Below are 260,946 nucleotides of genomic sequence, written 5' to 3'. Positions count from 1 at the left end.
CGCTAGAAAATCGACAGATATTCTTCCTCCTCGCTACGTATGATTCTTCGAGGGGTGCGAGAAACGTTATTTTTCGATTCTCAACGATCGATTATCAACGTAACAGGATATGCCAGACCAGTCACGATCCGGTTGCTTATAAATAATTACTCGTTTATACTTCTGAAAGCGAAAAAAGCGTCTTATCTTTACGGTGTTTTTATTCATTTCCATATTTTTCTTCTTCTCTTAATAATAATAATAATATCTTTTTTAATATGACAAAATAAAAATCACGGTCGAAATAAATTAATTCGATTGTTTGAATAACTAGGAAGAACTTTGACCATCGATTAGCTTGGCCACATATTATCGTTCAGGGTTATCGACTATTTTGGTCAAACGATTAAGAAATTTTTCAACGAGGTTCGTCGAACGTACAGAAATGAGTGGAGATTTTGATCGGTTACGTATGTATGATGATCGTTACGACCTAATATAAACCAGACAACATCATTGCCAAGGTCTATGCGATTAATATTATAAGAAAATAAACTAGTCAAAAGATACGAGATATCTATCAATATAATCGCGTTTATATATAAATTACCACCTATACGTATGTAATCATAATTAAAAGAAAAAGAAATATATGAAAAAATCCAACTCGAATTTAACTCGATTAACAATAAGTACGATTAAGTTTCATTCGTATATCATACGATCTTGTTAATCCAAGCAATATTTCATTCCTGTTTTCGAATAATTTGTGAAGGAACGTGAACGCATTTTCTGACTCATAACAACTTTTGTATAGTTTGTTCGTTATAAGAAGAAATAAATATTAAATAATATATAATATATGTATATATATAAAAGTATAATTCGAAAGATTACATCATTCATTAAGACGGTTCAAAAAAGGATGAATTTATTTTGGAATTCCAACGTTTCGATCGTCGTATACACACTCGTAATAGCTCGATGATGATGTAGGAGGGAAGACGAGTTCTTTTTCTTCTTCCACGTCGAAGTTTTCGCGAACACAGGCTATCGCGCCTGAAAAAGATGCTTTCAGGAGGTAACGTTGTTGATACGAGCGAATGCTATATAAGATGTTCGCCAACTCCAGCTGACTCAGTAGTCATTCTCTTGCAACACAACGTGCGTCAGAATTTTCGTGGCAAAATTTTTGTTCGCGCGTTCTCCGCTTGTCAGATCAACGATATATCAACGAAAAAATAGAGACCAATAAGAGCGAAACGTAATAAAATTCTGTTTTTTATTTTGGTTTCTCTCCTATTTTTTTCCTTTTTTTCTATTATTTTTTTTTGCATTTTTGTCGTTACTGTTATTTAAGGCACATCATAATTTGAACGATCTATACTTGCGATGGATATCAGACTGTACGGTCTACTGCTCATTTTTGCAGTCGTTGGATCCAACGCCGATTTGAATTCCTTTGTCCATGGTAGTAGAAGTCGTAGAGGTGAGTACTAATTGATCAGAATAATTTTGTTTTCAAGTATATTAATTAATACGAAATAGAAAGAAGAAAAAAACAATGTAACCATCCTTGGACGGTACGAGTTATGTTCGTTTTTATACGCAAACTTCGTATACTAATTGTAAGAGACCACACGTTCGTACACTAACACGTTAATGTACTCTTACTCGATCGTTGTTCGTGTAAACATCTATATATGTCTATCATTTATACTAACATTAACGGACAAAAAAGACTATAATGATTAAAAGAATGAATTGTTTTTCTGTTTTTTTATTTTTACGTATCATACTACTTCTATTTTTATGTATTACATGTATTTATGTTTTGTATAATATTGTATATGCGCCATAATATGGAAATTTGTCGATTGCTTCTAAGACGTCATGGGACGAAAAAGGGGAAATCATTTTTTAATCGCTAATCTACGAGATTAATAATAAAAAAAAAAAAAACGAAAAAAAAAATTCGAAGCTATCTTACGTAAACGCAAATCGCCTTATGTGTTTAAGACAAAATTGCCGAGAGCCGGAATTTCAAAGACTGTTGCAAGATAACCGAGACGTAAATTCGTTCGTCTGTGAAAATGTCTTGACAACTTCATTTATATAACAAATCATGAGAGGAAAGTTAGAAATAAAAAGTGCCACCTATTCTTCTTAACTTCGAAATTGTTGAGTAATCGTCTCGAAGAGATCGATCGATTTTATATTAGATATTCTTTTTTTTCTTGATCTAAATATAACGTTTTTATCTGTCTATTATATTTAATAGGCAACATTTTTAATCTATTTTTTTTAACTGTTTATCATCATGAGTACTAACGTTTATATGTTTTATATATGTACCTGTACAGTCATAGGAATTAAACATAAGCGCGAATAAGATATGTATGTGTATGTATGTATGTATGTGTGTATGTATATATATATTTATTATGTAGCGATGAATCACTTCGAACATATGTTTAAAGTTTTGAATCAATTTGAATATTATTCGATACCAAGAATTCATGAAAATTTTAAAAACGTTTAAAATCCTTAGAATATGTCAATTAATGTTGAATCCCGTACGTATATACGTATAACATAAAAATAATGATTTTCAATTTGAAATTATGGTTATTATCAAATTTTGTATGGTTATATCATATCGCAAAATATTTACATATATTTAAAGAAAGATTGAAAAAGTGATTTAACTATTACGTCTTATAAGATTTTCTAAGACTTTCAAGAATTTCCGGTTTTGTATAATGCGCAAAGTGATTCGAAACTTCGATCGAATCGTACTTGCAAAATAAACTATCATCTTTATGTATCTATGTACGTGTATATGTATGTGTCTATAATCGCGATAATAGATAGTCATATCCGTCTATCGATATATGTATAAATAATAATAGCGGCATAGTGTTGTGTATCGTTGTTCGCATGTAATATGCATGTAAAACGACAAGTATCACGGTCTTAAGTGAAATAATCTACCGAGACGTTTCTGAACCATGACCTCGTTTCTGTTCCCTACCTTGACCCGGACAGAAGCATCGATATTTTCCTTTCCCTCCGTTTTCTTTTTATGTTTTCTTATCGTTCTGCATCTCATCGCCATAATAGCAACCCAAAACGAATCATTTATTCTTCATTTAAATGACAATGAATGTCTTTTTGCTTTTCAAACTTTCTCCAAGTATGCTCTTCAAGTGAAAAATCATTGCAAAAAATCTGGTTAAACGTGTTTTATCGTATTTACGTGACAAGAAGAAATTTTCCTTATTCCTTTTTCGGTCCGATAACGTTGAATCGGGTTATATCTATACGAGCGTAGAAAGAATTCTATAAACGCGCGTTGAATAAAATCATATCAAGTCAATTTCACTTTTATGTTGATTAACATATTACGTTGATATATTAAATGTGCTTTATGTTTGTGATAAAAGAAGTCGAATGGTATTTCTGGATTAATAGCATGTATACGAGTAGGTTCAATGAAAATTCAAATATAATTAATCGGATAATCCTACGTGTGTTATGTTTTTTATCGATCAAGATGTCGAAAGGAGTGTTGATAGTTACGGGCTGGAAGACTACGATTTAGTCAAGATAATTAAACGTGCAGCTGATTCCAAGGAAACCGATACTAAAATTACTACTGAGAGTAATGAGGATAGCACTAGTCTTACCACCAAAAGTCCTGGCACTAAGAGTCCTGGCACTAAGAGTCCTGGCACTACGAATCCTAGCACTACAAGTCCTAGCACCACGAAAGCTACTTCACCAAAACCTAAATCGACCAAACCACCAAGTACCACCTCCAACGCAATCTCGTCTAAACCTACGACTAAATCAGATCCCAAATCAACAGAAACGACTACGAAACCCAGCACCGAAGCAACGAATAAGCCTCAGTTGGGATCAAGATCGGGATTCGACCCAAAAGATGATTCTACATCGAAGCCAACTAATCCAGATGAAAAAACGGACAAAAAACCATCGACCTTATCACCTCGAATGAAAGCAGATATGCCCGATAGCAAAGACAAGAATCCATCCTCACCGTCAGATTCTAATCCTAACGGATCAAGATTTCATCCGAATTATCCGAAACCTGGAGGTTTCTCATTCCCAGGATCTAACTCTATACCATCTTACGGTCCTAATTATGCATTTACCAGTACTAATCAAGGTCCCGGATTGACGAGTGCATCGGCTAGCAGTTTCGCCAGCGCTGGTGCATCATCGTCGAGTAACCCAGGCAATCCACCCTTCAATTCGCGCGGTGGATTTCCTTTTAATAATCCTTACTACAATCCCAATGGATATACATCCGGAAATGTATGGCCGGCCGCCAATGACGCTTCTCAAAATAATCCTGTGAAACCTATGACAAATTCTCGTTCTTATATCGATACGAAAGACAAACCTAAATCTTCGAATAATCCGGCAACTGAAAACAATGCCAATCCAATTAATAATCCTAACTCTATACCATCCAGCGGACCACAAAATTTCCCAAGTCGTTCTTCCGGAGGTCCCTACAGTCCTAATTTCGATTATCCTTCCGCGAATGGGGTTCAGGGACCTAATTATGCCTGGACTAATTCTGGACCCGGATACGCAGGAGCATCTGCAGGTGCTTCCTATAATTCTGGATACCCAGGATTTGATAGTCGTGGCGGGTTCCCCGATAATAGTGCTGGAACCGCATTTCCGGATAATTCAGCATACTCTCCTGATGCCGTAGGTAGGAGCATGACTGTCTGGTCTAATGAATAGATCAATTGTATTCAAAACTTTTGTAGTAGTTACTCGAAAAATTTTCCTTTCAGTATTGGAACCGAATGTTATTCGAGTAGAAATTATATGAAAATTAATTTCAAATTAAAAAAAAACGAAGAAATCAATTTAAGCATTGTCGTTAAAATAGTTTAAATGCTTATTTATTATTAACGTAGGCAATCATGAAATCTGTTTGAAAAGATAGATCATTAGGACTTGTAATAATACGGAAAAGTACGAGTTCCCACTTTACCTAAAACTACGATTCGTTGATGAATGATCGCGTAGAATGTTAATGAATGTAAAGCGATATGTTAAAAACGTATGAGTATATTCTATAATCTATACGATACTAATTGTAAAATATCAAATCAAGTTCTCTTTAGCAATTTAGTATTACAAATAAGTTCAATTAACCCTTTAAAAATATCATCAAATGACAAGGAAATATCCACTAAATATCTTACTTTTATTTATCGTCCATTTTTGATAACGAACATTTTTAAAGGGTTAAAGAAATAACTTTAAATAGAATTCAATAGCAAATTTTACATAAATGAATTTTGAACGTTCTATAGGTACTGGTTTCCAACCTGGATTCAATCCTAGATTTGGCTCTGATTTTGACAACGGCTTCTCATTCCACCAACGCATGATGGAAGATCATTTCAGGCGCATTCAAGCACAAATCGAAGCTCAACAACGAGCGTGAGTTTTTCGTCGAGTGTTTCCCATACTGATTTTAACACATAAATATAATTTTGTTTTTTGAACATACAGGTTATTCGACGCAAATAACGGAATAGGAAGTGGTCCTGGTTATGGTTATGGTTTTGGTTCTTCTGATCCAGGAGTGCAGTCCGCTATTTCAAGTATTAGTGTCGGACCTGGAGGTGGTTACCAGGCTGGTCAGATAAGTCCTGTAAGTTTATCATTTAACGATCTAATTATCTTGCAACTACCTATTGTTTTAACATCTAATCAGTTATGTCTAATTTTGTGGATCATAAATGAATCATTAATTCCTATAAAGATATTAATAAATGATTATAATTTGTTAACGTCAATGATATAGGTTGCACCAGGAGTAGAGTCTCGATTTGCTGACCCATTACCAGCACCATCAGGAGGACCAATTGGTGTTTTTGCTAGTTCCCGATCTTCCAGTGTTACAGATGATACTGGAAGGACTATTGCTCATAAATCAGCGACCACTGGAGTAAATGACAATGGAAAGATTACTTTCCGTACTGTTGAAGATTAATAATATTATTTAATATATTAATATTCAATTACGTGCTATATTATTATAGAAATATGTATACAAAAGAAAATAAATATATATATATATATTTCTATATGCATATAATATGAATAACCGTATGTAATATGCAAATGTATAAGTTCAATTAAACTAATCTTCGCATCAAGCGTAAAGCGAGATGTTTATTTCTCAGGGTAATTAATACAAATTGCAAGTTTTACTTTCTAAATATTACCTTGTATGAGTAGGAAATGAGAGGATTAAAAAAGAAAAACAATAAAATAAAATACTAAAAATACTCGTTTGCATTTGCTAAACGTATCGTTTTAGAAGATTTTTCATATTTATTTTTAATCAAATATCATTGTAACTTTCATGATAAGAAATAAAGACAAGTGACTTTACGAAATTTTTATAGTATTCGTTCTCTTTCCTTGTTTTCATTCGCGTTTACATTCACAACAGGAGAATCCATATATGATAATAGTCGCATTGTTCTTAAGATCTAGAAATCTCTTACTCCTCGGACTGCTTCGTTTTACTAAGCGGAGGTTCGATCTTATCGTCAACTTTAACTCTTCGCGGAAACCATGGCCTAGAATCTTGAAAACCTTTGTTGTATATACGGTGCTCGTGATTACGCGTGTTATACCAAGTCGGATATATTCTTCCGTAGTTCCTTCGATCTTGGAAACTAACTTCCTCGTTGTTTGGTTCTACAAATCCACGGACTTGAACCTGACGTAATTGGCAAAAAAAGAAAATAAATGTTACGACGTGTTACTAAAGATATCACATTATTTAAAACACAATTACAAACAATTTCTCATTGTCTTGTCTTCTTTCATTATTTTTAAAATACTTTATAAATTAAAGCAGTCTGTGTCAAATTGTTATTGTGTAATTGAAAAATATAATACTTGACTTATCTCAATGTATGTATGTTAACTTTTCTAAATTTTTATTATAAAAATGTGAATAATTATTTCATACGAAAACTATAAAAGCAAAATTTTGTATTTGTTTGTTCTCGTATGTTTTATGCATGAGAGACTTGAAATAAATTAAATTGATTATAGCATAAATATTAAATTAAAATTAATGAATTTTTGATAAGAAGAAAGAAAATAATTACTTGCGGTATATTATTACGTAGAAAATGAGTGAAAATTGGTTTCACATGATCATGAAGATGAAACACGGGAGGTGACACGGGAGATGTCTTTTCTTCGATGCCTCGAAATCCATCGATGACAGGAATTTCGTTGACCTCGATCTTCGGCTTCGTGTTCACGGTGATTATGGTTATATGTACGTCCGTGACAATGTTGCCTACTTCATCGGTTCTTGATGAAACCGATACGTCGCAAACACCATTTTCGCAGGAATCAACATTCGATCTCTTTCCTGTCTCGTTTCCGTTTACAAAAATTCTTACATTGTTTATTACAGCGTTTGCCGTTTTTTCCGGTGATCCCTAAAATAAAATTCGCAAATGTAGCGCTTATTGTTTAATGAATTATCATTATTTGAAATATAAGCTTGCACGTTTAATATAAGACTGGAAATAAATGTTATTAAGAAACTATCATCAATGTTTCTTTTAAAAATCTTAGAAACCATGATCTGTTACACATTGGCGCTCATCATACTTCTTATGCCTATCATAATTGCATTAAGAGAATGTCCCAATCAGTTAATCATTTTCATCGACATATAGATCTGTTCAACCAATCTGTGTCCTCTGTTAAATTATGTTTAAATGCACTGTAAAATTTGTCTTAAGTTATTGTAATTTATTGTAAATATTATTTATGTCATTGTATAATTCATTATAAATATCTTTACATATTCTTTTTTATCTCTACTACTTTTATTATTTATTAATTATATATATATTAATTATTAATTTTTTTTACTTTTCTCTTTCTTTTAATTGTTTTTTTTTTTATACTAATGGGATAAACCCATAAACAAACAAATAAATAATTATCCGAAGAAAATATGTTAACTAGGGAGAGTTTCTTAAAAAGAAACTAGGTCTTTGGTGCTTTTGGTAAAGGATAAATGAGAAATAAAGAAATACGACTAAAATGCGCCCCACTCGCCATAAAAGTCATACTTTTTGCAGTTTATGTCGTTGGGAATACTCGTAAAACGATTTTACGCGGTACGCGTCTCGAGTATTTCTTGTTTCCAAAGAAAATAAATGAAACGTTAACATTCCCTGTATAACCCTCTCTTTCCTTTTCTTTATTCCCCTTTCCTGTGAAATGGATTCGCGAGTTACAGTCCGGAATTTATAATATCCTTCCCTCTATAGAAATGCATAAGTCATCGCTTTGCAAAGCCCATTCATCAAATTCAAACCACAACTTTCTTCTATTTCTTTCAATTAGACGATAAATATGACGATAAATTGTATGTTTTGTCATCAAATATATTGATACAAATTTTAATTATCATAAATATTCGTCGACCACTAACGTAGACACTTTTTAATATTAGTATTTATAAACATAAAATTACTAATTAAATTCTAAAAAATGCTCACTGATGATTGATGCGTTCTTCGTTTTCTCAAATCTTCTGGGAAACTTGATCTTACGAAAGATTGTCCCGATCGATGTAACCATGGATTGTTAAATTGTTCGTTAATGCGTATCGAAGGACTTTTTGGGACATTTATGGTTCTTTCCTTTTGGTTTGAGACGACGACAGGACGATCGGAAGATGTTCCATGGATTTCGTTCGAGTCGAGATCTATCTTCGAGGAGACGTTTAAATCGGAAACTGTTTCCTTAACGAAGATAATAGTCAGATAAACGATCGACCATTTTGCAAGTTTTTTCATCTCGCTTGAAAACGAAAAAAGAAGGAAAAAAGAAGACGAAAGAAACGCGACAAGTTGACTGATTTTTTCGTCGTCACTGAATAAAAGACAAATATCAAATCCGTCGTCCTTACTAACGTCAAAGTCGTGGTTATCTTGGTCATTAAAAAAGAAAAAAAAAGGGTAGGGAGATGAAATGTACGAGATGCGTGCAGGATAATAACGATTGTTGCTCGAGAAAATTGCAATGGCCTTCGCGAATCCTAAGAATATAATAAAAGAAAAATCAAGATACGAAGGAGAAATCGGTAAAAAGAATTTTTTTTATATCGGATAATGTGTCTTGAATTGCCGATCTTAATTACTTCCTGAACTTATTTGCTATAAGATCTAAGATTATTAATCTTGTTAATTGAGATGGTTTAATTAACTTAGAAAAATCAATGATTAGACATTGACAATTTTAACGTGAAAAATAATAATGATCATCGATTATAATTACATATTTTGAATATCAATTATTATTAAGGATTAACTTTTTTCATACGTTATCTCTAATGTAATATATGTATATACCAGGTGTCCATTTTCAAACGATATGGAAAAATATCTTCGATATTATTAATTCTACAAACGAATTAGGCAAAGATCTTAGAAAAATACTGACACGAATAATCGACAAATTTTCTCACGTCGTTGATTGAATTAAAAGTCGCTCATAAATCCCATTTGTCGCGTTATCGGAAATCAGAGAAATATATATATATATATATAAGTTGGTTAGTTATATAGGCGTGAACAGAATCGTCGAAAAGCTCGTAGGAAGAAAGTGGCGTGCAACTCGGAAGAGGAGCGGTATGCACTTTATCGCGCGTAATTACGACCGGTTAATTACGGCGGAGTATGCACGTTGGTACAAAAACAAAGGGTGAAGACGGAGAGCCCTTGTTAGACCACCAGGAGTCGTTGTGAATGAACGGCAAAAGGCGTGCTCGCGAGAACGCACTCGCACGAGAACATCTACACGCGCACACACACAGATAACACTAGCTCATAGACGATATTATCTCGCAGCTCGTCGTTTCCTAAGTGCATACATACATGCATAGGTACATACATACATATATAGCAGAAATAGCTACTCCAAAATGCACCCTAGAATCCCATGATTGCAGTGACTACACATACTCAGCCGATAGTAATTCTAGTCGGCCTGCAAAGCGGCCTCGATGTTTGCCCAAAGTTTACCGTCAACGAAGGGTCGTCGAGCTCATTGAAATTCATTAAATCCGTTCCTCGTCCCTGCGAGTAGACCTTTTGCAACTTCCTAAATAAACGCATTCTCTTATTCTTTCTTTTGCCTCAATCTCGACCAACTTGCGATCTTTCCCTTTTAAACTTTATAATCCGTGAACTTTAATTTCACAAATATGTAGATTTATGTTTAATGCTTATTAAAAATAGATTAATTATTTATTATCAATATTATACATTTTCCTTTTTTTGAAATTTCTTTTCTAATGTTTAAATAAATTCGATTATGCCGAGAATATCATTTTCTTATAATTTTAAATCCGATTATTTCAGTTGGCTTGAATTTAAATTCAGACTTGAAACCCTTTCCTTTGGTTATATCACGAATACGTTTAAACTTGAAAACCATGGATTCACGTACTTGCATACGTGTGATTACGCTCGTGACGCTCTCAACAATGAATCGTTCCTACCTTCTCGTCTTGTTACGTAAATCCTCTGGGATCCTTTGACGTTACGAGATAGTGTGATTCAATGGAAATAGCTTTATTTCTGTCTCTCTTTATCTCTCTCTGCTTTGTCTATTTTTTTTTCTTTTCGTGTATGTACATCTATTATTTTATATATCTACATATCTCTTTCTTGATATTATTCGCAATTTAATTTATATAAATATGTTACATTTTTTTATTTTTATTTTATATATTTTTTTCATTACTATACTATTGTTCGTGTTGTATTTAATATTTCATTTTTTATAATAATAAAAAGACACTTGATCTGTAATAAATTGTATTCGTTTCTCTGATTGCAATTTTGCATTCATCGAAAATTAAAAGATACGACTGCTGGCAGAAATAACGAGAAAAACCTAACACATTCTTTTTACAAGCATCGATGAGAACGTATGCTGTTGAACTGACTCGGCGAGACGAACGATTACACTCGTTTATTGCGTACGTTCCAACATTATCTGTCAGGGGTTACGTTCTTTTTCACACGTACGAGTACATACCAGCTTCCGGTTTCCCAAGAACCCCTAGCTCGGTTGTTAAACTCGCTTCTATCCAGAACCATTGGTGTGCGTTTGATGGAGCGTAGGAAAGCAAGCGCCTAATGTACCGTGCCTAATCGGACCTGCATTATTGTGGAATCTTGCACTAGCTACGATAATGTTTTCCGACGATGTAAATATGCTGGATATTTATGTACAATCAAGAAAGATTATACATCTACTTTTATACCTTTTTCATTTTTATTTCTTAAGACGTTAATTTATTTAATCGAATTCCTTTATCTCGTTATTATTAATACACTAATCTCATATATTGTATATACGTAATAAATATTATTACGTTACACTACCTATTATATTATCTATATGAAGTATCTGCTAAAAAATATTACGATCACGGTGGTCCATTCATCGAGCAAGACAATAATAATCCATTGCGCAAAATCACCCTTGCTTCAAAATTAACGATGCAAAAAGAAAAAACGATGATTACGTTTCTTTTTTTCCTTTTCTCGACGTTCACCGACGAATATAAACGTGCTAATTAAACTTTTGTCTCTCTCAATCTCGGCCAACAAAACGAATTCGTCGCGTTGTACGGATCGTTCGTTCTATACGCATCGTATCACGCTCGATGTATCTTGTTACAAGTCATCAGAGAGAGAAAGGAAGAGAGAGAGAGAGAGAAAGAGAGAGAACAACCTACGCTACCACCATTTGTCATTTTAAACAAGACGTCAACGATGCGCCATTAATTTTATCACCCGACGCGTCGCCAACCGAACGACGGCGTACCCAGTTTCAGCTTCAGCTTCAGCTCCAATTCCAGTTCCAGCTCCAGTTCCAGCAGCATCAGCAGCAATAGCAAGAGCATACACGAATTACAGGACTCGGTTGCATTGCCACGCACGCATCTCTCTTTTTGCCTTTGACGAACGATTTCCGAGAAAAGAAAAACTCTTTCGAACACCCTTTTTCGTCTTTTTCTTTCTGTTACTTTTAACGTCGCCAAACTTCTCCTCCTCTTTCCTTCCTTCCTTCCTTCCTTCCTAGCCGTTCGAGGGAAAGAAGACGAAAATAGCTGAAGTTGGTTGACGGTGTATTCGAGGGTTCATAGAGAATTCGAGCTTTCGAAAAAGAAAAAGAAACGAGATGGGGAGAAGAGGATCAGAGGAGGAAATGATCTTTACGATATTTTCCTTTCGGAGTAACGTGTGGAAACAAAAAAATTCATTTTTTTATCGTATCGTTTTGTTTTCTTTTTGTTTTTTTTTTCCCCTTTACATTATAAATTTATTTCTTTTTTCTTGATTTGTAACGTTTCCGGCGAGTTTGTACATTTATAGCGATTCTTAAAGATACTTATAATAGTAAATTCGTCGAGTCGTAAGAGAGACGATGTAAAAGATGAAATATTATTCTCCTTGTTCGCCATTTGGCTGCGATATTACTAAAAAGGATAGAATATTTTCCAATCGTTCTGACTCTCTCGACTTAATAAACGCAAATGTATATATATAGTCGTTCGTTTTGATATATACGTATATTTACATAGAATATATTCTCTTTTTATTTTATTTTCCTCTGGTAGGATTTCGAAGCGTACGCTTATCGCGACTATTAAATATACATATACAGATATAGGTGCGTACGAAGAATTAATACGAGTAGTAATTATGTACAAAAATACAAAAGGAATTGGCACTGTCGAAAGACTAGCGTGGCAAGGGAAGCATTCATTTTCTCTTTCCTATATAACCCTTTTGACGACGATATTCGAAACCCTGTCCTTTTTATTCGAGCTGATAGAAAGCTGATCGATCGTAAATGCACAATGCACTATTCTATACATACACAGACAGATCACTATGCTATATGCAGATTATCGAATTTATTTTGATGAAACACTCTCCTGATTTCTCGCGAATAGAAGAAGATTGATCGATTTCCAATATTCCTAATCACGACGTTTCGATCATCATTTACGTAAGTATCATCCCATATCCGGATACTCGCCCATTCTCTTCTCTCTCTCTAATATATAGGCTGCATATCGTGGCTTGGTATGCGAAGGAAAGACGAAATGCTTGCTGGCAGTTGGATAGGATCGATACTTAACGCATGGATTATTCGAATTATTCGATTTCGAGTAAAATAAGCGACACGTTAACGACGTGCGAATTTGCAATAGTAAGTACTTTGAACGAGATATAGCTATTGAACGAATATATACAGGATGATCCAAAAATTTCAACGAATTCATTTAGAAAGTATTTAAGTAAATAGGAATTGTATCAAATGAAATAGATGCTTATAGTGAACGTTTATAATTTCGTTTCACATATTTCATTTCATTTCATTTTATGTACTTATTCACTGAAATACTTATGCTCTTGCGATTAGATTAAAATTGATCACCCTGTTTACGAATGTATACATGAACACACACGTCCCCCTCCCCCTCACCCCCTCCCTACGTCGAATTCGTTCTATATTTAAACGAGTTTATTATTATTATTTCTTTACTATTATTCGTACGAGCATTAAACGTATCTCGTCAATTGCGTGTGGAAATCCTGCAAGCAAACTATTAATTGTCCGAAAGTAGGTCTCTCGTCGGGAGACATGGCCCAACAATAGGCCATCACTGCGAATAATTCGTCAGGACAATTGATCGGCTGAGCTAATCTGTAACCGTCTCGAAGATAACTGGCCATCTCGAATGGATCTACTTCGACGTAGGGTTGTTGCGCCAGTGTCGTTAATTCCCACAGGAGAACGCCGAATGCCCACTAGAAAAAAGAAAAGAAAAAAAACAATATAATTTCAATTATTCGAACGTGCGGGAGAAGAAAAATAGGTCAAACAATTAAGCCGCATTTGCATTTTTCTACAATAATTTTGATACAAACGGCGAAATTAAAATGAAAAATCCCCGAAGTAGAGATAAAACGTATAACAAAATAAATATAATAATAAAACTAATGGTCTAAACAAAATTGTATATTTACAAATAGCATATTTGCATATTATGTACTTACAACGTCCGACGCAGTGGTAAACGTTTTACCAAGTAGACTCTCTATAGCTAGCCACTTGATTGGTCGATTCTCGTTATCTCCCAAACAATGGTAATCCTGAGGGAAGAGATCTCTAGCAAGGGCGTTGTCCGTTATTTGAACTCGTAGATCGTCGTCGACCCTAAGAAACATACGAAAGATAAATAATATTATAATACAACAATCTCCACGTGAAAAAATTCGATAATCTCAGCTTGTTTTTGACAGTGAAAATAATAAGAAAGCTTTGTGCGATTAATTAAAAGAAGTTAGGTTTTTACAATAAGACCAGTATCAAAAAGAAGAAGAAAAACTTTGAGATCACTTTTCGAAGACGAAAACAACGCGATCGCTAATTAAAGAGCCACCGAAGTAACCGGTGTACGGTGCTTAATTAATTCGTTGCACTCAATTAATTCGGTAACGAGACGTAACGGCCTCGGGACTTGCGGAGGCTGCGTTAGGGGGAAGTGCTGTATTAAAGTGCTCGATGCGAGCAGCGCGTGCTCGTAAAAAAGGATGATCTTCGTTGTCTCTCTTAGATATTCAACATGAAAGAGAAAGAAAGACGAAAAGGGGCGAAGAGGGGGGGGCACATGATACAGGGATACTACATGTGCTACATCTTGCTCTAATTAACTTTTCATAAATTTCAGTTCAATTATGAGATTCTAGTAGACATGTTAAATACGCTATTAATTTATTTTATATCTTTCTTTGACTTAACTTATTGCCAAATAAGAAGTCTTAATTTTATAAGTATGTAATCAATAGTTTTATATTTTCTCTGTGGTATTTAAATTAATTTAACAATTTTTCTTTTTACGAATGCGAATATAATTACTATATATGACGAATTATGTTCATATGTGGGAAACTACTTTCAAAGTTAAAACTTGAACTCGATAAGGATAAGAACAGATGTAATTTGAAATAGATTGTTGTACTTACACGCAATTCCTCGCAGCGAGATCTTTATGGACAAGTCGTTTCCTATGAAGATACTGAACCCCTTTGGCAGCTTGAAGTGCCATTTCGACGACTTCCTGAGTCGTAAGGGCCCTCGGTGGTCCTTCGCTGCTCAGCTTGCACCTTAGTAAGAACCTCTTCATGTTTTTGTAACCGGTATGCGGATATAGAAGGAAGGGCGCGCTTCTGTCCTCGATCGAGACACCCAGAACAGGGAGTAAAGCTGGGTGACTCAAGCCGTAAAGAGCTAAACCTTCTCGAAGGAGAAGGGCGACCTACAAAAGATAACGTGCATAGCTTAGTAGAACTCATCGGTGGATTACGTCGTCGTCTCGACCTTAGTTATACTTTCGATCATAGTAACGAGAATTATTGGACGTTATTAAAAATATGTAATCGATAACTGACTTAATTAATATACATTTTTAGTGATATTTTAATTTAGAAAAAAAGAAATATATTATGACGTATCGATTTTGTTTTTTAATATTTGTACTACTTGTTTGTAAGACTCGCATAATTCAAAAATAAATATTAAAAGATAATATAATTTATACGGACAACGATGGGAGAGTACAGCAATTATGTAATTTCATTCGTTCCATCATACTTTAAAGGAAAAAAAATCAGATAGAAAAAGACTCACTTGTGACTGCGAGGCGTGCTCAGCGGCTGTTTTTACTAGAACATCCCTCGGAGACGAAGCACCCTCCTCGTGATAACTACCCCTATACACGCGACCAAAGGTACCCTCCATTTCTATGCTGAGAAGACGCACCCTGCATCTACAAAGTACAAAGGACACGACTTAATACGATGACCGTCGTCGTGAAACGGGAAAGGAAAATGTAAATTAATGGCTCTTGCCGTGCGTCGTGACGTACATAGTAATAAAAAATTACATCGCCAGCTAGTAGCTATTGCACAATTCCTAACTTATGGAGAACCAACGCACACAGTCGTTTCGATTCCGATTGTGAGTGTCTTTAAATGACTCGTTTGATTTATTACTCGTTAGTTACCTCGATAATTAGTTAAGACGTCGAAGTTAAATGAAACAATTTGAAAATGTTCACTTTTCTCGAGCAAATATATGTATATGTCATTAAATATCATACTTTAATGCATCACTATAAATACGTATAAATTAATGACTTTTGTTTATAATATATAATAGATATCTGCTATATATAAAACTCGTAACGTATCATTCGTGACTCACATTATATATCTATATCTACACTGGTTATTTGAAAATAGGCCTTAACGTAAATGTATTTTAAGCCCTGATCTGGCACGAAAGTCGATTGGAGTGTCGATAACCTCGTAATCCTGAGTGCTTTCAGTCGTTTTTCTTTCATCTTATTTTTTTTTGTCTTACCCTCGTACTCCTCGTTTTCTTCCTTCGTTTGGAAGTTTTCATTCAAAAATGGATCGTTGAAGTATGGAGTATTTTACGAACGAATATTTCGTTGAATAAATCATTAACTTAATGTTCCTCTATCTATCATCATTTTTATATTACGATACTAATGAAAGGAACAATTTATTTTCTTACTTTTATGAAGAAACAGGTTCAGTACACTTGTCTTTACCTTTGTACGGTGATCTCTTGAATTCTCTCGTGTAGCTCTCGACTAGGTCTGTCGTCTAATCTTCTATAAGTGGACGCTGATGCTCCAGACGCCGAGGGTGGTGGAGTTTCCGGAGATAGGAAGGTTTGCGCTGGACCAACCCCTGTTCCTCGTTCGGCGCTACACGCGGAGCTGATTCCTCTGGACTCTCTACAAGGATAATAAACTCGTCTAGATTTCTTTCATCTCTCATTGTTAATATAACACACGCGTGTGAAATGTATTATACGTATGTTATTTATCTCACGTTGACAATGGTTATCACCAATGCCTTGTTCTCTACTATCATGAGAAACGAAACAAAAAAACGAATACTTTTTGAAATAACATACATATGTATATTCTAACATAAGACGTGTTTGAGTTGATGATAATCCGTTAATCTTTTTTCCATTTGAAGTAGGCCATTATCCCTTTTACGACGAGCGTACATAAATGAAGAAGTCGACTTACTGTAAAGGATCCCTATGCCTTCTGGCCTTCTTATCTCGAACGTAATAGGCCACCACGAGAACGCTTAAGGCAGCGATAAAGGCACAGGCACATCCGATGGCTGCGTAGAACACCTGTCCACCGGAAGTAGAACCCGAAGCAGCGACTAAAACCTCTTCGGGTCCGGTGTAGCTGCTCTTCTCTTTTAAGCAGATCTTTTTTCGTCTAAATTCTAAACTCGTTGTATTTCTCTTCGATACGGAAATATTTATTCGTAAGGTGAGGTCCACTTCGGCATCGTATGGACCACAATGCAAAGCTAGAGCCCAAGTTTGTAAGATACCGACCGGCATCTCGCCTGTTTGAGAGATGTTCAGCGAGCTGCTTAGTGCGGATGGATTGCTGATATCTACGTCCAACGTGTAAGGAAGCTGAAAATCAATTGTATTTGGAATTAGTCGATATAGTTTTATACGAACTTAAGTCGATTGATAAAATGATCAAATAAATTACAACCATCTAACAATAACTAGAAAGAAGATAATGAAATCTGAAGATTCGTTTCAGTATTAATGAATTTAACTGTAAAAATAATATTTCATTGATGTGAATGATATGATGGGAGACAGTTGGTGGTATATCAAATGTTAATGATTCAATGAGACTGAGATAATTGAGTACCCTCAACCTTTTTACAACACGTTACTATGAAAACACGATTTTGATATAACAGCAGTTTTCGTATAACACGGCTTCCATATAGGGTCAGGATATATTATACCATTCCCATGAGGGTATATATCAAACATTTGACGAGAACACGGAGATGAAACGTCATTGAATGGTGTTATCGAACTTTTCTTCTCGGCGAGTATTTTCCAATCCATTAACAAAGTCGTGGCTTCGGTTAATAGATCGATGGCCTCGGTAGGTATAGGTAGGTAAACCTACATAGATGTATAGGTGGGTAATGGTTGGTATTTCCGCGTGGAAGGGTGGAAAACGAATGAAACAATGTCGGTGAGACTAAACGAGCGAGAACGTTGAACCTTCTAGTAATCTCGAGCGAACCATTCTCGGAAGACAATTTGCGCACCGCGAGGGGCAAAGTGAGTTTAGAGAACGAATGGAGAGAAAGAGAAAAAGAGAGAAAAACAGAGAAAGGGAGAAAAAGAAAGAGAAAAAAAGAGGAAAAAAATAAGATGCAGAAGAAGGAGAAGAAGAAGAGACTAGAGCGAAGGAAAGCAAATCCTCAACAGCTGATTACCAGCTCGCGATGATGATCGGTTCTTGGTTAGATGTAGAAAACGAGAGAGAGAAAGAGAAAAGTATAAAAGAGGCTCGTCAACTACGCTGCTTGTCGCTACCACCGTTCATTTTGCGGTCTCTTACGACCACGAATAACTTCCTCGTGAAATAGCTACGAATGTTCCTGCGAACTGCCTCTAATGGCGTTCGATTTCAACGCCTTCCGAAGTCTTCGCGTTCCAAACCGACGATATCTCGCCCCATAGACTTTCTCGCAGCTGCTAAGCTTCCAGGTAAAGGTGTTCATAGTTGATAGCTCGTTAATCTTGTTACCGCGTATCGTTCATGCTTCTAATAGAACATTACGATAAAATATATTTTTTATTCTTATTTTGTTAATTATGTTTTTCTTTTGTACAGAATCATTTCAACTCCCAATAATTAAAACGTTGATATCGAATAAAAGCTAAATTCATCAATGAAATGAAATAACAAGTTTCGAAATTTCATTGAACGTTAATTAATGATCCTATCAACGATATTACTGTTTCTACTTGTAACTACGTAATGATTTTTATTTATCAACTTGATGCTAAAAATTCGACTGCAGCAGTACTGTAGAACGTATAACGTACAACCTTTACCTGCATTCGAATTCTCGTTATTGAAAGAGACGCAAAAGGAATTAAAAAACTGTAAAGGTGCTAACGCGAATACTTGACGCTGTGTAAGCAGTAGCTTTCTTTCAAACGAGTTGTCCGCGAGAAGAAAGACTCAAATGAGATGTGTTTACCAACGGTCCGATGTTCCGGTTCACTTCTTCTCTTTCTCGAGAAGATTCTATCTAACATGGAAAAAGAAATTCTTTCTTTCGGTCGAAGAAAATAAAACATCTCATTTATCGTTGACACAATATAGATGTAAATTTTTGAGAAAATTGGGTGGTGAGGGAAGGAGGCGGGGGGGTATCTTCGAAAGAAAGATTAGTCGATTGAAGTGAGAATAAAAAAATATATGTAATCGATATTTTATTTTTTTTTTGTTTTATCATTCGACTAATTTATGAATTGCCATGCATGCGTTTACCCGTATACAAACTTTTTCTCATATCGAAAAATTTCCTTAAATGCCTGCCATACTCCTCCTATCTTCTCCAGACTGATTTACAAACAATGTGAGTAGAAACAGAAGAAGGGAGGAAGGAAGGAAGGAAGGAAGGAAGGGAGGACGAAAGAGAGGGAAAAGGAGAGAGTTTGATCGACAGCCACCTGCGAGTTTAACTACCATTCAGGACACCCGCTTTTGTCACGGAGGTGACGGATGTCTTGGAACCGCTCGTCAGTCTTCCTCTTCTTCTTCTTCTTCTTTTTCTTTATCTTATTCTTCTTCCTCTCTCGGATAACTCTCTCTTCTTTTCCTTTTTCTCTCTCAAGCTCGCGCAGAAGAGCTCGAAGAAGTGGCTGAACCACTTTGTCCTACCCCGAGCGATCTTCTCTTTTTTTCTCTACCTCGTCGACGAGTCAATCCGACACCACGTTGCGCACTTTGTCCACTTTCCGCCGTCACTTTGTCCAGGTACCTACCTACCATTCCTTCGACCACCGCTAAGAAAAATAACACGAGAGAAAAAGAAAGAAAATCTAAGTACTTGCACACCTTGACAAAACAACAAAACTTTATCCATCTTGGATATACATTTTTTATGTCGTATAAGACACTTTTTTTTGTATTTCTTCTTCTGCTATGCAGATGAAGTCATTAAAACGATAATGATTTTTATCCTTTACTCACGATATTTTAACGAGTTCGATTTTCAGAACAAGAAAATATTTTTCTAAATAAACTTTTACGCCATTGTATTTGTTCGAGAATTCGATGAGGTGCAGGATAGGAATGATATGCTTCGATAATCCTGATAACTACGTTCTAAGAAGGTAAGAAAAAGAAACTGAGTAGAGGAAAAAGTAAGAGGAAAGGGAGGAAGAAGAAAAAGAAGAAGAAGGAACAAAAAAATATGATAGTAACTTCAACGTGACCATTCAACCTTGACGAACGAGGAGTTGAACAGTCGGCTGGTTGCATCGTATATCGCAAAATCGTCGACGCTTTTCTGATAACGAATGAGTTATCGTTTCTTCTAACTTTTTATTTTCCTTATCAGGAAAACATTATTCCCTATCATATAAATCTTGAAATAAATAAATTCTCACTTACCGGTCTGCCAGCAAGATTTTGCCATGTGAAATGCAACTTGTGAACTTGCGCTGGAACCGGTACAACGAATTTAAAGGCATAATCGTTGATCACACCTTCTCTCACGTAAAACAATTCCGCTTGGAGACCTAGAAATGAAAAAAAATTTATTTTATTGTGTATTTTTTTTCTTACTTTATGTTTTATTATCTTTTTATTTTTATGTTCATATTTTTTCATTAACAATCAAAATAGCGCGTAAATCAGAATTTATTAGGGCTTTGGAACAATAGGGGACACGGCAAATCTAGGCTTATCGGAAAATCTTGTATGCGTATACGTGTGTAGGTGTGTGCATGTGCGTGAGCGCGCGCGCGCCTAGATAGGTTCGTCGAGGCATGATAGGTATTTTCTACCCACGGGATATAGTGCCCTAGTGACGTCATACTATAGAGAAAGGAAGAAGTTTATTTATCAAAAAGGGACAGAGATAGAGAAATGGATAGATAGAAACTAAGAGGGGGAGAAATAGTCGGATAAGAAAACGAATTACCAAAAGAAAACGATACGAATGTTTCGCATAGATGACTCACGCCACCGTATTTGTTCGGCGGCTGCCGCAAACACTAGCGTGAGCTTGTCCAACAAATCTACGAAAGTGAGCTGCCGTGCGGTGATAATTTTTGATAAGCGACATGCACGCGGACAAATTCGTATAAACGTTTAATTGTAAGTGCATTCGATGTCAGTTAATTCATTCCTCGTGTACGATATTAAAATTCGATTAGAAAGAAAAAATTCGATTAGAAATTTCTTCACGTTACACCTATACGTCCAAGGTATGAAAGTATAAACAAATGAAATTTATAATTAACAAAATCACGATTCGTAGGTATTACAAATGTGTAAGACAAAAATACAATGCAATTTAGAAGTGTCTGATTAGAGAGCTTCCACCGATAGGATGGAAGAGATTAAAGAGAAAGAATAAAAGAAGAAGGAAGGAAAGGTCAGATAAGTGGATCAGATTCGAAATGTTAAGCGTATCGATTGGCTCGAAGACCGCAGCGTCCGCAGTCGTTCCGCTCGAATGTAATCGACTTCTCGAATCCAAATCGCGCAAACCAAAGCGAGATTTTCTTCTACCCTTCTTAACGTTTTATACCTTTCATCGATGGAAGACAAAGGCGTATTGTTTTATATAAGAAACTTTGCTGCTCCATCATTTAGTTGCTGCGCGTTTTCTAACCTATTCCCATCTACTTTGATTACATGGAGATTCGTGAAAGTAACACTTGACGTATTGTTCTTCATTTTAACCACAAATTTTTTATTTAACAGCAAAAAGATTCGTCATATCCTAGAATTTTCTTATACACCTACCTAATAATATCTAGTTATACCTAGTAATACCTAGTTATTTATTATAATATTAAAAAATTGTATTTCTCTCGAGAGAACGTTAATAAATCAACAAATTACGTGCTCAAAGATAAAGATATCATATTAGGCTAGTTTATTAATAAATGGTAATCTAATTTTCCAAGAAAGATATTGAAAAGAGTTAGGGATGAGGGACAATCAAATGGCCCTATGACCGCATTGGAAAGAACATCGAGCAACCTAGGCATTCTGAAAATACAAGGGGGGATCGTGTGTCGGTAGGACACAAGGTCACGTGGACCAGTCGACGAAGACAGTGGATAAGGAAGCTGGAGAAGAAGAATACGGGTGCATGGCGTGTACTCTTTTTCTCTCTCCCTTCCTCCTCCACCCCTTCCTATCTCACTCTTTCTAGAGAAGGGTCTCGGTGGTATCTGATAGGACGGTTAACGAGCCACGAGTTGGATTTTTAAGCCACCCGAAGACAATGTGCCATGCCCCTTGGTCGTGTCTTTGCTTTCGGTGTGTTCTTCTCTACCTCCCCCTTTCATTTCCTCCCACGTCCCACCACCTATGCCTCTCCCGTCCCGACGTTTACCGGTTTTCTGCATCAGATATCCTATACCCACGACCCCGACACCGTTGCCCTCCGACAAGCTCCGCCAGAGGCACTCTCTAGATCTTTGCCTCCTCCACGAACTGGAGGAAAAGAACAGAACGGATCCAACGCTGTAGGGTACGTCGTAAAAAAGACGAAGGATACCCCGTAGGTCTTGGAAAATAATTATCCTTCGAGAAAGAGAGAAGTAGTCTGCGCCGAAGCTAGCGTCGTTAAAAAATCGAAACTCACAACGTTCGAATATTTTCTTACTCCTCCTCCCTCTCTCGTGAAGATGTCCTCAAATATTTCATCTGTCACTTCTATTCAACGGACTTAAAGAATAATTTATTGATATGGGGAGAGACGGGTCATCCAGTTTGACCTAAAGACGAACGGATCGATAGTTTGCTTCTTTTCGTTTACTTTCCTTTCTTCCAAGATTCATCATCATTTATTACTGTTGTTGAGATAAAAGCTACAAAATGTTAATCCTCTCTCTCTCTCTCTCTCTACCTTTCTTTTTATTCTTTTTTCTTTATCTTCATTTATCTTCTCAAAATCGCTTTTATTTAAAATAAAAAAATATACAATAATTTTTACTACGATGTGTAACGCCTATTCGCGAATATAATTTCGACGAAAAAAAGAGCAAGAAATTAAAAGCAAGAAGTAATAATCACTCTCAGAAATTTTTTCAGTAAAGACATTTCCATCGTTTTTCTTTTTCATTCTCCTTATTTTCTCGATGATTGATAAAGAGAATGAGAAAAGAAGAGAATGAGTAAAGATTTTCTTTCTTTCTCTCTCTCTCTCTCTCTCTCTCTCTCTTACTTTCTATCATCAAAGAAATAGGAAAATCAAAGAGCTACCCTTCGTATTCTTATGTCGGTATAAAAAGGCGACGAGATAAAAAAAGTAATCTTCTTTTAATCTAGCAAAGAAATTCCTCTCGTTATTACTAGCTACCGAGTACAGCTCGATTCTGACCTCGTTACGTTTCTACTCTTGGACGCTTTCTCTGTGCGATGCCTTTTGCTTTCTTCTCTCCATCTCCATCTACTACTTGTCTTTCTTCTTCTACTTCTTCATCTTCTTCTTCTTTTTCCGAGCAATTATGCGAGAAGTTTGCATGAGGGTGGATAGCTAGAAGGGTGGTAACCACCGAACATCCTTTGATGTCTGCTGCGCCCGCAGCCAGGCCAGAGTGCAAGCGTGAACCTCCAAGACGGGAGTACGATGTAAAGAGAGCGTATGAGAAAGAAAGAGAGAGAGAGAGAGAGAGAGAGAGGGCTTTTCAGGGAAGGCGTCGACCCTCGACAAGCACTGCCAGACACAATTGTCACGAGGGGTTCTGCACCACTTCGGTTCTTTTCTCGCAAAACACGTACGAACGCTACCACTCAGAAGGACCATAATGGCAAGGAGAAGCTGCTGCAAGAGGACAGTATGTGTGCTTTCTATCTAACTCCCTTCACTTCGATAATCTCATTCCTCGAATCAAAGGTAAAGAAACATGGAAACTAGTAGAGAGCAACACACATTTGTGATATCTTTCCTAAAACTACGAGTAAAACCAATAGAACGTTTCAAATCTTAATGTCAATAAAAAAGTTTGAAACATTTCATCTTTCTGTTATTTTTAATGTTCCTATTATTAAGGATAAAAAAGAAGTTACAAAATGTTTGTCTTTACAACGAAACCTAATTCTAATTGGGGGAAAAATGATACACAAATAACAAAGAAGCACATCGATAATGGTATACGCAGCAAGGGCTATCATAATTTCTAAGTTCTTGATCGAGCATCGAGAATCATGAGAGCAGAAAAGAAATCGATCTCAATGAATGAGCCACAACACTAAAGGAAGGAAAGAAGGAAGGTGGACTTTTCGCGAAACACCCGGCTAAATTTTGCAAAAAAATACCGGTGTCCCCCGCTGTCAAAATACTACATTCAGCTAAGTTGACGAGGAGTAGTATGGTCTTTCTAAGGTGAGTTCTTTAATAATAAAGGAAGAAGAGGGAACCAGGTCCCGAAAAGAAGGCCATCGTAAATCGGCGTCTACACAGCGGGAAGACAAAGTTTTTTCTCTCTCTCTCTCTTTTTCTCTCTCTCTCTTTCCTTCTCCTTTTCTTTCTGTACTTTTTTATTCTCTTGCTGTGGGCTTTGGGTCAGAAACCTAACACCTACGGAATACGAGAGGCATGGTGTGCTTATAACGAGATCCTCCCGTGGTGAGCCTTACAAAAGGACACGGCGACGAGGGTAGAAAAGGAGAAAGGAAAAAGCAAAAAGGGTGATCCACAGGTCCAAGGGACAGGAAATATAGGATTTTAAAGTTCCCGATGATCCCTCCACGGGGTACAGACGTCCTACCGGCTTCGATATGTTTCCTCAAATAATATCAATAGATTATGTACATAAAATAATAAGTTAATAGAGAATTATTCTTAACTTTATTATGAACAAACTTAACATTTTGTCTCCTCATTAATTATGATTAAATTTGCGTTTACTTTAGAACAAAATATTTCATTACTTCAAACTCATATTTCGAGGTTGAAACGCTCGTAGAATCATGTCAGGTGTCACTTGACATCGTGCAAAGTAGAAATTCATTGTAGTTGCAGAACTACTAGTCCACTTACTTTAATGTTGAATTTACTAGTACCTTTGATGAATTTCATCTCCATTATAGCGGAACTTTCAAGTGTTTGCTCATTTCGCTGTTTGTTATTTACTCTACCATTGTCATGATACTTTCTTTTTTTTGTATAAAATAAATGAACAGATCCCCCCAATTGAAAAAAATTATAATTTAACGGACGGATATATTTTGTCAAGATATCTATGTATTATAAAATATAAAATAAAAATTCTTTGCGTGAAACGCTACTATCATTTTCCTATACTCCCTGTATTCGATTCATTTCAGTACAGAATCCTTCTCGTAGGATATCGACAATGGCGTAGAACTTGAAATTAACTTTCTCGATGCGTATATGGACACAAACTTCGTTCTTGATAATTTACAAAAGAGTATATACTGTTTCTTTTAATCACAAGTTACAACTTGGTAATAAATAGTAATATTCGTAATAATGTTAAAAGATTAAATTTCTATCATATCAGCATCATTATTTTTGCAAAAATGAAAGAATTATCGGTTTGAGATGGGGTTAACGACCGAATCAATGGCAGCTGGCATATACTATGCTCCGATATCTCTCGAGGCAACGACTTCAGTAAGAAAGAGAAAGAGAAAGAGAACAAGGAAGAAAGAGAGAAAGAAAGAGAGAGAGAGAGAGAGAGATCTAATAACGCGAACGAGCCTCTGCGTATGCACGCGAACATACTACTAGTGCTATAACGGCTGCACGAGATATTTTTCACTTTCGCCATCATCCGGCTGAACGATGTAGGCGTATATGGGGTGGCGGATATTCTAAGCACATGTCTTCTAACCATAGATGTTTTTGTTCTATGAACAAAAGAATTCGTAGAAAGAAATATCTAAAAATTTGTATATTACACGTGAACACATTAAATGTCGGTTTAAATATTACCATCAAATACCTGACAGTATCTGTCAAATATATAGATAATAAATACGTTATGTAGGGGAAAAAGTTTGAATATGTAATTATTCACTTAAAATATCAGATCGGACGTGAAAACTTTTTACTTTGCCAAGCAATCTTCCATCACTATTGTATACACTTCCACATCCAATACTTATAAGTACATTTATCCTTTAAATAAGTAAGAAGAAAAAAAGCAAGAGAAAAAAGAAGACTAATAAATCAATGTAACGAGAGTTGCTCAAACTTTTTCTCCCTACTTTTTATCATTCTCAGTCGTGAGGTAAAAGCAACCTATCCGACACCCAGTATATATATCCATGGATGCATGCATATATACTACGTACGTATATAAAGATACACGCATACTCACACGTACGCACATGCGTCTCTCACCCACGTGCGAAACCAGAGTCGTGGTATATGTACGCGATACAGGAGGCCGACTGCTTAGCATATATCGAACGAACGTGTTTCGCTATCTCCCTCTCTCTCTTTCTCTCTCTTTCTCTCTCGTTCTCGCTCTCTAGCAACGTTGCCTCTCCTGAATAACCCATAAGTCCTGGACAAGTCCTGGACGTCGTTTGTACGGCCTCCTCCTTCTCCTACTCGTTCCACTACTTCTGCTGCTTCTCCCCCATCGACCTCAGCCTCTTTCTCTCCACCTTTCTCCTCACAGGCCATAGGTTAAATCCAGGAAGGCGTAACTTCGCGCGACACCGGTTATAATTCACTTCGAACGACCATGCACGTAAAGAAGAGAGAAAGAGAGTGAAAGAAGAAGGACTCTCGACACTGCTGGTGTGCGTGCCTTTGCTTTTTTGGGCCCCACAACGAGGTGGAAGGAAGGGTGACTGAGCTACTCGGAACATTGCTTTACGATCTTCGCGATCTTTCCTATACAATCAAGAATTTGGGATACCTGAATTGATCGTAAACAAGCGATAAACAAGCCTTATCTTTATTGATGTTAATGGCAAATAAACGTTTGCTAGTTTAACGGGACGTAAATAATTCTAATGTTTCGATGAAAACTATCGACATTTTGTACAATATTTATTACCTGACATTACTTAATTAATATTATTAAATATTACCAATATTAAAATGTATAAAAAAATGTAATTAAAATTATATTTCAATAAAGTTTTCTTTTGGTATTTCACATTTTCTGCTCTTTAGATGACTTTCAGATTATTAACGTTGCAAGATATCATTAGTTTGTGGATTTTACGAGTCGCTAGCAAGAGATAGAATCACGCTTCACGGGAGGTTTCCCAATTTAACGCATCCTCTCCGTCGTTCTCTCCACTTCGTGTATGAAACGTGGACGAATAAATTTTTGTTGAATCTCGTATCAAGTAAAATAATTAGATCGAGGGAGTAATGTACAACTATTCATCGATATTTTGTCTTCTGATCACGTACTAAGACACGTAGAAACATATTCATTAAAGTTGATTAAGTCTTCATCGAGTAATCCAATTGGCACCCAATCTGAGTCTATTCAATGTGGGATCACCATCGAAATCAGACATTGTGCATTTCCTATCGAATTCGTACCATCACTATTGTGTCGTACGATCACCCTTCCCCTTCGTGAAAATCGAGAAGCTCGTTCCTGGCTGAAACCGGTCGGGTCTACTGTATCCGCGACAAAGAACTAAAGAAAGAGAGAGAGAGAGAGAGAGAGAAAATAAAATAAAGGGAATCAAATCGTATGGCTGGTGCATCATAAGTAACGCAGCTACGGTTTATTTGTCGAACGAGGGAGAAAGAAAGAGAGAATCTCAGGGAATGATGAAAGCAAAGCAAACGTCGCAACGCTATACGACGTGATTCCTGGATCGAGAGCTAAAATAATATTGTTTTTCGGTGCCCAATATGGCTTCAACGTTATGTCGGCCATCAACGAGGAACCATCATCATCGCGAGATGGAAGGAAACGAGAAACTCGCAACTCACAATCAGATGCAGCATCTGTCAGTGTTGATGTCGATTGAGATGTGTTCTCGGTCTGTCTGGGAGTTCGACATATGGCGACAGGAGTGTGTGAAAGGAGCTGGGAGGATTACCAACTTCCTTCCCTTTAGTTTCGCGTTAACAACTTCTCAAGGTTAACGAACAATCTGACTTGGTACATTTAACGAACATTTTTTAAATATTCAAATATTTCGTTCGATCAATTTATTCGAATTTTCATATATTTTCGATCGTAAATTAATATGAGTACTATTGAAAATCGTTAGCATTTAAAACATATTTTAAAGTTTAATCTATCTTGTTGTGTTAATGATTTCAAATGAATGAGTTACGATAAAGTCCAGAATAATTTGTCGCGTAGAACTCTAAATAATTCTACTTCTTATTCGATTCTTTTTCACGTCATTTGCTTGGGTGAAATTTTTTTTCGGATATCTAGCCGATTAGTCCGTACTTTATTTATTGCTTCATACCAATAGATATGCAAACCGGAAGGAGCAATTTAAGAAAAGTATATCGTGGCTTGCTCGATGGTTCGCGTGGAAATAAAGTCCAGGAAATTTGGTATAGGTCTGAGAATGACTCGTTTGGCATCCATTCGGGATTTTACGACGTCTTAAAGCCTGCGACGTTTCATGAGAATATATAAAAGTCACCCAGAGTTAAGCTTATTTTTTATTTATTTTTATTAGATATATTTTTTTTTCTTTTCATCTAACCAATAGAAAAATATAGAAAAGGACAAAAACTATCTTCTATCGGCCTTTATTATTGGACATACTGGACTTATATGATTTGTCATTGTCGCTTTAGGATGAGAAAGGAGCAAAAAATTAAAAGAAGAGAAAAAGAGAATTTAGAAAAAGGAGAGAGAGAGAGAGAGAGCGAAGAGAAAAAAGGCAGAGCACGTCAAAGAACCCCACCCCTGCTGCGTGGTCCCGAGTATTCCCCGATGAAATGGCATCTCTTTTCTAACCGTAGTAAGATTTCGAATTTTTAAAGGGGGGCCCAACTAAACAACACGTGTCCCTTCGTGGCGCCGATGGACCGATAAGTGAATGTGCCACGTTCGAAAATTCCTTTCCTGTCAGAAGGGTGACGAGAGGCACGAGATAACTCTACAAATGCAAACCCTGTACTCTAACTATCTGTCCATCTATCCCTCTCTTTCTCTTATTCTCTATAACTCCACTTCCCGTCATTATCTTTTATTTTTAGATCGTTGAAAGCTGCGAGAGATTCGATTATTTAGAAAAATATGTCTTAATTGTAAAAATGTCTACACATACGCGAAGAGAAAATGTAATTTAACTAATATATTTATTCTGTCAAGTTAGACAAACTCGACGTAGTCAGATGAGTTCTCCCATTGATTTTAATTATCGCTAACGATGAATTAATGCACGAATCTCGTAGAGTACGATGTCAAAAGAATTCATCTGTCTCTTCTTTGAAAAAAAAGGATTCTTTTTTTCTTTCCTTCTTTCTTTCTCTTCTTTTGTGCTATCAATCCTTTTTCGACATCGTTACTCGCTTTGAACGTTCCTTCTGTAACGTTTCTTTCTCCGAGCTTTACGAGAATCTCATCTCCTCTTCGATTTTAACCTTTTTGCATCGATTCACGTTGGTCAAAGTGATCTTTTCATAAGAACGACGGACAAAAAGATAATATCGTATAAATTCATGTATTATCACTTTGATAATGCTGTTCTCTGTTTCTGATCTTTGGAGAAGACGGGATTAGAAGACGACTTTCGATATAATTCTCTTTATTTTTCATGCAATTCATATTCAACAACAATTTCGTATAATACGTATTATAAAAGTAACGGAAAAGTGTACAAATAATTATCATTGATTATCGATGGAATATTAAATTATCGAACAAAATTTATAATATAATTTAACAAATAAGTAATATTATATTTCAACCTATAGCATTGTCAAGTTCTATAGAAAAAGAAACATTTAATACTAAATTTTGTCTAATATTTGACCTGTCGTCCTATTGATACTAGTACGTTCTCCCATTCGAAGATAATTTATTCTCTTTATTTTTCATGCAATTCATATTCAACAACAATTTCGTATAATACGTATTATAAAAGTAACGGAAAAGTGTACAAATAATTATCATTGATTATCGATGGAATATTAAATTATCGAACAAATTTATAATATAATTTAACAAATAAGTAATATTATATTTCAACCTATAGCATTGTCAAGTTCTATAGAAAAAGAAACATTTAATACTAAATTTGTCTAATATTTGAACCTGTCGTCCTATTGATACTAGTACGAGAAAATGTTTTCTTCTAAACTACGCGGAGTCATCCTCGAGGAGCAGATGCTCGTTAAGATCCTGTCACTCGGAACTACTCTCGCTCTCGAGCGTGGATTAAAAGATTTCACGCGAGGATAACGCTCGGTGAGATCGACGAACGTGTGCCGGTTAATGAGAAAAGAAATTGAACAAGGAAGAGAACGAAAGAGATAACTAAAAGTACTCATATACAATTAATTTATAATGAAAAAAATGAAATGAGAAACACGTAACATACGAGTTATTATCATATTAATTTAGAAAACGTATAAGACACAAATTGTTTATATTGTTTTGGTAGTTGAAAAAAAACTAAAATTGAATTATTTAATGTTCATCGAATTTTTGTATTCAAAAATATTCATTCTCTCTCGCTGCAGCACTATTTTATATTTTTTTACGACATACTTGACAACATTAAATTTTATTCACGTCCTCGCGTTGAATTTACTTCGCCTAGAGAGTAAGTAAGGAGAAAAAAGTAGAATGACCCGAAGGAATGGGTGGTAAAAAGAAAGAATGGAAGGAGAAAGAAGAAGTATCCATTACACTCGCAGTGTTTTTATTCCCAGGAGAGAGACGATTTCTGGAAAAAGTCAATTCCATTACGAGTCGATCCGCAACACTCTATTTCTCTAGAACAACATTTTCGTGCAAATATGAGATACTAAAGTATTTAAAGATAATAAGAATATGCAAAAAGATACTTCGAAATTCTCAAGAGATATGTAAAAAGATATCTCGCACAAAAATTTGATAAAACTCGTATGAGATAAAACGAAAAAGTAAATATTTTAATAGATAGATGCGTGCGTCATTTCTAATATAAATTTAGAGAAGACTTTTGTTAGAATTTATTTTCTTAACTTACGTTCGCAAATAAAGCATATCATTAATGATTACTCAAAGGATTAATATCTTTCTCGAATTGAAAGAAGAAGAAAATAAAAGAAATGAAGTTGGCTTTCGGAGGAAAATCCACGGGGGTCCGTCCGTGTCTCGTTTCTCTGTTTCTCTCCTATATCTCTTTTTCTTCTCGACGAGTCCTCATGTAAATGACGTCCCGACACAACCCGTACTGTCTTTGACGGCCTCCCCTGTCCGCTAAGAAACGAATTCTCCTACACACCAACGAAGTCTTAAGGCGCGGATCTTAACGAGGAGCCGAAGATTGATGTCGACAGAGGCGCAGCATCCGCTTTGAAATATCGCATCGATCGAACCTGCTTAAAATATTGTTCGAAATAAAACACGTATCTTTTTTTATTTCTATCCTCTTCGGAGAATTCTAATCGTTAACTCGAAATAGTTAACTCTGTTACGACATTTACGATGGACACACATTTTTCATAATTATTTTATTACGTATTTATTCGTATCGATATTGAAAATATTATATCTATTAACAAATGTCTCTGTTTTAGACAGACTAAAGATAATTGAAAAAACTTGTTTCATTTGTTTGCTATACGAAAATATACGCTACTAATCGGTTAACAAAGAAAAGTGGATAGAAAAGTAGATAGAAACGTAACCGTGTCCGATTGTTGTTGTCGAAACACATTTTCTCGAGCCGATCGAATTTCTTAATGTCCGTTTGTGTTCCACCTATTGCTGCGCCATTGTGCGTACATAAACGGTTTCACGGGGCCCAGTCGGGACCTTTGAGACGACCCCACTCCTCGAACAACATCAAGATGGGCCTGTCAGACCCTAACTAGCTAAGGTCGAACCCAAGCTCGTCTCACGCGAGCGAAAACTGGCCTCGGGCACGAGGTTCTTCGCGAACATCATGTTTTCCTGTTTTGACACGGAGTTCTGACGAATGATTACGAATCGTTCCGCTTTGCAGTATTTCAAATTGGATATGCACTATTAATTTACCTAAACTTTGTATATACTTCCAAACGATATTATATCTTTTATCGACTTCACTCTAACAATAAGTAAGTGATAATCAATTTATTATTTTCCTCTAGGAGATATTTTATCATTCTATTGATTATTCCCTTACCATTTATTAATACCAACTAAATTGTTTACATAAAATATAAATTTATGATTGAAGATGAGAAATAATTTCAGAGTATTTCTTATTTGTATATCATCAAATGATTTATATTTCCAGTTATTTTGAGATTAAATAATAATTCCTTGCTTGATTGTAAAAGATCTGCAAAAGTTTAGGCATCATTCAGGTCCGCATATTTTTCGAGTATGTCATCCTTTCCTCTATATGTATGTATATTGATGCAAAGCTACGCATTAGGAAGATGAAAAGGTCTATATACAAAAAAAGAATAGAAAAAACAACTTTTAGATTGTGATGATGTCGCGAGAGGATGAAACACCATTTTTCTGGGATTATTCGTCGAAGGATCGACAAAGTAATCTGGTAAAGTAAAATATAACCTCGACGTCAATGTGAATTCGGAAGCTTATCTTATCCACGCTCGGGTGTATTATGACTCTTAGGTGTTGGTAAGCACGTACGATCGTGCTTCTTTCAGATAACCTAAAGATTTTCGAACCTTGTTTAGAAACATAGATAGAACTACCTATATATTAATATTTATGTCTATACGCCGATATACGTTTGCTTGTCAATAAAAAGAATACGACGACGTCGTATATTTTACAGCAGGACAATTTCGAAATATGATAACAAAGAGAAAAATAAAAGAAGAAGGTCTTCGATATTGGAGCAGATCGTGCCGAAGCACCTTTCTATAGGATTCGACCGTGTAGGGTGTAACCAAGTGGAACGACGGAGATCAAAATCGATTTCTCGACGTAGCGAATCGAGACTCAATGTCCTCTAACCTTATTACGGGAAACCTTACTAAACGACTCGAAATTGAAAACCTCATTCTTCCTGGAAACATGTACTTGAAAATACATCTATTACAAATATGGAAATAACATTATTCAAATTTACTTACATATACATCTAATTGTAAGTCAACAATCGAGGGTGATAAGCAGCTTCGTTTTTCTAGTCGAACCTATGAACCTTCCGAAATGAGAAAGCATAAAGAAGAATAGGGAACTTAAATGAAGATCCTCAAAAAAAGAAAATAAGACGAAGAAGAACAAGAGTGACTCTGCCTGTCGATTATTTGGAGTTTAAACAAACTATAAACGAATCCCTTCGTCTCCTCGACCCTAAAACGTCTACCTTCAACAAGAACTTCGTTAGAATATTTTATTGTGTAGATCCAAGTTACTAATGCGCATCTCCCAACAGCACAGCAGTATAGATGCTGGCCTACCTGCAGCACAAAAGGAAAGCCGATCAAACGACACACCTTTCGATCGACTTTTTTTTTATATAAATCATTGAAAAAAGTCGAAAAGTCACATTACGATAACATCGTAACATTTTAACTTCCGCTCGATTGCTTTTTGTGTCACACTAAGCAATATTGATGCCTTGATATTCTATTTAGGACAGGATCTTCTATATTTTCATTTTATCCTAAAAGATTAACCATTATTTTCAGATTCTTTTAACGAGAGTCACGTTCAAGATAATCCTATTATGTGTATACGTCGGCGTTAAATCTTATAATTTAGTTTATTCGCGAAATAACTAGGCATTTTTGAGAAAATATATATAAAAAATTTTCTTATACATTTAAACTTGTTGTTTAAAAAAATCATTGAATAATATGTGAATTCATGAGAGACGAATCATTAATACATACATGAAAAATTGAAATCTGATCCCAAATATAAAAAAAATATTCATCGATTTCGTTTCAATATCCACCGTACCATCCTCTTCGAAATCCAATGTTAGACAGGCTCATTGTTTTCTGTGAAAGGCAGTTAAAATTTCTCTTATTTATTATTGTTTATATGATTTTCCGAAAGTTGCTGCGCATGTTTATAACGGAAATAATATTCGTAATAAATATTATACAATAGAATCATATATATCAAACACTCTACCGTACTCTACTAATATTTAAGATTGTTTGAACCGAAATGCATTTGTTTTAACGTTCCTGTTCAATAACTTTGATTATGACTTAAAAATTTTCATCCAGTAAAATATCAGATCGTAATTGTTTATTCGATAAAAAGGTTATATATGAATTAACAAGTGCCGAGTAGTTAAAACATGAGATTGAAATTTAATCCGTCTTTAAAATCTACTGACCTTTTTACAACAATGCTCGTAGTCATTCATTCTTATCTGTTTTTGTACTTAAAAAACTAACGATTTGTTAGTCATATTGTTCTATCGGATCTAATCTACGGATCAAATTTCCATTTCATACCAACTACTCGTTTCTCATAAATTCATATACATATTACCTACTTGAAGTACAACTTCTATCATAATTAAACACACACAGGTCATCAGTATATAGTTATTTCTGAGTTTAATTAGTCATTTTACGAATAAATATATTTCACAAATATATTAATAATATATATATATATTAAAAAAATAAAGGGCTAACTCTCTTCGTTTCCATAGATAAAAATATAATATAATACAATATGTGGTATATAAAGAAAAAACAAAAAGAAAGGAAAGGTGCGAGGCAAACAGTATGTATGGAACGCACGATTTTCTCTCTCTCTCTGTTTCTCTCGGGAGCAAGAGAATCGTCGATCGGAGGCGTGGGTTCAGGTGTCGCCAGAATGCACGAACGAATGAACGAACGAACGAACCGTTGCCATTTCGAACTCGGGGCAACGAGCTGAATGCTTTTCGTGGCTCAACGAGCCGAAAACGAATTATCCGCCGCCGTGGAAGTTATCGAGGAAATATTGGAAAGTTCGCGCCGTCGAGTGGGCTGCACGAATTGCTTCGCTTCCGGTACACCGATTCGCATGCAACCGGTCGAGCGATGATTTTTAAGGAACGATCAGAACGCGGAACGATCTTTATTCGATCTCAAATATTACGATTAAAGACTAATTTCATCTTCCATCCTGTTCTTTTTGAAATTATACTTTTTTCTTTTTTCTTTCAATCATTTTCCTACAATTGCATTTTTATTGATATTAATTACGAATACGTATCCTTCCGTTTCGTATTTAATTATGGAGTAATTGTTACTTGTGACAAATACTTTCGATCAATAAATAAATTTACTTTTAAAGCGTCTATTAACTTTGTCGTTGGAAACTTCAAAGAGAATCCCCTGCGATTCCACCGCGTAGATTTAATCGTTCGTAAAATATTACACGGAGGAAAACGTTTTCACAGCTCGACCGACAAACGATTCTGGTTCGCTTGTATGACCGAATAAAACGGTCAGCACGACCCAATTCCAATGAAATTCATGTATCAATTGAGAAACTGGAACGTATTCATTTCCTTCGTAAATATCTCATTTGTACCAATTATCTCTCGTACATAGATTTTCTAGGGTAGAATGGTGAGAGTCGTATTTTAAAACAATTTTACGCTTCGCCACTTACCTACCTCGGATTCGAGGGATTTCGTATATGTTGTAGGTAAGTACATACATACGTTGTGCCTGAACCCACGATTATGCCCTAAGGATAATGAAGGCTTATAGCACAAGCGGCGTAACGCGATAATAATTATTCATTAGTTCGTAGGAACTTGAGCGAATGAAAAACGTCCCTATCGTCGATCGTACAGAAGCTTAATTGCGATGCTAAATAAGCAGGTACACACGAGTTGACGAGTATTTACATTAAATAATTAATCTTTCAATGAAAAGATCCTATCGTGCAATCAGTCAAGTATTCCGAACGGTTTTACGACAACCTCTAATAAAAACGCGTCTCTTCTTTTACGAGCGATAAAATTCTCATCGATTAAAATATATATATACATGTTATATGTAACTTCAGACAAATCGAAACTCGCGCTAAATTACAAATAACATACAATGTCTATCGATCGCGATTGTTGATTCGTTGGTGATGTTGGAAAATATGGAGGACCAATGGTGACAACTTTAGTAGGAGGAGGTTCGAACGAACCAATCGGGAGACAGCTAAGACATTTGAAAAATTATTCGCGGCTAGTGTACGGGCGCGTATTTAATTTCGACAGCAACCGATGGTAGATCGCAACCAAATAATCGTAGTTATCGAACGTTTATTATCGTAAACGTGCGATGAATGAACTTACCCATGAGTTTGCGTACTTCTGCCTGACTGAGAAAAAGATTGAAGTATCCCGAGGCAGGCGAGGCAAGCACGAGGAAAAGAATCGACGTCAGTTCTAGCAGCGACATCGCGTCTGCGCCAGCAGCGTCAGCGTCAGCGACAATCAAATGACGGATGACACGTGTGTAGCCCCAAACGGTAAGAGTAACTTTTTTTCTTTCTTCTTCTTCTTCTTCCTTATTCTTGACGAACACTCCAGAGAAATTTTGTCAAAGAGGTCATCTCTTCTGGTAAACGTTAAGGCGTCGCGCGTGCACGACTTGGCAGCGCGACGCCTGACACGACGCGACAAAGTATCCTTCTTTGCGTGTATCTCTCTATCTCCCTTCCTCTCCCTCCCGCCGTCACTGTCGAGCGAGAAAGAAAGAGTCGTGGAAAGGAGCGCGCGCGCTTTGACAGCTCGACACTTTTTTTCAATTAACGGTAAAGTCTCGCTACCGAGAGAGGAGAGAATGAGTAGTTTTCGCGGATAAAATAAGGGACGACTAAATGACGCGACGCGACGCGACAAGGGAAGAAGATTTCGAGCGAGCAAAGCAAAGTATCTTTTATTTGACGCGTCGTACGGAGCGAACGTGGGTTACCTCGTGAAAGCCACGAGCGATTGTGTGCGACACGACCGCCGCCATGGCTCGGCTGGGCTCGTCGTCGCTCGCTCGTTGCTTGCTCCTCGCCCGAATCTAACCGAACTCTCCCGAGCTTACCCGACCTCTCAGCGAGTCCACCCACTATCACGACACGAGAGTCGCCTCGCGCTTACCCCCACCACGCTTCTCTCTTATACACATAGTATCAGAATTTTTTCTCCTATCTACATATTTGGCTCCTCATGTGAAAGATAATACAGGATATCGAAGTTAAACGACTAATCGTGCTTTCAAGAATTTACCCTTTTTACTCCGAATAATACTTCGCGAACTTAAGATTTTATCAGTAGCAATCATTCAAATTAACACTTTTCCATGATTTTTCTTTTTTCTCTTTATTATATATTTTTACTGCTTTCGTATTCGGCTTATAACACTCTTCATTAATTATGGCGTTTACTACGATCTAACGAACACGAACGACGCACATCTAGGGAATAAACAATCGTCCTTTGCAGACTTCGCGTCGCGTCGTTATGGAAAACTTCCAATGAATGTGACACGGTAGAAAGAACGATCGAGAACTACACTTGGCCCGAAACTTACGGAGGATGAAATTCTTCTGAAGTATTTCCGTTCCAATGAAAAAATCTCTTGCTAAGGTCGTTACTATTTTTCTTCTTCCTCCCTCTCCTCCACCCCACGAAAATACCAATTGAAAAAATTCTCCCTTGCATTTATTTACGAGAAATAATTTCTATTAAATCAACGGAATAGAAACAAAATCTTAAGTAATCTATTTAAAAGAATAAACAATTGCTATCGTTTACGTTATTTGATAACAATAATTGGAAACGATTGATCGCTCTTTCAAAAAGTTCGCAATATTCCATAAGAAAGTATGTAAAGAATATTTGTTTTGCATGTTAGGTTCGCTTCGCTAAAGGGTGACAGCCTTTAAAGAGAATTCTGATCCTACCGGATCGTAATTTAATATGACGTCGTTCGAGGAAGAAAGTTATGCAGTTTAGAGTTTATTATCGTCTTGAGGAGAAACAAGTGGGAGGAAATTCGAGTCGATGTACGTTAATCGGCTCAGATTTGCGCAGCATATTGCAAGCACGCTTATGCAAGCAATGCCGAGTATGTAATTGAAAAATTCTCATCTTTCTCGATGTAAAGTTGAAAAAGATCTAGACCGGTGGCATATTCGTTCCACATCTGCATAATTCTCGAACGTTTACGGGTGGTTCAGACGCCCAAGTAGCCTCCTTCTTTTTTCCTCCTCCCTTTTTTTACCCTCTTTATACCTTCTTTATACCTTTTTCTGTCGACGATGTGCTTGATTATAAAACGCCGTTATTACTGTCGAGAAGAGAAATAAAAAGATAGAAAAAAAGGGAAGGAAGAGGAGGCAGGACTCGTTTTGCAAATTTGCGGCTGATTGAAAAGCTCGCGATGAAGAGAGAAAGAGTATAACCGCAACGAGATAGGAGAAACGTGAAAAAAGAGAAGCAGGCACGAGAGGTAGGGAGAGAGTGTGAGACAGAGAGAGATAGAGAGAGAGAGAGAGAGGGAAAGAATTCAGTTGGGTTATTCTTTTTATACGTTTTATATCAAAAAGCATCACGGGAGTGGTTCGTATTTGCTTCCACGAAGCACGATACCTTATCGATGAACTCAACGGATGGAAATTCGATCGATCTTATATAACCATCTTCTTCCTTCCCTTCAATTTTTCCTTCATTTATCTTTTCCTTATTATTAGCTTAATTTTTAACGATTACATCAATTCAAGTATGACGATTTAATTTTGGAGCCCATGGCTCTACCGCTTTCCATCTCTCTTTTTCTATTTTCGTGGGTTTTCATCGTATCTCTTTAACACGTTGAATTATTTTCTTAGCCAAGTCCACGATGAAGAATTTATGAAAGAAATTCACGTAAATAGAACTACGATGGACATTCTTTGCGGTCATCTTCTAAGGATTAACCCATTAACCTCTGGTATTTACGCGACCTTATTTCCGTAACGGATATACGAGCTTTATTTCATTGCTCTTCCCTGAGATCAAACATTTAGTTTTCCTTCATTAATTACGAGCACGTAAATTAAAAAAAAAAGAGCGTTTAGGTTTGCAAACATTCTTCCCTGATAAAAAAAAGAACATTTATTAAAGTATGAAAAAAATTGTTATTTCAGAAAAACAAATGGTATTCTTCAAAGGATTTATACCGTATCAAGGGATGAATATAAAAATAGAAAGAAAGTAGGAACAAATAAATGAATTAAAATTGTATAAAATATTTTTTACAAGAACGAGTAAGGAATACAAAAACAACGATAAGAGTCGCGAAATGTTCGCGTATGAAAGATATTAAATCGGATTACTGGAACGGAATAAAAAAGAAAGTAAAAAGGAAAGAAGACATAAAATATATCCGCGAAGTAAGCGTATGTACAATGGATCCTTAACGCTTTGCCGTTGGTCGTATCATAAACAAGAGGAGGACTTGGAGTACATCGGCTTCTTACGGAGGCCTGTTTAATCTAGAGCAAATACGGGACGCCCCGTTTAAATCAAGGCAAAAAAAAATGTGAGAGAGAGAGAGAGAGAGAGAGAAAGAGTTAAGGAGGCAGAACGGAACCCTTTGTCGGCTCTAATCTCGACAAACAATCGTATATCTTGCCCGAGTCCTCCACCAAATTCTCCTTTTATTCGAAATCGCTTATCTTCTAGCCGGCCGCTAACGGCTTCTGGAAAATATATCAAATATAAGAACTTTCAAGCATGTTTTCTCATGGTGATTTTTTTTTTTGAGCTTAAAAAACCCGGCGATGTACAATCGAGAAAGGAGAGCGGCCGGAAGAACGAAATTAGGTCGATCGAGCATTTTCTTCCTTTTCGATGCAGTAGCTTTGCGCCAAATCGCGATCAATATCCATTGTCTTTGCTTTCTCCCTCTCCTTTACTCTTTCTATCTCGTTTTGAAGAAAAATATTTTTTTTTTAATATTATATTATAAATATATTAGCCAACATATTACAGATACGTTATTATATCTTTAGATGTATCTATTTGCTGTTACATTTGACGATTCCTTTGTGTAAACTTAGATGCATCGACGATACCCACGTAATAATATATCATTAATCTTACGATACTGGTGTGTATCTGTGTGATCGAAGTTTTTACGATAGTGCTTCATTTCGACCACGATTTTATCGAACTGGAACATCCTATTGCACTAACCGTTCATGCCATCTCATATAAACTTCATAGGATATAGAGTGCTATAGATATAGATATATATTCTCGTGTTCATATATATATTATAGATCTAATATATTAAAATGAAAATATAAAAATATCTTCGCAATAGAATAAATACATAAGGTGATATATCTCAGAGATATTAAATAAACTATAATTAAAGAGTGTAAATAAAGTTATATAACATTGCAATAATATAATTATTCGTTTTGCAATGTGCTGACCTTTCACAAAAGCTACGAGAAAAAGTATTGAATGAGAAAAAGAGAGAAAGTGAGAGAGACAGACAGAGAGAGAGAGAAATAAAAAACAAGCAGTTCTCTTTGAATTTTTTTCTTCCCTCTTCGCTATTTCGCACCATTATATTCCCTACTACCATATACATACGTACAACATATGCATATTCTGATAATAAGTACATATGTGTAGAGACAGTAGGTATGTACCGGGTGTGTTGAGAGTAAGCTTCTGCAAAAGTAACAGGAAGAGAAGAAGAAGAAGAAAAAGAAGGAAAGAAAAAAAAAAGAAATATAGAAGAAAGTAAAGGAAGAAAGAAAAAGGAAATTTCTTTGGCCGATCACGGCGCGGCCTCCAATTAACGCTTTACGCGTGTGCCGTTCAAAAGGGCCGCGCGATGAAAAGCGCGCGATAAAACACGCTCCGTTTGCCTTTTACAACGTTTGCGCGCGTTTTGTAGACGCGGTTACAAACATCCAACATACGTATGTTCAACGCAAATATGTATGAATTATATATGTATACGTATATATGATGCTCTCTTTTTTTTCTCGAGTTCCGCCACTATTTTTTTTCTATACAGCCACTGAATCCTCTGGAAAAAAGAGCGAAAAAACTACCCTTTCATCCTTGCGCGGCCTTTCATTTTTTATATTTCCGAACCGGCTATGGGAGAATCGAGCTTTCTCCAGCTTTGATTTTTGTAATATCAAACGTTTCGCTTATTCGTGATTCAAGTACCAGAGACCCGTCTTTGCGTTGGTTTCTAGCTTTCCTAATGATCAAAAGGTAACTGAGGGAAGTATGTATGTTTGAGATTCTCCAAAGAAAAAATACTGCTTCTTCGATCTCTGACGTTATTTATATGCGAATTTTCTAATACGTTGCATTCTGAATCGCTCGTAATATCATACCTTTTATATTGCAAGTAGAACTAACAAAGATGAAAATTCAAATCTGTTTGAGATTCGAATGGATTTATCTGGGAAAAGAAAATTTCACTTAATTACTAATTAGAAAAAAGAGAAAAACCTACCGACCAAAGTAGATATAAATCGAAAAGAACAAATTAACATCTGAATTAGAGAAGAACGTTAAGTTTTTTGCATTCATCTTCTTTCCTTGTGAAAAGAGCGATTTCTTAGGAGGCACCTCGTGACCTCGTGGAGCTATATTACGGGGGAAAAACAGTACACTGCTATCCACGGTGGTATCCACGGTAGTATCCACGGTGGTATCCACGCTGAAGTATACCAACGCCGGCGACGAGGGTAAATCTGAAAACAAGAAGATATGGATAAAAGAGTTGCTTGCGCTCATCTTGCTCTAACAAGACTCAAGACTCGGGGGGGCTATTATCATAATTGTGGCCCGCCGGCAATATGGCTATGCCCACAAACCAGAATGCTCTCTTCCCTCTTCTTTCTTTCTTTCTCTCTCTCTCTCGTAGTCCCTCTCGTTTGCTCTCATCGCCTCATCTACCTTTTCTTTTTCTCTTTCTCCTGTTTTACCCTTTTTATTTTGTATTTCTTTCCTTCTCCCGTTTTGCACGCATCATTTCCGATTTTTCTACTTTTCCATCTCTTATTCTCTCTCTCTCTCTCTTTCTCTCTCCATCTTTTTTCTTGGCCTGTATTTAACATTAATCGAAAAAAAATATAATTTTTCAAAGCGTTCTTCCAACGATTTATCAGCTCCACTGCTCACCCCAAACTGCACGTTTATTTCCTTTTAGCTTAGCGCTACTTGCCTCTTCTCTTAGAATTTATTCCTCGTCTACGCTTTATCAGCGATTTATTAGCCGAGCTCGTGACCTCGATGCTCATCGATATTTATTCATTACGCCTTAGCTATTCTACCTGAGCCTCGTAAATTCATTCTCATATCGAGCTTCGAAAGTTCTTACACTACTTTACCCATCAGTCCATAAATAATTTCAAGTATCTAGGTATACCTAACTAGTGTACATTTAGATTCGTAAACGTTTATATACCGATGGACCGTGTCCAATAATATCTCCTTCGTCATACCGTTTTCTTTTCCGCGCATCACAACAAGCGAGTGACGTGGCAGAAAATAATCGTTTTTTTTTTCATCCCATACATTCTTGTTTGTTCGGTCTTTTAGTCTTTTTTTTATTTGTTCTCATCTCTCTCTCTCTCTATCTCTCTTCTCGTTCGTCGATCTCTTCCCTTAACGCTTTTTCGGTGCAAGATGCCAAGGGGCGTGTATGTTTGTTTAGCCTCGATGTACCCTGTTATTATGAACCGGCGCGGCGTTCGTTCCTGGCCCTTCCAAATACGAAGAGCCCACGCGAGATTCGGAGAGTTCATCCTCTCCCTCTCTTTCTCTCTCTCTCTCTCTCTCTTTCTCTTCTGCCCATTTATGCTCGGAATATCGAAGGCCCATCCTTCTGGCAAATCTCGAAGCGATCAGCCAAGAAATCAGCACTGTGATCCCAACTACGTTTTCCTCTTCCTCTTTATAGATCGTGATTTAGATTCCGTCTTGCTTTAATTTATCGACGGCGATTGCGACGATTAGAGAAACAACTGCTACTCTCTGACGATGAGAGAACGTGGATCGTACGTTTCTACTCTCGGTCAATTATAATTAATTAAGTTATAAAAACATTCCGTAACAACGACGAACAAAGTCTCGTATTAAACGAATAATTACGTAAGGGCAGTGTTTTATTCTTTTTTTTTTTCTTCTTCTTTTTTTAATACGTCTAAATATTATAATAAGAACAAAAAACCTTTTAATGGGGAAAAATGATGACGGCCCATTTCTCTGGAGAGAAAAACTCTTATCCGTTTCTCCCGTGGATGCTTTGTGGGACAAACCAGGTCTCTTCTTTCCACGAACGAACGAACAATGCATCGTTGATGAAACGACCGAACGATGATGGTTCGAATGAGCTCGGTTGTTTGCACGAGCGACACGCGACGATGATAAAAGTCAGCTTGCACGCGACCACACCCTCCGACCTTTACCTTTCCACCCCTTCGTTCCTTTATTTATTTAATTTAACTGCTATTGTCGCGCTTTCGTTCTGCGCGATTTATTTTCTCATCTGCCTTCCCATTTCCTGCATTTTTAACGTGAGACCCCTCCCCCCGAAATGATTTGCGTTTACGTTGTCAAACTTTGCTTCCGTTTAATCCGGTCTTTCATTTTACTGTCAAATATATCCTTATTGCGTCCTAATGTAAAGATACTGATCTCTTTCTCGCTTATTTTATTATTTTTTTATTACTCGACGTTCATATTGTTAGAAGTAAATTTATGATATAACTTATACTAAATAAATAGTACATCCTGATCAATAGATCTGAATAATCGGAAAATAAACAAAATTACATAAGAATTGTATATTCAACACCTTAGGTAACTATGCAACTCTAACTCGTCGACTCTTGCAAAAGACTGCACTCTCAACGTTTTTTCGAGATCATTGATTTTACCATATATGCCAACCAAAGTGATAAATCGTGTAGTAATCTGCCTTATCTACAAGATTAAAAATAATTAGCTAATTTTTTTTACAGATACACAAATCAATCAATGATTGTAAATTTCACTTTTCCATCTGATTCTCCTCAAAATCGAAAATATACGATAGAGTGCAACTCCATGATGACGCTTGACGCTGATTTTGAGCGTCAAATTAGGGCACCATCTAGCTGAAATAAGTAGAGTCATGTCCAACGTCAACAAAAATTCATATTGAAATATTGAAAGTCGATATCTCGAGATATACTTAAAGTAAATCCTTAATCTCATTTTTAATATTATTGTCATAATTATCGTTTATTCCATATATAATCAAATACTTACATTCTCAAAGAGTTTCATTGCTTTTGATTGAAAATTTTTAGAAATATATTTAAATAAGAATTATTTTTGTTTAATGTTTTGAATTAAATTTATTTATTAATAAACAATACAGCTATTTTCAGCTTGCCAAAGTCGATTATTTTAATTATTAATTAACGCTCAAGCCTGAGAATAAAAAGCTAATTTGTGTTTAGCTTTTCACAATTTGACGCTGGATGTGACTCCACTTATTTCAGCTAGATGGAGCCATAATTTGACGCTCAAAATAAGCGTCAAGCGTCACCATGGGGTTGCACCTTTATACAAAGACAATAGTAAATATCTGTTTACGATTAGTTGATCAAGTAGAAATTGGACGGTAAATGCAATTTCTGTCTTACCGATCGAGTTATATATTAATAACAATAATACATATATTTAAAACTAAAGGGTTGCATGATCACAATAATTTGGTAAAATTTCTTTTACAATTTCTATCAAATACATAACAATCACGTAATCCTTAAATTAAATGTGCAGAAGAAGCAATAGCGTATTTTTTAATAATTCACTGTACAATTCCTTTGATCCGTGCGTATGAAATAAGCTCTACTTATTTTGTTTCTGTCGAGAACTTGGTAAGCTTCCTGCATAACAGCGACAGATGGTGAGCGTTCTCGTGCCAAGATCCAAACAATTTTAGCGCTGCAAACGAAAAAATGAAATTTTTGACCAATTTAACAAAAATCGATTTATAAAAAAGAAGGGATCGTTAGCCGCAATGTTTTTTCCTTGTTAAAAGGGTGCAGAGAAGTAATGAAACTTACTTGAATATTCCGTAATTTCTACAACTCCAAACGACAGCATAGTTTTTATAATCGGTTCCTAAGACCCAATAAGGAGCATCCCCCGCAAATGGTACAGATGGGAAAGTTACGAGCAATTTCGATTCGTTCGGTGGTCCCTCAAATTTTGCATATCCTTCGATCGACATAGCGATGCCAGTTCTATAAGAAAATAAAAAAAATCGGAACGGAAAATTCATACGTACATTACTTGAATAATATTACGTTCTAGGAATTGAGGACAGCGGCTTACTCACATAGAAGAAATTTGTCGATTTATTACATACACCGTTGTGTTATCTTTGAGCGTGTAATTAGCTTCTACGCATTTTCCACCAAGCTCGAACACCGAAAAATATTTTTCTATCTCGTACCATACTCCCAGATACTGTCAAATTATTTCTTATAAGTATCACATAAAAAGATAGAAAATATTTTTACGATAAGAACAAAGTACAATTATCACGATTAACGACTTTTTTAAATCGTCCTTAAGAGTAATAAAAAAACTGAAGAAAAAAATATTAACTTTGATAAGAAATAATGAAGTTGGGACAAATATTTATGGTTGGAATTATCGTCTAACGCAAACTCACCTTTCCTAAATCAAAGTCGGTAAGAATTTGGACATCTGGACAACTGCCCAAAGCTGGTATTTGGGCCGATGCCATACCCACCAAAACAAGAATTATTGATAACGATAACATAGCTGTAACGGGAAAAGAGAGAAAGAATTTCAAAATTAAATGAAATTATTAGGACGATGATTGAGTAAGCTAATATAAAACAAATTTTTTAAAAGCTTAGAATTTCTTTTCAAGTTTCCTTTTTCCTTTCAATCTAAATTTAGTTTTGACATTTAAAAAATCTTAATTCTTTACATTGTCCGATTGTACAAAAAAATAAATCACTATGATTTAATAACATAAAAAGTCAATATTTTCTTACCGACTAGATTGTAGCTTTGCAACAGTTGTAACGATCGTAGAGCCTTAGGTCTGTTCGCGAACCAATCTGAACTGAAACTAACCATATGTTTGATAGTAACTCGCTTATTTATGCGTCAGTATCATTAGTGGGAATAAGTGCACACGACCGTATAATAATAAGTGGTGTAAAATTTTTCTATTTGGATACCGACACGTTCTTATAATAAATATCTTTAGAGAGATAGAGAGCCTCACGTATGAAAACTAGGCTATACTTCTTAACATGTTATCTGCGAAAATGACTAAAATCGATTGATCCCGAATGTCAACACATTAATAATTTATACGTTTTGTCGTCAAAACAACAAGATAGATAGGTGTATGACTACAGTCACAATCAATTGCAATATTCGAATTTAATCGAATCAATATATATATATCGACAATTATATTCTATATTTATTTATTCGTACAAAATAACTTTAAATAATTAATTTCAAATCGACTTGACAACGAGGTATGCGCAAATTAACGATCAATTTAAATAATACTTTATGATAAGTGTTACTATAAATATTGCCAGACCAAACGTCTGCTCAAAAGAGAGATGGAAACCTAATTATTTTTAAATAAAATTTGTCATCCGACATATACTGTAATAATTAGAAGTAATTATATCAAACCGATAGGTGAATTTACAAATGTGTACTTCCATGAATATTAATCGTTATTGTAATACATATTGATGCAATGTTAAGAAACGTTATTGATTAAAACATAATATGTTGAAAATAAAAACGCTGTTATGCAAGTAAATACGTAAATATTCTTTCCTATCGAGAATTATAAAAAAAGTAGTAACGTTAGGTGACTTAAGGAGTGATAAATTGTATATCGTTTGTCATATCATTGTAGCTTCGTTTGAGTGATGTTAAAACATAGTTAAGAAAAAATAAAATAAATTTATAACCCTAAGGTATTGATGAATAGTGTGAAAATGATGGAAAAAATGATATTTCCTTTTGAAAGCGAATGGTCGTTAAAATGAATTTGTGTCTAGACAAAATGAAAGGAAAAAAATAAGTGACATTCGATAAATTACTGAGAACACGTTAAAATCGTCGCATAATTTTTCCTAGAAGGACAATTTTTTTATCATTTCTTAACTTGTTCCATCAAATCACTTTTAATTAAATTTCTCTGTTACAAAAAATCATATGATTCATCAAGTACTGCACAAAACGTTAACGATGAACAAGCAAATAATACTCGATGCAATTAATTACATTGTAAGATAATAATTATCTGTGAACATGTAGCAACATTGATAAACATTGTCGAGATTATAACAAAAAATCTTACTAGAAGACCAATTAAAAAAAAATTCCATCAGCTCTGTAGTAACAAATAATAAATACATAATATATATAAATATCTATTAGACTTTTAAATAGCACACGTACTAAAACTCGAACATCGTGTTAAACAAATATTATAACAATGTTGAATTTTACTAGAACGAATATCTATGTTAATTTTTCAATAATATATACATATGTAATCTTTTAATGACTGTGCTATACTATTCCGCGCGTTCGACCAGTTATTTACGTAGGTGCAATAATTATTCGAAGATTGAAAGAGAAACAAATACACGCACGTGTACACAACGTAAAAAAAAACACATTGCTCATAATGAAAACGTTATTTACATAATTGCGTCATACCTAAAACGAGAATGTCAGGCTATGAAAAGTACAAAAAATGAACCAAAATTGATTATTTTTTTACTACAGAAACAGATGTACAAAAATGATATTTGGTATACTAATTAGTGAAAAGTGTTTCGTAAAAATAACACGTGTGTGTGCCAGAGTAAGACGAACGAACTCACCTAGTAACCTTGACCTTAAGAGGTATTCAAATAGAGAAAGAAAGAGAGAGAAAAAGAAAGAGACAGTATAATGGAAGGAGATAAAAGACACCGATCGAATGACAATAAGATAAAGAACGTCGTTGACCCAGACAAGAGAATTATTCGTCGCAGGACACAAGAATATGATACTTCCGATGCAACGAAGAGTTTCACAATGACTGGTCTTTCTACTCTTCCTCGTCGCAAGACGCAGTGGATGCGTCCAAAAGAGTTCTATCAGTTAGTGGGTCAATAACGGTATACATATATGTACGTCATTTCAAGTTTCAAGAGTGCCAGTCTCCGAACAAATATCTCCGATTATTTTCAATTAGCTCATAAAATGAAGTAGGTGAAAGAAAGAGAGAAATAGGCATAGAGATCGGTAACTTTTTGTTGGATCGTTGACCGAGTAATAATCTTCTCTGCTTACGCACTCTGTCTCATTACATAAGTTAATCTTTTTAATCTTACCTTTTAGATTATACTCGCTTTAATGTTTTTTATAATCTTTAAAAAAATGTTTTATCGGTAGATAATGTAAAAAGTATTTGCCTTGTAATTGTTTTTAATATTTACCTAACTAACATAAAAGAAGTTTATAATCAAGGCTTTCTTGTTTTTCTTTTTTCATTCTTTAACGATAAATAATAAGAGTTATGAAGCGATCTAATGCATTACGTTCTATGTATAAAGTGATTCAAAAAGTGTTTTACGTTTTTTAATAGCCACCTCTTGTATATATAGAATATCTTTAGATTCAGTTCTTATTTTAAATCGTATTGATATTATGAAGCGTGCCTGTTCTTATACGAAATCAGTTTACTTAATAATAAAAATCTATAAGCATTTGATATTCTATTTGAGTAACCTTGTATAAATGTCAAGTCTTATCGGATTGAAGAAAAAAATAAAATATTCGAATAAGAATTTTCGTATGTAAAACGTGTTTTCGAACATTCCAGAGATTTCTAATCATATTGAAAATCTCTTATTTCTATAAAGGATTAGAGAAAAAAAAATATAAAACATCTCTACGGTTGATTTTTGAGAAAACATTTTTATATAACAATTTATTCGACTTGATTTTTATCTTTTTTATTTTTCTTACATTTATAAACGTTCCTTGAGTTTAACTTACCTAACTTTTCGACGTTTAATCGATCGATTACTTATATAATAAATAACGATTTTGATTAACGAGACGAGACCGATGCCCTTTTGTTCCTATATTTTCTTCGAGAGAAAAATTATATCGTATTAGATCAAAAGATCAAAAATCGATGCCGTATCGTACAAAATAATTCGTAATTTCGTCATTTCTACTCTTCTCGTAAACAAGATTAACAAGATCGATGGGACTATTTACGAGCTCGTCCTTTATGATTCTTTCGGTATTTCCAAAATTTCTTCTTTCTTTTTTAATTTGTCGTCGAATTTTTTTAAATTCGATTTCTTTTCCAAATCCTCCGAGCCCTTTGTCGGCTTTTCGACTAACTTATCATCCTTTTTTGCAAACTCCGCGACTTTGAGAATTCTTTGCGGTACGGTTTCTACCTTTTGCGGTATTTTCTCCTCGAAAATCGATTCTTCTACGTGTCGGACTGGTTTGGTAGCCGAGTCCTCGGGCAAAAGAGACACGTTTCGCGCGTGCTCATCAGTTGTCTCGGATTCTTCCTTTTCCGCATTGACTGCAGTGCTATCCTGAATGGTAACCGTACTCGTTGCTTGATAAACGCAATCATCTTGATTCGTCTTCACGAAAAATGTTTTGGAAATTTTGTATTTGTCCAAAACGCCATAAGCCTAAAACAATTATTTGTATTTAGATTTATTTCCTTATTATATGAACTTCTAAAACAAGCTTCATATTATGTACTCTGATCGAATCTAATGCGTATCGTAGAAAAATATTTATTAATTTTTAGAAAGGGAGGAGTACCTTTTGAAGTATCGATCCAGGTGCGTTTCTCTCTCTGGTCATTACCCAAGCATTTTGGGCATTGATCGGACCAATACCGGAACAGCTCCACAACACTGCATAGTTATCATAATCAGTTTCTAACACTGAATAATGCGTCTCTGGAGTTAGAGGTAAAGCAGTATATTTCACGTGCAATTTCCCTTCCTCTGCCTTTGATGCTGCCTGTTTGATTTCACCTTCCAATATTCTCTTGATTCCGGTACTATATAAGTAAATAATAAAGATATTTATATCCGATCTCCGACACTCTTTAAATAAATTACACTTACATTCTGCTCGTAACTTCGTTGCTCACGCGAAGCTTGCCATCAGGACCTTTTGTGTAATTCGACATGACGCAGCGTGAAACCACTTCGGCGAGTTGGAAATACCTTTCCGCTTCGTACCATGTGCCCAAAAACTATAACAATACGATATAATCGTTAAAATCTGTTTAATATTCGAGCATTTTTTGTAAGGTAACAACAAGGATATATGTGAACAAATGCAGCTTCGAATTAGAGTGCCAAAATAAAGATTGCTCAACTTACCCTGTTCATGTCAAAGTTCGCCATTGGGACGTACTCTGGACACCAACCCAGAGTAGGTATCTGGGCACTGGTCATAGCCAGAGTCGTTGTAAGAATCAAAAGCACCTTACCGTACATGTTGTTCTTGGTATCTGCCTTGAAATCCATACGATGCTTCTTCTTTATATACATTAGGGAGGTAGAAGGTAGAATGCAAGAGCGTTGACCGGGCATCAATAGGCTCCCCTCCTCTTTACGCTTACCAACGTATTGACGTTAGTTCTTACGGTACTCTTCACGAGAAACTCTGACCAGTCAACGATAGGAGAGAACCGAAGAGACGAACGTTGGTCAATGACGCCGATGCGGACCTCTTGCCAATAAATATTAGCCAGGTACCACGATGTCTGCACACTCCCGGCGAAAAACAAGAAGCTCCATTATGCAATTTCTCCGGCAACGGTACTTTTCAGAATCACGCTCCTCATCACATCGACTCGATTTCATGAATTTCTATTTTCCAACGGTTTCGAGACAATATCCGTTCGATCAAGAGTAGAATCTCCAAGGTGTTCCATAAGTAGACTGTCCAGGCCATTGGCCGGAGTTATCGACCAATAACAAGACTGCTGGCTGCCAAAGACGCGTCTGACATGTTTCAAAAGTAAGTTGCTTTACCCGTTCCAATCTACTGATTAAGGAAAGTGATTTTATTCTAATTCCATTCATATTAGATCGATCTATTAATTTCTTATTACCGTCACGGTAGTAAAAGGAAGGAGTTAACTATAACAAAAATACGAGTTGATCGTTAAACAAAAACCTATCCAATATAAGAATTAACGATGTCACTGACGAAATCAATAGATCTTGGTATACCTGTTGTTAATCTTGCTACGATTCATTTTATTGAAGTTCATTGTCAAAGAAATGATTAATTATATTTAATAATTCATCGATCTACCCACACCACCTTCCCCTCCTTTAATTTGATTAATTTCCTTCGATGATAAAAAAAGATATGAAGACGTTTTGCTCGACGATTGAAAGCAATAACAGGTTTGCGTTGACGTTGCCAAGGGTCATTTAAAGGATCATCGAAGAGAGAAAGCGTGCCTATCGAAACGGACGTTGTTTAACGCATAAGCCCGAAGGTATGACTCGACACGCGATACAGAATGCAGAATTATAGCGCGAAACGTGCGTTCAATAAGGCCTTATTCTTCCTGCAACCATTCACGAAGCCGGTTTCAACAACCTCGACCTTACATGCTTCATGGATATTTACGTTCACGAAGAAAACTGGTAGGTGGCAGGAGTCTAACCGATCTCCGGGGAGCCTACAAAACGAGAAAACCTGCATCTTATTTATCATCCCGTAATTATGCAATCGAGGCAGCCACCAACGGAATGCTTTCAAACGCCTTTACGTAGGTTGGACGACTGGAACGTAGCCCAATCGATAACGGGTTTCGTTTTTTTTTCTTTTCTTTTTCTTCGAAAGTCCAAGACTCTTTGAACCGTTAGCTTAACATCGTTGGCTCCTTCCCTTTCCTTTACTTGACTTATACTTATCTTTCACTTCGTTTGGAATTTTTATTCGACAAACAATATATTTTGTTTTTGGTCAAGAAAAATGATTATAATATCAGGAATATCAAGTAAAAGGATTGTCAAGAAAGTAAAAACGCAAAAAGAAAAAGAAATAACGAATTCTTTTGCTCGCTTCTGTTTTATCTGTTCATTTTTACATACTTCTCCCATTTTCGAAATTAATTTATTTCATCGTAAAGACTATGAACACTAAAAAAGCACGCAGAGGACGCTCACCGCTCGGAAAATACTTAAAAACTATGAAACTTCGCTCAGATTACCCGTGAGAGACGTTAAAAGTACTGATCTTCTCTTTTTTGTTCTATTCAGGACGGATTCGATACTATATAACAAGGATAATAAAATCACGATCGTTTAGAACGATTACACATTTCTTTTTGGAATTCGCAGCAAAAAATCTCTAGAATATTGACTTCTTCGAATGTTTTATGTTGAACAAAAAGAAAAAAAAGTAAAATTATCGAAGGAAAGACGCTTTAAAAGTAAATATTTCTACATACAATACATTCGTTAGCTCTTAGGGAATATCTGAGCACCCAGCTTCGTGAATATGCGTGTATAATATACACACATACAAAATAAGCATAATTAATTAAACGTTAAAATAATGTTGATTGCGTAACCCTAGTCCGTCTACTACTCGAAAATGATGGAAAAATTGAAAGATGATCAGGCAGGGTAGGTTCGTGGATCAGATGGTGAGGGATGAGGATGAGGGTGAGAAAGGTTAGCTGCTTATACTATTCGAAGCGACTCTTTTTCTTTCTCTTTCCCTATTATACATTTTGTTCATCTGAAATAGACGTGTCCCGAGCAGTCGCACGCTACAGAATAATTATATCTTTATTCTTATTATCATTTAGTATCACATTGCGTTAATTCGCGTTTTGTGCTGGCCATTCGCGTACGCTTGATGATTCAATGAGAGCTCATGCACCACCCCTCTAACCTCCCTCCAATATTTCGTTCCTCTCTCGTCCCATTCTACTTCTCGTTGCTTCCAAGAGTCTACAAACATCTCAATACGAATAACGAGAAAGCGGTGAAAAGAAAAGGAAACAGCCTTCATTTTCTTTCATTTTCTTTCTATTTCACCTCGAGTGATCTCGGTTAACAGAACAAAGAGAAACTAGGATTACGGACTAGTGTGTTCCCAAAACGTCTCCTTTCTTTTCTTTCGTGTGTGTCTGCCCATGTGTCTGCTGTGTCTTCGTTCATTCTACTCTATTCAACATTAACCGCGAATATTTTGTTATAAAGGTTTTCATGCAGTAATCTAAATTTCACTTCAATTCAATTAGTTTCTGGAGAGAGATCATTTTATTGATTATTATTTTATTATAATTATTAATTGCGCGTATATCTTTATTTTTTTTTTGTTTCTGTTTATTAGAAATTTGTCAATTTTAACGTTATTCCTTGTCGTTGTTTTCGTCGTAGATATTGAAATCATTTCTTATATGGTTTACAATCCTATCTTTGGCGTTGATATGTATATAAGATCATTAAAATTTTGTCTTTTTGGCGACAAAGACGATCGAGGAGTTTGTTTTTACGTAGAAAAACTGATGTTATCCTTGTCATTTATTTAATAAAAGAAATTCACAGAATCTCCTTTAATAAAAATCCTTTGTTAACTCTTCGTCAGACGAGAAAGAGGGAGAGAAAGAGCAAGTAGGTACATAATTCCTTGCACAATTACCGATGATCACCGAGGTGCTTGTCGGGGAAAGTTCGAAGAGCCAAAGAGAGGTCGGAGGCCTTTTCTTCAAGGCACCTTAGGTCAGAGAAATAGATCTACTCAGAGGAAAAAGAAAGAACATTTTATGACGTCCTGCGCCAATAAAAAAATAAAAACAAAGAAGAAGAAGAAGAAGAAAAAGAAGAAGAAGAGGAAGAACAAGAAGAAGAAAAAGAAAAAAAATTAAAGAAGATTGTGAAAGAAATCTAATAAAGAAGGAAAAAAAATAATAAACTATTATTTACAACGACACAAGAACTAGACATAATAACGAAAAAATTATTGAATTAATCCGAGTGATGATTAGAATCTTCTCTACGGTTAATTAAGAATCATCATCATCATCATCATCATCAATATTATCATTCATCACTATTTAAAATCATTTTCTTTGTGATATTTCATTATTTTATAAGCGAGCTCTCGTGTAATCGTCTTGATTGAATTTTAAACGCGTAACTTGTCTTAAGCCTATGAACACATGAAATCACTGCCCGATCGACCGATTTGGACCCATCTGACGCAAGGCACTCCAGGTCGCTGAGATATTACGACGATCGTTACTCGAGATGACAGAGGGAAAGGGATTGGTATTTATGAGTAGGAGGAGGAGGAGGAGCAAGAGAAGGGTTGTTGAAAAATATATTATAGAAGAAAGCAATAAAGAAGGAAAGAAGGGAATGGAAATTGGGATAGTGGAAGAGATAACAAGAGCATATTATTCTGACTGGTAGTTTGGTTTTACCTATTTGCCCCTCCTTATCTATTTATGTTACGCATCCTCGTCAAACGATCGTCGAAAATCTCAATATGCGACACTCGAACGTATTCCGGTTCGGTTTTTTTACGAGCTAGTTTGTTCTGAGACGATTGCCGGGCAGGATATACCTAATATCTACCTAAGACAGAAATCGGTGGAAAATCGGTTGGTCCCTTTACAAAATGTAAAATAAATAATGATAGTCGGCGTTAACTTACGGCCCTTTTTCTTTTCCTATTTAACATTATGTACAAAAAAAGAAAAAAAAAAACACATGAGAGGAGACATTTTTGCGATCGTTTCGAGCGCTAAGGTAGACGAGAGACGTCCTCCCGTCTCTCGCGTTGACTGTCGCACGCTTAAACGATTTATTTATACATTATTCACCATCATTATTATTATTATTATTATTATTGTTGTTGTTATTATTATTATTATTATTATTATTATTATTATTATTTATCCTTTTTTTTCTTTCTTTCTTTCTTTCTTTCCTTCCTAATTAAAGATCGAAACGTAGCCTTCTCCGGTTCTTTCTTCTAATTTTCCAAATTGTTTTCTATTTTTTTCTCTCGATATTAGTATTCTATTCGGCAACTCGAGTTTATATCGAAGCCCGATATATCTCGAAAAAAATTGCCAACAATTCCTTATTCGTAATACACAGTTTCTACGATTATCACTTCTTTGTTCTTGATCATTCTAAAAAGGAAGAAAGATCCACGAAAACGAAGACCCTGTTTTCTGAATATTTCCTATTAATTATTTTTATCGGAAAGGCTCTCTTCCAATGCTTCGTGCCGCGTCTTCGCGAAAATCGGCTTATAAAAGTGTCGAAAAAATATTTCATTTATTATCGCAAAGGAACGTTTAGTTCGCAAAGAGACAGCACTTGCAGGCGATTATCCGCGTTTACCAAACTTGCAGCTTGGTAGCAGAGATCACAGCTAGATATGCTGAGAGATTGAGATTGGTAATAACGCATTAATCTAAGATTCCAGATCACATAGATTTCTTTCTCTAGATATCAAAGAAGAACAATCGAATTGTTTAATTAAAAGATCTAATTATGCATAACTTCGATATCCACGATGGTGATAAATCAAAGATGTATCCAGAGGTATTTGAGAAATATCTGATCTGGACATTGAAAACGATATGTCCGATTTTAATTGTAAGAAAATAAAAATGACCAAGAAAGGTCAAGGAAAGAGTCTTAGTCCGATGAATGAATCTATTCAAGAACGTTCGCATTCGTGTAGGTTTTTACTTAATAATAAATTATTATGCGGCCCTGACAGATGCCTTATGAGTTCTTGTAAATTTTCAAAGTGAAGCGAACAGAAGCAACACGTAAACGTATTATCCGGTGCGGCTATTACACTTCTGTGAACGGAACAGAGATGTTTAAGCAGATGAGCTTTCTGCTTGAACATGGCGACGCAGAGTCGACAGGCAAATGGTTTTTCGCCTGTGTGTACTCGAAGATGAGTCTTCAAGTTCCAGGACATGCCGAACTGTTTACCGCAATAGGTACATCGATATTCTCGTACTGGGGTCGACTTTGGTGGATCCTCCGAGGCAGGTGGTGGGGGTGCCCGAGCTGGAGGTAGAGTCCATGCAGCCCAAGGTGCTTCTAGTACAGCTGTCGAGGCTGGATCGGCGCTTGGCGGCCTTTGCGATGCCCCTGGTGGCGTTATCGATCTGTCCTGCTACAAATCACCATTTTTAAATAACACTTTGTCCATGTTTCTTATGGCTCTCCTCTACAAAAGAATTTATTCATTGCAAAAGAATTATAAGACTTACCAGATACGGCGGCGCTGATAGACTCAAAGAATGCGGGGCTTGTAATCTCCTCGGTGTCTCGAAACTAGGATTAAAAGGTACGAAGGCTGGATTCTGCGCTGGCGCGTTGTGAAAGCCTGGTCTACGTTTTCGATGAGGCGTTACTACGTACGCCTCAGCCGGTGCGATCGGTAATTCTTCGGGTTTTCGTTTGCCAGGATCCAAGCCTAACGCCAATCTGGCCGCCATTTGCCTCGACCTCTCTTCGGCTTCGTCCAAAGACTCTCGCCTTTCGAGTAATTGCTTTTCTGGTCTAGACACGTCGTAAAACAGTTTCCTTAATCTTCCATACAATTTGATCGTGTCTTAGTTAGCGTAACTCTTATGAAGGGACAAAAATATTTACCTATGTATTATGTCATGAGAACTCTCGCTCATCGTTGACGCTCCGGAATTTAAACTGAGGTTTACGGGATCCGAACTATCCCTCCTTCTAGGCGGTTCTATGCTACCTTCTCTTGTTTCCATGAGCAAGCCCTCACCTTCGACACCTTCCACGTCTACTTCAGGCTCCTCTTCGTAGTCCTCGGTTTTAATCAGTACCGAACAACAATCAGCAGGATTACTCGTTTGTCTGAAACGTAGAAAAGTTTTGATAATGTCCCGGAACAAGGATGTTCTATCACGATCATCGTCTATCATCATCGACAAATTTAACTTACCTGCTGTCGTATTTCGATTCGTAACTAGAACTTTCTTGATCCTCAGAGGGTTGAGGGGTAGGTATCATTTCAGGATCGGAATTACTAGAGGTCTGAGATTGGTTGGGCCCGAAGAGCTCCGACTTGATTTGAAGTAGTTCGAAAAGTTCTCTCAATGGCGTAAGCTCTGTCGACTGAAATGGGTTACGTCAATGGATTAATCAAAGCTCATTTTTTCATATATTCATATTTATTAAGAATATTCTAAGAGAATTCGGAATTTGAAAGATTCTTGGAGATTCTAGGTTAACGGGTGAGTTTCAAAATTATCAGTATTTATAAATGTTGATATTTGGTCTATTGTTAGGGTCCATACAAAATATATAAAGGTTACATTGTGGTACTGCGTCAGAGAGATTGTAAAATATTAATTGCATTATCTTGCTTTGCGCAATACATAAAATTGTATAAATTGCCTATGTTATATTGAAATATTATTATTATCATAATCCTTACGGGTATAAGAGCCTCTCCGTTATAAAGAAATTCGACAAGATGGTTTAGCTGAGTCTTCCTGACTCCAGCAAGATGGACCACGTGGTCCAGGGCAGGATTACGTAACAGACTAGCCAAAAGCGGACTGGCTGCTGCCAAAACGACACGGTGTGCCCTAACGACGGAACCATCATCGCAAGCTAGTGTCACGTCTACATGACGGTCTCCGCTGTACCAGGCCGCGACCTCTGCGGCCAAGGTTGCTGGATGCTTCCCATAATGCAATGTTAGGAGACCATCCGTATTCATCGCCTGGAAAAAAAAAAAGAAATCAAGTCTTGTATTATCGTGTCATCGCCGATTAACCGTGATTGCAAATTACCGGACGGTTTTTATTATCTGTACGATAACCTGGCTCAACATTTGTTAGAGATTATGAGAAACATTACAGTTAGATAAACGCTCGTCCATAGATAGATGCTCATAAAAAATCTGTCTGGTATTCGTGATAGCGCAATTAGCACGACACAAATGAGCCAAATGATTAATGAATTACGTGTCATGTATCGTTAGAAATCTCTCTCTTTCTCTCTCTCTTTTAATTTCCTGCTTGCATCGAAATGTCTAGCGCGCAAAGTTATCGCTTCTACAATCGGTTTTGTATCGATTGAAGATAAATGCTAATTGTACGTAATTAACGATCTTTTTCAATTCCGAGCGCGTTTGATAATCGATCTGATCTACGAAGATAGTATAGGTACGTATAAATACTCTATTTAAAAATCCAATCGAAAGAAAAGTAAGAAAAGAGATGAAAATCTTGCTCGTCATTGGCATCATGTTTCGCAAAGAAAATATTAGCAATTCCGATGGATTCTCCTTGGATTCTCAAAAGAATCTAGCGTTATCCTTACGAAGAAAGTTGATTTACACAGCAACCATAATCTTTCTCTTTCTCTCTCTCATTGCCTTTCTTTTGGCGAATCCAAAACGGTAGATGTCTCCTGTTCAAGGATATTCGTTACAGCAGTCTGGTCTACGATGATTCAAAATGACTAACATGAGAGGGGAAAAAAGAAAAAGAAAGGAAGGGAAAGGAAAGGAAAGAAAGGATAAAAGGATCGGAGATAAGAAAGAGACGGTACGACACGGCGACATTGCATAGCCATTCGCATACGTAATGCCTCGACAAGCGGTTACTAAGAAAATCGCTGAATAAGGAAATGATTGGTCGGCCGGCGCTGCTGTTTGACTCGTTGCCTGTTTGCTAGCGGTGTAGGCTAGCGCAGCCCGAAGTTCAGGGTCAATCGCAACCCGACCGGCTGGATTACGAGCGTGCGCACGCGCGTGCATTCAAGACCGTTGCGTTCTTCTCTCTTCTTCCATTTGGGCCTTGAAGACTCCCCGGGCGGGGTCTCGTGCCCGTATCGCTACTTGGTGGGGTTAGTAGCTCGCCACTTTTACCGGCCCAAGGTGTTTCTTTCCCTGCAGGTGCTGCTACCAAGCGGTAGTTCGGTATCATTCGATCGATACGACTCTTTCCTTCTCTATCTCGCTCCCACTCTTCAACTATAACGCATTTTTGTGCTACATGTTCTACCACTGCGTCGGTAACGATCGATCGAGCACGCCTTTTACCGTCCCGGAGTCTCTACCTTGACGATCAATGGCAAATGCTCTTCTTGCTGTGAGATATACGAAAGGAAAAGTTCTTATTTTTCTTTTTTTTATACTTGTGTAATCTATCTCTCTCTCTCTCTCTTTTTTTTTATGTTGCTCGTGTAAATTACAATTATCATATATTGATTTTTTTCGAAGAGACCGAAGACTTACTTTGCATATATTTAACTCATTATCATATATCTAATTCATTTATTCTCTTTTAATTTAAAGGATGAGAACACATTATCTAAAAGGTTTATGATATTTGGCAAGCATTAACGTTGCAATAGGAACCTTGTAAAGAATCACGAAGACCGGCTCGAGGAATAACGAGAGTGAAAACGCATGACAATGAAGAGATTCGTGAGGTCAGAAGAGAGAAGATAAGCAGAGAAGAGAAAGTAGTCGGTGCAAATTTGTGAATTCCCTCGTCTCGAATTCACTGTCCCTATCTACAATGTTGAGAGCTTATCACATTCTCCTTATTAAATCGTTTGAATTTATTTTCTTTCCTTTTAATGGCATCTCAATGGTGTAATTTCATCAATGATATTGGAAAAACAATTAACGTTTTTTTTTTGTAATTTAAGCATTACTTTTATTAACGTTTGTGATTTAGAAATAATAGAAATCTAAAAAGAATTAATGACAATAAAATAAAGCAACAAACAAAAAAATCTGATCGTATAAGAAATAACAGAAACTTTTAAATCGTCCAACAAACGCGCCAAAAGGAATAAAACTTCAAAAATGTAATGTAAATATTACAAAATCTAATCGAATGATTGATCAGAGTCCATTATGTTGATTGTTAAAAAAGAGAAAGAGAAAAAGAAGAGTTTACACTGTACATACGTGCATACATTGACACGTCCGTGCACTCACACGCACGCGCACAAACTTACGTGTGCAATGTGATGAGTACCATGTATAAACGAGCATTATAATCTTCTATTCGGATGGCGGACGTTACGATCTACCATTGAATCGAACAATAGCGAAACTAGGTTACGCAAATGTCGAGGCTGAAAATTAAAGTGCGAGGCATGCAAGGGCGGAAGGGTTGTCGAGGGAAGGAAGAGCGACCGGAGCTGAAATACGCGTTGTTATAAAATATAATATAAAAAGGAAATTTCAAAATACCGATGTACCCTCGCTGAAAATGCAATTGTCCCCACCTATTTCTCTCCAATTTCCTCTTTCACTTTTCTCAACGATTTCTTCGAAACTTTCGGTACGCTTCCTGCTACATTATTTTTCGTTACCTTTTTTTAAAAATCGTTCGCACAAATATTTGACGAATGGAGAGTTAAAGGATAATAGATATTTTTAAAATATACATACAAAAATATACATATAATAAATTAATTTTTCTAATTGGATGATAAAAAGAATCAATGAAACGCGATCGTATAATGAAATATTTATTACAGAGAAAAAGTAGCTTCGAAAGAAAAGATCTACAACGACGTATTATATCTCGATCGAATCGATTCGAACGAGGAAGATTCAGTTTCGACAATGATACAAATTTTTGTTTACGATCGAGGAGAATGACTGGAGTAGGTTGCGCGCATTCGTCGTGAAAGAGAACACAAATCGTGACGGTGCTGATTAAGGCGAGGCGGTTCGAGTGCGCGCACGAGCGCGAACCAGCACCACCACGGATTGAGCAACCACGGAGACTGAGGGAAAGAGAGAGGCCCAGAAAAACCTAGAGAAAGAGAGAAAGAGAGAGAAAGAACTCGTTACCGGGGCTGGTAATGGGGCCCGGCCGTTTCCGCTCCATTTTTTGTGGGCCCAATTACGTTTCGCCAGTCCGAATAGGCGCGCGTTTCGCGGTCTCTTTTCGTCGAATGAGATCGCTCCTACTTCCTTCTCCCCTCTTTCCCCGCAATCCGCCCACCGCATCCTCCACCTCCTCCTTCATCACAAAAAGTGCGTCGTACGAATGCGTTTCGTGATTCGATCTGTGCTTTACCGCAAGCAAAAGGGCTTCTCTGCCATAAGAAGCAAAAAATGAGATGGATCCTTCGACCGCGAAAGGAAGAAAATCGGTTCGCTTCATCAAAGATGAAAGCGTCGCTTATCACGGCTTTTATTCCTTCCTAGCAACGGGATTAATCTTTGTTCAATTTCGAGCGATAATAAGCGAAGGAGGGTTTCGTTCGCTTTCGAGTTTCTTTTGCGGAAAGGAAAAAGCAGCGTGCTGCCTAACCAAAGGGGCACACAGGGTTGTGACACCGAGCGAAATCAGTGACTCACACCTTTCCTTGATTTCGAATCACCATTTTCCACCTGGTCTCTCACGCTCTCCCTTTCGCGACCGCTCCGTCGACTGTGACGTATGCTCTCTCTTTCTCTCTCTCTCTCTCTCTCTTTCTCTTTCTCTCTTTCTTTCTTTATCTCTCCCTTCTTCCTCCTACACTTTTTTCCGTTTCAAAATCTCATTTCTCTTGCAATTCTCTCGGTAGTCACAGAAATAAAATAAGATCCTATAGAAACGGAAGGATAACAGCGAATCCGTCGAAACGAGTCTAATCGGTATAGTTATGAAAGAAATAATGCACGGTTACCGCCGTTCGTGCGCTCGCGCGCTCACGATTGTGCAAAGAGGAAGCGGAATCCATTTACGATCGGCCCACGATTTATCTCTCTTCGTTCTAGTGTCGCTTATACTTTCATGTAATCGAACTTATAATCGATATTACGTTGCTTGACTTACGTGCGAGAAACGTCTCGACGCAAAGTCGACATTCCTTCCAAGTATTTCATTTAAATACGTTTATTTATTTTCATATATATATACAATACTTCTCATAAAAATATTCACGCAAATATATACGCCAGTACGTTTTAATGAGGAGAATGTCAATGTTTAATGCACGATCGTTACTAATTATAAGATATCGAGTGTAACAGGTGGTACGTCAAAAGTAGGAGATAGACAAATTCAATGCGATTTCGAACCTTTCCATTAATTTATTACGAAGAAACGAGAATTTTGAAGGAAAACGTCTTGCTAGGTCATACGAGATCACCGAACCGAGCGAAATCATTTTTTTTCGTCAATCAATTCTCAATGATTGAAGGTAACGCGTGAAAGGTAACGAGTTGACATATACATTTCTTTCTCTTTCTCTTTCTCTTTTTCAAAATCCCGTTATTGGCTACTTTAACATTAAACCAGTGATTCAGATTAAAATCGCTTAAATAATAATATTTACCGACGCACGGAGAACTCGTTTGGACAGAACGCTAATTTGCATAAGAGTGTAGTTAGAATAGTGCCAAGTACACTGAAAAGATACGCGCGTTCTTTCATTGGATCGTGAGTCGCTCTTTCTCTCTCTCTCTCTCTCTCTCTCTTTTCTACGCACATTCGTCTATACGCATAGAGAGAGAAAGAGAAAGAAAGAGAGAGAGAGAGACGTACATCGATAGAGACATATATGCATTTTGAACGCGAACCGTATACACATACCGTCGTCGTCTTTTACCAACAGTTTTATGTAAGCTCTTCGAGAAATCGTAATATAATCTGGCCACATAGTTGTCCTGAAAACCGCGCGCGGGAGATATGAAAATTCGAACGTCACGGTGTCGCATTACCTGCTCGCGGACCAAGTCTCGTCTGGCTACTATCCGTTGATTCGTTTCGACGAACGCACCCGATAACGAAGACAAATCACTCACTCCCCTCTGTGCGTGTGCGCGTGTGTGCATGTGTGTGTCTGCGTGTATTGCTGCTCTACGAGAAACGCGACTGCTGATCCCGAGAAGAAAAAGAAAAGCTATCAAAAGAAAAGGGAACAAAAATATGGCGCAGAAGATACGTCACACGACGACGACGACGACGACGACGACGACAACTAGAAGAGTATACGCATACACGTGTACGCGTGTCTGCATACATATATGCGTATAAGCGCGTATTCTTGGTGAGCGATTAAATTCAACGACGATGTCGAGTCACCGGATACATTTCGTTCAAGGCCAGAAAGTAAAAAGCCTTTTCAGCCATACTTACTTACGTATACAACCACCTCAAGCTAGTCTCTTTCATTCTCTTTTTCTCTCTAACTGGTACGTTCGCGCACACATCCTCGCGACAGGTACGTTCGTAGAGTAGAGGCTCGATTCGTGCGCGAACATATCCACTCTCTCTCTCTCTCTCTTTTTCTAGCGCACATTTGCGCTCTTTCTCTTCCCGGCCTCTTTCTTTCTCTTTCTCTCTCCCTCTCTCTCTCTCTCTTCCTCTCTGTCTCTATCTCTATCACTCTTCAAACCCGCCTATCCTCATCGTTCGCTCCACAAAGCAAAAGTCTACGAAGCGACTAGTTACATGATCCATTCATTATATAAGATATAAGAACAATCGACTCTTCTAATAGATGCTCCTCCATCATCGCGGATCCGAAGGGCATGTTCACGTACCGCGCATGCGCTCTATTCTCTCTCTCTCTTTTTTTTTTCAATTATTTTTATTATTTTTGTCAATTATCGAATCTCTAACGCGCATGCGTAACCGAAAATTAACGCACTTTCTAAGCGCGAGAAAGTGCCTACTTTGACGAGAACTTTACTTCTTTTGAGTATTTTAAGAGAAATAGAAATAAGGGATTTTAACGAGGACAATGTTCGTCGTTGAAATTAAACGATTTTGCTATCTTTAGATTTTTCCTTCTTCGTTTCATCTTATGGACATAAATGTATATATATATATATATATAAACATATAGGTATTAACGTGCACGTTGCGTACAACGCAAATAACAATGTCACTCTCTTTCTCTCTTCTACATAGAAATAGACATTCATTTTCTCTCTCTCTCTCTCTCTCTCTCTCTCTCTCTCTCTTTCTCTCTTCGTAATGGCCTTTATGTTCTGATACACGACGATTCTACTTACATTCTGTTACGTAACGAACGTTCGTTTCTCTCTCTCTCTCTCTGTCTTTCTTTTTCGAAGGAACGATGAGACGTCTCCGCGTATTTCTTCCAAAGGGCATTCTTGTTCTCAAAAACGACGGTCCGTCGTCGTGATCGTTGTCAAGGCTTCTTAAGAGGTAGAAGAATCTAATCGAAACAACATACGTATGCATTTACGTGCTCGTTGTTACGTTCATCGTTGTTCTCTTCTTCTCTCATTTGCCAATTATTCGCATATTATTATTTTGTAGAAAATAAAAGAGAAAGAGATACTGCGTGGGTTAATCATCGAGCTACTAAAGATCCGATAGCTGCTGGGATTGATAAAATGGATAACCTTTCACTACTTAAAGATCTACATACGCCCACGCTTTGTCCGCATGCGTGCATTCTTCCAACTGCCCTCTTTCTCTGTCCTTTTATCTTTCTATATTTCTATATCAATCAGTCACCAGTTGTACTATGATCGTTGACTCAAATCGAGTACTTTCATTAGATATTTTGTATAATCGGTGGTACCGGTCGTATCGTATCAACCGTTACTTCGTTCTTGATTTTCTTTTTATCAAGTTCCGTTCGATATTTAATTATTCGTCTTTTATTCATTTATTCGTTTCCTTTTAATTCGCAACAAAAAAAGCAACGTTTATTGGTTTTCATTATTATTCACATATATCTATTATAGATATACGATTTTAACTGATATGGTTAGTGAAATTGAATTAGCAATTTGTTAATACTTTTATTGTTAATTTTTATTATTTTTCTATTCTTTTTTTCTTTTTTATTTTTACTCTCGGAAAATATGTATATGACTTATTGCACACGATATTTTTTTCTACGGCAAAAAAAAAAACCATATCTAATGTTACCCACATAGGTGGATTCTTTTGAAGTGTTAGGCTAAGTTGACCTCTTTCTTTCATAGTTTATGTTTATCTCTGTTGACGGCAACGATGCCAGCGCGTTTTAATAAAGTCAAGACCACTACTTTTGGCTTGGCCTTGCACACACATAAAATATGAGTCAGGCGGAAACGAGGAACGTCGAGCGATGACCAACCTCTTCGCGAGAAACCTATTACCACTGCTATATGAGTTTTATTATTCTTTTCTCTTTCTTTTTTCTCTTTTTCTCTTTCTCTCTCTCTCTCTCTCTTCCTCTTTTTCTTTTTCTCCTTTTTTCGTTTCATCGTCCCGCTACTCTCGCGAAGAATCCTTCCTCTCTCATAATAAATTGAGTCAGAGGTGAAAACAATGTTAAAGATGCGATTGATTATATACCAATCTCTTCATTAAAAAAAAAAACACACACACACACATACTTTTTTATTTTTTCCGTTTCTTTCTTTTTCTGAATTTCTTGTTTATCTCATTGAATTAATTACAAAAGTCATTAGCGAGCGACTTTGGACGCTACGAACGAGCAACGTGGAAAGAGGATTCTCAAAATTATTATTACTGCGATGATAATTTTAGAAAGTTGTAACCAAAAAAGGAGCTAATTTAAAAATAATCAAAATAGAGAGGAATTACTATTATAAAAATGTTAATACGTTAAAAGCTACTGCTACTATATATATATATATTTAATATATTACCTTTTTACTCCGTACTTTTGAGTAAATGTAGAGCAATCAAGCAACTATACAATAAATTATTCGCATATTTCATATGATGCTCTAATTACTTTATAAACACATTCCCACAATACATAGAACTCTTTTTGTTCGATCTAGGAAAACGTATACAATATGCTAAAAATATTGCGCATTTGTTATGTTGCATGTCAAAACAAGTCTCATTTTATATTTAAAATATTCTTAAATGAACGATCTTTGTGTAAAAAGATGGGAAAAAAGAAAGCGAAAGAGTTGGAGAAAAAGAAAAAAAAACTATTCTAATTATACAGATGCATCAACGTCACCGTATCTATCGATGCCAAGCATCGATTAATTGTACAAGGCCATTATCGATTCTATTCATTCCGCACTCGTTTATCCAACTATGCTAGCTGTGCGCTAACAAGGCTTTCGTCAATAACATAGTAAAACAGACGATACAATTACTTGCCTCGACCTTGGATTATTTTCGCTTTCCCGTCTTAAGCCTAAAACACTTGTGCCATCATAGATTTTCATTTATTACGATTTAATCTTTCGTTATATTAGAATAGTTGTAATTGTCTACAAAAATATTATACATTTCATAAAAATTGAACAAAGAATCTTATAAACCGATTGTCGTCAAACATTAAACGTAACGATCAAAGGGGAAAATATCATAGTTCTGTTGTATAATCTTCGTAATCGATTGAAAACGTATGTATCGATAAGTAATAAGAAGAAACAAGGATTTTTCTTATCGAGGATAAAAGAAGCTAGCTAGCTTTGCTCGTTGGCGATATATGGTAGGAGAAATCATCATTCCCGCGCTAATAATCGTCGTCTCGAGAGTTGGAGCGCGTTTTCTCTGCACCGTCACCGTAACAGGATTCGCAGGTAAGAACGGGACAGGTAGGAAGGATCGAGTGGATTGCATAACGCTTTGAAAAAACCGATGTAACTCGTCGGAAATTGTCGTTTAGTGATACAGTCGCGAGCAACCGAGCGCGAATAAACAACAGCTATATGTAATCCTTATAGAGGAAGAACGAATGATTCATAATCATCGCTATCAAAATAGAATATGTATTATATATGTTGTCTACATATTATTTGAATATGCATTCACGTTTTTTATTAATTGTAAAACATATTAATAAGAATCGAAAGATGCTATAATACGGATAGAAATGTGTTAAAAAAAGATAACTACCAATTTCGTTCTAGAATTTGTTCGACCAACTGTATTGAATCGTTCTCTTCTACATGCCGACCATATTACGATTGCATCGTTACATTCGTCCTCGATCAGTGAGTTTCAAGTCGACAGCCATCGATATGATCGCCTTGGTGAAAATAATGCGAACGGTGTAAACTACTTTTCTTCTTTTCTGCGTTCAATAACGCTCAAGCGATTATCTTACGTACCGACCTTACGTGCTAATCGCGCTCTCCTACTTATATTTTCTCTTTTACTTTTTTTTTGTTTTTTTTTTTTTTTTGATAAAGAGACTAGATAAGAAGAGTCGAAAGGGCCACAAAGTTTCTTTCTTCTTTTACTTATTTACGTAACGTTTCTTACACATTTTCTTTCACAACTTATTTACATTTAATTAATTTATATTTCATTTTTTCTCGACCCTGATAATATTGAAGACAGAGCATATACATTAATAATGTATTTTTGGAAGTTTAGTCTGTAAATAAAAGTAAAAATGAAATGAGAAATGATCAATTTAGTAGTGTACGAGTTAAAAGACATTTTTAAGATTTTGTCGGATTTTGTTTATTTTGGAAAAAGATAAAAGGATGTTCATTCTGTAAAATCCATCTTCTATTCTCGGTAAATAAAAGAATGAGACGTGAAGCGAGCACCGAAGGCTCTAATTTAGAGAGGGTGTGCACTGCTACATGATACTTTTATACGCGTCCACGGCGTGTTCTAGACACTTACGTAATCTCAATGATCTCACATTGTGGGTGTGGGTGGGGACCGGTCGTGGTGTCGTGCGTGTTCGTTCCTTATGCACGTAGCGAGTTAGAGAAACATGTATATGCACGTTGCACACAGATATTAATACACGTCTTCGAAATTTCCCTTCGTAACTTAGTTTTATTTGTCTGTTTTCATTAAAAAGAGAAAAAAAAAGAAATCATCTCTTTTATATCTTTCACGATTTTATCGTCATTTAAATGATCAAATGACATAAATACATATTACGCGTATAAAAACAAACGTATCTAACGCGATTCGATATCGAGCTACCATAATCGATGATATTATGTCGATTAACGATTTTACGTCGAGTTGTCGAGCGATAAATAAAAAATCGTCTATAGGATTTGATTTAAATTCAAGATTTAATTACAATTATAGACGAATAGAGAAAATATACATTAAAAAATGAATGACTCGGTTGGTAGATTGTAATCGACTGTTTCTAACGATTCATATGTTATAACTCGAAATGATAATAAAAGCGAAATTCAAGATTTTCGGCAAGAATAAGGAAGGAACAAATGATCGAAAAATGATTATTTAGGTCGTTCGTTCCACCACGCGACGTAACCGAGCGCCCGGGATGAATGATTAGCGTATGTCATAAGAGGGGAGAGAGGACGATTGCGAGAGATCGTTTGGAGTAACAATGCCGAAGGAGAAATTACGTCGTCAACGTCGATGTTGGTCGGTTAGGTACGCGCGCACGCACGTACCTAAGTAACACAAGAAAGTCCGACTACTAACTCTTATTGCGTCTTCGTGGATCTATGTGCGTGCGTACGTTCATGCGTATGCGTGTGTGTTTGTGTTTGTTTGTGTGTGTGTGTGTGTGTGAAAACGACCGAGGTAAAATAGTGTTTAGGTACGTGTACCAGAAGCATTCATTTTTCTACAAAGATAGAATAGAAATTCAAAATTGGATAATATTTCCAACATTTGAATAAGGACAACAACGATTTTTCCTTCCAAATTTATTCAGGAATTTCGAGACAAAGGTAAAAGTGGAACACTTTCACTATCAGGAAGGGGTCGAGATCCCTGGGACCCAGGGTCACTCGTAACTCTTTAGAGATACAATTCGCATTGTATTCTCAACCGTAACAAATCTAATTATTCGTCCCAAAATGCTCTCATTTTCTATTCTGGACTATTTGTAAACGGACCTGGACAAAGATATTTTCGATTTCTCTAAAATATCTTTTTCTTTTATTTAACAATAGCATTTTCAACTGTAAAAGAGTATTCAAGGAGACCTTGTTGATTTACGAACCCTTTGTAACTTTTGCATCATTCAAAAGAACAATTCGATTATATATACGCATGGATTGCTTTTATAAATTTTCATTTGGGTGAAACGATTGATCAATTTGTAACGTTACGTTAGTAACATTAATTATATTACGTTCAATACGAACGAGAACGCATGACATTTTCTCGCCATTAACAAAGTACTCAAATATCCCCATGCATGAAATAGTATAAAGGTGTAAGAGACGAGCGAACACACAGCTTGCGAAGGAAGAAACGAGGAACGGGCGAATTGTAGCCGTCGGATGGAGAGTTGTAAACGCGAGTCAGCGATAGATGAAAGTGAAAGGGAAGGTAGAAAGGGTTGCCGGAGGTAGAAGTATATACACCTTGTCGCTCTCTTACTCGGCTCTTACTCCGCTTCGTACATATATAAGTGTATATATACTCGACTTATAGCCGGCCCAGCACTCTCAAGATTTACAATTGCCACGCGAGCCAGAACGGGCCAGAAACGAAGGAAAATACCACCGGAGACCGTGTTTCTTTTCCTATTATGGCGACCGAAAAGAAACAGAGAGAGAGAGAGAGAGAGAGGGAGGTAGGGAGGGAAGGGGTTGAGGGGCTAGAGAAAAGGTAATGAGATGTTAGACGCAAACGAGCGATCTTCTTTCTTTTCGTGCTACGAATTACTAATCTTTTCGTCGATACTTTGATTGCTTCGTCACTTTTTCCTTCCTCTCTCGCCTTTAACTTACAAACTAAGATTACGTACTTTGGTATCCTATGAAAGACAGAGAAAGAGAAAATGTCAGGAGGCAGCAGAAGCTTCGCAATGCAGGAGAGGTCGGACGGCTCGATTTCGATCAAAGAAAAAGGCTAAACGTACTCGCGCGAGTTCTTCCCCACCTCCCCCATTGATTGCGATGATATATATTTAACGATCGTACAAACGAGGATCAACCTGGGATAATTAAGAAGCTATTTAGAACTATTCATTAAAGTATTTCTTTTTTGTCTATCCTTTATGTTCTGCCTTTCCAAGTTATGAAGTAAGAAACGTGCCCGCCGTTCGGTTGATATGAGAAAGAGAAAGAAAAAAAGAAAAGGTGGAGAGAGAGAGAGAGAGAGAGAGAGAGGTGGAGAACCAACGTCGCATTTCGTACAATCGTAAGAAATTTCATCGAGCTACGCAATCGATTCCAATTCGGTGAGCCTCTCTCTTTCTCTCTCTTTTTATTTATTTATCTATTTATCTATCTATTCATCTATCTCTTTATCTATCTTCCTCTGTCTCTTTCTCTTTATCTTTTTATTTCTCGGAGGCAAGTGAAAGTATATCTACCGTGAGTGGAACATTTTCGCCTATCCCATTAAAATCACTCGATCGATTCTTCGGTGACACAATAATTTACTGGCCGCGAACACGAGGAATACGTGGTTCGAGACGGTAGTGCCGTTTCTAAACCAGGAATAGAACGCCGACGCCTTTTAATAGCCTTACGGTGTTACACAATTCTTAACATTCTTCTTGTCTAGCGTGAAAAAAAACACACAACATATACTCTTATATATATATATATATATAATATTTATAATAAAACATTTTAATTTTCCATCTCTTGCGATTATTTTCTTAATATTGCGTTGGGCAAAACAAAATAAACAATCCAAACGAAACATTATCTGCAAATATATTCCGATCTCTATACAATTATAATATATTCATTAAACGAAAAAAATTAATGTGTTTATCATAAAAATGAAAGTATACGCGAATAGAAATACATAAAAACAACGTATACGTGGTGTCCTTGAATGCAATTAGAAAGTTGCGTTACATACAAACAAGCAAACATTATCGGAAAAGAAATGCAGATGGGTAAGATAGAAACAGAGAGAGACAGAGAGAGAGAGAGAGAAAGAGAGAGAGAGAAACGCATCGAACGCATCGTTCATCGAGAGATTCGCAAAATAAAAAAAATCGTGTAAGAACAGGAATGGGAATAGAGAACTTCCTCTCCGTCGAGCTCACGGTGCAAATTGCACGCGCAGATTCCCACGGTGGGAGATAAGACTGCAGGAGATAAAGAAAAGAGAGAAAGAGATAGAAAAATAGATAGAACAGAGAGAGAGAGAGAGAGAGAGAGAGGGAGAGAGAAAGAGAGAGAGAAAGAGAGAAAGAAAGAGTGGATCCGAAGGGGAAACGCGAGGCAGGGAAAACGAGGAAAAAAGAAAAAAAACGAGAAAAAGGGAGAGAAGGGAGCTCGTGAGACGTACAGTGGGAGGAACGGAGGAACGATGTGGGAAAAGAGGAAGCTAATCAGAAGCGGAAGTACGCTTCGCCGCGGGCCGAGGCCTTGAGAAGTGTAGTCGCCGGCGTAGCTTTTAGTTCTCTTAATTGCAACTTCATTTAGCGAGTTTTACCCTTTCTTTCCCTCTTTTCTTTCTTACATATATATATATTACATATATATATATATAAGTATATCTTCTCGCGCAAACGTCACATCGTGAGAGGGAGCACAATTTATTATCTAAACATATATATATTTATAATATATGTTCTTTATAGAGTATAGGAAATCATTAAGTTACATCAAATAAAATAATAAGACATAATAATAATAATAATAAACAATAGAAAAAAAGCAAGGTAAGCGTTGATATAAAATAATAAAACCGTTGCAACAAAACGACAAGAAAACGGAACGTGTAAGATAAAAAGAAAACGGAATGCGCCGCAATGTAAAAGACATTTCCTATATTTAAATGAATCATAAAATAGGATTATAATTGTAAGAAGATTAGATTAGAAGACTATCTACATTACTTAGCATTTGTAATAAATAAAAATAAAGATGCGCGCGTGAAAGAGAAGCTGACAGAGTTCACGACAAGATTATTTCTGTATAACGGGTAATACGGGAGATATATAATATTTTTAGAAACAAAAAAAAAAGTAACTAACTTCTCAAATTAATCCAATGTTTAGTGCAAATATTTTAGAAAATGATTAGAATTTTCTATCGCTTCGAAAATATTCCGAACAAAATGTTGCCATTAATTTTCCCAAGTCGTAGGGTAAACTGAAGTATAGAAAATTTGTGACTTCAAGAAAAAAGAACTCGATAATCGCGTTGTTAATTTAATTAATTATCCAAAGTCGAAAAAAAAAGAGAGAAAAATAGTTAGAGAAACCCAGACCGTTATCAAAGATTATTTTTCGAGAAGAGAAGAAAAAGAATAGAGAACCGCGAATTGCGAATTTAAAGCCATTCGCGATATCGTCGACTTGAACCAGGCAGGCATCGGCTATTTTTATGGCTTCGGGAGCGTTCATTCATAAACTCGATATAGTACTTGGAGACTCGAATGGCACAAACACGAGAGAGCGATCTAGCAAAGCGATGAGCTCGCTTACGTATTTATTTGTATACGCACATCGTACATGAGACATATAAACAAACGCACACGTGTACTCCTGCATTTACGTATTATACTCGTATGTAGTAATACTGGATATACGTCACTTATCCGAGCACTCTGATTACAGTTATCTTGTAATACCTACGTTAATGGCATCCCGGCACGATAATCGACTACTATCATTAGTGAACACATAAATTCTTATCTAAATTTAGACGAGGCGAGAATTTAGCGTTTTGCGTTCCTATGAAAAAAATGTTTAACCGAGATTTACTCATCAAACGTATACATCGTCAGGTGGCGACAAGCTTACAACGCTAGCGTAAAGAATGATCGCAAAGATTCGAGTTAGTTAATACGCAAAGTTGTTATACTCGTGCGTTGTTTATCGTAGTAGTCAGCGAGACGACACGACGAGTAGGAGGAGGAGGAGGAGGAGGAGGAGGAGGAAGAGAGTCTGGTAGGGATGTAATCCCGGTTCTTAACCTCCTCTTTGGCTGTGACCCAAATAAAGAATGCAAGAGATCGTGACAACTCGTTTGAACGATTATCGCGTAACGCGCGTAACGCGCGTAACTTGCACGCTCCGGGATCGAGCGCATGGAATGAAAGGTAACACGCAAGCAAGCCAACTTCCAGGAAGGAACTTTTTTCCTACTAACTTTTCCCTTCCGATCGTTTCTTCTTCGTTGCTTCAATCGTTAATCTCTCAACGACGAGCAGGGGAGACGCGAGACGCGCTCGAAACTTTTCTTTTGCCGATCTGCACCGACCGATCAGGATATCCTTTCAAGCCAAAGCAGAAAATTATTCGAAGAAACGGCGCGAGTTAGATAGCAAGAAGCGCCATTAAATTGGACTTACGTAAAGGGTACGCTCAATTGGATGTGATTCAAGATCGATTTCCACGCTTCTAGTTCCAAGACGATGCACTCGATGATGCTTTCCTCGGCTTTAACGAATTACGATTTAACTTTTCCATGACGTCCTATTCTTTAAGATCACTCTTAAAAGGCGAACAATTTTCTCTTTCATTGGCTTCCAAATCTTACACGACTACATTATTCGTATTCGATTATACGAAGCAAAATTTGGCACTTGACGCAAAATGTTCATTAATCAAAACCAATATTGATTATTCGAAAGTAAGCAAGACGTTTAACTTTGTCATATCAATGTATATATATATATACAAATTAATGACTCGTTTTGCTAAAATATTTCACGAGTTAATCAAAATTTGTCATCGCTCACATCAAATAAATATATTCATCGTAATGAAATATCTTTTATACCTTTTTTCATTACTTCGTTCTTGTTCGTCGTCGATCGCGTAAAATATTATTCTATCTCCGCGTTTGATTCGTTCTTATTAAATAAAATAAACGACAATGAGAAATGAGAAAAAAACGATAAACCTACGGAGGAAGAGTGCGTGAGTACTGAATTTTTCTTACCCATATAAAATAACTATTATTTTATACATTTGTATTGCCAAGCGTATACTCTGTAGGAAGTGTGTTATATAATCAAATATCAAGGTTGTATGCTAGCGATTGGAACGATTAGAAAAATAAGAAAACTCGAGGATAAAAAATCATTCGAGCGAAGACGAGAAGTTTTTATTTACGACGGATCCTTTTTATTATCTTCATCGATAGTTGCTCCATCCAACTCTATATCTCGATCAAACAATTCATTCAAACCTTTTTTCTTATTTTTTCTATTTTTTCCTTTTTTTCATTCTAATAAAAATTCAAAAGTCATCTACGCGATGAGTAGTCATCGTTGTCGTCGTTCGTTCATGACTTTTTATTCGTTCGCGGCCTTTGAGTATGATTACGAAATCACGTGGCATTTCACGTTCCAACTGCATAACTTTCTATCCATCTAACCGAATCGAAGGTGGACGGCCAAATTCATACTCTTTTTCTCACGAGACTCGTTTCTTCTTTCTTTGGTATCTCTCGCTATTAGATAGCTAATATCTTATAAATCTTATATCGACTATCCCATATATATATATACGAGAACGTTCGAAGAAAAACCGCGTTGTAATAAAATAGGAAATTAATTATCGCTCACGTGAGGACAAGTTGGTTCTTTCGAAAAAAAAAAAAAGATGAAAGATAAAGATGAAAAAAAAAAAAAGGAAAGATATATAAATTGAAAGAGTTCACACTGGACGAATTCTTTTTTTCGAGTTGCCATAGTCAAGAGAATATATTTTAAAAGAGAAGAAGACGCAGAGTCGAGAGAATACAAGAGAAAAGAATATAGGTGGGTAGAAAAAGAAAAGGAAACAAAAATAGAAAAAGGAGTTAACGTTAACTCGGAATTTCGACCTGTTCACCTTTTCAAATCCAATCGCGATTTTCATTTGCAACCGATGACGACGAAAAGGACGACGAAGAAGAAGATGACGAGAGCGTGGATGCAATTCTCTGTATGCATTGGCGAGGGTGGGAGATAATGCTCAGGTGAATACGAAATGGCGAAAGCAAAGACGGTTTTTCGAAGACGTGCGCGCGAGAGAGCTCGACCTTGACTAGAGATCGCTTTTTCTCTCTTATAGTTGCGAGAGAGCTGTCGACGATGATGAGGACGACCACGCCGTTCCGTTCCGTTCCGTTCCGTTCCTTTCCTCCTTGTCTTTTTTTTAATCCTCTTTTATATTCTCTCGTTTTCTTCTTTTTTTACTTTTTTTCTTTTTTTTTTTTCTCACCGCCTTCCATTTTATTCTTCTTATTCTTGACTAATGGTAAGATAAAAAGGAATGTTGCGTAACCGTACACGTATATAAGTTTAATGTAAAGAGAGAGGGAGAAAGAGAGAGAGAGAGAGAAAAAGAAAGAGAGAGAAACTTATAGGAACAAAAAAATAGAGAAATAGAGAACGAACAATACACCACACTCTAACGTAAAACTATTACGTATATCTTTGTATATGTATATTATACTACGTTGCAAGAACAAACAAAATAAAAAGTGATACGTAAAAAACACGTGACATGGATATGCATAGAAATTTTACGCAAATAGGTTAAAATTACAAAAAGATTGATGGATATTAAAAGTAGAGAGAAATTGAAAATTGATGAGATATAATTTGCCACGGGGAAAATAAAAAAGAAATAAAAAAAGAGAGAGAGAGAGAGAGAGATGAGGAGAGCTGCTGAGGAAAGTGAGAAGAAAGATGCATGCATAAGGATGACAACAGGGGACGACCGTGGGGCACGGTTGAACTTGAATTATATGCCCAAGAAGAAGTCTCGTGGCTTCGTTGCTCGTTCGTAGATTAAAATTTCACTTCAACCTACGATATTAGAGACGTTTCCTTTTCTCGTTATCCAGTTTATTGCATCACACGTTCCTGTCCCGTTGGCATCGAAACGCGCGTAACGCGAACGCCTGCCTACTAGGAACGAAATTTCTTACGAGATCTATGGGTAAAAATCCATGAGGTACAGAATGAACGCTTAGAAATTCATTAGATGCAAAAATACTCTTGCGTTTATATAATAAGATTTCTAAGAGACTTAGGAATAACTCGGCAAGTAGTATCGGTCGACGTCGATGCTCTTTCGAAAACTCGATTCATTGCGAAATTCTGACGCAGAGGAACACGGTCCTTTACTTTTACCCCATCGATTGGTTTTATATACAAATATTATATTCTAGTCGATTCCTTTACGAAAGGATTTTTCCATTCGTTTCTGTTTGTTACGAATTTATAAAGAACCGTTAATACCAGGATAATTGTAAGGGAGTAGTTTTATCGTAAAGTCACGGACTCGTTGCCACTTCTATGCGTTAAGATTATCTTTCTTATCTTATATGATTATTCCATTATATTTTCTATGGAATTGACAGGGAAGCGGAAGTTTTTATCCGAGAAAATTTATTTGTATTCCCATCAGAATGTAATATAATATAATGAATTACAAAGCATATGCAAGAAAAGAAAAGGAAAAGGAAAGTTAAGCTTTCCTACAAAATAGCAAGCTCATTTCCGAGGCTTAAATATCGACGAGTTTCATTTTAAACATTGTTTCAACAAGCATCGATCATCGGGGAAAAATATTGTCTATATGTGTTCAATATTTCTAACGATCTAGCCATTAAGTGAAAATATTCTATTCTAGTATTCTACTTCGAATATGATTATTTTCATTATCGTCATTTTTATTTTCCGATTGTTCGCACAATCAATAAGAAGCATCGAGATAAGTTTTCGCGACGGCATTTTCGTTTTAACTCACAATTACATCGGATCTCTTTCATTTACACGGAGTCTAAAACCTAAGAGAGACAAAATCGGAATGTCGGTGAGCCAGCTTTGCGAATCGCCTTATTATTGTCCGCAATGGCTCGACGACGATTTGTCGTTTCGTTGACGTTGCCCATGGTAGTATTATCCAACTACGGTCAAATCGATCGAAGAAACGGCGAGTGAGTTTTTCGATCTACATTCGAAAGAATTTTTTAACGGCTCGCAACGAAAAATCTAAAGTATCGATCGTCCAGTATTAATTGGCAACGTGATTCGTATAACGGGTCATAAAATGTAAGGATTAACGCGCGTGACTTAATAGTCACGCGAAGAAAATCGTAAATCGAAAGGTCGAATCGATCGGCGTGAAAATATTGAAAAAAGAAAAAAGGGGAGAAAACAAAGAAGAGAAAAATAGGACAGGGGAAAAAGAAATAATAGGTATAGATCCTTCGGCGAAGAGATCGATCACCGTATTTGGCGTGAATGACGTTGCGAAACAAGTTAAAACTAGGATGATCAGATTTGAAAATTTAACGCACGATCTATTGTGTCTAAGAAAATGAAGTAAATCAGGTATGTCAAATTTATTTTGGCCCACGTAACGAAGTCTCTGTCTTGCCAAATCGATGATCGCACGTGCGTTGCCAGAAATTCAATAACATTTAGTAAGAATTTAAGATAGAGTTAGTTCGGTACGCTTTTCTGGGATTTTTTTCTTTCATTGCATGACATCGTTATCTTTAATAGGGACACACAACTCTAATAAATAAAAGTGTAGATATTTAATTGATAAAATCTTACCTCACAATGTAAGTCCTCCATTTTGTCGACGGGGATCGATCGATCTTTCGATCGATCACTGCCAACGTTCCTAAATTATCCAAATTAAGGTCGGTGTAATCGAAAATTCACGTCCCTCAGGATTCTCTCGAAGAATCTCGAGACATCCTCCAAGCTTCGTAATAACGACGACGACGACGACAACGATGACGGCGATCTCGCTGGCACGTGATGTGAAACATTGAAACACACCGTTGTATACTGATGGGCGTACAGATACCACTCGAATAATAACTCAGTTTACATGGAATCGTATTGGCACCCGCGTCGTCACTTGAACACACTCGATCAAAATCGGACGTTTATCTGTGAACACTTGTATCCTATGGTTCCTTGGTTTGTACGAAGATGGAATGGAAGGAAATCGGCATCGGCATCGGTAACTATAGAAGAAGACGAAGACGAAGACGAAGACGAAAACGAAGAGACGAGGAGAAGCGAGGATGGAGGTAGTTATCTTCGGTCAGCTGTTATTCTCGGTCCTCGGCTCTTCATGGTCGCGAGCACGTGCTTGGAAGCTCGTAGCGTAGTAGCGTGCAGTCTCTTCCGGGTGTTCTAGAGAAGATCGATCCTAGGGGGCTACGCTCGAGGAAACGTCGACGAAAATGTCTTCGTCGAGGGGAGAAGCTTTTTCCTTTTTTTTCCCCTTTTTTTCCTTTTTCCTTGTTTGTTTCAACGGGGACTAGCACGGCGCGGACTCGAGCGTCCAGGGTCAACCGGCTGCCGCTCCGGTGCTACGCTGCTGCCGGCACTTTTACCCGTTGTGTACTCTCAAGGACTCGGAGGTGACTCCTATTCCTTTCTCTTATCCTTTCGCGCGCGCGCCTTTTTTATCCCGCTAACCTTTTTAAGTGCACTTTTAATTCCGCGTCGCGGCCGCGTGTCTCCGTTCGCGCGCGCCGAACGATCGAACAAACCAACCAACCAACCAACGAACGGCCTCTTATTGTCAAGTTATCACAGTCACGTATAAGCGCGGACGCGCTCCGTCCTATTCGTCTCTCTCTCTCTCTCTTTCTCTTTTCCTATGTGTTTATCTATTCGCTTTTCTCTCTTTCTTTTGATTATTTTGTCTCTGCCCGGGACTGTCGTCGTCTCTTCCGGAGAACTCGCTTCTCCGGATGTGCCGAGAGGTCTCCTTCTACGCCAACTTTCTTTTTCTCTCTCTCTCTACCTTTCTCTGTCTCTCTCTTCGCTTCTCCTTTCTCTTCTGGTTTTGTAATCCCTTTTACGAAACGCTTCTGCAGGCCGACTACTCGTGCGCCGCCCGTACACGAGACGGCGAGTAAAAGCAATGCCTGTGCACTGTTTGTAGGAGGTGGAGAAAACGGAGGAGGAAGACGGGCCGCCACCAGAAGAACTCTCCTCCGGGGGACGTTATTCTCCCCCGACTAAGACGAAGATGACAACGATGACGAGGAGGAGAGGGTTACCGAAGAAATATCGTTGACCTTGAACGTTCACATTTCGAAAGGCTCGCGGCATCGAGCCGGCGAAGCGGTCCTAGCATTTCCATTGCTTTTCCTTTCCTTCTTCGTCCTCTCTTTCTCTCCTCTCCTCTCTCTCTCTCTCTCTCTCTCTCTTTCTTTCTCTCTCGATCTCGTCGTTCCGTTTCGCGAGCGAGCTCGCAACGTCGTTAATAACCGGATCGCCAGCCGCGTTTCACGACTCAACGAGCCAGAAGCATCGTTACGCAACGCTACCGAGGAGAACGACAACGACAACGACAACAACAACTACGTCCACCACAACGATGACAATGATGTGACGAACGTTGGTGGTGGTGGTGACAATCTTCCTTTTCTACTCTTTCTCTTCTATTTGTATTCTTTTTTCCAAACAGCTTCCTTGATATCTATAAACAGGTATCCTCAATAGACAAGACGGAAGATCTTCAGAGGTAAGGGGCGCGCTCGCGCGCACCCGCGCTAACCCTCTACCTCTCCGAAAGTGCGAATAAGAAATAAAGAGGGAGAGAGAGAGAGAGAGAGAGAGAAAGAGGGCGAGGATGTTTTCGATGATGAAAAATACGTTCCGTGGGGGGTGGTCGGGTGGGGAGGGGAGGGAGAGAGAGAGAGATCCACGAGATCGGATTTTAGCGCTCGACGGTGCGCTCCGCACGCGCGCCAGCCGAACTCGGCGGTTTCAACTTTTACTTTCAGCTCTTACACAACGCGGCCCGCTCGTTGCGCTCTACGTAAGCGGCAGCCGAGCGTGCACAGAACGACCGTGTTCTCTCGATTCTCGAACTTTGACGGAGCTCTTCTTTCTTCCACCTTTTGGTTATAACTGAACTACATATATATAATATATCCCTCTTTAATTCCGTTCTGTCCGTATTTATTTATTCGACTTTCTCTTTCTCTTTTGTTTTCTACCCGTTGTCGATCAATTGAATTTGTCGTTTGTATACAATTTATTTCGTTCCGTTTATTTTTCACTTTCTCTCTCTCTATTTTGCCTTCCTTTTACACAACCTTTTTCTAAGAATCTTCTTCCAATTCTTTGAAAATGTATACTACTCCAGATTGTTGTTTTCATTGATTTTGTTTTCTAATCCGAATAATGGTATTCCTTTTACAAAAATTCCCTTTCTCTTGCTCGTGATAGTTTCCAAATCAAACCCCTTCTTTATCTTGTCCTTTGTCAATTGATCGTAAATGACCTTTATGCGATTTCCTTTTTGTTCCCTTCCCCCTTTCGTCCTTGTCGCCCTAATAACTTTGTTCCCTATACCTCGAAGATCCTTTTACTCTTTCATTCCTTTCAACGTGTCACTTGCTTTCGGTGTTTATTCGATCGATCTTCTTTTTTGTAATCCTTGAATATCCTTTTCTTATTTTCTTTTCGTTTCATGGACTAGTTTCTCGTCACGAATTTTGCTCTCAATTTATCATACCTTTTATGTTTCTTTTGTGTAAATATAACAAACGGACGAACGGACGAATATATTATAAAATACTCGAAAAAAAAAAAAGGAATTTTTCGAAACGTACTAGTAAAGTTGTACGTATGTTTAGAAGATTTGTTTGACACGTGGTATACGTCCACCACGCGCGCCCATCCAACTCCGAAACGAGTTTCGCGCGCTCACATCAGTAGAGATCCCTGGACGATAGACGACGCAAGATCTTTTCGCGGTCGGTTTACAAATCCACGTGCTCTTGGTGCCGAGGATTACCAATGTTGAAGAACTAACTGACTGATGACAACGATGAAAACGAACAGAAATAAATATTCCTTCTTTTGTCGAGGAAGCAAGCGCTCCCCGTTTCAACAGACAAGAAAAATAAAAAAAAGAAAAAAAAAAGAAACAGAAAAATAAAAATAACAGGAATAGTAAACAAGCGGCACACACAGTTAACAACGCGAATAGACGACAGCACACACTTTTCTCTACGAATACAACACTATCTCGGAGTCACCTGTCGCAAGTTAAGACGGGAGGAAGAGAATGGCACAAGCACGCGCGAAAATATAATCATAGGACGCGCGTACTGCTGACGACGACGACGACGACGACGACAACGACGACGACGACGAAGTTTTCACGCGCGTGATCTCTCTCTCTCTTTCTCTTTCTCTCACTCTTTTCCTTTCGTATGACACACGCACTTACGAACTTATTTCACTCTTTCTTTTTCTTTAGGAGGACTTGTTTAGGGAGAGAGGATCTCTTCCGGTCTCCGCGGTGTGTCTCACTGCTACTCGCTCGGTCGTAACTTTTGCGCAAAGCCGAGACCCTCTCTCGTGCTCTCTACATCTCTCTCTCTAACTCTCTCTCTCTTTCTCTTTCTCTCTCCCTCTACCAACAGAGTACGGCTCCTCTCTCTTTCTTGCTCTCCCTCCCTCTTTCTCTATCCGCTCGGCTCCTAGGTAAGCGTTGAGAAAGAGAGAGGGAGAGAGGGAAAGAGAGAAAGAGAGAGCGTGTAGAGCGCTCGACAGGAGGTGGTGCTTGCTCTGCCACTGCTTCTAGCACTGTTCTTGCTGGTGGTGGTAGCCGTGGTGGTGGTAGTGCAGTGGTAGTGGAGGTGCCGCTGCTGCTGCTATCGGCGTGTAGAGTTGGTGGTGGTGGTGTGGTGGTGGTAGCGGCACACGACGCGACGCGCTTATCCAACAAGAATGAACTATCCGCGTGTGTGTCTACGTTGAGTCCTACGTTTACTATGTGTCCTCTTATATGTATAATAAATGCTTCTAATGTATTGCGCTTGCGAGCGCAAGCGTACGCATATATGTGCTATACCTACTCGTAGTGTAAGTCTCCGATGTTGCGCCTATCGGTGAGAGACGATGGTGAAAGAGAAGAGAGGCCAGGTGGGCCCCGCTCGAGATCGAACCCAAAAAGGGTTGAGGGTCCGAAATGTGCGGCTCTCTCTCTCTCTTCTTCTCTTTCTCCCTCTTTCTTTACCGACGGAATGAATACCCGACGGACTAGAGAGGCCTCCTCGGTTGGTTCGTAAAGGGAATCATAATATTCCGAGTAGTATACGAGTGAGTCCCATCTCTCTCGACGATCTCTTTCTCGCGACCGCGTACGCGCTCTCTCTCTCCCACTCTATTTCTCTCTCTCTCTCTCTCTCTGTACTCCTCTGTTTTTCTAACACTCCCACCATCCTAGTCCACCCTCTCTCCCTTTCCCCGGCGTGTGGTGCTCTCCCTATTACATTACAAATAGCTAGAGCTCTTCTCTTGCCTAGGCCCGTTGCGCGCTTTCCTCCTCCTTCATACATACATACATACATACACGAGACAAACGCAAAACTGTGTTCGCATTAACATCGTACCCGCGTTTTTCATGCACATGCATTCGACCTGATAACGGACCGCGTGTTGTTTCCGAAGGGACGCGCCGAAAATCCCGCGTTTAAGATCTGCTCTCCTCGGACGTACGTGCTCGAATAGAGCTTTTCTTTGTCTCTCGGCAATAACGTAATACGCCCGACCTATGTTAGGCGGTCATCTCTTACGAGACGTAAGACGACGTTAGAAGAATCTATTCGGGAATACTTTTTCGATCTTCTTCTTCTCCTATCTCAATCTCATAATCGGAGGACAGAGTTTCATACATTTAAATACAAACATAGATACATACTTACATATATGGAAACAGCTTTAAATCCTTCTTCAACAATTCCTACTAGAAAGGATAGAAGAAACTACATATACATAGTATTCTAGCAGTCAAGAATTATTTTTCTATCTTTTCTATTTTTCTATATTTCTTTCTTTCCCTTTCTCCTTCCACTTCCATTTCCGCTTCCCGCCAATCCTCTATCTTCTATTCCCTCTTCTCGTCTATGGTCTCTTTCCGACCTCCTCCAAACACCTCAATTCAAAAATATGGACTTCTCTTTTTCTTTCGTCTTATCTTTATTTTGATTGATTTACACTTCCGTTCCCCTTTTTCTATCATCTCTTTATCGTTTCATTTTTCCTTCTTTTATCTCTTCGAATTTGACTTTTCCGCGAGTCCAGATTTTAAAAATATAATAAATTCTCATTTTTCCCCTCCCCGCCCCTTCTCCCACCTTTCCATCACCATCTTGATTTCTTTTTCCACGACCTTCCCCGACTCCCTTCGTCTTCTTTTCTCGTCTCGTCCACCATTCCTCTACGACTTCCTCTCTTCTGCGTTCCCTTACTCTCCTCGCGCTCTCTGTCCTTCTCGTCGACTCTTTTCCTTTCTTCTCGTTTTCCGTCTGTTAGAACTCCCGTAGCTGATCGTCGTCTTTCTCCCGCGCACGTTATAACGCGATGTTCTTCGTTCGCTCGCAAACCGCAAGTCGAAATGTTTCCTTCCTTCCTTTTTTCCTATTTTTTCTCTTTCTCTCTCTCTCACTCTCTCTCTCTCTCTCTCTCTCTCGTGCTTCTTTTTCTTTCGCTACTCTCGACTATAAGTTACACCGTTCGTTCTCATATCCTTTTCTCCTTCTCCTCCTAAGAAGGAGGAGCACACTCTGTCTTTCTCTCTCTGTTGCGCATGCTTTCTTTCAAAAACATGAGATCGCAACGCGGCGTAACTCGATCGCGTTTAGTATTATATATGTATATGCGCAGAAACGAGTCAAAAGAGATCATTTTCATCAAAGTGAACAAAATTCTCTGTAAACGTTTAATTATCCGTTTATTTTTATTATTTTTATTTATTTTGTTTTGTTTATTTAATAAATTTGAATGAACAATTGTTAATATTTAATGACGACGCGTTGTCAATAATAACGGTAATCTATTAATTTACGATGATAATAGATATTTAACGATTTTAATTAAAACTTGTTGTCACGGTTTATATGAATATTAAATTCGGAAAATTTGTTATAAACAATAGCTTCTATATGAATGTAATTTTGTAATCGCATTTGTTGAACGATTTACGCGATGCAAATGGACGTCCAATAAAATAGTAAAGCTCACTTTTGAAATATTAACGAGCTCGTAAATAATGAGATTTCTTTTTGTTATTTCTCGAAAGGTCGTAGTTCCAATTTTTCTTCCACCCCCGCGCGAATGAACGAACGAATGAATGATCAACAACGATCGAGAAGGACGAAAAGGATCAATGACCCCGTTTGACGATCACCGACAATGCGTTCGATTCCGTTTACCACGGTTCCGAGCCACGGCTATTCGCATATATCCGCAAATTATGCCAACGGCGTGGCGCGGTGTCTATACTTAGGAACGGTAGACGAATTTCATTCGCGAAAAGCAGCCAGTCGAAAGGAGGTCGGGGGAAACAGCTGATAGGATAATATTCAACGTTCCTAACTACGCTGACTAAATTAACTATCACACGGGAGAATCATTCGATGTGTGAAATTGGTTATTAAAATAAAACAATCTAAACGGAAGAAAAAAAAAAAAAAACTAGAAATAATCACAGACAATATTATTCTTTATTAAATTATTACGCGTGTTCTTATTAATTTATTAAGAAAATCGAATTGGCCGATTGAAAATATTTCTCACGAATAACGATCGATTGGTTTCATATCTAAATGTGCAAAGGATAACGCAGAGGTCAATTTCTAGACGCATTATTGATTAATCGTTCGAATGAAATCATGATTTTTCTTTTTACGCTAGATCAATCAATTATCATTTTCAAATAGATCGTTTTGTTCGACGAATGATTGAAGGAAGGAATGCCATGAAAAATGTCTATTTTTCTATACTATTAATTTAATCATCGATCGATGAGAAATCGGTAACCTTTAACGAAGGAAGAACCTACCCAACTAGGGAGAAACGAATATTGTTCGTCTTACACTCCGTTCAAAAGAGCGTTCCGTGACGTTCGTCGATTGCGCGAAACGTTTCGATTTTCGAATTTAACGAACGGAAAGAAGAAACTTAACCATATTAAAGATATATATATATATATAATATTATAATAAACGACTTCGTGCTTAGTTTCCCAAAAAATCGAAGACGTTACATATATATATATGTATTAACGAGTATGTAATAACGTAATACAAAATGATAAGTATTTTAACAAAAATAATGTATGAATAAACTTAAATATACTTACATGTATCGCGTATACACTTGTACATACATATGTAGATATTTCTATATTTATGTACGCGCGATGAGAAACAAAAAGTCTAGTATATTGACAAGAAATTCAACGTTATGACTAATATGAAGTGCACGAGTTAAACTACAAGTAAAAAAAAAACAAAAAGAAAAAGGAGGAAGGAAAATATCAAGCTATCTATCGCATTCGCGATACTGTTTATTTATTTATGGTGCGGTCTAAATTAGAAGCGCGTTGAGAAGGCCAAGCGACTTGCGTAATCGCTGCAGGGAGCAACATGCTGCTGTTTATCATTACTCGTGAAAGAGTTGAAAGAAGATAAATAGATAGATAGATAAATAGAAAGAGAGAGAGAGAGAGACAGAGAGACAGAGAGAGAGAGAGGACCATCGCAAGGTCCTCTTCCGTTGCCTTGCATCGCAACACTGTACGTGCAATTAAAGTGTATTGTGTTTTTATTTTTACATTCGTCACACGAGCGGCCTCCTCTCTCGTTTATCGCATTATTCTTCGGTATTTTTTTTTTCACTTATCACGAGACAGCTAAATATTCAATACCGAATATAAACTCACGACAGGTAAATTACGCGTATATACGCGTAGATTTTTAGATAAATCGATTATAAAAATATAATAATATCTAAGGAGACAAGAGCTTTTAAAAGTGTTCATTATTTCGCTAAATATCGTTTTATCTTTCTCATTAGGAATGTATTTATAATTTGAAAACTATAAATATATATGTAAATTGTAGTATTAAATACTTCGTATATAATATTGTTACCTATTACTCGGATAAGAAAATTTATTTACCCTTTGAAAATGTTCACCTCATCCTGTACTTACATGCATTGAGTTTGAAAATAGAAAGAAAGAAAAAAAAAAAAAGAAGAAAAAAAAGAGCAAGAGAAAGAAGGGGGATTTCGTTGTTCTCCGGAATCATGGAACCACCTTTGCATTTTTTTTCTCTCCACCCTTCGCTCCTTTCTTTTCCCTTTCTCTCTTCTCTTCTCCCTTTCCCTTCTATTCTTTCTCCAGCGAACGTTCAACGTCTCTTCGCGTCGTCGTTTTCGTCGTCCTCGTCGTCCTCGTCGTCCTCGTCCTCGTCGTCCCACGAGAGAGTGAATGAGAGAGAAAGAAAGAAAGAAAGAAAGAAAGAAAGAAAGAAAGAAAAAGAAACGTTCGTCGGTGATCGTACTTGCACCTTTCTCACAAGGCAACGCGAGTAGCCTAGCTATCCCTTCTTTCCACCGAGAATCCCTTTCACTCGAATTTCTTGGAGGGCAGGAGAACGAAGCAAGAGGGATAAAGAAAGAGAGAGAGAGAGAGACAGAGAGAGAGAGAGAGACACCGAGATCCAGTTTGACCGTATAGGTTAGATCCTCGTTGGACTCTTCGCGTATATTTCGAGGTGGTTCGTTTTATTGCGAATCCGGTTTGCTCCCTGTGACGAGAGTGGAGAAAGAGCTGGAGTACAACGAGAGGAACGAGCAGAAAGAAAGAAAGAAAGAAAGAAAGAAAGAAAGAAAGACGGTGATGGAGAGGGAAAATGGAGAGGGAAGGGGAATGGGGGAGAGGGAAAGGAAGAAAGAAAGAGGTAGAAGGGGAAGAGGGAAGGAAAGACGTATTGAAAGAAAGGGCTAAGAGTGCGAGTGAGAGTTGTTAACGTGGGATTGGTTAAACGAAGAAAAAGAGACAGATAAAGAGACGGGAAGTCGTGGAAGGAGGAGGAGGAGGAGGAGGAGGTGGAGGAGGAGGAGGGATCTTTCTTCCGTCGTTTCGCCAACAACAAATACTCGTTCCCTCTTTCCCTTTCTCTCGATGGACTCGTTGCCATTGCCGTTGCCATTGCCGTTGCTCCTCTTTGCCGAGGCAGTTGCAATTGCATTAGCTGTTACTACTTCCGAGGATAGAAATTGCCTTGGCTGTTGAAACTTTTTAACAAAAGTTACAACATTGGGGGAAGGTGGTGGCCACTTTCAAGGTTGCAAGCTTCGACGCCCGTCCTCTAGCTCAACGCAATTAACGTTCTTTCTAGTCATGATCTTTTTATTTTCGTTCAATTTCTATAAGAGTATTATTTTACATTTCCTCCTCCTTCCATTTTGTCGATCTAACGTAAGAAATTGCGCATACTCGTTTGCGTTCTGCGAGAGAACGCGGAGGAAAAAACAAATAACGAGAACTATCGTTTCGAGAAATGACGTTTCGTTTTACCAATCGGTTTTTACGTAATTACACTGCTTTTGTCTTCCCATGTGACGACTAATGGAAGACTTTTTTCAATTTGTAATAGCGCTGATCAACACATTGCGAATGCCACGCGCAGTACGCTTAAGTTACTTTTAATTATTCATTCGTTCGGCAACGTAATAAAAGAAAGAGAAAGGGGGAAAGGAAACAGGGTCATCCTATATAGAAGAAACAAGTAAAGCATTTAGCATTTTTTATAATGTCCCCCAGCTGTTACGTTATGAATGTATACAAATACAGTACTTATATTTGACTTAGTCATGCATATAATATTCTCAATAAATAATGAGATACATATATTTTAAAGTATCGTAAATCACAATTTGTCGTTAAAACACGAAGAAAGGAAATATTTAATGATCGATTTGAACACACACATAGAAAGGTATTGCATACTACTTTTCCAAACGAATTCTTTCTCAACGCAACGCAACACGACGAAAATCTTTTCTTCTCTCATTTGCATGTACTCATCTATTTAAGCACTTATTTGCGTTCCTAGTAAAATGTCAGCATACCAGGTTCGTTAGCGAGCACACGAAGGCGAGCTTCGGTTGCTTCAGCTTCGGCTGACAACGCAAAGCTTCTTCGTAAGAAAGTTTCTTCAACGACAATCGTAAGAATTTTTGCGATGGATCTCATAAGTGTTATTACGTACATTTATACCCCATTTCTATCTATGTACCCATATATTTTATATATTTCATTTTTTCCACTTTTTTTCTATTTTCCTGACAAGTTACAAATTGTTTTCGAACGCGTTAAATCGCTGAGAAAATCGTTAAAACGATAGCGTTATTAGTTATTATCCTGTACGACGTTTATGTCAACGATTCGACCGAGAATCGTAGGAGTCTGTTCGAACGTTCTCTCGTTAATGGAAGAAAATGCGATTGCCGCTATCATCGCTCAAGAGAACGAAGTAATAGAGTGTAGTAATAGCTCACGGGCTGATGTCATTCGGTAACCTTCTACTTTGCACGTACGGTGTGCCACGAAGAAACGCGCGAGTCCGATACTTGAGAAAAAAGAAAGAAAATTCAAGAAAAAAAATACATCGTTCTATCTCTTTTTTCCTTTATTTCATTGTATCAAGCTAGAAATTAATTCGATAAACTACAAATATAAATGTGTGCATAATATATCTGTTTGATGCAAAATATATCACACATTCTTTGTTTTTATATTTATTAGTTATTCTTTATTTTTGTTGTATATTTTCAAGAGAAATATACGAAAGAACTCTCTTGATTAACATATTATCCTCGTCATCGTCGTCGTCGTCGTCGTCGTCGTCGTCGTTACAATCGTTCGTCTCGACCCAAACTTGAGAAGACCGATCATTAAAGAATCCGATTAATCTTGTTAACTAAGAATGACCAATTAACTCTTCGTGATATTTTAATTGGACTTATACAGAAAGAACAAAGATACATACATATATGGGGAGATAGGTGAATCAATATTGAGTGCAGGATACGGATATCCCTTTCAATTGTACGAAGTTTCCCTTTCCATATGTCTTTTACAAATATCACTCAACCGTGTAAAAGTATTTAATATTCGCATGTCTCTTGAGGATCTATCAATAGTAAGAATAAATAATACTAACAAAAACGCGTACACGAAGAGAGCACGATTGATCTTTAAAATGCATCATCCGTCGTCTTTCCTTCGGCTGTTACAATGTCCTCATGTAAACATCGCGCATTCGTAATAGAATCTTACAGAAAGGGAAACCAGGTAAACTGAAGGTGGTATTCCCCCTATTCTCTAATTTAAAACATCTTATCGTACATACGTTCATATATATATCAATGCTTTTTTATTCTAAATTATATTTTTGTTTCTCTTCATTTGAATGAACTAGTTTGAATGTACAAATTTGCAATGAATAATTTCTTTTTAATAACTCGTGAATTAATTTTGTTTTTTTCAAATTAACGCACGCGTTAAGTTAAACTTATCTTTCGAGCATAAATTAGTATTTGATATTTAATCTCGTATCATATAACGCATGAATTACATTGGATTTTCTTTTTCGGTCAAGAAATGACCCAGATACGTAGCTTAGTCGAAGCTCGAAGATTTAAAGATAAAATGATCGAGTTTGCGGAGTAAATCGTCGTATCTTAACAAGAGATTCCTTCGACCGAGGAACCCGTACGTGCATAAACATACATAGATTTGCATTGAGCTAACTACTTCCCTTCCTCTCTTTCTCTCTTTCTCTTTTGCCTCGCGCTTTCACAGAATTATATAATCATTAATTTCAAATCCTTCCTCCAGAAACACGATATATTCTGGAAAGCGTTGGGTTGCTCGAGAAAAAATATTCTACAACTCTGACACGCGTTTCTGGAAACCTTGGTATATCTGATATCTATTTTTAACTATATATATACGCATTTATAAAGCTTTAATGAAAAGTGATAAGGCAGTATATTATTTTTTTTTCTATTCTTTTTCTTTTGTTTTTTTCTCTTTTTCCTAACTCTAACACAGAGAGAGAGAGAGAGAGAGAGAGAGAACGTGGAAAGATAAAGTATAGTATGTAATACACAATCGGGGGACCTCGACTTTCCAAGAATGAAAGGCGCACGTGCGTTTCTCTTCGAAATGGTGCTGGGCTGGTTCTGGTGCTGGTGCTTGCGATGGCGGTAGTAGGGACCAGAGCCGAGGAAGAGGAAAGGGAAAAAAGAAGGCGATTGTACGTGGCGCTCGTAGCAAATGGAACGTCTTTCGGTACGAGACAATAGGGAGCCATCATGGCCGGTGGGAAACGCGAGAATGAAAAATACGAGGAAAATCTCCGACGAATAATCTTGTGCGCGCGAACGCACTTACACGCTCGTTTACGTAATTTATCATTGACGGAGGACGTTCTCGAGGAACGAGAGACGTAAAGAGAGAGAGAGAAAGAAGAGAGAGATGACTAAAAGGGTGTAGGCCATAAATGGAATTAATTCTAAATAGAGAGAAATGGGTACACGATTCTTATTTAATTGGAAAGGAAAAGAAAAAAAGCAACGAAGGACTTGGTTCGGTGGAGTTTTGTTTTTTGTTAAATGTATTAGGGTAAGATTCGACTATCCGAAAGTAGGTCAAATTAGTTTCACGTGTGTCGTAATGTGTGTCGGATCTAATAAAAATTGATAATATTTATCACGAAAACGTATGATAATGGAATAATGAAGGCCTTAAAAGGTCTTTGAAGATTTTCGTAAGATTGACTTTTCAACGGAGCAGTATTTTCGACGAACAAGATTTTTGGAAAAATATTAAAATAAGACTCGTATTAAGAAAGAAATGTCGATTAATCGTAATCGATATATGTTACGCATTTAATTCGATACGACACGAGCTTTATGGCTTTTAATTTTTCTTTTCCGAGAAAAACCATCTAAATGGCGCCAGAGCGATCGTACGTCTGATAATCCACGAAGCGATCCACGTGTACCCCCGATCAAAAACCTCGATCACGAATAGATAAAACTAGTGTTTGCTCGTCAACTCGAAATATCATTCGATTTTTCGTGCACGTGGAGAAACATTCCATCGGACGGATTTTGACGATATCGATCGTTCGATATTACTGAATATATCTACCTAGTTACGCACATACGTATGTGCATATATCATAGGTACATACGAAACAATCAATGATTTCTCCTTTATCCAAACGACAATACGATTCAATAACTCGTGTACTACCATCTCTCATTCCAATTTTATTTAAACGCAATCTTTTGCTGTTGTCCATTCGAAAAATGATTTCTCAAGTAATCGATATCGACGAACAACTAACGCATATCACGTATATCAAGAGACGAGTTACGAAAATACTTTTACATTTACATGCATACGCTTTTATACCCGTTCTACCGATGTTTTAAAAATCACCTTGACTGCCTATCATTATCGTGAAACGCGTCTTCTTGCCGACTAGCCCAGCATCATAGCCCATTTACGCTGTGTTTATCTTCTCTTTTCTGCATCCTAATGATCCAAATCTTTCAAACGATTTTCGATGTTCGCGTACGGAGGAGGCGACATTGCAATAGCATTATTACTCTACCGATCATTATGTAAGGTTATAACGTTATGTGAACGTTTTGCATTCGATGCCTTGCACGATTGAGGTGCTCTCTCAAGGCCTCCACATTGTTATTTGTACGTCGCGTTAACGCGTCGACGACGCTCCTCGACTTCTCCAGGGACGTAGTGTACAAGACGTCCACGAAGAAACTCGAATCAGTCGAGAACGTCTTTCTCTTTATCATTCGACCAACGTAACCATCTATACCTTTTCTATCTATCGACGAATCTTTTCTTCAACATTTCAATGTCGTTTGATATCATGGAGAATCGAATATCATATTTCCATACAATCTCTTTCGATCCGTCAATGTTGTAAGCAGTCAACGTCGTCTCGAATTACGTGTTTTAGAAAATTATTACATCCTCCGACTGAGAGGAAATGTCATTTAACCGAATTTATTCGAATTTATACGAAAGATTTAAAGGTGTCCAATACTTGTGTAACATAATACATACTAACGTCCGAAGTAAAGAGCACAAGTATCTGATAGCTTATAAACCTGAATGATACGTGTCAGAGTGCCGTTAAGAAAAACAAGTTATAAAAACAAACGCTAAATAGTCTTTTCGTCTGCTAGCCAAACGTTTATCCGCGAACAGCTAGAAATTATGCGCGTTCTCGCTCGGACGTCCACGCAAATAGCTTTATGCGACGTTACAAACTCAAATGGGTTAACCTTGGGAGAAAATCACGCGATCCAGCCGAGTCCTAAGCTCCTTCCTTCCTTCATTTCTCTTTCTTCTTATTTTTATTATTATTCTTCTTCTTCTTCTTCTCTTGCCTCTTACCTATACTCCTACTCCTACTCCTCCGTCGTACATACATATGTATTCTTATACATCTATACGTATTCTTACCTAAAGGCTTGACTTTTCCAACGCATGTATAAACTGCGTCTCATTTCACGGAAGACAACAATTTTCACGTCTTCAAAATCTTACCTTCCGAGAATACGCTAATACGCATGAAAACGTGTCCATAGATTAATCTTTAAATTGCAAATAGATTTTTAAATTGCAATAGATATTATTTTTTCTTCTTTTTTTCGATTTCCAAGATGCATCGGAAGCGTGGAAAGCAAAGGATGCATACTATTGTTTTTTGGCCTTTTTTTTGCAAAATGTCGAATACGCCTGTTTAGAAATTTTCTTTAGAAAATTCTTCATATAATTCATACGGAACAAAGATATATGTGTTGCATTTATTCACAAATAGTAAGTATCATAGTTTGTTCATTTGGAAACGACGTTATTCGAAAGCCATACAGGATCGTTTTTTGTGTATCATTGTACACGTATGAAAAGAACTACTTGGTTCCAGCTCGAAGTAGGAGGGATCGTACAAGCGTTCGCGTGTAATTCTTTGTCGCTTATCTCGGCACGAGTTAGTCGGCACATCGTGCATATGCTTTCATTCTAAAACATCTCCGTGCCCTATCGTCTTGCATTTCCATACGAGATATCTTTTTCCTATCTATATCTCTTCTTGCATTTCTTCTTTCATGTATAATGCTACGACGTTGTCATACTTTTGATTCGATAAACATATACACGATGGGAACTTAGACGTTCGCGTAACGTCGAGGAAAAAGAGACGGATGGCTAATAAATGACAAAAGTGGAACAGTAGAGGAAAGTGCAACGCAATGATAAGCTAAGGAAGAAGAGAGAGAAAGTGCAATAAACAAGATTTCGAATATTCTTCATTGAACGATGTTGGATAAAATGAAAGGAAAATTTTAAACAAATAATATCTACGTATATAATATGATCGTAAGGATAATATAAATAAAGCAAAGAAAGAGAAAGAGAGAGAGAGAGAGAGAGAGAGAGAGAGAGAGAGAGAGAGAGAGGAGTATTCTCCTGAGTCCGAACAATACGTAATTAAATTAACAATAGAAACGGGAGAAGAAGAAGAAGAAAGAAGAGAAGCGAGAGAGGAAGAGAGAGAGAGAGAGATAGTAAGAGAGAGAAAAAAAAGTGAAGGAGAAAGGAAAGGCTTCGCTTTTAAAATTCCTCTCATTCACGCTGTCGGAGCCTTTAGAAAGCCTCGCCCGTTGCGTACGCGAACGGGAAGAAGGGCTTTATCATGCGGAGAACCGAGAAAGAAGAAGGTTTTACCGGCGCTTTGTCGACAAGAGAAACAGGGGGAAAGAGAGAGAGAGAGAGAGAGAGAGAGAAAGAAAGATATAGGTAGAAAATGAGAGAGAATACGAAAAAGGAAGTTATCGGGAGAGAGAGAGAGAGAGGGAGATAGAGGGATGACGTACGCGCACGCTCTGATAAGACCTTATCGTGTGAAAGCACCGTGGCCTACTTACACACGCTCTACGCACTTATACGCTTCTCTCTCTCTTTCTCTCTCTCTTTGTCTCTCTCTCTTTGTCTCTTTCTAACGCTTCAAACGAACGCATTTTGTCTCGCGCGTGCATGTCTACGAGAAGGTGCTCGTGTCCTCTTTGCGGAGACGACGGCTAGATATAACTCTTGGAAAAGTCTTGAGCAATAGATTCTATTATTTTTTGTTTCGTTTACTAATTGTTTGTACTATCTTTTATTTCTATTTATATTTTTTAAAATTTTAGTTTCGGCGATGGTAACCTATTCTCGTTTAATAATCGAATAATCGTAAAAAGAAATATAATTCGGGGTAAGAAGTAAAATTGAATTTTATTATAGCAATCGTTAGAGATGAGTATCGCAATAATTGAACGTTGGGAAAAAATGTGTAGATTTTTAAGTTAGACTCGGAGAAAAATGTAAAAAGAGAAAAGTTTTCACGAGGAGGGGCTTGAGAGCGGGTCGTAGAAGCGTTCGACGAATTATTACGAAATTTGATCGGTCAGAAATTGAAGCGACTATTCGTATTTTTTTTTTGCAAACGGAAAGAAGATAATAGTTTCGTATTTTATCGAAAAGTCAGAGAGAGAGAGAGAGAGAGAGAAAGAGGTGATTGGAAAGGGTGAGAGGCATGGTCTAAGGGTTGAAACCTTCTCAACGTTATTTACTCTTTTTTATTGTTCTCGTGATTAGAGACATTTTGTAGAATTATCACACGCGGTTAGTGAAGTATATCGTATGAAATATTTAACTGGGATCAAACTTAATTGCGTATTCAGTATTCTTATTTCGTTATGTTTACATTTCTAGGGATTGCTCTTTCTCCCTCTCTTCTTCTATATTTCTTTCTCTGTCTCTCGTAACTATGTATGATATAAAACACATTTCGTCTTTTTTCCCTGTATCTATATTTCAAACTATTCTTTTAAGCACCGTTGAGTAATTTTTTTCCGAGCAATGAACAGAACATTCTCGTTTTCGTGAATCTATTATATACGACTTTTTAAATACGATTTTATTTTCTTTGCGTTTTCATCGATACCGCTCGAGACAAAATTCAAATTCACGCGCTTAAAAATTGACGTCAGAATCAAAGATCCTAACGCTTAGAGTTATTTTTTTCTTATGTCTTCGCAATATTTATTAAGTAACATCGTATAACTCGCAATAAATACAAAAATCAATTAATTTCAAATTATGGAATTGAAAAGTAATTATTTAATTATTTGGTTATATTACCCTATTTCTCTTTCGTTGTTCGTGCCTAATCGCGTAGTTTGAATCAGACAATTGTAAGAAGCAAACAATTAATTCTAAATTTACATAAGAAACTCACGTGTAAAGCAAGTTCACACATATTTTAATTGGTATTATTTTACGAAATATATTTATGTAATAAGTATTAATTTATAATTTATTTGTCAAACTTCCTATGCTGAGCAGTATACCACACAGTTTTTTTATTGTCGAAAAAAGGATAATTTACTGAAAGAAAATCAATAATATTTAACAGAAGAATGAAAGGAGATTCCTTGAGAAGGATTGCAGCAAGGGTATTAGGAAGATTGTAAATAGTTTAGAAATTTGTCAAAATTTGGACGCCTACGATAAACAACATCAAGACAAGATCGAGTTATTTTACGAGAAGTTCTGAAAAAACCGTTTTATTTCTGTTAAACAGTTAAAATCTGATCAAAATTTACCAATTCGGGAAACTCGATTTTGAGAACGAATAAAAAAAGCAGGATTGCATGGGCGAATATCGAGAAAACGAACCTAAATAAACAAAATCAAGAAGAAAAACGTTTAGCATTCGCAAATAGTTTAGATTTTTGGAAAAACATTATATTTAGCGACTAATCAAAATTTCAACTTAGTTTTTTATAATAGAAGAAAATATGTATAAAGAAAACATAGCGAATATTTTTGACCTAAGACAATAATATCTACAGTTTAAACACGGTATAGGCTCGCTGTGTGTTTGGGTTTGTTTCTCTTTAACCGAGGTTGATAATTTACATTTTCTAGACAGGTTCTGCAACAAGATAACAATACAATCCCAAACACACGTGCAAAGTGACAACGTAATATTTCATAAAAAATATCATTCAATTATTATCCCCACGATTGTGAGCCCTCAAAAAGCCCTGATTTAAACCCCATCGATTACTTGCGTACTCATTTAGATACAAATATTAATGTGAAACTCGTCTTAACAATATATTTTCCTAAATAAATGATAAAACACGATACGTACTTTAGCATCAGTTTCTGTACTTGTGCCGGTTGTGTCAGTTGCCCTTGAGAAATGACGACGATGCGCTCGACTTATCACTTTTAGAGCGACGCGTTATCACAGATTTTTCTATTCCAACTTGTGTATGTAGCAAGTAAATATCGACCTTGCTCTACTAGAATGATTAATCTTATTAAGACGACGAAAATCGTTTGCCGGTCGATTTTTCAACTCTTTTACTTTCGATAATAAAAGATTTGTCTCGGTTGTTCGCAATGGACGAAGAGAGTTGAACGAAAAGAATGAACAAAAATATCCGTAGTTTTCGGATTGAGTTCGAAGGAAAAGAAGTATTATAGAAGAAGAAGAAGAAGAAGAAGAATATGAAGAAAAAGCCTTGAACGAACGAATAGGAAAGAAAAGAAATGTAAGATATGCGAAAGAGAGAAAGAGAAAGAAAAAGAGAGAGAGAGAGAATAAACCGTCCGAGACAGAAACGTAGCCGTAAAACGTAGCCTCGGCCAACTTAGTCGTGGCGATAAACGACGCATTCGTGGCGACCATCAGGACAAGAGGAGAGGGAAAAACAGAAGCACGAGAGGAATCGTCGAAGAAAACGAAAGAGAGAAAGACGGAGAAAAAGAGAAAGAAAAGGAGAGAGACTTGTCCGTCTCTCCGTATGCGACTTACATAATCTTCTCAATAAACTTACGCTCATAGAACTGCCATGTTGCATGTCTTTCTCTCTCTTTCTCTCTCTTATCTTTGCTGTCATAAAAGAAAAAAAGTCTCCTTTACTTCCTCAACGCACGGAGATTTCTCTCCGTCTCTCGTTGACCATTGTCTATCAATACTGATTATGAGAGAGAAACATTGATCGGATGTTGAATCACGAAGATCTACCATAATTGAACGTTATTGCATGCAACGATAGAAAAAAAATATAAGTATCTATGGTTGTTATATTCGTTGTTGCCGTTAAATATTGTAAATACAATAGAAATTGAATGCCAGTGCAATTAATTTAGGTTTTCTATTATAGTTTATTTCAATGATTTGTTATATTAAAGTATTTATTCTATTGATTATATTATTGTCGTAAATCGTAAAACGTTTAACATACTATTTTTGGACTATTATAAATAACAGAGTACACACCTAATTTTATTTTTACACGACAGATACGTTTTCTCGAAGAATACGTGTAAAAAACTATATATAAACTGCATCTATCGAATAATACTTTTTATTTAACTTAGGTTAAGTGCTCTCAGGTAAAGTAAAATTTTCTTCTTAGAATTTGGCTCGATCGTGTTAAATTAAAATCGTGTAAAAATATAAAAATTGGGTGTATTTTAATAAATATTAACTAGAAGTACGGAAATCATAAAATATAATATAAATAATCGAATATTGGTGTGAATTAGAGACAATAACGAATAGGATAAAAATAGATTGTAGTGACCTTAAGGAATGATTTAAAATTGGCCAAATAAAAACTATGCCCGTTCAATATTAAAAGCCACGTGATTTTTAAGTTGAAAAAAAAAAAAAAAATTAAAAAATAAAATAGAGCAATTTTCGAGATGAAATTCGGAAAAGCAAGGATGGATCTTATTTTTTTTTTTCTTTTGTCGTCGGTAAACCCCGAGGGCAAACAGGCACCCTAAGAGGGTTGAAAAAGGATGGAGGAGGAAGAAGAAAAAGTCCGATGGCCGTGGCATTACCACTCGTTTACGAGGGCATTTACGAGCGTCCGCTTTGGAAATTGTTTCCCCTGTTACTGCTCACAATGCCAAGATTATGAGACTTTTTCTATCCGTCCTACCTTTCTTCTATCGGTCCTTTCTTTTAAAAAAGAAAAAAAAAAGAAAATAGAAGTCCTTTTCTCGCTCTCCTTTTACGCCACCATTAGAAACATCATTCTTATCCGACATTTGACATAAGTGTTGTCAAAAGGTTACGAAAAATTAGATTGGTTGAAATAGATCACCCAGAAAGGATTTGTATTTTTCTTTCTTCTTCTTCTTCTTCTTCTTCTTCTTTCCCGTATATCTCTTTTCTTTTTTTCTCTTTGTTACTTTGCAAAGCGTATAAAACCTGTGCGACGACGAGTTATTCAAGTAGAACGTTTTCTACCTCTCTTTATATTCGTTCGTCACTCTTTTCTCACGTCGATCCTATTGTTTTCTCTACGTAAAACTTTTTTCTAACAATTTCTTGTCGTCCCATACGAGCAGCAATAGAATCGCCCTGACAAGGACCAAACGCGTTTCTCTTATCCTTGAACGAGGAACGATTAGAAATTGGCCTTCGACGCGCTCTTATAAACTCAATAAGGGTATTGGAAAAAGGGTGAAACGAATTTATTGCGCTAGTGATCTCGCCGACTCGTGATAAAGCCATTCGTCGCTCTTGTTACCTTCTGGGTGAAATCGGGCTATGCTTCTTAAGTTCGTTTCTGGCATTGTCATCGGCGACTAACATAAGGCCTAAAATTCGGAGAAAAGAATTCGAACCAATCGTATTTTGCTCCAGATTCCTATTTTTTTTTTCTCTTTCCTTTTCTTTTCATTTTTAAAAGGCTAACAAATAGAACGAAGGTAGAATTGTTTAAATTTTAATCCTTTCGTTTTTTTTTCCCCCTACGTTTCCGTTACAAATTTTCACTTTTACAACTCTAGGGAGGAACGTAAGAATGTAAATAAAACTTTCAACAATGGCAATACAATCATTTTGTATTAGAGAAACCTGATATCGTAGCAACTAATCGAATCCGACCAACGCATTCGTACACGGTTTTCTTTCTTGACTATCGTAAAATGTTCCCCCGTTTTTCTTACCTTCCTTTTTTTTTCTTTTTCTTTCTCTGGACGGTCGAACGATTTCTCGAGCGACCTCGCGGAAGACCTTTCACCGTTCCAAAGCGCGAGGAGACGCTTTTTCAAAATTGTTTCACCATCGTTTATAAACAATTCTTCGTTTTTCCTGTCTATACTTTTTCTCTCTTACTTTTTCCTTTTTTTATTTATTTTCTTAGGATCTCGTTCAAATATAACGTCAAGGATGGAAGAATTAGATCGATGTGCCTTCGATAACATCATAAAATTCGATTTGATGTAACAAATTATATTAATTTACCATTCAAAACATATTAAAAAGAAAAAAATACTCGATTACGTGGCCGATTACAATTTTTATCGTCATCCTTCGTATTTATATATATATAGTTTAGCAAAACATGAAAAAATAAGATGGAGATACGAAATATCCCAAAAAGATGTTACACGTATAGGAAGAAATTGATTTGAGGAAATACTTAATGTTAGAAGTATAAACATTTAAACAGTTTTAATATCAACACACGCATTATCAATAATAATAAAATAATTTTTTGAAAAAACACAAAAGCGAAAACAAACGAATTAGTCTAGTTGGTGAGCTTTTCAAACGTTGGCGTATGTGTGTATCTATTTGTGCGATCTCATCTCGTGTCAGAGAGAAAGGGTGAGAGGAAAGAAAAGAGAGAGAGAGAGAGAGAGAGAGAAAGAGAGAGAGATGGAGAGAAATTGGGAGCAAGGTTCGGGAAGTTAGGAAAATGCTACTAAGGTGCAACGAATGGCACTTTGCCAAACGATTGGGCAAGTGACCGGACTCGTAGGAAAATAGATCGGCTTTCGACGAATTCGTCCGGGCCAAATCGATGTCTCGGCCCGTGGCCCTCTTTTGCTTACGATGAGAGACAGCTACGCGATCTTGAGAAAAATACTGACAAATAAAAATAAATAAGAGACCTAGCGAAAGGTTCAAGATAATAGCATTAATTATTACCTAATTTTAAATGCCTATGCAATACGTTTCTATCATCACATTTAATAATATAAAAAATTCAAAGTACTCGCACACGGCTCAAGTGAAATTTCTTAAGTTTTTTTTTATCTTGGGGGGGGGGGCTAACCTTATTGAATTATTAGATTATTTATTTATTTCTTTCTTTTTTTTTTGTATATTTATACTGTACCCGAAAAATTAAAATTATTAAAAGTATTTGTACACATGCATAACACGCTTCGAATATTATTTTCATATATACATATATTTAATTTTTTAATAAATTATAAGATAAATTTGAATATTTCGTTTGATTATTTAAAAAAAATATTATATATCAGAAGGAACAGAAGAAAGTGAATCATAATGAAACATCTTTATCAATTTAGATTAAATTTTGTATAATCATTCGTCCGGTAATACTTGCGTTTACATAATTTACAATTAGATTTGAATAAAATATCGCCATCAAAATATATTGACCCAGTTCTTACTACGAGCTTGTTGCTGTGTTTGGAAACTATACTTCAATATTTATTTTTCTAGTAAATTTATTTTATTAAATCATATTAATTTTAATTTTATTAAAAAAATTTATTTTGTTTCAAAAAATATTTCGAAATTAACGCAAACATACAAACGCTTCAGTGTTAATTCTCTCGATTGACAATTAAATAAAAAATTAAAAGTAACGCAATATGTAACCTTCTGATTTACATTCGATTGAAATTTAAAATGTAATATGCAAATTGTTACACTACGAACGCACACATTTATGTGTACTGACGTGTATAAAATATTATTTTAATAATAATAAGAATTTATAATGTTATAAAAAATACCCCTCATATTATTTAAAATATTTTAATTTCTCGTAAGATTAACATATTGTAATACTTATTATATTTTAATCTCATTCAAAACTACAATATTTTTTTATTAAATTTATATGTTAATCTTCTCTACGATTAAAATATTTCAATAATAATTAAATTTATTTTTTAATCTTTTATATATAAGATTAGAATAATTTTAATACTTCTTATTGCATTACTTATCTTTTTACTGCAAAAATTATAGCAACTACGAGACATAGATTAGAAATAGTGGAATCGATCTTACCAATATCGCGCTGACCCTGAGATAAAAATTAATTTTTTAAATTAATCAATACGGATGCTTTGTCTCTTGGCTTTTTATTTTTCATAATTCCAATTATTTTATATTATTTATTATAAGTGAATAAAATTAATAAAAATATATATATATATATATATTTGAGAAATGCAAGGACTGGACATTTAATTAAACGATCAGTGGACTCGAAAAAATTCACCGATAGTACACAACTGCACAAGCATACTTTTTTCAGAATGATTAATTTATTAAAAATTAATGTAATATCAATATATATAAAAATACAAGTACGCATATTTTTCATACCACACGTGACTATACAATTTGTATCTTCGTATGGTCATGAGAGGATATTCAATTTCCATAATTTGCATTAACACGTGCATGCGCTTTCTCAGCTGGCTGATTATAAAATTTTACTTTTCCAATGGTTTCGCGTTGTAAAAGCGGAAGGAAATATTATGGAAAAAAGACACGATTTCGATCACTATTAATTAACGATATATTCTGTTATCATGTTATTCTGTTCATAGATGATCAGCACATGTTACTCGATTTCCGTTATGAGTTTCACTTGTTTTTTCTATCGATCTTTCATACTTCACTAAATTGTTCCTTGATTCCTGCAAGCCTTTCTTTCGATATTCCTTGGAATTCCTTCGCTTCAATAATTCTTATAAACTTAAGGTGTATATAGAAACGGATCAGCTCTCTCTTAAATAAATACGAAAAAAAGTTTTATGACACACAGGTATATCATCACTTAACAATAGAATTGGTTATTCTTGTGCTCGTGTAGTTAAAAAAAAAAGGGGGTAGGTGAGGTTATTTTTATCTTTCTGTTATACTTTTAATAATAGAATTTAAAGTAAATATTCTGCCGTTGTACAATGGAAATGGCAAAAAATTGTTCACACAAACGCGAGCGAAACATAAGATTACTGATCGAATAAGTATCCCCGTTTAATTTTAAAAAACATTGTGATACTATCATATTTATATTGATGCATGTATACATATATAAAGGAAGAGTTTTTATGCCGAAAGACTTTTTCCTGATGAATCAATAAAGTTTTCTTATTTCTATTGGCTCAACCATCCCTTTTATTTTGTTTAATTAATCCAAGCTTCATAACCCTAAACTCATTCCAATTATGAAAAGACTATGTTGGAGTAATCTCCTGACATACACTCATATTTCTGTTAATTTTAATAAAAATTGAACAAATCTACGAATACAATCAGTAATTCTTGCCGATATTGGACATTTCATCTTCGGCATGATCGGGCACTGCAGAAATTTTGAATTTTAACGCTTACTCTATATCGAAGAAAAATCTACGATGATTCCAAAACATTTGTCATCCTCTCTGTTGGTTGAATGATGTCGTGAAGTTGATTAAAATTGAATGAATTATTGAATCGATGAATCGTTAAATTGTTGAAACGATTGTTAATCTGTAATTAAAAATAAAAAATATAATTAATTATGTTTTATATATCATTCAAAACATTTTTCATGAATAAAAACAATGATTTGACAAAGGTTACCATGATTTAAAAAATAAATGAGAAATAATAATTAAGATTACAAAAGAGTTAAAATTTTCTAATAAATCGAACCACCCATTGGCCCGATAGTGCTTACGTTGCGCTATACAAATTCTATGGACATCGTAAGCAATATTGATTACCGGATCTCGTCACGAAGAGATCGGAAATCGGAAATCCATTTGGAAGTTAACAAATAAATTTCTAAAATTAAAGAAAATAAATAACGAGATATCTGTACGTAGTTGTATTATCTGCTATAGTTTACTATGATTTCAATGGGATGATGGCTTTTCAATGGTTTTCCTAAAACTATTAAAAAGAATAGGATGATAGAAACGTCTTTTTAAAACCAAAGAAAGATTAAGATTATAGTAAAAATTTGTATGAAATCATAAAAGAATATAAAATTATCTAATTTTGATTAAAAATATTCTTACTTAATTTTTCAGAATATTCACACCATCGAAAATGACTGCATAAATCTGTAAATCAAATGAGATTTAATTACATATCAAATTTTATATAATAAAATGTTATTAAATTACATAGGAATAAATTCTTACACGGATAGGAACATCTTACGTCTTATCCCTGCGTCGTTCAAAATCAAAATAAGATGTGTCGTGTATTGAATCATCTCACCGCTCCTTACCACGTCATTCGACAATGTTTTTCTACGTGTATTTGATAAAGGACAAACGTCCTGAAATTCGCCAAGCGACATACACATAACTGATGTTAGTTTCTTTGACTTCGTCTGTCTCTCTCTTTATACATTCAATCGTAAGGATTATTACTACGCGTAAAAAATTTACTCGTTATTATAAAATAAGCTCTTAAAAATAAAGAACATAAAATGAATTTATTGGAAGCAATTTTTTTACTAATGCATATTTTGTATTTCTAAAGATAGATTTTTATATATTTCTTTATATTTAGATGATTAATAAGTATATATATGTATGTGTGTGTATGTTCATATTAGTTATTCGATTGAAATAATGTTAGAATTAATTAATATATGTAATCTCGAATTTTTTTATAATCTTTATTAAAATGCATATTAAATATGTTATTTCGTTAGGAAATTTAGGCAATTAATAAATATAATATATCGATTATTCGAATAAAACTATTCAAAAATAATTGTTAAATAATTACAATATACATATATACATATTAAAATATCATTAAGAAATCATGCTATTTTCTTAAGAGTCTAGAATACGACGAGGATCTACATAAATGTTTTTAATTTATTCTTGGTATAGTTAAATAAATTATATTTTATTTGAAGTATGTTTAGAAAAAATATGCCAGGGCAAATAATTTGTAAAATAATGATTAATTAGGAAAATATCAGGTTGATTCGCGATATGCCATGAAAATAATTTCAGAAATAAAGTTGTATTATAAAAAGTTTGTGAAAAATTTCGGTGCTTACTTAGATTTTATTTTCTGTTAATTTTATTCTCTTATTCTCTGTTATTATGCTATTTTGTCAAACATTCTTATAAATGACATGGTTGCACTTTTCCTGTCGCGTCTTAATTTGTTTGTACCCGCTACCCGACTATCTCTTATCTCCCCTGCCGTCGCCAGCAAAACTTTGCCAATTCGTTATTTTCTCGCTTCCCTCACGAAAGCTTTCACTTTTCGTCACGGTTGAAAATTTGTCGATGCCCTTCCAAAAACAAAGTTTCATTTAACAAATAAACGAAATCTTCCCGAGGAGGATTCGATTTGCAAGATTGCTCCAAACGGAAGAGAAAGTATTGGAAAGTTACCGGGAGTCCTATAGAAGAGTCCTTCGTACGAATTAACGTCCAACATGAGTAATATAGTATATCTTTTTGAAGCAGTTAAGCATTTCTTCCATTTTTTTCTTCCAACTATTTTCTTTCTGATCGCAAGATCGAAGATTAGAAGAGAATTTGTTCCCTCTTGAAAGTGGCAAGAGGGAATGAGAAAAAAAAAGAATCTAAAGAGAGAGAGAGGGAGAGAGAGAGGAGAGAGGACTTCTTGTCGTGTTTACCCGAGCACGATAAAAAAGAGAGTATAGTGCCTTCTCCTTCGAGTCAGTGCTTCCTGCGTCGAGTGGGACAGGAAACGTTCCTCCCCCTCCTCTCTTCTACTGCTCGAAATCGGCCAGAACATGCTGGCATTTGTCAGTGGTGTAGTATGAACGCAGGGAAAGAGGAAAAGAAAGAAAGAGGAAGAAAGATGGCAAAAGAAACCGAGGGACTCCGCCGAAGCTACGAAACGTTTGCTTACTTTCGATTTCGTTTCGTCGTCGGCAGTGGCGCGCCGTGAGCTCGTGAAGATTACGTAAGCCGCCAATATGGCGGCCCCCTCTCTTCAGGAATCTTTCTCTCTTACTCTTTCTCGGCGTGCGTAGAAGCCGTGCGGAGAAGGCCAACCCGGTCGACCAACGGGGGCCGTGTCGAAATAATAGTGGTCATTCTTATTATGTATCTTTTGCTTAGTGCCACCGTATGGTGGTTCTTCTCTCTTCGTTTTACCGTTGCCGAGCGACCGCTAAAAGCGCCCAGGATTATTCGCCTTTGCCCTCTCTCTCTCTTTTTTTAGAAGTAATCCGTGAGGAAGCACGCTTCTACAGTTCAAGTTCGCTCTCCACCCTCTTTGTCTACCCAGTTACTCCACAATCAGTATACTTTCATCTTCTTTATTCCATATTAAAGAACAATTTTGTAAGCTATTTTTTACGATTGTAAATCTTCATTATTAGATATTGTATTATACAGAATAGTTTTATTACACACGGGTGTTAGCCTGTATTTTATATTATTATTTATATTATATTATATTATTATATTATTTATACGCGTATGTATTTGGACATATTTTGACATAGTTAATAATTATTACGCATGATACGCATCTATATAGCTTTAATTCGCAATCGGTCACTTCGAAACCAGCGTCTGTGCTGGTGCTAAAAAAGAGAAAAAGGAAGAGAGGAGAGAAATGACCCTAGGATGCCAACAAAGTTGTCTTCCGAAAGTAGAGATCGCTTAGTTCGCGTAGACTCGTCCGACTAATCGATGATTAATCCGCCACTGTGTGCCAAGGACGCGATTACTCCGAAGCATGGAAGTATTATTATGGCTATCTGTGTCTTTAAGAGTCAGAGTTAACGTTACCGATGATTAATAACGAGAAAAGAACTTTATTGGATGACATTATTGGTAAATACATTTTTTTTTTTATTATTAGGATATATTTTGTAAGAAAAATTTTCGTCACAATAGATAAGTAATTTTTTATTCGTTATCTTTTTTAGGTGGCTAAGGATGTTATGACTTTCCGCCCCGAGATCGTTCTTATGGAGCGTCAAAATAAGGTTAATTCGGTCTCGTAGAAGCGTCTAGTGCTTGTATTAGTACGTCGTTCTAACAGGGTCCAAATAGTGTCGCAAACGACGCATTTAGAAGCGACATTCTTGTTACGACTTGGAGAGTTAAGGTCGAGCACCAATGTACTCTCTCTCTCTCTCTCTCTCTCTTTCTCTCACTCACTCACTCTTTTTCTCTCTTTTTCTCTCTCTATTTATCTATATCTTCTTCAGACAAATTATTTTTTCTTTTTCCAATCTATTTCGGCCGCGGTAACAACCCTAGTTAGTTGCTTTTGTAATAAAGAACTAGGATTTCGCTATGTTTTCTTTTTCTCGAGTAAAGTTTTAATTTGACTCGAATACGAAAGAAAAGTATGAAAGAGGATAAGGATGGCAAGTAAAGATATTTGTTTAAACATATACGTTGATAAGAATGAAATTGTAGCCGACATTGGCATTGGATTAGCAGAGAAGTAAGATATCGAATCGAAAGATTTTGACAATGTGTCGCAAGAGGGTATACACACGGTCGATCACTTTCTAAAATCGGACGCGTTCCACACGATTTTGATTTTACGAACGCGCTCACGTTCGCGATTTCGACACGGAATCACGTGCGAACGTATCGATAGCACCCTCGATACTTTTATTTATCGACGTGTCGCTAGTGATTTCGTGACGATCGATCGCCAAGACTTATTTTAACTTATCGATTTATTCAGAAAACAATCGGAAGCTCTCGTTCGTGACAATTCGATCGAGTTTCAAGAAAAAATATACTCGTATTCTGTACACACACATAATCGTCATTTGTTAATTTATTACCGTTGATACTGTATCGCAAACGACACTTGCACGTTTTATTTGATTTCATTTTATTCATTTCATTTTACCCATATAAACTATTTATGAACGATACCTTCTTACTCATTTAAGTAGATTTTTGTCTTGAAAATGATTTACGAATAAATTTTACATAGAAATTGGCGTGTCATCAAATTTTTAAATCACGATTGACTACTCTGTATCGCCCGTGTTATCGAATATCAACCGAATGATGTTATTCATTGATTCGAATTAATCGTGAAACGTCACGTTCGAGATCGATCCTTGCCAATACAAAGTTTGTCGAGATAATTCGTGGTAGGTAAAAGGAAGAACAAAAATTCGGATCGAGTTGGTATCGTTGAACGTGACCCGCGGGTCGTTCCTACGTTACCGAATACTCCGTGTTTATCGATAATCATATGTAAAACGAGTAAATCGCACGCACGCAAGCTCCTTGAGAGACGCGTTTTATCTAACATAAACGATCTCGCGATTACCACCGTTCATTTGACTTTCCCGATCGTGTCAACGACATATGTACATAATTACAACGTTTACCGAGAAGCGATTCCGCCGACCCTGGTATAAAACTCAACGAGCGTGTTAAATGTCTATCTCGTGATCTATCGATAGACACCTTTGTTAATTTAGCTTACAATTAGATTTTGTTCTCTTTTTATCTGTCATCGAAGAATTTCATCCAAGCATTTACCACCAAGAAAGTATATTTTTCCAATCTATACATTTGCCATTTCGCAAATAAAGGATAAGACTGGGTAAATTATCCGTCTAATATCTCAACCTTATAATTATATTCGTTGAACGTAATTTATAATATTTTTTTCCTTTTAATAGCATAAATATAACGATAAAAACAATCGTCTTACAGTTTATTCACCCTTACGCGAATATCCACCCGCATATCGACGTGATCACCTTTTCTATCTACTATGAACGTATTAAATACTTTATAGGTACGTCGAGTTTGCGAGAGAATTATCGTTATTGTACGATACATTAGAAATATTATTGTAATTCGAACGACTTGTCTAACGAAAAGTCTCTTACTACAAACGTTTCTTGTTCCACTACTTCCAAGTTTTCCTTCTCTTCAAAGATTCATTCTAACCTTCGAGCTCGAAACATCCGAAGGGCAGTAAACACAGAACTTACCAAGAAGAAGAAGAAGAAGAAGAAGAAGAAGAAGAAGAAGAGTCGTAGATAGTTTAACGGTAATATTTATATTTCAACATTTATATATCTGTTTAGGGTATCATTACTTTAGATAATCTCTTCGTTCTAAACGGAATTGTAAATAGAAATCGAATCCGAACTTTAAGTAATGTTACTTGTTCTAACGTAATATATGTGTATACAGGTATAACGTCGAATTTATTTCCATAGGAATGAATTATCGCGTTGTTAGATCATTAAATGAGACCAAAAAAAAAAAAGAAAGAAGAGAAAGGAAAAAATAGATGAAATTTGCGTAAATCATATGTACTCGTAGATAGGAACGTAAGCGATTGGTAAAAAAAAGGGAAAGTAGTCGTTGGCGCTTTGGCCGTGAGTAGGCGAGGAAAGGTTGACCGGATAAAGGGCAGGCCGAGGGAGCTGACGAAGGGGCCGGAGAAGGTAATGCAGGGAGCGGAGAGAAGAGGGTAAAAATCCTCCCACGCAATACACGGTACTACGACCCTGTCGCAATCCAATGTGTTGCGTGCTTCGATGTCGCAATTGGAGACGCTAGGAGGGCCAGAGTTTACGCGATCGCCCCCGCCTGCCTATTTATAGAAAGGGCAAAGAATAAGATTCTACCGAGGAAGGAAAGTAGTTCGAGCGAAAGATGAGAGGTGTAAGGCCGATCCTAATTTCGTCTTTTATCATGATACTACCCACCCACACACAAACATACACACACACACACACACACAGACACTCAACTTTATTTTCCATAAGTTTGTCATTGCTACGTTTTATTAGACCACTTTTCGATTTTTTATTGTATGGTTTGGTTTTACTTTCCATCATTCGTCAATTTTCTTTGTCGACTTACGCGAAATGTCGTCGGCCTACTTTGGCCGTAAAAATACAATTGCATAAAGTTGCATTTGCGAAATGTATTATTTTTAGACGGTAGGAAGGAGGGTCGGTAGGAATAGTAGAAGAAGAAATAGTCGAAGAAGAAAGCGTTTAAAACATCGTTCGAACATTTGGCAAAGCCAGCTGTCTTAGATATTAGTCCAGTTAGTGACTCACTAATAATATCGTTCCTTCAACTTGCATAACGACGAACGTATATAGGAATTTGTAAATAATCAAATAAAACCTTTGACAAATTTCAACCTATACGAAAAATTGTCAGCTCGAGTATTCGGCCAAAACCCTTTTACTAAGCTTATCTGCAATATGTATCGATTAATTTTCTTGCACAAATGTGAAAGTGGCGTTTAATCTATTACCATCATAGAAATATTGAAATGTATCTTTCATTGAAAAATAAAAAATCAAATTGACTTTGATATCTGCCATTAAAATATTGATAAAACGATCTTATAATTAAACGAAAAATTCTTGTTCGTAGTTTTTCGCGTTAGAAGTTAGATCGACGTGAGACGTAATGAATGAAAAAATTCCATCATTATTTCGAATATTTATTTGGATCGTTTTCGTAATATCCGTCAAATAATATGAAGAATATTTAACGATTTTATTAAAAAAAAAAAAAAAAAAAAAAAAAAAAAGAAAAAAAAAAAAATTGAAAATTTCAACTACGACAAAACTGTCCTAATAAGAAAATCCTAAGTTAACATGGAAGGCTTTTTTTCGAAACTAGAGTCGAACATATGAACAAAAATGCGTTGTTGTATACTTTTCCTATCTCCATTGTTGGTAAGAGAAAAAGGAAGAAAGAAAGAGAGAGAAAGAGAAAGAGTGACGTTAAGAAGGACGGGGGGAACGGTGGGAGGGAGGGAGTGGGAAAGAGAGGGAAAGAGTGCTATCGGTAGAGAGCGGAGGAAAGTAAGAGGTTGGCGCGTTAGGCGCCGACCTATATTTTGCTTCGAAACAATCGTCGAGCAAGTAAGCGAACGAACGAACCAACCAACGAATGAACCAACCAACCAACCAACGAACCAACAACGCTTTGCTCCGTCAGCTCTTACGCGCCTGAGCGCGCGTATTATAGCAATATAGTAGTCTAATAGAGGGAATAGTATTTATAGACGAGAGAAGGAAGGTCGCGAAGAAAGCGAGGTGGCTAGACTCATGTTCACGCTCGTGCTCGTGCTCGTGCTCGTGCGCGTTATATTCCTCCTAGTTTCGACATCATTTCCGGCGCTGACCCATTTCGTCCTCTCTTCGATTATTCGTCAACATCGGGCTCAAGTCGGCTATTCGTTTTTACCGACCAACTTTTGACCTACTTTTTTAAACGACCGTCTCAACTATCAACCGATAGACTACTACGGTCCACGAGATTTCGATAAAAGAATCGCACGACTCTTCCCTACTCCTATTTCTTCTAATATATTTTTTTGTTTGTTTTAAATATTAACAGTGACTGTCCTCTAGTATATATATTTATACATTTATATCACAGAAAGATAAGATTAATAATATATAAGTCTATTTATTTTCATTTTTGTTTAAATATTTCACTTTTATCAATTTTTTATAATACATGTACATTATTTAGAGATATTTATATATGAATAGGATAGAACATAATGTATATTTTATATATATATGTATATGTGTGTTTTTATAAGTTCTTCGGTGTAATATATTGACTACGTGTGTACAAATTTGAGCAATATAAAATGGTAGATAATAATTAATACGAGCGTGTATACAGACAATCTAAGTAAAAATTAGGTTGCATGCAGAGGGGGATAAGCTTAGATAAACTCGACTACTCGTATCACGAGATAAAGACAAACGGGCCACTTTCTTTCGATCTCATGTCTCGATCTCTCGAAAGCAACCAATGTTGGATGCAATAAAACGCATTAAACGTTCCTCTACCAATATTCGTAGAAAGTGCTTTGCAATGATCGATAAACATTTAACAAATACTCAAAACTTCTAAAAAAATTCTATCTATATTTTTTTTAACGCCAATTTGACCTTCTATTTTTTCAATTTTTACAACAATTTGCATAAAAACCGGTTTTATTTTTACACACGACCACCGGGAGTGTCTTATGCAATCAGCATAAGAAATATATTTAAAATATAAAAATATTAAAAATATTTTTTGTTCATTTAACTTGTAACAGAAATGTAATTTTTCAATACTGTTTACAAATATTCACTCATAGCAAAACACTGACTGAGCCGAATCTAACACAGTGTTGAGACAAATTTCCCACCTAAAACTGGATTCTAAATCTTTGAACCTTTTCTAACTGCTGTTAGATTTCATGAAAATATTGATATTAATTTTAATTCCATATAAATTTTCACGGATAAATTCAAAGTGGTATCGGACCTGTTAAAAACAATTTAGTGTTAAAAACAACTCGTTAAAATAGTATAATAACAGTAAATTGCATATAAACGAAATGTTTGTAGCTATTATGCAAGATTAGTGATGGAAATATAATAGTAATGCGTGATAATGGTAAAACTAAAGGTGAGTTCGAATAGGAAAAATATTTTAGGGAGGCCGAAGTCAAAAAAGGCTATCGATAATAAAGCCTTTTTCTTGAGCTTCGAAAGAAATATATTTTAAATTTTTCAAACCGGAAATGGTTAAACTGACTTTTTGTGTGATAATAGTCGTTAATAGTTTATTTATTGACTGCACAAGGACTTGTCTACTTACTACAAGGTAAAACGATGAATCGTAATTTTAGTCTATCTGATATACAACTAATTTTAAGTTCACTGATATGACAAGAGGAGCTTCCAACAATTACGGAACATTGAAATTTCTTCTTATATAACTATCACGTTGCAGAATATACGTATATTTATATTTTTCTTTTTTTCTTTTGGAGTAACGAAATTTGTTTGACTCACGTGTTGCAAAAATTATCACATATATGGCCCATTAAAAAAGATACTTCAATAAAAAAAGTAGCTCTAACGCAATATACAATTCATTCAACAAAGTTGAAACTAGTAATTAAGACTATCTGTTACGAGCTACTGAAAATAAGTAAATTGATAAACCACTTATCTTTACAATTAAAAAATAATGAACACTCATGTGTATCATATATATACTTCTGTTAATCTGTAATGTTAACATTAAGAATATAGTACGAATGACTATATAAACGCATGAATTTATAAATTATTTTCATAATAAACTCTCACGATCACTAATAAATAACATAAAAATGTGTCATTTTTTATGCACTTTTATATTATAAATATATATGGCTAAAAATATACATATCTATAATACTTGTGCTAAACGTACATTAAGATACTTCCATCAGCTATTTTACTTCATATTTGCATTATTATCGATTGCACTACATAAATAACAAATTTCTTTACACCTAAATATTATTATTTATACGCTACTACGGAAATGTTGAAAATATGGTAATTGATATGATAGATGAATGTAAATAATTGATTAATCATTAAAAAATATCGTCCCGTGTATATCCAAAAAAAAAACACTCGATTTACAAGTAAAAAGTATGGAAAGGTATTTTAAAATCGATCTAACTCGAATAACTCTGTTGAATGAGAACTTATTGCTTCGTAAAAAAATGTTAAGAAAAATGTACGTGCAACGGCATTAAATCGTAAATAGGCAATAGGCAAAGGAAAATGTCAGTTTTTTTTGTCGTTGTCGGTGAAACAAATCGTTTTGGTCAAAACACGGGTAAACTATATAAGTTTTCAGGACAGATTTTTAAGGAGAAAGGAGTAAGAGCGCTGGGAATAAAATGCAAATCGGCTCGTAAATCAAACGGGTCGCGTGCCACCGAAGCAGGACGACCGTTCCCTTTTGCGATCGAGTCTACAAGGGGGGACCTTTCCCTTTGCCCCTCCACGGGTGGTTAATTGTGTTTTGCTGAGGTGAAGCAGGTACACGAATCCGATCGTTCTTCAGGTGTCACGACCTCCTCTTTCCCCTATCTATCTTTCTACCTCCTACCTTTCCTTTGGGCGCTTAAGATATTGAAGGATATTAAAGTTTACTAGATCATTTTTTCGATCCAATTTTCAACCAGATAAACAACAATTTGTTTGAACGGTTACAAATAATATATAAACATCTACTTCAAATATCATTAATACATTTAAGTTTTTACATTATATTGTTTGATTAGAAATTAATATTTGACGTAGGAACGTTTGTTATTATTTCTTTTTTTATAGCTATTATTAAAAGATTTCATTATTAGATTGATTTTTCATTTATATCGTAGAATTTTACGTTAAGAAGAGTGTAAGGTCGAGGTACGATGATCGGTTAACTCATCGTGATAGAGTTAGTACGTAGCTCGTTTGCGCTCGGGTGTTCGGCAGCTTACATTCGTGTACGTGCAAAGACTAATGTGTTAGTGTAGGTATATATGTGTATAGGAAACTTATGCCTACCTACCTACCTGCCTACCTACCTACCTACCTACCTACCTACCTACCTACCTACATTTCCCAGGCAGTCTCTCTCGGCAACTTTCTTCTGACATAACCGAATGAAGGCGCGGGCCGCGGTTATGCAATTCGAAAGTGCCCGCCTTACTTTACGTATCGCGTTTGAAGGTATGTATATCTATATATATATATTCGTGCATATGTATGTAAGTACTTACATATACGAGTATACGTGTATGTATCGACCTGTCGTGCTACATAGACGACACGCCGAGCTTTTACTCGCTTTCCTCGAGAAAAGAAAAATGAAAAGAGAAAAAAACAAAAAGTCAACCTTTTGTATGCATATAAGAAAAGGAGTGAAAGGTTTAGATGTGTTTCGGATGAAAAAATGAATGCGTGCTCGTTAATACATTACTTATTTCGAATAATTTCGATTATCTGTAAGAAATTGCAAGGTGAATACTTTGCGGCGAGTGTTACTACAAAGTGAGTATTTTAATGGGGAGAAAAAAAGAGGCATATAACTTTATGAATATATCACTTATATTTTTCCTTTTGTTCCTATCATTTTTTTTTCTTCGCTTTACATCGTAATTAAGAAATATCGGTAACGGGGCTTATTATTAAAATTGAAATGAAGGATCGATTGGAAAGCGAATTATTTGAAGAAACGTACGTGCGATAAACATATTTACAAGTATATTTCGCATAAAGAGTTCAAGGTTGACGAAATAATAATCAGGATAAATCGTTGCTTGGAAAAAAGACACATGCACTGACCGATGATGCATCGTTGCGTACTTTTTTTCAAAATTCATTTCGTATACGTCAATTTTTACAACTTTTAAAAAACTAACGCGACTTCAATTTTTATGAAAAGATCAGAGAGAAAAGATATACGATCACGATGTAAGCTCATTTTCAGATTAATCAGAAAAATTGGCAGTCAGTGTCGTTTGGTAATTGGTAATCGATACGCGCATCAGCAGGATAACATTTGTATATTTATGTATATGTAAGTATATATGTCTTTGTTCGTATATATAATATTATATGCGACTAGGTGTACAGCAATATCGACGTTTAAAAGTCGTATAGATGCGATGCCATTTGCAGGATCGAAAGGTCCGATCGATCTCAACGATCTTCGCGAACGATATGCAGATTCTCTGAACTACGAGACGCACCATAAAGGAAAGAAAGAGATAAGAAGAGAGAGAGAGAGAGAGAAAACAAGCGCATAGGCAAGGATTCCCTCTACGAAAGTTCCAGTTATTCCCGCGGGAAATCATAGTGCGTCTTTACGTCTTTTTTGATCTATAAGAAAGATTGGAGAAATTTTCATACCGACCTTTCCGATACGTCTCCACTCATGTCCGTAAGTTTCCCCATAACGATTACCATAAAAGTTCGACCTCCTCGAAGTCGAGCGAGGATGAAGAAGAAAAGTAAAAACGATACTTCTTGTCCTTTCCCGTAAATCATTGCTCATTATTTCCTTGGGTTTTGTCGTAACACATGGTCGAGAAACGAATCCGTGAAAAAGTGGAATTTATCGATTAAATTGGTGCTACGTGAAATCATCCTGATTCCTTCTTCGTCTGATATGAGCTTCATTTATATTTAAAAATGGCATACATTCTTAGATAGATGTAATAGGTATATTAATATTATCGAACGTGATACAATATTGAAATAGTAAACTGGACACACACACGCACACACACAAAAGAAATTTTATATTATAATGTTCATAAATTTTAGCAAAAGCATTCGAAATAGTTGGTCGTATTATAGAATTCGAATAAAAATGATCAATTATTACGTAGGATATTTTTCCAGGGAGTTTTAGTCGACGATGAGAATCGGCAATGTACAAAATACACCGCTAGAGAGTTCCGTGTCGTCGCTGGTGTGATTGAAGAAAAAAAAAAAACCTTCGAGGACAAAACGTCTTCCGAGAGGAGGATTACGTAACCTCGCGATGCAGGTTCGCGGCTTGCAAAAGCACTTCGAGTAGAGTATAATATTATAAATGACGATTCGATGATCGAACAAATATACTTATCTTTAGACCGTGTTTATACGCGTAAGTGCGTATACGAATTATAAAATTGATATTTACTAAATTTCTTATATGCATTGATATGGGTTGAAATAAAAGAGTGAGAGAGAGAGAGAGAGAAAAAGAAAGAGAGAGAGAAAATGAAAAGGATGAAAGGCAAGGCTGCTTATTTTAGTACGATGTATCTCGCGTTATATTATAAAAGCCCGCGTGAACGGTGAAAGTGAGCAATGCTTTCTCTCGTAAGAGAGCGAGAGCTCTCGTCTCCTCGATGGTCTCTTTTAAACACATGCATTACACGGTTATGTCATAACCAATGAGTCTTGTATATATACGATATATCCTATATCTGTATATCTTTAAATATTACATATCCACGTTTACGTACGCACGTATATCACCCAACGATTAACTTTTCTCCTGCCTGTTTTTTCTAATACTGCTCGAGTGACTTTTCTTTGTTACTATTAAACCAATCGTCAATGCGATCTTCTTGCGATAGTTACATTAGCAAAACGATCAATTTCAGATTACCTAACAAATTAAAGACTACCTAATCTCACGTCTAATGCTCGATCGTAATTTTTGTTTTTATCTATATTTAAATGAATTATTATTTTATAAGGATATCAATGCATTACATATTAATTGACAATTTTAACTCGATTTTATTAAACTATTATTAAGTCTGACACGATCGATAGTAAAACTCACAGGTTTTTCTTCTGGATAGTCTCTGAGCACTCGATATCTTACATTATTCGTAATAAAGCTATAAAATCGATTTTTAATCAAAAATTGGACGGTACAAAGAAACGTGATGAGATATCTGATTAATGATCATCAATTGACGCTTTCTATGCTGGGCCGATCAATTGATTTTTTATATTACCAACTTGTAGAAAGTAATATCGTGAAGTCATATAAAATAATCACTTAATGTCATATAAAATAATATATATAAAGCGATATATAATTTGATTGCTATGACATAATAATTCCTCCAGTTAAATGTTACTTTCATTTATTATTTTTCTTTATTCGTTTATATCCATTTCTCGTTCAAATCAATCGAAGCTCCGAGTATCTTTCATCTGATGTCTCGGGAAAATCGTGTTCCACACGAGCAAACTGTTACTAAAACTTTGCAGACACTAGCAGCATTTTATTAGCCACGACTAATAAGTAAGAATTAGGCTTACCCGAATGAACTCTGACTTAAAAAGTTTTTATATATTAACTCTTGGACGAGTAATTATTCCCTATTATCGACCATTTAATAGCAGATATCATTTAACTAGATATTTATTAAATCGGATTAATAAATCTTAGTGGGGAACAAATTTGATAATTCAACTTCTGGAATCGATAAGATACATCGTAAATGAAAGTTAACGCGCGTTATATCACTTTTATCGAGAATTCAAAAAACGAATTCGAACTAAAAGACAAGATACAAGTTTAACAAGTTTTCTTACAAGTTTGTATACCGGTAATTATCAAAACAGGGTAGTTATTTTGTAGATTTACATTTGTTGCATGAATTACAATAAATTAACGCGATTTTATTGTATTATTGAATATATTGGTTTCGATTGGATTAGCAAATTATCTTTCCGACGACCTTTCATTTTTTTTCTGTAATCTCGAGAGATATTTTTTAAGAAATAATAATTTCTGTTTTCCGAAGGTGTTGAAAGCAGTATTTACTAGAAGCTCGAATATTAGACAATCTAACGCGTCCAAGGCTAACCGAGCCTTGAGCTGCCATTCCAAGTGTTTCGCTAAACCGACCGATCGTTCGCTCGATTAGAACCGAATATCCGTACGATTAGATTGAAGATCGCACCATCGTTTACTCAGCTGTCTTCCCTGATCATATTTCTTCGCTCGCAAAGTAAGCCCTTTTCATCACCCTTTTTAATCATTTCTCAAACCAAATCCCTTCTATTTATCTCTCTCTATCATTTATTCGTTATTTCTAACGGCATAGTGAAAAAAAAAAAAAAGTTTCGTTTAAGTATTTTAACCAATCTGTACTTAAGTTCTATTGAGTCGTTATTATAACGTTTAATTATAGAGGTCTAAGAGCAAAGCTCGATCGTTCATTTAAATAATATGCTGAAAGAGAGAAAAACAAAAGAGTAAATTATATGCATGATGTGATAATAATAATTATCAATGAAAGAAAAATATAGGATAGATTTTTGTATGTTTATCTTTGACCAATAATAACTAATAATTAAAATGTAGGAAAAGTACGTCGCGTTAACGTTGTAATATGACATTTTTCAACGAATTTGAAATATTTTCATTTTCCATCTATAATTAAAAATGATTAAAACGATAGGATCGAGAGTATATATAGAAGATAGTAGTATATGAGTAGTAAATATATATAAGCGCGTGCGCGTCCTTTGTTACGAACGATGCACCGGGTTTCGTCGATTTCTCCTTTATCTCTGCCGATATCGTCAGGACAAAACAAGCCAAGGTACCTTTACCGTATCTAACCCCTTTTTCCCCTATCCTCTTTCTTCTTACTCGAGGAGCAAGTTTTTCCGAGGATCGATTTAAAGACCGGTCGCACGTAAGGCGCTTTATACAGCTCGAGAAAAGGAGTCGATTGTTTTACAACTCTCGTAGAAGGTTAGAGAGGGCTGAGTATCTCGAAAACTGGAAAGTAAGATAATTGCTATTTAAGAGGGGAATTGAAAAAAAAAAGCTTCCCTGCTCCGAGACGAGAGCGAGCATCTCACCTTTTCTAAACGCGTCAGAGTTCAAGGTTCTTTCCTCAAACAGTAAAGAAAAGATATCAAAGATATATATTGTTACTTATATTTATATAAGTATAATAAGTAAGTAGATATATTATCAACTTACTTTCTTCTCTTCTCCGTGTGCATGTTAACTTTTTTTCTAATATATAAATTTATTTAACAAATATAATATAACTATAATGAGTATATATTAATAAAACGTTTGAAGTTTTGACCGTCAAATCTCGGACTCGTCAATGTTAATTCTTCCTTTTGTTTCCTGTACAAGCATAGAGGAGAGAGGTCCTATGAAGTAGACGAATCGAGGCGGTCGCTATTACGCGAGACACGCGTGTTTATGAGATGTTTATCAAGAAAACTCGTAACTCGAGCTATAGAACTTTGATCTACCGCGTTATCGCGTGGGTATCATAATTGAAGTGGGTATTACCATGGACATTTATTAGGAATAACTTTCCTGATTGAACATTTACAGAAAAATATGAACAAAGTAGAGAGAAGGAGATAGAGAGAGAGAAAAGAGTGGATAAGAAAAATCGATTAATATTATAAGAACTTTATAAGTAACCACACGAGTATGATGATTGGTTGTACTTCTAGCTTGGTCTATGTTTGTACCGGTATGGAAATGAGTAGCTGGTACGATTTACTTCTGTTAGATCGACTGGAAAGATCGATGTTATCTTATTGATCGATGAATTGAAACATCCATTTAAATAGGTATCGATAAACTAATATCTATATTTCAATATGTTTCATGACAGGTTCTTTACAATCGTCTTCCTCGTTCTTTCATCTTCTCTTTTTTCTATATGATTCACAGTAGATATTTTGTGACAAGAGTAACATAGTTAGACCGAAATTGCTACCACGACAGATTATCATTTTTTTCCTATGTTATAATTTACAAATAAAAGTAATTAACGGAAATACGAATACGTATATTATATTTTTTGACGATGATAATCTATCGGTATTATTTCTGTACATATTTATTATATTCCTGAACACTATATCTTCAAATTATAATGTTTTGTTTCTTTTTTGGAAACTTTTATTTTTAGATTTTAATTCTTAGAACGTTAAAATTCGTATCTTTCGTTGACCAGATTATAAGGAAAAACTATTAAATATCTCGTTATATTTCGTCCTTCGACAGATATTCGATTCCATATTTTGTCAACGATAAATAATAGTTTATAGGAAATATACGATCATTTGTACAGTTTTGCACGACGATATATATATATACGATATCCCTTGAAATACGTATATCAATATATATTTTTTAGCTCACGAGGGGGTCGTCCTCGGTCCTTTATGGAAAATCAATGGCGATATTTTACGGAGAAGAGCATCGTTGCCGGATATGTACCAGACTATTGCATCCGATTGAACGTCTCTTCGTTGGATGAATTTTTCACAAAGCAATAAAAATGGATTATTATCATCCATTTTTATAATCTTTTTCATAATTCCATCTAACAAAAATGTGTAGATTTTATAAATATTCATTATTACTTCAATTATTACGTGATATTAATTATAAGAACCTATAAACGTTAATTTATATGCAATCCCAACGAAGTCGGGTATCGCTGACGCGAGATTCTATTTTTTGAACGTTTTTGTTTTTCTCTTCAATGTTGCTAATACAACGATAATATGATTGCAACCATCCAAATACAGGACAAATAGAGGACAAACGTTTCGCGAGTTGAAATTACATAAGATCGCTTTCGTCAACGTCTCTCTTTCTCTTTAGTTTTGTCTATACAAACATGCTGTCTTCGCATAGATACACATATATATATAATAAAATCTTGTATTATTCGCGTACGTTATGTCATATTTTGAATTTACTAATCTGTATTTGAGCAATTTCAAAGGTAAAATATTTAATCGTATTAGGTGATATAATTACAGTTCAATTACAAAAGATTATTTTCATTTTACATAGGAAAATTAGTACACGTTATTAAAAAAAAAAAAATGCAGAACGAAGTATACTCGAAGAAAATGAAAATAGAAAAACAGAAAAACAAAATAAATTAAATCTTACCTGATAAGTCAATGTGATCGTTTCACGAATAGCGTAAAAGTCGGCGCACGGCTCGGCCGGATGTCTCGCTCGTAATTTCCGTCTGAGGCTTTTAAAAGAATAAGTGAAAGCGTGAAGGAGACAGACGAAGAGTGTGCCAAAGCATCTAGGCAATCTTTTTTACTTTTATAATTTTCTTCTCTCTATCTCTCGTTCGTTTTCTTAACAGAAGTGTGTAGTCAGCATCGTTAACGACAAAAATTAAAATATATATATCGTATACGTAAAATATATGTAATTACAATACAAACGTATATATAGGACATATTTAGGTATGAAAGAGGTACGAACAATACACGTATTACAAATTATTATCAACTCCCAGAGAAAGTTTCGAGATAGCGTAAGAGTGGACAAACACACATAGTTTGTGGCTTCTGACAACGTTTGATTGGAACACAGTATGTACAGGAAACAAGCTCGAACTTTAATCTTTTTGAATTGATTATATAAATATATCTCTTATATTTCATTTACTTATCGTCTAGAATTAAAGACCATTAATAGGCAAACATTGAAATTATACTCATAATAATATTTCTTTTTTAGTTTGTTACCCATCGTTCTCGTCTAACCATTGTCTCAATTGTTTAAAAAAGTCAACATCATTTTATCGAACGATCTAATAATGGAATTTAAAGAAAAAAATATATTTTTACGTTCGCTCGTAGAAGTTGAAATATGGAGGAAAGGAAAAAAACGTTGCACGATATTTTAAATTAGATTCGTAAAAAGAACTCGTCTACGAGTTCGAGATCTCGAAGTTGAGGTGAAATAAAGGCGGAGTAGCTCGTCGCATGGCGTACACGCAGTGCCGAGCTTCACGCTTCGTAACAATGCTTCAACTTTCTCCGTCACTTTCATTTTCGTTGCCCGATTGCCCGATTGCTCGGCTCTCTCTCTCTTTCTCTCTCTCTCCCCCTATCTCTATCTTTTCGTCAAATTGAGAAATAATCCAAGCATTAACGCGAGCATTCGGTGTTTTTATTATTATTATTATTATTATTATTATCTTATGAGGTCTTGTATAAAATGTAGCAAAAAACCACCGATGTTAATAAATAATAAATAAATGTAAATATTCTGCTCCTAGAAATAAAAATTGTAAATAAGGTTTGGAGGAGTTATGATAGATGAAGGAAGACATTGTTTTTTTTTTTTCTTTCTTTCTTCTCAACACGTATATTTCTTAGCTTTTTTTTATTTCGTTGAAAAATAATGCCGTAAATCGTCGTAGGAAATAATATTTAGAATCTGCACAAATCAACTCACTCGGCGCACCACTATCATTTTATTCGCTAGAGGTATTTACAGTGAACTCGAAACTGTTTGGAATCTTTTAGTGAATCCTTTTGAGAAGTCCGTGGTATTATCCGGGATTATTGAATGTGGGTGGACTGTTGTCAAGGTAAAGGGAAAAAGGTTGGCAGAAAAGGGAAAGATGAAAAAGTCAAAACTAAAGAGGAAATCAGTCCACCCTTCTTCTCTCTCTCTCTCTCTCTCTCTTTCTCTCTCGCTGCTATCGAACGATTCGATATTCGTATGGCGAGTGTTTCCCGTGAAAAAGGGAAAATTAGATACATCGTTATCGTTATGAATTGGATTTTGAATGGTCGTGGAAATGAAGCAATTTCCAGCGTATATCGATAGCGAAAAAAGATGTGCGCGCATACGCATATATGCGTATGCAACCTATAGCTAACCCTGTTCCTCCATTGAAACAACATTCACGAAATACGAGTATCGGATTACAAGAGCCGTAAGTACCGACGATTTTTCTTAAATTAATGTATTCGCTTTACAGATTTTATTTTTTTTTTTTTTAATTATTAAACATTAGCGAGCAATAAATTCGTTATAAATAGAGTTTAATTCAAGTGCTTGCCTTTTTTCTTTTTTCTTCCTTTTTTTCTTTCAAAAAGAAGAAGACCGACGATACTCGTTGTCGTTGTTAAATAGTTTAATAATATGTACGAGAAAGTAGAGAGTTAAAACTCTTCCGACGCATTCCTTTTTCTTCTCTTTATCTCTCTCTCTCTCTCTCTCTCTTTCTTTCTAATTTTCTTTTCTCTTCTTTCTCGTATTCCTTTTATAAAGAGCACATCGGGAAATATCGAGGAAAAACAATGGGAAAGAGCGCCGGAGTAGAGGATGGGAAAGGAATAAGGAATATAATAGTTTTGTAATCGGGAAACATGCGAAACATTTAATAAACATCGAGTAGTTAGTAAGAATTCATAGAGCCAGCATTTTTATACCGAGTTCTTTGTAAATATTCGACGAAATATTATTCGTGTCGGTCGATTTTTTCGAATAATTCGAATAATATTTATTAGCGTCCCAAATCGACTTTAAGATTAATTATTAACATTAGTACAAATATATGCGACGAATCTTATCCCAAAAAAAGTAATAATAATAATAATAATAATAATAATAATAATAACAACAACGAAGAGAAAGTCGATTTTGATTTCGCCCTGCCTGATTAAAGTTCTCGATAACGAGGATAATTAATCGTTCAATCGAACTTTAATTGAGGAGGCTCGATTTTCGATCGTTCGAAAAAATCGGCCGAAAAGTGCCAGCTCTAATTAGAATACATTTAGAAGTAGAGTAGCAGTGATAATCAGTCGTCGTCGAATTAGACTTTAGCGAAGAGACCGTTGGACCGCGATCGAGTGACGGACGACATTTTATCGAAATTTATCAAAATTTATCGAAGAGAGACAGCAGCAACAGCAACAGCAACAGCAGCAGCAGCAGTGTCGGTAAATTTGAGCTTCCTCGCGCGTGACGTGTGTACGTACCTCTACGTTCGACATGACTTTCGCGGTATAGTTAATAGCAGCTACATAACATAGAGTAGGAGACCTATAGTCAAACCGCCCATTTACGTAACCAGTCAGTATAGGTGCGCGTGCGCACCTAACTCATACATACATTTCTCTCTTTCTGCACACGCTTAACTCTTTCACTCTTTTCTTCGTATGTTAGTATTTGTATGTACGCCTTTCGAAGGTCAGATTCGACAATAGGATTCCTAAGTGTGCTTCGAGCCTTGCTTCTGTAAACGTGTTTCTCTCTTTTATCGTATATGTATGTGTATGCTGCTGTTGCTCGCGCTCACATGCGCCTAGTCACACGCCCCTTCTCTTTTCCTTTCCTTCCTTCTTTCTCTCCCTCTTTCCCTCTCTCTTTCCCTCTCTCTTTCTCTCTTTCTCTCTCTCTCTCTCTGTCCTCGAGCCTGCGATAATCAAAGACTTCGCAATCGTAATCGTTAATGAATAATAATCGAACGACTACACGAGACACGCGCGTTTACCGACTCGATCTTCCGCGAAGAGTCTTTATAATTGTGACAAGAGAAAAAGAGAGATAGTTGCTTTTTTTTTTCTAAGCTTGCCATTTGCCAAGATCAACGAGGAAAGGTTATATCTCCTCTCTCTCTCTTTTTCTCGCCGTCTCCCTCTGTCATCCTCTTTTTCTTTCTCTTTCTCTCTGCTTCTTTCTCTTTCTTCTTTCTCTTTCTCCCTATCTATTTCTTGTCCTAATTAACAATGTCGCAATTGCCATTTTCGTTCATCATCGACTCGCTTAAGTTTCTCCTTCTCCTTCTTTCATTTTTCTTTTCTTATCTTGTTAACAACGAATGGTCATTTTAATTTTCCTTTCTCCTCTTCTTTCTCTCGAACAAATATCGTAAATGAGAAGGCAGTGATTTTGATTTGCATTGTCAATGAAAGAGAAAAATATGATTACCGCATTAGAGATCTCGTTTGTTTTGTCGTAAATGCGTCTTACCTTGGAAGACGACGTATTGCGGGGCGACAGGCGCGTATCACTCTTTTTCTTTTTCTCTCTCTCTCTCTCTCTCTCTGCATTTTTTCTTCTCACAAGACTTTTAAAAATCATGGACGGACATACACGCGCGTATGTGCTTCGATCGCGAAATCGAATCCGCGAGAATTGTTGCGCGGTTACCTGGACCAGATACAAATCAAGAGTAAAAAGAAAAAGAGAGAAGACAAATCTTTTAGAGTATAAGTAAAATCAACGTGACGAATATAAAAAGAAAGCTTATCCCATTATTCCGCAAGTTGGCAAGGAAAATTCAATTCCATGTGATTTGATTTCGTAATATTAGATTTGATTATCGATATTTAGAGTCTTTGATTGGGGTTCTCTCTTCTAATCATAGATCGAAGATTTATATGAAACCACCTAGAGCGTCGTGAAAGTCCTGCAAATAGGCGAGAAGTTGTGGCATTGTTGGTCGATCCCTCGTAAGGCCGAGCCAACAGACAGCCATAACGGCGAAGAGCTCGTCGGGACAAGGTCTTGGTTGAGCCAATCGATATCCATCTCTAAGGCAGGCCATCATTTCAAATGGATCAACGTCAACGTATGGTTGTTGACCCAACGTTGCCAACTCCCAAAGGAATACGCCAAAGGACCACTTGATCGAGACAAAACAATTTCATATAGGTGTCTATACGAAATACTTATCGTTCATTGATTTTCATTAAAACTCTACAGTATTGGCACTTCAAAGAGATTTTATATATTATATTTGAATGAGAAATAATGCAAATAATATCTACGATAGATTGAAATACGATGATACTAGTATTAAGAGTTGGATAAACTTGTCCCAGGGGATATAAAGCAAAAGTATAAAGCAAAAGTTTGCCAATACTGTAAGTGACTTAATAATGTTTACGAAAACTCGTACCACGTCCGTCGCAGTGCTATATTGATTGTGTTGAAGACTTTCCAAAGCCATCCAACGTATCGGTCTGTTTTCATTGTCTCCAAGACAATGATAATCCTGAGGAAAGAGATCTCGAGCCAAGGCAGCATCAGCTAATCTAACTCGAAGGCTACTCGGTTCTATCAAACAATTTCTGGCAGCGATATCCCTGAAATACGGAAATGTAATTTAAAATTGTGTTAAATAGCTTATTAATAGCTAATTGTTAAATAGTTAAATAGGAAATATTGAACGTTAGAAAACAACGACGTATCTCACCTATGCAAAAGTCCGCGACCGTGCAGAAAAGCCCCGGCTCTGGCAACTTGAGCACCAACGTTCACCAGATCCCTGGTCACGGGATGGTAACTCCCATCGGTAAGGTAGAGTTTCAGATTCAATTCTCCTTGCGTACTTGTATACGCTAACAATGGGCAAGAACTGTCAAGGCAAGCTGCCGCCAAGGAGGCTATGTTCTCATGAATTAGACCAGCCAACTGCGAACCCTCCACCACAAGTAAAGATGCCTGATAAGCGGATGCCACCTCTGAAAATGACCGTTCTTTACGTTTATTCAGAATATTCGTTATCATATTTTTCCCCCCAATATGGAATTATTATTTATTTAAAATATTAATTATTTCTTTGAAATCGGAATAATAAATTTGAACGAAACTCGATCGATAACGGCCAGATGACATTTCCTACGTTATCGAAACTAGGTACTCGTGATCGGTCGTAGGTAAGAAAAGTTAAGAAAGTTATCAACTTTCCTGAGATCTCTTCGACGTATATTTTAGAAAATGATTTGAATGAACTCAAAGGTATCTTTACCTGTCACCGTCTTGATGATTACTTCTTGTTCTCGATCGCCCATGTCCAAAGTTCCTCTGTACACGCGTCCAAAGGTTCCTTCCTGTACGAGATTACGACAATAAAGTGCCGATCTCGGTACTGAAAGTGCTCTTGCCTTCTCGCAGGGGTCCGTTGACTGAAAAGTGTATCGAGTTGTATATCGAACGATTTATCAAGTCAAACAATCCTATTTCCATTTTCCAACTAAATTATTTATGTATCAATTATAGTATATTATCAATTAAATAATTGTAGTATAGAAAACAGTTTAAAGAATTAATGAGAAAAAGAATGGACACCTGTCTTGAAATATTTATCATAAAAATCCTGCTGTAGAATATTTTTAAATAAAACTAGGTACATGCGAAAGCTAGTCGAATGAAAAAAATATAATAAATGAAAACACGTTTAAATGAAAACACGTTTCACGATATTTCGGGGATAATAAAATGGTGAAAAAAACGAGTAGAAGTTGAAGAAGAAATCTTGCGACATTTCGTCAGTGCGTTGTCGGACGTGTGACCCCTTTGTTCTCAAACGAATTTCCATCGGTCCCTGTTGCGAAGCGCAACGATGAAAGCCGACGTGGCACGGTATGAGGGCGAACTATTCATTAATTTCAATTTTCCGGAGTTTTGCCTCCGGTTCATGCTGTACGTACGCTAACACGTCAACTCATTCTATATATATACATCTATATATCTATATACGTAGGTATATGTTGATGTATAGATATACACGTACATAGAATGTAGAGAATGAGAAGGGTAGCGGTAAAATAAAAGGAAGAAAAGCGGCGGAAAAGCGATTCCAAACGTGTTATCTCGTCCGAGTGCAGAGAGAGAGAGAGAGAGAGAAGTTACTGGATAGAATGTATTCAATTCAAAAAAGGCGACAAAGAGAGAAAGTGAAACGGTGAAAGAGTGTATGTGTGTGAGAAAGAGAGAGAGATTATACAAATAAATTAATTTTAATATCTGTAGAGAAATTAGACAGCTTAAACGGAGATTCATCAAATAATACAAGTTAAACGAGAAAATAAATGGAAATACCTAGAGATATTCATTATAAAAAGTAGAATAAATATTCCATTACTGTTACATTTATGTTTCATTAACAAAAGTTATTTAAGATACACGTCATATTCTTCATTTCTAGAAAAAGTGCAATTACGTGATTCGTAACATGGCCTCGGTATAGATACATATATCAAGCAAATGATATATAAAGTGAACAAAATCGAGTTGTTGAATGCATTAAAAAGAAATAGGGAAAGAGAGAAGGAAAGGATGTTGTTCGTAGGCGCCGAGAGGGTTGTCTCATCCAACGAGAACAATTTTACGAAAATGCAAATACGTTTGATTCTATGGCTTATTGGACTGGTGGTGCTTGTAATTATAGCAAGGGGTGAAAAGGGAAACAGAGTATTCGCGAACAAGCGAGTATTGTTTCCGGAAAGGGAGAGAAAGCACGACGACGCGACAAATTTAACGCTAGGCCGATTTCGCTTCTTCCCTCTAACGCGAATTTCCTTTTTTTTCTTTCTTTCTCTTTCATTTTCCCTCTCTCGTTTTCTAGTTCCCTTTCCTATTTCCATCTTTGTTGTTTCCGTGTTCAGTTCATAGCACAGAGCCCGTCGTCTGCTTTTCTTTCCCCCATCTTTTATTTCCTACCACGTTATTCTTCAACGTTTTTACAATTACACCTCACGAAAACGCGATTAATACTTGGAAAAACTTTGTCCTGGCATAAAATAGACAAAGTTGTTCTCTCTTGTAAGGCATGCATCCAAAAGGAAGTCGTGATTCATTCCTCATTAGCACGTTGCCTTTCTTCTTTTCTATTTTTTGTTGTTACCATCCCGGATAATACAATAGAGATACTCTACTATCGTTCGACTACAGCAATTTTTTCTCTTCATAATATTAATCGATATTATTATTTTCGAACAGATGTAAAATCAGAACAATACAAATTATTGATAAAAGCGAAGGAAACCTCGTAAAAACTTCCAATGCTAATTATTTGACATTTGTAAATACCGATTCTTTGATAATATATAATACCCGATTAACGATTACTTTTAACGATTAACTATAACAGCATAAAAACGAATAAATATTTCCGAGTGACGTATAAACCGTACTGGTAGCAAATGTAATATCAAAAAACTCGTGGAAAATCCTATCGACGAGTTGTAGAGTGCTTATAATGGAAAATGTCGACTGGAGTTGTAGTAGTAGTAGGAAGGGAGAGAAAGAGAGAGAAGATAGAGAAAATATTTTAATACGACGACACGGAGAGTAGGATGTGAAACCCAAATAATTGAAAAAGAAAATAAAAAGGGAGAAAAGAAATAAAAATGAATAAAAAACATTGATTATAGTTAAACGAGAACGAGAGACAAAATGTATTTTTTAGTCGGAATAAAACAAAAGTAGATACATTTACTAGGGACTAGAGAGAGAGAAAGAGAGAGAGAGAGAGAGAAAGGGAAGTGGAATTTCTGTCCTTTTGTTCTATTACGATATCACGCTATCGATTCCTCGATATAGCTGCAGGCAACCTTTTTCCGTTGTTCCGTGTATGCACGAGGCAAAAGTTTGATTTATTTATCGAGTGGCTTTCGTCAAATTTCGTCCTGGTCATACAGGCCGTAAGCGTTTTAAAAGCTTCATCTTCAGGAAACATGAGTGCATTTATTGTCTTTCTCTCTCTTTTTTTCTTTTGTTGATACACACACACACACACACACACGCGCACACAATTTTGTTCTCTTGGTCGAATCTCAAAGCGTGAAATAAATTGACGATACGGACTCAAATTGATTCGATATTGGTGTATCCTTCATCGAGCTTGAAACAACGAGAAATAAGATTGAAAAGAAATTGCGAAATCGAAGTAAAAATTAAATTCAATCTGAGAATCGACATACCCGAGAGCTCTTCGTTTTCGTCGTTGACTCATTCCTTTGGTTTTTTGACTATGATATATATGTTACCGGCAATGTATTACTGCAAACATTGCATAGAATGCTCGACAAATATTTCTCCCCCCTTGCTCTAAGCTCATTAAACTGAAGCACATTTTATACATTGACCGAAACCTTTTGAACATTCTATAGAATGATCGGTCGACAATCTATGAAATATATTGCCCGTAAGATTACTAGATACGAATGTGTGTGTGTGAAAAGTTCGATAGGACGATTGTTTAGTCTATTATTCGCTTAGATTTTCGTATTTTTATTCGCGAATAAAAATACATACTTGAGTAAAATTTAGCGAACACCTAACGAAGAATCGCGTACTATAGTAAAAACATTTATTCCAGTAGATAGTCAGATGTCATGGTTCCTGAAACGATCGTACTTTAGAGACAGGTCACAGAATATACTGTCTCAAGTGTATCGTTTTACCGGTGCTACAAGAGTATATAGATATATAAGGGGTGAGAGAAAGAGAACTAAGACACACTGAAGACGAGAAGAAAGGGAGAGTTGCTTCTCTTACGACCGCACGAGCAAGCGAGTATATAACTGCTCGTACTCTTGCATGCAAATTGTAAATGTGTACGTAGAGAGGAGGAGGCTGCTTTTCGGAGTACGTGCTATGTAGGGACGAGACGCTCGTACACACAATCACGTAGAAGGAGCTACGCTACCCGGGTAAATTGATCCAAGATCAAAGCTGAAACAATCACAGGACCCACTTTCAGCCACCCTTTGCCTTTCCTTTCCCACCCCTCCGTCCTCATCTTCCACCCACCACCTCTTCCTTTTTCCCTTCTTCTTCCAAAACAGTTTGGAGCTTTGACGGGGAGAGGGAAAGAGAGAGGAAGAGAGAGGAAGAGAGCAGGAAGGTAACCGTGTGTGTAATCTTCCTGCTTTCGCCACTACTCCCCCTTCGTTATTTTCCCAACTTTCGGCACCCTCTTCTTTTCGAGAAAATGAACGTAAAGCGCTGCTCGTTTCCATCGTATTTATTTTATCTTTTTCGATATAAAACCATTTCCTTCTTCGTCCAGGTTTTTGTCTCCTTGACGAACACAATTTTAATTTACTACCTTTACAAAAAGATTTCTTCTCCCTCGAATGTATTTTGATTTTCAAAACTATATTTCATATCAGAATGTTAATCGAATTATTAATGTGTTTAATAAATTACCATAATAATGGTACGATCGTGTTATTGTTATTATTCATTCTAGACTAATAACATTTAACAAGTTTTACTGTCAATTAACATTAACAAGTTTTTTTTTTTTTTTTTTCACCAATGTTATATTACCGTAGAAACACGAAGAAAATCTTCTCTCAAAGAATAAGAACGATATTATGATAACTCGAGCATCTTGCGTGAGTTTCTTCCATCTCGCCCTTTTCCAACTACCAACGTTCTTTAATATTAATTTTCACGAGAAGTTGTCTTATCTCTCCCTGTCGTCTTTTATCCACTCACACGAGTCCGAGGAATGGCGTGAGATGGCAGAGTCTAGAGAATTGGAATTTTCGATGGGACAAAGAGGGATAACGTGAAAGAGAGAGAGAGAGAGATGGAAAAGAGGGAAATAAAAGATAAATAAGAAGAAAAGTAAAGAAAAGAAAAAAAAAGAGAGAAAAAGAAAAGAAAAGAAAAGAAAAAAAAAAGAGAGAAAAAGAAAAGAAAGAAAAAAAAAGAAAAGGAAAAAGACTACGCGCGTAGATATCTCTTCGAGCCGACAAGGGCCGAATCTCGTTCGGGACTCCTACCTACATGCTCGCTTTGAAATAGCTGAATAAAGGGCTCGAAGAGGAAGGATCCGTGCGGGAAAAGTTCAGCCTGCCAAGCGGCTTGCTCACTCGCTCGCTCGTCTGCGAACTCGATAAACTTTTGAACGTGGATTTTCTTCTGTATACGAGAAGAGAGACGAAACGAAACGAAACGAAACGAAACGAAACGAAACGTAATTCGAATAGGAAAGAAAAATGCGCCAGGGTAGGACGACGAAGGAGACGTTTTCTCTCTAAAAATTGCGATGAATCAACGGAAAAAGATATTTACCCGTTTTTTTTTTGCGATTTGTTTCTCGAAAGAATTTGCAATATTTTTTTTGAGTCGACTCTCTTTCTCTCTCTTTTATTTTTAACGTTTAAATTGTTGAATAAAATTGTTGAAATCGGTCATCGTATTTCCTTTTATTAATTAATAACTTTCATAAATCGGATGAATACGATAATTGGAAAGGAAAAAGAAAAGAAAAAGAAAATATATTTTATTTTTATTTTCATACCTGACTGAGATGCGTGACGTGATTAGCAGCATAGTAACTCGCTCTGGATCCACAAGGCCTAGCATAAAGCGGTTCCAGGTCAGCGATGGTCGCGTAACTTCCGGAATTCGCGCTTCCGGGCCGTGGGTCAACTCTGACCAATACCGAACTTCTGGCAAGTCCGTCGGTGTCAGCTGCCGAATAGCTGCAGCAAGGAAGAGTTTTCCTGAAAGGATGAGACGGCACCCCCGAGTTAATCGTTCGTCTCCGCCATTGCGGAGACGTCTAATCGCCCTGCTGAGATTTTTACTAATTTTACAATTATTTTTTTACTACCTTTTTTCCTTCCTTCCTTATTTCATTCAGAAGTCAATCGAAATGACTCGGAAAAATTCGATAAATCGGTTTTTGTATTACTATCTTGAAAATTAGTAAATATATCATATCAATCATAGCAATTTAATCCATTTAGGGGGAAAAAATTTCTATTTTTCTATTTTCTATACTATACTTTTTTTTCTATAATTTTTAAAATAAATTTCTATTTACTATACTATACTATATTCTATATACTATTTACTATACGTACGTATTCTCAACGATCGCAAAGAAATAAAAATGGTACAATTTCAAGTGTCCCATCATCATTCTCTGTGTACTTTTATACGAGAACTTTGGAATAAAAATAAAAAAGAAAATATAAGAGATAGAGAGGGAGGCAAGTAAAAAAAGAAGAAGGAAAAGTGGTAGAAAAGGAAGAAAATAGAGAGAAAATCAGCTTCGAATGCGTGGAATACGCACTTGTCTGGAGTGCTAGTTACCGAGTAGAATCGACCCGGCAACGTCGAGGTAAACGGAGTTAAAAGGGAAAAAGCCATAACGAATTTTGAACTCGCGAGCGCAAGAGGAAGAAATGGAGCTTGGTTTTCTCTTTCAAGAAAAGGAGAGATAGAAGGCAAACTGCGAAAACGGAAGCAGCAGTCTATCCGCCTGTCTTTATATAATCTTCAACGAGGAATTACGTTCGACGTGGAGAGTTCCTTTGGCTCTTTCTATCTCGTTAGATTTACATTTCCTTCCGGGCGAGCACCTCCAGCGTTCTGGATCTTTTCTTCACCCATTCAAGCCCTCCCCAGCCTACCCCATCATCTATCTCGTTCCCTCGTTCATTCTCTCTCGGCAAATATCGATGCTACGTCAAAAGATAATATTCTCCTACGATCGAATTATTTGGTCGGATAATATCGTACGGATTCGATACGAATCCGCATCATTTCGATCTCCTGTTCATTCATTCCATCGTCTTTTATTAAATGTGGACAAAATCGGACTCAGATAGGGATTGTACAAATTCAAACATTCGAATATTGTTTCGATACGATATCTGTGACAATAACTCGTAAACGTGTTCGCAGCATTGATTCGTCAAATCGATAGAAAATAATGATGCCATCGAACGAATAGAATGAGTTTAATTTTATAAAAGCACACGCTAGTCGTTTTATTAAAAATTTAACTTCGCATCTCGAAAGATTGATAAAATGTATATTTATTTGTGTTTAAAGAAAATATTTTTAACGAGTCATATTCGTTCACGATTCATACGCTCGAATTGTTTGTTTCCTACATAAAAATGCTTTTACGAAATATTCCGATTTTGTACAAATAGGAAAAAGTTTAGTATTGTTGGTAACGAATATTTTAACGCTTTACACGCAGATTAAAATATCGATAAACAAAGCTTCGTTATTTTAATAAAAAACAGAATATTCGTTATCACTCGCAGCTAACAATTGTCAGCAACATCTACTATATATTTTGTATACGCATCAAGAAGTACAGATAATATAGGATAACATATTGTACAAGTTTGCATTGTTATAACTTTTGAAACTATTCAATATACGTGCGTATGTATACGAATTTCTCTAATTAGACGAGTATATCCATTATACGTACGTGGTCTTGCAAATTTGTGCATACTAACCTTAAGCTTTTATTTAATTTTGAAACTGTCATGAATATTAGAAATACCAACAATTTCAATTATTTGCTGGAACTTTTTTCTATTAAACACAAAATATAAAAGTACAAATATTCAACTACATTCAGAGGGTATTTATTCGTACGCTTAGCACTTTGAAGAGAAACATCGCATCGGTCAGTTATAAAACGATAATCCTTGTATGTATATACATTGTCAAAGATACGTGGAGATACAACATGGATATATAGATGAATAATAATGGAGACAAAACTCGTATTCCACGTAATAGAGCTGAATATACAGATTTGCGCCAATCAACGGTTCACAAACCTTTCTGCGTATCTTTTCACTAGAACTGTCGGATTACCGTGTGACCGTGAATAGAAAAGATTTTAGCGCCTATTTTTCCTTTTTATTCTCCTTCTCCTCTTTTCCTTTTTTCATCAAACAAATTTTAGATTGGAATGTGACGTGTGAAATTCGTTCATAACCCATGGTATAACGCGTTCTGTAAAAGGGTGGATTTGCTTTTCCACCTTCGAAAGTTTGTTATTAAAGGACCTCGATGGCTGACAAGATACACGATATGCCGTACGAGGAGAAATAAAAAACAAAAAAAGTGAGATAGTTGGTAGGTGGGGTAGCTGGTGGGGAGTGGGGTGGGAAGGGGAGTGCGGGTTCAGATCGAAACGTAGAACATCGTTGGATAGGATAGTTTTTTTCTTTATCTCTCTCTCTCTCTCTCTCACGCTGATTCGATACAGAACCGTCGATATTTTTCATGGATTTATTGCCCGTTTCGTGTATGTAAATCTGCCGGTACAATTTACCGAAAAGTCGAGTGAGCAAAAATAAAAAAGAAAAAGGAAAACAACCAAAACACAGAGAAAGAGAGAATCGTGTTTCGTCAGCGACATTCGAGATAACTGGAATACTGACAGCTAGAATTTTCTCTTTCTCTTTTCCTATTCATTTTTTTGTCTTCTTCTTTCCAAACACACATTTCGCAGACTTTTTGAGAGATAAAAGAGTATCGGGGGTCGCATTGCATCCGAATTTCTCTCTCGAACTAGTATATCCTCCGATCATAAATTAGTAAAACGATAAAGTGAGAGAGAAAGAGAGAGAGAGAGAGAGAAATAAAGAACGAGGGATATAGCATTAGGTATTTGGTACGAGATCGTCTAACGTACATATCAACGAGCCGTGCAAAAATAAATTTCTAAACTCGTGGAAGTCTTTCGAGACGGAGCTCTTTTGAAATAATAATAAAATGTCTCTCTCTCTCTCTGTCTCTTTTTTTCTCTTTTTCTTTCTCTCTTTTCCTTACAAGATCCGTTATTTCTCTTCTATTTTGTTTTATTATAAAACTTTATCGTACCTTCGACGACACATTTCTACTTGGAGCATGTATATTAACGCGTTAAAACGTTGGAACGGGTAAGTAGAATAGCTCGAGGAAATTCAACTCTTCGAGGAAAGTTCCACACTTCTCGTCGTCTCTTTCGTGCATCACTTTAACATCCCCTACCCACTTTACCACCTCCACTCTCCAGTCCCGAGAGTCGAATCGCAGGAACGCCTTTTGTGCATCGAGTTCGACGCAAGAACGAAGAAGGATCAAGGAAATGTAGGAAGATGTAGGTAGGATGAGGGTTGGTAGCGGGGAGCAGACGGGGAGCCGACTGTGTTCTCTCAAGCGAACGAATGTAAAATCTGTATCTTCTCCCTTTCTCGTGGCCGAGAAGGGAAAATGTTCCTGTGTCGAGAGAGAGAGAGAGAGAGAGGGAGAGAGAGGGAGAGAGAAGGAAAGCCCGGAGCTTCGTTTTCCCGCGCGTTATCAGGGCGGAGAACCTCAAAAGAGCTAATATATCTCAAGGGAGACAATTGGCCCGCGTCTCCACCGCTAACAGAAAGATAGGAAGAGAAAACCTTCCAGGAATTTTAGCCCCTTCCAGCCCACACCCCTCTGCCCTTGTTACAGCTTATCTTCTATCCTCTACATATGGATATAATCACGTGCTTTAATATTTGATGTTGCTCTAATGAAGAACGATAATCGTGTCGTTTTATTTTCATACGGTCTTAGGGAAAGAAAGTGGTTTTTTCTTTGTTTTTTCTTCGTTTTCTTTTTTCCGAAGGAAACGTTATTTTCCACATGCGATAGAGGGGTGTGATTGTGGTTCGCAAAATGAAAGTATAAGGCGGATAAATTCTAAAGGGACAGACACGAGCTACTCGTGTAAAAACGTGGAAGGATTTAAGTCTCGAAATGGGGCGGGAGGGGAAGAAAAAACGTGCTTCTTACTTTATCTTTCGTCTTGCTCAAGCCGTGGGAGAACAGGCAGATCCCAAGGAACCGATTGGAATAGTCGTGCAATAAAATGTCGGATGGCGTGCCAAGCGACCGACAGATCACCGGGTCTTATTGAAAGGATATTTCATTCGGACGAGTTTTCTATCCAGCTTATCCGACGAATTTCTCCCAGGGTTGAAGCAAAGATCCTACTTCCTTCCTTCTCTACCCTCAATCGAACACTAACTCTTTCGAGTTTTTTTTTTTTTTACTTTACTTCTCGTGGAAGAGAAAACGAGCTCGCGAGACTGTGTTAGCGATTTTTCCTCTTCTTATTTAAATAACAAATTAAATTGAAATTCATGTTGTTAACTTCTTTTTTCTTTTATTCGAATCACGTATAAAGTAATATATATATATATCGAATAATTTAAACCCATCGCGATAGATTAACAGCGAATAATTTTATCTGTTTTGCATAGAAATGTTCTTCCTATTGAGAGAAAAAAGGGAAGAAAAAACTTGTATAGAAACACTTACTGTGATTCCTGGACTCTAGCTTTGCTATTGCGAATGTACAAAGCACTGGCGACACTGCCGACAACTAGTATCAAAGCACAGGCACAAGTGGCAGCAACGTAGAGTGCACCAGCACCGTTCACTCCAGGTTCCAAACGTACCGACTCGTTACGAGGGGGAGTCTCGATTCCTAAAAAAATATCACCAATTTTGAGTATCCTCGTAAATCTTCTTCATGGTTTCGTGGAATCCAATCTTATTTCATGAATAAAGATTCGATCTTTGAATCGATATATTATATTTTATATACACGTATATGCTGTTTCTGCTATACATTTTTTCGTTCATTTAATCGTCTTATTTAAAACATTAATATTTTTAAGTTTTTCTTACCTTTATACTTACTATAAATAGGTTAACAATATTATTATGTAAGACAATTGCCAAAGATTTTTCTTATTTTTTTATATACCTACCAATACATAATTATGTTATATACAACGAACGATTTTATACGCTCACATGTTTTTCCATATGATATTTTACAAACGATGTATCATATTAATAATTTCATTTCCGTTTCGTTAAGTCCTCATTCCTCATTTATATCCCAAAATTCGTCATACTACACACGCGCTAGCAACGATGCTTTTTACGCGATCAACGAGTTCTTCCAATTCATTGGCTCACGCATGCTTCGTTATCGAGTCCAATTTGCTCTTCGATGCATTTATCGAATTTAATATTATTATATTTATTATATTTCTCTTTGAGATAATGATATCGTTTAAACAGGATTTTAACATTGCTATAAATTATTCTGTTTTTATGCAAATTTATTAGTTACCCTTTTTTTTTTTACAATAATAAAAAAGGAAAGGAAAAAATACACTACATCTCAACCAAGTATTCTTTTAGATAATACATATAACCGTGCAGGATAAAGATATTATTATTTTGCAAAAAAGTAATCCCTAATTCATTTTATCGTCACAAAGTTATTATTATACTTTTAATACGTTAGTTCGTTTCGACGAAGAATTAACGACAAATGAAAATTATTACAAAAGTTATTTCGTACGACGCATAGTTAAAAATAAAATCGTTGAAGTTACAAAAAAAAAAAAAAATGAAAAAAAAAAAAAGGAAAGAAATTTGAGTTTTCTTTGTCAGTGACAGGCTTTTATTATCGGTCAAATAGAAAGTACGTAGAGAAAAGCGTCAAAACGTTATTAAATCGAGGAAATGATTTAGACGGGACGGATTTCTCGACGATCGAAACTTCGTCGATAGATCCGACGGGTGGGTCCCTTCCATCGAAAGAGTCTCGTCGATTTCATCGTAGAAGCAGTTTCCGTTCGTTTCTTCACCTCCTCTACCTTCTCCCTCACCACCTTTCTCTTTTTCTGTTTCTCTCTCTCTCTCTCTATCAACCGTTCGCCGATCGATAATACACACCATTCTAACGTATAACACAGTATGTACATACATATGTACGTTTGTACGTTTATACGTAGGATGTATCACGACCCATGTCCATCCAAAGCCAACGGACTAGCAGCAGCTTCGACGAACCATGGAAAGTACTCAAAGAGATCTCTTTGATCTCATCTCACGAAGCCCGAACAGCCAAATGACGAGCTTTTTTATTTTTTTTACCGCATACAACAGCCACCCTCAAAATCGACCCAACATTCCTAAACAATTGTCTTCCTAATTCTTTTCTTTTTCTTTTTTTTTTCATGTATCAATTCTTATTTCTTTGAAGTTATATACTTCTTTTGGCACGTTGGGGAAAATGTAATGGGGAGTGATTTTGTTCTGAGCGTCTGGAAAAAAACGACACCATGAAGTTTGTCGGTATTTACGACGCGCGGCAAAGCGATTTCAAATATACGGCATGAAGTTGTCTTCTTTTCTTCTTCCCCCCTTTTTTTCTCAAGCGGGTCACCCATCCAAATACTAATCGTACTGAGCGCTGCTTTACTTAAATGATCGAGCGAGAACTAATGCTGTAACCGCGCCATGGCTGTTGACGCGTGAAATAATTCGATATATCTCTCTTATATTTAGTGTGGACTTGATATTTTCTTTTTCTTTTTTTTATTATTTCTTATATATATATATATATATATATATATAATAATAATTATTTTTTTTTTTAAGTTATTTTTTTGAAGTTATTTTTGAGATTATTGAGGTTATATTCGTTTTGGTACGGCAAAGAAGTATAACTTCTTACGTGAGTACATAAGTACACACACCAGTTTTTTTTTTTAAGTTATATTTTTTCTTTGAAGTTTTTTTTTGAAGTTATTTTTGAGGTTATTGAGGTTATGTTCGTTTTGGTACGGCAAAGAAGTATAACTTCTTACGTGCGTACATAAGTACACACACCAGTTTTTTATTCTTTCTTATATATATATAATAATAATTATTTTTTTTTTTAAGTTATTTTTTTGAAGTTATTTTTGAGATTATTGAGGTTATATTCGTTTTGGTACGGCAAAGAAGTATAACTTCTTACGTGAGTACATAAGTACACACACCAGTTTTTTTTTTTAAGTTATTATTTTTCTTTGAAGTTTTTTTTTGAAGTTATTTTTGAGGTTATTGAGGTTATATTCGTTTTGGTACGGCAAAGAAGTATAACTTCTTACGTGCGTACATAAATATTTTAATATTATTTTCATGTTTTTTACCTCAGATCTCATTTTTTCTTCATCATAATATTATGTACTTTCAAGCATTTATCTTCTTATCTTTAATGTATTAGATTCTCTACGAAGACATTTTTTTCTTCGAAGAAAACGAAGAATCAAGACGGCAAGATTAGTTTCTTGGACGAAGGCACGGATCTTTTTCTCTCTCTTTGAGAGAAATCATTTTTTCCACGGAAATTTTCGTTTAATGTTCCAACCTTCTGGTGTAATATATATATATATATATATACTTCGAGTTACTTTATAAATCTAGACCTTTCCGCACCAATGAAGGAAAAAAGCAAAAGTCATTTCCCTGTGGTTGTGTATCAAAATGAGTAAATAAGGCTACAGTTACAGTTGGAAAAGAAGAAGAAAAAGAAAGAAAGATATTTAACATTTGTTCTCTTTTAACAAATCGAATGAAAATGACATTCTTCTCTCGGAGAGAGAATTTGAATCACGCGGGAAATGAAATACACTACGAGTTTAATTTTATCCCCAATGAAAGCCTCGAGTCTCTTTTTACATCTTATATTTATCGCGGTTTTTTTTTTCTTCCTTGGCTTTAATATAATAGATAAAACATTTGCCTACTTTTTTACGTACGAGGATACACGTGTTACTATTATTAATCATTAAATAAATAACTACGTAAAGAACATTAAATTCAATTGACGACCATTAAAAGATAATATCTAAAATCCTTGGAAAATTTTTAAACTTGCCCGTATCTCGTTCTGAAATTTCACAAAGGAACAAGTTTTTCAAGTAGAACAAGAAAAATCATTAAAGACTGAGGTAGGCCTATTAGTCAAATTCTGGAGTAAGGTGTTATTAGGTAGTATCAAACAGACGTTAACCGAGATTTAGGGTAACACGAAATAAAGTCCCTTTGGAATTAATGGTATGGCCTTTCAACCGAATAACTATCCAAGACTTGAGCCAAAATCGTCGTTCTCCTAAACCACGAATTTAATTCTTGCGAGATTTCCATACGAATACTTCTTATTACCAATTAATATATAAGAAGAAAAGTCTCTTTTCTCGAGTTGACTCGATTGATTCTGTATCTCATTGTCATAGTCTTCCATCTCCAAGTAAACGACTTTTCGACAATAGAAAATGAATAAGGTCGTTTAATAATTTAAATACGTTTGATGTCACGAATTGAAAACAAAATAATTACAATAAAATAGCAATTCAGATTAAAATGAAACTTGGATCTCGTTTTATGTTGACAAGGAAAAATAATAAAAAATAAAAAGAAAAATGAGATAAAAAGACACTTTTTTTTTTCTATAACACGATAAAACTACAAATCTGTTCTTGCTCGATCAGCAGGGAAGAGAAGAGAAGAAAAAAGTACAGAAGAGATGAGCCACCATAACCCATCGAGGATTCCCACTATTTTCTGTCTCTCTCTTTCGCTTTCTCTTTCAATACGAGACTCGTTTACTTTCGAGTGGTTTCGAGGCTTGAGTTCGGATTGCCGCAGGATATCTTCGATAGCAACGAACGCGAAGACGCCCTTCGACCTCTCTTTCCTTCGCCCTTCGTTCCTTCGTCCGAGAGAAAAAAAAAAGAAAAAGAGGAAGTCGTGATTCCGTATTGGGGATCGACAAAGGAGAATATCTTTCTGGTCTTCGCGCGTTATCTCGGAAAAATAGGACAAATATATATCGATGAGGTTTCCTCTTCAAATATCCCCTCCACTTTTCTATCCTTGTTCAAGGACTATATACCCTGACCTTTCTCCTTCTCTCTTTCTCTTTATTAAATACACCGATCCCCGTTCCTCGAGATCGAATTTTCTTGGGCGAATTGCTTTTCGTTGTAACTTTGCTTCGCTTTATTCGGTAACTGGATCTGAATTCTCCTTTGCCGATCTGTTTTTGTTCTTATTATTCTCCCCTCAGCCCTTTTCTTTCATGGAAATCCTTCCCATCGTTTCTTATGACGTATGTCATCATTTTTCATCTTTCGGTAGTTCGATATGGTAAACACGTGCACGCTCCTATCGTGGATGAGAATATTTTAAAAATAGGGAGGACGAAATTTGAGGAAAATAAAACGTAATCAAATAATAAGAAGGAAGAAAAAGAAAGGAAAATATAATAAAATAGTATAGTATTGGTTGAACTGAATGCAACGAAGTCTACGATTCATACTCTTTGATTTTCGTACCGGCGAACCGACGTTTCATTGACAGCCGAGGTTGAAATTTATGTGTCACGTGTCGAGTTGCATTCATCACCGTATCTGAGACCATTAATTTTTTCGCGAAAAATATATCAGTCGTATCGACGGAACAGGAAGAGAGATCGCAGCGTTGCTTGCGTGTTTTTGTCAACAAAGATCGATGATTGTGCCGAGGTTTGTCGTAATTCTTTTTATATGCTTTCCCAAAAATTCCTAGTTATTTCAGGTAAAATCTAGAGTTTCCAGGATTTACCTGAATTGTACGCAATTTAACGCTCGTTAAATTATAAACGTATAAACATATATACTAAATCGCAAACTTGTTTTAGGCATTGTATAGAATTTCCAGAAGGTTTCGGTCAATCTATATAAAATATGCTTCAATTGGTTATGTTTAGGGGTTAGGGGGATTTACAAATTTTCATGGTTTGTTTCACTTACAATAGTTCGAGATCGCTTCCCCCTCGCCCGTGCTTTAAACGATTTCATGCTCGGTCTTCTTCAAAAGTTATTTACGACAAATTGTAATAATGTATTATACAATATTGTATCTTTCAAAATTCCTATTAACATTTGATTACCCTATATGACCAAAATGTAATTTATTAAATATATTGATGCAAATAATAAACATTGATTACTCAATTTAATTGCAAGTATTGTAGAATAAATCGAAAAGAGACGGAGAAAGAAAATAATAGAATAAAAAATGAAAAAGAAAAGTATCGAATTCCTCGACATCGAAATATGATATATATATATATAAAAAAACGTGAGAATATTGCAAATGAAATAACTTTGCTGAGTAAAATAAAATTTTTAGTAGCTCGGTCATCCGTGTAACGAGTTTAATCGGCACGAACAAAGCGGGAAAAGCATCGAAGCTGAGCATTGAGCTTGTATGCCTCCGTGAGCATCCCTACGAGAGTCCCTACGAGAGTCCCTAGGTGTATCCCTACGAGCGGCAAGCGAATGTACGTACGTATGTACGAAATTCTTGTTTGATAAATCATGTATCGCCATTGTCGGTGGCCGCAGGGTACACAAAGGGTCGTAAATCGCACGTATAGAGTTTGAGCGTTTAAAAGGGATCGTTCCTGTCCATGTTTGTGTGTTGTGTATGTGTGGTATATGTATAGAGGCGTTGCGTGTGAGAGACGAGTCACATCGGTGTGTGTTTTTAACGTGACACATTCGAAATTCCGTAACGAAGGCATTCCGTGAACTCGTTCAGCAGCACTCTAATTAAATTCGCGATTACATAAACGAAGTAATTATCGAGTGGCACACGTATACGCTAGAGACAAAGGTACTTTGCGTGAAAGCTCGCCCGTTGAACGCACGAAACGCGCCACGAGTCGTTTGCATTTGGAAAATAACGGAAACACTAGCGAAAGCAAAAGCGAAAATGACAATTTCAACGGGTAAAATATTTGACGAATATTAGAGACTGTAGTTGGATTAATTTAGATAATGTTATATCGTGTCGTATATTATAAATATCATATACAAATTAGGTATATATGTATATATACATTCTATGGGTACTCGCTATTTATTATATTACGATATATTGTAAAATGGTTCTTAATGATCCGACTCACCCTTCAAACAGATTTTGTTCCTCTTGAAGACGAGTATGGTGTCGTTGTACTTGGTACCAGGAGGTGCGGTGACGTTCAGCCTGAGGGCCAAAGGAATTTCGGCACTAACGAGACCGGAACAAGGAAGTCTGATCCTGAAGACTTGTAGGACGGTGGGGATCTCGCCTTTAGCCGACACGTTCACCCTCGGAGACAGTAAAGCCATCTTACCCGAAACTGCACCCGCTACTCTCACCACGTCGTAATCTAATTCCATAGAATACGGTAACTGAAAGCAAATTTCTTTTCGTCAACAAATAATTTTCAAATGTTCGTTTTATTTTACACACGTACAAACGGTACATCTTTGTAAAAGGAAACAAAAAAAGTCGAAATTTAAAATATATATAAAAATAACGACAGTTCGTACGAACTTCGACGCGAACTGTGTGCGTAAATTCTATCTTCGCATCGTTTTCGCTGAACAGTCGCTTAATCCGAGACTCGTTCCGCGAATATATGTAGATGCAATGTAAACACGTTACAAGAACGTACATTACGCGTGGATAGAAATGTAATCGCGGATTCATTCAGCACTCGAATCGATGTATTTACATACCAACCAATGCTACATCGGAAATGTCTCAATAAACGGATCGAGTTAGTACACGTGGGAAATGAACGGATTATACCTGGAATATATATATTACAATTCATTAAGCATGGCTTCGTTGCTTGAAATATTCATATTTTCCTTTTTACAAATATATCGCATAAATCTAAAGTAGGTTCACGCAAAATCACGGTGATTGGTCCGTTCGCAATTAGTCTAATCTCGGTCGAGGACGATCGTTGAAAAACGTTCGAGTAAGAAAGCGACGCCCTGTTTCTATTGCCTCCTCTTTCGTCCCAAAGGTGGGTAGTATCTACTCTTTCCCGTCCCCTCGCATAGGTCGAGGCGCAAGGCGCAATTTGCCGGAACACGTATACGCGTTCGTCCGATCTGTAGGAAAAAAGGGAGGGGGGGAGCATGCTCGAGAGAATCGGTAAGGAATAGTGTGTTTAGGCACGCCACAAGTTTTACGAGGCAACATAAATAACGCGGTTAGTGCTTCGTGATGCAGTGTCAACGTAGCCCCGAGTCCGTTAGTTGCGGGAGGGTAAAGAGGTCGGGAAAAGTGGGTGGGCAGACGGTAGAAGGGGTAAGCACCCCCGAGACAAACTCGTGCACGAGACTATCGTAATCTGTGCGATCGTCGCGCCAGGGGGTAACTCGATGGCGTGACACCTGCCTATCGCGTTTGCTTCTCATCCCTCGAGATCCCCAACAATCCTCTTAATTTTTTTTTCATGTTCTTATTTCAATTGTTAACTCACTAATGCTTTGCGTAGAATTATATAATCTATAGATTAATCTGTTCGTAATATACGTATCTCACCTACGAGTATACCAATAAGAGTATAGTGCGATCCTACACGTACTTTTTATCGGACATCAATGCTTTCCCCATTTTTCAAACGAAAAATCAATGTTTTTCTTTCGCAAAACAAACACGTTACCGTTTATCCCATTCTCATTTCCAATAACCGGGAAGAATTTAACGTAACGCTAGAAAATCAGTTTCCCCTTTACCCCAAGATTTTATTTGTATTCTAGAAAGAATTCAGTTAGTCAAATGTCCCAGCTTCAACGGATCATTCCGTTATTGCTCTAATATTATATAGATGAAGAAGCATGTTTCTACGAGATTCTTACGAGAGATATCACGAGGATCAAAGTCCTTTCGGTTTGAGAAAAAGGAAATATGCGTCTGACCGAGTGTAAAAGATGAGAAATTTCTTTCTCGTTTCAATATCTCTCACTTTCTCTCTCTCTCTCTCTCTCTCATCCTTTCTCTATTTTACGATGTTCAAACGCGCCGTTCTCGGATTAGCCGATGATATACGGTTATCGTAGCGAACGATCCATTCTCGTGAATGAAGAAAGACGGTAAAAAGAAGGATGAATCGTTTGGGTTCACTGGCTTTATCGAAATGCAAAGTATAATGTTTTATACAGCAGCCATTCCCCTTGCATCGATGGCGGTGGTTCCACGTATTCTTGGAAATCGCGATTAACCGGTCGAGCATCGAACAAGACGTCCGTTCAATCTCGCGATTAGCTCGATGTCGAAAGTGGAAGAGAAGGGAGGGGAAGAGGATGAAAGTGGGAGGGCTGGGGGTTGAATTTTCGATCCCCGACTAGTTGGAAGAAAGGATGGGGGGAGAGCTTTAGAGTAAGAACGAGGCGATTCGGTTACTCTACAGCGATTTCTCAACGCTGCCAGGCGTTTACTTAATATCCACTCTCGGATCCTCATAATAATGTAAAAATGTTTACCCAAGCTGCTTCTGCTTTCGTCCGACCCTCGCGAACTCATTTACTTGCGCAACCTCGTCGTAACTTTGTTGAACCTTCCTTTCAGTCTTGTCCAGTACGTTTAACGTGTCTTAATATAACGAATTAACCGTGTAGTTTGGATTTATAGAAATGTGACTATTTCTCTTATAATTTTTAATACTTAAAAAATACTTAAAATATCGTCTAAAAATAAATGGCTAGACGATTGTGTTACTTTATTTTGAGTAGAACAATCAAATCGTTCAATGGGATGGAAGAAAGAGAAAAAAAATAGCGAGATGGTGGATGTAGTTGTAGGTGATTGGGGACTAAAAGAGTAATCGTAGTATCGCCATTGTTATGGTCGATGAAAAGGAAGTCGTATAGAGACGACGCTCGAGTCTCGTCGGAGAAATGTGGAATACAGGAAGGAAACGAGTGTGGCTTTGGAAGTCTCTGAAAGACGATTTATCACGAAATTATGCGAACTACTTCGCGTTATTATCCCTGCGCGTTCGCGCCGTTGCCTCGTTTGGACTCGATCCTGCCCGAAGGGTTGTCGAAATATTCAAGGGAAACGAGTCGCACAAGATTTATCTCGAAATTATACTTTGCTGCCGTCTCGTTTCCACCTCACTTTCATTTCACGTTTTCTTGTCATTATTGTCGAAGGTACGCCTGTCCTCGTTGCTTCTCACATTTCTGTACCTATCTATCTAGTTGAAAAAACAAAGAAGAAAAAAATGTGTGAAACACGATTGGAAAAAGGAGTAGTTGGCGTGGTCTTATCTAAAGTTACACCCTCTCTTTCTTCTCTTATCTTTCTCGCAATAATGAAATACCGTCGATCCTTTTTCCCACGTTTGCACCCATCTCGAGTCTAAAGTTACGGACTTTCGATGAAACGATTGCTATGGAGCTTCGTTGGCACCCTCCTTCCTACCATACCCAATCCCGTTCAACTGGACATTCTATATTGGATGCACTAGAAATTAAAGGGAAGTCTTTGACGGAAACGAAAAGGACAAGAGCACTCATCGTTCCTAACATTCTTTCCTTCCTTTCCTGATCCATAGGAAAAGCGAAACTTGGCCAATCGAAAGAAGATATGTCGTCGTCAGTGAAAATACTATTTTCTCTCTCTTTTTCTCCTATATTTTTTTTCTTTTAAGCAACGTAATGAACGTGCCAATCGTCTTCGTTCTTTTACCACTGCATAGAACAAGTTCGTTGAAAAGAATTGTCTTTTCTTTTTCTTTTACTTCCTTCTCAAATGTTTTAATAATTATGTACGATGTTATAATAAAATCTTATTTTTTTTTTTTAATGAAATCGATATATTAAAACAAATAAATTTGTAGGCTCTATAAACGTTGAATATTATTTTAAGGTGCGATTGAACGAAGTTTGAGAGCTTCTGTCTGAATATATTTTCGTAATATATATACATTTATTTTCTTTCTTCTTTTCTCGTCTCTTTATTTTACTTTCATGTATAAGTATACATGTGATAAGATTATATGGCTTAAAACGAATAGAAATAAATATCGTCGAACGAAAACGGTGTGGCGTCATCGATCATAGCTGCCTTAGGCGCAGTAAAACCATTTCTGAGGTGAAGTGTTCGCGTCTATCATATTTTTCCGACGCGAGATCGTCTTATCACAAGAACGTCTTAACGCGAGCGTGATCTTACCTCATAAGGCTGAAGAAATAAAAGAAAAAAAAAGGCTCACTCTTTCGAGAAAAGAAATATTTTCTTTTTTTCTAATAGAAAAAGAAAACCACATTTTATTACAAGATAGATCTTTATTAAGAAACAAATCTTTCGATAAGATATGAGCCAAATAATACGAATAATCGATATTAATTCATACTCTGCTTTGTAAAGTTAATTGTTAAATTTGTTTTCTCTTCGAAAGTATACAATTTCTTATAACATAATTATTTAACGATTAGCTTCGAAGCCGAAAAAAAGAAAACAAAATGAAAGTTTAGATAATCCGATTGTTCCCCGTTGCAGATTCGTCTTCTTTCCGATACTTTATTAAAAATCATGAACAATCTTGGCTCTTGTCAGAATCGAAACGATCGATCCGAAGACGTTATCGGTTTCCAGTTGACTAGACGATAAAGTGCACAGTGGTCCTAGCGCTTTTCCAGCATGTTTCCGCCTGTCCGTATGATCCGGTCGAAGCTCGATAGGACAATACCCGTTAGGGAGAGAAAGTTCTCAGTCAGCTTCGAACACATGAGAAATCGGAGCATCGTTCGAACAGAGATAGCTAACCGAAATCGGGACCAGAACGATAGCCTGCTTATCGCCAATGGAATCGTTAGCTCTGTGGCTTTGCAATAAAGCTCCTACGGTTCTCGAGAAATGGATCGAAAATGGTACAAAAACTTGTGCTTTCTTTCAAATAAATTTTCATATATAACAAATTGCTTACATTATAAAATATTACTTAAGTACAATAATATTATTACTTCAAAAACTCTATCTATTTATTGCGAGAGAAAGAGAGAGAGGGAAGGGAATACGAATATACACTCAGTTACTTCTAGATCTAAAATAGTTAACTAATTTTAAGGTTACTTCAAGCTCAATAAATATGTGAAGAGTGCCTTTTAACATACGACACTTGCCTGATGGGCTTTGGGAGAGAATTCTGAGAGTAAAAGCTAAGAGAGAGAGAGAGAGAGCTAAATAGTGTCGCGTGTAAAGGACAGTAAATCATTTGGATGCATATGTATGGAAGTAAAGAGGCACTAAGTGGGAGAGAGATAGGCAAGTCTAAACAGAAGCGTAGTGTAGATGAAACTAGGAGAGCCGAGACTTTGCATATCCACATGCGCGTTTGCACATATACGTCTCTCCTCTCTCTCTCTCTCTTTTTCTCCCCTTTATCTCTTTATATCTCTAAGTGGGAGAGAGATAGGCAAGTCTAAACAGAAGCGTAGTGTAGATGAAACTAGGAGAGCCGAGACTTTGCATATCCACATGCGCGTTTGCACATATACGTCTCTCTCTCTCTCTCTCTCTTTTTCTCCCCTTTATCTCTTTATATCTCTATCTCTGTCAACGTAGGCTTTGCCTGGAACCTAGAGGGTATATCGCGTTAACACCGAGGGTAGAAACAACTCTTATACGACCCTCTCCGATTCTCACACAGTCCGTGAAGTACAGTCGAGCTAATAATTAGAACCACGCTCGTTAAATTGTCGTTCCCTCTTGCATCTCTCTATCTCTCTCTCTCTCTCTCTCTCTCTCTCGCTGTCTCTCTTTTCCTTTTAAACGACAAATATTGTTCTCAAATATAGCATTGCTATTATACAAGATTAGACTAAGCGAGCTCTTTACCAATTTAACATAAGATCTTTTTCATCCTTAGACGTAACGCTCGAATGTGGTTAAAGTTATATATATATATATATATATTTTTTTTTATCGAAATCGTTCAATGTAGAATATTTTAACGGGATTACGAAAAGCGTTGTTAATTATTTCATTATCGGTAGCATATTTAGAACGATATTGTATTAACTTTGTAATGGAATGCCGTTTGATCCGCCTATGGAGCGCAAAGAGATAATAAATTATTATTTAGGAATTCAAGATAGAAATTTGCTCTCGTCGAATAAGGTACGAGTTACCACCCTCTTCCTCGAATCTATTTGCTTACGACGTAACGACGATGATGAACGCGATGAAAGGGGTTAGACGAAGCGGACCCAAGATATTCGTTAGAGAAGAAAAGAAAGTAGAGGGAAGCGAGAAAGGGTGCGTGAGGGAAAACGAGATAGTACGAAAAGATGCTTCTAGATTAATTCATCTTCATTCCGGAAGTAATGCTAAGTCGTTTCGACGTAAACGTCAGCCGAGTGGAGAGGAAAATGACAAACGGAAACGATCTCTTCTTATTGTCATTATCTCCCTGCTATTTTCTGTTAACCCATTCACGAACAAATGTCAATTTGCTTCTTAACCAACACCATCTATTCTTTTTTATTTTTACACTCGTTTACTTAAATTTAAATAACGCAATTACCCCCTTGTAAGCAGTGGATTTTTAATCGGTAGACTAAAATTTGGACGATACAAATTTTTAATTGAAATTATCCTTTCGCGTGAATGTTTCGTTTATTTTTTTATCAAAACCAATTCAAACGATCGTGTTCCGTGTAAATTGTTCTCTGCCAGACAGAATCTTAGGAAAAAAAAAAGTTTACTATTTTGTGCTCACACTTTTTGGAACCTTTTTTTCTGACGTGACCTATCATACACGCTACTTTCCACTTTAGTCTTTTTGTAGTTTTCCGGCAGTAAGTAACGACCGTTATAACCGTTTATCTCTTTTCTTCTTCTTCTCTCTCTTCCTCTCTCTCTCTCTCTCTCTCTCTATCTATCTTCTTCTTCCCTTTTTCGTGATGAAGCTTTTAAAAGCACTCACGATAGGTGCCGAGAAAAAACAATTCACAAAGAAATGAGTTTATAAGAAATTACAAGCCATGGGCGGACAATGGCGTTCCACAAATAAAGCAGTTCACCTGAGCTAACTTTGTTGTCCACCATCCCGTGAAAAATTGACGTTACTTTGGCGAGTGAAAAATATTTCCCCCCTCTCTCTCTCTCTCTTTCTTTCTCTCTCTCGCGCGCGCTCTTTGTGTGGCATTTCCTTGTCAATTCATTCACCTCTGTTGGTCGACCAGTATCCATTGTTGTGAGCGGTTTTTGGTAGCGGTACGACCACGGAAAAATCGTATAGTTTTTAAGTATCTCTGTATAATATATATATATTCGTTGATACTTTTATTCAAATTATTAAACCAAATTAGTACCAGCCTTTTTTATTTCTTACGTATTTTATAGTTTTACACGATACATGGAAAAAAATGGTACACAGTTTTATGTCTCCTCTTCTTTTTTTATTATTTTCTTTTCCTGTTGCTTTTGTTATACACATGGCAGACAAACAATTCATTCGTAAAGCCAAATAATGAAAATTCACGGACAAACAAAGGCTCCTGTTAATCAACGCGGCTTTTTTTCCGGGTTGGTGCTATGTCACTTCGATATACATTTTAATCCCATTTTTAATTAAAAACGAATACGAATACGTGATAAAGCAGAGTGGAAAAGTCGAGATGGTATAGCCGTCGTCGTGTTCGGTTTACGTTAGAGAACGTCCACGTTCAGAAAGGAAACGCGACGAATGGTGTAACAGAGACAGGACGAAATCGTGCGAGGCTAATTTTATTACGAGAAAGTACGGTTAATTGGAGCTAGGAGCGTATAAATTGCGACAATTCGCTGGCACTTCTCTTCATATATATATATATATGTATGTTTGCGAGCATGTGCGCGCGAGCGCGTCTCTGTGTTCAATTCAACGGAGGGGACAGTTTAACCCTTAATGCGAAAACATTGCGTCCCCCGTGTAGCACCCGTTGTCTACTAGAAAGAGAGAGAGAGAGAGAGCGAGAGAGAGAAATCACGTAAAGGATTGCAGGAATTCCCACAGGAATTTTGTGTAACGTCTAGCTCTTTTACTCGCAACCTGACGGTCTCACCGATATTGGACTTTCGTAGTCTTTTAATCCTGCCTCCGGCTTATTACCTAACAACAGGCGAGAGAGGAAAAAGAGAAAACTCGTGTCCATGACACGTAACGTGACTTCTATCGAAACCAGCGAGAAACAATAGTGGATACGTGTTAGTCGTGTAATGACTACTTTCAATGGTTACTTTCAATGGCGACAATTCAAAATTTGTTGGATCCTTAACTCACTATATACATACATTAATAGTTTAACTTTAGTCAGGTTTTTTTCGTCTTCATAGAGTTATAGAGATATTGGCAACTGTTATCAAACGAATGCGAAGGTACACGTGTAAGTTTAATATCTGGTCGGACTTAGTCATCGACTTTGACTACTACGAACTTGGAGAATTGGAGAAGATGGAAGGGAACCGAGTGAAAAGGTCGATCGAAAGGCATGCGATTTGGCAAAACCGTTTATCGTCGCTCGTGTATTCGTAACACGAGAAGAGAACGAATGATAGAGTAAGAGAGAGAGAACGAGTGAGTTTGGAAAGACTGAAGTCCTGATGAAGGGTGGACGGTCGGGTGTGGGGTACGTAGGGCAATTTTCGCGTAATTCGATGGGGCGTGATCGTCATAGCAACCCCTACTACTCCGACCACCCTCTTTGGAAGCTGCAGCCTGTTCAAACAAGCCTCAAACTCCGTACCGTACCGTATCCGTTCTCTCCCTCCCTCTTCCGTGGCTTCTCTTCCTACCGCTATCTGCACCCCCCCAAACCCCTCAATTCTCTCTTCACCGCACCTCGTCACTCCTCTTCTCTCTTCCTCCTGTTTCTCCCAGTCAGGCAAACCTCCTCGTCTCCTCTTCTGACGAAGCTGTCCTAACTCAAGCCTACGAGCTACTGCACTCTCGGTTTCCGCTATAATTCGTAATAATTACCTGGATTTCCCTGAGCGTCGTATAGAGCTCAATCGTTTCATTGTAATTACATGCTCGTTAGGACGTTGCCTCTTGTGTACGTAGGTATACCTAACAACTTTCGGTTGCCTCGACTCGAATACAACGATACAAAACCACGAGAGTTCTGTTCCATCAATCTACACTGTGGAATCTTAGTTAGAATCAAGAACAAAGCAAACTACCGTCCGTTATTCTCGTTGAAAGAGAGCTTCGTTTGTGTTCAAAGTACGAGAATGGGGATGAGAGGATAAAGTTTTACGAAGATGGTTATTTCTGAGGGAAGCATGGAAAGTATTGCTAAGAGAAACAAAAAAAAAGAAAGGGAGAGAAAGAGTAAAATGCATATATATATACATAGAAATAAATTACCTACGAGTTACTCGGCAGGTATTGCCAGCTACTCTTAATTATAAAACCGATAAATTCATCCTGCGGGACACAGGGCAGACGTTCGGAATCCAGGGACTTGATAAACGAGCCTTTGATCCCAACCTTCTACCTTATATCTACGTTCGCACACTATTCGCGATACCTACGTTTAAAGTCGCAACATTCTAACACTCTATTTTGATCAAACACTCGGTTTTCTCAGATATCCTATTTCTTTACGATACCATTCGATTATACTTTGCATTTATAAAAATTTGAAAAAAATTGAAGAGAAAGAAAATGTTCGTTCTTATCTTTTGTCTAATTTGACATCAGAGACTATATTGGACTGTTATATAAACCAAACGAGTTTTCCAAAAGCAATCGAATTTCGAGTCACGTTGGTAACGGTGCGTGAATTTCATCGATTAACTCGACACTACGCAAGCTGTTTTGCCTCGCTTAGCACGCATCTATCAGACGGTTGTTAGGCGTCTACGTGTGTTAGCATTAGACCGACATCTCACTCCTATCATTTGTCCATTATAGCGATAAATCATTAGCAAGCTATCCTAGCTGGTTCGATTCGATGATATTCGAAACGTTCAAAGTAGGTAATCGTTTTAAAGTTAGTCCCTTAAAATTGTTCAAAGAATTTATTCCATTCGAGTACCATCATTTTATTCATTTTTTCTCTTCCATCAAAAAATTGAATTTCTACGTTAATGAGACTTTTCTTCAATTAAAAATACGAAATTCTCCATTGAACGATTATCGAACGATTATTGTACTTAACGTACAATAGATTACAATAAGACGTATCATCGTTTCATGGCATTAGCAATTTGTTCTGTTTTGTAAATATATTATCATTTTTAATATGCGAAGTGTATAATACAATTTTTTTATACTAGCTTTATCTGTCTCTCTCTTTCACCATTTTGTTTGTTTTTGAAATAATACCCGATTCGTAATCAGCGATCTAAAAAAAACCCTCGAATACTAATTTTCAATAAAATCAAACTACATCTTCTATTTTTGGCCACGTTTTTAGGATTTAGGACAGCTGTGTGTCGGTTGTAAAATGTAGGTACTCAATTTGGCGAGCTTCCAGAACGGACAGATGTCCCTAATTCTACATTTGATAAATGACCGTCTGATCCCGACTTTCCTACGAGCGTTGTTCCATGCTCGTTTCTTCGACGAGCTGTTCTAACGCGCGGAGAGAAGAAGTATGAGCAGACGCTAAAGATCTCAACTCCTTTCGTTCCGAAAATGCGATGCTTCTTCGTTCTTGAAGGGAGAGTCTGTAATTATGCTTCGCTGGTTAGCCGACACCCAAACTTACGAGAACTCGACAACGCGACTATCATCTCGACAGAAATTGTAAGCCGATCTCTGCCTTTTCCAGAGAGAGAGAGAGAGAGAGAGAATTTTCTTTTAAGATCTACTATAGAACAAGTCTACTGTGAAAACGGGATATTAAACTTTCATCCTTTTCTTTCTTCCTTGATATTATCAAAGACGAGATCCTCTCCAGTTTCTCTCTTTAATGCCGTAAACGAAGTTTTGTCACTTGTTAGTAAAATAATTTGTCAAGTTTTTGCCACTACGCCAAGATATTATAATACGATTAAATTTGATTAAACGATACATTGTGTTGATAAGTTTTTGTAAACGATATATCTCTTGATTCATCTCACCATGTTCTACCAACGATTAACACAAACGGATTAAGATAATGCGTCGGACAAAGGCGAAGACAAGGAACAGATAACCATCTAGGACGATTTAATCTTTAGTCGTTTATTACCACTCCGACGATCATTGAAGTGGTTCCCCGCTCGAGTTCTTACTCACTCGAGATATTAATTCCCAGAGGGCTTGGTCGGTTGTTCCTCTTACTCAAAGGCATCGCTTCCTCTTAAATATTTCCACAAATCTTCTCTACTATCTCTTTCGTTTCGAGGTAACGCCGATATCCTCGAAATATAATAATAGATTGATGGAAAAAGACAAACAAATTCCGAACGAAGGATTCTATCTATTCGTCGTCCGTTCTTTTGCAGCGTTGATAGTATTAGAGTAAACGTGTAAGAGTTCAGCAACTATGAGGGAACCTATCGCAAGGACAAATTTCCTCATCTAACTTTTCGCAAGGAAGATGAGACGATCGCTCAATGCCAGCCAGTACTAACGCTTCCATTCACGATATAATCTCCACAGCCTCTTTTCCTTTCTCTCTTGCTTGCTCACTTTCCATGAGGGACCCCCAACACACGGACTTTCGCAAAATTAATGACGTAATCTAAGAGTTTTCTATAGAGAACTTTGCCAGCGTCTCTTCCACGTTGCCGAGATGAAAGGAATTTATAGGTAAGCTACGTTAAACGAGTACCCACGTGTCTTGTAACTTTCTTTTTCTCGCCCGAAGCTCAATCGACTTTAACAAGTGTCCGGGATTTTAGCAAGTAAGGCGGTTTTTCTAACAATCGTTATATGTGTGCCTATAGTGCACAGGGTGTTTTTGATTTATTGTGTTCAATTATCCGTCGAATGATTTTTCATATCTCAATTTTCATTAACTCGTTCTCACACTTGCATTAAATATATATATATGATAAGCGAATATACTGATAAGCGAACACAAGTTACGGTTTATAATATAATGAAATTTTTTCCTTGGTAAGAAATTTGTTACATCACCTTTGTGCGAAAAAAGATTTACAAACGCAACAATGCTTTAGAGCATTTTAATAATTTCATAAACGCGTCTCTCTTAAAAACGTAGACGGTATAAGAGTATATAATCTGATAGTGAAGGAACAAAAAAAGAAATAAAAGTAAGAGAAAAAGAAGAAAAAATAAGGAACATGAAAGAAGCACAGGCCATTCTCGCAGATACTCCTTTCACGTGAGACCGAAGAAAATACAGAAAGGATGGAAAATTGGGGCGGAGGTCGGTGAGCGAAAGAGGGAAGGAGGAGTGTACAAAAAAGAGAAAATAATGGAAACACTTTACGAACAAGTAGGCGTGTTTTTCTTGCCTTACAATAACCCCGTTTGGACTCCTTTTTAATGATCGTTTTTTAATAAGAGGCCGTTCAAGATTATCAAAGCTGTTCTCGGGGCAACGTTAAAAAGGCTGAACCCGCGTCTCAACATCTTACGCTCTTACGCTTTATTTCCACACTACAACGCTTTTACTATCTTCTTCTACTACGTCTTTTTCATGCCGTACAGAGTCAAAATGTTCTTTCTTTTGTTTTCTTCCTCTCTTTCTCTTTCATTTCTTCTTCGAGCCAAGCTCGATCGTTGAAAAAGTTTTATATTCCTCGGTAAGCAAAGAAATTAGTCGTCGTGGTTATCCTGTTCCGAGCTGTTTCGTAGCAGGAGCATGCAATTCAACGAGTTAAAATTGAATCTCTGCTAGCAACGTAAGCAGGCCACGAGTGGTAGTGGTTGTGTAGTGGTAAGTAGACTGGGTTGTTTCGCTTTATTCCATGGAAAATAGCTCGCAAAGTTTCGCGCGGAAATGCCGAGGCCCTTGACGTGGCAAATGAAATTATTAAAACGTCAACGCCACGTACCTCGACGATGAAGGCCACGACGTAAGTGAAAGAAAGAAAGAGAGAGGGAGAGAGAGAGAGACATCGAGAGAAAAAGAAAAAAGTAATCTAACGTATGCATTAAAACGTAATTTTACATCTTACTAAACCGACACGAAATTGATTAAGTTACTGCTTTGAAAAATTACATTTTATTATATCTTCCGAATATTATAATTAATCTCGATCAATGATTATATACATATATATATATAAATGAAGAAAATAGAAGAATAGAAACGAAATGACTAGAATCGAATAAAAAATTACGATTTCACATTATACAATAGAGAATTGAGACTATTCAACCAAAATCAACAACTTGAGTTGGCCAAAGTTGAAGTCCAATCGAGAGAAAAGGATAGATAGGATGGAACAGACAGGATATGAGAGGGAGAGAGAGAGAGAGAGAGAGGAAGACTGAGGTAGCAGTGTTCTATTATGCATGCACCCTCTAGGAAGGGCCTGTTTCTCTCTTATTCTATTTCTCTCTCTCTCTCTCTCTCTCTCTGTGTCTCTCTCTCTCTGTCTCTATCTTTCGTCGTATAGTCTCCCGTATACCTTAACATAATAAGGTCGTATTATGCAGCATATACAAAATTTCCAGTTTAAACGCAAACCACGTTCGTACCTTAAGGCCTTATACTCTCACGAACGGTCGCTTTTCTACGAGGAAGTTAAGCTACGAAAAGCGCAACTTACGTGACGCTGCCCTGTACCGAGTCTTCCAGCTTTATCGGAGATTATGCCGATCGTATTTTATTTTGAAATATTATGAAATGTCAACTTTACCGTTAAATTCTTTTTCTTTATTCAACGCTTTCGAATCATTGTTGATATCCGCTTGATCCATCTTTGAAATGGTAACTTGGCCTAAACACTCTCTGCTCTTCTTATTATTATCTTATCTTAACGATTTATCACTATATTATATAAGAGTTTTAAAATGTGAACTAATAATAATTGTAAAAATTATATTCAATTTGTATGCTTAATTACGTCAATCATAATAATAATAATAATAATAATAATAATAATAATAATAACGTTTCGAGATAAGGGAGGAATGCGAGAAAAAAGGAGAATGGAAGGGATGACATATCTCGAGGAGGAAAGGGAAAGGAGGCGCGTTACTCGTGGAAAATATATTTTCGGAGAAATTACACGAGTCCGGTGTCGGGTTACGGACGATTATGTCGCATAATCCATGGCAGGCGCGTTCATCGGTGGTCCGAGGGGAGCGACACGTAGACTCGGGGTGTCGGGTGTCCCTGCGGCTGATATTCCCTGTTATCCGAAACACGAGGCTGTTATCTCACAGGACTTACCATACGGAAGCCACGAAGGGCGTCCGTGGTGCTTCTATGCGAGTACACATCACCTGCCCTCTGCCTTCCCTCCCTCCACCTACCATTCTACAGGATTATCGAAAACGTACCGAGCATTAATCGGTTCGCATCAACGATCGTGATCTCGTCGAATTTCCAATTAATTCCACCACCCCCAAACGATATTAATACCATTAGTAAGCTCTATGTTTTCTTATTTCTTATTCAAATAATTACTGATTGCAATACATATTTAATATTTCTTCTTTTGCTTTATTTATCGTTAAATATTGGAAATATCTGAACGTTATATCGTTCTTAATCGTATCTCATTTATTTCATAAAGTATAGATACTTCTAACTACTTTTCTATACAACCAGGAAGGAAATGTTAATTCTTTCGATGAACCCATATTGATCTATGTTCTTTTATGAGCAAAAAAATATTCAACGAGAAGACAAAAGCTTTGAATTTAATTTTCGATCGATCCAGGGTCAATCGACTAACGACTTTTGTTTCTTTTCTGAATAAAATAATAATCCGAAAGTACGTGATTTCATCTAAAATATCTATCGATTAAATTGTAAATGGAAATATTATCATACTGGATAGTAATAAAAATAATACGATAAAGATATCAAAGAGAAGAGTTATAATCTCGTAATCGTTTGTAAACGTCAATGACCATCATTACGATTTCGACAACGCTATTGCCGCTGCTACTACCGTTTGCCAACATGCACGAAAATACGATCGATTATTTACGGCCGCAATTTAATTAATTAACGGCAGCCGCGGTAATCGACGGTTATACGCGCGCAACTATCAAAATGAAATATCGTAGATCAAGTATTTCGGCGCTCTCATACGCGTCGAGTACGACGGCAGGTAATAAATTCTTAACGAATGAGCCAACAATTGAAAGGATTTTTCTTTATTATTATTATTATTATTATTATTATTATTATTATTATTATTATTATTATTATTTTCTTCCCACATATAGATATAAAAAAAAGGTTACCCGATGATTATATTTAGATGACAGCAATAGACTGAAAATATTTTGTAGATTACTGATATCTTAATTTCTATTCTTTCGTTTTATCTTTTACGAGCTTTTCTAGGACAATATTTTTCTAACACGGTCCTTTCTATTTTTATAATTGCACTTCGTCTCTGTCGACAATCGTCATGATGGTATCCTTATGATTCTTTGAGCTTTTGATGTCGAAAAGATTAAAGAAATCAGAGGATTCGAGAAAAGTACATTTCTGCTTCTTCTACAAGTCTGTTCGGTTCGTAATAAGAAAGTAAAAAGAACAAGAACTAGGACGTCATGAAAGATCGATGCATTTGTGGATAAAAAGTAAAGATTGCGTTTTGGGCGAGCCTAAAATTCTTATATTACGCTACTTTAGGTTAATTATTTTATCAACAATTCAAACAAATATTAACTTGAGAAGACTCGGAAAGGAATGCTCGATCTATCTATAAAATCATTTAAGAGGTTTTAGCTCAGTCTTGAATCCCTACAAATTTTCTATCAAAAAACTAGAAATTATATAAAAAAAAAAAATAATTAAAGATAAAGGAGAAAAAAAAAAAAGATATTTAATACAACAACAACGACGACTAAATAGTAATTGATTTAATTTACCATTAATCAGAGTTGAAACGTTTTGCAATAAACTGAATAAACATGAATTCGGGATGATTTATGAATCATCCACTTGTTAAGCGAAAGCTCCTCAGCACTTCCTTCTCCCCCATTTTATTGTTAACACTGTTCTCCGCGAATAGTAAGACCAGGAGAAGAGAAAGTTGGAAGTTGTGTAAAATGGGGTGAATATGACAGGGGTGGATGGTCGGGTAGCCTAAGGCGACAATTACTTGTAATACCGTCGGTCTCTCGAGGCCGATGGGAACTCGATGGGGCGTACTTTCGTTCCGACGAAAGAAAAAAAAGGATATTATTGCCATCTAGGAGCAATAGGGCATACACGAGTCCCTATCTACGTTAGCAGAGGAAAAAAGGAAGGGACGCAACCCTGACGCAAGCCCTCGTCTTATCGTCAATTCGACGTTACCCGATCACCCGAACAGATCTTATACCCTTCGATTTCGGTTAGATTGAACGTCAGGATAATTGGGACAATTGGACGAACAGTCTCGATTCGAACCTGGCAAGGGAAGTTCGTGAAACGAGACCATTTTCAACGACTAATCTCGAGTAACTGTAATCCTCATAGTTTCAACCAATTCTATTCTATGGGAAAATTATTAAACGTGTATATAGAATATATCGTATTTTATATTCGTATATAGAGGATGTTTCACGTAACTAGTTTCGTTCTTTTTTAATGATATGAACATTTTTTATGAGATATACTTTGACTAATGGAAAAAGACATATGTCGTGGAAAAAAAATATTTTTCTTTAAGGACGTCTTTTATGGATTTTTTCAAAATCGTCGTTATTTCTTACTCTGTAAGCGTGTATTTTTTTTTATTGTATCTTGTAGCGAATAAAATTGCAAGATAAACAAGTCTTACTTGATTCGCGAACCTCGCTGAGAAACTCTGTTTAAGTAAAGTCTAACAAAATCAAAAAATAACAGAGTAAATGATTGTATAAAACAACATTAAAAATATTTATGCCTCGTATAATTAAAAACAATGTATATATTATAATTATATACATATACACAACTTTTGAATACTTTAACTTTATCATTTAAATAAACAGAATTGTTAAATGTATAAAAATATTATATTTCTTGGGGTACTAAAAATATAAGAAATTTTGTTTAAGTAAATTTGAATATCTCGTAAAATCAAACTGTTTGGAGTTAAGTCGGAATAAAAGAAAAGTAATAAATTGCTGTTCACGGAAGCATCGAACGACTTGTACGGATGACCAGATTATCAATACATAACAAGATTATTCGAGATTGTCTTTATCGATAAGAAGACAAAGATAACAACAAGGAGAAACAACGATGGTGAGTCAGACATTGCGGAGGGTACGGATAGAACGTAAATTACCACACGCGACAAGAAGTTTTCGTGAACAGAGATGAACGGATAGACAAACGATACGGCATGTGTAATTGGGGTTGCGACCCTGTTACCCGAATGGACACGTCCAACTATCAGATATATAGCTTTACGCTGGCAAATCTCATCCACACTCCAATTTGATTTGCCTATTTGTATATCAATTTCGATCAATTTTCTCCGTGACAAGCTGGTTTATTTGGCAATATTTTAATACGTAATGTATTTGCTTACTAGCTATTTCGAATTTTTACTATATTCTGTATCTATGTGCTATGGAACGAACGATATTCGACGATTTTCAAGGATTTAAGGATTACATGTCACGTATTATACATATATACAGGTACGTGATTATTTATTACAATTGTATATACCATATTTTACGTACAAATATTAGTTAAATTCATTTCAATTATTAGTATGATTATATTATAGTATAATTACACTCGGAATATATATCTGTTTTATTATTTAACGAATATATTCCATTTGCCGGAGCTTGGGACAGTGTTTTCTAAATTTTTAATTAATTTTAATAATAATTTTTTAATAACAATTTTAATAATTTTATGACTTTATTATTGGGCGCCAGTTAATTTGATAAAACTAACAAACTTTTAATTGTTTAAATCTTAACCTTCGGCCAACTCGTTTATTAATTGAGACAATCCGAAAGCGGGTAGGGTTAAATGACTCAAAAGTATCAAAATTGAAAAATTAATGGAAAGAAATGATAATCAAGAAATGCGAATAAATTAAAGGTAACTTACGTGCATTTATTAGGAACTCTTCCGAAATACACGCTGGTCACTATATACTTTACAATTTGTCGTTTGAAAAATGATACGCGTTATTTTAATTCCCTGCACTAATACCCGAAGAGTTCAAACGAGCTTGATGACGTCGAGGGATATTCAGTTTCCTATTTTCCTGTCATAATAAATATATAATATTTATGCACATTTTATGTTAATCCAAACAAAATAGGCAATATATTGGTATAAATGGTAATATATTGTACACGTATTGTTACGAGCTTTATTCGTTGGTTTATTTTATAATCGCTATTGATTATTATTATTATTATTATTATTATTATTACGATTTATAATGTTTCAATAAAACGTTTAAGCATTTGCTCATTGACATGAAATAAAATTGTAAAATTTGATTGAACATTTATTAAAGAGAAATTCGCGAACGATAGATTTTCAAGGATTCGACTCGATGAATTGAAACATTTTTTTTATTAGCTCGACGCGGTAGGAAGCAATCGATTCATAATGGGATGCAAATTGTGCCGTTCAAAGGCGAATGAAATTATTGAGAAACGTCGGTGCATTCGGCCGTATACGAGAATCGCATACAGATACGCGTCCTTGCATTTTCCTCGTCATTCAATCCTACTTCGAGATTTTTACATTTTACATTTCTATACTTGAGTGTAAATTTATAAGACGATCGTGACATTATTTCATACTCGTCAAAATTACGGAACGTTATCAAATTCTCAAAAGTTGTTTTAAATTTATATCGAATAACGAATAATTGTTGCAGTTATTTTTATATGTACGTTAATGGCGAATGTCGGGATCAGAGTATCCGGATATGATTAGAATTGGAAAGAAGAAAGATAAATGAAGAAAGAAAGGAGAACCGCGTAACCCACGACTTCCTTGTCTGGAGGTGGTTGGAGTGTTTTATTGGGAGAGTTCGGTTTCCTTGGTGACTAAAGGGGGAAAGTAAAATCGAGGCACGGACTGCCACTCTCTCATCGCTTGTTTGTATTTCATATTGATAGAGTATTGATATAGTCCTCGACCGAAGTCTCCACCCTCTCTCTTTCGTCGAACACCCTCTTGCTAAACTACCATGACAATGCTTTAGAGCCCTCTATACGCGTTTCTCTACGTGTATACATGTATCTACATATGTATTAGTATATAGTAACGTTCATTTCAACGAGCATACCATGACTTAACACTTAAAGGACCACCATTATCTCTCTTCATTTGATTCAACTGACCAAGCGAATATTTTAACATTTCTATGTATGCGCGTATCTATTAAAACAAGTGTATACGTAACGGTGTATACGTAAGATGGAAAAATAACTCTTACTCTAACTTTTTTCAAATGATCTAGCGTAACACGTTAGTACGTTATATGAATAATGTTAATGACGTATAATAAGAATAATTTGAATATACCAATATACGTATAATCTAAAATAAATAGTGGTGATTTTGTGAAACACATTGACCGACGATCGTACTTTAAATATTTATATTTTAATCGTTAACTTTACGTAGTCAAGGTCATCGACATTCGTTTTTTCACCTTGTTCTTATTATTCTGTTCGAGCCTATAATGGGAAAAGTATTCCTTAACAGCATTCCTTTTGTTCTGGACGATAAAGTTTGACAAGATACATCCAAAGGGGAAAGAATAAAGAAAAAAAAAACCATGCGTACATACCGGGTGGCCGGCTAGACTCTGCCAGGAAAATTCAAGATCTGCTATATTCGCTTGCACCGGAACGACAAAATTCATGGCGTACGCGTTGACCACCCCCTCTCTGACGTAGTACAACTCTCCCTCGAGTCCTGAAAGCAAAATATGCCAGAGAACGGATATCGATCGGACGATCAATTATGAAAAAGGCATAGGCCGGTGGCCTATGGGCAATGGCCGATGGCCGATGCGAGGGCAAAGTTCTTCTTCTTTCTATCGACTAACTTTTCCCTACCGTTACAACTACTACTACTACTAATCTTACTTCTTTAGCAAAAGAAAAACGACCTATCACGAACTATGCCACGTGCACCCCTTACCAAGGTACATACGTTTAAAAGGACGATGACCAGCAGGGTGCATAATTCGAACTTGCTTAAAATAATTTTATTTGTAAAAAAAAAACAAAATTTAGTATTATTATACTTATACGAGACTTAATGCAACTTTCAAGTATTTTCGTATAATTTTTCAATTTGTCTGTGTCTATATAATAATATTCTATTAAAAGGATATCGTCTAAATCTAACATTTCAAACATCACTTCTTTCCTTCCTTATCGTAAAAAGCAACTACTTATGGATATTATCACAGCGTTTAGTGGATCGTGAAATTGTATATCTCGAAGAGTTACCCAACGCACGAAATATCATGGATATTCGGCAGAGAGATTTTCAATTTCGAATCTACGAGAAAAATAAAATATACAAGGTAAAGAGAAACAACCATTAAAAAAACATACCACTAGACAAACTACTTCGTTTTAATATTCAACTTGAATTTATATTGCAAAAGTATTGGGACCTATACTTTTCTTCAATTATATGCAAAATTGTTAATTTCTAATTGAATTTAACGTATTTTATCATATCTGGAACTATTATTCACTTATTTCTCCGTGATATAAAAGAACTTTATTTTTTTAAATCTTTCATTCGAGATGTTACATTTTAAGATGTTAAATTTTACTCCACGTAATGAATAAAAAGCAAGGCTAAAAATTAGACAAGTAGAAAGAAAGAAAGAAAGAAAGAAAGAGAGAGAGAGAGAGAGAGAGTAAAGAAAAACTAACATATTTCCGTGTCTATTTCATATTTCTTTTCATCCTTCCTTCGTAGGATCTTTCTCACAGTGGTGTACGTGGATCATCATTTTAAAATCCCTTTTTCGTGAATTTGAGCGCTACTCGTACGCGAATACTACACGTTTTTATCTACTATCATAGTAGACATTCCCAACATTTCTTTCCACCCTTGAAAATTTCGCAGATAGATAAAACGAATAAGGTCAGAATTTCTTCAGGACGATCTCAGCGTGATTTGTGTCTATCTTCACGTATGACTACGCAATTCGATATCTAGTTCGTGAACGATATCCAGAAATGTTCCTCTAATAAATATATTTATATACAAATATATAAAAATATCTAGCATGTATAGGTTTACTTGTGCTTTACTTAGACGTATACTACACATATGTAAGAAACATATGCGAAAACGTAACCGTGACAACGTTTTCTCTTTATGATACCACGATAAGACGTTTTTGACGATATGAAATATTCCGATTTGAAATATACATATGTACATACATATATACGTATATCTCTCATATGTATATCTCTTGAGACCGAGAGAGAAAAAGAGAGAGAGAGAGAGGGAGACTTAGAGGAAAAGAAGAACAAATACTTGTAGTTTTTGGCCGAGCATATCTCGTTGAAACAAATCTCTCGTATAACGTCCTCTCGCACGAACGTTTTTCAAAGTATGCCCTTGGTGCATATATAGGGATACAGACTTAAATATTCCGCTTGTTTCGAAAAAAAGAATGACATCATTTTACTTCCTTCTTTCTCAACCATAGATAGATAATTTTGTATCCAATTATTAGTATTGATGCAACGATATGTAGGAAATTGTGAGAGACAGAGAGATAGAACGCAATCGTCCGTTGTTTACGATCTGCTTTGAAAATGTAAATAGATATATATATATCTAGAATAAGGCAAAGACATTCTCCTTATGAGTTTAAATAGATATTTATAGAATAGGAAAAGACGTTATTCTAAAAAATAGAGCTGTAAGAGATATAGACGAAGTCGGAGAGTGCGATGAAATAATATATTTTTGTTTCAAATAAAGTAAAAGGATCTTTAATCAATACCCTTTAGTAAACCCCGATTCCTACAGATATCTCCCGCCACATGAAAAGATAGATAAAATATAATATAATTATTCTTTATTTGAATATAAATCGTAAACATGTAAATAATTCACATATTATTTCGTTAAACGGTGAATTTTGTAACGATAAGCCAAGATGCATAATATACGTATAATAATTTGTCTTTAATATTCACCGTTCGAGTTGAAATTTGATAAAAACATTTGATAAAAATACGATGGAAAATGTTTACTTCCTATTTGATATTGATATTAAAAAATGTGTATATTCTCTTCGTATATCTTTAACTGAAAGTAAATGGAAAAAGTAAAGAGTACTTAATAAATGTAACGATTTGGTGTTTTAAACTGTTGTAACAAGTTGTCGATGAAGCGAAGAGTAGACATCCATTTATTAAGTCGCAAATGTTCTCACGCGAATGACATTCGTCATTCGAAACTCGAACTGCTTAAGCCTAGTCGATGTCGCTTCGGTTTTCTCGCGTGACGAAACTTTAGAGGAGCAATCTAAAGTTTCCGTCTGCTTCCGCCATTTCGTATGATCTCTCCGTGACTGCTATTTCTATTTCACGCTTCGCCGTAGAAACAACGGGCCACTATTAATTTTCCTCTCTGCTTTCACGTTACTGTATGTATATATATATATGTATACTTATATACATTAGTATTCGCTTTCCCCCGCTTCTCTTAACAAATAAATATTATATTTATGATAATTTCGAATCTTAGAATTACTCGAACATAATGGTAAATAATTCAATATTACTTGTAAGAACAACAAAGTGTTATTTTGTTATGCTGTGTTGTTATCTACATAAAAAAAGAAATAAAAAAAAGAAAGGTTACACGCTTGAGCGTGTCTCGAATACTCATGTCGATAGTTATAAGACGATGACAAAAGGGAAGTTAAGCGTTAAGGGAAACGTTAAGAAGATTAAGAAACTTTCTACTCCATAGTTCGTAGTCTTCCAGAAGAAAGACAAACACGAAGGAGCAAAGAAAACGATAAGATCCCTACCCTCTTTATTCACTCTGAGCTTTAAGCGAAGGCATCGCGAGAAACAAATTAATTTCCGCTTACCTCGAGACGTTTTCACCCTTGTTAATTACGAGCCTCGTCTATCTCACAATCCCACACAATTCTATAGAAACCCTGACGCGACCCTGACGCACCTCAAATTTCGATATCTATCCTACTTTCGTTTCACAATGTTAAACGGCATTCATTTTTCACGAACGCAAAAATGTTTATTCTGCGTGTTATTTATAAAATGAAATATGTAATTAACAATTATTAAAAGTTTAATGAAACATCACGCGGTGGTATTTATTGCCGAATAAATGCTATTAAAGATTCATTTTGCAGTAGTATGAATTAAAGTTGGACAGGTTATATAAAACCCTTTAAAAAGAAGCAGTTATATATTCAAATAAATTTATTGCTGCAAAAATTTGAAAAGTTACGAAGCTATTACCCATAATATATCAATCCATTATTATATTATTTCCAATATTATTCGCCATTCTGAATAACAATATAAATACAAAATATACATTTTATCGTATTCTTTCAGAAAAATAAATTAATATCCTTTTATGATTGATTAATATTATAATTAAGATATAATTTACCACAAGTGGAATGTAAATAACTATTTATGTAATAACTTGGACGGTCCACGGGGAATCGTAGGAAAGGATTGGTTACGAAAAAAAAATAGAAAAAATAAGACGATAGAGAAGAACTCGTTCGCGATATGAGGTTGGTTCCAACGGAGGGAAGAAAAAATATATATATATCCACGAGATAAATCTTGGATGATCCCAAGAGAGGTAAAAGTCTGTGGACCGGCTAACTTCGGCTGGGATTAAGTTCCGTAATGCTAAGATGGTTCCACTGGTGCTACAAATGAACGTAATCCTGTTACAGGGCGATATAAAACCTCGTAAGGTTTCGTTGTCCTCGACTAAACCGTACTAATCCACTGCATTTTCCTCTTCTTTCTTTTACTACACTTTTACATCTACAAAACGGCTTTTCAATTTGACCAGGTATATCCGAAAGAAGATATTTCGAAAATGTTTTGACGTGTTTCAACTATTTCGTTAGAAAACGTGACAGTAAAAATATTAAAAAAATCATCGAGGAGACTAATCAATTCGTATTTTGAAGAGTAGAAAATAGGGGGAAGAGGGCTCTCTCTCTCTTTGTGTGAAATTTTGCAAATAGCATTCTTGCGAGAGGAATCACGATCGTATCCATCAAGGCCAAGCATATCTTTGAAAAACACTCGGCTTCGTAAGTCGCGGACCGATCTATCAATTTACTTGCGGAGAATGCCAAAGGGAAAAATGAGAAAGAAGAAAAGGAAGAGAGAAAAAAGGGTGTCCCGTTTTCCGAGATATTCCCATGAGACAAGTGAAGAGGAACTTGGGGGATGGGTACCGAAGACCCTACACCAACCAGGCTATAGGAAGATGGGTTATGTGTACCTCTCCAAGGCGAGAGTTCAGTGGTCGGACTAGACCGACTCCTGCTAAGTAGAAAATCGTGTCTGGCATATGAACAGACGGGCGGACGGGTGTTAGGATGGGTCTTCGACCATCGTTGTTGGTCGCTGCAGAAGACCGCTAATGTTGCTTTGGGTGTGCCAGTGGAACGTCCATAAACGCATTACTCTTCTCAAATTTCATCGAGTAAACCCCTCTCCAACCATGTAACATCGATTACTAAATCTTCTAAACAAAATAAATATACTTTTCATCACCGATTTTTCATTAAACGCGTATAATCTATTTTTTATTATAGTGTTATTATTCGTTTGTTCAGGAATAAAGTACGTTTTAGAATAAAACTTTGATCTTTTTATAATATCGAATTTTTTCATGATAAATATCATAATAAAAGTCCAATTAGAAGAGTTAGTAAGAATAATATGATAAATAAAATAATTATGCGAGCTAACTCGTTAACTATGAACTATAATATTATTAAAAAAGAACTTGCTACGTCGCATGGTATATCGCATATGCACGTAGAATACCATTTATCGAACTGAAAAAAGAAAAAAAAAACAAAGTTTACCAAAATTCGTAATACTTTGTAGAATACATTTTACAAGGAAAATTTAGAATGGTTTTGAGATCGGTTACGCATGACGAGTGTACTTTCCGCGACCGAGCGCGCATGTAAAAAAAAAAAAAGAACAACAAGAGGAGGAAAAAGAATGATGACGAATAAATAAACAAATACAAATAGATAGAACGAGAGAGGACGAGAGGAGAGTACTTTCACGTTAACGAGAATCTGAGCGAACGTGCGCGCTTACGATGCGTCATCGGTGTGTTGGCGAACGGAACGTTTGATCTCTTCACCCCCTTTACCCTCGCACCAACTCGTTTCGCTTTTGTTTACGTTAATTCTGAAAACCCCGCTATGAACGTCTCTACCGAGCTTTTATCCGAGGGATTATAAATGGAGCTCTCCCCCAACCCTTCCCCCACCCCCTTTCTCACTCTCTCTCTCTCTCTCTCACTATCCTTTTTTTTTTACCCTCGTCATCTCTTATCGTACGACCGAAAGAATTATCCCGCGTTTGTTCATTTACTTTGCATCAACGCGCTGCATTCGCGTTTTCGTTGTATCATTTAATGTGCTTTGTCGAAAGACTAAAAAAACAACTACCTATAACGTGTATGTAGCATTTAAAGAGAGAACAAGAAGAAAATAGATCATTCTCTCCAATAACGTTTAATCAAGTGATAAAGTTTTATTGAGTTTAACAGTTATTCACCTTTTTTCATTCAATCTCTCGATTCTAATACTTTTCTAACTAACTAAAGTTATATGACACATATATCGTATATGTATATGTGCGTGTAAACAGTCAGGGAACATTACCTCTTCGATCTAGCTAAAGTTCAACACGTGAAATTGACAAAAGAGAGAGAGGGAGAGAGAGGGGAGGAGGGAAGGAAAGAGACAGAAGGGAAATCTCATCCCCGTTGAGTTCAACTCTCATAGTGAGATCGAATTAGCACAGGGATCGACATTGTATCGCAGTCTGATGCGACGTCAAATTGAATTTGTAATGTAACGCTCGCGCGCGCGCGAGCGTTGTTCGCGAGTTCGAGAGTATAGTAATGCGTACGCCCTATGTAACATTGTTCTAACAAGCGTTTTCTCTACACGCGCTTACTTTGCTAATTGAATTTTCCGTTAATTGCGAGAGTCATGTTAAATTTGACTCATTGTAAATTCGCTAATTTCTACGATCTCGTGTGTTAAAACAATTTTTTTAAATATAAAATATGGGTTTCGCGCATTCATCGATATCGTTCTATGCAAAATGATTTATATTCGAACTAAATTACATATGCCTTAATCACATAATTCGTGCAAATGCGTTACGATTAATAAATTAAATGAAACGAATTTTTGATACGAAATGCATGAAGGGATATTAATTGTCGTCAAATCGATCTACGTTAACTGTTTTGCAAAAAGCAGCTATTTTTTTTTATCGAAATAACATTAATTTCCGGTGGATACGGGGTCGCTTAGTAATATATTTATTTATGTTTATATTAATGCATATCTAACAAGAGTAATTGTTATTGATAAAATCGACTATGATACATCGAGCGTAGAAAATATACACGCGCGATATATTTTCTTAAGCGAGATTACAGGCAACTCAGCATGAGTTCGACGTTCTCGAACACGAAATAGATACTGGAAACAGAATAAAAAGAAGAAGAAAAGGAAGAAGGGGCAGAGGAAAGGGAAAGGAACGCAAACCATGGAAGTTCCCGAAGATTTCGATTAGGGTCAGGAGCTAAGGTAAACACATTAAGGATACAACATCCTGTAGGAAACACATCCTGGTAGTAGGAATGGGTAGGAGTTGGCGCCCCGGGGGTACGATCGAGTGAACCGGAAATTTGAACGTCTCGAAAATCGACGACGTTCATCGAAGCCAGAGGAAAATGTTTAGCGAAGCAGATAAAATGAGACGTTTAATCTCCCAGCTTGTACTCTTAGTATCTATCTATATAGGCCTACCTATAGGCACGCCCTTTAGCGTCTCGCTTTTTTTTCTTTCTATACCTGTCAATGCCAATCGATTATCAACATAAACTTTCGTTTATACTTCCGTCCGTACTTGCGTTTATAATCATAAATCTTGATTATCGTGTCTCATTCGTTAAACGCTTAAAATTTATCACTCATATTAGATTAAAGAAGAATTCGATAAAAGAAAAAATGAAGTTAGACAGATGGAGAAGAAAGGCTACGGCGATATTCGCAAGGTCTATACTACGACAAAACTTGAATCTCTTCGTGTCTCTGGAGTGTTCTCCGATCGTTTCCCTTGTAGCTTACTTCGCCCTTTGTTTATCCATTCGTAAATGGAGCATTTTCGGTCGTAGGAGCACGCCTAGTTTCGTATCGTTCACGTTTCCAAGATATGTTTCTCGATTCGACGAACCAATATTGGCATCCCCGCCTTTTACTCTCGATGAGTCGGGATAAGTTTCCCCGTTTAACCGTATCTCGAGTAGCTATCGAAGATTCTCGAAACGCTTAAAGCAGTTACTTCGAATCCCCTGGATATCGGAAATCCCAATATTCCAATGTACCTGTGTGTATGTGCGCCTGGCCTGTCTATGATGCTACGAATATTCTGTTATCCACTGTGTGCGTTCGTTCCTAACCGCTTCATTACCTTCATACTTTATTTTCGTTAGGTCGAAACTTTTGCTATTTCGCAGGGATCTATGTACTTTACCGGATGCCATTCCCGTCCACGAGCATCCTATATAATATACCAACCGATTTATTTTCATTCATAAATGTATATCTGTAGAAAAAAGTAGATACGTAATTGAAAAAGAAAATATAAATGTATAAAGATTTTCTTCTTTTCGCATTTTATAGATATCTCCTTCTACTCGTATAGGCTACTACCTATCTATAGCTAATACTTTTGTTTGGATTAACTCGATTTAGCCGGCTTTGCATTCCAGCTTTTAGTCGAATTAACTGTAGAAAGCGACGCTACCGCATTTTCACCATTTCCTTCGCTTACCTTTCCATTTCCGCATGTATTTATGTACGTATATAATACTTATATAACGCGCATATAAGCCACACATAGAACATTTCGCATATCATCTTTTGTATCCATACTTGTCCGACTCTCTTGCATTACCAAGAGTACCATTTCAAAAGGTGTCCTTCAGAAATGTGATTATTTCAACGCGACGACTAGATCGACGTGTAATTTCCTTTAGTTAATATAATTTATCAAACAACTACGATGCTTTTATATTCGTTAAAGAACACAGAAAATGGATAGAAAAAAATCTGATATTATTCGAATTAATTAAATGTATGTTGTACCTTTTACTCGGCAAATTAAAAAATTATTTTAAATAGATAATTAAATTGAAATTTTGTATCCCTTGATAAATTGAATCCGATTTATCTAAGTTTTTGTTTTTAAGACAATAAAGATTTCTTTGATCTCTAATCTTTTAATGATTTTTATCTAACAATAAAAGTACCATTTGATTAACCTATTTTCTTCGTCGCGTCGATGTAAAGTATTCTAAAAATAAAATAACGAGACGACCTTGAATTTTCATTCCTCCACGTACGCGTTTTATCTGAATCAATTATGGCCAAATAGTACAAAAATACATACTTGTTACCACAGATGGATGCCAGTGTATGTATGTATGTGCTAAAGTCGAATAAAATTCCAAGAGAAAAGTCATTTATCGTAGTTGAAAAAATAAAAAAAAGAAATAAAGAAAAAGAGAAAGCACGCAGTGTCACGTTGACTCGTCGAATTTCTAATAAAGAAGATAAATGTGTCCGACGAATATCGTCAGAAGCTAATCTTGTACTTTTCCGTTGCACCCTCGTTCGTAATTCATTAAGGTCCACCTCTTTTCGTCGACGAGGCGACAAAGTACTCGACGAGTGCTACAGGCAAATTTCGAAAGAACCAACTTTCTCCCCCGTTTCTCTTCTTATATTTCTCGATGTTTGATATAAAATAATTGAAAATGTGGAAAGAAATATCCACTGGTATCTTAATGAATATAATCTAATCAAAATGATCATATTTATGATTAGTAAGAAACACGATCGTTTATGATAAAGCAAAGAAAATATCGTATATAATCTTACTAATTTGCAATATTAACCTGAGATATGTGTGTTAATTTTGAGTACGAGTGTACTTCGAAAGTGGTCCATTTAGTGTTCATGCTTGCACTTGGCGCGATGAAGAGAAGAGAAGGGAAGGGTGAATGGAGAAAAGGAAGGAGAAAGAGAGAGGCAGAAATAGAGAAAGAGGGAGAGAGAGAGAGAGAGAGAGAAAACCGGATACCGAGGGTCGTTCGAGCAAGCTGGCGTTACTTCTCGCAAATTCTCTTGGTAAGAGAGTAAGAGAGGGTGAGAAAGAGAAAGATAAAGAAAGACCCTACGGTACTACTTCGGTTGAAAATTATCTGCGCTCCAGTGTCAGTCCAGTGTCAGTTTCCTCAGTGAAAATTCACTTCTATAATACTTCACTTTTCCCTATTGTTCTTACTTTGTCAGTATTATTTTCTTCTCATCGTTCGGATCTTTTATCCCACTTTCTCGAGACCTTATCTCGCACGACATACAGTAAGTTGCCTCGTATTCGTAGAAACGTGCAAAACCTTCGCGAGAGTGTTCGCGGAGTGTCGGGATCGTTTGGGGAAAGATTAAAAAAAAACAACAAAAAGATAGGAAAAAAAAGATGGTGGGTAGGTAGATAGGTGAGAGCGAGAATAGGTGTGAGATATAAAGAGAGTAAAGTAAAGAAAAAAAAAAAAAAAGAAAGAAGAAGAAGAAGAAGAAGAGTCGTCTTTTTCGTGCCGAAGGGCCGACACGGAAAATCGTTGTTTCCCCGAGTGGCCCGAGAAAGAGCGTCGTCGAGCTAGAGGGATGTTTGTCTTTAATTAAAATCAGTCGCAACCCGTTTTACGCGCCTCACTGATTCTTCTTCTGAAAACCATTTTCTCCCACCTTTCTCCGTCTTTCTCGATCTCGCTTTCTCCCTTGTCACACTTTACCGAGTATAGAGAGTTCTTAATATTCAATTATTCTTGCATGCTTTTAATTAACCGAGAAGCATTCGGTCCTTCGACGAATCCGATCTATCCCTCAAAAACAAAGACAAAGACAATTCCCTATGTTGTCAACACTCGATCGGTTCTTCGCAACTTCGCGCGTTATCGATTTCCCTCGTTATTTTCTATTAATATTATATACGAATGTAAATATCATACACAAAGTACATTTGTGGAAGTAAAAATCGCAACTGGAAAACGTATAGTTGATAATAATTACGACAAGAAGGAAGAAATAAGAAAATCCGAATGATAAACGTTCCAACTGAGATCAAAGAAGACATTAGTTTATATAGGTATATACTTAATAATCAAGTTAAGGAAATGTCGGCGGGCCAGCATAACAACGACCATACCGAGTCTAATTGACTCTCTGAGGAGACGATAACAATAGCCAACGACGAGACAGTTCTCCTGGCGAACGAATTTCACGAAATTCGCGAAATAAGAACCGTGTTATCTCGTTGTCTTTGTGAAAAATCGCTGAGCACGGGGGTGTGACTGTATAACAGCAAAAGATTTATAGTTGGCGAGGAAACAAGAAAGGAGGGAAATGAGGGGAAGGAAACGTTGCTGTTGGTGCTTCGAATACAACATTTTATAATATCGAGACTACTAACATTACCAAGAGGTATCTCTCTGCAATTCTGGACTCTATAAATCCTCTTTCAACTCGGTGCTACTCGGCGGTTTGAACGAAAAGACGAGAAGGGTGAACGTTTTAACAGTGAACGAAGAAAAGAAAGAGAATGAGGGAGGAAATAAAAAAAGAGAACACATAGACGGTGAGCCAAGAGAGTAAATAGAGTGAGAAAGGGAGAGAGAGCGTTTATTCGAGAAAAGAAGAAAGGTGAGGGTAGTTGGCGAGCACTCGAGTCGATGCGAGACTCGTCGAGGTTTAATAGGAATTATGACTGCGACGATACTGTCGGCGCTCGTCGATGAACGAACCGAAAGGATCCTGAATGGTTCGTAATTAATATGGCTTTTTGTTCGCGCGAAAGCACTTTCGTTGCCAGCTAGACCGTCTTTCTTCTCTTATATAGAAGCAAAAAGCAAAAGTAAACTCATTTACACGTGCGAGACAATTGCCGCAGTTAGATACATGACAAGATTTTTACTGAAAGAGATTCGTTGATAATATCCATTTGATATCGATAACGTTTTCTTTTTACTTTTTTTTTTTTTCACGAATGATCGATGTTTTAATATTATCGATCGATTGATAATTCAATGAAATTTATATTATATGTGAATAAATAATATCTAAATGTGTTACTAAAATTCAACTCATTGTCAATCATTTCTATCTGCGCGTTTAATCGAAAAAGAAAAGAAAAAAAAACAATATATTTCCAAGGATTTACCTTTGAAACATCATTTCAAACGAGCTCTTTGTAAATCCTCGAATGAATTGAAAGCTCGACTAGTTATTACAGGTCGATTCGATCGAATCGATAAATAAGAGGACGACTACCGATAGTCGTTATGGAGGAACCTACCTAACGAGGTGAATCTACTCGAAGAAGCATTGCAAAAATGAACCGCAACAGTATTTTTCTGCGGAACCGCAAAACGGCGTATAAAGTATAATTAACGACAATTATCGTAACGTGGTTCTACGCGTCGCCATGCTAAATTGCTCTTGCAACTCGTCGAATTGATCTAAACGTTTGGTTATTAATGAACGCCGATATAAGGTCAAGCCTATCGTTCGTGATCGAACGAAAAATGTTTCTTATCTATTCGTCAGATCTACCTTCTCGTTCGATAAACCCAAAAACAAATCGTTTTAAAATATTTTGTTCGCGAAAATTTCAGCACCCTGGCGTTAAGAAATGAAATAATAAATGTAACATTTAATAACTTATAATTATGTTGATCAAACTATGGGAACGCACAAACTTTACTTGACTGGATACTTTTTCGAATGCTTAATTCATTAAAACAAATGTTACGTACAGAGTTTATATCTAAAGCAATAATAATAAAATACAAAAGTTATATTTCAGACGATAAGCTTATTAAGGTCTTAATTAAAAGTCTTTCGAATGTTAAATAACATTACGCGCAACGTAAAACGTTGATCAACAAAATACGTTGAACTCGTTGGAAAAAAAAGATATCAAGTTGCAATGGGTTAAGCGTATCATCCTCTTACAATGGTAACCGTATAAATAACACGATATGGGAGAAATAGGGGAAGAATGAAACGATAAAAGTCCTTTTCAGGAATGAATGAGATTTGTTAATTGGCGTTTTGTTTTGTCTCAAGGCTCGTAAAACACGCCTCGAGAAACAACGAGGAAACGAAAATGGAAGAAAATGAGAAAGGGCAAAGGAGAGGAGGCAAAAAGTTTCGCGTTGGTCAGGACGCAAATTTCATTGGCGTAATAATGAGCAAATTAATAAACGAGATTGTGTCGGTGGACTGGTTTGTTGCCAGCCACTCGAGGACTGCTCGATCGCCCTCGCTTATCATTATCATCATCATCATCATCATCATCGTTGACGACGTCGTCGTTGTCGTCGCCGTCGTCGTCGTCATCCACCCCGACTACGTTTTATCTACGATCGTTAATCGCTCTTGAGTGGCACTGAAGTGTCCATTTACTCGCTATGGCGGCCCTTCGAGTGTCAATTCGCCATCCTTCCCTCGTTACCACCTACCCCTTCTCATTCACTGACTCGACTTGACTCGACCTAACTCGACTGGATTGTCCTTCATCCTGTTTCTCATCGACTTTAGCTCTCATGAAAAAGGATGATATACGAGATTGGACTAACTATCTTTTTTGAGATATGTGGGAGGGTTTTTTTTCTATTTTAATCGACATTGTAAAATAAGAAATATTTTTGATAGAGTCATTTATTTAAAATACGTATACGTACAAATGTTGTAGAAAATGTATCATCAAACGTGCGGCTTTCGTGTTGAAATTTATAACATTTACGACATAAACAAAACATTTTCAACACTATTTATGCTTTATTCTTTACTTTCTATTATTTATTATTTGATTCTCTTGTAACTCTTACATATATTGGTCAACTCACGAGTTACTTCTTTACTTTCTCTTTTGCACCTTCTATCTATTATATTATAGAAAATCGAAACAAGTTCCATAAATCAATATCCATAGCTATGGGAAAAGAGTGAATCGAGTAGACGAGTTCATCGTAGATTTACCGATCGAAATTCGATTACTTTTCCTTCGATCATCCGCTTTACAGTCACCACTCAACTCCCTATATACCCCCATCATCGTTTTTTCCTTTCGTCATCTTCTCGATCGAAGAGCTCGAACGAGACTTTTAGAGAATAAAACTTTCGCGGAGAAGAAACTAACGCGTCTAAATACTCGTACTTTACTTTTTTTTTTTTTTACAAATTAATCAAACCAATGTAATAAGATTTGTCATTAAAAAACGGCTCGAATACTTTCAAATTTGTATTCAAAGAAACAAAGCACATATCTACTTACAAGAGTTAGGAAAAAAGATGATTCTTATCTTATAATTTTGTAAACAATGGTCCTTCGAAAATACGCCGATCATTACACTACGGTTTACTTAATCAAGCATCATTGATCGAGGACCACCTTCATTCCCTTTTTTAATCACCCCCCCCCTCCGTATCACTTTATTCTCATCAACACAGCGAGCGATAATTAGACGAGCTCAACCAAGTGGAATTTTTAATTGGCGAATACTCGCCGGGAAGGAATTTCTTTTTGTTCTATCTTTTCTGTCTCTCTTTCTCACTTTTGATTCATTTAGAGAAATAGAGAGAGAGAGAGAGAGAGGGAGAAAGAGAATCAAAAGTTGTAAGCGCTTGAAAGCTAATTAAATTGGTGAGGAAGGCGCGGCAAAGTTGCACGAAGCCAGGACGAAAGAGTTCCTTCCTTGGTTTCTCCGAATATCTCGATCCCATTGGCGAAACTTTGAAACTCGACTCGTTCAATCGCATGCTTTTCTTTGGATCGAAACAAACTCGAGAAGAATGGAATTCGAGGATGCACGTTACGAGACGAAACGAAACCGCAACGACGAGCCAAAGTTCGAATCACTCGAGACGAAACGATAGCGTGAGAGTTAAACGTTTGATTCGTGTTCAAACGTTTGTAACTTATTAGCTTATTCAAAGTACGAAGCGTTAACTTTCTAATACCTTAGAGTAAGAAAAATATCATTCAAAGAAAATCATTCAAAATTCTAAGTTAACTTTAATCTTAGCTTTTAAGTGGACCTAATAAATTATAAATATATTTTCTTAATCCTATTGAAGTGATTCCCATTGAAGTAACCGCATAGGTTAGTGGTACGCATGAAACTGGCAAGATAATACGGTAGACGACGACCTTCTTAACGTCTAAACGCAAGGAAATCCTTTCGAGGCAAATCGGCTTTCAGAATTCGTAGCTACTAAGATGGGTAGGTAGGATAGCTGCATATATATATATATATATATATATATATGTATGTATGTATGTATGTAAGAGGCAGCAACCTCGAAGAGAGCAGAGGAACACAGTCTCCTTCTTCTACCAAACGTTGCTTCGTCTCCGAGAGGATAAATCCAACAGCAACTGGCGTCTCTGAGGTTGCTTTCCGACGTCCTTGTCAGGAATTGTTTGGAGATCCACCGTTGAAACTCGCGAACGTCTAGCAACATTGTCATCGAACGGCTTGCAAAGCTGCGAGCAAGTTCCACTTTGACGCATGTGTTCTCCTACCTCTTCTCCTCTCCATCTTTATCATTCCTCCTTTTCCCAACCTCCTACTTGTCTAATACGAACTGACAAGTATATCTAAAAACTTTGTCGAACCATGGAAATCGTTTCATCCCGCCCAAGGACCTTGCACCGATTAACAAAACATTCAAACGAAACTATTATTTCAAACTTTCCCTTCAATTCAAATACTTTTATTTTTCTTTTTATTCTCATCCGCGGATCTATGTTTGAAGAGACTTCAGGCGTGTCCTAATATTTTATTCATTTTTTTATTATTATTTAAAAGAACAATTTCTATTTCAAGTGAAATTCTCCTCTCATCTTCGCGCTTGCAATTAGGTTTTTAAATTCGACCCCAACAAATATATCTAGTCTAATTAGATTTATGAAATATATTATATAAATTTATGGCAATGAAAATTATATCCGCGTACTTATTCTTCTTTAATCAAAATTTGACCACTTTTCTCTTGCCTACCATCGAATTTAATCGTATTTATTCGATTACGCGTGTATAGCGAGACGTTGATTTATTTCAAATAAACGCTTATAAAAGCCCTCGTTTTCTCTTACGAGAGACAAATAGCATCATGATTATCATCGAATCTACCATAATGTTTCTCGAATGCGGCATTGTATATGCGTTGCCATTGATTTAATGTCGGAGACTCACTTTTAACGAGATCCTAATGCGTAACGACAAATGGCCGATTAACGTAATTAATCAGAGTAAAGAGCACGTTCGTGACGTGCACGCGATGTCACTATCTCAACGATGAACATAAAGCGAGAACCATTCCGTTCTTCCAAATCGATTCTTTTAACGGTTCTAATTTGTTTCAACCATCGTTGAAACTTTCTGGGGAAACTTAATTCTTTGCGAGAACCCACCACCTGTCTTGTAACTATGTAAGCGAAATCAACATTAAACGAATTACAATAGATTGATTTGATAAAAGTAATCAAATGAGAGAGAAAATATCAATTATTCGAAGTATCATTTTTTCTATTGAAAATGAATTTTAATAGCACAGCATTTACGTTTGAAAATAAAATAAAATATTCAAAAATCGAATTTCATGATGAAAATATTGTTTTTATCCATTTCGAGATCTCAAAGCTAATAAAAGCATATCTACAAATATAATAATCATTTATGCGATAGAAAATAATTATTCATTACAACTTAATTACCGAACAAAACGATTCAAGTACTTCAAACATTCGTATTCCGATTAAAATATAATTAAAGTGATCTCTTTAAATTACTCTTACAATCGATTTGTCGGCAATAAAGTTCACATCCTTTTAAAATGTTATCTCGAGTTAACTATTATACTCGAGAAAACGATTCTACAAAGTTATCTTCTACAACGCGTACTTGACTTTGAGTGTATTAAATAAGGACCAATGGCAAGTAAAGAAGTAATGATAGAAGAAGTGAGAGAGAAAAAGAGAGAGGGAAAGAGAAAGGGGAAGGAAGAAAAATACTTTAACTGTATACAAATAACAAGTGTTTATTCGCACGCTAAGCTATAAAAAACATCCGTAAAGGCAAGGTTGATTTAAAGCATATAAACAAATGTCTGTATTCCCCATCTCTCTCTCTCTCTCTCTCTCTCTCATTCTCTATTCTCTCTTTCTCTCGGTTTGCTTTCGTTAAACCGTCGAATATGTTGGGAGAATTCTGGTTGTTGGTCGGTGCCGTCATGCGTTCGACATGTACCATATGTCACGTGTGAACCCATGAGGCCGCATATCGATCGACTATTCCACAAAAGTATTCGGATTACTTTTCGATATTCAGAGCATAGATGACTGAAAAATACAATTCGCGACGTCTTTCAAAACTATATTGCTTTTCCAAGTAGTCCCGTATATTTTAAACATTTTATCCTCCCATGTTTTTACGCTAATCGATAAAGTATCAAGAATAAAACGACAAGTTTCGCACTATTTACAAATAATTGATTTTATGAAAAATAAGAATACACGTAGAATTAGATAACAATTGGATCAAATAAAACAATTGAAAAAGATATTGTAAAGTGCAAATATTAAAAATATAATATTAAAACTTTCATTTAAAATTCGACATTTTTATAAAAAACGATTGACATGTCCACTCTCTCTATATATTTTGTACCCAATTGTGTTAAAATATTGAAATCGTTTTAAAATTACAATTTTTGTGTTTAAAAACATGAAAACAAAAGGTGAAACTAATTACCGATTAGTATATGATCCCCTATAAATAATATACAAGCATGAGAATATATAAAAAATGAGAATAAAAGTCATGCGCGTAAATATTAAAACGCGTTATCCCGAGAAAATATTTTCATGTGGAATGCGAGCTCGCTCGAGTTTGTAACAAGATAGGTAGTAAATGCAAGAGAAAAAGAGAGACAGAGAGAGAGAGAGAGAGAGATACGAAATCAGCGATATGGAAAGCTGCCATGAACCATAGAAATAAAGCTGGTCTATGCTCGAGAATTCACAGTATCGGTTTCAGCCTTGTGCACCAGGTGCTCGCGGCTTCGCATATTCGATTGGAAATCATACACATACTTCTCGATCGATGCATTAACAGCAATATATGATATATTGCATTTACACTGACAATTGAGTGTGAGTACAGACATTCCTATTCAATGAAAATCGAACGCTCCTCATTCTCTCTCTCTCTCTCTCTCTCTCTCTCTCTCTCTTTCTTCAATCGCTATTGAATTTCCGCGATTAATAAATAAATAAGTCGGATTAGCGTTCAATATGATGAAATTCTTTCCAATTCTAAAGGTATCCTTAAAATTACAATTTTTCTTCTTTTATATATATTATTTTTTAATATTTTCGTTTAATAAAAATTTTGAAATTAGCTTATCGGTTCTAAATGTGAAAGAGAGATTAGTATCAAATTGTAATAATAATTAATTTTGGCCAAAAGTGTTTATATCATGAATTCATTTGATAAAAATGAATATTACGAATTGATTCTTCTAACAAAATATCCACATGAAAATTGAGTCTCCTCTTATCGGTACACTTGACAAAACGCATCTATCGTGTATATCTGTGTCAAATGATCGATAGATGAATTTTGGTAATTTTGAGGCATTTCATTAACATCGAAATTAGAATTCATTCGAGCGCAAACAATCTCGTTGATCGCAAGATTAATTGTTTATTTGTTTCTACAAGTGTTATGGACGCACATCAGCAGCGATTCGATAAATAAATAAACTATCGAGAAAGGAAGAAAAACAAAGAATCAATCGAGCTGCAAACTTTGTTTGTTATTTGTATATTTTTGTATTTTTCACGTTTTCCTTTTGTCCCACCTGTTTAATACGGTTCAACACAAATTTCCATTATTCTTTCCTGACGGGTCATCCTTTTTCTAACACGACACTCAAAATACTGACTGACAATGTCAGACTATCGAATAAGAATCATTCGTTATCCGAAACTGTGCGAAAATATTGACAGAAATTTCATTGTATTTCTGTTTTTCTTAGTTTATTTTTCCAATACGTGCGATACGAAATACGTGCGTATTATAATCGGTATACATTTTCGTAGCGAAATCGTATAATAAAATTATATAATTTAATCGAACGAAAATAATTTTATAATCTATATGTACAAAAATAATTCAATGCCAAATTACTTTTTTGTTTTATAATAATTTTGTTCATTGGATATATCGTAGCTTAGGTTTTTCGTATCTGACTTCTGAAATTCAGTAGTTCAAACAGAAATTAATCAGACACAGACGACGTCAAGAAGAAGCTAAACGATAAAACGTAACTACAATTATTTTTTGACGATATTATTAAGGCGATATTAATTTCTTCGAATATTTTAAACGGATATTATTTTATCCATTTAACCAGAGAGTAAAAAGGGGAAACAGAATTTAATAAGATATGCGGTTACAAAGAGCCACTCTAAACCACTCCTTACCGAGATAACAATATCTAAAGTTTCGCCGAGATCTTACATTTAAAATTATAAATTAAAGCAAATAATGGGACAATTAATCTCTGCATTAAATTATTATTATTATTATTTCCTTGGAACTCAAGTAAGAATCTTAAAACTGAATATTACCTTTTCAATAAATAACAAACGTTATGTAACTATGACTCGATGAACATATTGTTTAAGCACGCCACTTTAGACACGGTCAAAAAACGAACGAAAATAGTCAAACTAAGGTGGCAGTAATAAAACCGTGACGCAACAAACATATTAATTAATCCAGTGTCAGGGATTAGTATGGTGCTAAAGAAACACGTCGTAACGCCGTTACTCTAACCGCATATATGCGAAAGAGCGTGCAGGCGGACTCGCTCGGCCATAAACTATGGCGGTTAACGTTATCGTTTTCCCGGATCTCCATCCCTCGGCAAACTGCTGCAATTTAGTTAACGCTCTTCCATCTTGGAATCATGTATGCTACCAAGGAAATTGATATGGTCCTTACTAGATCGCTTTACGAAATGCCCACCGTTCCATTTTTCTTCCTGTTTTTCTTCATATCTTTCTAATCGTACCAACCTGCCTGCCTGCTTTCCTGCTTGCCTACTTGCTTTTCTTTTATCCAATTTTATCAAAGTTTATCCAATTTTTCTTACCTCTTTTTCCATTTCTTTTTCTTATAGTCAAACTTAACTTCTTATTATAATATTAGCATCATTTTCAAAAAAGTTTACACAAATCAGCTTTATATTATCGTCGAATCGACTTTTTTTTTTTAATATTTGCAATTAAATAATTTCTTATTCATTTGATTTGAGAAGAAAAAATTGTTTCGTTGATTGTTTCCTTCACTCTTTTTCATCAAGATAGCAGAAAAGTGAACACGGGTGTAGAAAAAAAAGCAAAATGTAGGAAAATTCAGTCTTCGTAACGAGACATTTGGAAGGGAACGAAAACGTTGCTTGTTTGTCGGCCGTTCGTGGTCCAGACAGTACAAACATAGAGGGTAAAAGGGGTGAAGGGGTGAAAGGGTGAGAGATGAAGAGGAGTAAGGGGAACGTAACGGCAAGCGATTGCGCGCACGTCGTGTCCCGAAAGCAAATTAAAAATCAATTCCAACGGCAATTCCAAAGTGTCGAGGTGCGTCGACGAGATTCGTCAACGAACACAACGAGTGAAACTTGGTTTTTCCTAAGAACCTGAAAGACCATCGAATCAATTAAATAACTTATGACATCGCGATTTTCTGCCTAAAACCTTTAACTACATTTTACCATAAAAAATTGTTTCTATCATTTTCTTTTATTCTATAATAAAATAAAAATTATCGTATTTACGTATATGCATACATAGTATATCAAAAGACGAATGTTCGAGTAAAGCAAGATGCCTATTGGAACGTATAAGCACTAGTTAATTATGACATAACAATGTCTTTAATCTTTGAATATACGATTAATCGAATAAGGATAGTATGTATGTATATTCGTAAACGTCGTGTTTCCTAATTTCCTATCACGACCAACAAGAACGTTGTCATAATAATGTACGAAATGACGCGCGAGTGTTGATTTGTACAATAAAAAAAAACCATCAATAAATAATAACTAAACAAGAAAAAGAAGAAAATAGAAACTAAAAATTAAATTAGAAATAAATTTAAAAATTCATTTATTCGATTTTCTAACAAAAAATACGAGCCTCTCGTTTTCGAACGTTAATCGTCCTTTTTTTACTTTTATTCGATAATAAAACGACAAACTTCATCCGCATCGCGCGTCTACAATCCAATTACAAGTATCACCGATCGATCGAACAAAATGTAATCCTACATATAAGCTTTACATTTTTAAATATTATTATGCAAACGAAGGGTTCTCTCTTTTTCGCTATTTTTTTTCTTTTCATCTTTCTCTCACTCTCTCTCTCTCTCTCTCTCTCGATATATTGCACTTTCACACCTGGCAATTCATTAAATGTAAATCATATTAAACTTTGCTCGCGTCCCGAGTATGAATATCCGAACAATAAACTACGTCCTGAATAATCAACGATTCTCCTGATATAAAGAATGGCACGCGTTCGTTAAAATTAAACCTTGCTAACGTAATCCCACACAGTAATCTCATGTAAGAGAAAGAAAGCACACTTATTCTATTCAATATGTAAACAAAACGAAATGAACAAATAAAACTATGAAAAGTAAACGGTGATAGTTTGTCTTTTTCTTACTACGAGTAAAAAAAAAATCCACTTAATATCCAACGTTATTAGATATCGATTAGTGCGTTAAACTGGGTGCAATCGAGTGGTTAGACGATCTCGATTAATTTGCGAAAAAGTGACTCGACAAGCCTGCTTGTAAAAGAACTGCGGTAACGAGTCATGGAAGAGTTCTACCAAGTCTGATATCCAATTGGAGCCGACAGGGTCGCGTAAACGTTCCTAAAGTCCTACTACTGGAGGTAAATGCTGAATCTGCAGGAAAGAGAGGGAGAGAGAGAGAGAGACTTCTCTAGTATTTTCGTCTTTAAAAAAAGCTAAGGGGAGGAGATGGGTTGGAGAAACGCTTTATCTCCCCCTCCCCCTCCTCCTCCTTTCCTGCCCTCCCATCCACCCCTCTCATTCTCCGTCTCTCTCTCTTTTTCTCTCTTTCTTTCTTCCCCTACGAAACGAAGTTTTCCAGGGAAGTAAAGTCATTTCGCTCTGGCAATCTAAGTTAAGTGACTTTCGAGTGGCTCAGCGACGAAACTCAGCTCCGCTTCGGTCCTCGGCTTCGATCCTCTTCCTCGTCGTCGTCGTCCTAACGCCAGTAACCCTTTATCTTTCTATGCACCATTCCCTATTTTCAACGATAAAGTCCCAAATGCAAGAGTATTACGCGATCCATTAGGCGCGGCGCGTCTTCGCTATGGAGTTTTCTCGCATAGAAGAAAATAAAACTCGAGACTTTCGTTCGGACTATTTTTTTCTATTTCGATGCACCATCTGTCCTCTTGTACCACTTTAAAGATTAAACGTCCTACGCTTCTACGCCGTACCTTTTGCTTTTTCCCTTTTTTTCTTGTCTATCTTTTTAGTTTATTTTTTCTGCTTTAGTTTTCTTGTTTCGCAAAAATATTCGGTAGTAGATAAACAGATAGATGCAAATGATTTATCGAATTTTGACAGAAAGCCATGGGATAAGCCATGAGAAATTACGTACGTCCAGAGAAAGCGTATAGAACGTGAAATACTCCAGATACGAATAACCGATCGATTTTACCATAAATTAAATGGAAAGAAAAGAAAAAGAAACTTTGTAAAAAAAAGTAATATCCTAATAATATTATATTTTATAATATTTTAACGTAAGAAAGAATATACGAGCTCAACGTTAAAACAAATATTAAACGTTCGAGAATTTCTTTGTGAAAATAATCTTTTAGCATTAAGCAACAAGTTCGCGACATAATCGTAAATTAAAACGATACCATCGTGTAAGTTAAAGTATGTGAAAAAAAGCGAGGAGAAACGGACGATAATATATAGAAAAAGCTTGGAAATGCTCGAGATTGGCTCGATTTTCGAGAAATCACGAGTGTCCAGTCGCTCATAAATACGTCAACGTCTCTTTCTCCTTTCCCTTTTCCTCTCACTTTCTCATACTCCCTTTCTACCCTTACCCCTTTTTACCGACGGAGAAGGAAAAAGCTGAAACGTCCCGTTCCTTCCTACGTCACTTTACGTAGGAATGGGTGCGGCTATATGAATCATGAGGGTTTGTAAAGTGATATCGAATGGTATACAGAGTGTTCACACGCGCTAGGGAGTCCGCTATATGTATATATATATATATATATATATAAATAGAGAGAGAGAGAGAGAGAGAGAGAGGTGCAGTGTATATAGGTGACACGGCCATTAAAACGAACGCCTCGTGCCGCAAATTGCTGATTCAACACTCTCCGCGACACTCCATAAACGACGAGTGCCAATTTTGCCTCTCTCTGCCACTATCTATCGCCATATTTCTCTTTTTTTCTTTTCTCCCTAGCTCAATCAAAATTAACAATAAATAAGTACTTTCAGCATTTTAAACTTCTTGGTAATTTCGTCCTTCTCTCTTTCTCTCTCTCTCTCTCTTTCTCAATTACTAACTCTAAATTACTTTTTACGCCTTGAGCTTCTATCTTATCGCATTCCCCGACACCATTTTCGTGCTATCAATAGCATTGCGTCTGGATTGCTACATCGAAATAGATTCGTTTTCAAAAACGCTTCTCTTTCGAGCAACATCTATACTCTTATTTCTTTTATCTACACTTGTTTCTTGTTTTTTTTTTTTTATATCTCTTTACTTTCTTTTTATCTATCATTCCTTCTGTCGGGTTTTCCTCCTACTTGTCTTCTCAAGCCTCGGTAGTTTTCAACCCTGCTATGTAATGGGATCTGTTAACGAGTTTTCCTATAAAAGAATCATTATATCAAACTTCCTTCTTGTTTTTCCTTTTTTCTTTTATCGAAACAACATTGAAATAGGAAACGAAAGGAATGCGAGAAAAGAGATAAAGAAATCCTTTAAGTAGCAAACTATGTTATCAGAGATATTGAACGAAGTCTGATAAAATTTGAAAAAATAGTAATAATATCAGAACTGAACGAACTTACCCAACAGTTTCATAACTTGTGATTGGCTGATGAAAATGTTGAGATACGCCTCGCTGCAGCCTATCAAGATTAGGAGAACAAGGAACTTGCATCTCTGGAGATCGCAGGATCCATCCGCCCACCACATTGTCTCACACACGGTCACATGCCACACTTTTTGCCACGACTACGACGTATCGCACCGGTATGTAACCGACGCGCTTTTAAAATAAACAAACGAACGTGATCTTATCTTCGATACGATGAACCCTTTTGTCACCTTCAACGGGATACATACTTAAAAACTTTGTTTCGAGAAACGAAAGAAAAAAAATTTTTTCACAATCTTACAATTAGACAAATGTTTATTTTTTTCATATTGTTTTCAACTCTTACTCGATTTCTTTTACTTTATATCTGATATGACATCTATTACTAAAGCTTATACAATAAAAACGATATCAAACAAGATTAAGAAAAGAAGATAAAGAAACAACAAATAGTTTAAGTTTTTGTGGTCTAGAGTATATCAAAGTCACGTGGCTCCGAAGATCGACGAAAAAGCACGAGCGGACGTCGGCAGGGTAAAAACGAACCTGACGTTGCGAACGTCCGGACGCAACTGGCGAACAGCGTACACGGTTTTTCGGGGACGCGACAGGATTCGCGCTTGCGCCTAACACAAACAGGATAGAGACAGAAAAAGAGGAACGAAGAAAGGAATGGAACGAAAAACGGGATGAACTGATACATACTTTGGAAAAAACGTTCGAACGATTCCACCGAAAACTAATTTCTACTTCTACGATTTGTTTTCTTCTCTATCGAAAATGATTCCTTCAAGTTTTATTTGTCCTTGCGACGAGTGAGCATGTTTCTTCAAATCTTTCCTTCTTAGTTCTTACCATTATTAGTATTTTTGGTATAACACCCGATCATTCGCACGCATGCACGTTCGTTCGTTCGTTCGTTCGTTCGCAAATAAATGAAAAAAGAAAATAACGACTTGTCATATATCAACGAATGCGGACGTCTTTCAAATTTTTTTCTTTGAAGCGCGAAATTCCCCACTGACGTGACCCCCCAGAGTGCGAAAAAATTCGGCACCCCTCCTTGGCCCCTTCCATCCTCGTCAGAACGGCGCAATATCAGAGAAGTCGATGTAAGCTGATCTCGTCTAACGGGAAATTGGGGTGCGAGCTCGAACAAGAATAAGAAAAAGAAGAGGAAGAAATAATCTGAGAAAGTGGAAGAAACGTATATATCGGCTTGAAGAAGGAAGCTGCTTCTGTCCTTTTCCAAGTCCTTCTCCTTCGTTTCCGTCGATTTCCAATTGTATGCGAGTACTCGTCCTTAAACCATGACCCAACCCGTCGCTTTAAAAACGTTAGAATTTTAATTAAACAGATAGCATTCCGTGCTCGCAAACTTTTAACTCTTTCTCTCACCTCTTTTACGCTCTCTATCTCTATCATTTCTATTATCATCAATTCTATTCCTCTTCTTCTTATTATTATTATTAAAATCCATAAATTATATTATTGCTTTTTATCCTAATCCTTTATCCTATCTCAACCTTTGCAGTATATTTTTACTTTTTCTTCTTTTTTTTTTTTTTTTACTTCATTTCATAATACTTTCCCATCGAAAAATGTCGACATTCTGTTTTTACTTATATAACCTTCATCATTAACTAAACTATTACAAAAGACACAGAACATTTTTTTCTTCTTTGCCCATTCACAAGTTTTGGTGCCACCCCCAACAAGTTTGAAATTTGTTCGTAAAAAACTCCTCCCGCTTTTCACGATTTTATACTCGTGAATTCAAACTAGGAGGGGTGTGGAAAATGAGGTGGGGGAGAAGGTCGATCCGTGCACGCCTTTCGGCACATCGAAACGGGACTTTAATTATACTGCGGGATTAATTAACTCCGTTAAATCCAGCGGAACGTACACCCTCATCTTGGTTTTCTCTTTCTCTCTTTCTCTTTCTCTCTCTCTCTCTCTCTCTCTCTAGAGACCACCCGATGGACTATCGTCGTCATCGGAGGGATCGCCAAATAATTAAAGAGCTTTCTTCTCTTCCTCTCTATCTTCTTTCTTTTTTTCAGTTATCCGAAAGGGGGATGATGGTTCCCTGCCCGATTTCATTTCGCATCTTTGCGATCACGCGCACATGAAAACTTTTTAATGACGACAGTGACGCCTACGGTTCCATGATCTTTTATTTTTTCTGATTATCCAAAGTTCCAAATATACAAGAAGATTCGTCAATCTAATTTGAGATTCGCGTCAATATCAAACTTTGTCACGTAGTTATCAAATCTTGGTCATCAAAGTCTTGATCAGCACTTCGAAACTCGTTTATTTCAATATGTTTTTCTATTCATCATTTAAACAATTTATTTCTAACGGTCGTTGCAATTATATCGGTAAAAAAATGGAATGTTTGGACAAACTCGAGAAAATATACGTGCGCGGGTATTATGTACCTTACTATCAGATACATTCAGATTCATTAAATATTTGTACGATGGAAAGCAAGAAAAAAGGAAACAAAAAAATATATGAAAACGGAAAGAAGAAAGCCCTAGAGAAAGTTTACCCTCACTGCTTCAGTCCTATATATTAAAAGGGAGAGTGAGAGAGAGAGAGAGAGAGAGAGAGAGAGAGAGAGAGAGATATGAATCCCTATTAATATTTACATTTATATTTCTTTCTTCTCCAAAGATCATAGCTCTTGGCAAAGAATCTTTTCTACGTTATAAATCTACCTAGTCGTTTCTCCTCAAATGATCGCTCTGCTATTATACTTAAATTTCATCCTTATAACGTCATATAACGAGTACTCATGTTATTTTGAATTGTTTTGTAATACTTCCATGCGTTTTTCGTGAATTGCTAATTGCTTTTTTTATTATTATCGTATCTTTGTAGTATTGGACTATATTTTTTTACAAAAATATTATTATCCGTTTGACTCGTTTACACTGTTACAATAATATGGATACTTGAAAATAACATTTTATTCAATTTCCCGTACCTAATCGTACAAGAACTCCTTTAATCGATAAAACGTTCCCGTAATAAAATAATAAATTAACGGATAAATAAAACGCGCGCAATCAATTTTCATTTTTCTTTTTTATTATCTCCAACTTTCTCTGCAATTTATCCAAGGTGGGCATTCGACAAATACGTTTATCAATGAGTGTAGTTATATCACTTAGCTGTTATCTCACAGTAGAGAACATCTTTACAATAGATCAGAAAGAATTGTGTTAACTTCTAAAAGAAATAGGAATAAGGATAATAACACAATCGAGCGTTGCACATAAATACGTATTAATGACTTAATTTATGTAATTGCCTTTTAATCAAGTCCCCTCCTCGAGTCACGGAAAAATCCGATCTACTCTTTAAGTTGATTTTATATTGCCCCAAATGGAAAAAACGATAAATGGTGATAGAGAATGATGATAGCGGTTGGAATTGTTAATACCAAGTTTCAACAAGACAAAACGTTCATCAAGGTGATATCTTGATTTTCGTTCGAAGGGGAATTTTACGACAAATTCCTGCGGCGAAATCCTGGGACAGAGTTTGACATACCAGTTTCCCCATTTGGCATTGCAACCAAACTGATGTCTGCGATGAAAAGAAGCTACAAGACAATTAACGGTGAATTTATTTCATTAACGATCAGGAACACAACATGAGACGTCGAGATCAAGGCTGAAATCGATGACAGGACTACGAACAGAAATCAGGACCAACCAGGCAAGAAACGCAGACGGCGTGAAACTAACGAGCTCCTCGAGACAGCTACGCTCCAATCAGCTAGATCATTAACTTCGATAATTAATAATCATTGGAAATCGATCTTTGTTATCGCCACCTTTTTTTCTTCTTATTATTATTATATTTTTGTTTTGTTTTGTTAGATTTTCAACGATTTTCCGGATTAATACATCATGTTTTTTGTTTTATTTTCTTAGCAATTTTATCATTTTTTATATAATTCATTTTATTCGTACATAATAATATTCATTTTTATAAGCTTCATATTTGATTTCATTTTACATTCTATATTTTTTCCTCCGTAGTTTCATCTTTGCTTCCCCATCGGTGCAATCAAAATTCTCGTCGTCTTCAAGATATTCCCCAACATGTTTACGGAGAAATTAATGAAGCACTGACTATACACCGTGGATGCTTCGAACGGTATAATTACGTTCGAATAAATAATTAAATAGTCCTAGACGTATCAATAGCGAAGTTCGATACGTACGTAACAATCAACCATTCTTGCTGTGTCACGCAAACCGAACGTTTTAATCATTAAAGATTATCACCGATTCGACTCTCCAACTAGAGAGTTGTACCATTATCCGTAAATTAATAAAAAATAAACAAATAAATAAACGTTAAAATATATTATTAAACAAACATTTGCTATTCTAACGAATAATCGAAGCTACCGTATTTTAATACGATTTGTATCTCACTTTGTGTATTCTATATAAAATATAGTTGCAAATATAATACACCTATATACATACGTACGTATATTATCTGAAAATAATTCCACTAATTTGTGTGTGTCTGTGTGTGTGAGTGTGTGTCGAGAGATATTAAAAACATTTCTTTATTAAATTCCCATTTATCGAAAACTTTGTTCCGTATCGCGCCATTATTTACTCGTTGTAAAAAGAAAGGAAAAGGAACTATTATTTTCCTTGGGATAGAACTTTACGAAAGACAATAGACGATTTTCGCCTAGGGTAAATTGCAGAAAATTTCTGCACAGATGGTCGACAGTGCGAACGAACGCTTTCGCCCAAAGTTTTCGAGTTTTTCGCTGCGACGAGCCAAATCGCTGGGACACCGGTGCTTTTCGATGAGAGGGTAAAAGGGAAAAAAGAAATACATGTATACTAACAGAGCGAGCGAGCGAGAGAGAGAGAGAGGAAGAGAGAGAAAAAGAGAACAGACGGAAAATTTCAAACGAGTCCGAGGGGAAAACGGAAGCACGGTGTCACCGGTGTCACCGATTCGATCGATATGCGCACCACGTCGCAAAATCTAACGAATTCTCTAGTAACTTCGTATCCATTTATACGTTGTTCTTACATGTTAAATAAACTTTATAATTCAAAGTTACATGGTTGATAAAAATAAAACTTTTGTTCATTTTTTGTTTGTTTTATAATTTCGAACAAAATGTCGCGTTATTCTTTACAACGTATAAATCATTCTTACCTTGATTGTCTTAAGAAAACTATGAAAAGAAAATAAATATCCATTTAAATTACTAAACGAAATGAAATTTTGATAAGATGCGATTAGATTTTATTTTTAGCAAAACGATGATAGTCGAAACTATCGAAGGTTCGATCGTTTTACCAAGTAAACATGTTTGTCGATCGGTTAAACGCGCATAATTTGGTAACTCGTTATCGCTATCACGTTATCGCGTTTCACTGGCCGCTCACAAAATCGTTCCCTCCGTAATCGCGATGAAACACCTATGCATGATTGTAGAATCACCATCCTAACGCGACCTTTCCCCCGTCCCTTCAATTTAGAATCGCGAGACGAGCCAGAAATATTATGGAAATTGCTATTGCTTGAAAGGATGGGACGAAAGGGAGTAGGACAGAGGAAAAAACAGAGATGGGGTGAGAAGGAGGGAGGTAGAGGGGAGATACGACGTAGAGATTCGTAAATCGAACACATTAAAAGTCCATTATCGATGGCCCTAAAGAACGAAAGAAAGAAAGAAAGAAAAAAAAGTGGAGGAGAAGAAGAAGGAGGAAGAAGAGAAAAGAATCGAGTAGTTCGTTTGACCCTCGACAACGTGTCTCTAGAGACTTTCCATCCCTTACTATACCGATATCATCTTTATTTGGAAAAGGATTTTCTCTTTGATAGAATCCAGAAAAAATATAGTTATGTCTATAATTATCGATTGAACATCAAATATCCATAAATCAAAGTTTAGTGATACTGATATTGATGTATTATTACGGAACAGTGATATACTCTGTATTCATTACGTACTATAATATATCATATTACTAGAATATTATAAAAAGACATCGTTATTAAATATTATATATGTTCTGAGTTTTCGAACTACATTAGTCGCTATCGATAATTTCCTTCGCAAATGATAGTAACTCCATTTTCCGTAATTTTCCGTTACTCCGAGCAAAGGGAAAGAAAGATTCTTTATTGTTGTGATTACAAGACTTCCTTTACATTCGGGGACTATTCGATCAACGGTAGCAGCACTTTCTAGAATTAAAGTAGTCGACGTCGCGGCTCTTTTCAAAGTGCATCCTAGTCGGACGTTATTCGATTAAACGACGTTCGCTTCGCGTTTCACCCTCTACCAGTACCACCATCACCACCACCACCCACCATTGCCGTCGCCATCGCCATCACCATCTTGTAGAAAATGGAAGAAACGCATTCGTTAACCCCATTAACCGAACGTATGGCCCGTAGAAAGCTGTTTACTATAGTCGAGTAGGATAGCGACGAGGGTTGTGACGGGGTACTCTTCGATTGGAATGCTGCCTGTTAAAGATAAGGGTCGCGACCCCTCGTCAGGAAGGATTGTACAATATGCTAGACACCGCACTGTCACGTACCGGGTGTGCGCGCTTCTACAAAAGACGAAGAACAATTCGAATTCGATTATGGGATCAATTTCCTCAACTGGAAGATCCAAAGATGTACTTACTTTTGTTATATTATAATATATAAGTACCTATATTCATAGGATGTCCCTAAACATTTGCATGCGTGTATCGTCGATTAAACGGACAAATTAATTCGCTATTTTATTTTTTCAACTTTCTCCTTTCAATTTAAGCCTTGCAGGATTGAAAAAGAAAATATATATATATATATATATATATATATATATATATATTCCCGCTTGTAGCTTGTTCGCAAAACTTAACCAACACCTTAACCGTTGCTCCTGATCATCCCGTGTTAGATCAACTGCTTAACTACAAACTATTCCAACGGAGAGAACTCGAAATGCGACTCAACGCGTCGAAACGAATTTAACGGACTTATTCTCGCTCGAATAGAATTCCAACTCGGATTTACCTTTCGCGAACTACTACGATGTTTCATTAAATTCGACATAAAATTAAAATAATTACGACTCTTCCCAAGTATTTAGTCTCCTGATCGATCTAAAAATAACAGAATTGACTAAAAAACAAACGCTGCGTCAAAGTTGTGTCGATCGAAATTGCAATAATGTTTGAGTATGCGTGATTGTACTATATACGAAGCCATGCTAATATGTACACGATCGAAGGGTGCCAATCGTTCGCGCGTATACTAATATACGCATACATTCACACGTACGTAAATATATATATATACCTATCCGCATACAGGGTGTTCTAATTTTAATCGTAATCATGAAAAATCTTCGCTTCGGAATAATACATATAATAATTATCTAATAAACCTATCCAAAAAGAAATTGGACAAAATTGAAAAGATTTAAAATCGACAGTCAATTTTCAAATAAGGATCTTTTAATGTCAGGAGAAAAAAAAAGTAATATTAAAAAAAGGTTACTTTAAGACTGCTAATGCATATAAAACTAAATGCATATTTTTTTCATGTGCGAACAAAAATATAATATAAGTTTATCTAAATGGATATAAAACAATTGATTTCTTTGAAATTTATAGAGAAATATCTTTTCAAAATGGAACATACAAATTAGCGAAACACCCAGTATAGAGGAATATACGCAGTCCTGTAAACGTATCTATATATATAGTATACACAACGCGTACGTATGTGTACTTTGCACAGTAGAAGGGGGTGTCCTTATCACCTCGTGCCACATTGACTAAACGCCGAAATACGATTCCGTACTTTGTTTCCACGGAAGGCTACAATAATTGCACGAAAAGCGGATGAAATTGCGCCGCTTAGATTACAACCGGGATACCTTCTTTCAGGGGTGAAAAGAGAACTGGGACGAGGATGACAAAACGTTTAGAATAACCTCTGCTTCTTCTTTTTCTTCTTCTTTTGCTTCTCGTCGAAATTCGAAGATCTATATGGAAACTCCTAATTGCTTCCTTCGTCACTTAAACATCGAGACGTCCGAGATTGCTGCGATATTAAACGTTCTTGCGCAATTAAGAAAACAAGAACGATTTTTTCTCTCTCTCTCTCTCTCTCGATGTCTATCATACTTCCTTTTTTCTTCTTTCATCCGCTTTGCCTTGTTATCTGAACGAGGATCTGCATCAGATCGTTTTGCCAGAAGGGAATACTAATTGTAAATAACGTAATGCGATACTCGTTCGACAGGAATCAGATATTTGATAAATTATCCCGTCCGTTTTTCGATATCACAAATGATCCGAATTATTACTAATTATCATTATACATATTGAACACAATTAAGTGGTTTAGTAAACAAATTATGAAAACATAATGTATATAAGTATAAAATGTAGACCTACCGGTAAATGTATTACATATCTGCGTATCTGAACAGAAAATAGAAAAAAAGGTAAAAGAAAATATATCTATATAGAATATCGAGCGCGTGTATATAATAAAAAACAATTCAAAATACCATGAGAAAGCGTGCGTTAAAACTAATTGTATGAATAAACATTTTTCTAACAAATGGGGATAATCAAATGTTAATTGCACGATTAAACAAACGTATGTATGTCGCATGCTTCTAATTTTAAGTAGAAAACTCCTGGATACAACGGTATTAGTAAGTAATAGGTCCTGTGCCAGGATTTACTTGTTTAAGCCTTAAGGCTTAACGCCTTGCGTGACTTCCTTTCAAACGGTCGGCTTATTTTCCCTCGTAATTCCTTCTCGCGTATTATTTCACGAAAAAAAATCAAAGCTCAGTAGATATGTACTTATATATATATATATATATACATAAGCAACTTGAATAACGAGGGAAGTACTTAAATCGAAATACATAAAACTTAGGAGAGTGGGGAGGGGAGAACGTCAACAAATTTTCATCGTATCGTTAAAAATTATTCCACGTCATCGTCGTTCACTGTTACGAGCCTGTTAAATCAGAATCCCCAAATTCGAATCCTTTTATGAGATACGAGACGATCGACTAGTTCCGACACACTTTATTGACTTTCCTCCTCAAAGATATAGTTTTGTATGATACATAAATACTTGTTTATCCGCGTTTTTGTCCCGGGAGATGCCGACCATTTTGTAACAGAAAAGTTGCCAAGAAGGGTCCCGTACGGGTTAACAATCACTGGACGAAAAAAGAAGAAGAAAATAAATCTAAAGAGAGAGAGAGAGAGAGAGAGAGAGAGAGAGAGAACAAAAATTAGAAAGATAGAAAGAAAGAGAAAGACAATTTATAGTTTATTAGCTCCGAGCAAACTAGGAAGCACGGGCTATTGGATAAAAGTCCATTGAAACTTCCATGGCTCTTGGAATAGGATAATAAAATAGAAGAGAGAAAGAGAGAGAGAGAGAGAGAGAGAGAGAGAGAGAGAAAGGAAGCTTGTACGTGATGTAAGAAGGGTGAACGAGTATAGAGAGTCGCTAAGAATATATACTCGGAGATATATACCTTCAAGGAGAAGGATATTCCTTTCTACATTCGAGTGTGACACTACTATCCCTCTTATACCCTATCTACGTTTCCCTATTTTTACCTCTTTATTCTTTTTCTTATTTTTCCCTTATTTTTTCCTTCTTCGCTTCCTTCGTTTCTTTTTCGTCGTTCTATGTTCCTACCCCCAGAATGGCAAATACGACACGCGTTTAGGGAATTGTTCGATCGTTCGAACAACTTTATTCGCGACGTTAGATCGACCACCATAACAAGATTCTCCGGATCTCTGTACTCGACTGGTGTGAACATTCGAACCGATTCCTCGAGTGCAATTTAAACACGAATGCACGTACAATACTACAATACCTAGGAGATCTCTACGAGAGTTTCGAATCTTCCTTGATAAATTTCAATGATAAATTCTGAATATGCGCATTTACATCGATGACCATTTTAACATTAGATTTGTTTTATTTAACAAGATATTATAAATATCAGACTGTTGTTGTTATTAGTCTCTTTTTTCTTTAAGACAAATTTTGTATAAAAAAAATTAGGTACGTGATGCGAAAATAATGATCTTTGTCATCGGTGATAGACCGTAATAAAAGCAATTAGTAAAAAACAAAAAGAAGAAATTAAATCTACGATTAAAACCAAATTATTGAACGAAAATAAACAATGGTATAAAATTATCATCTCCATCTAGAAATGGATTTTAAATAAACTGATGAAAAAGTAACTGGGGGTGGGCGGAGGGTAAAGGATCGAATGGCGATTGGCCAAAAATTATGTATTCCGTCGATTCCGTCGTTCCATCGTTCCGTTGAACGCCAATTTGCAGCTCTTTACGACTACTACTGGCTCTCTCTCACTCTCTCTGTCTCTCTTCTACGAGACGAAAACTCGTTCTTTCAAAGGAACCAGAGGATTGGCCGAGGAGGAGGGTCATTGGGGTGGAAGGAGAAGGTAAACCCTCTTTGCCGCGTCGTCGAAATTCAGCCCTGCGACAGCGAGAAGACAAGGGAGTAGGAGCAATAGAGAGGAGAGGAAAGAGAGAAAAAAAAAGATAAAAGAGAAAGAGAGAGAGAGAGAGGAGGTGGTAGCTCGTGAGAGGGTGCTTTTACGAGCTCTTGGCTCGCTCGAAATTTGTCTGGATGCCATCCGAGTATCCCGAAATGTCGGTTTTCCTTGGCCACGTTAGGGTCCAACCGGTAGACAGGAAGTAGTAAAAGAGAGTCGAGTCACCCTCGTCTGTCTTCTCCATCTCTCTCTCTTTCTCTCTTTCTTCCTTTCTTTCTTTCTTTCTCTCGTTAAGTCCAGTTTCATTCATCCCGAGTCTCTCCTGTTACACGATGATACCGATTCCGTAGTTCATTTTCCCCATGACCAGCATGTCCATCCGAACGATTCTAAACGTTCTATTACATGCGTACGTATGCATTAGAATAGTGTATAGAAACGAGACTCGAATTCAATGAAATACTGAGTTACGTGTCTATCTTATTTTTTTCCTAACTCGACTTTGAATAACTTAGGTTGGTATTTTATATGGCTTGATGTTTGCTCAATTTTTTTATGACAACTTTTTTTTCTCTACAAACGATATTTGGCCTGACGGTATACAGGTTTTATTACCGGATAAAAATATACACACACAGATATATGAAATATTTTTATTATCGATTATAAATAATAAAGTATTCTATTACCGGCTTTTTACTTTTAAATTAGTCGAGGGAGGGAGAAAAAAATAATGAATTATTATTTTAAACCAATTGCGTATTTATCTCTCTTTCTCTTTGGCTTTTTCTACAAATGATCATTAACGAGCGTTATCCATTTCACAGACCAAAGAAATATCGTCGACGAATTTGACGATTACACGAGAATTCCACGTACGAGATGCATATAATTAAAACCGATGGAACAACGCAAACTACTAATCTCTCCGCAATTACGTGTGTAATTTTGCGAAAGGGGTGACTATAATTTTTCATCGCCGTGCATTTGGCTCGCGTAATTACAGTTTTCCAACGATATGTCAAGTAGCTACGTGAGCGGATTAAACCGAATTCGTAGGACCTCGTGTGAAATTTCATGAGATTTTCCTCTTCCTTCCTCTATCCTTGTAATGAATATGAGAGAGAGAGAGAGAGAGAGAGTGACACATTTTGTAAACTTTTGACCTCGAAACGTTTTGTCATTGCGTCTTTGTCATCAAAAGATTTATCATCGGCTCTTCTCCCTTTCCCTTTCCCTTTCTCGTACTCCTTCTCCTCCTCCTTTATTCGGTATTCCCTCTGGTAAAGAAACGTTCTTACAAAAGACTAGCGACGTTGCTTGAGCCGTTATTTTCTTTCTTTTCTACTTTCTCCCTTGCACGTCTTTTTAGCTTACCTACCGTGTCCCTGCTAGACGTCACATAAGAGCAAGAGAAAAATTGCGAGTCCCGAAGGCGCCAGACAAATTTTACATATCTACGTGTACTATTTACAGCGAACGAGCCACCAGAATTCTAACTATACTTATCTTTTATGCGATATCTTTTTGATTCTATAATATAGATATGTTTAATTTTATTAAAAATTATTAGGAAATTTTAGACCGATCTCAAGTATTATCCTTTATTTTCTAATTAATAAATATGTATTTACGCGTAGATTTGTTAAATATTAAAAACGTTTTTGTAAAACAATAATTATATAAATTCGAAATGTGTTGAATGAAATTAATTGATTATTCGAATAAAAAAAATATCAATATTATTTGTAATTATTTTCGATTATGCGGTAGGAAAATTTTTACTCTCCTGATTCGCGTTAATTGTCGTCGGCTTTACGATCTCGTAGCAAGACAAGAGGAAAACGTTTACAAACGACTTATCCGTCTTGACGGATTCGGGACGTTTTGCTCGTTACCGGTGTTTCCGTAGTACGAGTAATTACGCGCGCCTTCCTACAACGATAACAGGATCTCGTTTCTAGTTGTAAGCCGTGGTAGAAGCATCTCTCTCTCTCTCTTTCTCTCTCTCTCTCTCTTTATTTCTCTCGCCAATCTACCTAGTCTTGTAAACCGATTATGAAAAATGATATCTTATCAATTATTATAATACATATATGTGCATAAATTTCCATTTACCTAATTAATTTTATTTAATTTTTCTACCATTAGACCGCGCTTGTGTTTCAATTACGACGTTACTTATTTTTAAAAAGGATGGGCAAATAATGTTAATGAAAAAAATAAAGAACGACTAATTAACATTAATATTCTAATGGGAAATATTAACTGCTAATAATATTAACTCGAACGAATAATTAAATTTGTTCAATATTTCAAATAAATAAGTAAAATATCGGAAAAAAGAAAAAGAGTAGATTTCGTTTTATATTATTTCAATACGAAATTAAAATAAATATGTGTGTGAAATGTATGAGAGGTGGCAATCGCTCAAACAATCTCTTCTATCACCACTTCGATCCGATCTGTTAATATAGCAAACCTACGCGAGCTGTCCCAGACAGTTTTGAATATTAGATTAAACGTCGGTCGATCTCCTGTCATTAGCAGGATAGTCTAATCAAAGTCGATGCAAAGTTTGAAAGCGTTCAGCGGGAGGTGCACCTTATTAACCTGCCTCGCGTCATATCCTAACCCTCGTGCTGCGAAAGAGAGAAAGAGAGATAAAACATTCGCTTATCCGAGTCATCGCTCGTCCCTTCTCCTCCTTTTCCTTTTACCCCTACCGAAACTCCCCCTTTTCCCGAATCAAGGGATCTTAGCTTCGTTGGTAAGTACTTCCTTCTCCAAGAGATGCCACGAGTGAATCATGCCCTCATCCTCTACACCACCACCACCACCACCACCACCACCACCACCACCACCAGCGGAAAATCTTTCTCGGTGATTTATCAAAGACTCCGACGACGAATCGCGTCTCTCTCTTACGGGATTATTATTTCACGAATATAACACCCAAATTGAACTAACGAGGAGAGTTAGCCGGGTACTTACCCATACGAAAATATTGAAATATTTTATCTTTATATTCATCCCATGCATTCATTCTATTCAAAGTATTTACTTGGACAGGCGTATATTTTGTTTGTCTTATTTATACGCGTGAACGACATAATCGAGGTAGAAGAATTAATTGATGAATACTTTGAAAATAATAACTCTTCGAAAACTGGACTGGTGAAACAACCAAATTTTCCTTTCGATATAGTAATAGTATAATAATTCGTTTATTTAAAGATTCAATTTCGTGCTTGAATATTTGGACAGAAAGTGAATCTGAAATTCGGTTAGACTATGTAAAATGGTTTATCATGAATAAAAAACTATAAAGAGAGAAATAGGAAAAATAGTTGAGGGAAAAATAGCGAGAAAGAGAGAGAGAAGGAGAGAGAATTTTTTTTTTCACTTTTTTCCTAGTAGATGTATAGACGACGAGCTCATCTCACGAAAGTGCTCTTACGCCTTAGAACGATCGTCCGAATACGACCAGTGAACTGGCAACAATAGCGACCACGAACTATGCTCGAAAAGGTGTAAATGAGAGAGAGAGAGAGAGAGAGAGAGAGAAAGAAAGAAAGAAAGTGAGATAGCCTTCTGCAGTTAGATTTTACGGTTATCCTTTACGGTAGCCTCTAGGGAATTATTCGATGCCGCCTTATCTCTGGTTATCGAGCTTTCTAACTAAACCTAACAATGTAGTTTTCGTCCTGAGTTTGTTATTGCAAAAATGCACTTCGATGGTCCATACTGACGGACCATATCCATGGATTCCACTCTATGAAATCGGGAATGTCCGCATTAGTTTTGAAGAAAAATAAAAACCAATCATTTTGATATATTCTCATAACAATCAAATTCTTAATTATTATCGTTTCAATGTTGTTCTTTTTTTCGTTATTAGCGCGAATATTTTTTAAAACTCTAAGAAACACGATTAAACTTGATTTTGTGTTATAGTTCTAAGCGAAAGAAAAGAAATGTGCTTTTTTCCAATATAAGTTAGAACAGCGATCGAAATGTATAGGAAAAATATTGCTAACGAAGGATACTTACAATTTTGAATATACGTGAGCCTTTCACTCCTTTCGAACACATAATTTGAACACAAGCGATGCTAATTAACGATCGCAGGCTCGAGAGATTCGAATTGAGCCGTAGAAAAAAACGTTAATCGAAACTTTTTCAACTGCCAGATCGAAAAGGGAAAGATGAGAAAGAAATCCAATAATAATTGAAGAGTTCCGAAATAAAGAGAGAGATAGAGAGAGAGAGAGAATATACGCTAGCAATAGAAATAACATTTTATGAGAATTTCTTTTCCTATGAAATAGTCGTCATCTCGATCGTAAAAAATAAAAATCCGAATAGATCATTGAGTATACCTTCTATACACGATTCTTTATCCTTCTCTCTCGCGAGTGATTACTATTACATTCGTCCAACTTTACATTTATTATTTAACTTCATTCGTAGTAAATTTAGCAGTTCTTCCTTTCTTTCATTTATTTTTGATAACATTTTTTTTTACATATGTCAGACTAATCAAAAATTATCAAAATTCAATTCTACTAAATACAAGAAATTAGATTGAAAAACATTGAAAGTAATTAATATAAAAATAGAATTTAGAAATTGTGTGTGTGTGAAAAAATGTAGAAAACGTTTGATTCGTATTACAAAGTACGAACATTTTGATCGGCTGATATAACATACAATTCAACGTGTAGGTCGGCTATAAAAGATCAAGTCAAGATCAAAAAACTTACTTTGAATCTTGTCCTATATAAAAATATCATTTATCTTCTTCAAAAACGTGCTTCCTTTTAATCTGATTCGTTAGTTTCGAAGATTTAGATCTGTATCATTTTCATCATCTTTTCAATTCATCGAATCGTAGTGATCGTTACTTTTTGACAAAATTTTTATTTCTATTCTAAACAAACGTGCATACAAGTGCAATCATAGGCATGTGCTGTCGCATCATGGATACCAACAAATTTGCTAGTCAGCGAAGCGAAGAGTATTTAAATTCTCTTGGTAGAAAATAGAAAATAATTTGGCTTCTCGCATGCTAGAACGTAGACTCGCTTCGTTACCTCTGACGATTATTGCACCCGTTGCCGTTCGTATAATACATACCATAGCACACACATCGCGTATCGTGCCACTCCATCCACGAACGATATTAATATCGTCGCGTCTCTCGCGATATTACGTAGAGAAGCAACCTATGTAGTATGCCAAGGAAGATGAGGGTGTTCCTTTCTAGACCCTTTTCCTCTTCCTTTCCCTTTCCCTCTCTCTCTCTCTCTTTCTCTCGTTTTCGGCTAAGAAGTTATAAAATTTCCAAAAGTGCATTCCCTGCGAGAATTAAACTCCGTTGACGCTTTAAAAAATATTTCTTTTTTTCTATTGAATGTGTATAAATATGTATATTATAATATCTATGGGATAATAAAAGAATATTAATATGAGTTAATATAATATTACTAAAGATTAATCAATGTCATTTTGGTGGAGGTTTCGTTTGAAATTAAAAACGAACGAAACGGCTAAAGAAAAATGTAATTAAATAGCTATTTCATTCTTTCATTTCGAAATATATGAAGGTAGTTATGTGAAAGGAAAACCAATGATCGATCTTTATCGTAAAGAGAATCCAGATGCAACGAAGAGAAAGGTTGCGCAGAAAACGCGAACTCGCAAACTTTTCATATATGTGATACCCAAGGAAAAACTTTGATTATTAAACTTCATTTTCTCAATACGACTGCTACAAAATAAGAGAAAGAGAAAGAGAAAGAGAGAGAGAGAGATTTTTCAAAAACTTTCTGGACGAGCACGATCTGTACTTTGAAAAGTTCCTAATAAAAGAAAAATACGATTGATCGAAACTTCGATAGTTACAGTCGAATTATAGGTATCTTTAAACAATAATTCGAACAAAATCAAATATATTAAAGGTGGTTTTTTATCCGATACAATTATATCAAATAAATTAATGTCAAATTTCAAAAATATATTCAAGCTAGTGATTATAAAAGTATATATATATTAATTTGTTATTTTAACTAATCTACGTAATTATAATATTAGTTAAGATAATCGAATTTTTCCAGATCATATAATTGTTAGACGTAAAAGATACTTTCGTCGTTACGATAGATTTTAAATGCTACTAAATATTTTCATAGTTTCACGTGGAACAATATAATCGATTGGAGATAGATGCTCGTATATCAATTTTGAATAGAGTAGGGAAGGAGGGAAGGGGGGGGGTACGTTTAATTCGTTATACCTATCTCGCTCATTCTTCTTCCATCTTTCTTATACTTCTCTCTTCTCTCCCCCAACTTCTTGTCATATTCAAACCAATATCGCTGTTTCATTATGAAGCGAAAGAGAGAATACTGCATAAAAGTGTGGAGTCTTGTTTGCTAGGGAAATAAATTTCATAAGGCGCCATAAAGGCTTCTATAAATATTAGAAAGGCAGTCTTTTTTCCCCTCTTTTGTCGTGATAAGGCTGACTGTTAGAAAATTGCTTTCATCTTTTATATCTAAGATTGGTGAATACATTTCTTCCAACGAGATATAGGTAGTGCCGCTATATCCTGTTTATTAATAGATCTTCAAAAAAACTCAAACGAAGTAACAAGAAAGTTATTCTCATCGTCTAATTATTATTTAAAAATGAATCGATTATAATCTCGTCGAAAATAAAACAAATGCTTGTTAAAAATTCTGATGGGTCGATCAATCGATTAAAATGAAATATCGATAGTAAATAGGAATTAAATCATGAAATGACAAGCAAAAATTATTTGCTCCAGAACAAAGGATTTCATCCCAAACTTAATCTGATTCTACCCTTCGATCGTTTTGAAAACGTTTTCTGACTGTTAACGACACCATACGTACTTTTTAAGATTTCGCATTTCGATGAAACGTGTAAGGGATTACAAAGAAGTTCATTCTCGTGACACTGTATTTTGTAAATTAGAAGAAAATTGCTCGAAACGTAAGATTCTTTGTGGATTTTGTAAAGACGCTATTAATGACGCAGTTCGTCATTTGGTAAATCATCTTTTGCATTTATTTAATTCTATTAATTTTATCGAAATCGATAGAGATTAATATCTTGAATTATTATTTTCCGTTTGACTCGAGTTTTTACCTCCGGTATGCTACGAATCTTTTTGCAAAGATGCCGAACATCTCCATGGATTGTGGAAACAATGGGAACGTCCTAAAGGCAACTCCATTAATGGCAACTATTTTACCAAACATCGATCCTGGGTAAGATAAGAATTTATAACGATTGACCGATCTAAAAAAAAAAATACTCGTTTTATTAATTAAATATATAAAGAATTCATGGTTTAATGAATCTCGCTGTATACTATGTCCACAAAGACTTATTTTATCAGAACGAAAATAAAATCAAAGGTTACGTGGATCCAAAAATAATTCACAATTACAAAAATTCAATTACCGAATACGGTGACCACGACGACGAATATATTATTACAAACGATGATAAACCTGACGCAAGATATTTGACTAAAAATCCAATTGGTCCTGATAAAAAAAGTGATTCGTTCGAAGTGAGTAACCTCAAGAACGTTGAGATTAAAACAGATAGAAAAAAGATTGTAGGAAAAGAAGAGGACGATTCTCGAGGGAGATTGAATAGGAGGAGAGGTCAGGAACGTTCTGGCAAAATGATCCATGATCGTACGAATGAAAAAATTCCTCTTATACGCCGACTTCGAGGAGGCTGGAAAGAGATCAAAAAGGACGAAGAAATGACTTCTCGTATAAAGACTGAGAAGACTTATCGTCGATTGGGAGAAGAAAAAAGGAATAAAACAGTCTCGGTAGTTGTGCCGAAAAAGGGAGATGTGCTTGACAGGCAAAGCGGATGGGCGTATCGTGACGGTGATAAAGAACCAAAATTTCTTACAAATCGTGAAAAACGAATAAACGTTCCCAAGGGATACGAGGCTAATGACCAAATGTCAAATCTTCCTTCGAAAGAGAAATACAATCAAATGGGTTAGTATTTTTTCTTATTTAACGTAAAATACCAACTAAATGTTTTCATTTTCTTTCTCTTTCTTTCTTTCGCGTTACTTAGAAGAACCTGTTTTTCATCATTAATCACGTTTTGCCACGTAAGTTCGTTACAATTCCATAATGCGTTAATCGATAAAAATTTGACTCAGTTACAGTGGTAAATATTATAATTGACACGCAGTTTCTTCTTGTAATCTTATTTCATTCTTCTTTGTTTTCCCCTTTTGAATTTAAATTTTACGAATGAATGAGATAATTGTATAAGATAAAAGTATAATTGTAGAGAGATAGAGAGAAAAAAGAGAAAAATTTAATTTATAATTAGGTACAGAAATGTTGACGTTTAATTCAGTACTTGGAAATAGTATCGATGATGAGGATATAAGGCGCACTAAATCAAGAGGTTCCAAATTCATGGAGTCAAGTTTAACCACTAATGAAGATCATACAAGGACGAACGAGTCACGTTATTGGAATATAAGATCGATTCCTTCGCTATCCCGTAAAAACGATATTGGTAAACAAAAAAAACAAACAAACAAAAAAAAAAGGAATACAGAATGAGAATAAAAAAGAATTATAAACGAAGGATATTTCGAAACGAAAGTACGCGTGTACTACGATCGATCGATTGTCAATCGAGATTCCTTCGAGTGGTTGGCGAATCGTATTTCGTAATTAACTCGCCGCATAGTCAAATAATGTGATTTGTAATGGCATCCGTGTGTATGCATATATCCTGCTTCACATCCTAGAGAGATTCCTACTTTGTAGGCTCTCCAAACACGATCGAATACCAATTATCGGACGAGCACTTCGTGAAGCTTGGTTGGACCGTATTGCCTATTAGGAAATTTATGAGGAAAATACCTGTCTACGAAAGCAAGATGGCAAAACCTCATTTGGACTGGTACGTATACATTTACAATTCGCATTTCGATAATTACTCGTATTTCGATATTCCATTCCATCTCGGTTTCTTCTATTATAATAATTTCGCATTTTTTAACAATCGTCGTATGTAGATGGTATTTAAGAATTACACATTATACAATATCTTATTATACTTGCTCGTTAGTCACGGCCTACAACATCCCGAGAAGCTCGAGACCACGCCCACAATTCTTTCTTTTGTAATATTTTCTATTATAATTTCCCCTTTAAGAAAAGAAAAAAAAACAAGCACGGCCTAGTTGAAATTAAAATGGACAAATTATGGAGAGATAAAGAAAGACGAGATGATAAAAAAAAAAGGAAAAAAATGAATAGGTAATTTCCATAAACGACGTGCTATATTATAAAAGATCGAAAGAAGGTTGAGCTCGTAGAACGTGCCGGAATCTCGTTAACTCTCGTTATTACATTGTTCCTCGAGAATAACTTCTCTATTACTTACTAACGAGTTAACAATTAGCGCGGAATGGGATAAGGTGGGATGGGGTGGGGCGGGGGTGGCAATGGCGAAGGTGAAGATACCGGTGGTAGGAGCTTTCAGAGGAAGAAGGATAGCGAGGCTTAATAAGACGATATTAGCGAGAAAGATAGCGTTTTAATTTACTACGATGAGCGAACTTCTACAATTTGTCGCAATTAATCGTAATATTCTTCTCTCGTGTCTATTCTTGGGTGCCTTCAGGTTCAATAAATACCGATACGAAACTAAAAGATATTACGAAGATGGTGTCACGCCCTTCTTGACCTTCCACCCCGATGCAACAACGGCCGAAATTTTTTATCCCAATGGTCGTATAGCCGTCAAAATTGACAAACCGGAAAATCGAGAATGTAATTGATCCTCATCTACCGCTGCAATTCTTGTATAATATTCACCAAATATCAGATTTGTCCTTATTCTTTAGTTCTTTTTCTGTTTTTTTTTTGTTTCATTTACATAGGTTTAGATACGTATAGGGTGTTTTTTCAATGATTTTTAAAAACTATATTCTACTCATAATACGTCAATATGCTTTGCTTTACTCAAAACACCCTCTATATTTCTCATCTTTTATCTTTCTTATTATACGAACTTAATATTTCTTAAACATATTTATATTTTATATAAGATAAAAATTAGGATAGGAAAGTACTCATAATTTAATGAATTTCAAGATAACACATATACCGTGTTCTCACCAGGAGGCAAGGACTTTATGGGTATCGGGAAAAAGCAACAATTAATTGCAATATTCGATAGTCTAGGCAACGGTATTATTCTCGACGAGAATGGCACTACGAGGTATGTACAATTAAATAAAAAAAAAAGAAAAAAAAAAACAATAAAAATGCAAAAGCGAAAAATGCGAAGAGAAAAGAAATTTTAGTATTTTTAAGCAATGCTTTTTTAATCACAATCTATAACCCTCTTTCTTGATTATTTCCGCAGACTTTCTTATAATCAGATCGGGGGTATTTGGAAGGATAATCCCGGAGGGTTGCCCTTTCTATGGACCTGGAGTAGCAATGTCGAGGAACCTATCATAGAAAACGTATATTTGGTTGGTATATACTTATCATAGTATTAAGCGTATACTTGCACATAAATATATATATATATATATATACGTATTGTATAATACATATATTATATAATATTATATCGATTAAATCATCTTATGTGATAGATATTGATAGTAATTGAGCATTATATTGAATCGTCCAATAATGTATTATACCATATCATTAATAATTAATCATTGTTATGGAGTAATAATATTCACAGGAAAAATCAACGAACGAATTGGAAAAATTATTATCAGCTTGGAAAAAGAATCTTGAAAGGTAAGTGCTTCTTTCGAATTTGGTTTATCAGAATAAGATATTAAATGTATCGCACGATCGTTATTACTGGAAGCACGAAAACTCCGAGGATAAGAGAAAAAACGGAGATCGCAAGTGTTGTTGATCAAAAACCCGTTGTTATTCCTGCTGCTGCTGCTGCTGTTGTCGAGGAACGTAAAGAATATCTCGAATCTGGGTACGTATCTGAGAAAAAATGTAAATCGATTTGCGTTAGAGTAAAAATTATTTTTGAAGGTTGTTGTTTCTTTCTCGATCAGGTTGAAAGACGACAACAAAATTATGAAAATAATCTGTTTAAAGTTAAACGAATATCTAAGTTTTCGAATTCTTGATCGTAGAAATGTCAGTTTGCAATTTTTTTCTGGCGCTAAAAGCATCAGGTATGTATTGTAGAATAATAGTTAGGACAATATGCAGATTCGTTTTAAAATAATCAAATGATAATATATAATATATATAAATCATAGGATAGAGTTAGGAACAATATTAGATTATAATAAGCAATTGACTTCATATTACGAGGATATGATAGATTGGAGAAAAGCTGCACAAAGGTACATACATTACAATACATTAGGATACAATTCATAAAATTACTTAACTTTTTATATACTTTTATTTTCTTCCAGATGTAAATTCCAGAAGTGTTGGAATAAGAACTTAGGAACCCACCCTGATAGTAATACGATTAGTACGATTAATCAAGAGTAATCAAATATATTAGAAGTTCGCGATATTAGTCAAATACGAACCCTTATTTAAAAAGTATATATAAATAATTATTCTCTAACTTATAATCTGTTAAGCTAACGTTAAACAATGGAGAAATTCGAAAGTGTTGTAAAACGCTTTATAATATCTAGTAATTGAATTCCTTTCTGCATCAACATATTTTTAACACAATATACGTACCTTAATAAGCACTTGAGATAGATTTTCCACCTTTCCCATGGCAAACATGATATTACCTAACGAGCTATAACATCTCTATCGACTCTTACAAGGTAAAGGAAATTACCATGAGAAGGTAGTTACCGTAAGACCTTCCCCATATTGTCTATCCTCATTCATAAAGCAACAATATTTCCAACGATCCACAACGTATATAATGTTCTATCAATAAAGTTTGTAGTTGCCTATTAAATTTACCATACCTGCTCGTTTCGCTACACTTTTTACACAACTATCGAGTCTAATTTTTACACCGTTAAACAATTTAATATTAAAACTAATGATCGATCATTAAAAATCATAATACCTACGTCTTACAGTTTAACGACTCGATATATCTAATCGATTGCTTGTATTCTCTTTAGATAAAAAAAATAATGTACTTATATCATATATGCAATACTTATCTACATTTTATACATACAAACCCCTTCTCTCACATCATATTTACATGCATGTATTTACATGTACGTGTGATCTTCTCCATTCATCAATCATATATGAAAGCCTTAACTTATTATTTAAATTAAATATTAATTAATAACGTGTGTGTGTGTGTGTGTGTGAACAAGTTTGATCCGTATTTTGTGTATTGAGTATTGACGGGAAAGAAAATAAACACAAACGCCGAGGTAAACGTATAGATAAAAATGATCAATATAATTAAAATAATAATGAAATAATCGAAAATATAATTTCTCGTAGACGCATTCTCGCTATTATTTTGTTACGCGTACAGTACAACACATATATGTACGTACAATGAATGTAATGTCAGGTCGTGAGTATCAATGACGCACGCAATTGAATATACGTTTCGTAGTATATTCATTTCTGACCTGTATTTTCGCGTATTTTTTTTTTTTATTGTTCTTTGTTTTTCCTCAAAAGAATAATAAACAAATAAATTAAAAAACAAAAAGAAAAATGAATAAAAACCATATCTGTCCTTATGTATTATGGATTGTGCTTAAAACACATACGTAATGCAATATTCCCTCGACTTGAGAATATTTTGTTTGTCCTTTTCTCGTTATAACTTAAACGCTAAACGAAGTATTATGAAAAGTATCCACATTAGGAGAAGACAAAATCGACATTGCGAGAAAAAAATAAGTTAGGGTTAGATCGATCAATGGCTGGGAATGAAAATGATGATTGAGTGTGAGAAAGAGAGATAGATAGAGAAAAGAAAGAGTATTCGTGTTGTTAAGAATAATATAAAAATGTCGCGAAGAGACAAATAAATAGAAAAATTCGAAAATAATAATAAAAAAAGTCGCCGAGTAAAGGAAACTTGGACGAACTTTCCGCGTTGGCGACAAATCACGAAGTTTGCGATATGTCCTGAGCTACCATGAAGATGAAATGAAATAACTCAAGTAAAACAAGAGCACGTAATTTGATATGCATGTATAATATGTAAGTATGTATGTACGAATTGTCCCATTTAAAATCGAATATTAAAATAAATATTTTCCTCGAATCGGGTGCCACGACAAATTGTTACATGATAAAATCCCAATGTGGCATACACGTGCAGACATTTTCTACCCTCAAATTTATTTCGTTTGATTCTATCATATTATTAGAAGAAAAAATAATATGATCGTAAAGACACCGATAGCCTTGATTTCTTTTCAAAAAATAAACTACAAATTCGCTTTATTTCCATCTTCGAACAAATGCAAATTATTGTAGTTTTATCGAATTTGTTCATATTACACTATTCAAGGGAAATATTGAAGGGTTCGATTTAAAACGAAACATCTTACATACATGCGTGTACGTATGAGTGACTGAATGAGTGAGTGAGTGAGTGAGTGTGAGAGAATGTATATATAAATAAGAAAGTGTGCACGGGTGATGATCGAAAGCGCAGGATTCCGTGCGAAAATTTGTCAAAAGTTTCAAAAGACAATTCCGATAGCCTGCGATTTATGTACAATGTCTATAAAAAACTAATTTAGCCGATACTTCTGCGATCTTACAAAATTCACTGACAAAATCGCAAGTGTATTGGCTACCTAACATAGAAGATGACACGCTCTGCGAAAAACGTTACCTCGATTACGTGTTCTCTCGATCGATCGTGAAAAACTACCGATCTTATGTTTTCGCTTATTAGAAGTAAACAAAAGTAATAAATTATATATCTGCAATACATCGAGAAATGTATAAGTGCTTTAATTTAAGCATATCTTATCGAGGACGCTTCCTAACATCAGAGTTTTCTTCTCATAGATTAACACACGAGAAATTTGATCACAACGCGAACGAGAAAGTTTCCTTCGACTTCGAAAGTCGATATGACCGAATTTCTATACGAAGTATTCTGATATCTCTGTGGAGAATTTGATCGTATGTAAAGAGAAAGAGAAAAAGAGAGAGAGGGAGGAGATAGGATTCCGAGAAGGAAACGATTCGATAAGCGACGAATATGAAGAAACGGGAGAATAAAAGAGCGGATAGAAATAAAAAGCGAGATAGAAAAGAAATAAAGAAAGGAAAAGAATAAAGAGATGGAATCCCCGATAAATCTCGAGTCGTGAACGAAATAACGTCTCGACGAGCGGTCCCAAGGGTTCGTCCTTTCCTTTAGGATCTTCGACGCACCCTCTTTCCAACCAACCAACCCCCATAAGAGGTCCTTATTCGAGGTCCTTCGAGTAGTTAGACCTAAGAACGTCTTCTCAATTGGCGACCTTGATGAACTCAGGATTCGGTACGGTACAATTGTCAGTGGCGTAGGCCGGATGAACGAAAGTACTTCCAATTGCAACGTTCTTCCGATCAACCGAACGTACCCTGACGAAGAGGAAAGCAGCAACGAGAGATGCTACGACCACTACGAGCAGCAACATAACCAGACCTCCAACGAAGCCTGGCAAACTCATACAAATCGTCTCAGGATCAGTCGAAGCACTGGCGTTTTGTATTACGACAGTGGTATCGTTGTTAGAATTCGTCGTTCCCAACGCAAAATTTACGTCACCAGGTGCTACTACTTGAATAATTCTCGACGTGTTAACGTCCGTCATTTCCTGGGCAGCTCGTTTGTACACATGATTCGTGACTAGAGAGACTGTATGATAGAATGTCTGAAATCAAATTGATAATAATAATTAATGCTTTAAATCCTAGTCGAATAAATAATAGAAAATAATTATATAATAGCTAATATCTGTATTGGATTATCAAAAATCAATATGAATAAATGGTGAAGATATGTTAAGACAATATAATCGCAACTCACGTCATCGTCTTCCTCAAAACGATCGTGTCTTCGTCTCCGAGCTCCCCTAAGCTCGGCTGGAAAACCTTCGACCGACCTTGGTCGGCCTCCGAGGGTGGCTAGGTTACCCTCGAGCTCCTCCGAACTGGCCGTACCTTTTCTTTTGACAGTTTGATAAGCTCCAACTGGGTGACCGGGTAGAGGAGGTGGAGGAAGATGTATGTTATCATTAGAGCTCTGAGATGAACTACTCGCCGTCGCATCGCCAGGCGTTGAACTTGGCGAGGATGAGGACGTTTGCGCTTGAGGTGCTGGGACCACATCCGGATTCGGCTCACTGATGGATTCCGGACACAAAAATAAACGCATAAATATGAATAATAGATATTCTCCATCCATAATTAGTTCAATGAATAGAAAATGAAGATAAATTTATCTCACCTGTAAGCTCCAGCTGGTCCACTAGGATGCCTGGGATCGGGATAAGCAGGTGGTACACTATACTCCGGCAACGGGGGTTGTCCATATTCGGAGGACACGCTTTGGTGGACCGGAGTACCGTAATCCTGAGACAAGGAAGCAGCGGGTGCACCGTATTCCAAGCCCGGATGACCGCACTTCAGTTCGGGGCAATTGTAACGGCAGACTTGAATCACGCATTGGAAATGAACGTTCATACTGTCGGGGAATTTGAAAGCTTGGAAGTAAGCAAAACTGACGACAGAAGCGCTCGGTCCAAAATTCTTCACTTTGTGGAACCTTTCGAATGAAAACGATAGAGTGATTGTTATCGATCGTTGTTCGTAGATTGCTAATGAGCAAAATAAGGATACTATACTCATACCTGGACATGATCTTAGGCCTGACGACGCACCCGTACTGATCGACCAACTGAATCGGTGCTCTTTTGCCGTCATGGGCAACACAGTTTCTGACCAGCATATCGAACTTATTTTCTACGTCCTTGATGGCAAGTACCATAGTCATAGTCTGTCCAATTTTAACGATACCAGATACCTCGCTGGCCCATGGTCCTTTACCGACTTGTATTTGCATCCAACATTGTAAATTATCACCGAGGAAGTTAGCTGTTACGGCGTGCAACATGTCTACTTGGAACGGCCTAAAGTTGACTTGCTTCTCGTAATAATCATACCAAGTGCAACGAAGTTTTCTTGCCTGGTCCCAGACTTCTTGGACGTAACGATCGTATTGAACTATGATCGTGTTCTCGACGTAACTACCCGATGGCGTGGGTGCTCCGTAAGCGGCTACGTTGTGATTGGCCGAAGACGTCATGCCACACGAATTCAAGAAGATCTCAAAAGTTGCACTCAAATGACCGGTCCCTGGTTTTAGATGAACGCAATGGGGGTCCGAATAAAAACCCTTGCTGAAGATCATACCGTAAAAGGGTCGATCGAACTCGATGTTGACCCGCATATGCGTCTTCTCGCATTGCACCTGTAGATGCTTTATTTGCGGTGTGTCGGGTGAAGCCAAAGGCCAATTCTCTTCCGCTCCGTGAGATGTGGGAGGTCCATATTGCGCCGGTGGACCGTAAACCGATCTGTGCTCCAATGGCAAAGCGCTACTGTCGACGAGCGGTGCCTCGCATTTTACACCCTACAAATTTCATCATTTTATTATATCTTTATGCACTTTTAATATTGTATTAATCTACCGCATAAATTATACAATATATGATATATGAACGAATATTACATCATTAAATATACATTTCATCACTTTCTTTACAAACATAACAAATATGCAATTCAACATTAAAACATTTACGTAATTAATATTTTTTCTCTTACTCTCGTTACTACGTACCTAAATTTACATAATATTAATCTTTAAATTCTGGTAAGGAATATCTCAATGTACCGCTAACTTCCACGTATAACTAAAACTGCTCGAATGCCCTAAACCTACAAGGCACGTCCTAAAAATCCACTCGGCGCATTTCGAAATGCGCTTGGCTATTATAACGGCAAGAAAGCCGGTCGAGTCGATAAAAAATTTAGGCAAGACGCGTTAAGGACCCTTCTTTTGAAGAGGAAAGATCGCGTGGAAATGGACAAAGCGGGGCAGAAACTAACATTAAGAATTCACTGAACGTCAACGACTATTGCAATCTTTCGCGGAATGCTAATCGAACTTGCGTATCACTCGATGAACACTCGGCGTTCGTGATTCCTTGGAATTCTCTTTTACCGACCTTAACGACGTCGATCCCAGCGAATTTGACGATCTAAACATTTGAATAGATTTTTAGATTACAATGTTCTTTTATGTTAAGGTTCAACAATTGATACCTCCTGAAGTAACAAGAAATAACAAACAAATATTACCTTAATATATCAATCTTTTTTGAAAGTAAACTCTATGAAACTTATCGATTTATTCATACCAATCAATCTGAATCTTCGTTTTGCCGATCCTTTAGTCGTCATGTACAATCAACGATTTAAAGAATAAAAGAAGTTGATGAAACGCTATACCGTAGGTGTCATTGGCAGTTGTAAAACGTTTTGTCAGGTTCTAGTCTGACGGAGTGAGTCACTCTAATGTGGAGCATGGCTGTAACTGTTTGCCAGTGCTCTTACCCTTAGATAGAAAAGGCTGCTTTTCTAGACACGTACTAGAACAACCGAGGTACTAACATGTGCGGTCGACGATTAGTCTGACTCTTTACAAAGTTTCCAAAGAAAAACGAGTTCGACTCGTTCTCATCGCTTTCGGAAAAGAAAATACTTACACGTGTATAACTATACATATACATGTAACCGACAGTGCGTTTCGATTCACGTGAATTTAGGACTCGAACTCTAAGAAGAATGCCGGCAGCCAAGCACAACCAACGCCCCGTAGGCGATTTCGCATTCTAGGTTAACACGATTGACATATGTATATATGCGCTAGGCAGGTAGAATCCTCTCAACTTGTCCAAATCGATGATCGATTAAGGCCACTAAACATTTGCATTTATCGTCGAAAAATCAAATTGACCAACTCTTCGATCAAAAATCCAATCGTACTAATTCTTTCAATTATGCTGGACTTATGTGCATATATATGTCTGTTTGAACCGGTCTGGTTAGAATTGTACTATTTTAATACTATAATTATAATATCTTACTCTATGACATATATCGATATTCATATTATATTTACCATTATATACTTAATCAGATAATAGAAAATAATATAACTGTTAAATATGAAAATACTAAAATTCTGATAAAATTGAATTCAACAAAACACGAATATTTTAAACTGTTCTAAATTGTTCAACAATTCTAAAGCTCAACGATGTTCGATTCGAATATTTTCGTAAACGCGATATTAGCGGGCGCATGTGTAACATGGTTTTTTTAATGCAAAAGATAGAAGGAAGTAAAAGAAAACGCGTTCTAAGATAACTGTATACGGGGCTAACTGGTCTTTATCGTGATACGGATAAAGGTACGTTTGTACAGGGGTTTCAACATCGGTTTGATACGACTGGCGCCTACATGACCAGATTCGATTACAATATATTTTTTTTTAACAAGATGGAACATTTTTTCCCTTTTAATCCTAACACAACGCTTACTTATAAAATTATTTACATAGCATTCATTTGCCAAGTATATATCACAATCACGCAACACACATTTTCATCTACAAATTTCAATTGAAATTTTAGTAAAGACCTTTTTGATAGATCGAGAAATCGATTATGTATGTATATGTACAAAATGGAACACGTGCTAATCTCTAATTGTAAAAAAATACGAATCTCAAATACGTATGAGTTGACAATTGAGATTAAAATGTAAAATCCATAATCAAAAGAAGAAAAACTGGAGCGAAGAGTCATAGACTCGATAGGAGTACGGACAAGTATAAAAAGAGAGAGATAGAGAGAGAGTAAGAGAGAGAAAGAGATCAGTCGAGATGTGCCGTCACAGGCGGACGACAGAGGAGGCCGATTCACGTTGAACAGGAAATACGCGGTTCGCACCTTCATTGGCACCAGGTCGGTCGTACGCATACTTGCTAACCGTCTTGTTCTACTTACACCTGTGTTCGATTCGCTTACAAAGACTTTCCCAACAGAAAGTTAAGAATCGTGATTGAACGGTCCTACGAAATCAGAACTCTCATCAAATCTTATTTTCATATTTTAATAATAATTGCAAGATCCTTCAACGAAGTTTCTTCAAAAAGAAATAATATTACATATTTTGCACACAACTTTTGAAAATATATGAAACGATATTATTTCGTACCGTTATACTAGTACAAAAAATATTAAATAGGAATCAGGAGGATATCTATTTTGAGATTTTGTTATTTTAACAATTTTAAAATAATCATCGATGATGAGTATTATATACAGTAAACGATTATACATTTTTTTGCAAGTTTGGTAGACATATTTTAAAGAACGAAATGAAAAATCTGTATCAGCAGATCGATCGGATAATAATAAAAAGATGAAAATCGTTAAAACGAATTGTAAAAGTTTCTAAGGATGTTAACCAGGGAGAAATAGTAAGAAGTTAACGACGATTTCACTTTTCCATTGTTATCCTCGGATGACCTGACCAGACATATTGTTCCTACACCGGACACACTTTCACTAAATCGCACATACCAAACGGGCTCGTACCTAATTATCGCAAACGTTGGTAGGTAGTTTATCGTCTAGTTACTTCCACTTTTAAAATGATCCATTAAGATAGCGCGACTGGAATATATAATATTACTTCAAATGTTATTACTGATAAGGAACGAAAATAAAATAAGAAAAATAGGAAGGGAGAGATAAGCGATCATAAAAAACAATGTTATTTTCGTTTCGTCTTAGAAAAGGATTAACGAATGCGTTGACTCGTTGTCTTAAAAAAAAATGGTAGAAACGATTAAACCGTAGAGAAAAGAAAATATCGTCGTAGTCGTCGTCGTCGCCGTCGTCGTCGTCGGTTATGATATCGAAAAAGTAGGCCAAGTCAGTTGGTTAGTGTTGAGCAACATGCGTATCGCGCACGCACATGTTTTACAATAATACAACTACTGTATACTTAACGTCATTCGACAAAAAATTCAATGAAAAATAAATATGAATATAATTGATGATCATAAATTTTAATCAATTTCCAACTTGAAATAATAATTTTAAATAATTTACGGAATATTACGAAGTGATACCAACAAAAAAATGTAATAAAATCATCATTATCATCGAAGAAAAGTTTTGCACGCGTTCGCAAAAAAAGACAATTCTATTCGTTTAACGTTAAAAGTTTATCGTATTCATTTAACACCCCGCGTTCATCTAATAAGCTAGAAGGCAATTAAACGAATCGTACCTCCGAAAAGCTTAGAATAAAGTCGGCTTTTAAATCGAAACTCCTGAGTAAGGTTTGACACCGTTCTAATGTCACAAGCGCGAGAAGCTGAAGGCGATCTAATTAAAAGGAAACGATCAGAGGAACCCTGCACAAAGAACGTATCGTGAGAACTGAGTCGGGAGAGTTAACCGGTGTTGCCTTCTTTTAAGAATAGAACTCTCTATTTGGGATTTTAATTAAAAGAGAACATTGCCCTATGCCCCTGCGGACCAGACGAAACGAGCTTGCATTAAGGACGTGTAAAACTTTTTTCCGGAAAATAGAAAACGGGAAGAAAAATCATTCTCGCAAAGGAGATTTTCTAAATCCAATTCTATTTTTTCCAAATAATCATAACTAGAAGTAACGCGTAACGCGAGGACTATTATTTGGAAGTAGTAACAAATAAATATTATTTAAATGAATTTTTTAATATAAATAATACGACTGATTGTGAAATATTTGCCTACTTATGCAATATATATATATATATTTCCTTACAAGAATGTTGTAGGAATACAATATTAATACGATCTGTTCTGTAATATATTCTAAGAAAAAGGTTAATAAATAAAACTTATTATTAATGGAGAATAGCTCGATTTTCTAAGTCGTTAATCTCGAATTACGAGATGATCACGAACGAAGCTCAACACTAAACAGTCTATTCAACGAAAAAGCATCTCTTTGTGGTCGTCCGCAAGATTGCACGTTCGGAGTCGAACCACCAAGAACGTGTTCTTTTTCCTATCCATTATGAATTACCAATAGCGGTTTTATCGTTTCATTACACAATTCTACCTTATACTATGAATTTTCAAATATTAATATTCATTTGGTACAAATTAAATGTTGATTTAAATGCCGTTTAATTTTATTTCGATACCTCCTCGACACATTTCTTGCTTCAATCTCTATTCACATTTGCGTGAGCTACGTTAAATGCATGAAAATGAAGCGGGATAAAAAGAAGACAAAAAAATTATTTTCTAGATCTATGTAATACAGTATATCCTAGAAAGTGCAGAGAAATCGAGAGAATAATAGATGCCTCTGCCGACATTTGGGAACTAGCGTTGAACTATTCCCACGATAAATTAGTGGCCTAGGTCGGTTTCTTTCTAATTATAAGCTTACGTTGCAAACATTTTCATTCGCTCGATAAAGAGAGAAAAGAAAAGGAAAAAGAAAAAAAGAAAAGAGAGAAAAAAATTGCCGTTTCGCGGAAGCTACTAATGACGACGCATTCCAAGATTTTCCCCTTTTTTTTCCCCATGCGAAAGATAAAGCAAAGAAGGTTATCTCTACCGATAGAAAACCGTATCCTTTGTTTCTTCCTCCCAAAAAAAAAAACATTCAAAAAGACATTCAGCTTATTAACGATCCATTAAATCGACAAAAGTCTCTTCCCTTTTCTCATTACGATCATGAAGAATTACATATTACTAATTAAATCAAAAACATTCGCGAAAGTATATACACAGCTTTCTAATTATTTCTCTTCACAAGAAACTAAACAGCATCGATCGATCAACCTTATTTTATAAGATGAAAACAAAAAACAGAAGAAACCATAGAAATATTTATTCTTCCTCCATACTTTTGACACGAACACGACATGCCCGCAACTTTCACATTTCCAAATGTGCAACATTCGTTAAATACAAATGTGTAGAATGAGAAAACAAAGTGGTGCGCTTTAACTGACGTTTGATAAAAAAAAAAAAAAAGAAAAAAAAGAAGAGAGAAAAAAAAGAAGAACGGAAACAGGAAGGGGAGGGTTAGAGGGGCAGGGGCGGGGAGGGGCCAGTTAGAAAAGGACAAGGGAGAGGTTTCCCGAGAAAGAAAGCTGCTACAACACCAATGCAGAAAGAAAGAAAGAAAGAAGTTGTTGTTGATCCTCTGGTGCAAGTCGACTAGAATCGTCCACGCTCCGCTACGTATTGCTCCGCTACGCATCGCGTCTCGAGCCACCTCTCTCATACGTTGTAAGAGAGAGAGAGAAAGAGAGAAAGAGAGAAAGAGAGAGAGAGAGAAAGAACACCGTCTAGAGAGTAGAGTCAAAAGAGGGCAATACGTCCGACGCGTTGACCTACTATCTCCGCTCCGCCGCACACCGCGCGCCGGGCCAAATAGCTTCTTCCTTCAACAGTATTTTCTTTCCTTTCCTCATTCATGCACCGATCGCGTATTCGACCGTACTTATTCAATGTATATATCCTATAAGTTGAGACCATACATCATCTTATAGGTATACAATAACAGTATCCTACATTCTTGTATCAATTGAAACAAGACTCTCCCCCATTCGCTCATATGCATACGTTATTGCAATTTAGTCTCTATGAACTATGTTATGAGGTTGATCATAATTGTTGATAGGCACAAAAATGTTATCGCTTGACCGAACAATTATAAAATATATTTTATTCTATTCGAGAGAAAATAAAAAGCATATGTTATAACAATTGATAAGAATGAATAATGTATGTCGCTTATATTATGTTAATAGTATTTGGAAAAGTAAATTCATTAAATTGCATTCGAAAAGAATCGAGTAGAATTTGAAAAGAAACTTAAAAGACTCTCGGACGAATGAATGCTTTTGGTTCTATTGTCATGACGTTTATAAGGAATTAATCGTTGTCAAAATAAATCGCAAATACGTTCGAATGTATCCACGGATTTTATCGCTTTGTTGGTAGTGTATAGGAATATATATACATATGTAGCACAAAAGATGGCCCGCGGCAATATAAGGGATTCGTCTCGATTCCTCTCGGCTTTTTCTCGTATCAATTCCAGAGTAACAGCACGTGGCGTGTTACGGATAGCGGCTCCCTCTCTCTCTCTCTCTCGCGCTCTCTTTTTCTTATGAATGAGTGATACTGAATTTTCCAGTTTTCCAAGAACAAATAATATGGTACGTAACTTGTACGATTAAACAACAAAACGTTCCAATCCAATTTCTATTAATGACTACAAAATTGTGTTTAAACATTACAAGTATAAATAATAATGATTAAAATAGAAACGTTAAATTTTTTTTTTTAGCGAAACTTATTTTCTCTTCTTTATTTAGAAATATTTCAAGAATACACATTGTTAAATATCTGTCATAAAACGGATATCAATATATTTTGTAATCATTGCATAATCATATTGACAAAATCTATATAATGAAAATGATCGCTAATGACTCCATTGTTAATACGATCACTTAAAAATAAACTTTTGCCAAAAAAGAAAAAATATCTATCATAAAAAAGTAAACCTTTATTAAGGGCCCACGATGGAACATTCATTTTTCTCTCGCAACGTCTTCACGGTCTCGCCTTAGCGAAATTTCATCGGATATTAAACACGATGCGAGGTCGATAAACGCACGGACAATATTCGCGAGAAAGCGTGAAATAATCCTAGTAGCCATAGGAGAAGCTCATAAAATAGATTCACCGGATTCACGAGAACGCAACGTAGCGGTGTTCGCGTTAACGACCGGTCCTGTCACTCCAAGGGGGAAATGTAAAACGGAATCCTTGCTAACCAACTACTAAACATAAATGACAACGACGATGACAATGCATGGCGAGATTCGATGAAAGAAACAAGAAGAAAAAAAAAAAGAAAAGCAAGAGAGAAAGATAACGTCTTAAGGAATGCAAGAAAATTAAAAAGATATATGAAACTGCCTAGCTTATCGTTGGGTTATCAAGCAGTACACCATGTGCAACAAAGAGACCATTAAGCGTAACCGTTTTTATCTACAATTAACGAATTAACGGTAACTAATTATTTCTTTTCTAATTTCATTTCACTCATAGCCTAATAATTTTGTTCAAAGTAACAAAATAGTAGGATATACCTATTTAATACGGTACCATTGATAGTACAGAAAACTTGTTTTGCAAGTGGAAATTTATTATAAATAAATATGATTACTTATTTTATTTTGAACGATCACGACAACGGTAAATGATTAAAAATCAATGACGAGAAGAGAAAAGCTAAGAATAATAAAAACAAATGAATTTGATAATTATACTCACGGCCAGGAATAGTATAGGCAGCAATAAGATAAAGGCCCTCTTTCGTATACTCCGCCACGTCCTCTCCATCGTATGTTCGTGTTTTCTCTGTAATAAAAAAAAAAAAAAAACAAAAAATATAATCAAGTTAAAAGGAATCGTAGGAGACGCAGTTCGTTCGCGTTATTCTTTTCCCCATTTGAGTCCGCACTCTGTAGATGATTGTCACCGACAATAGAAGAAAGACAGGAAATAAATAAATACGCGCGAAATATAAATTAGATGAAAAAGAATAAGAATAAAAAGAAGAGTGCATTTGTTAACAATCGTCGCCAGCCGGAAGCACAAGTAGCACGTCTACCTGTCCGATCCTCTCCGAAGAATGTTACGCAACGCGCATCCGACCCACTTCCTTCGAAATCGTTGCCTTTAATTAAAAAAGATAAAAAAAACGTTTAAACGTTCGAAAACATTTTTCCAGTCTACCTTTTCGTAATATGAACTAATTTAATTATTATACATTGTGTATATATTTCCGTAAACGATGTAATCTCATACGTTTCTCAATATTGATAGTATAAAAGGATGAAAAAGAAGATAATGCAACATTTCATACGCAACGCGCATCCGACCCACTTCCTTCGAATTCGTGGCCTTTAATTAAAAAGGATAAAAAACGTTTAAACGTTCGATAACATTTTTCCAGTCTACCTTTTCGTAACATGAACTAATTTGATTATTATTACATCGCGTATATATTTTCGCAAACAATGTAATCTGATACGTTTCCCAATATTGATAGTATAAGAGGATGAAAAAGAAGATAACGCAACATTCCAAATATATGGAAAAGAAAAAAACAAAGAAAAATAAAAAGGTAAGAGAACAAATTTTTCGTCTATCTGGAAACGTTGGAAGATTCACACCTGGTTCCGCCGAGTTCTGCGATAATCCTTCTTGTTTTTCTTCTTTGCTCCGTTTTTATTCTTTTGTTTCTCTCTCTCCTCTCTCGCCTACCCTAAACGACGACGAGTCACACCTGTCGCACGAAACGAAGCGTTGCTAACAGTTGATCCTCATCAGGCCATTCTTTTCAACGACGTTTCGATAAGAAAAAAAAGGTTGCGCGCGCGCGATATAGGAAGAATGGACGGGCCCAGAGGTGGCTGTCCTGGCCGACGGGGACCGACTGAAGGTGCGAGCAACGCTCGTCTCGGCCACGAGCCACGTCCCACTGACCTACTGACGATCTCGATCGTTCCTACTGTGCCACCTTTCTTCCCACCATTACTACAACACCACATACAATTCCACCACTACCACTAACACGACCACCATAAGCTGCTCATGGCGATCAAACTACCTCGAGTACCTATCTCTACGTCGGAGTAAGGTGCAAACAGGCCCACCGTTGTTGTCATTTCTACTACCCCCCCCTACCCCCTGTCCATGCCCCCTCCTCACTCGTTCCACCTCCTTTTGCCGGAGTTAGTTATTTATTTTTCTTTCTCAACGAATATATTATATAAAAGAGGTAAGATTCTCTCTCCCTCTCTCTCTCTCTCTCTCTCAGTACACTCGCGGCGTGAAGAACTTATTTTCAATTCGCAATAATCTATTTTGATCCTTTTTTTACCGTTAGGAGGCATTTGCTTTCACCGAAACGAGTAGGATAAGTAGGGGGGGGGATGGCGGGGGGATCGACGATAAAGAGAATCTTTATGGTTCGATAATAAATGCAGTCGTTGCAATATCTTTTTCTTCGTACAGGTTCATTCTTAAGCTCGTTAAATTGTGAATAATTACGATGACTAATCGATTAAATGACAAAATTATTTACTCCGAGATATAATGGTTTTCATTTCGTTAAATAATTCATTAATTGTGTTAACGTTATGAGAAGGATTAAATATCATTCATTATTTAGATAGTGTTAAAATTTGTACAGATCTTACGGTAAAAAATTCTATAAATAAAACGAAACAAAAAGGAAAAAATATTACATATGTTACAATGTCACTTTAAAATATTGCAATTAATTATTAATTCCGTAATTATATAGTAATAGATACGATATTATTATATTTAATTGTCCACGTATTATAGAACAAGGATAAACGTCGAAAGCAATAATAAATCCGACGAAATCTTCCGTAACGATCATACTTCGTATTTATGTATTTAATTGTAAGTTTTATTTTATTTATTACCAATCCGAGAGTTTTAATTTAAAAACTTTCTAAGAGAATTAATGGAAAACATCCTACGAGCACTTTAAAGTATAACGCTAAAGATTACACATACTTCCATTTTCAATAAAATTACTTTTATCCTTACTTTTTCCTAATAGTTGAAGTAGAGGTATCTACCATGTATTTATATCAAATTATCGTAATATAGATAAGAAATCAAATTTTTGCATTTTTTCAAAATCGTTTCGTTCTCTTTTTGTAAAATTTTGCACAGGTAGAAAACATAGCATAACATATCTCGTGCATATATATGTATATGACACTTGCATAATTACACAAAAGCGATAAGAAGAGACTTTTGAACGAATCAACGAGCAACGCACCGACCCAAATTTCTCACCCGCATTATGCTTACTCGTCCATCCGGAAGTGTTTTATGATAGTCCGTTTACAAGGACTCAATCCTTTTACGGCTTGATAATACGTGAAAGCGCGAGTGAACGTTTAAACACTCTCCCACTGTCAGTGCTTCGATCTCTACTTTGAAGAACACTTAGTAACATTTTTGAAAAGCACAATGTAAATTTAGAAACCAAATGTTACATTTTATTCGTAGATTATCGTAATCATTAAAAATGCTTTCCTGAAATAATGTCTTCTTTAACAATTAACATAATTCTTATTGAAACAATTTTTCATAACTAACTCTAAAGCTTTATTCAATTACTTGACTGTTTTCAATCTTGTATATTGTATAATCCATAGATAGTCTATCGAAAAAAATAACTATGTGCGATGGATCAATTATAATTTTGTACTAAAAACTTTTTTATCAGGAATAAGGCAATAGGAATCTTACTCGTGTAAAAAACTTTTAGATAAACTTGAAAGGGAAAAATGGTGATGTCAAATTGAAAATAATAATACAAAATATAATAATACTAAGGATCGAATCGATCATTCGATGGAAAAATAATGTGTCAATCGAAAGAGAGTAGAGGACCGGTAAAATCGAAGAGAAAGGGTTATTCGTGTTCGTTAAACAAGTTGTTGAGAGCTAACACGATGTGATCTAAAAAGACACGGTAGAAAGGCGGGCTATTGGGAGAAAGCGGCCCCAAAAATAATTTCTCTGTAGCTCGATAAGCCACTGAAAATAGACAACATGGACAGCTTGTCAACCTTCTATCTTAGAATTTCCTTATAAAGAATCAATTATTGAAGTAACGATTTTGTGGAGACCAAAATTAAAAGTACTTTACATCTCTGATTTTATATGCTCTAAAAAATTAATCAATACTGTTATTTACATCAAATCGATTAATGACAACAATGAAAAATATATCGCAAAATTTTCCTAAATCAAACGATATAAGTAAGCTCTACGTAATTATAGGACTATAAATCTAATTAGGAAATTATAATACAAATCTTAGAAAAAAAGGATACTAATAAGAATAAGAAAAGAAAAAACAAACTATTTGTAGTCTCGCGTCAGAAAAATTTACTAATTTGAAAAATGTAGAAATTAGATTCTCGGAAACATGGTACGTTTCACATTCATTTATGGGTTCATATAGTCACCAGAAAATCCAATTAAAACTTTTCATTCGTTCACGTAAATAAGTACATATCTCTTTTCTATCTGGAATATGTTTCACGTATAATATATAATATGTTTCACACATGGCTCGTTGTAAGAAACACCATGAGAAGATGCGTATACATACATATATCAGTAAACATAACAGTATCTCACGTCCTAAATAAACGTAACAAGACACACACATACACAAACGAAGGAGGTAAAATTAAACGATCGTTTGTGTTGATGTCAAATGGTACGATCATACGTTAACTCTCTAGAAATAAAATTATAGTAATTATCCGTATAACTAAACACGTTACTTTCTTTTCTTTTGTTAAAGATAGAAAAATCGTTCAATTATTTTTAACATTGGTTGAACCCATTTAACACCTATCAAAATATATCTATTACTTTAATATCAAGTAATTATGTATTGTATTATAATATTATTCTATAAAAGATATATATAACCTAATAACATTTAAAAAAACTATCACTTGATTCGCATAAAAAAAGAAAACAATAAAAGACATAGCAATTGTAAAATTGAAATGTGATTGAAACGCGATTGAAACGAGATCGAAACATTGACACAATACTCTTTCATTCCGAATCTATAATGAATGGAAAACATGAAAATCATTCGTTATGAGTGAATAATGTTCAATTCTATGTAGTCGTGATGACACCGTTGTAAAGGAAACGAGAAGGCTGTAGTCCCGGTTTTATCGTCACGGAAATCAGATATCGGGTAGCAGCAAGGTAGTTGAAGAAGCTCCTTGTAACTTCTTTCCCCACCCCTCAGTTCATTCTTCTTTCTCTTCAGCACCCTTATAAGTTATTATTATTTCTACCGGCTGAGAAGGTAGCACCCTTTGTCCACGAGCAAGGTGACAGGTGTGCGGGGAGCTCGTGACGTAATCAAGTACCGTTATGCGTGCACATGCTATGATACACATATAATACATACACATGTAAATATAATATATTCACCAAGCCACGTAAAACTCCACAAAAATAAGCCGCGAAACGGAAGCTACAACGGATCTATACAAACAAACGTGATATTCTGCTATTTCGTGAAAGTGACAGGAGAGAACGAGAGAGAGAGAGAAAGAGAGAAAAGGAGAGAGAGAGAGAGAGAAGATTGCGACTTTGAATTTTTTCTCTAAAAAAACGTACATATACATGTATATCGTTAGTTCGTTTAACGAAGAGATCAAATTAACTACCCGTTCGTTCCAGCGAAATATTATTATATTTTACTTTATTTGACTGATGTATCGTAGGTAGCGAACAATTGTATCTCACACAGGCATTTACTTTTTTTTAATTAATTAAAAGATAAATCAGTTAAAATAAGAACATTTGAATATATTTTTTAATTACATGGTTATGTACGAATTTATACTTATAATATAATATAAAAATAAAAAATACACATTTTTTTTTCGTATAAACCAAGATACTAATTAATAAATCGAATTTGATAATTAAATCACTAAAATAGATATAGAATCGTTTCGATCAAGTCAAAGAAATGAATGATTTTAATGTAAGCGTTTATTTTATTCATTAGCCGATCCATCATTTACCTCGATGAAACATCAAACCTCATTTTCTACATTTTACATAGAGACTAACATAAATACTACGACGGTTAATATTTTTACAAAATATCAAAGCAGAAAGCACTAAATTAAAGCATCGTTCGAAAACCGTAGAAAATTGGACTCATGATTTGTCACAACCTTGTTGAACGAAACTTTCACGGGAACATGTTCCTCTCGCTTATTAAAACGATGCGACTGTCGGTTTTTTGCAGATCTACTACCCCCTCCCACCGCTTCCCTCTAACACTTTTTGTCTAACAGCCTCCTGAAATTGTTGATACATATACACACACATATAAATAGTATAGGTATATACGTATTATAAATATATTATATATTATACGCATATAATAATGAAAGCTATGCATATATATATATGTCTGTGTATTTATATACCAATTAAAAGTACTCATCACTTTTTCTCCAATTATTATCGAAATTCTACATATACAGATCTCGATCCTATTTGCAAATAATATACAACGAGTAAACAGAAAGCGAATGGCGAAACGAATTCATTACTCGTTTAAAAGTTTACCATCAATGCAGTCGGCTTTCGTTCTGAATTCCAAACTCTCTTATTCTCCTATGTTTTTATTACATTTCAATATAGAGTATAGCGTAAGATAAAGCTTACACTCCAAATTATACGACAAGAGAAAATAGAAAGAGAAGCACGATGGATGGTGCCCGCTGATGAAACGATGATAATTAAATGCTTATGTATGATTTTTTGCAATCTATAAAACGGAGTTCTAACAGAGTCCAGTGTTGTTGATAAATGAATTATTCTTCTCTCTCTCTCTCTCTCTCTCTCACTCCTTTGTAAATACATTAAACGAATATGTATATGTATACAAACATAAATACCTACTCTCGCTTTCTCTCTTCCTCGTCAGCTCCTTACTTCCTCACCGATAAAGGACGATATTTCCTCCCTCTCTCTTTTTCCCATTCTCTGTCTTTATTTCTTTCTCTTTCTGCCTACACGCGACCTTATTCTCGAGCACGGAGAACCGGAGAAAGACGTCACGAAAGAAGAAAGACGTGAGAACGCTGACACACTGACTCGCTACCCCACATACCCTTCTGGCCTTTTCAATGGGTGCTCACGGGAGAGAAAGGAAGAAAGAGAGGGAGAGAGAGAAAAGAGAGATCAACGGATGAAACAAGAAAACAATGAAGAAAAATCTTTGACTTAGCTCTCTCGATGGTACTCGACCTTTCCAATTTTTTTATCGATTCAGTAATAATAATTGTTATAAAAACAAACAAAAAATCACTTCTCGTGAACACCTCACATCGTCGTAAAGTAATTGAAATAATAATAAAAATGATGATGATAATAAAAAAAGAGAAACGTGTAAAAAATATATTATATTACATTTGTATACTGTAAGCACACCCGTTTATTACACCGACGAACAAATATTCACTTTCTTATTCGGCACAAATTTGGAGCACAAACCTTTCGTTCGTTAGACGTGATGCTCCCTTCTTTTCGTGTCAGAATTGGTAGTAAGCTCTATTGTAATCCTATTGGGACACACACGCACACACACTTTTTGGCACTTGGAAAATATGATTTCTTCTTTCTGTATCTTTTCTTTTTTCTTCTTTCTACGTATAGGTAACAAACTTATAGGTACAAAGATATATATACGAAAGGAATGAAACGAAAGTATTAAGACTCAAAGAAGAAACGTATCCAAAAGAACACGCCGGCGAGTTTAGTGAGTACGTCGTGGTCTTATGAGAACGTTGGAAACGAAACGCAACCTATATACTCTCCCCTCTTCGGGATCCTCTGCTTTCACCGAAATCCCTCATTGCTTGTCCGCCATATTACTCCTTCTTATTCATTTCTCGTCCACTCTTCTCTCTTGAAACCCCTTTTCAACAAAAAATTCCTCCCACTGTCATCGCTCATATCTAAAATCCCTTCTCTCCTTTATTTTTCTCAAAAAATAAATATTTACAATACAAATGAAAAATATTATTGTTCAATAAGAATTTCCATTAAAATCTAGAATACTTAAATGATAATTGAGATAAATTCGTAATCGAATATATATATTTTGTTCGATATTGAAATAAATTATGCATTTAAAATGTGTAAATTGATAATAAAATATTATTCAATTGATAAAATAATAAGAAGGAAATATATAGTTAATATTTCAATTAGTACAATATCGAAAGTCAAGAAAATCTTGAAAATTCAAGTGTATCTGTATTTCAATTTGCAACGCGTATCGAAAACTTTCGCTTGTATCCGGAGCATACTCGACTTCCGGAATTCATAAAAGAAAGAAGAAAAAGAGAGAGAGAGAGAGGAAAGCATATACGTACAGGGACGCAAATGGACTCGTTGTGATTCAACCTCGCTCTGGTTACGTCCCATATCGTGGCTCTCTCGACGATGATTAAGAAAAAAGAAAGTTTAGGCCTTTCGCTCCCTGCAGAAAAAGTATCTTGTTTTTTAATGCCGACGAAATCATGCACAAGCTCGTGCATCACACTTTTTACCCATAGAAGTATAATAATAATTGTAATACCCTACTAGAATGAAATAAATATTTTATAGAAAGAAAAAAAACGAATAATAGTATACTCGTAATATTCGTAATAAATAAATATCAATCAATTTAAATTAATAAGACAAGGAGAATTTACTATAGGAAATAATTATCATCTATAGTCGCGTTAAATATACCTACAATATACAATACGTAGGTGCATATATAATAACATTCGATCTTTTCCAAACTAAAGCATTGGCCTAATAAGTTTTCAGAATGTCATACGCTTGACCATCTTGTCTTCAAGAATTCCATTTGTAATTCAAAGATTATCAAAGCATATCAAGAATCCTGTCGAACCAGCTCTCACATACATTAACGCCTCGCTATTTCTCGATTGCACGAAATTCTAGTCGATCCTTTTTACAATAAACAACATTCGCTTTTAATTATATACTTATTGATATTATTATAAGTAAAAAGAAGTGTAACTTAAAAAAAAATATAATATAACCACGCTACTACTAATATGTCAGGTATAAAAAAATATCTAAACAAATTATTATCAAAAATGCAAATATATGTAACTGCACATTAGCAATAATTGTTTGAAATTAATATTAATAACATTAAATATTACTAACCATAAGAGTAGGAGTAATTGGAAAACCTTTGTTAGTTTAAAAAATAAGACAATTGAATTGATACAATAAAACATAATACTTATATATTGTACATGTACGCACATATGCGTTTAGTCATATCTCATTATCATTGTTCTATTTTCTCGTCGAAACGGTCGATCACCTCAATCTTTCCTAACGCGGATGCGATGCAGAAAGAAAGCTGCCTGAACAAATTCCGCGGTGGCCATCGGAATGGTGAAATTGCGCAATTTTTCCACGAGCTTTGACGTCATTCACGGCCATTCACGAGAGCCCCGCAAACCAGCAGCTTTCACACGGATCTCGCTTTGTTGTCTAGATACCTACATACGAACAAGAAGTATTCCTTCGACATACGTATATGCACGTATATACGTTATTTACGTATATATAGTATATTTAGTCTAATAATATGTAGTCTATCTTTTGCTTAAAGAATTCGTCAAAGCAAAGTAAAGCTTGGAATCGATTTTGGACGAATTTTCTCCCATCGGTCTTTCTTTCGTTCCTCTTGGAAGGACAAGGCGGGCATAAAGTCGTTCCTTAGCTCGTACAACGCCTCGTTATATCCTCTATTCTCAATAACCGGAATCACCTATTAGATATAATCTCGAGAAACCGATTTTCTGAGATTCCTTGTGACTTTCACTTGCAATAAGATCGCCTTTCTTCGCGTTTACCTCGCTTACAAAGATCCGGTATTCTTGATACTGGACCAGTTCCGACTTATAACCAACGAAAGAGAGAGAGAAAGAGAAAGAGAGAGACAGAGAGAAAAGAAAGATGAGAATTTGAACAAAATCATCACGATTAAGTACGATCTTTCGAATAATTGATTTTCCTTTCTGGCCCAGTTTTGTCATTTTTTATTTTTTTTTGTCAATGACTCTAACATGATCTGCATTTAAAAGAACTTGACATAGACACATCGATAGCAGAAATTGAAATTCGGAATTTGGAATTTCGGAATTTGAAATTCCGGAAACGAAGAAAAGCACGAAGAACGCGAACACCTTCTTTGATTTCTCTAATATCCGGATTTTCTCCCTAGACGCCTAGTCTCTAACTTTCGTGGCGCCTACTAAGTACGCGTAAGAATTTGATCGTTTAATCGGTCAAGCGATTTTTTTTATCGAAACGTCGAATCATAGTAATTTGATGTTTCGCAAAGCCGACTTATTTGTTTGTTTGTCGAAGAACCTACGTCAAATACGACACTGTAGTCTAACGTAAGATTTAATTTTGGCACACTTTTAAAGACGTCAAAGCTGATTCAAAACGTCTTGCCGATTATACGTAACCCATCCAAGAAATTAACATTACAAATTGCGAACGATGTCTTGCGAATATTTCCGATTTCGATTCTACATAACACACTTTAAACGGTAACTTAACAATTTAAAAAACTTTTCTGATAGATTCGAGATTCTACTAAATAAAATAATTTACTTAAAATAAGAACTATAAAATATAATATAATAATAATAATTATTATAATTATTATCTAATAATTTAATAAGGTAATGGAGCAAAATGTATGTTTAATTGTTAAGTTTGCATATACGTACAATAATTTTGGGTCAGTGAATTGTAGGCTTTCTTCTTTCCCCCTTTCTCGATTGTTTGTGTCGAACGTGCTGGGTGATCGAGCGCCCTTTCTCCTCATCCTCCTCTTCTTCCTTCGCATTTTTTTCATTTTCTCTTTATTCTTTTTTGTGTGCGTCTTTAACCTGTTCAGTAAACCACGAGACACGAATGTAATTATTGCGAATGGCTGTAAATCTTGTCACCAATAATACTTGATCTTCTCAAATCTTTAACTCGTGAGAACTTAAGATAAATGTTTTCGCATAATCTTCGAGTTATATTATCTCATTATCAATGAACTACTTTATCAATGTTTCTTTTTAAACATATATATTATTTATTGATTTTCTTGACGTTATTTTTTTGAAATTATACATTACGAGATACAAGTATGTAATATTTTCAGATGTATTAATTGTTAATGAATAATACTCGAAAATATTTTTTCTTGTACATAAATAAGATTATTTTGAATGACTAGAAACGTTAGAAGACAAAATAAAAAAATAAATAAAAGATACGAAAATAAAATGAAACACGCTTCGTGAAAGACCGTCAACTCTGAAATGGAGTGAAAGTTTAGCTTTCCTATTGTGATCACTAACGTTTCAATCTTTCAAAATTTCATCGACGCAACGCCCGCGTTTCCTTCGATACACGATAACACAACACTTTCCCAAGAACCATTCGTCGAGCTGTAAAGCTCATCGAAGATTTAACGTCAACGGCGGTATTATTCTTTCGTTGATTTTTTTATCAACAACAAAAATTCGCTTGAAAAGCAACGAGGAAAACGTCTTTGACGACACACTTTAGAAATTATATTACGGAAACAAGATTGTTTAATCCTTTTGCAAATAACACTATCAATTATAACATTGTCTTTTCTTTTGATTTCATTTCCCAAATAGAAAGATCTTTTACGATAAGTACATTTCAAGTACTTAGTGAATTTATCATGAATTTTCTAATAATAACAGGATCGATAAAACAAAAGCATATTCTCGTGTATTATAGGAATCATAATGTTAATTCTGTGAGTGAATACATTTAAAAAAAAAGAAAAAATCATTGCAATTTTAGAAATTATAATATTCACTCTTATGATTTTATTATTAGAGGATTACGAAAATTATTTTAATCCAAGATTAACTGCAAGTTTTTACTGACCAATAAAAATTAAAAAGAAAAAAAAGGCTAACAAATTATTCAAATTTCTTTCAAAAGTTCAAATATTTGGATCGATTAGAAACTCGATAAAATAGAAGCGACAAACAAGGAAGCAGAAAAAAGGTAATAGATAGACGATCTTACATTAGTGTGTCAGTATGTCTATATGCTAATAGCTCGACTCGATGAGCGGTTTTAACTTCGGCCACGAATAAACTCGATAGAATAAAGCTCTTTTTTCGAAAGGATTCTAAAGAAAGACTCTAAAAATAAGTTAGTATGCATATGAATAAGTTTTTTCATGATATAATTTAAATAACATTTCAATTAAGAAAATCTTCCATTAGCAAAATATACTTTTCATAGATTTTTTTCACAAAAATATTTACATATTAAATCTAAAAAAATAATTACTATATTTATAATATATATATCATACACGAATGTGAAATAATATAAATTATTACTATATGAAACGATTATTTTTAAAAGTTCTATATATATATATATATATTTTTAGCTACACTATCTTATTCGGCGAATAATATTATTTGAAATAATAGTTACTCAAAAAGAAAGTAGCAACTGGTTAGCAAAATGTGAAGGTGTGTACGTTTGATGCTCTTAAATCGTCCTCAAGGCTCTCTCGTTTAACGGTACTCCTCTCTTCAAGGTATCCTATCTGTGAACGTTAGAAAGTAGTTTGATATTTTGAATATTTGCCAATCTATTTCTATGATTCGACGATACGAGGGCGTTACGAAATGCCCTTGCTGATCTACTGCAACCCAATCGATTTATTCTTACCTTTCATTTCCAAATTAATCTATCAAATAAATATCTAAATTATTTGATTCGGAAATTAACAATTTTTTTATCAAAAATAAGAAAACGAGAAAGGTCATAAACAAGTGGGAGCTGGGAAGTTGTGGCTTTATTAAATAAAAATCTTTAAAGCGTATGTCAAAAATTGACTGTCAAAGGTTCTGTTCTCGCAATCGTTTTCGACTAACCATTGCTATGGTATTATTACATTCATAATTTCATTCATAATTTCATTCACTCTCTTTTCTTTTATTTTGCATTTACACGAAGAGGGGGGGAGTGATTTCAAGCTATTGTAAGTGAAACAAACCATGGAAATTTAAAAATCTTGCCTCGCTCCCCCCTCGTCCAAAAATAAAATACTTCAAACGTATACTTCATTGAAATACTTTTAAGGTACTCGAAAAATGAATACCTAATGAAAAATGTTTACATTTACCGTTATACTCGCAACACAAATATGAATATTTCAAGATTCTGTACATAAATACACAACGAAATGGCTACCTAAGATTTGTACACGCATACTATTTAATAACGATACGAGTGATTGAAAATTATTAATAATAAATAAATTAAAATAATAAATAATAAATAATAAATAAATAAATTAATAATAATATAAAACTTTCTTTTTTTTAATTATTATAAATAATACGTAGAAAAGTATAAAGAGATTTAAAGGGTGCGTTTGCGAATCAAAAAAAAAAGAAAAGAAAAAAAAATATCGCAAAACAGCAAAACATTATCCAACCATCGACAAAACATAAATGTTTTTAACTTTCTAATAATATCGTTGCAATGACGAGGATCGTGTCGTTAAGTCACTCACTTCGCACACTCGCTTTCACCACCCACGCACGAATTTTCTATTCTCTTAAAGCTTTCTCGTCGTGATACATATATAGAGAAATATGCAATGTATATTGTAAACATATACATATACATATACATGTGTACGTTGAATATGACGCGAACAATGAGTCACGTTATCGGCTTCGCCCGCTTTTCGGGTTTCTCTTACTGACGCAACCTTCTTTTCCTTCTTTCTTCTTTTTTAATCTTCAACAAAAGAGGTCGTTATTCTAACAAACTCTCACTTTCCCTTTCCTCAAAAAAAGGTCTCTTTAGTCGAGCCAAATTTAGACAACATTTTAAATTCTTCCTTTTTTTCTTTCAAAAATTACCGCAGATTTTTAACTAATAATTGATTAAAAGTAATAGTATACATATATATTTATCGTTAAGATCTAAAAGTACATATGATAGATACATATGTAACATTTCAAAAAAAGATCTTTTTTTTTTTGAGGAAGAAATTGTATCTAATAATTGATTAAGCAACAATTTACTTATTCACTTCTCTTTATAATAAATAATATAATCTCAACATTTACCTATTTACGTTCGTCCTCGTTCTTGAAATCAATCAAAAGCAACGTTTAAAATATGATGTCGTCGAGTAACGGAGATGCCAAAAGCAAATATATATTTTTTTTTTTATTGAATGCTAAAATAATTATTCATCCGGCGAGATGGAGAGAGAGAAAGAAAGAGAAACGAAGAACATTGACAACGGATTACTACTACGTCGGCCCAGCAAAACCGCATTTTCCATTCGTGTTGGAGCCAAAGGATTTGAGAGTAATAGTAATCACTTATGTACCGGCTTGCTTTTACGGGCCAGTGAAACTTACGCCGTTAATTACACATTCTTTGTAACCATTCAAACTATTATTATTCTCTTGGCATTATTTTCTCGTCGTTATATACATCTATCGATTTGTAATTCATTGAACGTCGTTACAATGTTATCAATATTTGAATTAATTTCACCTATTTGACTTATATTCGACTGATATCGCGTGTTATAACTTTAATCAAATCTTTCGAAATATATGACTTTGGAATTGTTTCATTTTATTAATGGTGTCTTGATAACATAGAAATATATTATAAATTAGGATACCGTATACCTAATATGTACATACATATATTGATAAATAATGTATGGAAATACTTATGAATGCACATAGATGTACATAGGATCTCACATAACTCGACGATCCTGAACATTTCCTATTTCAATTCATATATGCATGTACATATGTAAAATATTTTAGACCACGTTTGAAAATTGATCCTAGAAATTTAAAGCCTCTTCTATTATTGATTTTATCATTTCTTTACAAGTAAATATCTTCATTTTTTAAATAGAAGAATATTATATGTGCAGAGAGAATAAAAATTAGAATATTGCAATATATCGATTAGTAAGCGGCTCACGATCAAATGATTTCGCCAAGACTCGAGGGTCACCATATTTACGGAACTAAATGATAATACACAATATCATAATAAACATTTCACTGTATGATATTAAAGCCACGCTGTTGCGAATACGCTAAGAGTACGTTCAAAGTTGTTCCTCCTCTTGAAGACTGCTTTTACAACACGTATCCGGAATTAATCGATGTTTCAACTTCGTAAACAGGATACTTGTCCGACTCATCAACTATACTCAAACCATACCTCCTACTACTTGCTCGTTCTCGTCAATCAGACTCGTTTTATAATAAATTTTCATGCTTTTCATCAAACAGATATCTTCTTAGATATACATACATATTATATATGCACACAATTGTATACATGAATTTTGTTCGAATTCTATATTAAACAAGTAACTATTTTTCTATAAAATTAGTATCAAATTTAATTTTATTTTATTGGCTTGTGAAAATATTTTGGACGACAGTTATACGGAACCAGGTGAAATGTTTATAATTACAATAATATACAAATGATATTTGATTTGACTTAATTCATTAATTTCCAAACTATATCCTTTATTACTATTAAGGAGCAGCGCCAAAAATGCGCTAAAAGAAAAAAATTTTTGTGAGTAAGGATAACAATAGAAATTAATAAAAATAAATAGTGCACATTGTTTATTGGTATTTAAACTTTATAAAAAATTTTATTTCACATTATTTTTACAAAAATTACTATATAAAAAATCACGTGATCCACAACACTAAGAAAAAAAATTGCTCCACGGTCTACATTATATCTTCAGTAAATTTTGATCAATCTACAGAATTTAAAAATATTCTTATAAAATAAAGTTATAGTTATAGTTGTCGAGCCGGAATTTTGAATTTCGAAAAATTTAGCAATTTATGGAAGTTTAAAAAGAAGTATGTGTTTTACGTCATAAATTTTACACTTTAATTATTATTATACAATTTTTAAATCAAAGTATTCAAAATCCGGCTCGACAACCATAGAGAAAACGGTTTCAAATATTTAAAAAAAAATCGCATTAAAAAATATTAAAAACTGTATGAGTTATCATGCCGACCGTAGTGGAAAAAGTAGTTTTTAAGAAAAACGCGTTTAAAGTTTTAAGTGTCTCGCGCACCAAACTCTCGTCGGGCAGTCACATTTTCTACCATAACGTTGGATCTATGGGGAATTTCTGCAATCGACTTTCACAGAAATAAGGCTAAAACTATAGAGAACAACAAACTGTTAAAAACAAAAATCGATTTTTGGAAAATTCTGGACGTATGTAAGCCCTTGAATATGCTAGGATGCAGATAAATTTGATTAAACATATGAAGAGAAATATGGTTGCTTAATAAAAGATTTTCTGAACATTCGTAAATGAATTTTAACATCAATTGTGATTAGTACGACTGACAAATAAAATTCTTATCCTGCATGATCAAACTAATGCTCTAATTCTTCGGTTAATTAGAACATGTCGTTTCCAACCTTGCGCAATCGTTATCAATCGATCATCTTTTTCTTTGGGATCTTTTTAACGGAACGATAAGGTATAAGTACACACGTGTAGTAATGAACGTACATCAGCGAGCACGCACGCACGCATGCACGCACGTATAATAACCATTAATGAACGAAGGAAGAGGAAAGTAGCATTTCTGCTCTTTTCTACGATCTGAAGGAGGAGGAGGAGGGAGGACACGCGAATATTTCCATAACACACTATATCTTCAGGCACGTGCGAGTCGCGTTAATGTCGTTTTCAAAACGAGTACAGAAACAAAACGATTCGCTTTGCTTTCAAACGATAGAAAATAAAGGAAAATTGAGAAAGATATATTTCATGCGTAATATTTTAGGATATCTAATTTTATTATTAAAGGATCACACATTTATGTATAATAAATATATAATACTCTTCTTCCTTTTATTCCAAAAAATTTGATAAAAATAAGATGAAAAAGAAAAACAAGAAAAAAAAATGTAAGTGGCATTCACGCGTGATAGAAGTAATAATGATATTATCGCGTAGAAAATAATTGATTCATGTATACATATTCATGTATAGTATCGAAATTAGTTTAATACTCATTAAAGTAAGAATAATACAAGGTATTATAAATTTGTTTAAAAATTACATTATACTTCGAATAAAAAATTTGGATTTAATAATTTATTAGATAAAAATGTTTAACTCACAGTCATTACTGGCCAATAACGTTAAAACAAATGTAAATACTTTAGTTTAAACAATTTTAAATGTTAGTAAAGTACAGTACTATATTCAATTTACCTTAATTGATTAATAGCAACCTATCCTCGGTAAAAATAATAAAGCGCTCCCGGAAATAGCAATAAAAAAGTTATTATAGCAGGACGAAGTCCTAATAAAAAGAAGAAAGAGAAGAAGAAGATTAATAAATTAATCAAAGGAAATATACGTATCATTGTCTGGATGCCACGGAGTATAAGTTCGACATACCATCCTCTTCGAAATCAAACAGTATACTAACTCATTGTCCTCTATGAAAGACAGTTAAAATTCTCTTATTGATTTTTGTTTATACAACTTTGCGAAGGAATAACAATAACAAACGACGGATTTTTCTACGTTATATATATTTATAATGCATATTCCGACATATTTATTGCATATGATTTGCACATTTTTATGGATTTTCACTGCAAAACAATTAAGAAAAGAATTTTAACTGACTTTCAAGAGGACGGATACGTCGAACTTATACTTCGTGCTTTTAGACTACAATATACATTTTGTTAGATTAATTAACAATTATTTAAGATATATTGAACACTCCCAAGATATTTCACATCGCCATACATACATAGAGATACACACACCACACCAACATTAGAACCTTCCATAATTTTGTTCAACTATCGATCGACTATGAGTTCTATCTCACTCACTCTTCCTATCTCTATGTTCCCACTCTTTCCATGTCGTTTCGTAAAATGTTATCGTTACCGTCGCCTGAAAAGATTCACTTCAAAAAAACAGATATGAAAAAATCGAGAAAGAGCTACGAGACGAAAAAGGAAAAGAGTATACAACGTACATATATATATGTATGTATATGTTACCGTGAAAAGCCAAAAATGGATAATGTCAAAATTCACATGGTCGCTTATCAACACATACCAAATACGTCGGTGAAAGACCGAATATTTGAGTTTATTTTTATACATTAATATTTCGGACATACACCAAGCGACCATGTGAATCTTAATATTATCCAATTTCGGTCTTTCACGGTAACATGTATGTGTATATACTATATCGTAGGGTTCATCAAAGCGAGCATCCTATTCACGGTGGACATTTGCTATAAGAGAACATAAATGATCGGATCGGTGGTGGACAAGTACGTGCGCGCGAGCGCAAACACCAAAGCGGCTGGCACGAAGTAGCGTTCCTTCCTCGCCGCGGGAGTATGGACCTTGTGAGCGGTCAAAGTCGTGGCCTACTTCACTTCCTGCCTTCGAAACTTTCTCCTCGTACCGTTTGTGAGCACAAGAGGTGCTGAGAATCATGAGGATCGCTTCATTCTACGACCTTCCTTCCTTTTTCTTCTTCTTCTTCTTCTTCTTCTTCTTCTTCTTCTTCCTCCTCCTCTTCTTCTTCTCTTTCTTTCTCTACCTTTCTTTTACTTTTAAATCGACTACTTACAATTACTTTTTGTTTTTCATTTTATAATCATAATCATCACTTTTTCATTTTCATCAAATTTTCCTATCAATTATTGGCATTTTCCTAAAACGAAATTACTTGAATTTGAGTGAAAGCATTTCTTTATTTCTCGATTAAAAGTATTCAAATGATATTTAAATGTAGTGACTTGTTAAAAAATACATGTTATTAATAATAGAAGTAACGGAATAATAACGCGATGAAAGATAATAAAGAAGATTAATTAACAAAATTTAACATATCAAATAATATTTGGAATATTAATGTGTTGTAACTTATTTAATTTATTATATATTTTATCTTATCGTTCTGTAATATCAATCGTTTCATAGAACGATTATTCTAATAATTTTATACCTTTATCAAAGTTATTTAAAATTTTAATTAACTTCGTTTTCTTCTTCTTCTTTTCAAATTGTTTTTATTTTATTTAACTTCACTTTTAGCACATCTTATCACCATACAACTATTATACGATTTATTGTTCGATTATTCAAATATTACCAAGCATTGATCTACATATATACTCAACTATATATATATATATATATATCTAACGTTTTTATATAGAGATATCGCATAAAATTGAATTGAACATGATCGTAAAATTGAATGGCAAAAATGTCAATTGAAAACTTTCTTCGAGCGCGCAAATTCACTTTATTCTACGAATCTTGGATATTACGATAAATATTACGATACAAAAAGAAGGATTAAAGAACGAAGTGATGACAGGTAAATAAAAGAGTCTTGCGTCATTGAAATTCTTTACGTTACACGATAATACGCTTGTATATTCTAAATGAAACAAAATTCTATAGTCCGATTAGACCAGCGAGAAAAATTCCTTTCTTCAAAGGACATTGCCACGAAGGCACCCTTCTACTGCACGTGGTTACTTCTCTCTGTGTGTCAAGGTCTCTCTTAGATTCCTAAAAGAAGCCAAGATCGATCTACAGAAAATCTCAGCTCGTCCTAGTTGGTCTCCGCTTTCAAACGAATTCCAAACTGTCTATTATGTAGAATATATGTATGAATGTAAATATGATTTAATCACCTTGACCGTCATTCCAATTTCTCTTTACATATAATCTTTATCGATCGTGTTACATACTTATAGATAAGAGAAATCAAACGCGAATTCTTTCCCTATATATAAACTTAACTTTATTTTATTTATTAAATATATATAATTTAATGTAATTATTCCTACACACATACTTTGACAATGTTCTCTAACCGCTAATAAATAAAACGACTTATAATTGATCATAAAGATACACAGAATCGAAATTGACGTTCGATTAATTCAACATAATAAATACGTAGTTACTGATTGAAGTGAAGAAGAAATAACCGAGCACGATGCATAAATGACTATGATTATTGAATGTTAAACTGAAAAGGAAACGAAATAAACCTAACAACATGGATAGAGAGAAAGGTAAAAAGAGATAGAGAGAAAGAGAGAAAATATAGAATAGAAAGCAGAAGTCAGAAAGGATGTACTCGTCAGGTCGTTCAAAAAAAAAAAAAAAAAAGAAAAAGGCAAAAAGTGATCGCCGAATTTTCTGTATAATCAAATGGGACTGCTTTTTGTCTTCTAGAAAGTTGTTGAAAAGAAATCTTGGAATCGAACGTTGTTATCCCAACAAGGTTACCAGACCGCACGACGAACCTGTGACGATCAACAGTTCTATGTTCGGCCGGAAAGAAAAGAGTGGGTAAAATAAAAAGGGAGAGAATTAATAATAATACAAGATAAACATACTTCATGTGTTTCGTACACCGTTATCGCGTTTAATCGGTGAATCATCGAGAAGCAATCCATCATGCTTTCTCCGTGAAATACGATGGAGATTGAAGAATATCACAAGGATACAATGTTACGTTTAAATCGATTATAAACATTTATGATCTTCTCGGCTTGGATCTATGTACTTATTATATATAGCAAAATAATGTACCATCGAAAGTTGCTAAAACAATACTATCACTACGATTAACGAGTCTTTTACCAAGTCAATTAAACTACGCAGTATAGGCAGATTACGTACACACGGTATATTTCTAAATTACGTCGAAATGAGAATGAAGAGAATAATGAAGGAAGAGGATTGAACGATCGCTGAATAAAATAGCTCCGTTTATTTGATTAAGTCCCCGCGGAGTGCGTCCTCCTTTTCTTAGAGCATGATACATAGGTATATAAGTATACAATATATATATATATATATATAAACATATAGTTGGCAAGGCTAGTTAACGCACACGCACCTGTAGTTGGCTTACGACGACGACACGATCGACTGTAGTGAGTGATAATCGTGGAGTAGGTCAGCAGAACAGTGCCTCTAGCTATTATATCTGCGTTCTTCTGTCTTCCTGACATTCACGAGCGTTGCGCGATCGACGATGTCGACATGTTAGTAGTCGTTAAATCACAATCCTTCCAAATTTTCACATTTTCCAAATTTCAATTGAAAAATAAACCAAAACTAAAATATAGATAAATATCAATTTTAATATATTTATTTCGGCATACGTTATACTTGGACAATAATACTGTTTATAACATTATTATCATTATTATCGAGAAATTAAACTTTAATAATATTATTCGCATGAAAAAACACGTGTATCTCCAGAAAATAAATATTTTATAATATAATATTTCACATTCGTTTCAATAGATACGTTCTATTGACAAAAATATTGTTTCAACTACTATATTTAAATTTAATACCCACCTCTCGTAGTTAATTGCCGAATGTGACGTCAAACGGGATAGACGAGAATTTCGATAGGATTTTGAATCATAAAAAAGCCATACCGAAATCTCGTTTCCCGTTAGAGCTGTTTTATCGAGCATCATGAAATATATGTATGTGCTAAACTTTGTATGAGTGTAATAGAGAGAAAGAGAGAAAGAGAGAGGTGTGAGATAAACGTTAATTAGCGATTCTCCTTCATTACCGCATCTATGTGTCAGTACCGTTTCAAGACTCCTACTTTGAAGTAGCACGCAAGATACCTCCATGATGGTTTTTATTGTCATGCGAGATGATAAGCCGATATCATCGTAGAAAGTCTTCCGATATTTTGATATAAGTGTATATGTATTTTATGTACCTGCATACAATGCCATGTGTAAACTTCCTTAACGATTAAGAAAATTTGATCACGCGTGCGAGCCGCTTTTGGCGTTGAAGAAACCGGTCGAGATCAGTGGCGAAACATCTAGGTCCATTTTTCTTACGATCACCGCGTTCTAGATACACGAGTGACAGCTTCTCTTCATATAGAAAAAGAACGATCGCACTTCGCTAGAAAAACGCTAAGGAATAATTATTAATTATTATTGCTCCACAAATAGGAAATAGAAGAAGAAGAAAAACGTGTCTTGTTAGACAGTCAAATTTTCTTTTCTTCCGATATGAAAACAATGTATTACAATATTATTTCGATTGACTTCCTTCCTAACGACACACTACTATTGATTGTTCAATGTTCTCTCATTTTATATATAATTACAAAAGGAAAACATTTGTGTAAAATACAAGAAAGAATACGCACGGACAGTGAAAATCGTATAATCGACTGGTCGTAGAGGCGCGCCAATCAAAAACAAATTCACGCGAAGTACGACGACCGGTAACCGGTAAAAGATTAAGGTAATGGGGTCACGTTCCACTGGTAGCAACGGAATGACTACATATGGCAAAGTACGGTTGCGCTCTGAACCACAGAATCGATCGATCGATCGATCGGACGATGACAAGTATTGTTTTTCCATTTCCATTCTTATTTTTCTTATTCAACTTTTTCCTATAACTTATAATTATTTCTTTTTCATCGTTATGTAAAAAATAATATTACAACATCATTGCCATCAACATTTTACCACCTTTTATAGACTTTTCTGAATAATATTTCAATGAATACAATGATTGGATCTAAGTAAATATCGTAGAATGTATTCGTGCGATTATCCGATTTATGTATCAAATCATAAATCATCTATTAGAGAATGTTCTACGTGTCAACGATGAGATACACGTGTATGTATGTATGTAATACATTGGCTAATACTTCCTAATAATTGTTCAGGAAAAAATTACAAAAAAAGATGATTATGAGTTTGCTATAGAATCGAACGTAAAGATTCGTCACGAAATATAGTATATTTGAGCACAAAAAGTGCTCAAAATAACATAGAAGTTTCTTTGACCTTAAAACACGTTACTATTAATATTATTTTAAAATATATATAAATGTTATATGGATACTCTTAATATTAAACAATAGTGTGTAATAAATCTGAGAAAACAAGGTATTAAACAGATTGAAGCATTCTCGCCAAGATGATTTTCCTTTGGGCAGCTAAAGAAAAACATTTTAAAACATTTCTTCGCGTTTTATTGCAAGATTTTCAACATTTCTTTTCAATTCTAACTATAATCTAACAATTGTATCGACAGAAATTATATTAGTAAGAGCAAAGTGACAATTGCTTCTTGCGATAGACATGCGTAGAGACGAGCACTTATCGGGTTTCAAAGTCAGGGCCAGGTGGTGTGTCTTGGAATTCGAAGATCGAAAGACTGAAAGATATAAATAGCCTGTGTGTCTCTTTCGAGGGAGACGAATCGAGAGAGATAGAGAAAGAGGCAATTGTAACGCATCGAGAGAGAAAGGTCGTACGTTAGAGGATGGAGGAGGGAGAGGGAGAGGGAAAGGAAAAGAGAGAGAGAGAGAGAGAGAAAGAGGGAACGAGAGAGAAACGTACGGGAGAGGAAGCAGAGCCAGGAATGAACACTTGGACGGCAGTTGGTAAATCGACGAGCGGGAGGACTCTTGACACAGGCATTTTGTTCAACAATATTGCGTGAGTTCTGCGTTTATAAACGGACCGTGGCGTCGCCTCGTGTTCGCGAGAGAAGAAAAAAAATACGAAAAAGAAGATGACAATTTGGACCCACGCATCTTTCTGTGAGATACAAGGGGGTGGGGGTAAGATACAGGGGGGTTCAATAGTCGCGAACAAAAGTGAACGTGCACTTCCACCTCTTCCTCACTTTACGATTCTTTCTTCGTATCAAAATAACAAACTGATAAGAATATTTAAATATATGTACATATATACATATAAAATATAACTATAATATTCGTTGCTAATTGATCTTTAAGTAACGTATATTATACACGTGGAAGGAAAAATGAAATAAATACTTAAAGATCGAAGAACGTGGAGAAAGAAAAATAGAATTATTAATTAAAAATCAAAACTGTTGTTTTGTTACATATTTAGTATGCATGCGATCGCTACCGCGTCGCATACGATACTGCGGTTACCAGCACGATGCCTACGTATTATAACATGATCTGTCATAATCTATGACGCCTAAAGAATTGCGTAACGCAAGTAGCATAATATGCCTAGGATAAATTAGATCAAGCATATCGCAACAAGGCCACGTAACGCGCTTCACTTCGACGCCATCTTTTATCATTCTTACATATACATCATTTTCGTGTAAACAACTCATTAACACGTTCTCTCTATCAACAAGCACGTTCACCTTCAAATTCGAATACATATATATTTTTGGTCTGGTAACAAATCGACAAAATTTTAAATTGTTATATATGCAACGATTCATAGGTTATTTAAAAACAGTGCGGTTAAAAAAATATTTAAAAAATTATTAAATAAAATATAGATCAATCAAAAGAAGTAACATTTGTTCATTTCAGTATCTGTTTTCGAGAGAATTTTTCTTACAAATTTAATTAGTCAAGTACGCCTACACTGAATTATCTCTACTATTAATTACAAATATTTTATTTCGTTAATGCTTTCACATTCATTGTCCTCTATAATATTTAACTAATATAAGCTAATTCTAACTAATGTAAACATTTGGCCTTCGATCGATTTGGTACAAGCGTTAAAAATGGTAGCGTAATGGAAACGCAATGGCAACAGTCAAATATAATTTTAAAAAAATAATAAAAGTGTATTATTATCCATACATTGACATTTCTTATTTATTATTTTAAATCCAAAACAAAAGATTGTCAAGAGCGTACGCATTAGATTATATTATATATAAAATTAACAAAGTAGAGTAATTTTGTATATTTCTAAAAGCTATTATATTATTATAAATAGAAGGGATATATATGTACGATTAGATTATTAATAAACTATATCAATTTTGATTGGGAATACTTTTTCAGATTTCAAGATACATCAAGATAAACAAAGACGAAAACGAATAAGGCCAAGAGTTAGCGGAAGAGAAGAGGAAGAAGTAGAAGAAACTCAAATTTGCCGCGGCATCAGCCGCGCCAATAGACTCGGAGCGTCGCGTTCGAATTAACGATTCGTTCGCCAATAGTAGTTGTTCGTAATGTTGCACGCTAGGATTGCCGTCGGTGTCGCGACGTCGTATCAAATTACAAGCTCTAACTACTTGTCTCGTTGTGTTTTACTTTGCCGCATCGATGTCGACAAAAGAATCCGATCGATCGGTGATCGTGCGATCAATCGTGGCCAAGTTACTCGACATGACATGCGCGGAAATTACTTGAAAATGTTGGAGAAGTGCAAATGTGAGTATACCATCGCAACTCTTTCACTGCCATCTTGCCTAACCCAACCTTATACTACTTGTCACGCTACTATGGCGCTGAACATGTCTTCTCTAAGGCGCCACTTTTCCTTTTCGTATATATTTACTATTGCGCATGCGCATCATCTCTTAACGCCTCCAATCCAGACTACCTTATGTTATTTGCGGCAAACTTGAAAAATTTTTGAAAACTTTCCATTCTTTCCTTGTTCTTTTCCAAATTTTACAGAATTATAATATATCATAAATCTTTTACTATTATTCTAATTCAAAGTTGTGTGTAACATTTAATTAAAACAATGAAAATCACGATATCAAACACGTTTAAGGGAAAGCGTTTCGAGATCTTGTTTCCAAGTGAAAATTATAACGTATACCCAAGTATTAGTCTCACAAAGCCAATTGACGGTGATTCTCATAAATATTCTTGTTTGCAAAGAGATTACGTATACTCGTTAGTGACATGTAATACTACACCATCGAAGCTAACCCCTCGTAATTTAGCGAATATGCTCGGATACGTAAGTATTAAATATACTTATACATAATACATAGATGTATTATATTTAAATTACACGTTGTGTATATTGTTGACAAAATTCGTTCTTGCCAATGTGTGTGCAGTTACTTAATTAAAAATACTTCCATTTAAATATATATATATTATTTGGATCTTCGAGTTACATATCTTGTAAATCTGTATAACGGATTCGTTAAATCTCTCTCGATATTGTTATTAATAAAAAAAATGAATTCGTTGAATCTCTTGTCGAATCATGGAAACACATAGAAGAAAAAAGAAATTGAATTTTTTACATCGACATCCGTGTGACCTTCATCTCAGAATTGTATGGTTTATGTTACGAGATAAGCACCTTAATTGCTCGGTTCGATATCAAGCCAAGTTTCTTTTCTTTCTCTTCTTCTTTTACACTTTAGCTGCGTGTGGATGTAAAGAAGAAAAAAAATGAAATATCAGGCAAAGGAGAAATGCGATGGCAAGATGGGCTCGCTTTCTTTATTTAGTCAGTGCGCGTTCCGTAATAATGTTAAATTGCATTATGGATCCGGTGGCCTGATTCGCGATTCTGACCCACCGTAAACAACGTGCCACGTCGAGCAAAAGGAATTATTTTCAAGTTTTCCTGGACACAATATTATACGACATATACAACAGATGTCGTATATGCAACTTGTATATATATGGACAATACTATTCTTATACCAAACATAACATGCAAATTGTACACGTATGTATAATATTAAACGCAAACAAGTTACATATTCACGCACACATACACACGCACATTGTACCTATTATGTATATATCGTGCCTGCACATTATAAACATACATTTTGTAGAGTAACGATCTTTGTGTGTGTGTGAAACGACTTATTTTCGATAGATGCTATTTCTTAATTGTATACAAATTGTAAATCCCTATAATATGAAACAGCAAATAATTTCAACTCTTTTATATAAATATATCTGTTAAAAAAATAATGATTTGTTAATAACTTTATTTACACAGCAAAGAAGCTTCCACAAGATGTCAATCCTAAAGGTGTCTTTGCTTGCAACGAGTTGGATCTAAAGGAAGTTCAAGTATATGGATTCGATTATGATTACACTCTTGCTTGTTACAAACCTTCGATGGATTATCTACTTTATAACTTAGGACGAGACATGTTAATAGAAAAATACAAGGTATTGTTTTAAGTTATTCATTTCAAATTAATATTGAAATAACTAAAATGGAAAACATAATTACCAAGTATCCAGAAGAAATCAGAGAACTCGAATACAAAGAGGATTTTGCTGTTCGTGGACTTCATTACGACATCGAGAAGGGTCTATTGCTGAAACTGGATAGTTTCCTACAAATTCAGTTTGGTACTGTTTATCGAGGTCTACACCCGCTACCGGACGACGAAGTTCTGAGGCTCTACAAGAACAGAATAATTCCAATAGCTTATGTTGAAGCACCTCACAAACATTCACAGGTTACCAAGTTAAATTCTCTTTAATGTTCATCGATTCTTATTTATTCTTAATTTTCTACTAATCACTCTAATATAATGCGATCTCTTTCACATTACTTCGTAATTTTCATTACTCTAATATATATAATCTAATATATACATATATATATATATATATACATCTCTCTTTCTTTTTCTCTATAAACTTTGAAATCTCATCGATCTTATTTATTAATTGCATTTATACAAGAACCATTAATATGAAATAAATTTTCGCTATAAAAAAAAACATAATGGTATAATTAAAGTCAAATTTTATATTTGTATGCATTGTCGATGGTTCCTTATGGGATGGGGATAGCATAAGGTAAATACATTTCTAGTTTGATGTTATTTCAAATTGATTCGTTTAAACATAAAAAAAATGTCTTTTTAATTAAAGGATGGTTTTCATCGAACAAAAATGGTACAACTAGCAGATCTCTTTTCCGTACCGGAAATGGGTTTACTATGCAACGTCACAGAATACTTTTTAAGAAATCATATCGATTATCACCCAGAAATACTTTTCCGAGACGTTAAGGTAAAGTAAAAAAACGGCGCAGCTTGCCGCAACATGTTTCAATTACTTTTAACGTAATGGTGCTTCGTTAAATTAATGAATTGTTATTTTACGATACAGAATTCTGTACAAAGTTGTCATCCCATAATGCATGGTATGGTAACAGAAAACGTAGCCGAATATCTGGAACAGAACAAAGATTTGAGGAGGTTCTTCGAGCGGCTCAAAAATGCTGACAAAAATATGTTCTTGGTGACAAACAGTCCATTTCATTTTGTGTAATTTTCTATTATAGTTTGCAAAATATTGTATTCATTTCGTTGTTATTAATCGTCATGGGAAATAAATCATATTTTTCCAGCGATAAAGGCATGAAATTCCTGGTTGGCGATAATTGGAAGGATTACTTCGACGTGGTGATCGTGCAAGCAAGAAAGCCAAGATTCTTCACGGAGGAATCACGGCCATTACGAATTTACGATGAGGTGAAGAAAACTCAACTATGGGATCGTGTAACCAAACTTCGGAAAGGTATCATATACTTAGAAGTAAGTAATATTTTATCTGTATAAGATTCGTTTTTGAAAATAAGATTCATTTCGTACGAGAATAAAATGATCGTAAGAATTCTTTTTCAAAAATAATAGGGTACGGTTAAACAGCTGCAAGATATGACAGGATGGCGAGGACATCAGGTGTTGTATTTTGGTGATCACCCGTACAGTGATTTGGCGGATGTAACTCTGGAACATGGTTGGAGAACCGGCGCAATAATTAAGGAATTAACTGTAAATATAAAATCTTTTATATAGAATAAATGTATAATGATTTCCACTAAAGATATATTATTAGAATAGTTAAAGATTTTTAGAAATGTTGCAAATTAAAAGTTTACAAAACATCATCTATCAGGTAGAGAACTAATTGATTCTATATGTCAAAATAAGTCGAAAAAAAGAATGTACACTTCTTCTTTTCTTTTCGAAAAAATCATATTCGAAAATTCTTGACAATATGCGTTCATTGAATTATTTCTCCAGCAATTCTTTATTAGCTACGAACATTTTCTTTCGTATACGCTTTCGTATTAATTGTAATACTTCTGCAAAACGTTTAGTCTGTTTTTATCAACTGAAAATTGTTATTAACGCAAAAGTGTAAACGAAATAATATATATATATATATATAAAATATTTAATCTTGTATCTTAATTTACAGCACGAAATTGAAACGCTTAATCAGCCAAAATTTAAGGAGAATGCAAATTGGCTTCAAATGTTGACCGGTTTGATAGAAGACCATCAAGATTATGAGGGTCCAGAAGTACAGGACGAACTTAATAAATGGATGATGGAACGCGATCGATTAAGAAATGAAATTAAGTGTGTATTTAATCAACAGTTCGGCTCGGTTTTCAGAACGTATCACAATCCAACCTATTTCTCAAGAAGACTTTTTAGATTCGCTGATGTTTACATGAGCTCTATCACGAATCTTTTAGAGTATTCAACGAGTCATACGTTTTATCCGAGGAGAGGTGTCATGCCTCACGAATACACGAGTTACTTTGTATAAATAGTTCTAATTTATAAATGTCTTCCATTTTTCTTATCTTTAAATATTTTTTGTCTTTTTCTTTTATGTAAGAGATTTATGTTTCGTTAAAATGATTCCTTCTATGATTTACGATTAAATAATTGAAGAAAAAAATCAAAAATACTCTCGAGAGCTTCACTCGATGCATTAATATAAGTATAATGTATAGTTAATCTAGTTGAAATTTGAATAGAAAAATAGAAAGATCGATAAAAGCTTCTCAAATAATACTTGTTGATCGAGTCGTAGGATTTTGTTCATTTATTGAAATCTCGTTATTAAAAGATCATCTATATGTATAAATGTAATGAATGTGTAGATAAGTATATTGTAAAATATTGAAGCATCATTGATCAGTTGATATTCTCTATTAATTTCATGCGAATAAAAATTTAATGAAATGCTTATACTCTGATCGATGAAATGTCGCATGTATATATGTAAGTAGCGCATTAAAAAATTTACCGTCAATTTATATTAAATTTCTTAATTTAATTAAGCACCATTTAACGCGTACAAATACATTCGGATGAAAAATAAAGTATAATAGTAAACTTGCCTGCCTAGGAACTTTCCATCGAACAATAGATTATAATTTATTTTAACATACAATAATAGCATTGGTATCTAATGGTCCAAAGAAAGCAAGTGGATCGTATTTCACAAGTTAACACTTTGAATATTTCGCCAACGTTCATTGTTATTTTTCTTATTCTTGGCTCTTTTCCTTTTTTCATGGATCACTGCAATATTTGTAAGTTATACATAGTATGTATAATTTACGAATAGTAGGGAATATAATAAATTTGTGTCTTAACTATTTATAGATATTTATTATAATATAGTACGATAGTTCTTCGTATTCATATGACGTTTTATTTAATATTTCTACGTTCTTGTATATATTGAATGTAAAACGAGAACAGGAATGTGACCAGCAGATACTGAAGATTCTACAATTCAAATTGTTTCTCTATTAAAATTATGCAAGTACGTAAACTTGCTTTTCATAGAAAAGATTATCAGGGATTACATTTTCAAGTGTGAAACTAAAAGTAAAAAAGGGTAGGCGCCAGGGGTCGAACGAACGACAGAGACAAGTTAGCACAATAATTTATAACAGCTTATCTCTTGGCTTTTCTTTCCACGCGCACGCTCTTCATTGTGATAACTATTGCCAAGTTTAAGAAAATATGAATACGTCAACATTCCCGTGATCGCTGCCAATTACGTGCTCAAACGTGGCCTTCAAGAAATCTAAACGACCACTTGCTAGTCGTCACCACCAGTCATGACTTCCATAAACTCTGTAAAGTAAAATGATCCTTCTTTGATCAGATCGGGTCAAGTCGTTGATTATTATAAGAGTCATTAAATTTAAACTATTTCCATGAAACACATTATTACTTAAATTAAATATATTATTAATATTACCATCAAAATCGAGAGTTCCCGAACCATCAGCATCAATTTCCTCGATCATCAGATCTAATTCCTCGTTCGTCAACTTGTCGTCCAGTTCATGAAGAATGTCACGAAATACCGCGGTTGTAATGTAACCATTACCCTCTTTGTCGTATAAACGGAATGCCTCGCGTAATTCTTGTTGCATTGCCTCCGTATCTTCTTCTACTAAAAATCTCGCAGCTAAGGTACAGAATTCTTCGAATTCCAGTTCGCCGGAACCTAGGAGAATAAAATGAAGATAAAAACAAATAAAGTACACAAATAAAGTAAAGACATAAAACAGTATCTATTCTTTGGCATATTTTAAATACGCACCATCTTCGTCCACCTCTTTGATGATTTCTTGGAGTGTTTTTTCACTCAACTCGTAACCCAGCATCGTCAGAATAGTGCCAACCATGTCGGTGCCGATGCATCCCTTCTTTTCATGATCAAACGCGCTGAATGCTTTCTTCAACACTTAAGTAATACGAAATATTAAAAGACGTCGATCGATCATAAGAAAAATCAATTTTTATTGATTTTGAAATCTTATATTCGTACTTACGCGCAATTTGGTCCTTTGTCAGATCATCCTGTTAACAGAATAGAGATTTTTCTCTATAATTCTTTTCTATTTATTATAGGTTTAATTCTAAAACTAAAAATACTACTTACCATGATGAGATTCTGATAATTAGATGTTCAAATGTTAAAACCACACGCTTGTCGGTTGACACGTCCACGTCCACGTCCAAGTCCTCGTCCACGTCCACGTCCACGGGTTATCGGAGTATGCACTAAATTCTGGCCGTGGACTTCTGTTTTAAGTGGTCATATCGCAGATCTGGCACATAATTGTGCGTGCTAATATCTACAAATCCTCGAATCTAGCGGTTTTCAAATTCATCGAGGACGTACCCCCCACTCCCTATTTCCTTAAACACATCACAATTGTACCAATAGATCAGATCGCCGTGCTAATGGTTCCTTGCTTGCAACACCAAGTGTTCGCAAGAGTGTTCTCCTCTTTACTTTCATAAATCCTCGTCTTCTGATGCGTTCAATCGATTACAATCCGTTATCGATTTGTGCAACGTATAGTAACGATAATATACACGAAATTAAGCAGAACAAGTTGCTAAGTCTTACAAATATTGTTTCTGCATGGATCCAATTGGAAATCATCGAACTTGGAATGTTTGTCATTAACTCTTTCTAAGAGCATAAATTTACGCGCTTATAAATAATATACATTATTTTGTGCTATTGCATATTTTAATACTTATTTTGTATTTTTATTTTACTGACGGACGGAGTCGATGGAAACAAATGTATATATGTTTACTTTAAAATTTATACTTTTTAATTATACACGAGTACTACTTATAATAAATGGGAGAGTTTTAATATATTTTCTATATAGTTAATATATACATGTAGATGAAAACTTTTAGTTATGTTCTGACGCAACCCTGCCATTCATCGTAATTGCTTTTACACAGATATCTACGATCAACTATCTATAATAGAATTTAATCTGTTAAATTTTGTTAAGCATTATTAGGTGTAATTATTTTTAATAGATTTTTGGAATTTCATACAAATTGATACAAATTGATCCTCAATTTATTTACAAAATTTGGAATCGTGTGCAATTTATTCATTTACTTCCGTTAACAAAGTTATAGTAATTAGATCGAAATAAAGTTTATCATATTTATGAGCATTATCGGCAAATAAAATTTGCGTTTCTTTGCATTTTTATAACTAAGTTATAATTATTAATTTACAATTAATAGTTCATAACGTTAAATGTCAGCAAGAATATGATATCAAGCCAAAAACGTATTACTTTACTAAGTGGCATTAGTTTATTACATTTGTGTGAGACACGTGTCAGATGAAAGCTATGACAATAGACATAGTTGGCTTTACGCCGGAAACACAATCTTGGGACGAATCTAAGAAGGTTCTACGTAATAACTGCAGGTGTTTTATTCTTAGAGGTCGCTAATTATAAGCTCGTAAAAGCCGAGTGGAAGTTAGTGAATACATGGGTGGATAATCTATCGTTAGATCTGACAAACTGCAGAACTTACTATCGTCACTATGTCGATGTTATATTTCTTTCTACTTTTGTTCTACCTTTTGTAAAAGGAGAACAAAGAAATTAAATAATCAAATATTTTATAAATATAATTATTAAAAAATTAGTGAACGTTACTCTAAACTTAATAATTATAAATATACTATTAGAACTAATGATATATACGTATGTAGGTACATTAAATAGTTATTATGTATTTAGATGATCTGGAAATTATTTCATCAAGAGCAATGATAATGTAATGTTTTACGATTTTTATCTCTTTATTAAGTTTTTTCTAAATTCACACATTACTTGTTTATATGTTTTTAAATAAGAGCCCATATTAAATTCAAATAAAATTTTACATTAGTTGAAGGTAATTCTATATACTTTATATATATAATGATTATTTCGCGTGTCAGCAAAATATGTTTATTGATCAAACTATAGAATTTCATGAAATTTCAACTTTGTTAAATGCACCAAGATGTATTTCTATCGACTTCAAGATCTTTCGAGAAAGGAGTTTGTTAAAACTCTAAAATCAATCCTGGAAAATTAAAAGCCACAGACTTCAACTGCATATAATCAAACTTTATATAATACATAGTTTGATCAAGGAACATGCTGCCGAACGCACACTCATACGCGCACACACATACATTCGAAAAAGCAGACATGTCCCTATATGTACACGTGACAAGATGTTTCTCGTCTTCTCGTCCGCATTGGTGGATGCTGCTAATTCTGGCGAGAAGCTCATAATTTATCCCGTCATGACCTCCATGAATTCTGAAGTATAAATCATCAATTTTATCTCTAGGATAGATCGAAAAGAGACAAAACTGAGTACTGTACACACGAGCAATTTTAAAATAAAAAAGCCATCTTTTCACCTTCAAAGTCAAGCGTGCCAGATCCATCAGTGTCCACTTCCTCTATAATCATATCAAGTTCCTCCGGGGACAGTTGATCGTCCAGCTCATGAAGAATGTCTCGGAAGACATCGGTAGTGATATAACCGTTTCCTTCTTTATCGTAAATTCGAAAAGCTTCCCTAAGTTCCTCTTTCATTGCTTCCGTGTCCGTGTCCTCTTCCATAAAACGAGATGCCAATTTGGTGAAATCATCGAATTTTAACTCTCCCGTTCCTATATCGACATTAGATTGTTTTTGGTTTTTCATTGAAAAATGAAAAATAATTGAATTACTTTTTCATTCCCTTTAAGAATCGAAAAGTATAAAATGATTGAGTAACCTTTTTATGAAAGAATTAAACGCACCCCATAAGTCGTAATTTGCGATCATGTCTTGCAAATTAACACCTCTTATTTCGTGTCCTAACATTTCTAAAATTGTTCCAACCATCGAGGTTTGAATAGCACCTTTTTTTTCGGGATCGAATGTGTCGAATGCCATTTTAAGATCTGTCAGGTTTTACGTACAATACGTTTTATTACAAATAATCGAATAACGATTAATGTTATATCAAAATGTACAATACTCACGCTTAAGTTGATCCTTGCTAAGATCAATTTCTTGCTACAAAAATAAAAGATTAAACGTTCAAAGAGATTGAATCAATTTTAACTTTTCTAAATTATCCTATATTATATTTCGATGCGCAAAAAATAATTACCATGTCATCGTTGCCCCCCCACATGATTGTACGCACTAATGTATGTAGGTATCAGAAGTTTAATGATGATATTAAAGCAAGTATCACCGAATCGAGATACCGAATGATCGATCCAATTATCAGAAGAGACAAATGTACGTCTGTCAACTTACTCTACCGATGAAAATGTTATACCGATGGTGAGCGTTCGTAAACTAATTAATAGCAACGCTGAGACATTTTTATCAGTGTTAATAGATCATTACCAATCATCTATTAATTCGAAAAGGCTATATAGCGATGCTTAATTGAGATCCATTGCACGCTAGACACTTTGCGAAACAAATCGCAAACTTCTGACGCAAACGTAATCTATCGAAATCGATATGGAGAAAGATCGTAATACTATTTTTCTCCCTTACTTTTTCTTATTTTTAATAAACCTTTTGTTAACGCATTAGAACGCTTAAAATGTTTAGCGTTATTACATTAGATATTCAATCAAAATATTATAAAATATATATATTATAGTTATACATGTATATATACATATGTATTTCGTTGTGGAGCCGATTTTGTTGATTCTAAATTAATTAACACAAATTATCAGGAAAACTCGAATCCTCAAGATTTGTATATCAAACAATTTGCGTTGTTTTCGTAGCCAAAAAATAAACGAACATCATCTGTATATAATCAAACAATTCATACGCCCACGCGTTTGATGGCATCATACGCAGCAGACGAGTTTATGCCGATTGCAGTGCGATACCCCTTACAGCGGTTTCTTATTGGCATTGCATCCTTTTAGAGAATTGCAGTTGATTGCCAGAAACAGCTCACCTATAAAAAAAGTACGCCTGGCAGTTGCTTCTAACCTCGTATGCACACGAACTAACTATTACATACCTTACATTTGCCCGAAATTGATCGCACAATTCGATACAAATATTAGTTCATTTCGAAATGAATAAATTCATCCCTTGATTGTTATATCAGGCCTAATTAAGGCTCTAAGGCTCTAAGGCTGTAAAAACCTTAAAAGACTATTATTTTATTATTGTGTAATTGATAACATCTTAATACAACTACTGACATTAAATAATACACATAAAACTTATCTTTTTATGTAAGGGATTGTCAGAGATTCTATCTCGTTTCAGATAGAATCGAAATAGAAATGAATCTTTCGAAAGACTGCAAAATTCCTTTGAATCATGATATATATAAAAAATATTACAGAATTGTCACAAAATAAATTTACGAAGTAAACGTAATAGAATTAAAAGATATAATTTATGACAATTTTGTATAAGCCCAGAGACGGGAATTTCCACTCCTAAAGGGAAATAAACCCAGTGCCGTTTCCGAGTTCTACAAATTTAAAATTAAAGTTTACACATTCGCTTAAAAAAGAATGCTACCTGCCTGCCTATTACCTATATTTTAAAAAAGCAAGCATACACAAAAACACATACCATCAGAGTACAAAATTCTAAACTAGAGAGGACCTCCGACACCCCAGTTTAACCACTTATTTTCTAAACTTATATACTAATAGGAGTACGTACCAAATACTGTAATCGACTGTCAAGATTCGTGATTATTGCATAAATGAATAAATCAAAAACACAAATATACTAGTATAAATGCATATTAGTAATATACGAGTATATTAAAATTTCCACAAATAAATGTGGTAAATCTATTATGCAAAATGATATTAAAAACCATAAAAATTGAATATCATATACGTGACTCTACAAGTTATTTTTACTTAATAACTTTTAAAATCTCGCGATATTATTTATCGTAAAACGATGTACAATGCACACTACCCAATACGTATACATAGGTACAAAATACATCGTACAATCACTATACAATAACAGCCACCAATGTAGGGAAAACTTAAAATTAAACTCATACTAACCGTATATAGTGTATAGAAGATTTGGTTTAATTTTATTGAAAATTAGTATTTCAGGATTTTCGAAGTCGCTCTCTCTCTCTCTCTCTCTCTCTCTCTCTCTCTCTTCTAACTACAAATTTGATATTATTTAAAAAAAATAAAAAATAGCGGACGTCTTTATATAAAATTTATTCAATCTTTTTTGAAGTTGGTATATTTAGGATTTTCGAGATCGCTGATTACGAATTTGATATTATTTTGTTGAAAAACAAAATGGCGGACTGAAAAAGATGGAAATATTCATTAAAAAGTACTTGAACCCTTTCAAAAGTTTGTATTTGGGGGTTTTTAGGGTCACTGATTATGAATTTAATATTATATTTTTGAAAAACATAATAGCGGACTCTAAAAAACACTGAAATAATAACTTCGATTTTTACGAAAAAATTTTCATTTCTCACGATCCAGAAAAATATTAATATTAAAGCAATCTAGTGAATAATGGCTTCATTATATTTACTACTATCTCAAAATTATTGTATTATAAATATATCCTATTTTGTAAGGAAGCTCAAAGAACATTGATATTTATTTTTATTCATTGGACAGATTTCGCAGTCTTTTTTACAGTAATGTAGCTAATAAATACGTAGTATGTTCTCTTATTAAAAAACATATACATTAATTTCATTTATAAACACGCCAATATACTTAACTTTCTCTTATTTTTTCTCATAGTTTTTAACTATGTTAAACTTTATATAGTTTATACATTTTACATATTGCTGTTGTATAGATATTATTATTTATTGTATATTTAGTAATTAATATTTAATATAAATTTGTATATACACGATGTTTGAATATTTTCATGAGCATTTTTGATCCTTATTCAATTTTCAATATATTACTATTATACTATATACAATAAGAAATGAAAGTGTACTTCCAATATATTATTTAATATAAAAATGGCAGCTTTACTATGTGTTATGTACAAAAGTGTCTTCAAAGACTTACAACTTGTAGCAGTTTGATCTTTTCTCGTATACATATATTATCGAAACACATTATATGTATAAATTTGAATGAATCATTTGTAATATATCATATAGACATATTCTATGATACATATAGATTGATAAAACCATAGCTCCTTAAGTCGAAGCATTTTAGGAATGTTATACTTTTATTTACTGATATAGATTGATATAGTAGATGAATAGTAAAGAAGACTAATGCACATGAAAAGAGAAATTTAATGTGTTATATTATAAATGAGGATGAGATGGAACGTTAGAAACTCGGAATGTCTGTAAGGTAAGTTAAATTTATCCTACTTTATATACCCTGGATAAATATGATTTCTTTTTTTGTTTATATTACAAATATATCCATTCAAAAATATACATACATATATATAAAAAAAGAGCCATATGTTTAATAGTTTGTGCACTTCAGATCTAAGTTTTGCTAATTAAACTAGTTTCCCTGCAATCAGTACAATTTGAAATTATAAAAAGATAATGTGCCAGAACTTTCTAACCAAAAGTTAACATTAAAGATATATTTTTTTGAAGTAACTAAGGCCGATAAAAATAAAATTTGTGTAGAAATAATTAATTAAAACCCATTTCATTGTTAAACATACTAAACAATTCTTGAAAAGATGTGTAATTAAGAGCGAACAACGAATATTGTTCATTCAATAGGAATTATCATAGTTGTATACGAAACACAAAATGCATTTAAAAGTGTCATTATGTATTAAATCATGTTGAATCCACGTCTAATAGCGTTCTTATATGTCATTCATCCCATAAACAATTTTGCTTCATTTTCGAGTAATAAGTAAATATAAAACATTTTTTACAAGTTTTTATACCACATCTATAAGTGCTAGGTACTTTTCTACCTTCTGTTTTACCTTTACAAAATTTCAATCCACACGGATACCAACCGATGCAAAGTTCTAGAGAACATGTACAAGGTACCCATAAATTAGATGTATCAGCGCATTTAGAGACAAACGGTGACCTTGTCTCTACAGCATTCGACAAAGGAGAAGACGTAAAGTTGTATACTGCTGTCATTAATGACATCTCTACAGAACCTGATAAAATAATTACATTTATAAAATTTATCATTTCCTACAATAAATAAACGCAGTATTATGTTAATATTTGAGAAAGTATACTCAAAAGTATACATTTTTATCATTAAAACTTGCCTGGCCTTTGAATCCACTGTTTGATGTCTTCGTTTCTTGTATAAGCTGAACCAGCTGCCTCGCTACAAAGACTAGCTACATGTTTAGAAATATCCTTAGATTGAGAGATATCCAAAAACAAGTCCATAGTATAATTGGCATGACCTTTATCTTCTTCGGCAACACGGACAGTGCCTGGGTTCTTTTGACGTAGCTTAGACATAGCATCGGAAGATATAAAATCGACTTTATAAAAATGATTTACGAAGCACATAACTTGATACTGATTTTGCCCTCTTTCCTCTTCACCAAGAACCAATGCCTTTATTACTTGTACCTCCTAAATATAATGTAAAGAAATAATTATTCATCAATACTAAAATTATACAATTATTCGTATATATAGTAAATAAGTATACCAAATATTAGCAAATACTTGCATTTTTGAAGTCTATTAGTTGCGTTACAAGTGTACCATCAGAACGTTGAAATTCCAAGATAATTACATCTTCGGTAACATTAGATGATATCGTTTCAAGAAGAATATCGCCACCCTAATTAATATGTATTAATAATAAAATATTAATTATCACTAATATATTGAACTTAAATACATTGACTTAGTAGTATCAATATTTTAGGTTATCAAGAACATCTAATTAACACTACTCTAAAATGTAAATCAAATTTATATAATGTTTGAAAATGATGATTATACTTACTTGATTTTTTACATTTATAAGTAAATGTGTCGTACAAATAGAAGTTAAGTATTGAAAAACAATAAAGGTTGTTTGAAATTCGACAAACTTCATTGTAGCATGATCTCTCTCTCTCTCTCTCTCTCTCTCAATAGCTTTAATTACACGACCGAAGTCTAACATTCGTAGTCACCATTGCTATAAGGTTATTTGGTCAAATAATTAAATCAACAATATGCAATTTAACGATCATTCATTTTCGTGTTTGTACTTATCTACTGATTACACTTCTAGTTATTTTTTTACTCTTCATTTGATATATGTTTGTGTGTGTGTCGCTCGAAGCGACAAGTATGGTGAAAATATGAACTATAAAAATTCTATGCAACAGTAGTGTCCCTACTATGTACTACTCTTGGTTATATCTATCTTACCTAATAGGCTTTATAAAAATAATTCACGGCAAGGTGAACACAAATATATATTTTATTTAGATTCCTATTAAAAAACTTCAAAGGAAAAAGTTGCATTATATTCGGGCGATATCTAATAATTAAAATAATTTTTTCTACGAGATTTTAAGATTTTACGAATAAAAATGATCTGAATGACTATATCAATCTGATCATTTATTCTTGAAATATTCCCATCTAAAGATAATTATTTTGTCCACCTTTTAATATCTGTTATTTA

General features: G+C 35.4%; 14 protein-coding genes and 3 long non-coding RNA genes across 25 annotated transcripts; 5 read left to right on the top strand and 12 right to left on the bottom strand.

The window, feature by feature from the left end:
- Nucleotides 1–1,094: 1,094 nt before the first annotated feature.
- LOC122519972 (spidroin-2-like) lies at nt 1,095–6,226 on the top strand. Its single transcript, XM_043639827.1, has 6 exons — nt 1,095–1,243; nt 1,340–1,468; nt 3,536–4,729; nt 5,343–5,472; nt 5,545–5,686; nt 5,840–6,226. Exons 2-6 carry the CDS (start codon nt 1,372–1,374, stop codon nt 6,026–6,028), a joined length of 1,752 nt encoding a protein of 583 aa, XP_043495762.1. The 5' UTR covers nt 1,095–1,243; nt 1,340–1,371; the 3' UTR covers nt 6,029–6,226.
- Nucleotides 6,227–6,424: 198 nt separating this feature from the next.
- On the bottom strand, nt 6,425–10,841 carry LOC122519976. Its single transcript, XM_043639833.1, has 3 exons — nt 10,110–10,841; nt 7,164–7,505; nt 6,425–6,766 (listed from the first exon to the last, which is right to left on the bottom strand). Exons 1-3 carry the CDS (start codon nt 10,200–10,202, stop codon nt 6,545–6,547), a joined length of 657 nt encoding a protein of 218 aa, XP_043495768.1. The 5' UTR covers nt 10,203–10,841; the 3' UTR covers nt 6,425–6,544.
- A 796-nt stretch (nt 10,842–11,637) lies between these two features.
- LOC122519973 (tyrosine-protein kinase Dnt-like) lies at nt 11,638–37,368 on the bottom strand. Of its 2 annotated transcripts, none has more exons than XM_043639828.1 (8): nt 36,668–37,368; nt 20,687–20,814; nt 17,246–17,655; nt 16,754–16,942; nt 15,805–15,943; nt 15,141–15,433; nt 14,172–14,331; nt 11,638–13,922 (listed from the first exon to the last, which is right to left on the bottom strand). In XM_043639828.1, the coding sequence occupies exons 1-8, from the start codon at nt 36,771–36,773 to the stop codon at nt 13,674–13,676; spliced, it is 1,674 nt and encodes a 557-aa protein (XP_043495763.1). In that variant the 5' UTR covers nt 36,774–37,368; the 3' UTR covers nt 11,638–13,673. The 2 variants fall into 2 exon arrangements, with proteins under 2 accessions (XP_043495763.1, XP_043495764.1); XM_043639829.1 differs by lacking the exon at nt 36,668–37,368 and adding an exon at nt 19,757–20,076 and having other exon boundaries at nt 20,687–20,774.
- On the top strand, nt 36,704–39,701 carry LOC122519979. Its single transcript, XR_006304415.1, has 2 exons — nt 36,704–36,843; nt 39,496–39,701. It is a non-coding gene; the product is annotated as an uncharacterized LOC122519979 (long non-coding RNA).
- A 5,012-nt stretch (nt 39,702–44,713) lies between these two features.
- LOC122519978 (apolipoprotein D-like) lies at nt 44,714–48,775 on the bottom strand. Its single transcript, XM_043639834.1, has 6 exons — nt 48,292–48,775; nt 46,417–46,493; nt 46,065–46,177; nt 45,726–45,856; nt 45,451–45,630; nt 44,714–45,328 (listed from the first exon to the last, which is right to left on the bottom strand). Exons 3-6 carry the CDS (start codon nt 46,173–46,175, stop codon nt 45,184–45,186), a joined length of 567 nt encoding a protein of 188 aa, XP_043495769.1. The 5' UTR covers nt 46,176–46,177; nt 46,417–46,493; nt 48,292–48,775; the 3' UTR covers nt 44,714–45,183.
- Nucleotides 48,776–49,391: 616 nt separating this feature from the next.
- LOC122519975 (apolipoprotein D-like) lies at nt 49,392–54,299 on the bottom strand. The gene is made up of 4 exons (XM_043639832.1): nt 50,827–54,299; nt 50,566–50,696; nt 50,255–50,498; nt 49,392–50,118 (listed from the first exon to the last, which is right to left on the bottom strand). The coding sequence occupies exons 1-4, from the start codon at nt 51,037–51,039 to the stop codon at nt 49,693–49,695; spliced, it is 1,014 nt and encodes a 337-aa protein (XP_043495767.1). The 5' UTR covers nt 51,040–54,299; the 3' UTR covers nt 49,392–49,692.
- A 246-nt stretch (nt 54,300–54,545) lies between these two features.
- On the bottom strand, nt 54,546–78,186 carry LOC122519974 (transcription factor Ken 2). Of its 2 annotated transcripts, none has more exons than XM_043639830.1 (6): nt 77,856–78,186; nt 57,926–58,216; nt 57,431–57,603; nt 57,115–57,342; nt 56,730–57,021; nt 54,546–56,632 (listed from the first exon to the last, which is right to left on the bottom strand). In XM_043639830.1, the coding sequence occupies exons 1-6, from the start codon at nt 77,874–77,876 to the stop codon at nt 56,159–56,161; spliced, it is 1,479 nt and encodes a 492-aa protein (XP_043495765.1). In that variant the 5' UTR covers nt 77,877–78,186; the 3' UTR covers nt 54,546–56,158. The 2 variants fall into 2 exon arrangements, with proteins under 2 accessions (XP_043495765.1, XP_043495766.1); XM_043639831.1 differs by lacking the exon at nt 77,856–78,186 and adding an exon at nt 63,051–63,174.
- Nucleotides 78,187–123,804: 45,618 nt separating this feature from the next.
- On the bottom strand, nt 123,805–186,832 carry LOC122519235 (tyrosine-protein kinase Drl). 3 transcript variants are annotated; one of them, XM_043638575.1, is made up of 9 exons: nt 186,236–186,832; nt 162,475–162,602; nt 142,763–143,030; nt 136,276–136,444; nt 131,474–131,678; nt 126,182–126,338; nt 125,627–125,894; nt 125,330–125,516; nt 123,805–125,053 (listed from the first exon to the last, which is right to left on the bottom strand). In XM_043638575.1, exons 1-9 carry the CDS (start codon nt 186,360–186,362, stop codon nt 124,805–124,807), a joined length of 1,758 nt encoding a protein of 585 aa, XP_043494510.1. In that variant the 5' UTR covers nt 186,363–186,832; the 3' UTR covers nt 123,805–124,804. The 3 variants fall into 3 exon arrangements, with proteins under 3 accessions (XP_043494510.1, XP_043494511.1, XP_043494512.1); XM_043638576.1 differs by having other exon boundaries at nt 131,474–131,657; XM_043638577.1 differs by lacking the exon at nt 162,475–162,602 and having other exon boundaries at nt 186,236–186,318.
- A 16,908-nt stretch (nt 186,833–203,740) lies between these two features.
- Nucleotides 203,741–205,517, top strand: LOC122519236. 2 transcript variants are annotated; one of them, XM_043638580.1, is made up of 3 exons: nt 203,741–203,931; nt 204,025–204,912; nt 205,299–205,513. In XM_043638580.1, exons 2-3 carry the CDS (start codon nt 204,240–204,242, stop codon nt 205,316–205,318), a joined length of 693 nt encoding a protein of 230 aa, XP_043494515.1. In that variant the 5' UTR covers nt 203,741–203,931; nt 204,025–204,239; the 3' UTR covers nt 205,319–205,513. The 2 variants fall into 2 exon arrangements, with proteins under 2 accessions (XP_043494515.1, XP_043494513.1); XM_043638578.1 differs by having other exon boundaries at nt 203,749–203,931; nt 205,286–205,517.
- A 129-nt stretch (nt 205,518–205,646) lies between these two features.
- On the top strand, nt 205,647–210,045 carry LOC122519279. The gene is made up of 10 exons (XM_043638636.1): nt 205,647–205,655; nt 205,689–205,843; nt 206,570–206,718; nt 207,043–207,169; nt 207,317–207,428; nt 207,653–207,711; nt 207,785–207,907; nt 207,990–208,112; nt 208,200–208,286; nt 208,362–210,045. Exons 1-10 carry the CDS (start codon nt 205,647–205,649, stop codon nt 208,441–208,443), a joined length of 1,026 nt encoding a protein of 341 aa, XP_043494571.1. The 3' UTR covers nt 208,444–210,045.
- Nucleotides 210,046–211,089: 1,044 nt separating this feature from the next.
- On the bottom strand, nt 211,090–222,546 carry LOC122519234. The gene is made up of 6 exons (XM_043638574.1): nt 222,257–222,546; nt 221,352–221,438; nt 212,763–213,544; nt 212,360–212,677; nt 211,940–212,255; nt 211,090–211,784 (listed from the first exon to the last, which is right to left on the bottom strand). Exons 2-6 carry the CDS (start codon nt 221,418–221,420, stop codon nt 211,377–211,379), a joined length of 1,893 nt encoding a protein of 630 aa, XP_043494509.1. The 5' UTR covers nt 221,421–221,438; nt 222,257–222,546; the 3' UTR covers nt 211,090–211,376.
- A 9,058-nt stretch (nt 222,547–231,604) lies between these two features.
- LOC122519529 lies at nt 231,605–233,343 on the bottom strand. The gene is made up of 2 exons (XR_006304310.1): nt 233,235–233,343; nt 231,605–231,640 (listed from the first exon to the last, which is right to left on the bottom strand). It is a non-coding gene; the product is annotated as an uncharacterized LOC122519529 (long non-coding RNA).
- An 8,282-nt stretch (nt 233,344–241,625) lies between these two features.
- LOC122519528 lies at nt 241,626–241,963 on the bottom strand. Its single transcript, XR_006304309.1, has 2 exons — nt 241,774–241,963; nt 241,626–241,681 (listed from the first exon to the last, which is right to left on the bottom strand). It is a non-coding gene; the product is annotated as an uncharacterized LOC122519528 (long non-coding RNA).
- Nucleotides 241,964–245,891: 3,928 nt separating this feature from the next.
- LOC122519525 (5'-nucleotidase domain-containing protein 3) lies at nt 245,892–250,750 on the top strand. Of its 4 annotated transcripts, none has more exons than XM_043639025.1 (9): nt 245,892–246,114; nt 247,667–247,842; nt 247,911–248,138; nt 248,479–248,484; nt 248,560–248,700; nt 248,800–248,957; nt 249,041–249,227; nt 249,327–249,467; nt 249,898–250,750. In XM_043639025.1, the coding sequence occupies exons 1-9, from the start codon at nt 245,913–245,915 to the stop codon at nt 250,252–250,254; spliced, it is 1,596 nt and encodes a 531-aa protein (XP_043494960.1). In that variant the 5' UTR covers nt 245,892–245,912; the 3' UTR covers nt 250,255–250,750. The 4 variants fall into 4 exon arrangements, with proteins under 4 accessions (XP_043494960.1, XP_043494961.1, XP_043494962.1 ...); XM_043639027.1 differs by lacking the exon at nt 245,892–246,114 and adding an exon at nt 246,528–246,655; XM_043639028.1 differs by lacking the exon at nt 245,892–246,114 and adding an exon at nt 247,282–247,384.
- Nucleotides 250,751–250,846: 96 nt separating this feature from the next.
- Nucleotides 250,847–252,627, bottom strand: LOC122519527 (troponin C, isoallergen Bla g 6.0201-like). The gene is made up of 5 exons (XM_043639031.1): nt 252,400–252,627; nt 252,290–252,317; nt 252,058–252,201; nt 251,710–251,961; nt 250,847–251,582 (listed from the first exon to the last, which is right to left on the bottom strand). Exons 1-5 carry the CDS (start codon nt 252,400–252,402, stop codon nt 251,548–251,550), a joined length of 462 nt encoding a protein of 153 aa, XP_043494966.1. The 5' UTR covers nt 252,403–252,627; the 3' UTR covers nt 250,847–251,547.
- A 1,448-nt stretch (nt 252,628–254,075) lies between these two features.
- LOC122519526 (troponin C, isoallergen Bla g 6.0101-like) lies at nt 254,076–255,738 on the bottom strand. Its single transcript, XM_043639030.1, has 5 exons — nt 255,453–255,738; nt 255,322–255,355; nt 255,097–255,240; nt 254,710–254,964; nt 254,076–254,605 (listed from the first exon to the last, which is right to left on the bottom strand). Exons 1-5 carry the CDS (start codon nt 255,474–255,476, stop codon nt 254,580–254,582), a joined length of 483 nt encoding a protein of 160 aa, XP_043494965.1. The 5' UTR covers nt 255,477–255,738; the 3' UTR covers nt 254,076–254,579.
- A 2,564-nt stretch (nt 255,739–258,302) lies between these two features.
- LOC122519804 (out at first protein) lies at nt 258,303–260,571 on the bottom strand. Its single transcript, XM_043639512.1, has 4 exons — nt 260,275–260,571; nt 259,993–260,106; nt 259,574–259,892; nt 258,303–259,456 (listed from the first exon to the last, which is right to left on the bottom strand). Exons 1-4 carry the CDS (start codon nt 260,434–260,436, stop codon nt 259,152–259,154), a joined length of 900 nt encoding a protein of 299 aa, XP_043495447.1. The 5' UTR covers nt 260,437–260,571; the 3' UTR covers nt 258,303–259,151.
- Nucleotides 260,572–260,946: the final 375 nt, after the last annotated feature.

The sequence above is a fragment of the Polistes fuscatus genome, unplaced genomic scaffold (genome assembly GCF_010416935.1).
Source record: "Polistes fuscatus isolate 324 unplaced genomic scaffold, CU_Pfus_HIC Scaffold3, whole genome shotgun sequence".
NCBI classification, from domain to species: Eukaryota; Metazoa; Arthropoda; class Insecta; order Hymenoptera; family Vespidae; genus Polistes; species Polistes fuscatus.
This window is presented reverse-complemented; position numbering and strand designations above follow the sequence as displayed.

Coding starts and splice junctions, on each gene's coding strand:
- LOC122519972 (XM_043639827.1), top strand. CDS start 1,372: ATGGATATCAGACTGTACGGTCTACTGCTCATTTTTGCAGTCGTTGGA. Junction 1,469..3,535: donor TGGTAGTAGAAGTCGTAGAG/GTGAGTACTAAT, acceptor TTATCGATCAAG/ATGTCGAAAGGAGTGTTGAT. Junction 5,473..5,544: donor ATCGAAGCTCAACAACGAGC/GTGAGTTTTTCG, acceptor TTGAACATACAG/GTTATTCGACGCAAATAACG.
- LOC122519976 (XM_043639833.1), bottom strand. CDS start 10,202: ATGCGTTTATTTAGGAAGTTGCAAAAGGTCTACTCGCAGGGACGAGGA. Junction 7,506..10,109: donor TCGACGACCCTTCGTTGACG/GTAAACTTTGGG, acceptor ATTTTATTTTAG/GGATCACCGGAAAAAACGGC. Junction 6,767..7,163: donor TACGTAATAATATACCGCAA/GTAATTATTTTC, acceptor CAATTACGTCAG/GTTCAAGTCCGTGGATTTGT.
- LOC122519973 (XM_043639828.1), bottom strand. CDS start 36,773: ATGTCGCTGCTAGAACTGACGTCGATTCTTTTCCTCGTGCTTGCCTCG. Junction 17,656..20,686: donor AAAATCTTGCTGGCAGACCG/GTAAGTGAGAAT, acceptor ATTGATTTTCAG/CTTCCTTACACGTTGGACGT. Junction 16,943..17,245: donor AGGCATAGGGATCCTTTACA/GTAAGTCGACTT, acceptor TTATCCTTGTAG/AGAGTCCAGAGGAATCAGCT.
- LOC122519978 (XM_043639834.1), bottom strand. CDS start 46,175: ATGTTATCGTTATCAATAATTCTTGTTTTGGTGGGTATGGCATCGGCC. Junction 45,857..46,064: donor CCGACTTTGATTTAGGAAAG/GTGAGTTTGCGT, acceptor ATAATTTGACAG/TATCTGGGAGTATGGTACGA. Junction 45,329..45,450: donor AGAAATTACGGAATATTCAA/GTAAGTTTCATT, acceptor TTTCGTTTGCAG/CGCTAAAATTGTTTGGATCT.
- LOC122519975 (XM_043639832.1), bottom strand. CDS start 51,039: ATGCCCGGTCAACGCTCTTGCATTCTACCTTCTACCTCCCTAATGTAT. Junction 50,499..50,565: donor AACGAAGTTACGAGCAGAAT/GTAAGTGTAATT, acceptor TTACTTATATAG/TACCGGAATCAAGAGAATAT. Junction 50,119..50,254: donor CTGGATCGATACTTCAAAAG/GTACTCCTCCCT, acceptor TAATTGTTTTAG/GCTTATGGCGTTTTGGACAA.
- LOC122519974 (XM_043639830.1), bottom strand. CDS start 77,876: ATGGAGGACTTACATTGTGAG. Junction 57,604..57,925: donor ACGGAGAGGCTCTTATACCC/GTAAGGATTATG, acceptor AACCCATTTCAG/TCGACAGAGCTTACGCCATT. Junction 57,022..57,114: donor TCTCATGACATAATACATAG/GTAAATATTTTT, acceptor CGACGTGTCTAG/ACCAGAAAAGCAATTACTCG.
- LOC122519235 (XM_043638575.1), bottom strand. CDS start 186,362: ATGTGGTGGGCGGATGGATCCTGCGATCTCCAGAGATGCAAGTTCCTT. Junction 126,339..131,473: donor ACGTCACGCATCTCAGTCAG/GTATGAAAATAA, acceptor TACACTTTTCAG/TCAACGGACCCCTGCGAGAA. Junction 125,517..125,626: donor GGTCGCGGACTTTTGCATAG/GTGAGATACGTC, acceptor TCCGTATTTCAG/GGATATCGCTGCCAGAAATT.
- LOC122519236 (XM_043638578.1), top strand. CDS start 204,240: ATGAATCTCGCTGTATACTATGTCCACAAAGACTTATTTTATCAGAAC. Junction 204,913..205,285: donor AGAGAAATACAATCAAATGG/GTTAGTATTTTT, acceptor CGTTTAATTCAG/TACTTGGAAATAGTATCGAT.
- LOC122519279 (XM_043638636.1), top strand. Junction 207,908..207,989: donor AAAGAATATCTCGAATCTGG/GTACGTATCTGA, acceptor TTTCTCGATCAG/GTTGAAAGACGACAACAAAA. Junction 208,113..208,199: donor TCTGGCGCTAAAAGCATCAG/GTATGTATTGTA, acceptor TATAAATCATAG/GATAGAGTTAGGAACAATAT.
- LOC122519234 (XM_043638574.1), bottom strand. CDS start 221,420: ATGGAGAGGACGTGGCGGAGTATACGAAAGAGGGCCTTTATCTTATTG. Junction 213,545..221,351: donor TGCCTATACTATTCCTGGCC/GTGAGTATAATT, acceptor TGAAATTTGTAG/GGTGTAAAATGCGAGGCACC. Junction 212,678..212,762: donor AGGCCTAAGATCATGTCCAG/GTATGAGTATAG, acceptor TTCATTCGAAAG/GTTCCACAAAGTGAAGAATT.
- LOC122519525 (XM_043639025.1), top strand. CDS start 245,913: ATGTTGCACGCTAGGATTGCCGTCGGTGTCGCGACGTCGTATCAAATT. Junction 248,701..248,799: donor TACTTTTCCGAGACGTTAAG/GTAAAGTAAAAA, acceptor TTTACGATACAG/AATTCTGTACAAAGTTGTCA. Junction 249,228..249,326: donor AAGGTATCATATACTTAGAA/GTAAGTAATATT, acceptor CAAAAATAATAG/GGTACGGTTAAACAGCTGCA.
- LOC122519527 (XM_043639031.1), bottom strand. Junction 252,202..252,289: donor GACAAAGGACCAAATTGCGC/GTAAGTACGAAT, acceptor GTATTACTTAAG/TGTTGAAGAAAGCATTCAGC. Junction 251,962..252,057: donor CAAAGAGGTGGACGAAGATG/GTGCGTATTTAA, acceptor TTATTCTCCTAG/GTTCCGGCGAACTGGAATTC.
- LOC122519526 (XM_043639030.1), bottom strand. CDS start 255,476: ATGTGGGGGGGCAACGATGACATG. Junction 255,356..255,452: donor GGGGGGGCAACGATGACATG/GTAATTATTTTT, acceptor TTATTTTTGTAG/CAAGAAATTGATCTTAGCAA. Junction 254,606..254,709: donor TGGCACGCTTGACTTTGAAG/GTGAAAAGATGG, acceptor TTTATACTTCAG/AATTCATGGAGGTCATGACG.
- LOC122519804 (XM_043639512.1), bottom strand. CDS start 260,436: ATGTTAGACTTCGGTCGTGTAATTAAAGCTATTGAGAGAGAGAGAGAG. Junction 259,893..259,992: donor AACTAATAGACTTCAAAAAT/GCAAGTATTTGC, acceptor CATTATATTTAG/GAGGTACAAGTAATAAAGGC. Junction 259,457..259,573: donor ACAGTGGATTCAAAGGCCAG/GCAAGTTTTAAT, acceptor TTATTTTATCAG/GTTCTGTAGAGATGTCATTA.